Source organism: Syngnathus acus, chromosome 12, assembly GCF_901709675.1.
Source record: "Syngnathus acus chromosome 12, fSynAcu1.2, whole genome shotgun sequence".
NCBI classification, from domain to species: Eukaryota; Metazoa; Chordata; class Actinopteri; order Syngnathiformes; family Syngnathidae; genus Syngnathus; species Syngnathus acus.
Genome location: NC_051097.1, coordinates 2,175,250 through 2,443,158, shown reverse-complemented (window position 1 = coordinate 2,443,158; position 267,909 = coordinate 2,175,250). Strand labels below are relative to the sequence as shown.

The 267,909-nt window shown below is 43.3% G+C and overlaps 9 protein-coding genes, 4 long non-coding RNA genes, 19 other non-coding genes and 3 pseudogenes across 36 annotated transcripts; 29 read left to right on the top strand and 6 right to left on the bottom strand.

Moving 5' to 3' along the window:
• Positions 1–39,687: 39,687 nt before the first annotated feature.
• On the bottom strand, positions 39,688–46,299 carry cdk9 (cyclin-dependent kinase 9 (CDC2-related kinase)). Its single transcript, XM_037265875.1, has 8 exons — positions 46,185–46,299; positions 45,947–46,060; positions 45,584–45,665; positions 42,638–42,728; positions 42,128–42,294; positions 41,809–41,980; positions 41,082–41,230; positions 39,688–40,582 (listed from the first exon to the last, which is right to left on the bottom strand). The coding sequence occupies exons 1-8, from the start codon at positions 46,223–46,225 to the stop codon at positions 40,217–40,219; spliced, it is 1,182 nt and encodes a 393-aa protein (XP_037121770.1). The 5' UTR covers positions 46,226–46,299; the 3' UTR covers positions 39,688–40,216.
• A 1,165-nt stretch (positions 46,300–47,464) lies between these two features.
• Positions 47,465–69,874, top strand: fpgs (folylpolyglutamate synthase). The gene is made up of 15 exons (XM_037265827.1): positions 47,465–47,641; positions 56,085–56,213; positions 56,349–56,402; positions 56,765–56,829; positions 57,479–57,593; positions 59,398–59,472; positions 59,685–59,746; positions 61,003–61,105; positions 61,975–62,052; positions 63,755–63,902; positions 64,452–64,535; positions 64,964–65,114; positions 66,133–66,208; positions 67,619–67,685; positions 69,115–69,874. Exons 1-15 carry the CDS (start codon positions 47,498–47,500, stop codon positions 69,489–69,491), a joined length of 1,728 nt encoding a protein of 575 aa, XP_037121722.1. The 5' UTR covers positions 47,465–47,497; the 3' UTR covers positions 69,492–69,874.
• LOC119131459 lies at positions 50,974–73,099 on the bottom strand. The gene is made up of 3 exons (XR_005099670.1): positions 72,800–73,099; positions 62,417–62,426; positions 50,974–50,985 (listed from the first exon to the last, which is right to left on the bottom strand). It is a non-coding gene; the product is annotated as an uncharacterized LOC119131459 (long non-coding RNA).
• skp2 (S-phase kinase-associated protein 2, E3 ubiquitin protein ligase) lies at positions 71,072–84,786 on the top strand. Of its 2 annotated transcripts, none has more exons than XM_037265859.1 (10): positions 71,072–71,237; positions 71,809–72,059; positions 74,563–74,674; positions 75,079–75,222; positions 81,669–81,803; positions 82,615–82,713; positions 82,798–82,925; positions 83,529–83,580; positions 83,926–84,033; positions 84,107–84,786. In XM_037265859.1, the coding sequence occupies exons 1-10, from the start codon at positions 71,224–71,226 to the stop codon at positions 84,321–84,323; spliced, it is 1,260 nt and encodes a 419-aa protein (XP_037121754.1). In that variant the 5' UTR covers positions 71,072–71,223; the 3' UTR covers positions 84,324–84,786. The 2 variants fall into 2 exon arrangements, with proteins under 2 accessions (XP_037121754.1, XP_037121753.1); XM_037265858.1 differs by having other exon boundaries at positions 71,073–71,237; positions 74,560–74,674.
• A 126-nt stretch (positions 84,787–84,912) lies between these two features.
• On the bottom strand, positions 84,913–95,834 carry nadk2 (NAD kinase 2, mitochondrial). Of its 2 annotated transcripts, XM_037265856.1 has the most exons (12): positions 95,053–95,834; positions 94,882–94,970; positions 94,373–94,461; positions 93,703–93,784; positions 93,442–93,525; positions 88,997–89,136; positions 88,815–88,908; positions 88,623–88,718; positions 86,838–86,893; positions 86,483–86,536; positions 86,294–86,417; positions 84,913–86,224 (listed from the first exon to the last, which is right to left on the bottom strand). In XM_037265856.1, exons 1-12 carry the CDS (start codon positions 95,284–95,286, stop codon positions 86,086–86,088), a joined length of 1,281 nt encoding a protein of 426 aa, XP_037121751.1. In that variant the 5' UTR covers positions 95,287–95,834; the 3' UTR covers positions 84,913–86,085. The 2 variants fall into 2 exon arrangements, with proteins under 2 accessions (XP_037121751.1, XP_037121752.1); XM_037265857.1 differs by lacking the exons at positions 94,373–94,461; positions 95,053–95,834.
• A 1,956-nt stretch (positions 95,835–97,790) lies between these two features.
• On the bottom strand, positions 97,791–121,128 carry LOC119131445. The gene is made up of 4 exons (XR_005099657.1): positions 120,911–121,128; positions 116,155–116,159; positions 104,451–104,453; positions 97,791–97,803 (listed from the first exon to the last, which is right to left on the bottom strand). It is a non-coding gene; the product is annotated as an uncharacterized LOC119131445 (long non-coding RNA).
• LOC119131403 (excitatory amino acid transporter 1-like) lies at positions 99,029–106,897 on the top strand. Its single transcript, XM_037265841.1, has 10 exons — positions 99,029–99,166; positions 100,493–100,635; positions 100,718–100,855; positions 102,390–102,594; positions 102,664–102,706; positions 104,397–104,677; positions 104,757–104,990; positions 105,097–105,291; positions 105,367–105,501; positions 106,058–106,897. The coding sequence occupies exons 2-10, from the start codon at positions 100,497–100,499 to the stop codon at positions 106,266–106,268; spliced, it is 1,581 nt and encodes a 526-aa protein (XP_037121736.1). The 5' UTR covers positions 99,029–99,166; positions 100,493–100,496; the 3' UTR covers positions 106,269–106,897.
• On the top strand, positions 117,625–117,743 carry LOC119131956. Its single transcript, XR_005099753.1, has one exon. It is a non-coding gene; the product is annotated as a 5S ribosomal RNA (ribosomal RNA).
• On the top strand, positions 118,194–118,312 carry LOC119131949. The gene has a single exon (XR_005099746.1). It is a non-coding gene; the product is annotated as a 5S ribosomal RNA (ribosomal RNA).
• LOC119131958 lies at positions 118,790–118,908 on the top strand. The gene has a single exon (XR_005099755.1). It is a non-coding gene; the product is annotated as a 5S ribosomal RNA (ribosomal RNA).
• Positions 119,858–119,976, top strand: LOC119131948. Its single transcript, XR_005099745.1, has one exon. It is a non-coding gene; the product is annotated as a 5S ribosomal RNA (ribosomal RNA).
• LOC119131947 lies at positions 120,443–120,561 on the top strand. The gene has a single exon (XR_005099744.1). It is a non-coding gene; the product is annotated as a 5S ribosomal RNA (ribosomal RNA).
• A 122-nt stretch (positions 121,129–121,250) lies between the features above and the next one.
• Positions 121,251–121,369, top strand: LOC119131946. The gene has a single exon (XR_005099742.1). It is a non-coding gene; the product is annotated as a 5S ribosomal RNA (ribosomal RNA).
• Positions 121,370–121,836: 467 nt separating this feature from the next.
• LOC119131945 lies at positions 121,837–121,955 on the top strand. The gene has a single exon (XR_005099741.1). It is a non-coding gene; the product is annotated as a 5S ribosomal RNA (ribosomal RNA).
• A 464-nt stretch (positions 121,956–122,419) lies between these two features.
• Positions 122,420–122,538, top strand: LOC119131944. Its single transcript, XR_005099740.1, has one exon. It is a non-coding gene; the product is annotated as a 5S ribosomal RNA (ribosomal RNA).
• Positions 122,539–141,551: 19,013 nt separating this feature from the next.
• Positions 141,552–141,660, top strand: LOC119131963 (annotated as a pseudogene).
• Positions 141,661–142,471: 811 nt separating this feature from the next.
• On the top strand, positions 142,472–142,590 carry LOC119131943. Its single transcript, XR_005099739.1, has one exon. It is a non-coding gene; the product is annotated as a 5S ribosomal RNA (ribosomal RNA).
• A 388-nt stretch (positions 142,591–142,978) lies between these two features.
• Positions 142,979–154,089, bottom strand: LOC119131442. The gene is made up of 3 exons (XR_005099654.1): positions 153,946–154,089; positions 144,250–144,252; positions 142,979–143,019 (listed from the first exon to the last, which is right to left on the bottom strand). It is a non-coding gene; the product is annotated as an uncharacterized LOC119131442 (long non-coding RNA).
• A 125-nt stretch (positions 154,090–154,214) lies between these two features.
• Positions 154,215–154,323, top strand: LOC119131960 (annotated as a pseudogene).
• Positions 154,324–154,795: 472 nt separating this feature from the next.
• Positions 154,796–154,914, top strand: LOC119131941. The gene has a single exon (XR_005099738.1). It is a non-coding gene; the product is annotated as a 5S ribosomal RNA (ribosomal RNA).
• Positions 154,915–155,462: 548 nt separating this feature from the next.
• LOC119131962 lies at positions 155,463–155,571 on the top strand (annotated as a pseudogene).
• Positions 155,572–159,396: 3,825 nt separating this feature from the next.
• On the bottom strand, positions 159,397–160,765 carry LOC119131658 (general transcription factor II-I repeat domain-containing protein 2A-like). The gene is made up of 2 exons (XM_037266291.1): positions 159,693–160,765; positions 159,397–159,504 (listed from the first exon to the last, which is right to left on the bottom strand). The coding sequence occupies exons 1-2, from the start codon at positions 160,763–160,765 to the stop codon at positions 159,477–159,479; spliced, it is 1,101 nt and encodes a 366-aa protein (XP_037122186.1). The 3' UTR covers positions 159,397–159,476.
• A 6,228-nt stretch (positions 160,766–166,993) lies between these two features.
• On the top strand, positions 166,994–167,112 carry LOC119131955. Its single transcript, XR_005099752.1, has one exon. It is a non-coding gene; the product is annotated as a 5S ribosomal RNA (ribosomal RNA).
• Positions 167,113–167,580: 468 nt separating this feature from the next.
• Positions 167,581–167,699, top strand: LOC119131940. The gene has a single exon (XR_005099737.1). It is a non-coding gene; the product is annotated as a 5S ribosomal RNA (ribosomal RNA).
• Positions 167,700–168,174: 475 nt separating this feature from the next.
• Positions 168,175–168,293, top strand: LOC119131938. Its single transcript, XR_005099735.1, has one exon. It is a non-coding gene; the product is annotated as a 5S ribosomal RNA (ribosomal RNA).
• Positions 168,294–168,777: 484 nt separating this feature from the next.
• Positions 168,778–168,896, top strand: LOC119131939. Its single transcript, XR_005099736.1, has one exon. It is a non-coding gene; the product is annotated as a 5S ribosomal RNA (ribosomal RNA).
• A 470-nt stretch (positions 168,897–169,366) lies between these two features.
• LOC119131975 lies at positions 169,367–169,485 on the top strand. The gene has a single exon (XR_005099766.1). It is a non-coding gene; the product is annotated as a 5S ribosomal RNA (ribosomal RNA).
• A 484-nt stretch (positions 169,486–169,969) lies between these two features.
• On the top strand, positions 169,970–170,088 carry LOC119131951. The gene has a single exon (XR_005099748.1). It is a non-coding gene; the product is annotated as a 5S ribosomal RNA (ribosomal RNA).
• A 472-nt stretch (positions 170,089–170,560) lies between these two features.
• On the top strand, positions 170,561–170,679 carry LOC119131969. Its single transcript, XR_005099760.1, has one exon. It is a non-coding gene; the product is annotated as a 5S ribosomal RNA (ribosomal RNA).
• Positions 170,680–171,147: 468 nt separating this feature from the next.
• On the top strand, positions 171,148–171,266 carry LOC119131961. The gene has a single exon (XR_005099756.1). It is a non-coding gene; the product is annotated as a 5S ribosomal RNA (ribosomal RNA).
• A 471-nt stretch (positions 171,267–171,737) lies between these two features.
• LOC119131950 lies at positions 171,738–171,856 on the top strand. The gene has a single exon (XR_005099747.1). It is a non-coding gene; the product is annotated as a 5S ribosomal RNA (ribosomal RNA).
• Positions 171,857–173,887: 2,031 nt separating this feature from the next.
• Positions 173,888–190,314, top strand: sptlc1 (serine palmitoyltransferase, long chain base subunit 1). The gene is made up of 15 exons (XM_037265843.1): positions 173,888–174,019; positions 175,281–175,388; positions 175,470–175,564; positions 176,447–176,540; positions 176,668–176,740; positions 182,198–182,330; positions 182,587–182,716; positions 183,707–183,796; positions 185,494–185,601; positions 185,790–185,885; positions 186,702–186,798; positions 187,578–187,632; positions 188,699–188,816; positions 189,567–189,640; positions 189,712–190,314. Exons 1-15 carry the CDS (start codon positions 173,936–173,938, stop codon positions 189,803–189,805), a joined length of 1,449 nt encoding a protein of 482 aa, XP_037121738.1. The 5' UTR covers positions 173,888–173,935; the 3' UTR covers positions 189,806–190,314.
• A 655-nt stretch (positions 190,315–190,969) lies between these two features.
• ror2 (receptor tyrosine kinase-like orphan receptor 2) lies at positions 190,970–252,788 on the top strand. The gene is made up of 9 exons (XM_037265802.1): positions 190,970–191,307; positions 239,121–239,192; positions 243,822–244,109; positions 244,246–244,276; positions 245,406–245,527; positions 245,642–245,956; positions 246,044–246,298; positions 248,257–248,462; positions 250,408–252,788. Exons 1-9 carry the CDS (start codon positions 191,244–191,246, stop codon positions 251,848–251,850), a joined length of 2,796 nt encoding a protein of 931 aa, XP_037121697.1. The 5' UTR covers positions 190,970–191,243; the 3' UTR covers positions 251,851–252,788.
• Positions 252,789–253,604: 816 nt separating this feature from the next.
• On the top strand, positions 253,605–257,606 carry nfil3 (nuclear factor, interleukin 3 regulated). 3 transcript variants are annotated; one of them, XM_037265861.1, is made up of 2 exons: positions 253,605–253,842; positions 255,871–257,606. In XM_037265861.1, exon 2 carries the CDS (start codon positions 255,974–255,976, stop codon positions 257,198–257,200), a length of 1,227 nt encoding a protein of 408 aa, XP_037121756.1. In that variant the 5' UTR covers positions 253,605–253,842; positions 255,871–255,973; the 3' UTR covers positions 257,201–257,606. The 3 variants fall into 3 exon arrangements, with proteins under 3 accessions (XP_037121756.1, XP_037121755.1, XP_037121758.1); XM_037265860.1 differs by having other exon boundaries at positions 253,606–253,855; XM_037265863.1 differs by having other exon boundaries at positions 253,608–253,855; positions 256,676–257,606.
• LOC119131440 lies at positions 253,708–261,897 on the top strand. The gene is made up of 3 exons (XR_005099652.1): positions 253,708–253,720; positions 258,865–258,867; positions 261,389–261,897. It is a non-coding gene; the product is annotated as an uncharacterized LOC119131440 (long non-coding RNA).
• The last annotated feature ends 6,012 nt before the right edge of the window (positions 261,898–267,909 follow it).

The following is a 267,909-nucleotide window of genomic DNA, read 5'->3' as shown; positions in this document are numbered from 1 at the left end:
AGTCGCATTTTGGGGGAAATTTATTCCACAAAATTCAACACCAAGAACAGACATGAACGAGCAACAACAGGCTAAACGATAGGTATGCTAACTTGACATAAACACAAACGAAGAGCTGAGAACGGGCCTGACGTAACATTCAGAGTTATTCAAATAACTATTACATAAATAACACGTTTATCAAACTATCTGTCACTCCAATTCATTAAATCCATTGATCGTCCTTTATGGAAACTATGCCGTGTATGCGCCGCGCCGCTGACGTCTAAATATTCTAAATATTCCACAGACCCATATAACGATATATAAAGTATATATCAAATAACTATCATATAAACAACAATATTATCAAACCATCTGTGTCACTCCAAATCATTAAATCCATCGATCAAATTCCTCGTCCTTTGTCAACAACGCCGCGCGTGCGCCGCTGACGTCAGCCTCGTCGTTATTTCACAGATCTAGTATATAACAATATTGTAGCGTTAACAAAGTACCAGGAAAGACGTGGGTTTGGTAAACGGCTCTTTATTTAACAAAACAAGAGTTCAACAAGCCAACAACTATTGAACTGTAACGATAAAAACATATACAAGTTGCTACACGAAATAAAATATATCAAATAACTATCATATAAACAACAATATTATCAAACCATCTGTGTCACGCCAGATCATTAAATCCATCGATCAAATTCATCTTCCTTTGTCAACAACGCTGTGCGTGCGCCGCTGACATCAGCCTCGTCGTTATTCCACAGATCTAGTGTATAACAATATTGTAGCGTTAACAAAGTACCAGGAAAGGAAAGACGTGGGTTTGGTAAACGGCTCTTTATTTAACGAAACAAGAGTTCAACGAGCCAACAACTACTGAACTGTAACGATAAAAACATACACAAGTTGCTACACGAAATAAAATATATCAAATAACTATAACATAAATAGTTCACCGCCACACGGCCCCAAGCACCGGCATTGACTTCCAGGCGTGTCGCAGCGCGGACTTCCATCCCCGGAGGTGGCACTTCCAGCCACGGAGGTGGAAGAGAGTTCCATAGAATAGGACCGGGCGTGCGTAAAAGCCATGTCCGAGCCCCATCCACCGTCCCCGGACAGCCACCCGGCCGAGCGCCGGCCCCCGACTTCCATCCACGGAGGTGAAAGAGAGCTCCGTAGCATAGGACCGGGCGTGCGTAAAAGCCATAATAGTTTTTCAAACCTTCTGTGTCACTCCAAATCATTAAATCCTTCAAACTCTTTGTCGTCCGTGTCACTTACAAACAAAGCCACTAATGATGAGGGTAGTACGTCTGGCCCTTCGTCATCTTCGTCATCCCGTGATCAAATCCTTTGTCCTTTATGTAAACAACCGCCGCGCCGCTGACGTCACTTGCAGCTACATCGTGGTTCGTTTATCGCGGTTCCACTTTTTTTTTTTTTTTTTTTTGAAAATTTGTGAATAAATTCACATATAAGTCGCTCCTCAGTATACGTCGCCCCCCCCAAACTATGAAAAAAAACCGCGATTTATAGTCAGAAAAATACGGTAGATTACCTTGATTTTTGCTGACAATCTGACCCTCCTGTCCCTCAACCATAATCACAACATTCCTTTTAGTAGGCCTCAGGGAAGACAAATCTGATGAAGATTAACATCATGACTACCATGGATTACAGATTCAAAGAATGACCATGCAGAGTTTGTGACTTGAATCCATCTAGCCTTTGCAGATTTTATTATCTGGGTTAGAATTGTTGATCTTTGCAGTATCTTGACAAAAGCATGTCACAGACTTTGTTTTAAGACGGCAAACTTGGAATGATACAACTGTGAATTCAAAATGTTATAAGGCTCAACACACTTAAGTTGAGTACCCAAAATTTGCATCTTTAGCATTTGTTCTTGCTAATGCGAAGGTTTATCTTCATTTGGTGTTCTTATGAATGTAATTACACCACAAAATATAATTACTATTGTTTAACCTTAAGGTACTAACTAGATCCAAGGACGCTGGATCAATTTATGAATAAAATGAGCAAACGTGAAAGATCCAGAGAGACACAATTCACATTTACAAAGGATAAAGCAACCATCTGTTGAGTAATTAAGCCTCTTCAATGGATGTGGGATAATTCAGTTTAATTTAACTTAACGTGATTGTCATCTGTGGAAAATTGCTTGTGAGCATTAAAAGCTATTGAAGCATTTTAAGAGCAAACAGAAGGTTGACCAGATGAGTCTGCAGCGTGGGAAGAGCATTCAATTTTGATCATGGTGCTCTTGTCTTTGCTACTCATCAGGGTGTGAAATTTTAGTCACATTCTGTTTACATCCCCACAGTCCACATGTCATTCTCTGCAACTATATCTGGCTCCACACCTCCACGACTACAGTCATTACAACCATTTTTTCATTTTCAGAAGTTTGGACACTATTTATGTACGCGATGCAGCCTATTTCACACAATCATTCTTACTCCCAGTCATTTACAGCCACGAGTATTTAAGAATCTTAACTGAGTATACGTGTTGTGGGAGTAAACAACAAAGGTACTTGCCTTTAAAATCTGTAGAGAGGGCTCAACAGGACCAGTAAAGTGAATTCCACAACCTGCTTGCTATGAAGCCACAGCGCATAGAAGTGGACCACTTTATTTCCAGGAACAATTAGTATGAATTATTACATCCAAGTGTTATTTAAGTACTTGAAGACATCAACACTGCAAAGACGAGAATACCATTAATTGCTCAATCATAGAGGCGACATGTAGACAATACACATTTACATTCACATCTATGAATAATATACTGTCTTGAGTAAATTGAAGGGGAGCTTTTGTCTGTGGTAAACATTAAAAAGTTATCATCATCATCGTCTTCCACTTATCTGAAGTCATATCAAGGTGGCAGTGGCTTAAACAGCAAAACCCAGAGTTCCCTCTCCCAAGACACTTTGTCCAGCTTGTCCTTAGGAGTGCCGAGGAGTTCCAAAGCCAGCCGAGACACACAGTCTCTCCAGCATGTCCTGGGTTAACCTCAGGGCCTCGTCCTAGTCAGACATACCCAGAACACCTCACCAGGAAGACGTCCAGGCAGCATTCTAATAAGATATCAAACCAACTCATGTGGCTCTTCTTACTGCGGTGGATCAGCGGCTCCACTCGAGTCCATACCAAATAACCGTCTTATCTGAAAAGGGAGTGCCTGGACACCCTGCGAAAGAAGCTCATTTCGACTGTTTGCATCCGCATTCTCGTTCTTTCGGTCAACACCCACAGGCCATGACCGTAGGTGAATGTACGTAGATTAAATGGTCAATTGCGTGCTTTATCTTCCAACTCAGCTCCCTCATTACCACGACAGACCGGTACAGAGTCCGCATCACAGGACTCCAAAAATGATGGGTAGTTTGAGCTGGTTTTTGGTGCATAGGCACAAACAACAGTCAGCTCACTACGCTCCCTTTGGCTCCTCCCACAGGTGATGAACCCATGGGAAGGGAGACAGCAAGCCCCACTTCCACCTGGCTAAGGGAAAACGAGGCCCATTTATTGTACTTATCACAGGGGTCTTTGAAGCTGTGCTTTGTCTGGTACCTCGCTTTGGACTTGCTATGGGTGACTCTGCCAGGGGCATAAAGCCCTGAATAACTTATTGTAAGTCAGACTGGATAGGGGCTCTTGACTCCATAAAGTATAGTCTCCACAACAAACTGATGAATGACTAGTTTTGAAATCGGAGATTAGTAAAAACTGTTAAATTTTTTAAAAGGATGAATGGTAATAACGCTTGATAGCATTCTCTCTATTAGTCAAGACAATTTGTAATTTTAGTATTGACACATGAAGTTGAAGTTGATTTGGCGGGCCAAATATAATTACACTGTGGGACCAATTTGGCCCACGTGCTAAGGTTCGACACCATCACTTAGATCCTAAGTTCACTGGTACATGGTAAGGTGACAGCCCACGGAGGGGACTATTTAATAATTCAATAAAAATAGTTGGAAAGCTGGAGTGCCCATTTCTGAATTTTTTTTTTTCTGAGTGAGTCTTTCTGCATTTCTGTACTATATAATAAATACAGCCACAGATGAAAGTCACTTTTAAGCCAACCATACATGTTGAGGCCACAAAATGGAACCCTTCAGATTAACATAGTAAAAAAATGTTAGCTAACTGTGTTGCCAGTGTTAACTTCAACCCAGAACAAACTGAATGTTCGGCTAAGTTGTCACGATGACAAATTAGTGACTGTGACTGTAACTTGCGACTTCTAGAGACCATGTGACTCGCCTCCCAGCAACAGTCATGTTCGCTCCTCTGCATTCAGACTGCATGTGAATCACAAAGTTGCCACTGTGAAATAGTAAAGGCATTGATTAGATGCTCCAAGCCGCCAAATTACCCTTTTCATTTAGTATTTGGATCTATGCATGTCGCACATGCAGCAAGCACCCAATGTTTATTAAGTCCTCCACACTCACTAGATTGTGATACTGTCTTTCCTGCCCTCTGGAAGATGTTGATGTCAGTAACAGTTGTTTTGGGAACCTGCTTTACAGCTCTCACAATGTATCTGCATTCAATTACTGCTGTTTGCCTTGATCTATACGTCTCTTACTTGGTACCATTAGATTCTTTCCTCTAAATCAGTGGTCCCCAACCACCGGGCCGCGGATTAATTGTTTTAATCGACGATCAATTAATTCAGGTCAAGACGCTCGTCCCGGTCACGTGACATGTTTCCCCAGTCGAGCCCGCAAAGCTAGCAAAAATGAGTAAATATTTATTTTGAAAAATATAAAAAAATTGGCGATTCTCTCCCAATTACATCCGTCGGTTCAGGTCAAGACGCTCGTCTCGGTCACGTGACATGTCACCTCAGTTGAGCCCGCGAAGCAAGCAAAAATGAGCAAGAAACAGAGATGTTTGGAAAGCTTCTTCGGAAAGGGAAAACAGCCCAATGAGGAGACGGAAGAAGAAGAGGCTACGACTTCTAAGAAAAGGAAAGCTGCATTTAAAAGACTATGACGCGCCAAGCCCACTCTGCATAATATGTGGCGACAGGCTAGCTAACGAGGCAATGAAGCCCTCAAAACTGCTTCGGCACATGGAGACCAAGCATCCTGCATTAAAAGACAAACCTTAACCACTTCGGGTGTCATTGTCTCCGATTACGCCTAGATGGGACCGGCTCGTTTCTGAGAAACAAGCTCAGTGCTCCCACTAATTCAATGTAATGGTGAGTTTTATTTTAATGTCGTTTACACTTGTTTTTATGCCAGTCGTATCATTTTATTTCATCGTATTCATATATTTATTATAAATGTATTATTTATTTATATAAATGTATTATTTAGTTATATAAATCTATTATTTATTTATATAAAGGCCGGTCCGCGAAAATATTTCTGACACGTAACCGGTCCGTGGCGCAAAAAAGGTTGGGGATCACTGCTCTAAATGACACTCCTCTCTCTCTCTCGTGTAACGTCAGAGCTCCAACTTGGTGTCGTGGAGCCACGCCAGCATCTCTGGTCCCAGGTCGAAGAGGCCGGCCTCTGAGGGTGGTCTATATAGGGGGCAGGTGTTGATGATGTGGTCGGCTGTCTGCTCGGGGGCTCCACACTCGCATGCCGCACTGTCCGCCAGTCCCCACTGCCGCATAGACGTATTGAAGCGCCCAACACCAGTTCATAAGCGGTTCAGTGTGGTCCACTGCTGGCGAGGTAGTTCGTCTCCTCCTATGGCGCCGTCTCCTGGTTCCCAGACATAACGGTGCATGAGGGAGGGGCCAGCTGCCTGCCACTCCTGCTTCCAAGCTGCTGCCAGCCAGGCATCTCTGGAGATGTCTTCAGGGATGGAATTGAGCATCTCTTGTACTGCCATGTTGTAGGGGTGGCGTGCCTTGAGTCTGCTTGGTGGAGCTGGAGTTGTTGTAGTGTTGTGCAGGATGTGCCAGTTGTTATTTTTTGCCTTCCTGGCGAGAACGAGGGTGGCAGCCTCTCGCCGAAGGTTGGCCGGCGCTATTCCCGCAAGGACAGGCAGGAGGGACACAGGGGTGGGTTTCAGGCATCCTGTTATAGTTCGGAGGGCGTTGTTAATTGCCACATCCACCTTTTTGGCATGGGGGCTTCTGTTCCAAACTGGAGCACAGTACTCTGCTGCAGAGAAGACCAGCGCTTGGGTCGATATCCGCAAGATCTTAGCAGAGGCTCCCCACGTTGTTCCAGCAAGGCGGCGCAACCCTGGATGTCACCTTTGCCTTCAGATCTTCGAGGTGTTGTTTGAAGGATAGGGTCCGATCCAGACGCACGCCGAGGTACCTCGGGGCTTGTTGAACCTCCAGGCGTTTGCCCTCAATGCTCACTGCCAGTTCTCTCCTTGCTTCCCTGGTGCTGAGGTGGTATGTGTTGGTGAACAGTCTTTCCAACGCTGAGCTGCAGACGCCACTTTTGAAGGTATGCTGCCATGGTGCGCATGTCTTCATTCAGGCCGTCTTCCGTCGCCTTCCACGTTGGTCGACTCAGCATGATGGCAAGGTCGTCTGCATAGCCATACTTTCTGGATGCTGTGTCCGGTAGGTCGTATATATATATAGATGTTAAATAGTGTTGGTGAGAGAACTGACCCTTGCGGTACCCCGCTCCTCAGTCTACGGAGCCTACTGCACTGCCCACTGCTGGTTTGGAGAGTAAAGCTGCGGTTGGAAAGCGTCTCCATAATGAACTGCACCATGTGCCGGTCCGGTATGGTCCTCAGCAGCTTCAGGTGGAGTCCCCAGTGCCACACGGTGTCATATGCGGCAGTTAAGTCCAGGTATACCACTCCAGCTTTCTCCTTATCCTGGAAGCTGTTCTCGATGTCTTGGGAGAGTAGGGTAATCTGGTCTGCTGTTGACCTTCCGCGACGGAAACCAGCTTGTTCCCGTGGGAGTTATGAGTCCACCACTGGCTCTATGCGGCTGTGTATCATTCTTTCCAAGATCTTAAATGGGACACTCAGCAGTGAGATGGGCCTGTATGACTTGGGGTCCTCCGCATCTTTATTTGGCTTCAGCAGAGCTATCACGGAGGCCCTACGCCAGATCTTTGGGAGCTTTAATCTCCGGTAGCATGACGTGAAGAAACCTTTAAGCCATCTAGATGTTGTTGGGCCCTGGTGGATGACGAACTCCGGGTGAATGTTGTCACGGCCCGGGGATTTGCCCGGCTTTAGCTTGCTCATGGCCTCACTGAGTTCCTCTGCTGTAAAGCCTCCCGAGAGATTGAAATCGACGTTGGGCGCTCTTGAGATGCAAGACACCTCACGTGATATTAGTCGTGCAAAGTCTTTGTCTGCATCCGGGAAGCGGCCGTTCTTCAGGAGTTGGGAGGCAATGGAGTCTGCAGTGACTGGGCATCTGTGGGCTGGTGTATTTCTGCCTGTGAGCCGGTTGATGGTCTGCCACGCCTTGCGGCTGGAATGGGTGAAGTCGATTGATTCAATGACTTCTGTCCATCTCGCCTTGCGGGTGGCGTCCAGCTTTTCGAGCAGTGCTGCTGCCGTTGCGTCCTCCTCTTCTCTGGAGCTGGCTCTCTGGTGTTCCTTCAGGAGGCGGCTACACTGGGATGGGGACCTAAAATTTGAAATATTTCTTTAAGTAGTTTGGCTGGAAGAGGGTCGAGTAAACATGTTGTTTGTTTAGCCGCACTAACCAATTGTGTAAGCCTTTCAAGGGACACGCTTTTAAAATTTGAGAGGGTTATTACATGATCATCAGCGCTGGTAAACGGCGGTCTCGACTGAGCGATTGGAATGGTGTTCTTGATCTCGTCCCTAATGGATTCAATCTTTTGAGCAAAACATTTCATGAACTCGTCAGCTGAGTGGAAGGAACTATCGGGGGTCGGCTGGCGTAGTGTCAGCTTTGCCACTGTATCAAATAGGTGTTTGGGATTGTTTTTATTGAGATTAATAACTTGCGAAAAATAACGAGTTTTTGCTAAGATAAGCGCATCTTTATATTTCAGGAGGCTGTCCTGCCATGCCTGATGGAAAACCTCAAGTTTTGTTAAACGCCATCTGCGCTCATGCTTTCTACATAATTGCTTAAGCGTACGTGTTTCATCTGCGAACCACGGATTAGGCAATCTACGGCGAGTTTTCAGACGTAGCGGCGCCACAGAGTCGATGGCATTTAACAATGTCGCATTGAATTCATTTGTAAGATTATCAATAGAGCCGATGTATGCGGGAAATATGGCGGTTGCCGGCGACAGTAACTCAGATAGCGCAGTTGCAGTCATGGAGTTAAAATTACGGCTCCTATGATTCTGATTGCTCTCTTGTCTTTGACAAGGAACTAAAATTTCAAATTTTATTAAGTAATGATTAGACAGAACAGTAGTGTATGGCAGTACTGCTATATTTGAGGTTGCAAGTCCTCGGGATAATACCAGATCTAAGGTATTTCCATTCTTATGCGTTGCTGCCTGTACGGCTTGCGTAAAACCAAACGTATCAGTTAAAGTCTGAAACGCCGAAGTAAGTGGCTCTGACGGTAAATTCATGTGGATGTTGAAATCGCCCATGATAATTATATTATCCGCATTGGTCACTAGATCAGCCACGAATTCTGAAAATTCATCCAGGAAGCCAGAGTAAGCCCCGGGTGGACGGTAAATAACAGCAAGATAAAATGACGGTAAAGCGGTGGATCGGACAGTGAGAACTTCAAATGTTTTAAATACGTTGATCGAACGAGGCCTAAATCTAAGCTCGGAATTTGAGATGAGGGCGACACCCCCACCCTTTTTTCGAGGACGCGCCACATGCGAGCTCACAAAATTTGGAGGAGAGGCCTCGTTAAGCGGCAGCAGTTCGTTAGGTTTTAACCAGGTCTCGCAAAGACCAAAAACGTTTAGATTATGTTCCGTGATCAGGTCATTAACGAGAACTGCTTTCGTATGAAGCGATCTAATATCCATAAAACCGAGTTTAAGTGTAATCGGTCGATCAGGGTGTGTATCAATCGAAGGATTTTTAAACGAGATGCGAGTAAGATTGTGTTCTCTAGGCTTGACATCACCTCTCAAATGTTTGTTAGCGCGGTGGGACGATACGACCGTGGGAATTTGATAGTAAACATTTGTTACACATGTAAAATTATCTGAAACAGGCACCGTTTCATCAGCAAAACCGGTCGGGGTGGAGTGATTGGATTTGTCTACTACCCCAGTAGAAAGTGTGTTTATGTGTACTGTAGCACTATTCAAACTGTCACGCTCTAGTCTACACGAGGAGCTATGTGCATGCTGGAAGTCTAGCCTAGCGCTAGTTAACTTTAGCTTAACAGACTCCAAACCCATCCTGACAGGTGGTCTAATCACCTGTGCCCCGGCCTGCTCTAAAGTGACTTGTCATGAGTGGCTCAAACAGTAATCTATATTCCTAGAAAGAGTGAAGGCGCCTTCACGGTTAGGGTGACGGCCGTCCTTCCTCAGCAGGTCGGGGCGGCCCCAGAAGGAGGGCCAGTTATCTATAAAATACAGTCCCTGCTTTTTACAGAACCCAGCCATCCATCGATTAAGGGAGACTAATCTACTAAACCTCTCATCAGTGCCTCAAACATTAAAAAAATAATAATACATCATACTCACCACAATTGATACAGAATGCTGCAGATAAATTCACACACTTGGGTTGTTTTAACACACAAATGTGAGGACAGACTGGTTTATTTTATATTATTAACAGATACTGCATAGTATATATATCCAATAACTGTTTTATTCTAATCAATCTGAGGACCTGAACAATACTATTTTACTTGAGTTAGATGGAGGGTGTTTCATTTTTTTTGGGTGGGGGGGCAGCATGAGTATTGTTAAAATGAATGTCTAGATTCTGGCTAAAAATGCAGAAAACAAAAGGGCAGTCATCCCATTGGCAACCCTGTTGGCCACAAAGAGGGCACTTTTTACTGGCTTGGCTGATAGAAATCTGCACTGACATTTTCCTCTCCTTTCTATCTGAAAGAGCTTTGGACTGACATTACAGTAAGCATTTCAAAGGCTCAGTGAAATTGCTCTTTTTTAAATTAACTGGGGGCCAGCTCTCCTGGGACTTGTGACTAGGGGAATCACATAAAATAACACAAGAAAAGGTGTTTAAAACCAAAAATTTCCAGCAAAGCTGGTAAAATACAGTAATACAGAAGCATAATAACGCAAACAGTCTCTGAATGCAAACCATACACCCAGCGAAAATTCACAAATACAAATTAAATCAACATGATACTGATTTCTACTGTCTGCCTAAAACTATCAGTAAAAATCAGTGGTGTGCTGGGACCATTTTACAGTTTCAAATCCAACCAGCCCAATTGCAGGCGCACAGGGATAATAGAGTACCGCCATATCACTTAACTCTACTATTTATGGTCTGACTGTGGGTGTATATGACAGAAAGTGAAAAGTTACCGTATTTTTCGGACTAAAAGTCGCTCCGGAATATACGTCGCATTAGCCATAAAATGCACAATAAAGTGAAAAATATATATATAAGTCGCTCCGGAGTATAAGTCGCATTTTGGGGGGCAATTTATTCGACAAAATCCAACACCAAGAACAGACATGAACGAGCAACAACAGGGTAAACGATAGGTTTGCTAACGTGACATAAACACAAACGAAGAGCTGAGAACGGGCCTGACGTAACATTCAGAGTTATTCAAATAACTATTACATAAATAAAACGTTTATAAAACCATCTGTGTCACTCCAATTCATTAAATCCATCGATCGTCCTTTATGGAAACAATGCGCCACGCCACTGTCGTTGGACTCGTCGTGAGTTGCAGCTCTAAATATTCCACAGACCCATATAACGATATATAAAGTATAGATCAAATAACTATCATATAAACAACAATATTATCAAACCATCTGTGTCGCTCCAAATCATTAAATCCATCGATCAAATTCCTCGTCCTTTGTCAACAACGCCGCGCGTGCGCCGCTGATGTCAGCCTCGTCGTTATTCCACAGATCTAGTATATAACTATATTGTAGCGTTAACAAATTACCAGGAAAGACGTGGGTTTGGTAAACGGCCCGTTATTTAACAAAACAAGAGTTCAACGAGCCAACAACTACTGAACTGTAACAATAAAAACATATACAAGTTGCTACACGAAATAAAATATATCAAATAACTATAACATAAATAGTTCACCGCCACACGGCCCCAAGCACCGGCGTGGACTTCCAGGCGTGTGGCGGCGTGGACTTCCATCCCCGGAGGTGGCACTTCCAGCCACGGAGGTGGCTGGGACCTCCATAGAGTAGGACCGGGCGTGCGTAGGAGCAGTGTCCGACCCCCATCCAGCGTCCCCGGACAGCCAGCTGCCGAGAGCCGGCCCCCGACTTCCAGCCACGGAGGTGGAAGAGCGCTTCGTAGAATAGGACCGGGCGTGCGTAAAAGCCATGTCCGAGCCCCATCCACCGTCCCCGGACAGCCACCCGGCCGAGCGCCGGCCCCCGACTTCCATCCACGGAGGTGAAAGACAACTCCGTAGAGTAGGACCGGGCGTGCGTAAAAGCCATAATAGTTTTTCAAACCTTCTGTGTCACTCCAAGTCATTAAATCCTTCAAACTCTTCATCCTCCGTGTCACTTACAAACAAAGCCGCTAATGATGCCGGTAGTACGTGGGGCCCTTCGTCATCCCGTGATCGAATCTTTGTCCTTTATGTAAACAACCGCCGCACCGTGCCGCTGACGTCACTTGCAGTTCAAATTACAGTAATCCCTTGCTACATCGCGGTTCATTTGTAGCGGTTATACTTCACATATAAAAATTCACATATAAGTCGCTCCTCAGTATAAGTCGCCCCCCCCCAACCAAACTATGAAAAAACTCGCGACTTATAGTCCGAAAAATACGGTAGTTAAAATAAGAAAGGTTTCTCACACTCACCACAACATTAACGTCATTAAGGAAGCGAAACGACTACAATCCGTTTTGATCTGACCGAAGTGCTGTCAACAGGCTTGTAGCTGACGATAAATTCATGCTCATAGCCCCAGCATTTGATGAAATGTACACAAAATGAACACAACCATAAACGCTGTAGTAGTCAAACGAGTCCATAAATGTGCACTGAAATACCATTAATACATTGTGTATGACATATTAATACAGACTAACAGTAGTAAGATGGCAGCTCGGTGGTGCACTGATTAGCACATCCGCCTCACAGTTTGGTGGGTGTGGGTTCGATTGCACCTCCGGCCCTCCCTGTGTGGAGTTTGTATGTTCTCCCCGTGCCTGCGTGGATTTTCTCCGGGCACTCCGGTTTCCTCCCACAAACATGCTTGGTAGGCTGATTGAGCACTCTAAATTGCCCATAGGTGTGAGTGTGAGAGCGAATGGTTATTCGTCTTTGTGTACCCTGGGATTGGCTGACAACCAGTTCAGGGTCTCTCCCGCCTACTGCTCGATGACTGCTGGGATAGGCTCCAGCATGGCCGCGGCCCCCTTGGGTACAAGCGGTACAGAAAATGGATGGATGGACGGTAGTAAGGTGACAGTAACACAACAGACACCGGGGTTAAAAGTTAAAGTTAAGTCCCAATGATCGTCACACACACATCTGGGTGTGGTGAAATTTGTCCTCTGCATTTAACCCATCCCCGTGTGATTTTGATCCATCCCCTGGGGGAGAGGGGAGCAGTGAGCAGCAGCGGTGCCGCGCTCGGGAATCATTTGGTGATCTAACCCCCCAATTCCAACCCTTAATGCTGAGTGCCAAGCAGGGAGGCAATGGGTCCCATTTTTATAGTCTTTGGTATGACCCGGCCGGGGTATGAACCCGCAACCTTCCAGTCTCAGGGCAGACACTCTACCACTAGGCCACTGAGCTGGTGATGTAGTGGTACACTCACCGGTCTTGCGTGCAGGCACCATGAGTCTGATTCCTGCATATGATGGTGTGCATTTGTGTGTGTATGACCAAAAAAAACAAAAAAACAACAACAGACACCGGGTCACACCTTGATGTCGCCACTGTGTACCTGTCCGCAATCTTTGGCCCCCCTGAATGACAACAGTGACATCTGGCAGTGATTGTGACAAGCATTTTGACTCCTATACCATCTATAAACATTTGAGGTAAAAAAGGCATGTTGATGCTGTAAAAATCACACTAAGGGCAAGAGGGTTATAAATAACGTTTTAATTAAAATACTGAAAATAAACAAATATATTTTACCTTTGCTGGAAAAAAATATTACAAACCTTGCAAATTATATATACAGAAGAAAACCAAAAGTTGCTTTAAATCAGGGGTGGGCAAACTTTTTGAGCTCGCGAGCTACTTTTGAAATGACCAAGTCACAAAGATCTACCCACTAAAAAAAAAAAAATTTTTTATATATAAATATATATATAAAAAATCCTACTCCCATTCCCTATGAAAGTGATACTTCTTACTATGGCCAGCTGCCCCACTCATTTTTATACCCTTTCTTAAGTTTAAGAGAAAAAACAGGGTTCTGACAATTGGAGGGAACTCGCGAGCTAGCGTGTTTGTGTTGTGTTGTTAGCGCCATTGTTTGTACACGCGTCAAGTGCGAAAAAAAAATAAAAAATAAAAAAATAAAATTAATATCACGCGATCGACCAATAGTGGCTTGGCGATCGACCGGTCGATCGCGATCGACGTATTGAGCACCCCTGCTTTAAATAATACACCAAATGAACCAAGCAATCAGACATAGCAGACCTAAGTGCAGTTGAACAAACATTGAACGACATTTGTCATCTTTAACTTTTGATTGATCTCATTTTTTAGTGAACCTATTGTTTTGGACGGTGAGTCTAGGCTACGTCATCGTTGTTCACAAGCATTACCAGTGGGCGGCTTCTGATCGAGTGTGTGCTGTTACTTCTCTCTTGTGGCATGATGATGTACTGCAGGTTAGGCTTCCCTCTTATGTATGGGCTAGTCCCGTTTTAACGGTTCAAAAACATTGCAGCATAAATACAATGGAATTAAGTGAGAAAAACCAAGCAGCTCTAATTAACTTAAAGTTTTTGGAAACATGTCTTTTGGGCATGAAACCTGATTGCATTCAATATATTATGAGATCTAACACAAATGCTAACACTGTCACGATCCGGGGTGAAGGAATGGAGCAGGGCGACCAAGTGCAGCTTGGACCGGGGTTTATTGAAGCAAACTCAAACTAACAGACTCGGTACACTGACATAACTAACAAACCCAACCACAGGAATCGAACAGAGACGTGAGACAAAAGACAGGAACCAAACAAACCTCATGACAGTAAACTTCAACAATGCTCCGACAGGGAGTAACACACAGACAGGACTTAAATAGGCGACAGGTAACAAGAGGCAGGTGAGAATGATCACACTGATCATGGGCACACTGGAGGGGAGGGGCGAGCACACAGACACACTGACAGAAACTTTGGACATGATCAGGGACACATAGCAAAACTGGGGACGAGACATGACAGAACCCCCCCCCCCCCCACAAGGGACGGCTCCCGACGTCCCAAAAAAACAACCCCCCACGGCGGCACACGGGGAGGCGGGGGGGAAGCGCACCAGTCCAGACGACCCTACTGGCTTTCGAAATAGCCTGAACTGCGCACGGCGGCGACTGGGGAAACAACCGCACTCTGCGGCGACTTGGGGGACAGAACTGCACTCAGCGGCGTTCAGGGGCCCAGGGCCACACACTGGGACCAATGTTCCCTCTAATTTTCAATGTATTTTAAAGATAAAGATTAAAGATTAAAGTCCCAATGATCGTCACACACACACCTGGGTGTGGTGAAATTTGTCCTCTGCATTTAACCCATCCCCGTGTGATTTTAATCCATCCCCTGGGGGAGAGGGGAGCAGTGAGCAGCAGCGGTGCCGCGCTCGGGAATCAGTTGGTGATCTAACCCCCCAATTCCAACCCTTAATGCTGAGTGCCAAGCAGGGAGGCAATGGGTCCCATTTTTATAGTCTTTGGTATGACCCGGCCGGGGTTTGAACCCACAACCTTCCAGTCTCAGGGCGGACACTCTACCACTAGGCCACTGAGCTGGTTTCTGGGCATACACACAAGCTCCCTGAGCAAACTGAGGACTACGGTGAGCAACATCAGATATGCACGCTTTATTTTTAAATAAGTAATTTGGTCCACTTAAAAAAAGACAAAAATCTGAAAAATGGGATGTGTAGATATTATACAGTATGTGAGAGTCCTGCTTTGGCCATGGGAAGAGTCCTGCTTTGGCCATAGGAAGAGTCCTGCTTTGGCCATGAGAAGAGTCCTGCTTTGGCCATGAGAAGAGTCCTGCTTTGGCCTGGCTGAGGGTCCTGTTCTGGAAGATATGAGACATATACACCTTTCAGACATAACATTTTGCTCACATTAAAACATTCACATTTTGCACAATGACTTGTGCTGTAGCTTGTGATACAGTGCAAATTCCTGTAACACTTTGTCTGTAAAATGTCTAATTACACAGTTTTTCTCGGCATTTCTACTACCCATAAATGATCTAATAGTAACAACATTTAATGATTAATATCCATAAAGACAAAATCTTAATAACCGTCACTAGAATATGCACAAATCTGACTTAAATTTTACCTTATTTTCCACATCTGTCCTTCTCACTTCTCCAATGGTTGTACACTTTGTCCAGGTTGATGGCTTCATCTGCTTCTTGCTTTGACTTTATGCGCATCAGCTGGTCCAAATGTGTCACTTCAAGACGATTTCTGGATTTTGTTTTGATATGATTCATTAAACTAAATCTTCTTTCACAGTCGGCACTGGAAGCTTGAAATGTAGCACAAATATCCACAAGCTGTGAGACCTCCTTTAGCTCCTCACATCTAAGTAGACCTTTCTCACTTGAAAAAGAAAAAATCTCACCCAATTTCACCGCTTTTTCTTCAATTTGCACATACTCCGACAGCCATTCCATCTTAAAAGAACTGCATTTCTTTTTTACTGTGGCTTGGTGAGTGGATGTATCGCTGCCTGTTCGTTTCGCCATGATGCGGGGTTTGTATTAGCATCAATTAACCTGCTAGCTAACCAGACGCAAGCACCGTCAATGCCATGATTGGCTTCGTACCGTAAGTGAACCCAGAGGCGTAGCCAGGAATTTTTCCAGTAGGGGCGCACGCCCACAGGAAAAAAAATCGAACATCACCCACGCCGTTCGCTGATCGCTAAAACAACATCCGGGTCCGGGAGGCAAACGGTGAATGGATAACATCGCGCACATAGAATAGCGCAAGCACATTCGCGCAAGACCGAAAGAAAAAAACGGCATGAAAATGAAGAATCGAAAAATCTCGATTTTTTTCAACCGGGGCGCAGGGAGTCCTAACCGGGGCGCCGCCCCGGCTCACCCCGGCCTCTGAGTGAACCGTATCGTATCATTGGCTGGACACCTGTCACTCACTGAGTGAGAAACAAAAAAAACAATATTATTGGGCGAATTAATTAGATCTAATATTGATATAATATATTATAATAATATATTATAATCTAATATTAATTAATACGTTATGTTGATGTTTATGCGCTGGATAGATTTTCTTGTGCGCTGAGAATGTGCGGGCAGTGCGCAGCTTAGAGAGATTATTGCTGGGGACTAGAACCGCAATCGGCAGCAACTTGGGGGACAGAACCGCACTCGGGCGGCAACTTGGGGCACAGAACCGCACTCAGGCGGCGACTTGGGGCACAGAACCGCACTCGGGCGGCGACTTGGGGCACAGAACCGCACTCGGGCGGCAACTTGGGGGACAGAACCGCATTCGGGCGGCAACTTGGGGGACCGAACCGCACTCGGGCGGCAACTTGGGGAACCGAACCGCACTCGGGCGGCACCTTGGGGAACCGAACTGCACTCGGGCGGCGACTTGGGGAACCGAACCGCACTCGGGCGGCGACTTGGGGAACCGAACCGCACTCGGGCGGCTACTTGGGGAACCGAACCGCACTCGGGCGGCAACTTGGGGAACCGAACCGCACTCGGGCGGCATAAAAAAGTCATCGCCGCAATCGGCGGCACTTGAAAGTCCGGACCGCGATCAGCGGCATTCGGAAGGCGAAGCTGTGGCGGCAGCAAGAGCCACCACGCGCCGCAGCAGTGGGAGTGGGGCCAGGGACGATCGCGGGTCCGGCGCAGCTGGCTTGGAATCTGGCGACGCCCACGGGTCCTGCAACGCTGGGGTGGAGCCCGGTGGCGGCCACGAGCCTGATGGCGCCGGGAGGCACTCCGATGGCGGCCGCGGGTCCGGCATCGCGGCAGCGAAGTCCGATGATTCTCGCGGAGCCGATGGCGCCGGGAGGAACTCTGATGGCGGCCGCGAGTCCGGCGTCGCTGGAGCAAGGTCCCGATGGCGGCCGCGAAGCCCGTGGCGCTGGAACCTGCTCGGACGACGGACGACGATCGGGCGTCGCGGACGGGAGCTGATGGTGGAAGGTCCAAGCGCTGGTCGCTGTAGTGGTCGGAGCATTCTGTCACGATCCGGGGTGGAGGAATGGAGCAGGGCGACCAAGTGCAGCTTGGACCAGGGTTTATTGAAGCAAACTCAAACTAACAGACTCGGTACACTGACATAACTGACTAACAAACCCAACCACAGGAATCGAACAGAGACGTGAGACAAAAGACAGGAACCAAACAAACCTCATGACAGTAAACTTCAACAATGCTCCGACAGGGAGTAACACACAGACAGGACTTAAATACGCGACAGGTAACAAGAGGCAGGTGAGAATGATCACACTGATCATGGGCACACAGGAGGGGAGGGGTGAGCACACAGACACACTGACAGAAACTTTGGACATGATCAGGGACACATAGCAAAACTGGGGACGAGACATGACAAACACCAATTCTCCTGGCTAATGAGCCACAATTTAAAAAGTAAAATAATTAATAATTAAAATAATCTCCATTAACGATTTACATACCATTAGAAGAGAAGTTAAAATTTCAACATTGCACAACATTATGTCATGGAATTTAAAACATAAAGTGTAACTGTTTTAATACATTTTTAAAATTACTGTTACACAAAGGCGAGTGACTTGCTGTTGCAACACCGAACTGGACAAAGATGGAGCAACAATGATTTTTTTTTTCTTCCCTGTACTCTAGTTTTTGTCAATGATCCGGTTCAGCTTAAAACGAAACTCAAAAGTCAGCTCGAGCAGGGCATCAGGCAGTCGAGCACTCCAACTTCCCGGCCCTGTCACTTGCCCTAAGATGTCGCCCCTAACATTGGAACCTTTATACCGTCACTTCCCTATCTTCGCCGCCGGCAGCCCTAAACCGCTATGAACGACATCCATCCCCTAAGTGCATGACCATCACTTTGCTGTCCTCCCAACTTGACTTATCCATACAGGTCAGGGGTCGGGAACCTTTTTGGCGGAGAGAGCCATAAATGCCCATTTTCAAAAAATAATTTCCCGTGAGAGCCATACCATTTAAAAAAACGATAGGCCAAATACAATTAGATGCATGTATTTTAATTAAGACCAACGGTTTATTGAGTGTACTAATGTATTCTTTTTAAATAACGTTTTTATATTGAAGCATAGAAAAAAAAAACTCACAATTAATGAGACTTCTGGGGCTGCATTGTTTTGCTGATGGCTTTGTAGTCCGGTTGATATGCGGTGAGGTTGAGCTTCATGCAGGCGTTAAGGCTCTCATCAGTCATAATGGCCCGAACGTGAACGGTTCTTGCTGACAGAGGCATGTCTTGTATCCGTTTGAGTATCTTTTCTTTATCCGTGAAGTCGTCAAAAGGTTCATTGGCCACATCAAGCATAAATGTTGAAATACTCGCCATCGGTGAATGGCTTTCCGTTCCTCACAATTACTAATGTGCCAGCAAAACTAGCTGAATTAATGTCACCTTGTCTGGTTCATACACGGAGTTGCTGTTGACTAGCTTGGACCTTCCTCTGGAGCTCTTCACATGCTTTCTTTCTGCTGTCCCCTGCTGGGTATTTGGTTGCAAATGTAGCATGTTGTGTCTCAAAGTGGCGCTTGATATTGGAGCGTTTCATCGATGCAATTTTGTCATTGCATATGAGGCACGTAGCAGAGCCTCCTCTCTCAACAAATGCGGATTCTTCGGTCCACTCACTCTAAAATGTTCGGTAATCGTCATCTTTTTTTCTCTTCGCCATCTTTCTTGCTTGCCTGGCACACACCAGCTAGCTAGCTAGCTCAAATTTTACATAAAGCGGATGGAATTTGACCTCTCACGACCCCGTAGGCACCGTATTGTCCAATTAAAATGGCGCTTTTTTTGTCCGACCTGGCGTCACCCTTCTGTACACCGAAGGGCAGCTGGGATTGGCTGATATGACGCAACCGTGGATTTCAGCGGTAGAAAACAGATGGGATGGATTGCAAACGTGATCATATTTCAGAGATGGGACCAAGTCACACATGTGCAAGTCTCAAGTGAGTCTCAAGTCTTAACCTTCAAGTCTCAAGTAAGTCCCAAGTCATTTTTTTCTTGGGCAAGTCAAGTCAAGTCAAGTCCTTAAATAGGTCAAGTCAAGTCCAAGTCAAGTCCTTAAATAGGTCAAGTCAAGTCCAAGTCAAGTCACCTTATTATTGCAATTTACCCGCAGAATCTGATCTTAGTAACGTGAAAAGACAAAGATATAAGTAACTTTAAGTCACCATCATTGTCCAATGTGTCTAACCTGTTTAAAAAATATGACAATAATTTGGATTTGCACTGTAATTACTGATATTCAGTAAAATACACCATGGAATCAAACAAAAAAGAAATTACCTCATACAATGATTGACAGCTCAATCTAAACAAATGAACGTCTGCCGACAGTGTCTGACACATTTGAGTTGCAAATATGAAAAAATAATCTGAAAAAAATCTGAAAGAAGAAACACATTAAAGAGCATTAGAAACATTTTATGTTTCATCTGTAACATCTGGAGACACCAGAGCTCTATAAACTTCAAACGGACAAAGTTTGAAGTTGTCGTCTGGCTGTCTGAAATGTTTCTGTTGCATATCTTGCACTGTGCTGTCCGTCTTTTGCCGTCATAAAGGTAATTACGATAGTCGAAGGTGATGACTGGCGGTACGGCTCTCGCTGACATGTTTGTGCATGTCTGATATAAAGGGTAGGGATGGGCGGATCGATACCAAAATATCGATATATCGATCCAGGCTGCTCATTTTTGAGTATCGATCTCCCTAGCTAAAATATCGATACTTACAATTATTTAATTATATTTTTCCTCATTTTTTTCTGCTCCAATTTGACGACTTGCACTCATGCTAGCACTACTTTTCCTTCCGCCTGCTGCACCGGCGGTGTCCTGCTCTGCTCCCGCCCCTTTTCTCACAAGCCAAGCCCTCCTCCTCCCCGCCCACCCTTTCCAACCAAACACAAACAAGCATGGCCACGGCGGCGGCCCAGTCCGAACGCAAGAGAAGGTCTGGTTTGGGGATATTATATTTTACTTAATAACAACGAGGGCAAAATGTGAAATGTCACAAAACAATTAATATTGTGGGCAACACCACAAACTTGACAAAACATTAAGCAAAATTCCCCCACGGTTCATGAAGAGCTGCAGTTGAAACGTGCCGCAGACACTAAGGCAGCGACGGAAAACCCTGCAGCACACCGAGGCTAAGGTACCAAAGTACCTTAGAAGCAGCGTTTTCAGAAAGGCAAGACATATCCAGGTAACAGGTGCTAACCAAAAATCGTAGCATTTGTGGTTTGATGTGCTATTGAAGCAATAATTACTGCGTCATTTATAAATAAAGTTTTCCCCTTTTCAATTTGTGTCGAACGCCATACGTTTTATTTGTAACTCCCACTTCCTATAAACCAACACTAAAGTATTACAATATTAAATGTAAGTATCCAGTGGCTTTACAAATTGATAGTTTTTGCTGCTCATGACGATTAAGCCCGCATCTCTGTTGGTACCATGTCTCTTTTTACATTATACTAAAAGACAAAACTTTTTCCCAACAACAGAGAGAGAGAGAAAAAAGTAAAGAATAGCTCCTTTTAATTAAGTTTATACTATTAATATGCATCTTCCATTAATGTTTTTCTAAAAAGGTTAATAATTCATGTACATAACGTAATACTTTTTTCTACAAAATTCAATAGATGACTCTCCAAGAGCAAGTATCATTTGCAGTGAAACACCTGCTGTAGTATACAAATGTGCAGGTCAATAGTCACATGTAAGGCACAAAATATTGATGCAGCATGCCACTGCATTTAAAAAAAAAAAAATGGCGGGAAATTACACTTCCGGTATCGATATCGGATCGATATCGGGTATTTTGGGCAGGAAATACTTGGTATCGGATCGATTCCAAAATCATTGGTATCGCCCATCCCTACTTCGAATATCTCGCAGCGCATGGCCTCGTGAAATGAGCTGTGGGGCCACGATATCTGATCGACTGCATAGAATGCTACGAAAAGCCACGCCGAAGCTCCTCAGACAGCCCCTGATGGGCAATCTGGGCTGGAGCACTCGGGCTGCAATGTTCTGGCCAAAATGATTCTGAATCCTGCGTACGCCCCTTGGTGGTTGGGTTAGCTACCGACTGCTTGAGAGTGAGTACTAAACCTGTCATGCTGTCGGTTTTTGTGAGTTGTTTTTGTCTTGTCCTGTTCGTCGTATTGTCACTTCCTGTTTTGTTTTGGTAACTCTCCTCTCGTTTCAGTTCGTGGGTCCTTCCTCTGTGCGTCAGGCCACTTGACTCCCCTGATCCCAATTGTGTGCACCTGTGTCGTTGGCCCTAATTGTCTGCACCTGTGTCCTCACCCTTCTGTGTGTGTATATAGCCTGCGTCTTCCCCTTGTCTTGTGCCAGTGCGTCTTGTCCCGTCTTGAACACTAGCGATCGCGTAAGTAACAGAAATCCCCTTAGAGATCATAGTTTAGAACATACCTTTTGTCAAGCCTGAGCTCTGTGTTTTTTAGTTATGTTTTTTGCCATCGTATTTCCCTCGGTTAGAGGCGCTTTTGGGTTTTGCTGTCTCCAGCCTTTTTTTCCCTCCTTCTGAGGCGCATTTTGTTTTTGCTGTCTCCAGTCTTTTTGTCCCTCCTTTTGAGGCGCCTTTTGTTTTTGTGCTGTCTTCAGCCTGTCAGAATAAACACCTTTTGTTGGCACTATGCATCCGAGTCCTCTCCCTGATCAAGTCTGACAAAACCCGCATTTTCAACAAGAGCAATAACTTGTGGTGTCTTTGGTCTTAAGTGGAGCCTCTTCTACACCAGTGGCGACCATCCCCCCATGAGCCCTCAGAGGGGCAGCCGCAAAGCAAAAAGAGTCCAAATGAGACAAGATGGCACTTGGTGGCATTTTTATTTCACAATAACAACAGCAGCACATATCACCAAATACACAAAATGGCAGCTCATTCAAAGGGTCCAATGGAGTCCAAATCATTGGAGATGAGGGTGTGTCCACTGACCTTTTGCAAATTACCCATGGAAACCAGCATGCCATGCATGCTGGAAATGTATGGACGTAACGAACGGAGCTAGACGGCGCACACACAAATGCGTGGAAGGCGGCACCGAGCTGATTCATGATTCATTTAACGCCATTGTTGCTTTTGTGGCAGCCATCGTTGTCGTCATCGTCGTCATCATCGTCTTCATCATCATCGTCGTCATCATCATCGTCGTCATCATTGTCAGCATCGTCGTTATCACGATCGTCATCGTCGTCATCATCATTGTCGTCATCATCATCGTCGTCATCGTCATCATCATTGTCACCATCATCATCATCATTGTCGTCATCATCGTTGTCATCATCATCATCATCATCGTCGTCGTCATCGTCGTCATCATCATCGACATCATCATCATCGTCATCATCATCGTCATCTCGTCATCATCATCGTCGTTGTCGTCATCATCATCATCATCATCTTCGTCGTCATCATCATCGACATCATTGTCGTCATCGTCGTCATCATCATCATCGTCATCATCGTCAGCATCATCGTCGTCATCATCGTCTTCATCATCATCATCGTCGTCATCGTCGTCATCATCATTGTCGTCATCAACATCATTGTCGTCATCATCATCGTCGTCGTCATCATCATCGACATCATCATCATTGTCGTCATCATCGGCGTCATTGTCATCATCATCATCATTGTCACCATCATCATTATCATCATCATCGTCGTCATCAACATCATCATCATCGTCGTCGTCATCATCATCGACATCATCATTGTCATCATCGTCAGCATCATCGTCATCATCCTCGACGTCATCATCATTGTCATTATCGTCATCATCGTCATCATCATTATCATCGTCATCGTCGTCATCAACATCGTCATCATCGTCTTCATCATCGTCATCATCGTCTTCATCATCGTCATCGTCGTCATCATCATCGTCGTCATCATCGTCAGCACCGTCGTTATCACGATCGTCATCGTCGTCATCATCATCGTCAGCACCGTCGTTATCACGATCGTCATCGTCGTCATCATCCTCTTCATCATCATTGTCGTCATCATCATCATTGTCGTCATCATCATCATTGTCGTCGTCATCATCATCTTCGTCATCATCATCGACATCATCATCATTGTCGTCATCATCATCATCATCATCATTGTCATCATCGTCAGCATCATCGTCGTCATCATCGCCGTCATCGTCATTGTCGTCATCATCATCATCATCATCATCGTCGTCATCATCCTCAACGTCATCGTCGTCAACATCGTCGTCATCGTCGTCATCATCGTCTTCATCATCATCGCCGTCATCGTCGTTGTCGTCATCATCATCATCATCATCATCGTCGTCATCATCCTCGACGTCATCGTCGTCAACATCGTCGTCATCGTCGTCATCATCATTGTCGTCATCATCATTGTCGTCATCATCATTGTCGTCATCATCATCATCTTCGTCGTCATCATCATCGACATCATCATCATTGTCGTCATCGTCGTCATCATCATCATCATCATCATTGTCATCATCGTCAGCATCATCGTCGTCATCACCATCTTCATCATCATCGTCATCGTCGTTGTCGCCATCACCATCATCATCATCGTCGTCATCATCCTCGACGTCATCGTCGTCATCATCGTCTTCATCATCATTGTCGTCATCATCATTGTCGTCGTCATCATCATCGACATCATCATCGTCATCATCATCACCCTCGACGTCATCGTCGTCATCATCGTCGTCATCGTCGTCATCATCGTCTTCATCATCATTGTCGTCATCATCATTGTCGTCGTCATCATCATCGACATCATCATCGTCATCATCATCATCATCTTCGTTGTCGTCGTCATCATCATCATCATTGTCATCATCGTCAGCATCATCGTCGTCATCATCGCCGTCATCGTCGTTGTCGTCATCATCATCATCATCATCATCATCATCATCATCATCATCATCGTCGTCATCCTCAACGTCATCGTCGTCAACATCGTCGTCATCGTCGTCATCATCGTCTTCATCATCATCGCCGTCATCGTCGTTGTCGTCATCATCATCATCATCATCATCATCGTCGTCATCATCCTCGACGTCATCGTCGTCAACATCGTCGTCATCGTCGTCATCATCATTGTCGTCATCATCATTGTCGTCATCATCATTGTCGTCATCATCATCATCTTCTTCGTCATCATCATCGACATCATCATCATTGTCGTCATCGTCGTCATCATCATCATCATCATCATTGTCATCATCGTCAGCATCATCGTCGTCATCACCGTCTTCATCATCATCGTCATCGTCGTTGTCGTCATCACCATCATCATCATCGTCGTCATCATCCTCGACGTCATCGTCGTCATCATCGTCTTCATCATCATTGTCGTCATCATCATTGTCGTCATCATCATCATCTTCGTCGTCATCATCATCGTCAGCATCATCGTCGTCATCACCGTCTTCATCATCATCGTCGTTGTCGTCATCACCATCATCATCATCGTCGTCATCATCCTCGACGTCATCGTCGTCATCATCGTCTTCATCATCATTGTCGTCATCATCATTGTCGTCGTCATCATCATCGACATCATCATCGTCATCATCATCACCCTCGACGTTGTCGTCGTCATCATCATCATCATTGTCATCATCGTCAGCATCATCGTCGTCATCATCGCCGTCATCGTCGTTGTCGTCATCATCATCATCATCGTCATCATCCTCGACGTCATCGTCGTCAACATCGTCGTCATTGTCGTCATCATCGTCTTCATCATCATTGTCGTCATCATCATCTTCGTCGTCATCAAGACAGCCAAAAAGAACACTGAAGCCATGCCGGGTGCGGGGAGAGGGAGGGAGAGCGAGCTGCCGGGACCTGGTCTGCCCGGTGTCAACCTCCGGCCTGCTCCACCTCCCTGCCCCATTTTTTGCTCCGGCTTCAAGCAGCCCAAAGCCAATGGAAGGCGCGGAGAGCGACCGCCACAGAAATGCTGCTGCTGCTGCTGCCTGAACAAGAGATTACTTACCGCTTCGAATCAAATCCGATCCTGACTGGCGGTGGATTCTGCGCTGGCTTTTTATAGGTTGCCTGGTCGGCCTCTGGGACGGCAAGAATGCCGGCGCTTTTGTGTCACGCTCGTTAAGGTGGGGCACTTCATTAATTGCCCTTTTGGTGTCACGCAAGCAGCCAGTTTCTTGAAGGTGGGTCTTGCTGAACCACATTTCTCTCCGAGATGTTCACGCCGCAATTATTGAAGTAGCTGAGTCATTTCGACAGCAAGGCGACGGCGGGGGAAGGCAGCTCACTTAGCAACCGGGCCGTCCGCCGACGAGACGCGCACTCTGCACCTTTGGCTGCATCTGTGGCGCCACGGCTAGGCCTGTCCCGTAGCAGCTGGATGACAGCGGCAACTACAAGTTCTGTGCTGATTTAAAAAAAAAAAAAAACTGGCCCTTCTCACTGCCACCTTCTTTGTGCACCAATCACTCCCAGCATCCACCAGGCTGCCTTGCAGCTTTTTGCCTCTTTTCAGGTCTCCACTGTTGGGCTGAACAAAGTGATGCACTCAAGAATAAAAAACTTGACAAAGGGCAAGAGGGTTAGGGTTAGACGAGCCTAAGACGAGGAGGAAAGGGGGCACCGGGTTTGGCCCCAACCCCAAAGCCAGCTCGTTGGCTTGTCACTGCCGCGCCGACTTCGACTCCTCTCGGCAAGTTCAAGGTCTGAAAGGAAGACTAAAGCACCCTCTGCTGCCAGCTTTATTATTTGCCTCAGCAGTGCGCACCTTATTGAGTCACTGAAAAACATTCACGCATACAAATGCAAATGCTCCACACCAAGAAAGAGAACCGGAGTCCAAAGAATAGAGGATATGCACGTGACGTCACAAACAAACCGGCTGACGGTTTGTTTGGGTGGCAAAAAGCGGCGGACGCTAATTGGGCTAAGGCTGAATTGTACTGGGGCATTTTTTTTAGCATTTTATCGGTGACAGATCGTGGAAGAGTTGTTACGGTGCAACTTTGACCATGGTGAAGAGTTGTTGTGCCATAGGATGTGCCTATCGCTTCCAAAAAGGCGATACCAAGAAGCTGTATCGGTTCCCTGCGGACCAGACCAGAAAGGATAGTTGGGTGGCGGCGCTTCGTAGGGCGGAAGATGGCCGCAACAGCTCCAAGCTTTGGAAGTCAACTATCCATTCTTACATCTGCTCAGATCACTTTGTGGGAAGTACGTAATTTTGTTTTATTGACGTCAACATTCATCTGTGAGGTATACTGGATGTAGTGCTATAAGGTACACATCCACCATCAGAGGACGCTGACATGAGTGCCTCTCATAACATTTGAAATGTACTCTTTTTATTTATTTTAAAATATGTGATGTTTTTTTTTTACCCTGTGAGCCAAGAGCCTGTAATAAAGTTTATTATTATTGCTCGGATATTCCCATTTTCTTGCTGCTACTCGGCCATGACCTAAGGAATGCATAATTACACAGCTTCATTACAGTATGTTTGTCCAATTGCTATTTTATAATAATTAGATTGTTCACATATCTACAATTATAATATATTATTATTATGTTATGTACTGCCATGGCTGGCATCTTCTCCGTTTCGCTCCACTGGCTGTGACTCAACGGAATGGACATAACCATCAGTCAGGTAACGATATCGTTGCAAACTCTTGTAGGCTCTGAGGTCTTCCTTGGTATATGGACTTGAACAATCTATCAAATAGTTGTAAATGACTGGATATGTTACTGGCGGAAAAGTCGCCTTATCAGAGGACCAAACGCCTGCTGTCCCAGCTCAAGCGTAGCAGGAGCTGGTGGCGTTCTTACTTGGTTTCCACAGCGGATCAACACGAATGTTATATTTTTTCAACTTTTCAATGTATCTCTTGCGGCTTTCTTGGTCCAACTCCCTCAACTCCAAATAATCACTCAGGACACCCACCCAGGCCGCCATCCTCACGAGTCTAGTGGCAGCGGACGAGGCTTTTTGCCACCCAAACAATAATGGCCGCCCCGATCTGTGACGTCAGTGCATATCCTCTATACAAAACACAATGCAAACACGCTTTATTCATACAACATTTGGGCTTCTGATTGACGCTTCTGATTGATGATGTCGGCAGCGTAGGTGGCAATCACTGAATCAGGGCCGAGGCGGGGGTGGGCTGGCGGATTTTGTCGCCAAGAGCTGGCGGTGGACCGCGTTAATGCAGACGGGCTTCTTCGAATTAGGGATGGGCGGATCGATACCAAAATATCGATATATCGATCCAGGCTGCTCATTTTTGAGTATCGATCTCCCTAGCTAAAATATCGATACTTACAATTATTTAATTATATTTTTCCTCATTTTTTTCTGCTCCAATTTGACGACTTGCACTCATGCTAGCACTACTTTTCCTTCCGCCTGCTGCACCGGCGTGTCCTGCTCTGCTCCCGCCCCCTTTTCTCACAAGCCAAGCCCTCCTCCTCCGCCCCCCTTTCCAATCCAAACACAAACAAGCATGGCCACGGCGGCGGCCCAGTCCGAACGCAAGAGAAGTCTGGTTTGGGGATATTATATTTTACTTAATAACAACGAGGCAAAATGTGAAATGTCACAAAACAATTAAATATTGTGGCAACACCACAAACTTGACAAAACATTTAAGCAAAATTCACCCCACGGTTCATGAAGAGCTGCAGTTGAAACGTGCCGCAGACACTAAGGCAGCGACGGAAAACCCTGCAGCCACACCGAGGCTAAGGTACCAAAGTACCTTAGAAGCAGCGTTTCAGAAAGGCAAGACATATCCAGGTAACAGGTGCTAACCAAAAATCGTAAGCATTTGTGGTTGATGTGCTATTTGAAGCAATAATTACTGCGTCATTTATAAATAAAGTTTTCCCCTTTTCAATTTGTGGTCGAACGCCATACGTTTTATTTGTAACTCCACTTCCTATAAACAACACTAAAGTATTACAATATTAAATGTAAGTATCCAGTGGCTTTACAAATTGATAGTTTTGCTGCTCATGACGATTAAGCCCTGCATCTCTGTTGGTACCATGTCTCTTTTTACATTATACTAAAAGACAAAACTTTTTCCCAACAACAGAGAGAGAGAGAAAAAAGTAAAGAATAGCTCCTTTTAATTAAAGTTATACTATTAATATGCATCTTCCATTAATGTTTTTCTAAAAAGGTTAATAATTCATGTACATAACGTAATACTTTTTTCTACAAAATTCAATAGATGACTCTCCAAGAGCAAGTATCATTTGCAGTGAAACACCTGCTGTAGTATACAAATGTGCAGGTCAATAGTCACATGTAAGGCACAAAATATTGATGCAGCATGCCACTGCATTTAAAAAAAAAAAATGGCGGGAAATTACACTTCCGGTATCGATATCGGATCGATATCGGGTATTTTGGGCAGGAAATACTTGGTATCGGATCGATTCCAAAATCATTGGTATCGCCCATCCCTAATAAAGGGGCGTGATTCTCCAATATACACGTTAGGTAGGTAGAGAGGGCACGACTGATTGATTGACAGGGTAGCGATCCAATCATGACGACGCCATTCTCAGCCTGCGCTCCTACCGTGTTATCGATATTACTTTTTTAAATGTATTATTAATTTTATATTCAAACTGAAAACATAAACTAAATAACACGGAAGTCATTCAAGTCATCGTGTCTCAAGTCAAGTCCCGAGTCTTTAACTTCCAAGTCCAAGTCGAGTCTCAAGTTTTTTTATTTTTGTCAAGTCAAGTCACAAGTCATCAAAACAGCGACTTGAGTCGACTCGAGTCCAAGTCACAGTGACTCGAGTCCCCATCTCTGTCATATTTTTATATATTTTGAAAGCTAATTTAACATTTTGATTTCAGTAGGTCTATTTTTTACTTTGATAATATTACAAAATTATTTATGACTTCAATTGTGTAAACAAATGCCAGATTTGTCCGCGAGCCAGACGCAGTCACCAAAAGAGCCATATCTGGCTCGCGAGCCATAGGTTCCCGACCCCTGATACAGGTAATTCCTCAGCACTGCTCTCCTCCGATTTGAGACGGAGGCGTGGATGCATGCCACCTCTGGCTGCTCATCGTCTCATTCGTCTCTGATGTCCCCGCAAGTGTAAAGTGGCTTGAGGCTGCCAGATGAGTCCTCTTTTTCTCCCGTCCCACCGGGTCAGGAAGTGCACACCGTCGTTGGACCCAGTTTGACCCAGTTTGACCCAAAGGAGACCTCGAGTGGAACTTGTTGGATGGCGCCATCCCCTCTGGAACAACAGAGGCCTCAGAAAAGTAACAAAGATAGGGTTTGAGTCTGGTGAAAGCACAACTAGTTCTAGCCATCCCTCAGCTGGAGCAACACGATATAACCCCGCCCACCCCAAAAAAAACTTCTGGTTGAAGGTATTGTAGTATAATTTGGATTCTATGCGTCTCTGTATGTCACCTTAGATGGCAACCTAGCCGCAGTGAGAAGACCATAAGCTATTTTTGCTGGCCAGAGATGCTTTAGTTTCAGCAATGTATAGCAATTTAGAATATGGAATGTCGCAGCTGCTGTTATTCAGGGGAAGAGTCTTCTACATGCCCTCTTTAGGACATTTGAGAGCAACGGGTAGACTAAAATACGAACGGCAGCTGTTACTCCAAGCCATGACATCAACGGTTTGGGCAGGTATAAGATAGGCTTGTCTGTCAGGAAGGGGGGACTAAGAACATCTTTTTCTTTGGGGCCACTCGAACTTTTGGAGAGACATCACTCTGACATCAGTTGAATAAAATATTTTCCCAAGCAGCCGTGTGTCACTGGAGTGCTTCCTTCCCTGGGCCAGCCATCGTCCACCGAGTGTTTTTTGGAGACCAGCGAAGCAACAAAGACCATTCACCACAGTATTTTGACCATTCTTCTTTACAAAACATTTCCAGTTATGGGTATTTAAGGTATTCAAGTTGTTCTCCTCTTTGCATCTTCTCTGAAGAGTGGCAACATGGGAGCCTCAAAACAACTGACAAATGACCTGAAAACAAAGCTTGTTCAACGTCATAGTTTAAGGCAGGGGTGTCAAACTCTTTTTTTCCGCGGGCCGCATTATAGTCATAGCTTCTTTCGGAGGGCCATTATGACATCTTAAGCTGGCTGTATGCCATAATCAGCAATATTAAAATAATAAAAGGCTTGCAATATTTCAGTTGATTTGTAATGGATCCAGAATGTATGACATTTTAGTTTTTTTAATTGCATTACAGAAAATAAAGAACTTTATCACAATATTCTAATTTTCTGAGACAGTCCTGTGTGTATATATATATATATATATACACGTATGTGTGCGTGTGTGTATAGGGATGCATAGAATATTCTAAAGTGTAGAGTTTATCCTTCATAACACCTTTCTTTCTTTTTTTTGAGCAATGCAATGTAAAACAGAGAACTCAGAGTGCACCCCAGGATTTTGACAGCCCCTGGGTGTGTGCCCTTTGATTGATGAACCCTATTGCAAATGTTTTTTCATCCAAGTCAGTGGGAGTTAAAGCGCCTTGCGCATGTTAATACCAAACAAAACATTAGCTGGAGTGGTCCCACTGCTAAGTCCCTCTCGGATGATTTCATCAGTCATCTCTCTGACGCTCGGCATGACTCCAGGAGACAACCAAGGTGGGGGATAAAATGCGAGGGGTATTGGGAATTTTACACTCATGCTGTTATGGGATTTCCGTAACTCTTATGGCAACTGTCATCATAGTCAATCTGGATGAGATGAGTGAGATAAAAAAATGGATGTGAATCGCTGTCTTCATTGGATAATAGTAATATGCAGATACTGCAGTGACTGGTGAAGTTCATGGGTGTTGTGTGGCACAGAGACAATTTAGTAGATTACAATGAGAAAAATTGATGTATAGTGTTACCTTGATTATTTATATATTATTATATTTATATATTATTAAAAGTGGAATCCACAAAGTAGTCTATCTATCTATCTATCTATCTATCTATCTATCTATCTATCTATCTATCTATCTATCTATCTACCTACCTACCTACCTACCTACCTACCTACCTACCTACCTACCTACCTACCTCTGTCTGTCTGTCTGTCTGTCTGTCTGTCTGTCTGTCTGTCTGTCTGTCTGTCTGTCTCTGTCTGTCTGTCTGTCTGTCTGTCTGTCTGTCTGCCTGCCTGCCTACCTACCTACCTCTCTGCCTGCCTGCCTGCCTGCCTGCCTGCCTGCCTACCTACCTACCTACCTACCTACCTCCCTGTCTGTCTGTCCGTCCGTCCGTCCGTCTGTCCGCCAGCCCGCCTGCCCGCTCACCCGCCCGAACCTGTCCGTCCGTTCGTCAGTCCGTCCGTTTGCCTGCCTGCCTGCCTGCCTGCCTGCCTGCTTGCCGACCTACCTACCTACCTACCTACCTACCTACCTACCTACCTACCTACCTACCTACCTATCTACCTACCTACCTACCTACCTACCTACCTACCTACGCTATGCTATCCTCATTGTTTTCGCAAATCCATCACTTCGATCTTTGTTCCTTTCTATTTGAGGCAGCTCCACAATGAGGTCCCGTTTAAAGGCTGTTAAAGCGAGTTGTGTATTAGGCGGTCGTGAACTTACCCAATATGGAAAGTGATTTGAAATAATTGTATTGAAATATCTCTATGGTAGGATGGGTCCCTTACCTGATTTCTATGCAGACAATGTGGTCCCACTCAGAGATGGTATGAAAAGTCTAAAGAGGAACCATATGCTTGTAACCCCCCCCCCCAAAAAAAACCGTGTTGTTGTCCTTGTACTTAATTGAGAGGCCACACAAAGTGTGAACACAGGCCACCAGTCGTCCATCACCCCTGCATTAAGCGGACAAATAGATAGCACTGAATTTAATGAGTTTTATTTATAAATAAACAACAACAAACATTCATTGTTAGGCGTTAAAAATTTCCCTCTGCTTTTACCATAAGAGTTTCTGGACTTCCAGGTGACTACTTTTGTAACTGCAACCAAACACCTACTGTAAAATTCCAAGCACCTTGGGGTTGCATGATCTTACAAAAAAATTATATTGTCTCTGGGATTCTAATCATTGTTCAGTCATTAAGGTTGAAAGTCTTCATAGTGTAACATTAAAGTCAGAATTTCATCCTCCGTGGAAAAGACCTTTAGTGTATTCGGATGATCAACCGAGAGCTGCCATTATCTCGCCACAGCTCTGTGAATCGCTGCAGTAAAGCGGCATCTAAAAAATGCCTCGGGAGTGAAGCAAAGGGCTCGATTTCTACTAATGACTTAATGTGCCCCCCTGACTGTGTTCATTTCAGAGCAACCCAAGCTCATCTTCTTCCCACTGGGCACCTAATGCAATTACATCCTTGTATCTGCAGGGGGCTCCCTCTGTCTCTACTCGCTCGGCATCAGCCTACTGCTATGACTTTGTGTGTGTGAAGGAATAGGCAGAAACCGAGACTGGTAGGTCTCATGCCCACGATACGGTTAATCAATCATCGCACCGCCTTAATGACACCCTGCTGCTTCCCTAATGTCTTCTGGCAGAGGCAGCCCGCTGTTGGCACAGAGCTCATGCAGGCACACATATGGTTGTCTCAAATTGACTGACAGGACCCCTTTCACGTGTGCTGCCCTGCACGCCGGATGCCATCAGCCACATATAAACGCCGTTGGCTGACTGAGAGGCTTGGCGAAAGAGGGAAACCAGGAAAGAGAAGGAGGGAAGAACGATGGAGTGATGCACCGAACAAAAAAAGCAATATTTCTCACCTGACTGGCTCGGCCTCCATGGCACCCCAAAAGTAACTTGTCAAAACAAAGTAGCCTGACTAGACAGTGTGCTCTCGTTGAATAGCGACTCATTATTCACGCTCCCTCCATAATTTTTATCTTTTTTTCACTGTGCCGTATTTTCGGGACTATAAGTCACTCCGGAGTACAAGTCGCACTAGCCATAAAATGCATAATAAAGAAGAAAAAGACATATATATGTCGCACTATGTTGCATTTTGGGGGGAAATTTATTTGATAAAATCCAATACCAAGAACAGACATGTCATTGAAAGGCAATTTAAAATAAAAATAGAATAGGCTACAACAGGCTGAATAATTGTACGGAATGCTAACATTACTTGACACATAAACAATGAACTGAGAATGTGCCTGACGTAACATATTAAGAGTTATTCAGGTAACTATGGCATAAATACCATGCTAACAAGTTTACCAAACCATCCGTGTCACTCCAAATCATTGAATCCAACAAAATCTTCATCCTCTGTGTCACTTTTAAACAACTCAGCTAATTCCAGAGGTAGAAGATGACGCGCTTCCTCTTCTACGTGGCTTACGTCAGACACATTTGATTGACTGATTTTTGATTGTTATATTTATTTCAAACATATTTAAACATAAAAAGATAAAAAATAAAACAAATAACACTCTAAAGTGTCATATGTAAGTCCGTACAACAAACAAACAAACAAACAAACAATAAACCAACAAACTGAAAAAAATCAATAACAAAGAATGCTCGAAAAGGAGTAGGAAGAAGCATAGCTCATCGTTAGTTGCAGTTCCAATTACCGTATTTTTCGGACTATAAATCGCAGTTTTTTTCCCAGTTTGGCCGTTGGTGCGACTTGTAATCAGGAGCGACTTATATGTGAAATTATTATCACATTATTACATGATTATTAACACATTACTTACTTACTAGTATAGTTGATCACTTCACATGTTATTTTCACTTTAAACCGCATGAGGCCGCACTAGGCCTGTGCAATAATTGGAACCGCAACTGACAGTGAGTCTGACCTCAGCGCCACATGTACTTCCGGAGTCAGCAGCAGCGTTGTTTATAAGTGACACGAAGGACAAAGATTTCGATGGATTTAATGAATGACACGGACGGTTCGATACTTATTTATGTTATAGTTATTTGATATCTAGTTTATACATAGTTATATAGGTGATGGTCCAGTGGTTAGGATGCGGAGCTTTCACCATCGCAGCCTGGATTCGATTCCCGGTCAGGGAACCATATAGGGCGGCACATGTCAGTGTCTCCCCTGTGCCGGTTACAATCCCGGGTAAATGCAGAGGGTTGCGCCAGGAAGGGCATCAGGCGTAAAAACTGTGCTAAAAACATCTCATGCGAATCATCTGGACAAAAACGGGTGGTTCACTGTGGCAATCCCTTCGGGGAAAAGCCGAAAGGAGCCACCTACAGCATATCTATGTGGAATAATTGGAACTGCAACTGATGATGGGTCCGACGTCAGCGCTGCATGTACTTCCGGAGTCAGCAGCAGCGTTTTTTTTTAAGTGACACAGAGGACGAAGATTTCGATGGATTTAATGATTTGGAGTGACACGGATGGTTTGATAAAATTGTTATTTATGTTATTTGGCATATAGTTATATAGGCCTGTGGAATAACTGGGACCGCAACTGACGATGAGTCCGACGTCAGAGCCGCATGCACTTCCGGAGTCAGCAGCGGCGTTGTTTATAGTGACACAAAGGACGAAGATTTCAATGGATTTAATGATTTGGAGCGACACGGATGGTGATAAACATGTTATTTATGTTGTAGTTATTTGAATAACTTTTAATATGTTACGTCTGGCACATTCTCAGTTCCTCGTTTGTGTTTATGTGTCACGGATCGGAATGGAGCAGGGCGACCAAATGCAGCTTGGACCAGGGTTTATTGAAGGGAAAAGGTAGTTGGATGAGAGGATAAGGGGAACAAACTAACAGAACCGGCAAACTGACATAACTTAACAGACCGACCGACAGACTGGCTAACCAAAACAGAACTGTCAAAGATAGGAACCAAAAGAAACAAGAAACAAGAACGACATCAAATGTGAAGACATCAACGATCCGACCGGGGAGTGAGGGGCTGACAGGACTTAAATATAAGACAGGTAACAAGAGGCAGGTGACTGTGATTACATTGATTGAAGTAACACAGGAGGGGAGGGGCGATGCGAACAGAAACCATGGTAACATTGACATAATAAAGCAACTGGGGACGAGTCGTGACATTATGTAACGTTAGCATATCGTATCGTTTAGCCTGTTGTTGTCTATTCATTTCTGTTCTTGGTGTTGGATTTTGTCAAATAAAGTTCTCCTAAAAATGCGACTTGTATTCCAGTGCGACTTATATATGTTTTTCTGTTCTTTATTATGCATTTTATGGCTGGTGCAAATTGTACTCCGGAGCGACTCATAGTCCGTAAAATACAGTATTCCACAGGTCTATCGCGCCCTCTTGCGGTTTAGTGTGAAAATAACATGTGAAATGATATGATAATGTGTTACTTGTATGTATATTGTGTACTATGACTTGTCACCGTGGGATGGTGGGAACGTAATTTCGATCTCTTTGTGTGTCTTGGCATGTGAAGACATTGACAATAAAGCAGACTTTGACTTGACTTTGACTTTAATAATTTCACACAAAAGTCGCTCCTGAGTATAAATAGCACACCCGGCAAAACTATGAAAAAAACTGCGACTTATAGTCCGTAAAATACGGTATATATACAATAAAGTCTGAATTTAGTGCAGGCAAAACTGAGTTCCATTGGTAGACATGTATTATAATTAACCACAATAAGAAGAGGCAGAGAAGGTCACCAACTGCGCTCCGGTAATTGTCGCTGTTCCGACCATGCAGAGCGAATACATGCCTCTAAGTATTGTTGTATGTTCTGTATAAGTGTAACTGCTCCTTGTCTTAGAGCAGCAGTTTCTTGTAGTTTTATCATTATTTTTACTATGGTAATTTCCGTTCATTAGGGTTTGCAGTGACCACCCATCCTGTGTAGCACATTCAGCGTTTGAAGCTCAATTCATGCGTCCCACAAATTGAGACCGTGTGCCGCTAAAATGAATGCTTGCTCTAATAAAAGAAACTAACGCCCCGAGCCCAAGACAACCAAGCACTCATTGATGAGGGCTCATTAACAAAGAGTGGCCTATTCATGAGCATACATCAGCATACGTATGTTTAGACTAAACATACTTATGCTGATGTATGCCTAGTCTCTAAACTTTAGAGGAATAGGGCATTGTTAATATAGCATGTAACAGGTATGTGCTAGAAATGGGAAAACCACATTCAGTCTGCCCAAGGGGTGGAGACGCCGCGGTGTCCCATATTGTCCCTCAGAAAAAAAAAAACCTTGTCCTCCCTTGAACTTATTGGCAGGTGGTCAGCCTGCATTTCGCATTCAAGTAGCACACATTTGTTGGATAAAATTAAATGGTTTGGTTGAGCATTTTGGTGTTTACTGTGCAACATTGTAGATATTAGGTTGCCCATGACACACCTTTCAAAGCTCTTCATGAGAAGCGATGTCAAGCCACAGGCCGATAATCGTCATTCACGTTGGGGTTTCTTTTGTCTGCTAGTCTGACCCAAGAGCAAAGCTCCTCCCTCTCCTGAGTGTTATTGCACTTATCAAGCCTACAGTAAAAGCTGTTCAGGTCTTCTGCCATGCGGACAAATACGCCCTGGATTGAATATCCATGTGCCTACTTATCCTCAGGCTCATTGAGCAGTGCCTTCATCCAGCCAGCGATAACTGATCAGTATTTTTTGTTTTTATGTTGATGTGTTTCATTTTTGTTTGATTTGTTTGTTTTTTGTTGTCTTTGTATTTTTTAATTTGCTGTTGTGTTTAGTTGTTAATTTGTTGTTGTGTTTTTCTCTTCACAGCCACCGTAGATGTCCATGACAGAGGTCTACATAAATGAAGAAGAAATGTCATTTAGCCCAAATTAGCATGTGCCCTAAGCGAAGCCAAGTTTATCCAAAAAAAAAAAGACACCGCGAGCCATTTGGAATCATTGTGGCAGAAAGCTGGCACAGCTGACAGCATCACTTTGCTCCAACCTTTTATCTATGCAGATAAATGGTGCAGTACCTATGACATGGAAGAGTTGGAATCCATTTGTATGCAGGATGCTGTCGGAGGCCCATCTGTCCACTGGAGCACTCTGTAATTTATGTTAGTTGTTGGTGTCATTGCTGTCAGCACACAGCTTCTTTCTCTATAGATGTGACAGTGGTGGAGCCCTAGAATTAAAAGAGCAATCCATCATTTGAGTAGAGCTTTAGTTTGACAGTTCACACAGAGTGAGGAGAGCTGAGGGGATTCATGATAAGACATTAGAAGTCATATTAAAGTGACTTTAAAACTGACTACAGTATAGAAAAGCTTCAGTCAGTAAGAAGTACAATAACAACTTTATTTGCTTGAAAACGCAAAGGAAAGGAATACTGATCCGAGTGTGTTTGCTACTTTATCAAGAATTTGCAAAAACATCACAAGGAATTGCTAGAAGCAAAAACCTCAAACGCTGAAACAAATCTTAAAGGCGCGTGTCAAGCTGGCTGCCTTCCAATACTTTTTTGTTGCAATGTAACTTTTTACACCCATCTATTTGCCATTTGAGTATGGATGTAAGCGCTCACCTCTATATTGCAACAAAAATCTTGTGCATTTTGGAAATTATTTTTACACCGCTTCTAAATGTGACCCTTGAAATAACAAATCCTCATGTAGCCTTCTCCCATTTAGTAAAACTCAAAATCAAGTGGATGTACTCAATACCCGAGGCCTTAACAAAATGTATGCATTGCTTTTATTTCCAAGAGTCTTCTTAAATGTTTTGATACATTGCATTATTGTATTAATATTCCGAAATGTATCAACCAGTACATCTGTATATTTGGAGTCTGGGAAGTTCCAAATGCATATTTAAGCATTCCAATTCAAAATTCCAAATCAAGTGAAGATGTGAACTTCCAGCTGTTCGAAACCTTATATTTGCTCCATCATACAAGCTTAACTAGAGAAGTAATATTTTCATACATTCTCAACACTGCTTATTCTGTTCAGGGTCACGGGGAGTGCTGGAGCCTTTCCCATCTGACATCGGGCGAATGGGACATTATGTCCTGAACTGGTCACCAGCCAGTCGCAGGGAGCATATAGAGACAAACTACCAATCACACTCACATGCACACTGCCACTGAGCAGGAATCATTTTCAGTATCAGCTTGACAACAATTATAGGATGATGGGTCTGTATAAAGCAACTAAAACAGATAAAGCTACTCACCCTGAAGATTGATGAAAGACAGGTAATGGAGAAAGAGAACAAGAAGGTGTTGCAGAGCATTACTGTCATCTAGTGGAATCGTGTGCACGTTAAATCAGAAGTTTGCATACAGTGTATAAAAAAAAGGATTCTGGGCATACATCTTGGGCCTGGACTATTGTCCTGATTTTTCCAACTGCTACTCTGCGCCTGGTTGAATGGAAAATTGACCCATTCCTCCTTCCAGAATTGGTGTAACTTAATCCAAGTTTGTAAACCGTCTTGCTTGCACCCGTTTTTAGGTCTACCCATACATTTTCAAACGGACTGAGAACAGGTCTTTGTGGTGGATGCTAAAAACCATGTTGTAACCACTATGGCAGTACGCTTTGGGTCATTGTCGTTGTCCTTTTAGCGATTGTGCTTTCTGCTACAGCAGCTACACACTCTGACTACGTGATTGATATTAAACTAACTGTTCTGCTTATTTAGTAATAATTATCAGCCAGACATTTTCCTGTGCAAATTTCTGTTTCAAATGTTATAGTTGCCCTTCTCGTCTTTTGCATCACCTATATGGTTCTCGGTATCGTCCCCCAAACGTGAGTCATGTTGTTAACATGCACTTCAAGCTTGGAACTGTTCTTCAAAGTTTTCCACAACACCGGCACGCATGTTAAGAAACACAATGACGCCATCTAGCGGAGACAGATAATCCCTTTCTAATTTATAAATTAGAACGCTGTTCAGTCCGTAACATTAGTTTCTGCGGCGAAAATGCAGGTTGATTTGCTTAACTGCTTCAAGTTTGACAGATGGGGTGCCCAATTTGGATTCATTTTTTCTGAAACACTATTTCCACTCTAGAACAATTTTTAAACTTGAACTCTACCACCTTAAAGCAAAGCTGGCTGTGAATTTAAAATAAATTGTCTAAACACATTTCGGGGTTTTGATTTTATTCAAAATAGACGATTTCTGTACAGAACAAACCCCACTTTTTTTCACAAAATTTTACAGTCCAAATATATATTTTCAATGTCACAGTTGCCCATGAGTGGAGTGATTTTCCACACTTTAATCCCTCAAAACATTACCTGTGACCAAAATGCCATACAAGTGAGGAAAAAAAAGGAAAGAAAGAAAGAAAACTCAAGACATCTCAATTTAACATTACAAACATTGCCATTGTTCAGTTCAAGGCTATGAGCAAAATGCTATTATCGGCGCTTTCACTTGTAAACCAAGTATTACGTCAAAACAATGCAGGTTTGTGGAGGTTTTGGATTGACTTGATTGAATACTAATCCCAATTGCGATGCAGCATAGCCATCCCAAGCAGGAATTCGCGATGCAACAAAGCTGGACACGATCAAGGAATATGTAGTTTTCCTTAAAATGTGGCAGGTTGTCCTGTGTTTTCAAATCAAACATTCAGCAACTTGTACTCCCTTTAAAATAAAAGTTTTGTCTAAAACACTCGATCAAACTCAGTCTGACTGGTGGTGGCAGGGTTTCTGTTCTGGTTGGGCGGCTGTTGGGGCATGTGGCCTCTTCGCCGGGGTGGTGCGAGATATTCAAACATCGAGGTGTTATGGGTGGAAAGCATGTTCTTGAGGTCCGACGGCATTGGGTCAGACCAGAAAAAATCATGGTTGAGAGCGTCGTCGCTGTCTGTACGCTGGGCCGGGTCCAGGACCAGCAGCTTGTCAATCAGGTCGAGAGCGTAGGCGTCTTTGACGTAAGCTTTGAGACGATCCTTCACTTTCCTTTTTTGGCCTTTGGGAAGCTCCATTTTCTGGTACAACTCATACTTCTTGTCCACATCGGGCCAAACCTTCGGGAAATACACACAATCAATGAAAAACTGTGGTACGAGTGCCCCGACATACAAGTTTTTTTTAGTTGGAATAAGTCATAACACTATTTATTTATTATATCGGGACAAACACACAAACTCATATAAAATAAAAACACTTGCAAGGAGCAACGAGAAGATGCTCATACTGACTGGCCACAGACGTCAATCACTAGGCTACACTTCTTGAAGGTGTATGTAAACACACAGCATCCAATGCACGTGTGTGTGTATGTGAGGGAGAAAGAAATATTTTTAACTTAACTGAACATTATTTGTACATGTTTTAGAAAATATTTTTTTTATTTTATAACAGTAGTAACAAAACTAGAAAGTTACTAGTTACGGAAAGGAACTACTAACTCGGATAAAAATAATGGATGAGAGAAATAATTACAAGCTTGAACACAGAATTACTTGCAAGCTTGCAAATTCAGTACCACAGTATGGGCTAGCTTGATTTCAAAAGATGACGTACCTCGGCTGTGATGGAGCCACAAAGCTGGCTGATAAGAGTGAGCTGGTGCTGCTCAGTGTTCCCTTGCATGATAGGACTTCTTGTCCACATTTCCGCCATGATGCAGCCTGCTCCCCACAAGTCAATCGGGGGACCGTAGTCTCGTTCACCTAGACCCCACCAAAAAAAAAGTTGTGAAACACACCGAATTTTGTATTGATCTGAGAGGTTTGATGAAATTGACTTCAGTAGTATTTCTTGCTTTCAGAAATATGTTCATGTCTTCTAACTTGGTGTGATTCTTTTTCATTTTTATTTGGGACTTCTATGACAACAGAACTATAATACTAGATATAATATGTAACTATAGTATATAAATAGAGATTATCACAGTGATAATAAATAGCTTTTTTTAGTGAGGCAACAACTGTAACTGAATAGATCAATAAACAATCTTTCAAAATAATTCATTGTCCATTTACCTTTATTTTAGCAGAAGCCTAATCTATACAACAAATGTATTGCTAATTTTTGTTTAAAAAAATAAATAAAAATCAATATCTCCATCCATCCATCCTTCCACCCATAACATTTGAAAGAAAACCAAAACACAATTGCTTACGGGTGTTCTTGGACACTGAATCAAGGGCTGCTCGATTATGAAAAAAGTATAAACCACTGAAGACATTTCTGCAGCCCATCTGTGATATTCAGTTCAGTATATCTTCCTGTGTCAACGACTTCTTACCGAGCAGCAGCTCCGGTGGTCTGTACCACAGTGTGACCACGCGGTTGGTGTAGCGGTTCCCTTGGCTGTTTTTGGCTAGGCTGAAAGCTCGAGCCAAACCGAAGTCAGCCAGTTTTAGGACGCCATCTCTGGTGATGAGCACATTGGCTGCTTTCATGTCTCTGTGAAGGATCTGAAAACAAACAGCATCATGATTATGTACTGTACGAGTAAGGTTACTTCCCCATTCTTGTCAATGTAAATATTAACATGTACCTTTATTTTTTGTTTTCATTTGACAACCATGTGTATTCGTACAAATCTTTAACAAGTGCCTTACCTTGTTTCTGTGGATGTAGTATAATCCATTGAGCAACATTTGCATGACCTTCTTGATCTCTGCCAAGGTGAACTTAACATTGGTGTTGCTAAGCAGTCCGGCTAGGTCGTGCTCACAAAAGTCAAACACCAGGTAGATGCTGCCTTTGTATCGGTTATACTGGGTAGCTGGAAGAATGATTGGAAACAACCATCTAAAAAATCCCAATTTCAAACAGTACAAGTGGTTCAGAAGATGAATGAATGAATAACGCATTTATTGTCTTTTTGAAGAGCACTTAATACTTAACTGGAAAAAAAAGTGTTGCATTTGTTTTTGATCCAGATGCATGTTTAAGTAGCCTATACATCTACTTAGTGTATCTAAATCCAGATGATTCTATTTTGTAAGTAAAGGTCAAAGATCCTTTTCTTAAGTTGAATCAAAGTATGAAAAAAAATAAGAACATAGCAGCTGTGTGACAACATTCCTCGAAAAAGAAAAAAGTCAGGACTGTGTTTTGACACCAACCTTTAGTTCTGCAAATTTCAATCAGATTCACCACATTCTCGTGTTTGAGCAGCTGCAGGATTTTTATCTCTCTCAGAGCAGTGATCGGGAACTGTAACAGCAACCAGAAGCCAATTTTAATAATTAGATACCCAATCCATTTCATTCATCAACATTGAGGAGCAGAGTCGTGACTCTGAGCCCCCCCCTATTAATTAATTAATAAATAGATACCCAATTCCGTTTTCGCATTCTCTAAACAGTTCGTGTTGCACATTGTCTTGCCCTCGTTCGTGACAGGCTGGCTGCTGCACTTCCTGCGCTTGTCTGCAGTACCGCATAGTGCTCAGAGACACGCCCTGCGCTACCAGCATGTATTTAAACCAGGGCTGTGGACTCGGACTCGGTCATTTTTGCCGGACTCGGTGCTGATTTTGACCGAGTCCACCGAGTCCGACAATAAAAAAAATACGTTCAATTTTATTTTCATCATGCTGCTGAGAATGCGCGTAGGAATACTGTCCACAGCCCTGCTTACGATCAAGTTTGAAAAAGAACTTGACAGCATTGAGCGCCGCCGGCGTTTGTCGGCCGCCACCTCGCCAACCGGTCAAACGCGCATGCGCGTGAGGGGAAATCCCGCAAAGGAGGAGGGACAAACAGAGCGATTGGTTTTGCTGGCTTTTTAATGAATGGCGACTGTGACTACGGGGGCCCATTAGGTCCAGAAAAGCTGACAAGACGCTTGCCAAAATGGCAAGGAAAAAATGCACAGCTAAACGAATATATGACGATGAACACAGGACGTTTTTAACAGAGTTAAAGTTGTTTTTTGTTGAACGCTATGGCAAGCCATTCTGCCTGATATGTCGGACGTCATTGGCGCATTTAAAAGCTTCAAATGGTCAGCGCCACTTCAGCTCACTTCATGCCAATATCGATAAGGACTTTGCAAAAGGGACTGAATTTCGCAAGCACAAGTTTGGAGACTTTGAAAAGTCAGGCAGAAAAATAGGTACAGTTTTTCAAAAAAATTACGAAGCACTCAGAGACTGTCACACTTGCATTGTTTCAACTGGCTTGGAACATTGCACGGGCTAAAAAGCCATACAATGAAGTGGAGTTCGTTAAAATATGCCTCAGTGACGTTATTGAATTTTATTTTCATCATGCTGCTGAGAATGCGCGTAGGAATACTGTCCACAGCCCTGCTTGCTTGTTATGAAGACAAATTTAGTTGTTGCGTGCGCGCCCGCGCCTGCCTGCCTGCGTGCGTGCACGTACAAGACCCACAATGCCCCGCGCGCAGCCAAGATGGAAGAACCCGGGAGTAGCGAGAGAACAATGTTTTGCCTCTAGATTTGGGGGGGAAACGGAGCGTAAGTTACGATCAATGCGGCCACGTTGAGTTGCACTTAGGCTAATGTTTACATTATGTACCAATGTCAAGGACGATTATGTCACCCAGCTTATATCATTGATGTGTTTCGATAGTTGTGGGGTCGTCACTAATTATTTGTGTTTAGATAAATGTCTGAGCTATAGTGGTGTAATTAATGATTAAAACTTGAAAGTATCTGTTTATTGTATTCGTTTATATGTTTAATAAAGACAAAGCCATCACAAAACTGTTGTAATTATTTAGATTTTGATCTAAATTAGCCTTGAATAAAGACTAAGCAGTCACATGAATTAACAGAAAAAATGGACAGCCGGACTCGGACTCGTGGTCAAGAGGCCGGACTCGGACTCGGTGCAAAAATCCGACCGAGTCCACAGCCCTAATTTAAACGCTGTTCTCCTGTCACTTATAAAAGTAGCACATTCACGAAAGGTGACGCGCAAAGTGACGAGAGCTCACCGTAACTGTAATGTAGCATCACATTAATTGAGTCAATGAACAGCTAACGGCTGCCGTAAACACGCCAAGAGAAGATCAAACTAGTTTTCCACTCAAACAAAATTGCGGTTAACTGAATTTCCATGGCAAAAGGTTGTCCTGTGTGTGAAGTAAAGTTATACAAGGAGTCATTTTAGATTTGTGATTGACAGCCAGTTGGAGTGGATATTTACTAGGGGTGTAACGATTCATCGATACACATCGACTAATCGATATAATGCTCTACGATTTGTTGGCATCGATGCTAAACGTAAACATCGATCTATATCGCCCGTTTCTGACCTCGGACATTAGACGCGACTTTATTTTGAAATCCAGTTCATTGTTGCTTGCTTCCTCTTTCCGGGAGCAGTGCGCGGCGTGTTGTGTTGTGAGCAGAGCAGGCACGTGAAAGGGGAGCCGACAACTACGCGGCTCCTGGGCTGGTGCTATGGCTAGTGTCCAAGAAGACGAGGAAATTCGCTCCCCTTTGGGCTTCAAGTCATTCGTTTGGAAACACTTTGTAATTTCCTAAATAAAGAGTTTGCAGTACCTTGTTGATTTTGCGTATGAATTGTTATAAATCAGGATATTGTTCTATATCGATCGTAGAGCACTATATCGTGATGTATCGTGAATGAATCACAGCAGGCTTTAAGATATCGGCAAATATCGTATCGTGTTTCTTTGTATCGATATGATATCGTATCGTGACAAAACCCGCGATTTACACCCCTAATATTTACATACGTCATAGGTTTGCTGCAGCTACTTTAGTTTCACCCTTTCCCGTTAAAATAGCAATTCTCATTTTAAAGGTACTGTAATGTCCTGTATTATTTGTTGTCGTATCTGGGCGTGTGAGGGCGGGGCCAGGAGTGGGAAGTGACGTCATGCGGGTGGGTTGTGTGGGCTGGTTAGCTTGACAATCAGTTGGTGTGTGAGGCGCATGGGCGTGAGTTGTGGCCACCAGCAACTCCTGTTTGAATGTGTTTTTCTGTTGCCTTTTTGTTATAATAAAAGCGGCGATCAAACCGTCTGAGCATCCTTGACTCACTGAGGGGCATTACAGTACTGTGAAGACTTACCCCTTCCTTCTCATTTTCCATTAAAACTTTCTTCAGTGCAACCTTCTTTCCAGTCTGTCTGTGTTTTGCTTTGAACACCTCCCTGTGAATGAGACAAGTAGATCACAGAGAAGACTCACACAAAATCGTGTTGTATGTAACGTTAAAATAATTATCGCTTTGTTATTAGAAACGCAACATGCAGGCTATTATAAAACCATGTATATCCATACACAAATCAATTTCTCGTTGAGGTTAACGTTCTCTTAGCTTGGAAACCAGCGATGTAAACTTTGTTTACGGTACAAGTCATTAGCAATTAGCTTGTTAAGGCACATTAACCCTGAATAGCGTTTCTCAGGTGTTTATACACATATTACTCACCCAAATGTCCCTTGTCCTATTTTTGCTAGTTTTTCATATTTGGAGAACTCGTCACAGAAAGGAAATTCAACTCCTTCGTAGTATTTGGACATAATGGCGGCCTCTCGGTCAGGCCTGCAGATGAGACGTCGAACTTGTTATTAGGCTAATTTTACACACACATAGAACTAACCAAAGTGCACACCGATTGAACAAGTAAGACAAATTGTTTAGTTTTGTTTTCTGTATGCATTCTTACTTTTCAGTCCCGCCGGAGTTGTTGGTTTTTTCTCGCTGCATGTTTGCTTAGCATGTACGAAGTACGCAGTGTCTTCTTCGTCTTGCTGGCGCTTGGCAACCGGTATTCATGCACATCACCGCTCTCTACCGGACTGGGTGTGGATCAGTAGCAGGCTGAAACAGAGAATCTTCGATTTTTTTTTTTTTTTTGCGCCCGAAATTGAAGCATGTTTTCATAATTTAGTGCTGATGCCAGTATGTGCTGATTTTAACCTGTAATTATTCAAATTATTTTCTTGTATTATCGAGGCTAAAATTCAAAATGTATTGTTTCACACCTTTTTGAATTTGTCTACACTGTTTTTGCCATTATTCACATGTCCTGAGTGTTGTTAGTCACCTAAATGTTGAACAGAGGGTGTGTTTTACCGAAGTCAAATTCCTTGTTTGGCACGCTCAAACATGGCGAATAAAAACTCTTGAATCTTGAATAAAAAAATTACCGGAATATAAATATGGACCATGGTCATCAAATCAACGAAATACATAATAATTTTGTGTGTGTTTTTCGTCAGTTTTGGACAGTTGTGATGCCAAAGGCCACACTCCAAATGTATAGTATTAATAAACGTTATTTCACACAAAGTGACAAATTATATAGGCTCAAGTGTTGTGTGGTTATGGTATGGTAACGGTATTTACAACACGTTAACAGAACATCTTTGGAAACCTGTGTGTTACTGTTGAATCCACGAGCCGGCCTTCGATGTTTGGGTAAAATATATAAATACCGGGGATTGTATTTAAAATTTATATTTTGAATGATGCTATTAATATGATAATTATGCTAAATGGGCTTTAAAGCATAAACATGAGAAATATTGTCCCTCGTGGGCATTTATTACTATTCTTCTTCTTCTTCTTCTTCTCATCATTATTCAATGTTTTACCAGGTAAGTCAATTGAGAACACTTTCTCATTTACAATGGCGACCGAGAGGAAATAAGGTGTGGGAAGTGTCTTGCCCAAGAACACAAGGACACGTGATTCGGTCATCGCTGGATTCGAACCCTTTACCGTCCGCTTACAGATCGACCCGCTGTAATGCCTCTACTTTCACAATTCACCCCCCCCCCCCCCCAACTGTCTTGTTTTCTTTTTTTTTCTAATATACATTTAATTTTTTTTAAATTAGTTTGTATAGTTTTTTACTTTATTTTTTAAACGCTATGAATTTCTGCATAATCATTTGCTTCCGCAACGTCATCAAGTACGTCACGCCCCAAACACCATATTTGGTTCTAACTTCCCTTGACAGCTCAGCGTCCAATAATGGTTTGCATGTCGCGCGTGTGGAAGCCGTCTGTGTTTGCGGCGAGGCTCAGAAGGCGAGTCTGGCCGTGCAAGTTGGCGGGTTTTCCAGTCCAACACTACAGCACCAAGACTGCTCCTCATATTCCGGGAATGGAGTACCAGGTGAGCCCTGTTCATACAAATCTTCCGCGTTACGCCGCTCGCTAACTCGCTGCTGGCTAGCTAGTCTGGCGAGTCTGTTAAATTCTTACCGCAACTTTTGAGTTGCATTAAAGTTTCCTGTTAGTCCTCAACATGGCTGACAGGAGAAGACTACGGACACTCCGGCCTTATTTGACACAGTCAGTGAAGCCTTACGATTGTACAGTATCTATCTAGTGCGCCTGTGTCATCCGAAGTGTAGACGGCTCTTTTTGCTCAACTGAAAGACAACTGCCACATGAAATGATCGTGATTTAACCAAACGATTTAACGTGGAGCAGATGGCAAACGCAACACGTGCTGCGTATGAATTGAGTTGCTGAGGTTAGGGTTGCTATTGTCTCGTTTAATCGCGGTGATGATGGTAGATAATCTAATTTTGCACTAAACTTCAAACGCTGTTCTTCTGCCACTGATGTCTCGGATAGCAACCCTGTCACCGTTATTTCGGAGAGCGTCTTGGAACTGAACGATTAGAAAACATGCGCAATTCTTTCATATTATTACGATTTAATATGAAGTTAAAAATTTCAAGGTCCTATTACGATTTATAATAATAATCACAATCATAATAAATACTAATTATACTATTATTATTCAAAATTCAAGCAATACATGAAGATGTATCACAATGAAAAATCTAATTAATTGTACCTAAATGTTGGGCTTTTGCAAAAATTAGGTTAAGCATGTCTTATTAGATATGGTTTATACAACTATTTCATTGAGAGTTGTTTACTCCTAAAACACTTTGACTTGTATTTTTTCACACAAGTTCACAAAATTCTATAAACAAGTCTGGCATTAGTTGCTACAGTATAATTTAAAAGAATTAAATTGGTCCACAATATAAAAATGAGCTATGCATCTGAAATAAATAAAAAAAATCACAAATGAGCACTGCTACGTAGTACATCTTGTATTCTCTCACGGAGACTGCCATTTTTAGGATAATTTGATTTTGCAAGAGTGCAAATTAATGAGTTCTTGACTTCCAGCTTTTTTGTTTTGCACAAATTCTTTGATTTCAACACAACACCCAGATTACATATTCAATTGCCAGTATAATTTAAAAGAATATAATTATGCAAATGTATTTATTTGTTTTTACCCTTCCCGCAAGCCTTAAACACACTTAAACTTGATGAAAACCGGCTTTAGAAGTGTTACTTTGCACCTATTCTTACATTTTCATGATCAATAACTTTTTGTATCACATCAAACTGAGAAAATAAACACGTTTGCACTGTTTTATTACAACTGACACATACAGTGCCTTGCGAAAGTATTCGGCCCCCTTGCACTTTTCAACATTTCGCCACATTTCAGGCTTCAAACATAAAGATATAAAATTGTAATTTTTTGTCAAGAATCAACAACAAGTGGGACACAATCGTGAAGTGGAACGAAATTTATTGGATAATTTAAACTTTTTTAACAAATAAAAAACTGAAAAGTGGGGCGTGCAATATTATTCGGCCCCCTTGCGCTAATTCAAGATTCAAGAGTTTTTTATTCGCCATGTTTGAGCGTGCCAAACAAGGAATTTGACTTCGGTAAAACACACCCTCTGTTCAACATTTAGGTGACTAACAACACTCAGGACATGTGAAAAATGGCAAAAACAGTGTAGACAAATTCAAAAAAGGTGTGAAGAGCAGGATGTTATTGCACAGTAATGACTCTGAGACTCTAAGAGTGGTGTGAGTTCATCAGAGCAACAGCCTGGGGGAAGAAGCTGTCTCTGTGTCTGCTGGTTTTGGCGTACCGAGCTCTATAACGCCGTCCGGAGGGGAGTAGTTCAAACAGACTGCAACCTGGGTGAGAAGGGTCTGTAGAGATGTTCGTTGCACGTTTCCTGGTCCTGGACAGGTACAAGTCTTGGATGGGAGGTTGATTCCAATGATCTTTTCTGCAGTCCTGATTGTCCGTTGCAGTCTGTGCTTGTCTTGTTTGGAGGCTGATCCAAACCAGACAGTGATGGAGGTGCAGAGAACAGACTGGATGATGGCAGTGTAGAAGGTCTTCAGAAGCTCTCGCGGCAGGTTGAACTTCTTGAGCTGTCTCAGGAAGTACAGCCTCTGCTGGGCCTTCTTCCGGACAGAGTCTATGTGGCCGGTCCATTTCAGGTCCCGAGAGATTGTGGTTCCCAGGAACTTGAAGGTGTCTGTGGAGAGAATAGTATTACTGCGGATAGTGAGGGGTAAAAGTGGTGAAGGGTCTCGCCTGAAGTCCACTGTCATCTCCACGGTCTTGAGCGGGTTCAGCTCCAGGTGGTTTTGGCTGCACCAGTGGACCAGCCGCTCCACCTCCTGTCTGTACGCAGTCTCACCACCGTCCTGGATCAGTCCGATGAGAGTGGTGTCGTCTGCATACTTCAGGAGCTTCACAGGAGAGTCACCTGAGGAGAAATCATTGGTGTAGAGCAGGGGTGTCAAACTCCTTTATTTCACGGGCCGCATTGTAGTCATAGCTTCTTTCGGAGGGCCATTATGACTGTCAACCCAAATGAATGTATGAGCACCTCATATTATATACAGTAAAAGCTACAAAACAAACTGACAAATAACTCGTCTTCAAATCAGATGAGTTAAAAACTGGTCAAATATTTATAAAAAAAAAAAAGATATTAAAAGTGAAGACAATTTGCAATTCTAGTAATGACACACAAATTTGATGCACAATTTGTCTTCGCAGGCCACATAAAATGATGTGGCGGGCCGTATCTGGCCCCGGGCCTTGAGTTTGACACCTGTGGTGTAGAGAGAGAAGAGCAGTGGGGAGAGGACGCACCCCTGAGGGGCTCCAGTATTGGTGGTCCGGGTGTCAGATGTGATGCCCCCCAGCCTCACACCCTGTCTCCTGTTGGTCAGGAAGCTGGTGATCCACTGACAGGTGGAGGCAGGCACCGCAAGCTGGATGAGCTTCTGTTGGAGGATGTCAGGAGCGATGGTGTTGAACGCCGAGCTGAAGTCCACGAACAGGATCCTGGCGTACGTTCCTGGGGTGTCCAGGTGGTGCAGGATGTAGTGCAGTCCCATGTTGACCGCATCATCCACTGACCTGTTTGCCCGGTAGTGGGTGACAACGATGATAGAGGTGTGGACAGAATAGTTGTGGGGAGAGGTGAGTATGTAGATTGTGCTGCAGGAAGTCCCGTTGTGTGGGAGGACCGATCAAACCTGCAGTAGAACCTGTTTAGCTGGTTAGCAAGCCTTGGGCTCTCCACAGGACGGGGGTTTAAAGATTAAAGATTAAAGTCCCAATGATTGTCACACACACATCTGGGTGTGGTGAAATTTGTCCTCTGCATTTAACCCATCCCCATGTGATTTTAATCCATCCCCTGGGGGAGAGGGGAGCAGTGAGCAGCAGCGGTGCCGCGCTAGGGAATCATTTGGTGATCTAACCCCCCAATTCCAACCCTTAATGCTGAGTGCCAAGCAGGGAGGCAATGGGTCCCATTTTTATAGTCTTTGGTATGACCCGGCCGGGGTTTGAACCCACAACCTTCCAGTCTCAGGGCGGACACTCTACCACTAGGCCACTGAGCTGGTTCGTTTCTTGTACCCCGTGATGCTCTGCAGACCTTTCCACACTGTTGAGGGATCAGGATTGGCAGAGAGGTGTCTCTTCAGGTTCTCCCCGTAACACCTCCTGGCTTTCCTGACCTCTCGGTTCAGTGTGTTTCTGGTCTGCTTGAACAGGTCGCGGTCGCCACTCCTGTAGGCCTCTTCCTTGACTTTGCGCAGCCTCCTGAGGTTCAGTGTAAACCAAGGTTTGTCGTTGTTGTACGTGCAGAAGGTCTTAGTCTGCACACACAGATCCTCACAAAAACTGATGTATGATGTGACAGTGTCAGTGAGTTCATGCAAGTCTGAAGTTGCAGACTCGAAAACTCCCCAATCGGTGCAGTCAAAGCAGGCTTGGAGGTCCTGCCTTGACTCCACTGTCCACTTCCTCACAGTCCTCACCACAGGCTTAGAAGTTTTTAGTTTCTGCCTGTAGGCCGGGATCAGATGAACTAGACTAGTCCTAAAGCTGCACGAGCCGCAGAGTGGTATGCATCCTTGATCACGGTGTAGCAGTGGTCCAGAGTCTGTGCCCCTCTGGTGGGACACGTTACGTGCTGTCTGTATCTGGGGAGTTCGTGTGCGAGGTTCACCCTGTTAAGATCACCCAGAACAATGATTAGTGAATTTGGTAGAAGTTTCTCCATGTCTGTTACCTGGTCAGCCAGCATCTGCGTGGCTTCACTCGCACGTGCGTGTGGTGGAATGTAAACAGCCGCCATGACGATTGAGGAGAACTCCCGTGGTGAATAGAACGGCCGGCAGTTTATGAAAAGTGTTTCTAGGAGAGGGCTGCAAAACTCTTTCAACACCGTGACATCAGTACACCAACGTTCATTAATGTAGAAACAGAGACCACTTCCCTTCGATTTTCCGGAGAGCTCCGCGCTGCGATCTGCACGAGTTAGCCTATACCCCGCTAGCTCCACGGCGTGGTGGGGGGTTCGTTCGCTGAGCCACGTTTCCACAAAGCACAGCGCGGCGGATCTGCTGAAGTCCGTGTTCCTTGAAGTGAGGAGCAGCAGTTCGTCCATCTTGTTCGCCAGGGAGCGGACATTCGCCAGATGAATTGACGGTAGGGCAGAACGGAACCCTCTCTCCCTCAGCTTTACGAGTGCTCCGGCTCGTTTTCCGCGCCGCCGTCGCGCAAGCTTGTATAGCACCGCCGCTCCGGCTAGAATCTCCGACAAACAGTCTGAATCAGAGAGAACAGGAGAGAAAATACCAGAAGAAGACTGTCCGATGTTTAACAGCGCTTCTCTGGTAAAAGTGATCCGGGATGGACAGCAGAGGACACAGAAAACACACAAAATAAGACAAAGAAACAGAGAGCGACTCACCGTGGCTGCCATCCGCGGCGCCATCATATGACAAAAAGATATACTTTGTAGCGCCACCTTTTGCTGCAATTACAGCTGCAAGTCGCTTGGGGTATGTCTCTATCAGTTTTGCACAGCGAGAGACTGGAATTCTTGCCCATTCTTCCTTGCAAAACAGCTCGAGCTCAGTGAGGTTGGATGGAGAGCGTTTGTGAACAGCAGTCTTCAGCTGTTTCCACAGATTCTCGATTGGATTCAGGTCTGGACTTTGACTTGGCCATTCTAACACCTGGATACGTCTATTTGTGAACCATTCCATTGTAGATTTGGCTTTATGTTTTGGATCATTGTCCTGTTGGAAGATAAATCTCCGTCACAGTCTCAGGTCTTTTGCAGACTCCAACAGGTTTTCTTCCAGAATGGTCCTGTATTTGGCTCCATCCATCTTCCCATCAATTTTAGCCATCTTCCCTGTCCCTGCTGAAGAAAAGCAGGCCCAAACCATGATGCTGCCACCACCATGTTTGACAGTGGGGATGGTGTGTTCAGGGTGATGAGCTGTGTTGCTTTTATGCCAAACATATCGTTTTGCATTGTGGCCAAAAAGTTCGATTTTGGTTTCATCTGACCAGAGCACCTTCTTCCACGTTTGGTGTGTCTCCCAGGTGGCTTGTGGCAAGCTTTAAACGAGACTTTTTATGGATATCTTTGAGAAATGGCTTTCTTCTTGCCACTCTTCCATAAAGGCCAGATTTGTGCAGTGCACGACTGATTGTTGTCCTATGGACAGACTCTCCCACCTCAGCTGTAGTTATCTGCAGTTCATCCAGAGTGATCATGGGCCTCTTGGCTGCATCTCTGATCAGTCTTCTCCTTGTTTGAGATGAAAGTTTGGAGGGACGGCCGGGTCTTGGTAGTGGTCTGATACTCCTTCCATTTCAATATAATTGCTTGCACAGTGCTCCTTGAGATGTTTAAAGCTTGGGAAATCTTTTTGTATCCAAATCCGGCTTTAAACTTCTCCACAACAGTATCTCGGACCTGCCTGGTGTGTTCCTTTGTCTTCATGGTTCTCTCTGCGCTTTAAACAGAACCCTGAGACTATCAAAGAGCAGGTGCATTTATACGGAGACTTGATTACACACAGGAGCATTCTATTTATCATCATCAGTCATTTAGGACAACATTGGATCATTCAAAGATCCTCACTGAACTTCTGGAGTGAGTTTGCTGCACTGAAAGTAAAGGGGCCGAATAATATTGCACGCCCCACTTTTCAGTTTTTTATTTGTTAAAAAAGTTTAAATTATCCAATAAAGTTCGTTCCACTTCACGATTGTGTCCCACTTGTTGATTCTTGACAAAAAAGTAAAAATTTATATCTTTGTTTGAAGCCTGAAATGTGGCGAAATGTTGAAAAGTTCAAGGGGGCCGAATACTTTCGCAAGGCACTGTACTTGCGCAAGAAAGATTGAAGCATTGTACAAAATCCAACACCAAGAACAGACATGAACGAGCAACAACAGGCTAAACGATGCGGTATGCTAACGTGACATAAACATAAACGAAGAGCTGAGAACAGGCCTGACGTAACATTAACAGTTATCCAAATAACTATAACATAAAGAACACTTATCAAACTATCTATGTCACTCCAAATCATTAAATCCATCGATCGTCCTTTATGTAAACAATGCCGCGTGTGCGCCGCTGACGTCTGAGTCATCGTCCGTTGCAGTTCAAATAATTCCACAGGCCCATATAACGATATATAAATTATATATTGTTAGAGTGGTTCTCACGCTAACTTATTTTGCAAGAACCACACGGGAGACAGTATGCCCTTTTAAACACTTGCAAGTGGAGAGTCATTCGTCGCTGTGCATACAGCGATGATCGAATGAGGTCTGACTCAGGCCTCTTGCAAGAGCATTTGAGAGAAACAGGGTGGGGGTGAGAGTGGACAGGATGGGGTTGAAGCCCCTGGCCTCTGGTCAAAGCATAGCAGGGGGTCTTTTATGATGTGTAAACAGACCAACTTTGATTGCTTCCTCTGCAGCTGGTCAATCAGTTCAAAAGATCTTAGCACTTTGTTTTACTACTTTTGTTAAGACCGGACAAGCTAGGTTAATTATTACAGGTTACATTCAGTTGAGCCCGCGAAGCAAGCAAAAATGAGCAAGAAACAGAGATGTTTGGAAAGCTTCTTCGGAAAGGAAAAAAAGTCCAATGAGGAGACGGAAGAAGAAGAGGCTACGACTTCTAAGAAAAGGAAAGCTGCATTTAAAAGACTATGACGCGCCAAGCCCACTCTGCATAATATGTGGCGACAGGCTAGCTAACGAGGCAATGAAGCCCTCAAAACTGCTTCGGCACATGGAGACCAAGCATCCTGCATTAAAAGACAAACCTTAACCACTTCGGGTGTCATTGTCTCCGATTACGCCTAGATGGGACCGGCTCGTTTCTGAGAAACAAGCTCAGTGCTCCCACTAATTCAATGTAATGGTGAGTTTTATTTTAATGTCGTTTATACTTGTTTTTATGCCAGTCGTATCATTTTATTTCATCGTATTCATATATTTATTATAAATGTATTATTTATTTATATAAATGTATTATTTAGTTACATAAATGTATTATTTATTTATATAAAGGCCGGTCCGCGGAAATATTTCTGACACGTAACCGGTCCGTGGCGCAAAAAAGGTTGGGGATCACTGCTTTATGTAATCAACGCCGCGTGTGCGCCGCCCCGCTGACGTCAGTTGCAGTTCAAATTACACTAATCCCTTGCTACATCGCGGTTCGTTTATCGCGGTTTCACTACATCCCGAATTTTTGAATTTTGAAAATTTGTGAATTTCACATAAGTCGCACCTGAGTATAAGTCAACCCCCCCACCCCCCCCCCCCCCAACTATGGAAAAAAAACGCGATTTATAGTCCGACAAATACGGTACATTATTTTATGTGGCCCTTGAAGGCATATAATGTCTGTCAACTTCCATGATTCTTGCTAAAGTCTGTACCAAAATGTTTGACATGGGTAAAAACATTGAGATTTTGCAATATGTTTTTTAACTTTTTACAGTAGCTTGAACAATTGAACAAACTGCTATCCTTGACATCTAATTTTAAAACTAGTAATATATCATTTTTATGTGTTAATACGATCAGACGATTACATAAACATTTATTGGGTTTCACTGTCATACAATCGACATGTACAAAGTGGTCCATCTGTGGTGTAAAAGCCTAATACAGATGAATTTATAGCTTTGTGACCTTGTAAGTAATCACGTTAAATCGCAACAATATTGAGGGGGAAGACATTTTTAATGCAGTGATGTCACATTTGAGAAATCTCAAACTCTTTGCACCAAAAGATTAATCATCTGTTTTGTTGCTTATTGTATTTGTAGATTGCTCAGCCGATTATTAAATCAAGTATCAAAACAACAAAAAATGTCTAATTGACTATGTTATAAGGGCTTTACTGCTTTTGTTTTAGGATGCCATTTGTACCCTCAACACGCTACAGACAAATGCCAGTTCTCTGGAGCAAGTACGGCGAGAGCGGAGCCATCCTGAGCTGCAGCTTCAAGCCATGAGAAGCTTCCTGGAACGGGCCGGCCTCACCGTGAGTACAGTATTAAACTCAAATAGTCCAAAGGTCACATTCTATGACTGTAATGATTACAAAGGAAACTATTGTTTGTTGTGATCGCTTCAGTACTTATTACATCATTGGTTATCTTGTGTGTGTTTTTCAAAGGTGAAGGAACTAGACCACCTAAACATCATTCATGTGACGGGAACAAAGGGCAAGGTGAGTTGACCTGATGCAAATGTCTGTGTTGTCGGCAAAGCGGTAGCTTGGTGGCAGTGGTGGATGGTTAGCATGGCTCTGCCTTGCAGTTCTGAGGATTGGGGTTTGGATCTCAGCATTTCTGTGGGAAGTCTGCATTTTCAACCTGTGCATGCATGTTAGGTTCATGAAAGACTCTGAATTGTCCAGAGCAGTGAATATGAGAGTGAATGGTTGTTGATACAATATGGGCTCCGATTGGCTGGGGACCAGTATAGAAAGTCTGCTGGGATAAGTTGCAACTTACATGCGACCTTATGAAAATAAATAGTATGGAAAATAAGATTTTTAGTATTTGTATTTTTCATTTTTTTGTTTTCCAGGGGTCAACATGTGCCTTCACTGAGCAAATTTTGAGAGGTTATGGCTTCCGAACAGGATTTTACAGGTAAAATGTATGATTACGATTCAGTGGACCTCTGCAAACGCAAAGTTGAGCACCTGGTAAATCACATATAGGCAGATTAAAAAAAATCTGGGATTCCTAATTTTTTATAATTGTGCCAGTTTATCCATTTGTTACCCTGAGGGTTCAAATAAACAACTGCATCTCCCTGACTGCATTGTATGCAACCAAATTCTGTGCTGGAGCAACCAAATGAAAAAATTGCCAGCACCAGTGCCACCAGGGCAAAAGTGTGGAGCCCTGCTACACACATCTATTATACTCAAATGTCTTGCTATTTGCTGGCCGGTCCCCATTTCTATGTGAATAGGGGGATTCAACTGTAGTATGTCCATCTGTGTTAGCGCTGGTAACACATGGGCTCTATTGTTGAAACAAAACATGATGTAGGCAGGATATGGATCTGTATTCTATTATTTTGCTTGCTCTCATGTGGTTATACAGAATATTAAGTACCTTGAGATAACATCTGTTTTGAATCGTCATACACGGATATTGCTAATTGATTAAATCGGCAGATACAAATATTGATCATTGATTATTCATATTTCAGTATGTTTGCTTTTAGAAAGCCTTCAAGCTTATTTTTTTATTTTATTTTTTTTAAATAGTTTGTTTACTGTGGTTGTAGTTCCCCACACTTGGTCCAAGTAAGGGAGAGGATCCGAATCAATGGACAGCCAATTGGGAAAGACCTATTTACAAAATATTTCTGGCAGGTTTATGGACGACTGGATGAAACAAAGGTGGGTGAATAATGCAACAAGTCACGCATACAGTTTATTACAGTATTTTATTTCATGTACCATATTTTTTAACCCTGCAGCTTATCAATTTTCATTAAAACACTGCATCTTATACGCCGGTGCGGCTTATATTTGAACAAAACAGGAATTTTAGCTGGCGCGGCTTATATTCAGAAATTACGGTATTTTAATTTTCATGTTGCTATTCCTGATTTATTAGAAATCATATTCCATAAGGCTTTTGAAATATTGCATGTTAAGAGCTGGAGTTTTTGGACTGTAATTCCTGTCAGATGTGTAATATTAGGAGTATACAAAGACAACAGGGCTGTGTTTGTCCTGTGTTTTGCTCCTTCACAACCAAAGACGTCAGACACCCGACAATCTTGCGTCTTATAAGACTTTTAAGATAATTCTTTTGTGTGAGGTGTGTTAAGCGTGCTTATGTCCTCAGTAAAAAGGGTCTAAAACCAGTCGGGGCTGACAATATTCTATTCTATACTAAACCTGTTTAATATACCATAAAAAAAAAATTATTTGTGGAGGAAGTTCTCCTGAGGTGGTTGACTCCACAAACGGAGAGGCAATGAAATGAAGCCAATCAAAGAAGCTCTCTCACTGACAAACGTAGGAGCAGCAGTAAATAAATATCCTACCAATCCTATCTAGTAATTTCCTACCTGATGTTCATTCATCCATTTCCTGAACCACTTATCATCCCTCAGTCGGGTCGTAGAAGCGCTGGAGGGTATCCCAGCCGTCTTGGGGCGGTAGGCGGCCTGGCGACGTCGTTTTCTTATAAATATGCGTTTCCGGGATGGTGTCAAGTGGTTCTCAAAATAAGCATTATTTCCATGCAGACATTGCCATCATCTTCAAAAATATTCAGCCAACGTTGGCGCATAACCGGAGGGCCTGTATTATTATTATTTTTTTAACTTTATTTAGGAACACAAAACAAATAAAAATATCAGCCTGAAACAAACCAAAAGACAATGAATCCTCTACTGTAGAGCCTACAAAATAATACCCACTTTGTGTTCCCATTAAAATAATTTGACCTCCTTTATAAATTTTCTAATTTATCAACATTTGTGTATATGCCTTTTAGGATGAGCCTTATTGTCTTTGTAATCGCAAAGTCACTTGTGGACACGCATACTTGACCGGTGTTGAAAGAACATCTTTATGTGTACGGAATTGAGTTTATTTGAGGACCCCACACACAATACAAACCAAATCGTTTAATGTTTTTAAACTGTTAAAATGGTTTATCTTTGCCTGTCAAAGATAATAAATACATCTTTTAAGAGTTGAAACATCCTTATTTGTGTATCTGGATTTAGTGTCACAATTAAGTTGTCTAATACAACACGAGACCCTTGACATCATGATGAGCATGACCCACGCGTGACAATGAAGCTGGGTCACATTACTTGCATTGCCATTAAGCAACTCAAAATTCTTTCCTGATGCAATTCACTTTGCAAAACCCACTAGCAAATGTGATGCCAAGTTGCTTGTGGTTTGGCTGGGAAGTAGCTTTGGGGTCAGATGCTTATTTATGGTCACTAAATAAGACACGACACTTTAAATTGGACATAGGATTGCGTACCGTTAGGTCCAAAAGTATTTAAACTGTGTCATTGTGTATTTAAAATAAAAACTTAGCCTTTCAACTTTTAGCATTAATAAATCAGAGCTATTTTGCTTTGCATACTTTCATTACACTACATATAGGCCAAATCTTCTGAGACACTGAGTCATTCTTTTTCCAATAATTCAATATCCGTTTAATTCTTAGGAAGCTCATGGGACAATGCCTGCATATTTCCGCTTTCTCACCATCTTGGCCTTTCATGTCTTCCTTCAAGAAAAGGTAGGTATTCAGTTTACATTGTCAGACAGCAATTTGGAGCTTGAATTGAGCTGTGCCAGAATCCAACACATTCGGTACCTCCTCAACCCTGTAATAAAAAGCATGACCCAGTAATTATCAAACTACATTGTTCAAAATTTACAGATATGGAGCATGACCTGTATTTTAAAGAAATCCTGTCAGGATATGTTTCATTGTCGTCCTTTGTTCAGGTGGATTTGGCTGTGATTGAGGTTGGGATTGGTGGAGCGTTTGACTGCACAAACATTATAAGGTACATTTGCTGTTTCCCCTTTGATATCAACTGTCTAAAAAAGTGATGAGCAGACATGTAGTTGTCATATTTGGAGGTACAATTTTGACCTGACACAGCAAAATGTGTCACAGTAACCCATATTTGAAAAATATTTCTGGCATAATCAAAAAATAATGATCTCGGCTTTCTTATGACACAACAACCATTGTGCTACACTACTCATTGTTACTAATTAGGATGCTATTTTCTCATGTGTTTGACCACAAGGAAAAAAATTATACCGCTAACCTTAGAAACAGGTGATTGGTTAGGTCTAGTATGGAACTATGAGGCAACGTAATCAAGTTTTTTTTATATCAAATACTGATACCAAATACCATGTTCAAAGAAAAAAAATTAAGGAACAACAGGAACAAATCATTAACTATTAAACTTGAAGTCCTGTGTCAAATTAAGAACTTCGGATTTTCCCCTACAGTCTAGCTGTTTCTACCTATAGGTGTCGGTAATGTCAGCGCGTTAATTGGTGACAAGTAAGGTGGGGGGAGCGGCGCAGTCGGAGAATATAGTACAGAACCAAAGCTAAAGGTTTCTTTTCAACATCATTCTATAATATTCTTTAAACACAATTTGATACATTACCTCATAGTCACTGCTACTCATCTTTCACTCAGCCACTGGAAACAAGAACTCACGATGCTATGTTCTGGTATTCATGGAAAATGTGATATTATTTCAGGAAAAACACTACCGTTTTTGTCCGTATGGTGTCGCCATAATCAACAAAAAACGAAATTTGTCAGTGCTTCTTAGACACTTGCTTGTGTTGCTACTGTCTTTGTAATAGTCATTCAATATGAATAGACATGGCTCGTTTTGAACTCCAGCTATGTTGAGTAGTATTTTTAATCGTTTTTTACAGTCTTGGCCTTGTCTCATTCTCGACTTCTGTCTCTATACTCTCTTGATAGTTTCTTGGTCTCATTTGGTGTGGTCTTGACTCCAAGGCTAGAGTACTCTTTACACAATGTCATTGTTTAACATTTCACAGTGTTTATTTCATGAAAATGAAGTAGAAGTTTGGCCTACAGAACCCCTGTTGCCACGTACAGTGTCTCAGAATCTACCTGAGATGTTCTGGCTCATTTTGACATGGCAGATCACAGTTTTGGACTGCATTGATGACTGTTGTGTTCCGTATACATTCACATGTGGCATAATCAGCACTTGTAGTTATTGTTTTTACCTTTTTACTTGACTTTGCTACTTCACAGGAGACCGTGGGTATGTGGGATCTCTTCTTTGGGAATAGACCACACACAGATTCTCGGAGACACTATAGAGAAGATTGCCTGGCAAAAAGGGGGCATCTTTAAGGTCAGTGTTGCCATTACAGGCACAACTACCATATGTTACTTTTTGTGCTTGTTACTACTCTTCATCAGATCTTCAGAAATAGTATGGGCTTGCTTGGATTCACCTAAGAGTAGCGACAACTTCACCTTTTGATTTATGATTTAAAGTTCCCGTTCTTGTACTGACTTCAGCCAAAGTTTCCCCAATAACCAGCCTAGTCAACGAATTACTTTTTTTTTTTCTTTCGAACTTATTTTGGGGGTGATATTATAGCATTGATTTGAGGTTTCTCTATCTTCTGTTTGACATTATAATCTCACACGCATGCACGTGTCTGATTGTCACTTAACTTGATATTTTAAAGACAGATTTTATTTGCCATAGACAAAAACACAGAATTTTATATCAACTAAAATGCTGGTAACGTAAAAGTGGCTTATACATCTCAGACAGAATCCTGATTTAGTACATCAACGACAGAGTGAATGGCACATTTTAATTTGTAGTTGAGTAGGTTTTACACACTTCTACTTTAGGAACTCCATTTCTCATCATAAGTGGTCACAAAGTATGAAGGGTTGGGAATGCCTCTATTAGTTTTACTGGATGAAATTACTTGTTCATACACAATATATTTAGATTGTAAACTTGCCTGAATATTGATCGCAAGTTTCTGAAGCGACTGGTTGGTTATTGGCCCTATTTTGACGGACAATAAAATGACTCACGGACAATGAAATGACTCACGGAAATAATGTTTATCTGCATTGGTTTTAAAAATTACAAATAGATCCGGTTTTCTATCATGCAGCAATGTTTTTGTCGTATCTCCTCTGACTTCCTCATCTGCATGTTAAGATCTGTCCTTTTTTTGTTTTTTGTTTTTTTAGCCAGGAGTCCCTGCTTTCACAGTCAAACAGTCAGGAGAGGCAATGGATGTACTGAGGAACAAGGCCAAAGAGATCAGCGTAAGCAAACATTCATTTGATATACCTTTTACTGATATCTAAATTTTAATTGTTCACATACCGATGGGTCTCTCGACCACGTCCATCAATTCAGTTTGTAATTAAATCAATTACATATTTTGTTAGCTACCTCTTTATGAAATAATTGAACAAGCCATTCTTTGTTTTGGTCCCACTATTTTATGAATACAAATGAGACTTCACCACTGATCGACAGATTTCAGACTTTTTCGGAACAAAATGAATGGGCTCTAGATAAGGACAAAACAATTCAGAACTGCTCTCTAGGGTTTCTTTGCAGTCGAGCAATAAGGGCGAGAGTGGGGTGCTGTTAAGAGAGTTACGACGCCTCGAAGGTGGACACATTTTTTTCTCTTTTGTGGGCGTCCATTAGAGCAGTGTTTCCCAACCACTGTGCCGCGGCACACTGGTGTGCCGTGAGAGATGTTCAGTTGTGCCGTGGGATTGTCCACTATTAATTACGGAGCGCATTGTAAACAGGATCGCCAAACCACTGGTCAGTTCACGCAAGGCCTGGTCAGCCACTTGCTAATCGTGCATGCATGGAGAATCGGAGAATCTTGAAATGTTATGCTCTGTCGGTCTGATTGTGCTGCATTGGCACATATTCAGTTTATGTGTGTGTTGCTGTGTGATTTTGCTAACAGTAACAGACACTATGACGGTTGTGGTGCGTTTGTGGTCCAATGGAAATCAGAGCATGCAGTTCAACCGGAGAACCTGGATTGGTTATTTTTCACATACATAAAATAAACAGTCAAGTCGAGACACCTCGACTGTGATAGCCACTCAGCTGCTGTCAGAACAGCAGAGCGTCATTAAAAGTGACTTTGTTCTTATTGTTGCAATATTTATAGACCTAGTCTAAAACAGTAAACAAAATCACGTTGATTCTTTTATTTTAATCACAATCACTTTAAATAGTTTATTTCTTACACCGTCTAAAACCTTTTTAAAAAACAGTCACTTTTATTTAAAAAAAAGGAATACAATTTAAAAAATATTTAGTATTTATTTCTATTAAATTATTCGACTCTCCATACATATATATATATAGGAATAGGACTTTACGTCTTTCGTTGTAATATAACTGATTTTAATATAGGAGCATAACAGATTTTTGTTGGCGGTGTGCCGCGAGATTTTTTCCAATGAAAAGGTGTGCCGTGAATGAAAAAAGGTTGGGAAACACTGCATTAGAGAATAGTGGCATTGTCGATTAATGTGTAGTGTTCATTTGCTATCAGTGAACGTGTGCTAACATTAACCTTAGATGGTGCTAAATGAGTCTAGCATCCAAGATTTAAGTTAACACACACCCTTTACGGTCCTCCCTCCACCCATATATAAATATGCTTTTGGCAATTATTTTTATTTTTTTTGCCAAAGGTCTTTGCCCTAGGGTTGCTCAATTAATCGAATTTTAATCATGATTACGATTTTGGCTGCAAAGGATCTTAATATTCCTATAATCAAAGACAAATGCTTATTTGGTGTTTCCTTTCTGAAACGCACATGCGCAACTCAACCGCTACACCCCCACGTGTGATTTAACAGGAGTGCTGTTTTTTAAAATTTTTTTTTTTATATTATTCAAAATGTTCAATAAAGACTGTTCCAAACATGTTCAATAAATGCTGTTTCAATTTCCAACACATAATCGCCTGAACTGTTGTTGTAGTGCCCTCTGTGGGTGTGTCCTGACTTTGAGGACTACCAGGCAAACTGTGGACCATTAAAACTGGGCTTGGCGGGACAGCACCAGCGGTCCAATGCCTCACTGGCCCTGCAACTGAGTCACACTTGGTTGCAAAGGAGATGTCAACCAGGTAATACAGGAAGAACTGCCTCTCAATTTTTAGGTATCAATTTAAATATTCAGACATCCAGTAGAGATGAAAACATGTAAGCAATTTTAAGGATTCAAGGCTAATTAAATGCTGTTGTTTTTTTCCCCCCGGACAGAAAATTGTTTACAGTATAGAGAAAATTCTTATACCCCCCTGACAGTTTTGGCTGTCAGTCAGCGTTCATCACAGCTGTCACCTCTTCCTTGTGTGACATGTAAAAACAGCTGATCGGTTTGGTTGACCTTCAAGATGAGAATAGAAGGCTTAAATGCTCCCACGCACCTGAGATACTATCCTTCAGCAGTAGCGGGGGTCAAGTTAGTTTATTGAAGATCTCCCAATCAGCTCATGTCACACAAGGAAGCGGTCACAGGTTTGACAATGGCTGAAGTGACAGCCGAAACTGTCATCAGACAATTTTCCCTTTACTGAAACACTTTTAAACACATTTAAAAGCGATTGTAATAAAGTAGACCATATTAACACTATAGCTCTCTTCAAGGCTGTTTGTTGTTGTTTTTTTAACAGAGGAAAAGTTTTTATCCACCAGTTTTGAGACCTCAAGTATACCTGAGGCAACTTCCTTCACACCCTCCCCCATCATGAAGAAAGGTACAACTTTCAAAAAGTTATATCATTATTGATCTTGTTGATAACATTGAGTTCAGATAGGTTCAGTCCACCTCTTTACATATCATTGTTTCATGAAACATTTAAGTGATAACATCACATTTCTTTCTGTTATTGTTGTCATTAGACTTGAGAATTAAAAACAAACAGAGAATTTGGCCAGGTATTGAGTATTAAGACCAAGACATTTGTATGATAAATCAGATTTTGTTTATTGTCAGACATGTATTTATTTTTTGTTTGTTTGTCTTAGATTTTTTTTCAAAATCGTTTAGCAGTATTCCAAACCACTATAATTTAGACAGGCATTGGTAATTTTCTTTGCAGATTTTCCTAACGATGATACACCTTGAATGTGACAGCATCCACTGATTTGTTTTATTTTAATTGTCATTTTTCTGTGATCTCAGGACTGGCAGACACCGAGTGGCCCGGAAGAAATCAAATGATAAAACATGGCACAATAACGTACTTCTTGGATGGTGCTCACACCATGCGTAGTATACAAGCTTGTGTAAATTGGTTCAAAGAGATCGCAGCCCAGCATGAAATGAACGCAAGGTGACCATCAGTCTCGGAAGTCAACATTCATGGGGGATAAGATTTACAACCCAGATTGATACAGTAAAATATATACCGTATTTTTTGGACTACAAGTCGCTCGGAGTACAAGTTGCATCAGCCATAAAATGCACCGTAAAGGGGAAAAAAACATATAAGTCGCACCGGAGTTTAAGTCGCATTTTGGGGAAAATTTATTTAAATTCACAAATACAAATGAAATCAACATGATACTGATTTCTACTGTCTGCCTAAAACTATCAGTAAAAATCAGTGGTGTGCTGGGACCATTTTACAGTTTCAAATCCAACCAGCCCAATCGCAGGCGCACAGGGATAATAGAGTACCGCCATATCACTTAACTCTACTATTTATGGTCTGACTCTGGGTGTCTATCACAGAAAGTGAAAAGTTACCGTATTTTTCGGACTAAAAGTCACTCCGGAATATAAGTCTCATTAGCCATAAAATGCACAATAAAGTGACAAATATATATATGTCACTCCGGAGTATAAGTTGCATTTTGGGGGGCAATTTATTCGACAAAATCCAACACCAAGAACAGACATGAATCAGCAACAACAGACTAAACGATACGGTATGCTAACGTGACATAAACACAAACGAGGAACTGAGAACGGGCCTGATGTAACATTAACAGTGATTCAAATAACTATAACATAAAGAACACGTTTATCAAACCATCTGTCTCACTCCAAATCATTAAATCCAATCTTTTGCAATCTTTTACCATGACCTAAAACAATTTTAACTGGTTTATCAATTGCTCTTACTGAGCAGAATTTTACAAATTGAGCATTGATCCGTAAGAAAAATAAACATATAAATTGTGAAACATGTAGATGTTAGGTCATTTCAGCACAATTCTGATCCTATCTTCAGATTTTGTCAGACCCATCTGGGATCTTTTTTTGTCTCGTTCTTCCTTTGCCCCCATTATTATGACAGGTGTTCAAAGAGCATTTTTTCACGCAAAACCTTGACATCTGTGTTGCAGTGGACCTGTTGCAAGAATTTTGCTGTTTAATGCAACAGGGGAGAGGGACTGTGCAGCCATGCTTAAACTTCTTATGGTCAGTAATCTGTAGCGCCTCTTTGATAATGATTAACAAATGTCAATTTGACATCCCTACTGTATATGTCTGCATATATATATATATATATAGTGTTGCATCATTTATGTTGAAAATGTAACTTAGCTACTTTTTTGAGTAATTGATGTTAAAGGTATTCCACCTCCGGTCCTCCCTGTGTGGAGTTTGCATGTTCTTCCCGTGCCTGTGTGGGTTTTTCATGGGAACTCCGGTTTCCCCCCATACCCCAAAAACATTCTTGGTAGGCCGCTTGAGCACTCCAAATTGCCCATCGGTGTGAGAGCAAATGATCATTCGTCTCTGTGTAGCCTGGGATTAGCTAGCAAGCAGTTCAGGGTGTCCCCCGCCTACTGCCCGATGACTGCTGGGATAGGCTCCAGCCCGCCCGTGACCCCCGTGAAGACAAGCGGTACGGATGGATGGATGGATGGATGGATGGATGGATGGATGGATGGATGGATGGATGGATGGATGGATGTTAAAAGTAGCTTAGTTTATTGATTACTTGATTTTGAAAATAACAAAGTTAGATTTCATGATACTTTATCAGTAAACAGATGGCGACACCACCGCTCAACAGTTTTGCCACCATTTTTAAGTGCATTTTTAACAGTGCCTATTAAGTTTTTTTTTCTTTCCTTTTTTAAAGTAAAATCCAGACAGCCTTTTTTGACTTAGTAATTTTTCTCTATCCAAAAATTCCATTTTGTGGATTCCACTTAGTAGTAAACGGGTTAGTAGTAAATAGGCTACTTGCCACTGTTAATATTGTGATGGCAACAGTTATTTATAATTGATCTTGTTTATAAATGTAATGATTAAATTTGTGGACCCGTGTCAAACTCAAGGCTCGGGGGCCAGATACGGCCCGCCACGTCATTTTATATGGCCCGCAAAGACAAATTTTGCATCGACTTCCTGTCATTACTAAAATTACAAATTGTCTTTATCTTTTAAAAATAGAGATATTGCTAGCATGTTTTTATTGCCATAAATCTTTTTAAACTATTTGAACTGTTTTTACTGATTTCAAAACTAGTTATTCATCAGTGTTGTGTAGCCTCTACTGTATGTGTATGGAAGTCATACAGTCATAATGGCCCTCCGAGGGAAACTATGAGGACAATCCGGCCCCTGAAAAAAATTAGTTTGACACCCCTGCCATACAGTCACACAGCCATGTGTGTCTTTCTCCTAAAGGTATAAGGGGTATAAGGTCTTGTGATGTTTGTATGTTTCTTTGTTTGACGTACTGGTGGGGTTTCTGAAGCTATAGATAAATCAGTGTGCGCAACGTAAGCGTAATATTTTCTTTAGCTGACACAAAGTAGTGACTGTATTTACAGCTTAAAAATGCTCTGTCACATTTGTTTTTCTCTTTCCTTTCAGCCATGCCATTTTGATTTTGCTGTGTTTTGTCCTAACATCACAGAGACCATCACTGCCTGCAGTGCAGGTGAGATCAACAATATAGTACATATTTCTTTGTCGATAATGTACATGAGGAACATTTTTGCCCCTGTCTTTTCTGTATACTTCTCTCAGGTGGTTTTGGGAGGGGCATTTAATTATTTTCAGTTATATTTAATTACTGTATTTTTTTTAAGTACAATATTATAGTGCTATTTTCCTCATTTACGTACATATTAAAATACATATTGAAAGGTGTTTGTTCTTGGGGAAGCGGGGACTGATGAATGGCATTTCTATTCATTCATTGAGATGTGAGGGTTGGTTGGTTTTTTTGGTTGGTTGGTTGGTCGTTTGTTTTTAGGCACAGGCCTGGTCACAGCCTCGCCGACTAATCAATTGAATTGTTGATTATCATGATCACCGATGTCGTCTTGATCAGTTGACTAATCTTGACAGGCCTACCGTAATTTTCGGACTATAAGTCGCACCGGAGTATAAGTCGCACCAGCCATAAAATGCCCAAAAATGTGAAAAAAAACATATAAGTCGCTCCGGAGTATAAGTCGCATTTTGGGGGGCAATTTATTCGACAAAATCCAACAACAAGAACAGACATGAACGAGCAACAACAGGCTAAACGATACGGTATGCTAACGTGACAAACACAAACGAGGAGCTGAGAACGGGCCTGACGTAACATTCAGTTATTTAAAAAAAAAACTATTACATAAATAACACTGTCAACAATGCCGTGTGCCGCGCCGCAGTTCAAATTATTCCACAGGCCCATACAACGATATATAAACTATATTTTAAATAACTATCACATAAACAACAATATTATCAAACCATTTGTGTCACTCCAAATCATTAAATCCATCGATCAAATTTCTCGTCCTTTATGTCATCCTGGTGACAGAGGACATGTCCAGAGGATATGGCGCTTTAAAGTGTTAATTACTTTATTTGATTTTTTCTCTCTATTTTTCATGTTTTGAATATGTTTAAGATAAATATATCAAAGCATGTGAAGTGATCAACTATACTAAAAATAACATGTGAAGTGGTCAACTATACTTGTAAGTAAGTGATGTGTTAATGATCAAGTAAAAATTTGTGAAAAAAAACGTATATGTCGCTCCTGAGTATAAGTCGCCCCCCCACCCAAACTATGAAAAAAACCGCGACTTATAGTCCGAAAATTACGGTATTTATTTTTTATTTTATTTTTCTTACTTTAATTCATGTTGTTGCATCTTAGTGTCAATACCCAAAAACGGCATTAACAAAACATTGTTGAAAGGAACAATTTGGGAGAAACACTCCAAGAAACTGCTTTCTGCAGCTGGTTTGTTTCAATATTGTTAGTTAACTTATACCACACATTTCCATGAATGGGATTGTACATTGAAAGGAACTTTCAAACAGGAGGTATCTGTAGTTAGATCATCTGTCCTCCCTTTGCTTCTCAGACCAACAGAACTTCAATGTGTCAGTGGAGCACATGCTGACTCGCTGCTTGGATAACGAAAGAAGCTGGCGTCTGCACAACAGCACAGGGAACATCAGTGGCACCCCACAACTAATTGAGGACAGCTTGTCTTTGATCCCTGAGGAGAAAGCGAACACGCTCGTGTTTCCCTGCATCCTCAGCGCCCTTCAATGGATCACACAGGGTAGGGATCCAGTGCTCGTGGACCCTTTCCAAAAAGTGATGCCATTGAAACCCAGCGTGATGGCTAAAGCTGCTCCATTGTACGATGCTGCCAAGATCCATGTCCTTATCACTGGAAGCCTCCACCTGGTGGGAGGTGCACTCAAACATCTTGTCCCCGAATCCTCCAAGTAAATGGGCCATGAATTACAAACTGTTATAATTAGAATTCCGATGCAGGAATATGAATGACTGTTTTAAAAATGTATATTTGGGGTACCACAACAATAAGAGTGAGACTAATGATACCCAGTGGCAGTCATTTGGAGCCAGGCAGTTTGCTCCCGCCCCCCCACCCCACTCAGAATGGCCCCAGACGCACAACAAACCAGACGCTCAACATTGCCAAGCTCAAGTCTTAAGTCCAACTTGAAGTCAAATGTGTTTACATAATGGGTACATTGATTAAAACAAGATAATGTGACAGTGTTTGTAGTTCACTTATCCCAAATGCTAATTATTAATTGTATTTAAAATAAAAACATGTCTATTTTGAAAGAAAATCAGAATTTGGAATACTTGACCAGTTTTTGGCCTTTTTTGTTTGTGGTTTTTTAAGAAAGCTCAATCTGGCTTTTATTTTTACACACTGTTTAATTTTTCTCTGTAAATGAAAAACACAAGTGTCTGCAAGTATTTACAAAACACTGCGACTTCATTTACTATATAACTCATTGCACACCAGCTGGAACTGTGACAAAACGCTGTACATATCACAATGAGACAACCAAGATAGTTCTAACAGCAAATTACATTACAAATTAATATAAACTATTGCTATCAAAATACAGTCGTAGAACAATGTCGATCAAAAGCCAAAGGGAAAAACGTTTTCACTTTTTAAATCATGCTAGGTACATTATGGGTGTATGTGATTACATTTGGCACAATGATGATCTAATTTGATCTAATATGAAATATTGGTGACTATTTTCTTAACCTGAAAGTAAAAAGTCTGGTTGACTAAAACCTACATATACTCGCACATTCAGTAGACTCAATTTTTCTCTTTACTTTATTGTAGTTTAGTTTATTTTTTAGTTTGTGTCCTTGCTTTTTTTTCCGTCAGCCTGTTTTTTATGAAATTAGTATTTATTTTGTCCGGGATCGACAATCGTTGAACTGCCAGTGATGGAACCTATGGCTTTATAATTTGGTGCATCATCATATTTCTTTTTGTTAGGAACACAAATTGTTTAGGAAGTGCTTTATGAAATAAGATTTTAGGGGAATTAAATTATGTTTTGTGCGGAATTGTTCATATGTCGGTAGACTCGTGGTGGGCGTGTGTTTAGTCTGCAGGGAGCGGTACCGAGATGCCCCCTCACGCCCGGGCAGTTTCTTGGACCGGGCGGGCGGGGCTGATGTTTGGAGAGGAAGAATGAGCAGGACTGCTGCCAAGCGTGAATCGAGGAAAACATCACTTCAGCTAAAAGCTCAATAAATTGATTTTGCATGAAAATTGGTCCTTTAATAGAAATGTCACTTCTAAATGCAGTACTGGGTGAATTAATTCATGTTAAGATCTGAGCGTATGCAGACTAACGAAAACGTGTTTCTCTCTTGCAATAAGTCTTAAAACTTGTGTGTGACAGATTATATAATGAAAATCTCACGTTTAATATCTATAATTAATTCGCGTTCCCTCTTAAAAAGACGAACGCAAACGCGCATGCGTGTTTAACCTCTATCAGAACGGATGTTGAATAGGCGCGGGGTAAGTGACGTAATAGTGTAAGGCGCCCTGCAGCAGGCGGTGAGTTTAAAACCATCCAAGTTGGACGGCTGCAGAAAAAAATAGTCCTGGTGAGCTCCAGTACATGCTGTTTTCTATTTTCAGCACCTTTTCCTCCCTGAAACGGAGGTGATGCCAGGAGACAGGTATGATTGTATCTAGTTGTGCTTGATTTTAAATAGAAGTTTTGGGCATTCCACCCCTCGTGAAACGAAACTCTGCTATCTCGGTGTTATTCTGGTTCCCGAATGGCTATTACTTTAATGCATTGCAAATGTATGGTTTCCAAGTTTTCAATAATCAAAATGATTTGTGCAAGACGTCCCTCTAAAATTGCCATATTGCAAATTTAACCAGATTTACCCATTGTGTTGAGCGGACCGCATTTTGTTTTTGGTGAGCCTCCCGCTCATTCTACCGTTTCCCTAATGCAGTAGCTCTTATGTTAGTGGAAAAAAGTTGCAAATAGTTTCGTTATGACTGTAACCCTGCCAGAGAGTTTTATGCACGCGTGTCTTTGTGCATAAAACCAGTTTTTCCGAATTTGCGCGGTCAAAAGTTTGTCTCAATATGGCGGGCAAACCTATCTTGCAGGAAAATGTCTTCCAAAGTATTGCCCACAGATCGTAAACAAAAACGAATGAAATGTTGTCAAACTCGGTCGGTATTAACACCATAAAGAAAAATGCTTATTTTTTTCATTTGCCTTCCACCCAGCGTGCCTCTGCAGGATGTGTTTTGCTTCGGTGTTCAAGGCTCCATGTTGTCCCGAGCCAAGAGTAGCAGCAAGCGCAAGTGCCAAGACGTCTTTACTGAGGGCCTGGACACTGAATGCACTCCAACGGACCTCATTCAACAGTGGTCACCTGGGCACAAATGGCAACATTCTCTTTGTAAGGGCAAAGAGAATGACGGAAAGCCTTTTGTAATTTCCAGACGATCAAGGAAGAGGAAAGAATCAATTTCCGGTAAGAACCAGGGTTTTAATAACTTTGGAGTGTTCACTTCTCACTGTTCGGTCATCTTCCATATTGCTTATCCGAGGGTTGTGGGCATCTGGAACCTATCCCAGCAGTTTTTGGGCAGTAGACGTACACCCCGAACTGGTTGCCAGCCAATTGCAGGTCACATATCGACGAACAAGCATTCACAGTCACAGCTATGAACAATTTGGAGTGATAATCAGCCTACCATGCATGTTTTTGGAATGTGGGAGGAAACCAGAGTAGCCGATGGAAATCCATGCAATCACAGGGAGAACACGCAAACTCCACACGGGAAGGCTAGAGCTGTAATTGAACCCTGCACCTTTGAACTATGAGGTGGACATGCTAACCAGTGCCTCACTGTGTTGGCGCATATAACCCTAACCAAGAAAATCAAATCAAGTAGAATGCTTTTTTTTTTAAGTGTCCCTCTTAATCACAAAAGAATCTCAATAGGTTTTATTCACCCTCAGTTGATATGACTGATCTTAACCCCACAGAAGGACATGGAAAAACTCCCAAGAAACATCTAAGAAAAACTAAGAAACTTTAAGAAGGGGCAGATCCCCCTATCACAATGACCAGGTTGGAATGGATGCCAAGTGGGCAGCAATAAAGCTAGCATAACGCAAGGACAGTCTCTTTCCATTCCTTGTTTGCCATGTTGCCAACTTCAAAAGTGGATTTGCGACTTGAATTCTTGTTGCGTAATGATACACCACCAGCTCAGTGGACTTGTGGTATGAGTATCCGCCCTGAGACTGGGAGGTTGTGGGTTCGATCCCCGGCTGAGCCATACCAAAAACTACTAAAAAAAAAAAAAAGGAACCCAATGCCTCCCTGCTTGGATTGGGTTGGATTGGGGTAGCTGTAAAGCTGCACCTTCTTGGGCCGCCCTGCATGTGGCAGTACCTGCACCTACTGGGCAACGACCCTTTGAAGGCGAGAGGGTGGTAAGGGGACGGCACAGCCGCTTGACACCTAAAACAATCTTTGTGCTGGTAAGACTTGCAGAAATAACTGCTAGTCTACTCATTTGATCGGAGATACACCATGCGCGGCGTAGTAATTTTTATGCATCTTATTTTCTATGATATAACCCGAGTGTCTAGTGTCACCTTTTGGTGATTAAAAAAAGAGCAAAGCCATTCAGCCGCAAGCACAACAATGTCACTTGGTGGTGGTATTTTATTGACTGTTGCTAGATGACTTCATTTTTTAGGCGTGACACACAGTACAAGGACCACAGTTGCCTGACAACTCTTAAACATGCCTTCTTCCGGCCAACGACCTTGAAGTAAAATACAGAAATAACTACATTTAAATTCAATCTAACAAGCTAATGCAGTGGTCCCCAACCACCGGGCCGCGGACCGGTACCGGTCCGTGGGTCACTTGGTACCGGGCCGCGGAGCCGCATAGGAAAAAAAAAAAAAAAGAATTTTTTTTTTCATTTTTTTTTTCATTGACGATCAATTCATTCAGGTTAAGACGCTCGTCCCGGTCACGTGACATGTTTCCCCAGTCGAGCCCGCAAAGCTAGCAAAAATGAGTAAGAATTTATTTTGAAAAATATAAAAAATTTGGCGAATCTCTCCCAATTACATCTGTCAGTGCATCTGAAAAATAAGGACTCTTGACACAGGGCGCTCGTCTCGGTCACGTGACATGTCACCACAGTCAAGCCCGCGAGGCAAGCAAAAATGAGCAAGAAACAGAGAAGTTTGGAAAGCTTCTTCGGAAAGGGAAAAACGTCCAATGAGTACACTGAAGAAGAAGAGGCTACGACTTCTAAGAAAAGGAAAGCTGCATTTAAAAGAACATTTCTGGAGTCCTACTTAAAATATGGATTTATCGCCACAGGTGACTCTGACACGCCAAGTGCACTCCGCATATGTTGCGAAAGGCTAGCTAACGAGGCAATGAAGCCTTCAAACCTGCTTCGGCACATGGAGACCAAGCATCCTGCATTTAAAGACAAACCTTAACCACTTCGGGTGTCATTGTCTCCGATTACGCCTAGATGGGAACGGCTCATTTCTGAGAAAAGAGCTCGGTGCTCCCACTAATTCAACGTTTTATTTTTATGTGGTTTATATTTGTTTTTATGCCAGTCGTATCATTTTATTTCATCCTATTTATATATATATAAATATTTAAATAATAAATATATAAATATATTTATTTATATAAAGGCCGGTCCGCGAAAATATTTCTGACACGTAACCGGTCCGTGGTGCAAAAAAGGTTGGGGACCACTGAGCTAATGTATTACATTAATAGACAAAGACAGAAACATGGGACAGGTTCGCTACATTATACATAGTTAGTTTTGTTTATGCGAAATATATACATTCAATTTTTATTTTTTGTTAATGAAAGCTTTTTCAGATTTAGATATTCCGTTAGATTTTATAAAATAAAATAACCCTGTGAAGAAGTAAGTAAATCATTTGTCTTAATCATGTCTGATTATATCCAGCAGGCATTTCATGGGACCACTTTCCAGACGAGTTGATCCTCCGGATCCTCATCTTGCTACCTCTGCAGGACCTCCTCAAGACATCTGTTATTTGCAGACGCTGGCATCGTTTGGCGTAAGTAGTCGATAATTGTTTCTTGAGATGTTCTCGCTCTCTCTCTCTCTCGCTCTCTCTCTCTCTCATACATATACATATACATACCACACACACAGTGGTACCTCTACTTACGAACTTAATTGCTCCTGTGACGTTTTTTCTTTTGTTTCTCGTAAGTCATGGCATGCATGCGCCCTATAATGCGGTGCACCCTATGTGTGGATTAAATACAGAAAAGCCCCAGTAATTGAGTCTGCACCTTTCTACCCGAAGCGCCTTATGGTGCGGAAAATACAGTAATGATATTGCAGTGGCTTAGAATAATTCTATGAATTGTAACTAGACATTTAATGATTAAAACTACAAACTTACATCCTTGCAGTAGATGGTCTCACTTTTCCGTGTGTGTGTGTGTCTTCCAGGTTTGATGAGTCACTTTGGCAAAGTGTGGACCTGGAGGGGGTGAGCAATATGGGTTTAGCACTGCAGCAGGTGTTGAAGACGGGGGTGCGCAGGTTACGATGCCCTCGCTCTTTCATAAACAACCTTCACCTAACTGGCACATGGTGAGTTGAGACATTAATGTGACTTGTCTGTCAGGGTTTAGTGAGTTGCTAGAAAGTCAATCAGTCATAAAACAGAGAGAGAGCGAGAGAGACAAAATATTATGTCTGAATATCATCTCTTGTTGAAAGCGTTATGAACCCAAAAATATACATTTTATTCATTGTGTAATTTTTGATTAATCGGTGACCAGAATTTTTGTCAGTATCTGAACTATCATCAGCAAAAAAAACATATATACACACATACCCTCATAAATACTAGTTGAGTGGTATTTAGATAAGATTCTGGTTTGGGAAAAATAATTGACGAAAGTAAATCACTCACAGCTTGCATAACAATGTAAATTTATTGCTCTCAAAATAAATGTATAGCCATTTGTCTCCGATACTGGCAACGAACGTGAGAACTGTACACAATTAAATGAAAATGTCCAAATAGGGCAGGGGTGTCCAAACTTTTAGCAAGGAGGGCCAGATTTAGTAACGTGAAGGGGCCCGGGGGCCAATATTTTTTTTTGCTTCTCTTCCGGAGGGGGGGGGGGTGCTAATGGGACGTCAAACGCTGCGTGTTTGCTTCTCTTCCGGGGGGGGGGGTGCTAATGGGACGTCAAACGCTGCGCGTACGCTTCTCTTCCGGGGGTGGGGGGGGTGCTAATGGGACGTCAAACGCTGCGCGTTCGCTTCTCTTCCGGGGGGGGGGGGGGGGGATGCTAAGGCGACGTCAAACGCTTTGTGTGGCGGGCTCCATCTAGTGTGGAAACCAGGGCTGTGGCCTCGGTCGGATTTTTGCACCGAGTCCGGCCTCTTGACCACGAGTCCGAGTCCGGCTGTCCATTTTTTTCTGTTGATTCATGTGACTGCTTAGTCTTTATTCAAGGCTAATTTAGATCAAAATCTAAATAATTACAACAGTTTTGTGATGGGTTTCTTTATTAAACATATAAACGACTACAATAAACAGATACTTTCAAGTTTTAATCATTAATTACACCATTATAGCTCAGACATTTATCTAAACACAAATAATTAGTGACGACCCCACAACTATCGAAACCCATCAATGATATAAGCTGGGTGACATAATCGTCCTTGACATTGGTACATAATGTAAACATTAGCCTAAGTGCAACTCAACGTGGCCGCATTGATCGTAACTTACGCTCCGTTTCCCCCCCAAATCTAGAGGCAAAACATTGTTCTCTCGCTACTCCGGGGTTCTTCCATTTTGGCTGCGCGCGGGGCATTGTGGGTCTTGTACGTGCACGCACGCAGGCAGGCGCGGGCGCGCACGCAACAACTAAATTTGGCTTCATAACAAGCAAGCAGGGCTGTGGACAGTATTCCTACGCGCATTCTCAGCAGCATGATGAAAATAAAATTCAATAACGTCACTGAGGCATATTTTAACGAACTCCACTTCATTGTATGGCTTTTTAGCCCGTGCAGTGTTCCAAGCCAGTTGAAACAATGCAAGTGTGACAGTCTCTGAGTGCTTCGTAATTTTTTTGAAAAACTGTACCTATTTTTCTGCCTGACTTTTCAAAGTCTCCAAACTTGTGCTTGCGAAATTCAGTCCCTTTTGCAAAGTCCTTATCGATATTGGCATGAAGTGAGCTGAAGTGGCGCTGACCATTTGAAGCTTTTAAATGCGCCAATGACGTCCGACATATCAGGCAGAATGGCTTGCCATAGCGTTCAACAAAAAACAACTTTAACTCTGTTAAAAACGTCCTGTGTTCATCGTCATATATTCGTTTAGCTGTGCATTTTTTCCTTGCCATTTTGGCAAGCGTCTTGTCAGCTTTTCTGGACCTAATGGGCCCCCGTAGTCACAGTCGCCATTCATTAAAAAGCCAGCAAAACCAATCGCTCTGTTTGTCCCTCCTCCTTTGCGGGATTTCCCCTCACGCGCATGCGCGTTTGACCGGTTGGCGAGGTGGCGGCCGACAAACGCCGGCGGCGCTCAATGCTGTCAAGTTCTTTTTCAAACTTGATCGTAAGCAGGGCTGTGGACAGTATTCCTACGCGCATTCTCAGCAGCATGATGAAAATAAAATTGAACGTATTTTTTTTATTGTCGGACTCGGTGGACTCGGTCAAAATCAGCACCGAGTCCCCGAGTCCGCAGCCCTGGTGGAAACTGAGAAGTGCAACAGAGTTGAGCTCAAGCTTCTTGTGCGGGCCATATTCAATTATGTTTTCAGAATTTGCTGCGGGCCAATAAAAACTGCGGGCCGTAGTTTGGACACCCCTGAAATAGGGCCTAAAGCAGGGGTCACCAACACGTTGCCCGCGGGCACCAGGTCGCCCGTGAGGACTGCATGAGTCGCCTGCAGGACTGTTCTAAAATTAGCTCAAATAGCGGCACTTGTCAGTGAGCTGCATCTATTTATTTTACAGTCAAACCTCGGTTTTCGAACGTCCCGATTCTTGAAATAATCGGAATTCGAACAAAAAATTCGAGATTTTTTTGCTTCGGTTGTCGAACAAAATTCGGAGGTCGAACCTCGCGAGATGAGCCGGGAGGACCCGAGAAATCCCGACCGCGCGGCCCGGATGCCGACTGACTCCGTTGTTATTGTATTTTCGTTACTTTGAGGATTGTATTAACCCCTAATCATGCCTCCAAAGACAGCAAGTGGGAGCAGTAAAGCCATCCTAAAATACAAAGACGCTCTTAAAGCAATGTGACAGTGAGCGCCCGGTGTGCTGCGGTTGCGCGATCTGACAAAATTAAGCTCCCTGCGCACTGAGGTCCACTTAAATTTTGGAAAGTACCTCAGGACTTTAAAAATATTTTCTAAATTTCAGCGACGGCTCTGTCACAATAATGCGACCAGCGCGGTGCAGTTGCGCGGTGGGCGACGCGCTAGGGTTGCGCGTTCGGCGGTGGCGCTGCAGTTGCGCGATCGGACAAATATGCGCAAATGAAAAAATGCTTAAAAAAGGCGGGGTTTTTTGTCTTGAAACGGATTAAATTTTGTTTCCATTATTTGTAAAAATAGATTCGGAATTCGACCGATTCGCTTCTCGAACCGCCTTCTGGAACGGATTGTGGTCAAAAACCAAGGTTTGACTGTATTTTTGCTATTCTTGTTAAAATCACACTTACATGTGAACTGGAAATGACAATAATAACACATAGTGAAAGCCAAATTGAGCAAATTGGCTTTTTCAGAAGTGTGTGTCAAACTGGTAGCCCTTTGCCTTAATCAGTACCCAGGAAGTAGCTCTCGGTTTAAGAAAGGTTGGTGACCCCTGGCCTAAAGTGTCAAGATTTTGTGTAGTCACAAATACTTTCCAGCGGCACAGTGACGCACTGGTTAGCACATCCACCTCACAGTTCGGAGGCTGCGGTTTGCCCGTAGGTCTGAGTGCGGATGATTGTGTGATCTGTGTGCCCTGTGATTGGCTGGCAAACGATTCAGGGTTTCCCCCGCCTACTGCCCGATGACTGCTGGGATAGGCTCCAGCACGCCCGCGACCCCCATGGGGACAAGCGGTACAAAGAATGGATGAAAGGATGGACAAATATTTTCAGCACTGCCTTGATACTTTGTGGGCAGTGACCCAAGATTCTTATGTTGCCACTTGGTCAATTTTCCTCCTTTCCATCTCAAAGCTGTTTAAGTTAGAGACCTTGTGATTGTCCGTCTTTTTGACGTTGCCCAATTGTATTCATGTCTGGAGACATTCTTGACCAGTCCATCACTTTTAGCTTGTTTAGTAGGACTTGAATGGGTGTTTGGGGTACTTATCAGCTGTTGGACCACTGTATCAGCTTGGCCATTTTGCTGAAGTTCAGTTTCAGGGTGTCGTAATGTTACCTGGGCAGTCTTTATAGAGAGATTTTTTTCCTTCCTCTATACATACTATATACACCCTCAGAGCTTTAGTTTTGCCATGAGGTTCCTTATTGAACTTCCAGTATAGAGTGTGAGATTGGTCACACCAGATTTTACACACCAGATTTGACCATATACTGGCACTCAGTCACCAAACACTGCATAGCGAAAATGCATAATTGAACATTTTCATTGTGTGGTGGATAGAATTGTCTTCAGTATTTCCTCTCCTGTGTGTGCGTGCATGTATGTATGTATATATATATGTGTGTATATATATATATATATATATATATACACCGTTTTTTTCCATGTATAATGCGCCCCCATGTATAATACGCACCCTAAAAATGGCATGTCGATGCTGGAAAAAAGCCTGTACCCATGTATAATACGCACCCAAATTTTGATTTTTTTTTTTTTTTTTAAAAAGTCCCAATGATCGTCACACACGCATCTGGGTGTGGTAAAATTTGTCCTCTGCATTTGACCCATCCCCGTGTGATTTTGATCCATCCCCTGGGGGAGAGGGGAGCAGTGAGCAGCAGCGGCGCCGCGCTCGGGAATCATTTGGTGATCTAACCCCCCAATTCCAACCCTTAATGCTGAGTGCCAAGCAGGGAGGCAATGGGTCCCATTTTTATAGTCTTTGGTATGACCCGGCCGGGTTACTTAAGTCCGTAAACGTAAAATTATTTCAGAAAAAAAATCATCTTTGGGAACAACCGGATGTTATTCTGCCGGTCAGTATCACTGCGCATGCAGTAGCAAACTCGATAGCGAAGAAAAATGTGAGACTCTCAACGGGATCACCAATATTTGAGTGATGTTCCAGTTATTTATCACAATTATTTATTATTATAATAATAATATATATAATAATTATTTATTTATTATTCACAATTGTCATGGTGATCTTTCTGGTGATTTCTTAACTAGGCTGGATGTATTTTTTTTTAAATAAATAAACTTGACTTTTGTTGGCATTGATTTCTCCGACTGCCCAGAAAGGCACCACCGCGATCAGTTAGGTTAAAATGAAAAGAGAGGAAAGTGACGTTGTAAAGAACCATCCATGACAAGATTTTCTTCAAAAATTGTTGTACCATGATTTTCTTAAAAAAAAAAAAACTTTTTTTTTTTTTTTTTTTTTTTGTACCCATGTATAATGCGCACCCCAGATTTTAGGACAATAAATTAGTTAAATTTTGCGCATTATACATGGAAAAAAATGGTATATATATATATATATATATACCGTAATTTTCGGACTTTTCGGGGTTTTTCATAGTTTGGGTGGGGGGGCGACTTATAATAAGGAGCGACTTGTGTTTTTTTTTCAAAAATTTTCCAAAAAAAAAAAAAGTGAAACCGCGATAAACGAACCGCAATGTAGCAAGGGATTACTGTAATTTGAATTTCAAGTGACGTCAGCAGCCCGACGTCGCGTCAGCAGCAGCTCCGTCGAGTCAATCTTTGTCCTTTATGTAAACAACCGTCGCGCTGCTGACGCGACGTCGCGGTCGCGCGTCAGCAGCACGGCGGTTGTTTACATAAAGGGCAAAGATTGACTCGACGGAGCTCTCTTTCACTTCCGTGGATTGAAGTCGGGGGCCGGCGCTCGGCCGGGTGGCTGTCCAGGGACGGTGGATGGGGCTCGGACAATGCTTTTACGCACGCCCGGTCCTACTCTACCGAACTGTCTTTCACCTCCGTGGATGGAAGTCGAGGGCCGGCGCTCAGCCGGGTGGCTGTCCTGGGACGGTAGATGGGGCTCGGTCATGGCTTTTACGCACGCCCGGTCCTATTGTATGGAGCTCTCTTCCACTTCCGTGGCTGGAAGTCCACGCCGCCACACGCCTGGAAGTTTGTTTTGTTAAATAAAGAGCCGTTTACCAAACCCACGTCTTTCCTTGAACTTTGTTAACGCTACAATATAGTTATATAGTAGATCTGTGGAATAACGACGAGGCTGACGTCAGGGCGCACACGCGGCGTTGTTGACAAAGGACGAGGAATTTGATCGATGGATTTAATGATTTAGAGTGCACAGATGGTTCGATAACATTATTGCTTATATAATAGTTATTTGATATATAATTTATATATCGTTATATGGGCCTGTGGAATATTTTGAAGTCCAAGAGCCGTCAGCGGCGCGCACGCATTGTTGACAAAGGACGATTGATGGATTTAATGAATTGGAGTGACACAGATGGTTTTATTAACGTGTTATTTATGTAATAGTTTTTTGAATAACTCTGAATTTTACGTCAGGGCCGTTCTCAGCTCTTAGTTTGTGTTTATGTCACGTTAGCATACCTATCGTTTAGCCTGTTGTTGCTCGTTCATGACTGTTCTTGGTGTTGGATTTTGTCGAATAAATTGCCCCCCAAAATGCGACTTATACTCCGGAGCGACTTATATATGTTTTTTTTCACTTTTTGGGCATTTTATGGCTGATGCGACTTATACTCCGGAGCGACTTATACTCCGAAAATTACGGTGTGTGTGTGTATACACACACACACACCTCTCTGCTGTTATTGTCCTATAGTTGTTTATATTTGTAAAAGCGTTGTTGCATTTTTGCCACGTTAGCACACTGCAGGTTGCTGAAATGGACCTTTCTAGCTCAATCATCACCACGCCCATCCTTGAGAGCATCCTCTGTAGCTGTAATCTGATAGAGTGTCTTAGTCTGGAAGGCCTGCAGCTCTCTGACAACATTATCAGGTTAGTTCTCGCCTCACTGCACTCTTCTGTGGTTGCAGGTAACAATAGCTTAAAGTTCCAAAAAACTTTAAGGGATACTGTAACCATAAAATAGATGGTTAGATGAATAGGTGGTTATTTCAAGTGACCTATGTATATCATGCTGCTTATATCAGGTGAATAACAAAAACAACCCACAATGTGTACACATCCCAAACTTTTGGAATCAACAAAAGGCCTTATTATTGTGAAATTTTGTAATAATTATTGCATTAAATTGCAAAGTATTGCATTATATTGCAATCTTAAATCGTCTTGTGATGTCCCCTGGCTAGCCAGATGAATCAGCCCTCTTCTAAATGTGGATAAAAAGCCGATATCGTTGATATCTGCCAATGTGCGTTGTTTCATGTGTTCAAGTCAATGTCTGAAGTTAAATAAAATCCTAAACAAGTTTTCTATAGCAAAATACATTTTCAAAATTTCAATACAACTCACTGAAATATTGTTTTTGTTTTAATTTTTAAACAAAATTGTGCTTAGTTTCAGTGGTGTCTGCAACATCTTGGATAAAATTAAGTGAAACTTTGAAACAAAAATTAATAATTCCCTGACATTAACCCACTTTTAAATTGATCCCTTATTGCCTTTCAAATTAAATAAGGGGGAGATCAGATGCCAATGCTCATCAAAACTCAACAGCAATGATCGGCCCAACTGATAATTGATCGTTCCCTAAAAAGCATATGTGACACTTGAAATGGCTATGTAGGTCAATAGTCATTCATATGCTGGTAATATATTCACATTAAAGCTTGAATTCCTCTTGCAGTAGTCTGGCCCAGAATTGGCGTCTACGGCAGCTCAACCTCAGCGGCTGCTCCGACTTCTCTGCTCAGCCCCTCGGCCACATGCTACAATCCTGCACCAGGTCCACTCTTGCAACTTTTTTTTTTTCACTCACACTCCTTACAACGGACCGTCTTCATTTCCATTTGTCGACTCCTTTTGACAGAATAGAACAGTTGAACATATCGTGGTGCCACTTCAATAGCAATCATGTGAAGAGTGTGGTAAATCATGTCAGCTCCAACGTCACACACCTGAACCTCAGCGGATACAGAGATGGCCTCACACTAGATGGTGAGTGGGGGAGATCTTTCAACTTTAAACTGTTATGTAATTTGGTATTTTATGCATTTTGTCACTTTTACAAGGGAGATATAATATTAAAACATATATATAAACAATTAATTGAATTTAAAACTTAGAATAACCAAGACTCAAAACTACCAACACTTTATCTTGAACATTCTATTCTTTTTATCAAGTACAAAATGACCTTGTAAATAAAATTCAAGCCTCTTGCTTTTTATTCTGCGGCATTTACCTGAACCTTTACAGAATTTTAACTTTGTATGCGTTCAAACTGAGAATAATCATCTTTACATCCTTATTGAATTTCCTTTCTTATTTTTTTTTTCCTTTTTATTTTCACAAGACTTGTGCCAGGATTAGGCCACTCTGGTCTTAGAGAACAGCTTGGCCTTTCTGTTTTAAAGGATTCCCTCTGCTAGAAAAATACTCTCTTCTTGTGCATGCTTTGGCCTGGTGGGAGCAGTGTGGTGCTGTACAAGCATTTAATGCTCACAATGAGAAATTTGCACTTGAACTCTGCTAATACAGTATTACAGCAGGTAGGTGATGCTTAGCTTTTACTGAAATGACTGTTTTCTCTCTTTCTAGATGTGAAGGCCTTGGTTACAAGATGTCCTAATATTCATACACTAGATTTGAGGTATGTTTGTGTTCATGTCTTCACACCAAATATTTGCAGTATTCCTCTATGTTCACTTATCAAGAACATCAAACAGTCAAGTGTGGTCTGTTCTTAACAATAATTGCAAAATAATAGTTTTCTATTTTCATTTGGGACCTTTCATATGAGACTTGAAATGCAGTCCCCTCCAAAATTACTTGGCAATAAAAGTATATGACAGGAAGTTAACATTTCAGCTTTTGTTGTTGCACATTTCATCTTGTCCTTGGGAAAGTACATTTGGTGACGGTGTAGCATAGTCCCTTAAATTGTAGGGGTACAGGATTTGTTCTTCATGTGTTGCCTCATGTTTCTTTTTTCCAGTGACAGCACTCAGCTGATGGCCGACTGTTTCCCTGTGCTGTCTGAGCTCAAACATCTGCACCATCTGTCCTTGAGCCGCTGCTACCACATTCACATTGCCTCCCTCACGTGTGTTCCAGCCGCCGTACACAAAGCTCTGGTTTTAAGCAGGCAATCCAAATAACTTGAGTTGTGTTTGCAGTGACCTCAGGAAGACGTTCCCCAAACTGCACTACCTGGAGGTTTTTGGCCTCGTAAATGACAGCCACCTGTCCTCATTGAGGAAGGAAAACCCCGGCATTTGTATTAACTCGCTGCCTTTCTCTGCTGTCGCCCGACCCACGCCTGCCAGCGTCCTGGGGACCGTTGGCGGCTACAGCATGTGGAACAGGAAAAATCGACTCAGGTTTACGTTATAGGTTTTTTTTCTATTTGACCCCAAAACACACATGTAGGAAATGATAGTTTGTTGGTATCCATGGTCCAAGTCAATAAGTTCTAAACACAAAATCAACATTTGTAGATTGTTCAGAAAAATTATGTACGTTTCTGTTGCTAGAAAACTTTTAATGGCACCAAACTGTTCAAAAGGTTAATAATCAGGAAAATGTTAGGCCAAATGCAATCTTTGCAGCATGTCTTTCAATATTTATAGCAGTTTGTCTCTGACCTTTTATACTCATCGTCATTGGTGTTTAGATTATATTTTTCTAAGTGGATTTTCAGTATGTGGTGAACTACACCTAACTTTCAGAAAGTGTTTCAGATGTTCATAGTTGAGCCACGTCTCTACATTAGGTACTTTCGACAAGGCCATCAGGTTATTGTACTTTTCTATGTACATTTCCTGTTTGTAGTATTAAAGTTGACTTGAAGCAAACATGTCTTCCATATGTTGATTAAAAAGTAGTGCCAAAAATCTTAAATTGCTCTTCATTATAAACAAGTCTGCCGTTGGCGAGTGCTTGCTTTTCTGTATATGCAATAAGCAGAAAAGTTGTCCAGCAGTTTAAGATTAAGCACCAATCTTACCTTTATTGTATCAGATAATATAACAGACTGCTGTTCTTTGAATGAAACCGGGCCCGTGTTACAGAAAATGTTTTGACACTGAAGAACACATTAACATAGAAAGTTCCCATGGCACATTGCATATCACAGTATAATGACTTAATACTTCCATACAAGCCCTCTCATTTAATATGCATCTTCAATATATCAACACTCAATCTTGGAATCAATTCACATTATATTGCGCTTTCTACTTTCTACTAGTTGACCTAAGACAAGGAGCAAAAGGCCCCTCTTGGTTTTAAATTCTCCCTTTCGTGCAATGTTTGCTTTTAAATCTTATTTGATACTAGTACAACTACAAAAATATCTTTTCAAACAAATCTGTTTTCCCTCTCCCAATAAAAACTTGAATAGAGGAAATAGGAACATCACAAGCACAAACACAATAGGCCACTTGCAGATCTCTGGCTCTTCAGCAACCAACTTTGAATGGAGTCAATGGAAAAAGCTGATATTTTAAATAAAACGTGAAAAATATGGTTCAAATACCGACAGTAAATTATTTCTGTCAGATTGATTGCATTGGTTTTCACTCTGTTACCTTGCTTGCCATATTGCCTGTCTCTTCCTAATCAGTTTCAAGATATTGACAAAGAAAATATGGTCAAAAGAATTGCCATCTTGGTCCATCTTTTTTATCTGTTTGCTTGATTAATTGATTGAACAGAACAGAGGTTACCAATTCGTTGAAAAGATTCTTTTTACACCAATGTTCAAGCATGGGACAGAGTGCAGTTATTTAAGGCATATTTTTTTTTTCCAACACCTGCACGCTTTGTACTATCATTCAAAGCCATTTGTTTGGCAGCCTCCTTTTATACACTTGATTCTCACACATGCGCAGATGTGACCTGCAAGTGGCTGAATGTCACGTTCGCGTTTATTATTTTGGTGTTGATTCAGTCAAGTATTGCATCACCTAATTATAAATTGGATAAAGACAAAAATTAACAGGGCAAAAGTTAGAAATTACCCCCCCCCCCCCCTTTTTTTTTTTTTTTTTTTAATACCTGTAAAAATAAATCACTTCACCATCTACCAGCCACATGGTTCTGTAATGCTTTACACATCTTAGGAGAAGCCAGTCTTATCTGCTTTAGACTTCCCTCAGTTATCCAGAACAACTGTGCGGAGTTGATCGTCCTCACTCATGCTGATTGTTGCAATGGCGCCGTCATTGAACTCAAATGAGCTCCCACCGTCCACCACCATGCAGGCGTCCCAGCACCGAGAGCGAACGCACACCCTAAGGGGAAAGCAAAGTTCAGAGAGGGAGCACTTGGACTTAGGAAGCAGACGAGTGTCAGGGACAGACTTGCTGGCGAAGCCTCTCTGCCGGCTGCTTGAAAACACTCTGTTTACGATTGGCTCTCGGATGCTGAAGAACAAGCGTCTGTCCTCTGGACTGAACACCAATGACTCATTGTACCTGTCAGTAACTGAACACAAGTATAACAGTGTTTAAAAAAAAAAAAGAAAAGGAAATGGTGTTTTATGAACTTACCATTATCAATAAATTCAGGGTTTAGTGGAATAGCAAGGCCCGTTTGACATTTTCCTAAAAAAAAAGAGATGTTACTAATCAGCTAAGATGCTGGTGGTTTACTGAAAGGGGAAGGCAACTCAAATATGTTCTTGACAATAAGAGGCAAGGATCACACTGCAGCAAATCAAAATCAGATGAGATTATTTTGCCCGTATGCAACCCGCATCAGAAATTTTTTAAGACGGTCTGAACAACTCATTTGCAATTTTCTCAACTTTGACCTAGGTCGCTTACTTATGTGGTCCTAGATCAGATATATATCAATATTGTACAGAAAATGTTTGAGTTCACTTCCCTTAAAGTGATAAGGTACCTATTGTTAGGATCTCATTCACCGCTTGTTCAGCAAGTTTGTTGATGTTATATGACCTGTAGACAGCAATGGGAGAAAAATAAATCTTCAAAAAGGAATAAAAACTACAATTCTGCAACCTGAACTGTTGATAAAATTGTGAACCGTGTCAAATTATATTTTACAGAATGCCTTGACAGGTATTAGATTTCACAGCACATTCAAATTCAAGACACCCTGTGCCTACATGCAGTGTACTTTTGGTTGTCACATAACGAACACCATGTTGAAACAAATGGTGTCCATATGTGCATGCAGTTTAACGATGGATATTGTGGTTGTGTCATCAGACTTGATGCCACAAATTCTTGGGCACAGGACAAGTTTGGCAAGGCCATGGAAAACGACTTCTGATTACCATAATTTTCGGACTATAAGTCGCTCCGGAGTACAAGTCGCATCAGCCATAAAATGCCCAAAAAAGTGAAAAAAAACATATATAAGTCGCTCCGGAGTATAAGTCGCATTTTGGGGGGCAATTTATTCGAAAAATCCAACACCAAGAACAGTCATGAACAACAACGGGCTAAACGATAGGTATGCTAACATGACATAAACACAAACGAAGAGCTGAGAATGGCCCTGACGTAACAATAAATTAAATTCAGAGTTATTTAAAAAAAACTATTACATAAATAACACGTTTATAAAACCATCTGTGTCACTCTAATTCATTAAATCCATCGATCGTCTTTTGTCAACAATGTGTGCGCGCCGCTGACGGCGCTTGCACTTCAAAATATTCCACAGGCCCATATAACGATATATAAATTAGAAATCAAATATTATATAAGCAATAATATTATCAAACCATCTGTGCACTCTAAATCATTAAATCCATCGATCAGATTCTTCGTCCTTTGTCAACAACGCCGCGCGTGAGCCCTGACGTCAGCCTCGTCGTTATTCCACAGATCTAGTATATAACTATATTGTAGCCTTAACAAAGAACAAGGAAAGACGTGGGTTTGGTAAACGGCTCTTTATTTAACAAAACAAACTTCCAGGCGTGTGGCGGCGTGGACTTCCAGCCATGGAAGTGGAAGAGAGATCCATAGAATAGGACCGGGCGTGCGTAAAAGCCATGACCGAGCCCCATCTACCGTCCCCGGACAGCCACCCGGCCGAGCGCCGGCCCTCGACTTCCATCCACGGAGGTGAAAGAGAGCTCCCGAGAGTCGGACCGGGCGTGCGTAAAAGCCATGTCCGAGCCCCATCCACCGTCCCTGGACAGCCACCCGGCCAAGCGCCGGCCCCCGACTTCAATCCACGGAGGTGAAAGAGAGCTCCTTAGAGGAGGACCGGGCGTGGGTAAAAGCCATAATAGTTTTTCAAACCTTCTGTGTCACTCCAAATCCTTAATTCCTTCAAACTCTTCGTCCGCCGTGTCACTTAGAAACAAAGCCGCTAATGATGCCGGTAGTACGTGGGGCCCTTCGTCATCTTCGTCATCCCGTGATCAATCTTTGTCCTTTATGTAAACAACCGCCGCGCCACGCCGCGTCGCGCTGCTGACGTCACTTGAAATTCAAATTACAGTAATCCCTTGCTACATCGCGGTTCGTTTATCGCGGTTTCACTTTTTTTTTTTTGGGAAAAGTTTTGAAAAAAAAACATACAAGTCGCTCCTTATTTTCAGTCGCCTCCCCACCCAAACTATGAAAAAAAACGCGACTTATAGTCCGAAAATTACGGTAGTTTTTTTAACACAAAAAAAACACACACACACACGAGTGTGTGATTTACCAAGCTTTGGATCCTGTTCCTGTGCAAATGCTGAGCCCTGAACTTTTCTGTTTTTCCCATGGACCATCATCGACTGAGATCTCATAGTATGACGCCCTGAAGAACCAGCAAGTAATTCAAAGATCATGCAGTTAGCCAAGATTATCAATGCAGCAGAAGCGCTAGTGGGTCGCATTTCAATTACAGCAGTACCTGGACGACAGAGATTCTCCGATGAAGATTTCATTCAGGCTCCGGACGGGAAGAAGACTGGGCTTGGAGACGCTTTCATTCAGTACTCCAGTCTCTGTGAGCCAACCCAAATTGACAAGGGAACACATTTATACCAAGACCAGTTAGTTAGTTTGGGGCACGGAATGCAGACAAAGACCTACTCTGCTGGTGGTCCATGGTGGTGATGCGATGGGCCTGGCTGTGTTGCTCCAGGCTCAGCTGCTGTTCATGCAGGTCTAGCGGAGTGGGATTTATTCCAGTGCCCTCAAGGTGAAGTCGAATCCTTTGTCGCCACTGCCACCTGAAAGTGGTACAGAGAAGGTGAGCACACATTTGCTCCCTTGTATAAATATCTATTAAATTTTTAATGAAGCATTTTAGGGCTGGGTGATTATGGAAAAAATAATGTCAGTGTAGTTAGTTTTTTATTTTCTTTTAGAGCATTTAATTAGCAATTGAAGGTTATTTCAGGTCAACGTTGAGCTGTTAACATTGGTGGCAACAGTCTGGGACGCCAATGTAAACGCCCCAACAAGTCTAGAAGAAAAATAAATAAAATAAAATAGGGCGGCACTGTGGCGCACTGGTTAGCACATCTGCCTCACAGTTTGGAGCGTGCTGGTTCAATTCCACCTCCGGCCCTCCCTACGACTACTACTACTACTACTACTACTAATAATAATAGGCGGCACAGTGGCGCACTGGTTAGCACGTCGGCCTCACAGTTTAGAGGGTGGGGGTTTGATTCCACCTTCGGCCCTCCCTGTGTGGAGTTTGCATATTATCCCCGTGCCTGCGCGAGTTTTCTCCAGGTCCTCTGGTTTCCTCCCACATCCCAAAAACATGACTGAGCACTCCAAATTGAACCTGGGTGTGAGTGCGGATGGTTGTTCGTCTCTGTGTGCCCTGCGATTGGCTGGCAACCGGTTCAGGGTGTCCACCGCCTACTGCCCGAGGATGGCTGGGATAAGCTCCAGCATGCCCGCGCCCCCGCGTGGGGACAAGCGGTACATATAATGGATGGATGAATAAGACATAAATAATAGAATAAAAAAGAAAAAGGAAAGGGAAAAAAAGAGAGTCTTGACGAAAAGTCAGCCATTACGCTACAATAGGGTGCCACAAACATCTTCAAAATAAAAGCGTACCAAGGGATTGATGTATACAGGGGTCCTCGGTTTACGACGTCCTCGATTTACTCTGTTTTGTGTTTACGACACAAGTCTCATATATTACTTTTTATATTATTTTTTCGAATTTCATCATATATTTACCGTAATTTTCGGACTATAAGTCGCTCCGGAGTACAAGTCGCATCAGCCATAAAATGCCCAAAAAAGTGAAAAAAAAACATATATGTCGCATTTTGGGGGGCAATTTATTCGACAAAATCCAACACCAAGAACAGTCATGAACGAGCAACAACAGGCTAAACGATAGGTATGCTAACGTGACATAAACACAAACGAAGAGCTGAGAACGGCCCTGACGTATAATTCAGAGTTATTCAAAAAACTATTACATAACTAACACGTTAATAAAACCATCTGTGTCACTCCAATTCATTAAATCGATCGTCCTTTGTCAACAATGCGTGTGCGCCGCTGACGGCGCTTGCACTTCAAAATATTCCACAGGCCCATATAACGATATATAAATTACACGTATATATCAAATAACTATTATATAAGCAATAATGTTATCAAACCATCTGTGTCACTCCAAATCATTAAATCCATCGATCGTCCTTTGTCAACAATGGGTGCGCGCCGCTGACGGCGCTTGCACTTCAAAATATTCCACAGGCCCATATAACGATATAGAAATTAGATATCAAATAACTATTATATAAGCAATAGTATTATCAAACCATCTGTACACTCTAAATCATTACCATTTTTGCCATGTATAATGCGCAAAATTTAACTAATTTATTGTCCTAAAATCTGGAGTGCGCATTATACATGGATACTTTTTTTTTTTTTTTTAATCCGGATATCATACGGAGGCCGCCATTACAGATGCGCGTTCTTCTCTGCTGTTCACTTCAAACATGCTCCATACGAACACAATGCTCTCATATCAGACGCTTGCTCGAGCACCTGCTCGTTTGCTGTCACAATGTACCCTACACAAATCCGAAACATTTCTTCGCTATTGAGTTTGCTAGCGCATGCGCAGTGATACTGACCGGCAGAATAACATCCGGTTGTTCCCAAAGATTATCTTTTTTCTGAAATAATTTTACGTTTACGGACTTAAGTAGGAGTCAAAATTTGGGTGCGTATTATACATGGGTACAGGCTTTTTTCCAGCATCAACATGCCATTTTTATATGCATTATACATGGAAAAAACGGTAAATCCATCGATCAAATTCCTCGTCCTTTGTCAACAATGCCGCGCGTGCGCCCCGACGTCAGCCTCGTCGTTATTCCACAGATCTACTATATAACTATATTGTAGCGTTAACAAAGTTCAAGGAAAGACGTGGGTTTGGTAAACGGCTCTTTATTAAACAAAACAAACTTCCAGGCGTGTGGCGGCGTGGACTTCCAGCCACAGAAGTGGAAGAGAGCTCCATAGAATAGGACCAGGCGTGCGTAAAAGTCATGACCGAGCCCTATCCACCGTCCCCGGACAGCCACCCGGCCGAGCGCCGGCCCCAGACTTCCATCCACGGAGGTGAAAGAGAGCTCCATAGAATAGGACCGGGCGTGCGTAAAAGCCATAATAGCTTTTCAAACCTTCTGTGTCACTCCAAATCCTTAAATCCTTCAAACTCTTCGTCCGCCGTGTCACTTAGAAACAAAGCCGCTAACTATGCCGGTAGTACGTGGGGTCCTTCGTCATCTTCGTCATCCCGTGATCAATCTTTGTCCTTTATGTAAACAACCGCCGCGCCGCGTCGCGCTGCTGACGTCACTTGAAATTCAAATTACAGTAATCCCTTGCTACATCGCGGTTCGTTTATCGCGGTTCCACTTTTCTTTTGTTTGGGGAAAATTTTTGAAAAAAAACATAAGTCGCTCCTTATTATAAGTCGCCCCCCCACCCAAACTATGAAAAAAAACGCGACTTATAGTCCGAACATTACGGTAAGTTTTTTTCGACCTAAGCGGTTTTGCGTCGTAAAGGCGTCCCAAGATTCGCAACAATCGCAGGAACTAGTTTGTGCACGCGGCGGAAGAATACACCGCGAGAGAGGCTGTGGACCGAGGAATGATATACGGTAGTGATGGGAAAATGAAGCTTCATGAACCAGTTGTTGTATTCTTTGGCTCCTCTGGATGGCAATGTTGGTTTAAAGTGAGGGTTTTAAGAAATGTCAAGTCGGTGGGCTTTCAGCTCTTCGGTGAACAAAGAGTGCCATCTAGAGGTCTAAGTAAACAACAATGGGTTCATGAATCAACTTGAAGCTTCATTTGCCCATCATGAGTACGGCATACTTGGACTGTTACGTCGTCTCTCTCTCTCTCTCTCTCTCTCTCTCTCTCTCTCTCTCTCTCTCTCTCTCTCTCTCTCTCTCTCTCTCTCTCTCTCTCTCTCTCTCTCTCTCTCTCTCTCTCTCTCTCTCTCTCTCTCTCTCTCTCTCTCTCTCTCTCTCTCTCTCTCTCTCTCTCTCTCTCTCTCTCTCTCTCTCTCTCTCTCTCTCTCTCTCTCTCTCTCTCTCTCTCTCTCTCTCTCTCTCTCTCTCTCTCTCTCTCTCTCTCTCTCTCTCTCTCTCTCTCTCTCTCTCTCTCTCTCTCTCTCTCTCTCTCTCTCTCTCTCTCTCTCTCTCTCTCTCTCTCTCTCTCTCTCTCTCGTAAAGCCCCTTCCAGTGTGCAAGCCAACCACGGGAATAGAGGTAAGGAATCGTTTTCTTTTTTTATTAGTATACGGTTTCATTCCGACTTGCACCAAAATTCGGTTTACATCGCTCCGTATGAACGGATCAACGTCGTAAACCGAGGACATAGGTATATTGTTTGGTAAGGTAAAGTTCATTTTGAAGTTGGCCTTCTCCTTGTGTCGGTGGCTCTGTTATTGTCATGGATAGGATGAACAATTGTTGCTGTGGTTGGCTTGACCTTTTCTTGACACTGCACACAAAATACTCAAGGCAGAAAAAAAAAAAAAAGAAAACTAGCATTTTTCTTTAACTGAGGCACTCTGAACTACTGGAGAACTCGTTTCACCCCGATGTTCGACCACCACCCCAAAACCTTTTAAAAAATAGAGATATTGCTAGCAATTTTTGTTGCCGTTTATCTTTTTTCAAATAATTGAACAGTTTTTACAATTCTCGGCTTTCAAAACTAGTTATTCATCAATTTGTTGTATAGTCTATATTGTATAAGAGGTGTTTATGGATTATTTGGGTTCATAGCCATATTGACCCTCCACAGGCAAACTATGACTACAATGCGGCCGTGACAAGAAATGTAGTGAAGCGCAGTAACAATGTTAAAATTCAAATTGAACAACGATTTAAGATGACTAGAGCCTTTCTACACACACCGTAAAAGATAATTCAAAGGATCAACTTTAAACACTAGTTGTGAAAAGATTGTATCTTACAATAAATTATGCACAAAGCCTCTGAATATACGCGAGTAAATACGCACCTGAACTCACCACGGCAGAGTTTCCCCAGTGCCTCTGGGAATTTGCGAGTGTACTTTACAGGCAAGCACAGATGACCCTCTGACCTTTATTAAAGAACAAAATACAAAGAATTTATATATATTTTTTTTTTATGGAGCCAGGGGTAAAGTAACATCAGAGATGATCAAGATGAGACATTATGTTGTAATTGTCTGACTTTGTCAGTAGGTGTTGAAAAGTGAAAGTAAAACACTGCTGTGTTGTGATGAGCTGTATTGTACCTCTCAGGGTCTGTGTTTACTCCAACAACTGGTTTGTCCTTGCTCAACACCTTACTGGCAACAAGCAGCATTGTCCCATCACCTAATAAAACAAACTGCAGTTACATAACATGTATTATAGTTAATAATCGATTGAAACCTTGGTATATTTGACTGTTTTGGGCCTTTCTGTTTACTCAACCAGAATAACATAAGGGAAAGTTTAAATTAGGGTTGAACAATTTTGAAAAATAGTCTAATTGCGATATTTCACCCCCACACCCTCAATGTGATTATTTTTTTCAAGGTATTCTTGTGCATGTATACATTTAACAAATACAACCAATATATGAATCTGTATTACAATAAACAACCAAAGTTGTTACACATTACATTTTTCATTCTTTAGGTTAGTCTTACACTAAAATAAAAGTAAATGAAATAAATTTCACCAATCTGAGACTACTGTATATCTACTATTCCTCCCGTATACATAGTTTAAAAAAAAAAAGCTCACAACCAAACCAAATTAAGCAATTTGTTTCTCTCCCAAAATTGCAGCCTTTGCCAAGTGAAGATTTCTTTCTACTACATTGTGATGTCAATTTGAATTTGATAAATTGCTCAGCCTTGTTCAAGCAATATTTCTGTCGATTACCAACATCTACACCTACAACCAAACCACTCTTACCTCCAGCAGATATGATGGCATCTGCCCATTGCACTACTTCGGAATCATATCCCCCCCTTTTCACAACTTTAACTTCAATTCCTTCTTTCCTAGAAACACATGTTCAAATACATCGCACAAATTTACTGTAGCAGCACAAAGCAAAAATAACATCTAGATCAGGGGTGTCAAACACATTTATGTCACATAACGGTTTTCTTCAGAGGGCTGTTATGACTGTGAACCAAAATAATATTACATATGCACAAAAAAAATTCAAAACCAGAGGCCGGTAAAAAACTCAAATATTAATGCAATGACTTTAACAGTTGCAATATGGCAACGTTAATCAAAGTGAAATGCGATTTTGTTATTTCCACAAGAAACAGCCATCCATCATTTAATCGATAAACATAATTCACAGGCCACTTAAAAGGATCTGGTGTGCCAGATCTGACCCCCGGGCCTTGAGTTTGACACCTATGATTTTGGGAGACGAGTGTAGGATAGCTGTCTAGCAAGCATCTTACTGTAGACTTTTCACAATATGTTCCACGTTTTTTGTGTGGATGTTGTGTCTTTCCAGCAGGCCACTGTAGCTGGAACCCTTCATAGCAAGCTGCAAAACACATTCAAAGTCATGTAAAAATTCCAAATCGAAATCGTTCAGTGGCTTTTAGCCTCACGGAAGAAAGTCTCACCAGATGCTTCAGATCCTCCTCGGAGAGTCCTGCATACCGATAACGTTGCTGTTCGAACTCATATCGGGTCGTCTTGGTAACCACCGCTACTTTTTTAGGTTTGAATGCATATTTTGGTTCGGCTGAAGAGTTGCATGTTGAAGTGTGAATTTGACGAAGTGGGCTTACGCGTAAGGTTAGACTCGCCACGTGATTTCCAAGACACATCAACTTCTTCACAGAACGGCAAGGCATACTTCAGAAGTGCAAAAACACAAAACTACAAGTTCCGCAAGATGTGCCGAATGACGCTCCCGTTCGGTGTTACTTCCAACAGAACATGTCATATCAAGCTATTAATCCGTTAGCAGTGGCGAGTATCCATTCAAGAAGTGAGAGTAGACAGAAAGTCTGGAAGGTCACCATCGAGTCTACAGGTTTAGATCATTTGTCAAAAAAACTATTTTTAATAGTTCTCGAGTCTCTTTGCTAACATGTATGTAACAGTGGCATTCAGTCCAATTTAATAAACAAGGTGGTTCTCGTACCCACATGAATGTTACTATGTTTACAAGCTAACCTTAACGTGAACAAAGCTTAGCACGTTGCCTAAATATCGTAAACAAGAAGTCCCATGACTACCAACGATTCAATCCGCACCAGTCCCCCACACACACTCCAACAGGCATTTAACACACGACGGAAAAGGTTAAATTCCCAAACAAGTGGAGACCTGACCACTTGATACAATCATGGGGCTTCCTTCCAGTCCATTACAACCAAGCACGTATTTATCGTACGTAATGGCGTCAAGGCACTCCTATTGGCTACTTAGAAGGTGAGGTCAGATTGGTGGGCGTGTTCTGTTAGTAAAGTTGTTGAACTTGTGGTGCATTCAAGTAAAATAGGATAATTGGAAGTCCCAAATTACGGTTGGTCGTTACTGTTCAGCTTGTATTTTTGATTTTCAAATAATTCATCAAAACCTCTGTAGTTTACTAATAAAATCTATTTTGGATTAATTTGTTCAGCGTGTCACTTGTATTTTTACAGGTGGCAATGCCCATTGAAATGAAGAGTTTGTAAAATACGAGATATATTAAAGCTATCATGACCCCAGTACATAACGTATGAAAGTCACTCATGCCATAAGTGATCTATGCGGGTCTAATTTCTTGAATCCTTAAGAGGAGACATCGCATATTATTTATTCGTCATGGTTAAAAATAACCCTATCATCACCACCATGTCATATCCCTTCCAAACTATTTTGAATTCAATGTTTGTGGAGGTTTGTGGTGATTATGTATTGTATATATGTGTCTTTTAAGAATAATATGAAACAACAGGATTGTTGTATTCTTACTTTCAATAAAAGATGAATTTACTGACAAGTCATCAAGTTTATCTATATAGCCCTAAATCACAAGCAAGTCTTGACAATTTTTTTACATTCTCAAACATGCCCTGATCTTAAACTCCCAGGAGGGCAAGGAAAAACTAAAAAAAAAAACTACTGGAGAAAATGAGAAACCTTGAGAAGAGACCACAGATGGGAGGATCCCCCTTCCAGGATGACCAGGCTGCAATGGATGCAGAGAGGGCACATAGAACACATAATATAAAATAATCCAAAGAAAAAGTGGATGTCCAATTCAAAGTGAAGAGCTGCAGCAGGTTCCCTCAATTGTCCTGGCAGTGTCTTCGAGGGTGGTAATCCGCCGCAGTTCCCTCATCACGATTGGTTGACAAGAAATCCAGACAACCGTTATCAGTTTGGGTGTCACCTAACCCCCTCCCCAGCCGGGGAGGGGGGGCCAAAACACAAACTCCAGCCGAATTGGCCACCACAGGTTAATTAAAGGCCATGGCATAAAAATGTGTCTTTAATGGTGTTTTAAATTTTTCTACTGAGTTAGCAGTTCTGATATCAATCGGTAGGGCATCCCAAAGCTCTGGAGCCCAAATAGAAAATGCTCTTGACCCTAGACTTCTTTTTGGCCCTCGGGGTCACTAAAAGACTAGCATTTTGCAAGCGGAGGTTACAGGATGGAACGTAAGGAACAACTAGGTCGACGAGATACGAAGGCGCTAAGCGATGCAGTGATTTATAGGTTAATAGAAGTACTTCGAAGTCACATCTTAAATGGACCGGGAGCCAATGTAAGTTGGCTAATATTGGGGTAATGTGATCAAATTTTCTCGTCCGTGTGAGCAGTCTCGCTGCAGCATTTTGCATTAACTGTAGACTTTTAATACTGGACTTAGTTACAAGGACGCGCAACATGCAAGCTCACAAAATTTGGAGGCGAGGCCTCATTAAGCGGCAGCAATTCATTAGGTTTTAACTAAAAATGTTTATATTATAGTCTGTGATGAGGTCATTAACGAGTAGCGCTTTTGTGTGAAGTGATCTAAGCATAAAACCGAGTTTGAGTCTAATCGGTTGATCAGAGTCCGTATCTATCGGAGGATTTTTGAACGAAATACAAGTAAGATTGTGTTGTCTAGGCCCGGCCTTACCTTTAAAAAGTTTATTTGTGCGACGACCACAGAAATTTGATCGTTTATATTTGGCAGACACGTACTGTTATTAGGAGCAGGCACCGTGCCATCAGTGAGACCGGTCAGGGCGGAGTAATTGGACTTGTCTACTACCTCAGTAGAAAGTGTGTCAATGTATGCTGCAGCACTATTCAAACTGTGACGCTCTAGTCTACAAAAGGAGCTATGTGAATGATGGGAGTCCAGCCTCGCGCTAGTTAACTTTATCTTAACAGACCTGGCCTGCTGTAAAGTGGCCTGTCATGAACGGCTCAAACAGTAATCCATGTCACTAGAAAGAGTGATGGCGCCTTCACGGTTAGGATGAAGGCCGTTCTTCCTCAGCAGGTCAGGGCGGCCCCAGAAGGAGGACCAGTTATCTATAAACTGAAGTCCCTGATTCTTGTAGAAACCAGCCATCCACCGATTAAGCGAGAAGAATCTACTAAACCTCTCACCATTACCTGTCGCAGGCAAGGGGCCAGAGACAATTACTCGATGCCAACTCATCTTTCTGGCGAGATCACAAGTCCTCACTATGTTTTTCTTTGTGATCTCTGATTGTCTCATCCTAGAATCATTGGAGCCGACATGTATCACTATATCCAAGTAACTAGTGTAAAGAGTAAGTGCCCCACACATCAGGGAAATTAACATGTTCATATGTTTAGTATAGGTTGAGGGAGAAGGAAAAATATTTTGTCTTGTTATAGTTTTCCAGTTCTTTCTTTAATGCTCGCTATGCTAATAGGAATCATCAGGAGGCTGCCTTCTCAGTAACTATTTAATGTATGCCAGAAAGATCGAGACAGGAATTTGTGTGTGAGCTTTCAATCTCAACTGAAGGGAAAAGCCAGTGAAAGCAAGAGAAGGGTCACAGCAAGATAACAGCAAAGCTCAAACTACCCAGCTAAACATGTGTGCCAAAGAGGCTTATTCAAACAACAATTCTATTCTAACAATCTCAGCAAATAGACAAATTTCAATGTCTGCGCTAGGTTGAGACACCGATGCAAATCAGTGTAGTTTTGGCCTTTAGTATCTGTAAAATAGTTGTGTCTTCAAATAACTGAAAACAACTGGGCTTTTACCTGCATTCACTCACCCTAAAATAGGCACAGTAATCCTTTAGGGGAGGACACGTTAAAAAGCAGAAAAAAAAGACAAATTTCTTACTAAAATAGCTAAAAAATGATAAACATACCTCCCATTATATATGGTACTTTGAAAAACTAACCTGAATTTAGGGGTATTCTTCTCTAATTATTCTTTACTTCATTAATCAGGGACTATTTTTCCATACGGATGATGAGTTGACGTAACTGTGAGTTTGCCTAAAAATGTGTCACCATTATAAGCAACCAATAGGAGGATCATTTTCTAATTTGTCCTCGTTGGTCACCCGCCCTCTCTTTTGCTGTCTCTCTCCTCTCAGTTATACTATTAGTAGGAAAGCACCATCTCTCCTCATATTCTGTGTTCTGCAGTTCATCACTCTGTCCTGAATCCCTAAAAGAACGCAAACTGCTTCTCTCATCACACCTGCAAGGTAACCATCAGCAGAGAAGAAATAAGCAGCAAATTTTCAGAGGTATGTGACTCAAATGATGAGCTTGCATGTTATGGATTTATGAATTGCATCAGGTGCTTAAGAATCGCAAGTATTGTAGTCACTACAGCACTACAACACTCCAATGTAGTGTGTCTCTGTGAATATTTGTGTACATAATGTGTTATGTACATATATATATATACGTATATATATATATATATATATACTATATATATATATATATATATATGTATATATAAATGGAGAGAGAGAGATAGATAGATAGATAGATAGATAGATAGATAGATAGATAGATAGATAGATAGATAGATAGATAGATAGATAGATAGATAGATAGATAGATAGATAGATAGATAGATAGATAGATAGATAGATAGATAGATAGATAGATAGATAGATAGATAGTAGGTCGGTCGGTCGGTCGGTCGGTGGATGGGTGGGGGGTTAGGTAGTTAGGTAGGTAGGTAGGTAGTTAGGTAGGTAGTCATCATGTTATTGTAGCACAGTTGGGCATATGGCCAGGAAGCTTCATAGGCATAGTTTCTGGGTAATGTACTCCAGTTTCTTTCTACATTGCAAAAATGTTAGTTAAATTCCTGAATCCAAATTGTCCATGGTTGTGAATCGGAGTGTGAGTCCAATTAGTTTTCTTGGGACTAAGCGCCTATTAGTCCATGATGTATCCCGGTTCTCGCCATAGTCCACTCCCCAACTCACTCGTGACCCTGAACATCCAAAGAATCTTTCATACTCACATTAACCATTAACCTAACATGTACGTTTTTAGAATGTGGGTGTAAGCCAGAGGATCCAGAGAAAAACCCACAATTGCAAAGAAGGAAAATGAAAACTGCTAAACTGTAAACAGTGCCTGTAATCGCTCACACAACTTTCCGTAAGGCAGGCATTATGCATTGTGGTGCACACAATTGCATTTTAATCAGCATGATGTCATGACCTTTGGCCAATCAAAATTATTTTAAGTTGCCACAGAAGTGAATCGTTGAATGCCAGCACTTAGCAGTTAGTGTGTCTCCTGTTTGTTGGTACGTATATGTCAGCAGGGGTACCGCCATTGAGCCGCTGTGGTCACATCGATGCTGCAAACTTGAAATATTTTCTCAGGCTCTTTTTAGTCATTTGCCTATCGAATCTTCATCACTTCCCACCTCTCACTCACAGCAGCTATGCATGTCAGCTACCATCATCATTTTGTGAAAGTATACTGTACCTTGGAAAATCTACTAGAATGTGCCAATCAAATCAAAATTATTTAAAAAATAAATAATCAATTAATGCACTATCCACATCCAAATGCCAACATAACCGACTGTTTAACTGCAGCAGGATGCAGCGTTTCAGAGAAGGCATTCACATACGTACCATGAAGGCCAAGAGGAAAGTGGAAGAGATCTCCAAAGAGGACATCCAAACTTTCCTAAAAAAGAACGCCTTTGTTCTGTTTACGGTTGGTGCAGTTATTGTAGGTATGTGTGCCTTGTACAAAGCTAGCACAATGAAGCATTTAACCAACAGGCTAACCGTCCTACATCTTCATTGTCTTTATAGGAATTATTTTGGGATTTGCTTTGCGTCCTTACAAGATGTCCTATCGAGAGGTGAAGTACTTTTCATTCCCTGGAGAACTACTGATGAGAATGCTGCAGATGCTTGTTTTACCCTTACTGGTCTCCAGTTTAATAACAGGTACAAAAATAACAGTCTTGGACATAAATCTGTTCATGAAAACCAAATACCGTTTTTTTCCATGTATAATGCGCCCCCATGTATAATACGCACCCTAAAAATGGCATGTTGATGCTGGAAAAAAGCCTGTACCCATGTATAATACGCACCCAAATTTTGACTCCTACTTAAGTCCGTAAACGTAAAATTATTTCAGAAAAAAGATCATCTTTGGGAACAACCGAATGTTATTCTGCCGGTCAGTATCACTGCGCATGCGCTAGCAAACTCAATAGCGAAGAAATGTTTCGGATTTGTGTAGGGTACATTGTGACAGCAAACGAGCAGGTGATCGAGCAAGCGTCTGATACGAGAGCATTGTGTTCGTATGGAGCGTGTTTGAAGTGAACAGCAGAGAAGAAAGCGCATCTGTAATGGCGGCCTCCGTATGATATCCGGATAAAAAAAATTAAAAAAAATTGTACCCATGTATAATTGTACCCCAGATTTTAGGACAATAAATTAGTTAAATGTTGCGCATTATACATGGAAAAAAACGGAAAATTGTTTACTGTGACGATAAACGACTGTGTGCCCAGGTGTGTCACCAACAACATTGTAAAGTTTACAAACAACACAATAGTGGTGGGCCTCATTGGGGATGTTTAATGACCTGAAGTACAAAGAGGAGGTGGAGCAGCTGGTGGACTCGGAAGCCCGATTCGGAATGTGGAAAAAGCTAAAGAAGATAATTGTCAATTTGAGAGTGAACCAGCCCAGATAGTTTTGTGGTCTGGGGGCTGCAGGAAAATTGTGAGAGTCGTAAGGACAGTGGAAAAGATGATTGGGACTTCTTCTCTTTCCATCTCGAACATGGCACAGAAACAGTTCTCACTTTACCTCCTTGGAAATGGCGCAATATTTGATCACACATTCACAGCATCCAAAGCCGAGAATTTTAGCATTGACTCCTCACACCTTTCAGTCTTGTCTGTTCTCCTTGCTGGTGTCTGGAAAGAGGTTCCACAGCGTTTGGTGGAGGACTAGCAGGCTCCAAAATAGCTTTGTCCTTCAGGCCATCACAGCTAAATTGCAAATAAGGACGTTACAACCCTCACTGAGTTGCACCACTGTTATATTTTGCACATTATGCTTTAGGCTACCTGACTGCGGTTCTCTACATTTTTGAAATATTTTTAAATAACGGCTGCATTCATCCAGGCCAGTAGAGTGCAGTGCAGTGAGCAACGTTTCAGGCTTCCTGCAGTCATACTTACCTCTAATTCTTTTGCCACAGGTTTCATTTTAAAGTGGGGCCGAGGTTAGAGGTTACAACGAGCGTATTATTGTTCAACAGCAGATTCCTGAAGTTAGGTTAGGTTTACGAATAAATAGATGTACCTGGAAGGTTTAATTAAATCTGTGACAGCTTGAGCCTCTGTTTCTGTGAAACGTTTGGTGACTATATTCTCCTAGTGTTTGTAAGGGTTATGTGGAGCTTCCATTCTCCATATCTCTAAATCCTGTGTTGTTTCTCCACCCTTGTGTGCATTAGGAATGGCAGCATTGGACAGCAAAGCCTCGGGCAAGATGGGCATGAGAGCTGTGGTTTACTACATGACCACTACCTTTATTGCAGTCTTCATTGGCATCCTCATTGTCCTGATCATCCACCCAGGAAAAGGATCTAAAGAGGAATTTGGAAAGCAACAGCTGATAGAGCAAGTCAGTCCTGCAGATGCCTTTTTGGATCTGATCAGGTAGCTTGCGCTTTAAGTATGTCAGCATTCTTACTCTGTTCAACCATCTCTGACTGACTGCATTTTCAGAAATATGTTTCCGCCAAATTTGGTCCAAGCCTGCACACAACAGGTGAGCCATCAAATTACTAATCTCTCCCATTTAAGGAAGCAGTATTCATTCAGTATGCTTTAGTGTATTTAAATCGTTTATAGCTGACAATGTTTTGCATTTGACAAGAAATCAGCTTCCAAACATTCACACTCACTAGTTGTACTAAGTTCATTTTGTTTTTACTTGTTAATCATTTCACTGGTTCTTTTATCTCAAACAAAATATTTTAGGTTGCATTACCTGACATGTTTCGGCTTGTACTTCCGCCTAAAATATTTTGTTTGAGATAAAAGAACCAGTGAAGTGATTCACACTCACTGTTGTGTACCCACCACAAGTAGCGCACAATTGAACACAAATACAAAAGCATCCATCCATCCATTTTCTATACCGCTTGTCCCCATGGGGGTCACGGGCGTGCTGGAGCCTATCCCAGCAGTCATCGGGCAGGAGGCTGGGGACACCCTGAACCGGTTGCCAGCCGATCGCAGGGCACACAGAGACGAACAACCATTCGCATTCGCGCTCACACCTAGGGTCAATTTGGAGTGCTCAATTGGCCTACCAAGCATGTTTTTGGGATGTGGGAGAAAACCCACGCGGGGAGAACATGCAAACTCCACACAGGGAGGGTCAGAGGTGGAATTGAATCAGCACCCTCCTAACTGTGAGGCGGGCATGCTAACCAGTGCGCCGCTGAGCCGCCAACACAAAAGCAATGATGTGAAATATGTATCAACATCATTGTCTGGAGATTATATCCCGTGTGAAGATTCCAGATTCAGAATTTTTAGATTGGCATGATGTCATTCTTAGGTTGCAGTGCAGTAATAAAATGTGACAGCAAATACTAAAGAAATTATGAATCGAGGAAATGCTAAAGTAATACAATAAATACAGTAAGTTAAAGTATTTGCCACTTTATGTAGTATGTATGTATGTATGAATGTGTCTATGTGCGAATGTGCACGTGTGCGTATGTGGTTATGTGGGTTTGTATGTATGTATGTATGTATGTATGTATGTGTTATTTATTTTGAGGCCATATCGTATATCACATATTTCACACAGTTTCAGATCAGCAAGCCAATGTAACATCTCACAACCCAAGTAAGTATAATGTTCCAAATCTTATCTCCCGGAACCTAATAAATGGTTGTTCCACCCTTGGCAATAATAAATGAAAACAGGCATTTACGATAACTGGTGATCAGTCTTTTGCATTGCTGTAGAGAAAATTTGGCCCACTTGTCTTTACATAATTGTTTCAACTCATACTGGATTAGCCTATTTTAATTAAAAAAAAAAGATGCCCGTTTATACCACAGTATCTCAATTGCATTTAGTTACAGACTTTGACTTGATAACCATCGCCAAACCATCCAATCCGACCCACGACTAGATTCCATAATTATTAGAAACAAGGAGAAAATATCTGTCTAAAGAAAAGCCTCACTCATTTAAGGCTAAGAATGCCTTTAATTTTGTAATGAATTTCTAAACAATGAACATCTGATAACACTGTTGTGTCTAAATGTGATTTTTATTCAAGCGTTTGGCCATCAAGGTCTGGTAAAATTTTGGCCTTCTGACAAATATTGTTGGTGACCCCAGGGTTAAGGGATTGATTTGATCATGACAATGTAATGTGTGCAAATTTGGGGACTGTGGGGATCTAACAAAACCCCTTCATCATTTCTTTGTCCAGTTCAAAACCAAATATGGAAAACGAGTCATTCATGTGACCATGACTGTGAACGACACTCTCTTTAATACAACCAATGGAACCCAGGAAGTTATGGAGATCACCCGAGAGGAAGTGATACCAGTGCCTGGTCAGGTGAACGGTGTCAATGCACTAGGGTTGGTGGTCTTCTCTATGTGCTTTGGGCTGATCATTGGCAATATGAAGGAGCAAGGCCAACTCCTGAGGGATTTCTTTGACAGCCTCAACGAAGCAATCATGAAGCTGGTTGCTATCATCATGTGGTAGGACTTACCTTTTGACTTCCTGTTAAATTTGCATTTCACTCACATTTGTTTTAACCTTACCTCCTCCTTCTGTCAGGTATGCTCCTATTGGTATCCTGTTCCTCATTGCGGGGAAAATAGTGGAGATGGATGACCTTACACAAATGGGTGGCCAGTTGGGCATGTATACGATCACAGTGATCATTGGTCTAATGATCCATGCCATTCTTATTCTTCCCACCCTGTATTTTGTCATCACTCGGCAGAACCCTTTCATTTTTATTGCTGGGCTTTTGCAAGCTTTGATCACTGCGTTGGGCACTTCTTCCAGGTGCGGCCTGAATTTAACAGTTAGCATCAGATTTATTGTAACGATCTCTAATTTTCAGGCAAACTGTGGTGCAAACGTGTCTTATTTTTGTGTTGTTATCTCCCAGCTCAGCCACCCTTCCTGTCACGTTCAAATGTCTGGAGGAGAACAACAAAATAGACAAGCGAATTACTCGCTTTGTATTGCCTGTGGGTGCTACCATCAACATGGACGGCACCGCACTCTATGAGGCGCTGGCGGCCATTTTTATTGCCCAAGTCAACAACATGGAGATGAACTTTGGTCAGATCATTACCATTAGGTAAGAATGAACAAATAATGACTCGCGTAAAGAATAACAAACATATACATATTAAAGGTGTGCCCTTTAATCAAGTATTACAGCAACTGCAGCTAGTATTGGAGCTGCCGGGATCCCACAAGCAGGCCTGGTCACTATGGTAATTGTATTGACTTCTGTTGGACTTCCTACTGATGACATCACTCTGATCATTGCAGTTGATTGGTTCCTGTGAGTATCCCGTATAAGCATGTGACACAATGAAGCGCAAAGACAGGATTCACATCTTTGTCATTTTAAAGGCCAATAGTATCCCCATCTCATCACCTAGTGACACACTTTTCGATTCTCCCTGAAGTCCTGCTCTACATCTTTTCCTTTGTGTTGAATATTTTCTGGAGTGAGTTTTAACATAGAAACATAATTAGGTTTCCTAAATTAATAATTCCAATTAGAAGACCCTTCTCAGAAATTACTCAGTTAACTAGGGCAATGTGGAAAAATCCCTGTCTCCTCAACTAGGATGATCCAAATATGAAAATCTGTGCTTTTTATTGAGCACAGCAGAACAAAAAGGTGTAGAATATTATTGTTATGAAACAACATGGGGCAGTTTGTTTGTAAATTAGATTTAAAACTGGGTAACTGGGTAAGAATGAATAAACCACATTACCACAGTATCACCACCAAAATGAAGTAGTCACATTGTTTTATTTAGATTTTTAAAATGATATAATCAAGCTAAATAAGTGATATCTACAGTGACGTCCTCTTTTTTGTGTGATAGCGACCGCCTGCGTACCACCACCAATGTTTTGGGGGATTCAATCGGAGCAGGCATCATAGAGTTCCTCTCCCGGCATGAGCTTCGTAGCAAAGATGTGGAGATGGGAAACTCTGTGCTGGAGGAGAAAGAGAGGAAGAAACCTTACAAACTCATCTCACAGGATAGTGATTTGGAAAATGACAAACGTGGTCACAATGAATCAATCATGTAGTTCTTCCGATGTATGCGCTTCAGCTTTTGAATACATGCAACTGACGCTGTTTTGTTTTGAGCTGTTGCTCTCCTCTTTGAATTCACACTAACATTTGGGTTTTATCTTGTTTAACAAGTGATGAACTTAATACATTCCTCTTCCATCCAAATTAACAAAGACAGTTTGCTTTAATTACATAGTCCATAATTTTTTGTATTTACTTCATGAATGAATGCTCATTAATGTAATATCACATTATCTTCATACAAGGATTGTGTATGTGTGCAAGTGCTTTATGCGCAATTAGTTAATGGAAATGGAAGTGAAGTGTTGTATTTTTTAAAAATAAAGCCAAAAACACTCAAAAAAGCATGCTGCGGGCTAAAACAATGTCTAACCATAATGATTATCATAATTATCTTATTTTCACCAATTGTTATTATTGACTAAAAATATTGTTGGATATAATGTTACTAAAGCCTGTTTATTCGGCCGCTATTGCCTACTATGTATTACTATCGCATGTGTGGACATTTTTATCAATTGGACTCCTTTAAGTTACCATGACACAAATAAACATTATATGGGAGGCAAAAATAAACTAAACTATTAAAGTTTATCAGGAAAATAAAGTTGTTTGCATCGTATTCATTATCTGGCATGGTCCCTGTGTTATTAAGGCTTCTCTGCCAGGACAGTACAATTCCTTTCAGCTGCTCAGATAACTCACTGATGATTTGTGTATTTTGCGACAAGTTCAGCTCAAAAGCGCCCCATCAATGCAACTACTGCTTTCAGGAAGTCAGCAATTGTGACGTTCTCAAGCTCCAAGACTATTTTACTATTCCTACTGAAATTGTCTGATCCCTTTCCTTAGTATGTTGTTTTTGTCTTGCTGGACTACTGTGTGGTGAGTCGGGAAGTAGAGGGCACAAGGCATAAAATGATTAAGTTCTTTGGTTAAAAAAAGACATGTGCTTCTTTTAGTTCCTTCTCCAGTCTTGTTTTCCTGCTATCACAAATGAAAATTGCTTGTGGAGAGCTAATCTGTCCAGAAAATTGCTGGCCAGCTAGTTCAGTAAGAATCATCGATGAATTTCGAGTCTTTGGTTAGTCATCTTTTTTTAACATGGTACAAAAAAATAGCTTCGCAGCCAATTGTGTTTGGTTACCGAGCCGCATGCACAATCTTTGCGCTAATTAACACAATTACTTTGGTGGCTTGAGGATCTGTCGCCCCAGAAATGGTCATTTTAATTAATGCCGTGTTTGTGCGAAATGACGAAAAATCTGCCTCCTGCGCACGGTCCACTCAAAGTACATCCGGACGCCAGAAACTTTGACCGGGCGACGGGCACCGAAGGCCCTCGCCTGAATAGGCTCCAGAGCATCCGTGGACCCCCCCTGAGTGAGCCCCGTGGCCGTGGAGGCCGTCACCAGCCGTGCACAACGGCCGCTTCAATGCCGCACATTTGCTCCTGGTTGAAACTGCACAAAGTGCGAAGGCCCATTCATTTACAAACCGGATTCGGTTGAAGTTTGGAAATTATGTAAAATGTTAATAAAAACAAAATACAACGATTTGAAAATCCTTCTCAACCCATATTCAATTGAATACACTACAAAGACAACATATTTAATGTTCAAACTGATAAACTAAATTGTTTTTTGCCAATTAATAATTAACTTAGAATTTCTTGGCTGCAACACGTCCAGTAGAAGTTGGGAAAGGTGGCAAAAAATACTGAGAAAGCTGAGAAAAGCTTATCAAACATCTATTTGGAACATTCCACATGTGATCAGGCTAATTGGGAACAGGTGGGTACCATGATTGGGTATAAAAGGAGTCTCCCCAAACATGCTCAGTCATTCACAACCAAGGATGGGGCGAGGTTCACCACTTTGCGTGAGAAAACAGGCAAACAGTTTAAGAACAACATTTCTCAAAGCAAAATCGCAAGGAATTTAGGGATTTCAACATCTACGGTCCATAATATCAAAAGGTTCAGAGGATCTGGTGAAATCACTGCACGTAAGCGCCACGGCCGGAAACCAAGACTGAATGACCGTGACCTTCGATCCCTCAGACGGCACTGCCTTAAAAACCGACATGAGTGTGTAAAGCAGGGGTCTCAAACTCCAGTCCTCGGGGGCCGCATTCCTACATGTTTTCCAAGTTTCCCTCGTTAAACACACCTGATTCAAATGATCAGTTCATCCTCACGTTCTGCAGGAGCCTGATAATTGAATAAGGTGTGTTTAACGAGGAAAACTTGGAAAACATGTAGGAATGCGGCCCCCGAGGACTGGAGTTCGAGACCCCTGGTGTAAAGGATATCACCAAATGGGCTCAGGAAAATTTCAGAAAACCACTGTCAGAAAATACAGTTCGTCACTACATCAGTAAGTGCGGGTTAAAACTACCATGCAAAGCAAAAGCCGTTTATGAATAACATCCAGAAACGCCGCCGGATTCTCTGGGCCTGTGCTCATGTAAAATGGACTGATGCACAATGGAAAAGTGTTTTGTGGTCTGATGAGTCCACTTTTCAAATTGTTTTTGGAAACACTGGATGTCGTGTCCTCCGGACCAAAGAGGAAGCAGACCATCCGGTCTGTTACCATCGTCCGTGCATAGCCCCCCTCGCTGCAGCCGTTGAAAACCTCTCCTTAATTCCCTCCTCATTGAAAATGCACATAGTCCGACGGATGAAGCCGAAAAAAGCGAATGCGTGGAGGTGCACTCGGGCATCGCTGGTGAGCGTCAGGGGCACTGGAAGTCCCCCGGACCTCTATCTGTAGGTCTGGAAGTGTGTGGCGCTGCCTCAATGTGTCCGGCGCGCTGCGGTTCCCCGGTTGGACAAAAAGATGAAAAATCAGCCTCTCCAGCCTGCAGGTCAACTCAAATTTTGGAATATTTTCTATGTCAGCGGCCCTGTGACAATAATGCGTCCGGCGCGCTGTGGTTGTGCGATCGGACCAAAATTATGAAAAATCAGCCTCCTGCGCACGGCGGTCCACTCAAATTTTGGGAAGTACAACCGGGCGCCTGAAACTTTGACCGGGCGACGGGCACCGGAGGCCATCGCCTGGATAGGCTCCAGAGCATCTGAGGACCCCCCTGAGTGAGCCCTGTGGTCGTGGATGTCTGATATAGGTGCTTTAGACATTGAAACCTTTGTAGTTTGCGACGTTATATCGCCAGTGCCCAAACAGTAATCAATTCTTACAGCTTCCATTCGGTTGAAACCATGAAAATTCTCTTATTCCCGAGTTCTTTTCTCTAGATATATCCCTGAGATTATAATTCATCATAAATTTATTAATTATCGAATTATATTGGGATTTCCCAGTTCTCTCGGGCCACCTATCTAGCCATTTGCCCAGGGTGATGTTCCAGTCTTCCCCGCATATGACTTTATCAGTTGGATAACGACTTTTAAGTTCACCTTTGATAAACTGCTCATCATTTCCTTATTTTGAGAGTCATTGAGGTATTGTCAGGAACAAATGCACCACGTACCTTTATTGAACAGGGGAAAGGATGTCATCGTTTTAGCGATTGATTTGACCCACATGCAGAAAAATCAACTCAGACGTCCAGAATGAGTGAGGAGTGTTTATTGGAGGAGCTGCGGTGGAGGTAGAGCGGGACGATCGGAGCCAGGAGCACGGAGCGGGAGCAGCAATGGCGGAGCGTGTGGAGTCCAGCCAGAACGGGGTGGATCTTGGCGGTGATCGGTGGAAGGAATCTACGAGCAGGATACACAAGACTTGGTCAGAGGATTCAACGTGGCTGTGGCGGAGATTTTACTGCAGACCGGAGGATCAGGAGAACGTGGCGTCGATGAGCAAGAGGATATCAAGGCGCTAGAGCAGGGGTCGGGAACCTTTTTGACTAAGAGAGCCATGAAAGCAAAAAATTTGGAAATTTATTTCAGTGAGAGCCATATAATATATTTTAAAAGTGAATTCAACTAAATGTCAGTATAATAAGCCTCTGAATTTATTCTTTTAAATAATGTTGTTATAACATATTATAGTCACCTTGCCGGGTCCATACGCGGAGTTGCTGCTGGCTAGCTTGCACCCTGCTCAGAAGCTCTTGGCACGCTTTCTTTCTGCTGTCTCCCGCAGGGTATTTTGATGCAAAGGTAGCGTGGCGCGTGTCGAAGTGCCGCTTTACATTCGACCGTTTCAACGATGTAATTTTGTCATTGCAAATTAGACACACCGCAGAACCCGCTCTCTCCACAAAGGCGAATTCTTCGGTCCATTCGTCCTGAAATGTACGATACTCGTCGTCTTTTTTTCTTTTCGCCATCTTCTTCGTCGAAGGGTTAGCTTTGAGCTAATGACCGAGCAGACGCAGTCTCAGACTGATTCAAAAGGGGGCGTTTACCTGTTTTACCCAGCAACGGCAAACGTAGGCCAGTATCATCCAATTAAAATAATGGACAATTGCTCCTGCAGCCCTGAACAGGACATGCGCAGTGAAAAATCGATGGATGGATTAAAACAAGTGAGAATATTTTGTTTTATCTGCGAGCCATATGCAATCATCAAAAGAGCCACATCTGGCTCGCGAGCCATAGGTTCCCGACCCCTGCGCTAGAGGCACAACCGTGGTGATCACATCTGGTAGTGACACTCAGGCGATGAGCAGTTGACAGCATGCTCCTTAAGAGCCCTCCTTTAACAAGCCTGATGAGCCGCACCTGGGCCCTCTGCCAGTCTGCTCACGGTTGCTCCCTGTGGACAAAAGAAGTATGCCACCCCGGATCCTGACAAAGGGGAAGAGGAACACTGCACTGCCGGTCTGGCTGAGCAGAAGAGCGCAGCGCGTAGTCGGAGGCAGGCGGCGATCAGAACGGGGTCAAGGACAGGCGAGTAGTCAGGACAGGCAGCGAACAACATCTACTGCGAGGTCCATTTTCACTGCGTGCTCTGGAACAATCCTGTTCAGTATATGAACCACAGTCTCCTGGAGATTTTCATCCCCCGTTTCCTTAGTACCTCTCACTCGAAGGCAGAGCCTCATGCTATAGCGTTGTTGTTCAAACAGTTTGTTCTTCAATTCTTTGTTTTCGTTCAGCACACTAGTATTCTCATTCTTGAGCTCCACCACTCTCTTCTTTAGTCCATCTATTTTCTTCTGAGTTGACTTAAGTTGGCAATCATGGCGGCGTTCTGCCTATTTTGTTCTCTTATATCGTCTATTAATTAGCAACTCAAGCCCAGCCACACGTCTTCCCAACACAAGTATCGCTTCAAGAATGTCATTGCTGGTAGCTTGGCCATCCTCTTTCTCCTCAGAAGTCTTAGCTTTCTCCTCCTTCACCGACTTGGTGTTGCCGGCGTGAAGCCTGGTCCGCGTTTTGTCCGAGTTGTCCCTTCATTGAACAATAGTCATGTTCGTTGTCCTTCGTTATTCCTGGCGTCTTAGGTCTTGTAGAAGCCAGATGTTTCAATGTCGCCGGTTTAAGCAACTTCTGCGCGTCCATTGTTTTAATTTGGGTGAAGTAAAGTAAGGTCAAACAATAAAAAATTTGCGATTTTCTCGCGAGCTTTTCAAAAACGTGGTGACTACTCCCCCATCTTTCCACGCCTCAGACTTCGGCAATTACACCGAATTTGAAACCTATATTGTGTGGCGGCGTCATCCATAGCATTGTAGTTCACATTTCTAACCGCTAGAGGACAGACTATGTCCAGTGAATAAAGAGGCTGGCTCCCTGTGAACTCAAAGCAGCGGTCTTTATTTGTAAAACAGTGGTTCTTAACCTGGGTTTGATCGAACCCTAGGGTTCGGTGAGTCGGTCTCAGGGGTTCGGCAGAGCCTCCACTGTGGAGGTCCGAGTATACCTGATTTATCATGTAAATATGTGATGACGTATATCTGGTCTCGCAAAGGCAACAGCAGAAGTCACACCGATTTGCAAGTGTGTAAATTGTTGTGTGTTCGTGCATTGTGTTGGTTTTGTTCTTTGAACAAAGTGATGTTCATGCACTTCTCATTTTGTGGACCAGTAAAAAACATCGGTATCTTGAATTTGAAAAACATAATTTTATTCTTCACTAAAGAGGGGTTCGGTGATTGCGCATATGAAAGTAGTGGGGTTCGGTACTTCCAACAAAGTTAAGAACCACTGTTGTAAAAGAACCCAACACTGCGCTTCCATGTAGTGTTTTCCCCTTTTCATGACATTTACTTTGAAAAGGCAAAAAGTAGGTCGCTACAGCAAATTCGTGCTACAACGGAAATAGCTGTCAATAACTTTTCATTATAGCCATGCTTCCACGAAACGCCGAAAATCTTAGAGAAAAAGCTGTTTTCTGTTGGGAAATATGTTATATAGTATCATTAGATTCTATGGTTCTAATGGAAGATCTTTGCTGTATGGCAGTTTGACCTTGTGCCCAGGAATTTCCAACTGATATAGAATGTTAAGAGAACAATGGTGTTTTTCATGGTTCAGGATGCATATGGCTGAAGCCATGAGTCGCTTTAAAAAATGACATCCTGGTTTGAACAATAACATCGTTGAGAGGTCCATACTGCTCGCCTATAACATCCTTGTTTTTCTGAAATCATGATGAACGTACTGCTGTGAACAAGAGAAGCTATACATTTGTCTAAACTCCACCCATTGTATTTATTCAATAAAAAGGGGCCAGCCTGTGGCTGGAGGGCGGTTCGGGCCACACATCCTGTGTGTGTGTGTGTGTCTCGGGTGCCCTCCTGCAGGAGTCGTTGGCCTGATGAAGACAACTCTCGGTCTGACGAAATTCTTTGTGTAAAATGTTGACAAACCCAACATTTTCAGGGGCGATTGTATTTATAAATTGCAAAATTTTGAGAAGACCACGGCCTACAGCCATACTACCCTGAGCTGTTTACATTCCACCACACGCACGTGCGAGTGAAGCCACGCAGATGCTGGCTGACCAGGTGACAGACATGGAGAAACTTCTACCAAACTCACTAATTATTGTTCTGGGTGATTTTAACAGGGCGAACCTCGCACACAAACTCCCCAAATACAGCACATAACGTGTCCCACCAGAGGGGCACAGACACTGGACCACTGCTACACCGTAATAAAGGATGCATACCACACTGTGGCTCGTGCAGCTTTAGGACTCTCGGACTACTGTCTAGTTCAGGGGTCGGGAACCTTTTTGACTAAGAGAGCCATGAAAGCAAAAAATTTGGAAATTTATTTCAGTGAGAGCCATATAATATATTTTAAAAGTGAATTAAACTAAATGTCAGCATAATAAGCCTCTGAATTTATTCTTTTAAATAATGTTGTTATAACATATTATAGTCACCTTGCCGGGTCCATACGCGGAGTTGCTGCTGGCTAGCTTGCACCCTGCTCAGAAGCTCTGGGCACGCTTTCTTTCTGCTGTCTCCCGCAGGGTATTTTGATGCAAAGGTAGCGTGGCGCGTGTCGAAGTGCCGCTTTACATTCGACCGTTTCAACGATGTAATTTTGTCATTGCAAATTAGACACACCGCAGAACCCGCTCTCTCCACAAAGGCGAATTCTTCGGTCCATTCGTCCTGAAATGTACGATACTCGTCGTCTTTTTTTCTTTTCGCCATCTTCTTCGTCGAAGGGTTAGCTTTGAGCTAATGACCGAGCAGACGCAGTCTCAGACTGATTCAAAAGGGGGCGTTTACCTGTTTTACCCAGCAACGGCAAACGTAGGCCAGTATCATCCAATTAAAATAATGGACAATTGCTCCTGCAGCCCTGAACAGGACATGCGCAGTGAAAAATCGATGGATGGATTAAAACAAGTGAGAATATTTTGTTTTATCTGCGAGCCATATGCAATCATCAAAAGAGCCACATCTGGCTCGCGAGCCATAGGTTCCCGACCCCTGGTCTAGTTCATCTGATCCTGGCCTACAGGCAGAAATTAAAAACTTCTAAGCCTGTGGTGAGGACTGTGAGGAAGTGGACAGTGGAGTCAAAGCAGGACCTCCAAGCCTGCTTTGACTGCACCGATTGGGGAGTTTTTGAAGCTGCAACTTCAGACCTGCATGAACTCACTGACACTGTCACATCATACATCAGATTTTGTGAGGATCTGTGTGTGCAGACTAAGACCTTCTGCACGTACAACAACGACAAACCTTGGTTTACACCGAACCTCAGGAGGCTGCGCAAAGTCAAGGAGGAGGCCTACAGGAGTGGCGACCGGGACCTGTTCAAGCAGACCAGAAACACACTGAACCGAGAGGTCAGGAAAGCCAAGAGGTGTTACGGGGAGAGCCTGGAGAGACACCTCTCTGCCAATCCTGATCCCTCAACAGTGTGGAAAGGTCTGCAGAGCATCACGGGCTTCAAGAAACCAACCCCCCGTCCTGTGGAGAACCCAAGGCTTGCAAACCAGCTAAACAGGTTTTACTGCAGGTTTGATCTGTCCAGCCACACAACAAGACCTCCTGCAGCACAATCAACATACTCACCTCCCCCCACAACCGCTCTGTCCACACCTCCATCACCGTTATCACCTTCTCTCTCTCTTACAGAAGCCGCGCACGTACTCCAGATCCGCGAGGAGGAAGTGTGCCAGATGTTCCGGTGACAAAAGGTCAGGAAGGTACCGGGCCCATACGGCGTGTCCCCTTCCTGCTTGAAAGTCAGTGCTGAACAACTGGCACCCACCTTTGCACGGATCTTCAACCGTTCCCTGGAGCTGTGTGAGGTGCCCTCGTGCTTCAAGAGCTCCACCATTGTATCGGTGGCCAAGAGGCCCGCCATCACAGGTTTGAATGACTATAGACCTGTCGTCCTGACATCTGTGGTCATGAAATCTTTCGAGAGGTTAATGTTGAACCACCTGAAGGACGTCACAGGCCCCCTGCTTGAACCCCTGGAGTTTGCCTACCGGGCAAACAAGTCGGTGGACGATGCGGTCAACATGGGACTGCACTACATCCTGCACCACCTGGACACCCCAGGAACATACGCCAGGATCCTGTTTGTTGACTTCAGCTCGGCGTTCAACACCATCGCTCCTGACATCCTCCAACAGAAGCTCATCCAGCTCGCGGTGCCTGCCTCCACCTGTCAGTGGATCACCAGCTTCCTGACCAACAGGAGACAGCGTGTGAGGCTGGGGACCATCAGATCCGATACCCGGACCACCAATACTGGTGCCCCTCAGGGGTGCGTCCTCTCCCCACTGCTCTTCTCTCTCCACTAACGATTGCTCCTCAGGCGACTCTTTTGTGAAGCTCCTGAAGTATGCAGACGACACCACTCTCATCGGACTGATCCAGGACGGTGACGAGACTGCTTACAGACAGGAGGTGGAGCGGCTGGTCCACTGGTGCAGCCAAAACCACCTGGAGCTGAACCTGCTCAAGACCAAAGAGATGACAGTGGACTTCAGGCGAGACCCTTCACCACTTTCACCCCTCACTAGCCGCAGTAATACTATTCTCTCCACAGACACCTTCAAGTTCCTGGGAACCACAATCTCTCGGGACCTGAAATGGACCAGCCATATAGACTCTGTCCGGAAGAAGGCCCAGCAGAGGCTGTACTTTTTGAGACAGCTCAGGAAATTCAACCTGCCACGGGAGCTGCTGAAGACCTTCTATACTGCCATCATCCAGTCTATCCTCTGCACCTCCATCACTGTCTGGTTTGGATCGGCCTCCAAACAAGACAAGCACAGACTGCAACGGACAATCAGGACTGCAGAAAAGATCATTGGAATCAACCTCCCATCTATCCAGGACTTGTACCTGTCCAGGACCAGGAAACGTGCAAGTAACATCTCTACAGACCCTTCTCACCCAGGTTGCAGTCTGTTCGGACTACTCCCCTCCGGACGGCGTTACAGAGCTCTGTACGCCAAAACCAGCAGACACAGAGACAGCTTCTTCCCCCAGGCTGTCGCTCTGATGAACTCACACCACTCTTAGAGTCTGGGAATACCAGGTGCTGTAAGCTTTTTTTTTTTTTTGCACTTCAATCGTTAAAGCAAATTTTACAACACCCATCACGTATGGCATTCGGAAACTACGAGCATAGTTTTAACTCCAACATTGAAACTATAACCCGAGCTGCATCGTTTTGCTGATGGCTTTGTAGTCCGGTTGATATGCGGTGAGGTTGAGCTTCATGCAGGCGTTGAGGCTCTCATCAGTCATAATGACCCGATGGTTAACGGTTCTTGCTGACAGAGGCATGTCTTGTATCCATTTGAGTATCTTTTCTTTATCCGTAAAGTCGTCAAAAAGTTCATTAGCCACATCAAGCATAAATGTTCAATACTCGCCATCAGTGAATGGCTTTCCGTTCTTCACAATTACTAATGCGCCAGCAAAACTAGTTGAATTAAAGTCACCTTGTCTGGTCCATACATGGAGTTGCTGTTGACTAGCTTGGACCTTTCTCTGGAGCTCTTGCTTTCTGCTGTCCCCAACTGGGTATTTGGTTGCAAATGTAGCATGCTGTGTCTCAAAGTGGCGCTTGATATTGGAGCATTTCATCGATGCAATTTTGTCATTGCATATGAGGCACGTAGCAGAGCCTCCTCTCTCCACAAATGCGAATTCTTCGGTCCACTCACTCTGAAAAGTTCGGTAATCGTCATCTTTTTTTCTCTTCGCTATCTTTCTTGCTTGCCTGGCACACACCAGCTAGCTAGCTAGCTGAAATTTTAAATAAAGCGGATGGAATTCTACCTCTCACGGCCCCGTAGGCACCTTATTGTCCAATAAAAATCGCGCTTTTTTTGTCCGACGTCACCCTTCTGTACACCAAAGGGCAGCTGGGATTGGCTGATATGACGCAATCGTGGATTTCAGCGGTAGAAAACAGATGGGATGGATTGCAAACGTGATCATATTTTGAAAGCTAATTCAACATTTTGATTTCAGTAGGTCTATTTTTTACTTTGATAATATAACAAAATTATTTATGACTTCAATTGTGAAAACAAATGCCAAATTTATCCGCGAGTCATATCTGGCTCGCGTGCCATATGTTCCCGACCGCTGCTACATTGTGGCGTCATCCATAGCATTGTAGTTCACGTCTTTTACCGCTAGAGAGCAGACTATGTACAGTGAATAAAGAGGCTGAATCCCTGTGAACTCAAAGCAGCAGTCTTCATTTGTAAAAAAAACAACAACAACACATTGCGCTTACATGTAGGGTTTTTCCACTTTTCATGACATTTACTTTGATACAGCAAAATGCAGGTCGCAATGGCAAATTCGTGCTACCACATAAAAAGCTGTCAATAACTTTTCATGATAGCCATGTTTCCATGAAACGCCATGTCTTGGTTTTCAGGGGCGAGAGCATCTATAAAATGCATTATTTTGTAATCAACCACGGCTTACGGCCATACTACCCTGAGAAAGCCCGATCTCGTCCGGTCTCGGAAGCTATGCAGGGTTGGGCCTGGTTAGTACTTGGATGGGAGACCGCCTGGGAATACCAGGTGCTGTAAGCTTTTTTTTTTTCTTCTTCCACTTCAATCGTTAAAGCAAATTTTGACAACACCCATTACGTATGGCATTCGGAAACTGCAAGCCGAGTTTTAACTCCGACATTGAAACTATAACCCGAGTTTCAAACCTATATTGTGTGGTGTCATTGTAGTTCACGTCTTTTACCGCTAGAGAGCAGACTGTACAGTGAATAAAGAGGCTGGCTCCCTGTGAACTCAAAGCAGCAGTCTTTATCCGTAAAAAAAAAAACACATTGCGCTTCCATGTAGGGTTTTTCCACTTTTCATGACATTTACTTTGATACAGCAAAATGCAGGTCGCAATGGCAAATTTGTGCTACCACATAAAAAGCTGTCAATAACTTTTCATGATAGCCATGTTTCCATGAAACGCCGTCTTGGTTTTCAGGGGCGATTGTATCTATAAAATGCATGATTTTGTAATCAACCATGGCTTACGGCCATACTACCCTGAGAACGCCCGATCTCGTCCGATCTCGGAAGCTAAGCAGGGTCGGGCCTGGTTAGTACTTGGATGGGAGACCGCCTGGGAATACCAGGTGCTGTAAGCTTTTTTTTTTTTTTTTTTTTTCCCACTTCAATTGTTAAAGCAAATTTTGACAACACCCATTACGTATGGCATTCGGAAACTGCAAGCCGAGTTTTAACTCCGACATTGAAACTATAACCCGAGTTTCAAATCTATATTGTGTGGCGTCATCCATAGCATTGTAGTTCACGTCTTTTACCGCTAGAGAGCAGACTATGTACAGTGAATAAAGAGGCTGGCTCCCTGTGAACTCAAAGCAGCAGACTTTATCCGTAAAAAAAAAAAAAAAAAAAACACATTGCGCTTCCATGTAGGGTTTTTCCACTTTTCGTGACATTTACTTTGATACAGCAAAATGCAGGTCGCAATGTCAAATTTGTGCTACCACATAAAAAGCTGTCAATAACTTTTCATGATAGCCATGTTTCCATGAAACGCCAAGTCTTGGTTTTCAGGGGCGATTGTATCTATAAAATGCATGATTCTGTAATCAACCATGGCTTACAGCCATACTACCCTGAGAACGCCCGATCTCGTCCGATCTTGGAAGCTAAGCAGGGTCAGGCCTGGTTAGTACTTGGATATGAGACCGCCTGGGAATACCAGGTGCTGTAAGCTTTTTTTTTTTTTTTTTTTTCCCCACTTCAATTGTTAAAGCAAATTTTGACAACACCCATTACGTATGGCATTCGGAAACTGCAAGCCGAGTTTAAACTCCGACATTGAAACTATAACCCGAGTTTCAAACCTATATTGTGTGGCGTCATCCATAGCATTGTAGTTCACGTCTTTTACCGCTAGAGAGCAGACTATGTACAGTGAATAAAGAGGCTGGCTCCCTGTGAACACAAAGCAGCTGTTGGGAAAAATATACTTTTTATCATTGGATTCTATGTATCTACTTATGTGTGCAAGATTTTCCGCAGTATGTGACAGTTTGGCCTCGTGATAATGACTTGGGAGTATCTGGCTGGCTAAGGAACATGTCTGGAGTCATGAGTCGCACTATACAATAAGCCCCATAGTTAGCTATCCATGAACAGATCATGAGGTTGTCATGGGATGGCTGAAGCAGACAAACGTCTTATTTAAGTAGAAGTCATGAGATGTAATTGTGGAATGTCCTTCCTGTCTAAAGAAGCTATGCATTTATGTACACTTGCCCCATTGTTTGTTCCTCAATAAAAGGCACGACCAAACTGAGGGAAGGCGCGGATCTCCGCCACATTTGCTGTGTCTGGGTCGCCCTTCTGCAGAAGTCGCTTGCCATCGAAGACATATCCCGCCTCTGTGAGATTCTGTTCAGATAAATGTTGTGAACCCAACAGCAGCAGTCTTTATTTGTAAAAGAAACCAAAACAACACATTGCGCTTCCAGGTAGGGTTTTTCCACTTTTCATGACATTTACTTTGATACAGCAAAATGCAGGTCGCAATGGCAAATTTGTGCTACCACATAAAAAGCTGTCAATAACTTTTCATGATGGCCATGTTTCCATGAAACGCCAAGTCTTGGTTTTCAGGGGCGATTGTATCTATAAAAAGCATGATTTTGTGTTCAACCATGGCTTACGGCCATACTACCCTGAGAACGCCCGATCTCGTCCGATCTCGGAAGCTAAGCAGGGTCGGGCCTGGTTAGTACTTGGATGGGAGACCGCCTGGGAATACCAGGTGCTGTAAGCTTTTTTTTTTTTTTCCACTTCAATTGTTAAAGCAAATTTTGACAACACCCATTACGTATGGCATTCGGAAACTGCAAGCCGAGTTTTAACTCCGACATTGAAACTATAACCCGAGTTTCGAATCTATATTGTGTGGCGTCATCCATAGCATTGTAGTTCACGTCTTTTACCGCTAGAGAGCAGACTATGTACAGTGAATAAACTGGCTGGCTCCCTGTGAACTCAAAGCAGCAGACTTTATCCGTAAAAAAAAAAAAAAAACCACATTGCGCTTCCATGTAGGGTTTTTCCACTTTTCGTGACATTTACTTTGATACAGCAAAATGCAGGTCGCAATGGCAAATTTGTGCTACCACATAAAAAGCTGTCAATAACTTTTCATGATAGCCATGTTTCCATGAAACGCCAAGTCTTGGTTTTCAGGGGCGATTGTATCTATAAAAAGCATAATTTTGTATTCAACCATGGCTTACGGCCATACTACCCTGAGAACGCCCGATCTCGTCCGATCTCGGAAGCTAAGCAGGGTCGGGCCTGGTTAGTACTTGGATGGGAGACCGCCTGGGAATACCAGGTGCTGTAAGCTTTTTTTTTTTTGTCACTTCAATTGTTAAAGCAAATTTTGACAACACTCATTACGTATGGCATTCGGAAACTGCAAGCCGAGTTTTAACTCCGACATTGAAACTATAACCCGAGTTTCAAATCTATATTGTGTGGCGTCATCCATAGCATTGTAGTTCACGTCTTTTACCGCTAGAGAGCAGACTATGTACAGTGAATAAAGAGGCTGGCTCCCTGTGAACTCAAAGCAGCAGACTTTATCCGTAAAAAAAAAAAAAAACACATTGCGCTTCCATGTAGGGTTTTTGCACTTTTCATGACATTTACTTTGATACAGCAAAATGCAGGTCGCAATGGCAAATTTGTGCTACTGTAGTGGGTTGACATAATTCACCCGGAACCTAAGTTCACGTTACATAGTTCCGGTGGGACCGTTTACACGTGTGGGAATTTCCTGTTTAGTGCGTGTTAGGATCTCGAGGGGAAAATAGTCTCCCCGTTGTTGAATGAGAATAATTATAAATGTCATTAGACCAACTGCCGTTGGCACCGTCGTTTGTCACTCCGCCTCCGACTCCAGTCCTTGCACACCACACTACCACATAAAAAGCTGTCAATAACTTTTCATGATAGCCATGTTTCCATGAAACGCCGTCTTGGTTTTCAGGGGCGTTTGTATCTATAAAAAGCATGATTTTGTGTTCAACCATGGCTTACGGCCATACTACCCTGAGAACGCCCGATCTCGTCCGATCTCGGAAGCTAAGCAGGGTCGGGCCTGGTTAGTACTTGGATGGGAGACCGCCTGGGAATACCAGGTGCTGTAAGCTTTTTTTTTTTTTTTCACTTCAATTGTTAAAGCAAATTTTGACAACACCCATTACGTATGGCATTCGGAAACTGCAAGCCGAGTTTAAACTCCGACATTGAAACTATAACACGAGTTTCAAATCTATATTGTGTGGCGTCATCCATAGCATTGTAGTTCACGTCTTTTACCGCTAGAGAGCAGACTATGTACAGTGAATAAAGAGGCTGGCTCCCTGTGAACTCCAAGCAGCAGACTTTATCCGTAAAAAAAAAAAAAAAAAACACATTGCGCTTCCATGTAGGGTTTTTGCACTTTTCATGACATTTACTTTGATACAGCAAAATGCAGGTCGCAATGGCAAATTTGTGCTACCACATAAAAAGCTGTCAATAACTTTTCATGATAGCCATGTTTCCATGAAACGCCAAGTCTTGGTTTTCAGGGGCGTTTGTATCTATAAAAAGCATGATTTTGTGTTCAACCATGGCTTACGGCCATACTACCCTGAGAACGCCCGATCTCGTCCGATCTCGGAAGCTAAGCAGGGTCGGGCCTGGTTAGTACTTGGATGGGAGACCGCCTGGGAATACCAGGTGCTGTAAGCTTTTTTTTTTTTTTCCACTTCAATTGTTAAAGCAAAATTTGACACCCATTACGTATGGCATTCGGAAACTGCAAGCCGAGTTTTAACTCCGACATTGAAACTATAACCCGAGTTTCGAATCTATATTGTGTGGCGTCATCCATAGCATTGTAGTTCACGTCTTTTACCGCTAGAGAGCAGACTATGTACAGTGAATAAACTGGCTGGCTCCCTGTAAACTCAAAGCAGCAGACTTTATCCGTAAAAAAAAAAAAAAAAACCACATTGCGCTTCCATGTAGGGTTTTTCCACTTTTCGTGACATTTACTTTGATACAGCAAAATGCAGGTCGCAATGGCAAATTTGTGCTACCACATAAAAAGCTGTAAATAACTTTTCATGATAGCCATGTTTCCATGAAACGCCAAGTCTTGGTTTTCAGGGGCGATTGTATCTATAAAAAGCATGATTTTGTGTACAACCATGGCTTACGGCCATACTACCCTGAGAACGCCCGATCTCGTCCGATCTCGGAAGCTAAGCAGGGTCGGGCCTGGTTAGTACTTGGATGGGAGACCGCCTGGGAATACCAGGTGCTGTAAGCTTTTTTTTTTTTTTTTTTTCCCCACTTCAATTGTTAAAGCAAATTTTGACAACACCCATTACGTATGGCATTCGGAAACTGCAAGCCGAGTTTTAACTCCGACATTGAAACTATAACCCGAGTTTCAAATCTATATTGTGTGGCGTCATCCATAGCATTGTAGTTCACGTCTTTTACCGCTAGAGAGCAGACTATGTACAGTGAATAAACTGGCTGGCTCCCTGTGAACTCAAAGCAGCAGACTTTATCCGTAAAAAAAACAAAAAAAAAAACACATTGCGCTTCCATGTAGGGTTTTTCCACTTTTCGTGACATTTACTTTGATACAGCAAAATGCAGGTCGCAATGGCAAATTTAGACTTAGACTTAGACTTAGACAGAACTTTATTGTCATTTTGTCAACACTAGGTGTGTACAAAACGAAATTTCGTTGCATACGGCTTTCAACAATGTAGTGGTATTTCGGCTGGTTAAAAAGTGACATTCTATATAAAAATATGAAATAAGATAATTATAAAGTACAAAGTGCAGCAGTGATAAAGTATGTAAACAGTGCAGGAGACAAAAGCAGTATTTACAAGTGTGCAGAGGAATGCTACGTTTGAATGTTCAACAGTCTGACGACAGCAGGGAAAAAACTATTGCAGAACCTGGTGGACCTGCAGCGGATGCTGCGAAACCTCTTCCCAGAGGGCAGCAGGGAGAACAGTCCATGGTGGGGGTGTGATGGGTCACTGATAATATTACGGGCTCGGGACACGCAGCGCTGGGATGACAAGTCCTGAATGGAGGGAAGAGGAGCCCCGATGATCCTCTCTGCTGTCCTCACCACTCTCCTCAGGTTCTTCCAATCGGAGGCGCTGCAACCTCCACACCACACCGAGAGACAGCTTGTCAGAATGCTCTCTATGGTGCTTCGGTAGAACGTCCTCATGATGGGTGGGGGCAGGTGGGCTCTCCTCATCCTCCGCAGGAAGTACAAGCGCTTTCTGTGCCCTCTTGACCAGTGTTGTGGTGTTCACAGTCCAGGTGAGGTCGTCTGTGATGTGGACTCCGAGGAATTTAGTGCTGCTGACCACCTCCACAGCTGAGCTGTTGATGATCAGTGGAGCGTGGTGAGGCTGGTTCTTCCTGAAGTCGACGATGATCTCCTTCGTCTTCTCCACATTCAGGATCAGGCTATTTTCTCTGCACCAGCCCACCAACTGCTCCACCTCCTCTCTGTAGTCCAGGTCGTTGTTGTCCCTGATGAGGCCCACCACCGTTGTGTCGTCTGCAAACTTCACGATGTGATTGGTGGTGAACCTGGGGGCGCAGTCGTGTGTCATCAGGGTGAACAGCAGGGGGCTCAGGACGCAGCCCTGAGGGGAGCCTGTGCTGAGGGTGATGACATCTGAGGTGTTCTGTCCGACCCGGACTGACTGAGGTCTGTTGGTGAGGAAGTCTAGCAGCCAGTTCCGAAGGGGGGTGTTCCAGTTTTTTCACCAGATGTTGTGGAACGATGGTGTTAAACGCTGAGCTGAAGTCCAGGAACAGCAACCGCACGTGGGTGTTCCTCTCCTCCAGGTGAGCCAGGCTCAGGTGAAGAACGGAGGAGATGGCATCCTCAGTAGAGCGGTTCTGCCGGTAGGCAAACTGGAACGGATCGAATGTTGGGGGGAGTCTGGAGACGATGTGATCTTTGAGCAGCCTTTCGAAGCACTTCATCATGATGGGAGTCAGTGCCACAGGTCTGTAGTCATTCCATGAGGTGATTTGAGGTTTCTTCGGCACCGGAATGATGGAGGCAGCCTTGAAGCACACTGGCACTTTGGCTTGGTCCAGCGAGATGTTAAAAATGTCTGTGATGACACCAGCCAGCTGGCCTGCACATTCTTTGAACACCCGCCCAGGTATGTTGTCGGGGCCTGGGGCCTTACGTGGGTTGACTCTTCTCAGAGTCTTCCACACGTCGGCTGAGTCAAGGCAGAGGGCCTCCTCTTCCTGTTGGGGAACAGTTTTAACTGCAGGAGTGCTGTTTAGTGCCTCGAAACGCCCAAAGAAGTTATTTAGACCATTCAGGAAGTCAGCATCAACCTCACCCACCGGGGGGGAGGGTAAGTTGTAGTCCGTGATCGCCAGTATGCCTTGCCACATACTCCTGGTGTTATTGGCGTCGTGGAAAAAATCCTGAATTTTTCGACTGTGGCTTCGCTTCGCTAGCCTGATGGCACGGTTCAAGTTGGCTCTCGCTGTCCTCAGTGCCTCCTTGTCGCCAGACTTGAAGGCTGAGTTCCGTGCTCGTAGCGTATGACGTACATCCTCAGTCATCCAGGGTCGTTGGTTGGCTCGGGTGATGATGTTCTTAGTGGTGCTGACGTCCTCGGAGCATTTGTTGATGTAGGCTGACACAGTCATGGCGTACTCATCAATGTCGATCTGATTGTCATATGTTGCTGCTGACTTGAACATGTCCCAGTCAGAGCACTCAAAGCAGTCCTGGAGTGCCTCCATGGCCCCCTCAGACCACACCCTCACCTGCTTCACTGTGGGTTTTGCTCTGATCAGCAGGGGCCTGTATGCAGGGATTAGCATAACAGATAGGTGGTCTGAAGAGCCGAGGTGGGGGCGGGGGGCTGCTCTGAATGCATCCTTTATATTGGTGTAAACCAAGTCCAGAGTGTTCTCTCCCCGAGTTGGAAAATCCACGTGTTGGTAAAAATGAGGGAGAATAGGGGTTGAAGTCCCCAGCAATGATGAAAACCCCCTCTGTGTGCGTGGATTGCAGCTCACTGATTGTCCGATAGAGAACCCTCATGGCCTCTTTAGTGTTAGTGCTAGGAGGCACGTACACAGCCGTGATGCTAACAACAGTAAACTCTCTGGGCAGGTAGAAGGGTCTGCAGTTAACAGTCAAAAGCTCGATGTCCGAAGAGCAGAAGCTGGCGACAGATCTAGCATTTTTGCACCAGTTGTTGTTGATGTAGACACACAGCCCACCTCCTCGGGATTTACCGCTTAGCTCGCTGTTTCTGTCGGCGCGGAATGTAGCGAGCCCCTCCAGGCTAACGGCGTTGTCCGGCATTGATGAGTTCAGCCATGTCTCCGTCAGGATGAGAGCGCAGCAGTTTCTAACTTCCCTCTTTGAAGAGAGTTCCAGTTTTAGATGGTCCATTTTATTATCCAGTGAGCGGACGTTGGAGAGGAAGATGGATGGAAGCGGCGGTTTGTAGGGGTTAGCTTTAAGCTTAGCCGTTAGCCCACCTCGACAGCCGCGCTTTCGCCGCCGGTCACACCGCCTACGCTTACTCCTCCTCCGGCGTGTGCTGCCCGGCGAGCCCGCTGCGTCGTGAGCTTCTGGGGCTAGCGCCCTAAGCACTCCGAGGCTACGCAAACAGACTAGGGTAGTTGTGGCTACGAGTCCGAAAACACTTGATGACCGTACCTCCAGCAGGCGCTGGCGATCCTACACTAATCTACTGGATGGATAAACTAAACTTTGTGTTGTTTGTAGTGTCCTAGGCGACATATTTTGCGAAAATACTCGTCGGATGATGAGACCCGTAGCGGCCGCGGCCAACTGGGGCGCCGCCATCTTGGATAATTTGTGCTACTGTGGTGTGCAAGGACTGGAGTCGGAGGCGGAGTGACAAACGACGGTGCCAACGGCAGTTGTTTTAATGACATTTATAATTATTCTTATTCAACAACGGGCAGACTCTTTTCCCTTCGAGATCCTAACACACACTAAACTCAACGGGAAATTCCCACACGTGTAAACTGTCCCACCGGAACTCTGTAACGTGAACTTAGGTTCCGGGTGAATTATGTCAACCCACTACACAAGCCCCCCCAGAATTCACCCATAGTCAAAATCGCCACGCCGGAAAGGGACGACAGCCCGACCACGGCGGGTGTAGGTGGCAGGGGCTGGCAGGGGGTCAGGGGTAGGGGGCGCCGCCGGAAAGACCGCTGGGCTGGACGGTCGTGTTGTCGGTCGGGCAGGCGGGAGCTCGGTCAGGTTGGAGGGGCGAGGCGCTGGGGGGCGTCCGCGGCGTGGGGCCTGCGCCAATTCCAATGTCCGGGAAACATCCACGTGGGCAGGCTTAATCCTATCAACCGAGATAGTCTCAGGCCTACCGCCGATGTCCACGACCATGCTCTTGCCCCCGTGCTGCAAGACCTTAAAAGGCCCGTTGTAAGGCGGGCGCAACGGTCCGCGGTGGGCGTCGTGGCGGATGAACACAAAACCCGCCGAGCGCAGGTTGGTGGGCACCCGGGAAACAGGGGTGCAGTGCTGTGATGTGGGGACAGGTGCGAACGTCCTGGCAACTTCCAGCAGGGAGGACCGCTGCCTGGCCGCCGACCAAGGCGTTGTGGCGTCCGGAATGAAGTCCCCAGGAACCCGTAGTACCTGGCCGTAGACGAGCTCGGCAGACGAGGACTGCAGGTCCTCCTTAGGGGCCGTCCTGAGGCCCAGCATGACCCAGGGAAGTCTGTCCACCCAGTTGCCATCCACCAGACTGGCGCGTAGAGCAGCCTTCATGGAGCGGTGGAACCGCTCGCACAGCCCGTTAGCCTGGGGGTGATATGCGGTGGTGCGGTGCAGCTTGACCCCTAAGTCTCTAGCAACCACATTCCAGACTTCGGAAGTAAACTGCGCACCCCGGTCCAAGGATAGGTCTGAGGGTGTTCCAAAGCGTGCGACCCATGTGCCGATAAACGCCCGGGCCACGTCGGCAGCTGAGGTTGAGGAGAGGGGGACGGCCTCAGGCCAACGGGTCGTCCTGTCCACCATGGTGAGGAGGTAGGTGAAACCATGGGAAGGGGGGAGCGGGCCCACAAGGTCGACGTTGACGTGGTCGAACCTCCTCTCGGGGACAGTAAACTGCTCCAACGGGGCCTTGGTATGGCGGTGCACCTTCGCACGCTGACAAGCCACACATGAGTCGACCCAGGCCCGCACGTCCCTCTTCAGCCCTTTCCAGACGAACTTCTGAGCCACCAGCCTCACGGACGCCTTTCTGCCAGGATGGGACAGGTCGTGTATCGCCTCAAAGACAGCCCGCTGCCAGCCAGCAGGGACAAGTGGTCTAGGTTGGCCGGTGGAGAGGTCGCACCACAGCCTGACTCCTGAGCCGCCAACCGCGACCTCCTCCAGACGCAGCCTGTTAGAGTGGTGCTCACTCTAACTTATTTTGCAAGAACCACATGGGAGACAATTAAGTATTTTTGGGCACCTGCAGGCGGAGAGTCAATTCGTCGCTGTGCATACAGCGATGATCGAATGACGTCTGACTCTCGCCTCCTGCATGAGCATTTTTATTAAGAGAAACAGGGTGGGGGTGACAGTGGACTGGATAGGGAAGAGAAAACCCTTGACCTCTAGTCAAAGCATAGCAGGGGATGTTTTACGACATTGTGTAGGATGGGACAAGCTAGGTTATTTATTACTGGTTACACACCAACATAAGCATAAAACTAATCTAGCTAGGTTATTTATTACTGGTTACATACATTCCAACATAATCATACGATCAAGATAGTTTGGAAAACCCTGACATATCCCTCCTGTTTTATCATATGATTATGCCAACCCGATCCACAAACACAAGCAAGAAAATATAAAGAAGAATAGTAAAAATAATAAACAATGATAGCAATAACACCCAGTGAAGATGAGGTATTTCCTCAATACTCCAGTTCAAACTTAGTGTGTGATCTAAAAACCTGCCGGCCGATGTTAAATCGCAGGAAAAGTCTCACACGGTCCCTCTGCCTTAGGCGACCACAACGCTATCAATAAAAAAGAAAAAGAAAAACACAGAAACAGTACATCATTGTATCCATCACTTGCGAAGCATTTTCGATGGTCAAATCATCAAGTTTCTGTAAAACATGCTCAGTATAACAGCACCTACGCAATTCACGTTTCATTATGGTCATCACATCCGTCACGACTAAGAAGTTGTATATGTACTTGTGCTACGGTAGAAGAGACAACCCTCGTCACAGCAGACTTCAAACATGGGATAACACAGGTCGTAAACAAGCACAACAACACCAGCACAACAAGCACAGGAGACACAATTTTCAACAGCAGTTGCCACCAGTTGCCAGAGAATAGCCAAGAAAAGAAACCCCACTGTTGTGGAACTTTGTCATTCGACATGGCCTGCTGTAAGTTCTTCAGTGAAGTCATGGCGTCGTAGATGTGTGTGTCATTTTCTCCCGGAATGTATGTGCAACAGGAAGTCCCAATGATGTGGCACACACCACCTTGTGCTGCCGTCAACAAGTCCAGAACCATCCTGTTTTGCAAGACCATCAGCCTAATAGCCTGAATCTCTCTATTTTGTCCATCGTTGACTTGCAGTGAGAGATTCACAAAGGATTGAAAACGATAGTTCAGTGTTTCGATGAAGAGCGAATGTTTTCCAACTCCGACCGAGGGAAAAAGCGCATGAACAACTTTGTCTCCAACGGACCATATTTTATGGTCGTCTGGAACATTCGCACCCCAGACAGGGTCATGAGGGTCAAAGGTTGCAACCGCCCTGCGTTGACGTCCAGAAGAGTTGTGTGCTGCCGTCAGCTGACGATGTCGTATCCTGTAGGTGTGGTCTGTCACCCACACTGGTGCACACACTCCTGTCCAGTTGGCGGGCAGCATCGGATAAACCTTGTGACCACAAAGCCACCAGCCATTCTGTATGAAGTATGTTCCGTTCGATGGTGCAGACATGTTAGTCGGAGAGCCCTCCCCAACTGAAATGGCTCTCCTATCCTGACACTCAGCGGCGATGTCCAAAGCTCCCATCCAGTTTCCTCCTGGAGAGCAGTCGTCGTTAATGCATTTGTGGGTCTTACTTCCTTGGATGTAACACGTATAGTTCACTCCAGGTCGCCGCTCTGTGTAGGCAACTTGCGGCAATGTTCGTCCTTTAACAGTCACATTGAGATTTGTCCAGAAAAGCTGATCACAGGTACCTTCCGCAAGTCCAGGGCGGGAAGGGTCGTCATCACTCACTTTGACAGCACGGTGTTGATATCCAACCCCTCCCATGGATGCCATACATTTCGCTTCAGTGACATTCATTGCCCTGGCCTCCAAGTGAACTTGCGTGGAGGAAGGGGGGAGTTTTGAACACACATAACACCCCTCCTGTGTGTGGGCTCTCACAGTGAACTTGACGTACCGGTACCACGTGTTGGTTTCGTATGGGTTTCTGGGGTCCCATGACCAGTCCTCAAAGTTCTCATCGTGTGACCATCGTTTTCCACGGCCAACATTGTCACTTGGTCTGTTCAAATGAGTCCATAGACCATAGCACGCTCCAACCACAACGCAGCAGAGGATCCATCTGGCATATGGAGCCCCGTTGCTACTAGGATGGCAGAGACACCGGGACATCCCCTCGCCTAGCGGAGTGGGGATCGTTGTTTTCTTCACCAACATTGAGACGTCCCACCCTAAACGATAGGACCCCTTTGAAGTTAGCCTTCCCCACCACTCCGAATTAGGGGTCCAGCACTCTCTGCAACTTGCAGTGGCTGAGGTGAATCCAGCTGGGCCGTTCAGCGATCTTCACTGCGGTGGGGGTAGTCAGCAAGACTTGGAATGGTCCCTCCCACCGTGGGCTGACCCAGTTCTTTCTTTTAATGACCTTGATGTAGACCCAGTCTCCTGGATTGATGGGGTTGTCGACCTGTGAGGAGGAAAGATCAGGCGGCAGTAAATTTGCATTTGACACATCTTTCAGTTTGAGCGTCCTTATCATATAGTCTGCCAAGGACTGTTCTTCATCTGCTTTTTGCAAATCTGCAGGGAACACAGGTAGTCTATATGGTCTCCCATGGACGATTTCAAAAGGTGTTAGCTCTTCTGAAGTGGGAGTAATTCTCATATAAGTCTAGGCACTCTGGCCAAGATCTGCCTGTTGTTTCCATGCATTTTTTCAACCTGCTTTTGATAGTGGAGTTTGCTCGTTCAACCAGGCCAGCGCTCGCAGGATGCCAAGCGCAGTGATTTTTTAATGTTATCCCAAGGTGTACAGCCATGTTCTGTACAACTTGGTTCACAAAGTGTGGACCATTGTCACTGTAAATGGTTTGGGGGATGCCATGAGTCGGTATGATGGCTTTGCAGATGGCTTTTGCCACTGTTAAGGCATCTGCTCGTTTAGACGGAACTATTTCCACCCATTTGGAAAATGCATCAATCATCACTAAGCAGTATTTGTGAGGTCCACTTTGTGTGAGCTCAATAAAATCCATGTGCATGATTTGAAATGGGTAAGACGGTTTTGGAAATGAGCCTCTCTTAGGTCTCATATTTCCTTGTGGATTATGTTTCACACAAACAGGACATGCTTTACAAAAATTTTTTAAGTAAGCATCTAAACCAGTGGTTCCCAAACCTTTGCAGGCTGGCGCCCCCTTTGGCTCCCCAGTGAATTCCTAGCGCCCCCCCCCCCCCCCCCCAAGGCACATATGGAAACAAACACCTCTTTCTTGATATTTGGTTTGCTGCAATTTGAAAAGAGAAAGGTTAAACACAAATGTGTATTTCACAAATAAAACCCAATTTAGTATTTAGTAAACCAATTTATTTTTTAGCAGTTTTAACTGTTTCAGCAACATAGAATCGTAAATAAACATTCCACCAGTAACCTTCATTGTCTCACACGTAATATTAATGGGATGGATGTGCTTGGTGCAGGGACATAAGCTTCTCAACATCAGGCTGGAACTCACGAAGAAGTCGTAGATCCCCGCGGTCAGTAATTTTCAGTCGGTTTCTTTGCTTGGAAAGAAGCAAGGTGACTGCACTGAAGCCCCGTTCTACTAAATATGATGTTGGGAAGGCAATGAAGTACATCTTGACCTTGTTCCACAGCACTTGATAGCAGTCAGAGATTTTTTTTTGTAACCAAAAATCTTGATATGACTTTTTGAACTTTGGCCTTAGCTCAATGTCATTTTGAATTGAAATCAGTTCTTCCTCTGCCACTCCAGTTTCTTCACCGTCGACATTTAGGAATGGATTGATCACCCAGTCTGGTATTTCAAGCAATAAAATGTCCTCAAATCTCTCAGACATGTCTCTGTGCAGTTCATCCAGGTGTGTACAATACACTTGAAGGTCATCGTCTGGTATGCCTTTTTCCTCATCCAATTCAGAGAGGCTTGGGAAGTGGTAGAGTGCATGGCGAGCTATGTTTCGTTTGAATAACTGTAACTTGGCCAGGAAGGTGGAGATAGCTGATTTGACTTTAATTAGGTTAGCCTCATTTCCCTGCAGCTGCAAATTAACTTCATAAATAGGCCTACCTAAAGACAAAAATGACAACATTGAAGGTATGAAAAGCAAGTTTACCCTCTCATGTATTCATTTTCTTCCATTTACTCACAGAAAATGGTGGCGGACGTGAAATAAGGCAGTGGTCCCCAACCTTTTTTGCGCCACGGACCGGTTACATGTCAGAAATATTTTCGCGGACCGGCATTTATATAAATAAATAATACATTTATATAAATAAATAAATAATACATTTATAATATCATTACCATTACGTTGAATTAGTGGGAGCACTGAGTTTGTTTCTCAGAAACGAGCCGGTCCCATCTAGACGTAATCGGAGACAATGACACCCGAAGTGATTTAAGGTTTGTCTTTTATTGCAGGATGCTTGGTCTCCATGTGTTGAAGCAGTTTTGAATGCTTCACTGCCTGGTTAGTTAGCCTGTCGCCACATATTAGCTTTGCGGGCTCGACTGGGGAAACATGTCACGTGACCGGGACGAGTGTCTTGACCTGAATTAATTGATCGTCGATAAAAAAAAAAATTCTGTGCGGCTTGGCGGCCCGGTACCAGTCCGCGGCCCGGTGGTTGGGGACCACTGCCCTAACCAGCTCAACACAACACAACACGGCGCGTTCTGGCGAGTCCCCAATTTCATGTTGACTTGAACTCAAGATGATGTTGACCGCCAGAATGCGGTTTTTATTATAAGATAAAATTCTGAACATTACAAGCTTGAAATTACAAACCTGAGCTTTTGCTTTTGTAGTCTATGCTGTCGGATCTGACTGGGCCAGAGCGGCGTGTTGTGTACAAATCGACTGCCGCCCCCCTACCGCCCCTTTCCTCCTCACCGCCCCCCCAGATCTTTCCACCGCCCCCAGGGGGGCGGTACCGCCCACTTTGGGAACCACTGATCTAAACCAAAGGTAGTGAATTGTTGATGTATGATGGACTTCATCCCTCCTGTCGACACATGGCAAGGCCCATGTGTCGCAATAGCCGCTGCCTTAAAAAGTGATTTTGGTAAAACAGGTTTGTCATCGATGCGGTGGATATTATCTGTATCCACTATTGCACCTTTTGTCGTCCACATTCGTTTTTCCACCATTGGAGCATTGCCCTGCATATCTGTCAGTATAGTCTTATCTATGAGTTGCGTGTCCTCTGAATCCATTAAAAAAAAATTCATGGCCATGTTTCCCTGCTGCTGCTTCTTTAGCAATTCTGTCTGCTAATCTGTTTCCATTTGAGGCTTCATCTGTGCCTGTGGTGTGAGCAGCACATTTACACACAGCTAGTTTAGCAGGTAAATGAATGGCCTGCAACAAGTCTTTTAACAAGGAGGCATGGGTAACCGGCTTACCGGTTGATGTTGTCATCCCTCTGCGCTCCCATTGTTTCGCAAAATAGAACAGAGTAGAAAACGCATACTGACTGTCCGTGTATACAGTGACTTCCTTATCTTCCGCTAATTGACAAGCTCTTGTTAGCGCAATTAGCTCAGCAGCCTGCACTGACCTGTTGTATGGAAGCTTCTCTGCTTCAACAATCTGGTTTGGCAATTTCACAATTGCATAACCACTTTGATTGTTTCCTTTAGGATCCTTTGAACATGATCCATCCACAAACCACTTTTCCCCTTTGTCAAGTGGCGTGTCACGTAAATCTTCTCTGGGCAGCTGTAGATGTTCTGTGGCATCCAAACAGTTATGTGGGGTACCATCCCCTGGCAACGGGATCAACGTTGCTGGGTTAAGGACTGTGCACCTCTTTATCACAATGTGTGGTTGTGACAGAAGTGTAGCAGTGTAAGACAGGTGTCTGGCTGGCGACAAAAAGTTAATTTTACTTTGTAGTAGCAACACATCTACAGCATGTGGAACTAGCAGCTCCATTTTGTGAAAGAGCACCACATCTGCAGCTTGTCTCACTGCAAGCGCTGCCGCGCATACTGCTTGGACACAGTCTGGCAAAGATTGAGCCACTGGATCCAATTTTTTGGAATAAAATGCAATTGGTCTTAGTTTGCTGCCATGACTCTGCAGCAACACTGAGGTCATAAAACCATTCCTGCAGTCTGCTGTTTGCACAAAGGTTTTATTGTAGTCTGGCAAGATAAGAGTTGTAGTTTCCATCAGAGCCTGTTTCAGCACTACAAAAGCATCATCTGCTACTGGTGTCCATATTATTTTTTCTGTCATTGCCATGGGGACTCCATGCACAATATTCAGCAGCGGTTGTGTCTTTTCCGCATAATGTGGGATCCATGCTCTGCAGTAATTGCAGAGCCCCAAAAATGACATCATTTGTTTTTTTGTTTCAGGTTTCGGTGCATCTGCAATGATCTGCTTTCTGGTTCTCTGTATCTGTCTTCCAGAAGCTGACAAAGTGTGACCTAAATAGTTCACTTCCTGTCTGACCCATTGTAGCTTGTTCTTGCTCACTTTATTCCCCGTTTTGCAGAGAAAGTGTAACAATGCTAAGGAGTCTTCCTTGCAAGCAGCTTCAGTTTCAGAGGCTGCCAGGAGATCATCTACATAAACTAGAAGTTGGCTTTTGTTTGACATCTGAAAATCAGCCAAACAGGCCATGATGGCTTGAATGAAAATAGTTGGACTATCAGCAAATCCCTGTGGCAATCTGGTGTACGTATAAGTTTGTCCTTTAAAGGTAAACGCAAACCAAAACTGTGAGTCTGGGTGAATTGGCACTGAGAAAAATGCATTGCTAAGATCAATTACTGTGAAAAACTTCTGGTTAGGTTTCAAAATGTTCAGAAGTGTGTGTGGGTCAGGCACATTAGGTGCTCTTGTCTGCACTGCATCATTCACTGCTCGTAAATCTTGTATCATTCGCCAATCAATTTTATTGGCCTTTTGGACTGGAAAAATAGGAGTGTTGCAAGGAGAATCCGAGCACTTCCTAATGATTCCTCCTGTCAAAAGATCATTTATAACAGGGGCAATCCCATTTATTGCCTCGTGTTTTAAAGGATATTGCTTAACTCTTGGACGCCACTCTGATCTTGGTTTGATCTGTACTGGTGGAATGGACGTTAAAAGTCCTACATCAGATGGCCCCTTTGTCCACAGTTCTTCAGGAAGCCCAGCCAATTCCCCCTCCTCCTTTTCATTCAAACAAATGTCAACTAGTCAGGGAAGCGCACAAGCGCATGCCCTTCCAACAGCTACTTCACACACTGTTTGCTTCCACATGTCACAACTGGTACTGTAGCTCCACCCATCACCTTTGTCCTCATAATCAGTGACAGATCCAGCAAGTTTAATTCGGCAACCCACATCTGCCCATGTTACACTGTGAGGTTTGAACAATGAAATGTGGGGTACAGCCGACAACTTGTATTTGTCTTTCTGAGGAGCGGGCAGGAGCACAGCAGCAGCTGCAAATGACCTGCGGTCTGTGTACAGAGCAGTGATTGTTAAAGTTACTTCTGTGTCACTGAGAAAACTTTCAATATAGTCATCATGTGGATCAGTGAGAATATTCATGGTGACATGTAACTGATTACAAGTCATTTCTGATTCAGGTCGGGACAATTGTTTTCGAGCTTTACTCAGCAATCTGCTTGGTAGCCTGGGATTCCGTTCAGGAGTGATGTCATAGGAGCAGCAAATCTGTTCACCTGCTTGTGCAGCATATGAGTCTACATCTCTCACTCTACATGCTCGCATGCCATCCTTTACTGGAATTATTGCGATTCCAAACCGAGTCATCAGATCTCGTCCCAGCAGGTTTATGGGACATTTTGGGGATAGAACAATCGAGACTGAAGCTATGACTCCTGTTTCATCATCTCTCACTACAACTGGATTGGAGATACTCTCCTTGTGTACCTGCCCATCAGCAGATTTCACCCAAATTGTATTTTGGGAGGCCTTTAGATGAGGGACTTTAGTTTTTATTACGGTTTTACAAGCTCCGGTATCACACAAAAACTCTGCTTCACTTCCTCCAATGTTTAAGGTAACATATGGTTTTTCTTTTAATGCACTCAGAATGTCCCATGCTGTATGGACATCTACTATTTCTTCCTCAGTAGGAGCACAAGAGGTCATAGGGGAGGAATCTAGTCATGCTGAGAATTTGGCTTTCCCTCTGCCTCTTCCTCCACCCCTTGATTGGTTTTGTTTTTTTCTAAAACACTCTTTTGACCAGTGTCCACGTTTCCCACAGTTCCAACAGTTGTCAGAATCTGGTGGGGGTTTTGAATTGTATGGTGGCCTTCGACCTTGTTGGCCTCTACCTCCTCTGCCTCGCTGGGACCCTTGGAAGAAGACTGTTGTATCTTCATCTAGGTCATCATCGTCTAGATGAAATACATCAGAACTTTTGCCTTTTTTGATCACTTTTTCAGCATGTCTGGCCCATTGCATAGTTGTTGTCACACTTGCAATATCTACTTCCACCAAATGTTTCCTCACCCAGTTGCCTATTTCAGGGTGGAAATTTGTAAGGAGCGCATTTTTAAGCTGTTGCTGATAAGCACTCTCAGCTGCATCATTGAATGGGATGCCACTATGCACCCTGAATTCTTTTTCAAATCTCAAGCGAAAATCATCAGTATCTTCCCCAGGCTTCTGTTTTATTCCTGCCAAATGACCATAATTCGCTCGTCTTTGAAATATAGTTCGCACTCTTTGCACAAGATCATTCCATTGTGCTGCATACTCCCCTCCCAATTGATTTCCCTCAACGGGATAGGGAAAAGGCCCTTGATTATTTCTACCTGTATAATTTCCTCTAACCTTTGCCCAGTCTTTTCCCAAGGAAGACATTGCAGCTTCTCCTGCCTCATGCCCATTTAGTCTATAGGAATGTATGATTCCAGCCATGTCTTCTGCCCATTTTTCTGGGTCTTCAGCAACAGGGGTAACCCCTTCAACTGCTTTCCTTGCCTCTTCCAAAGTCCATGGCCGAAAAACATATGTATGTGGAGGTTGGCCTTCCCCTACAATAGGGTTTGGCACTTGTATCATTGGGCACACATCAACATTGTCTAAATTTTGGGAAAATCTAGCAGCAGTGGTCAAACTTCTTGTTTGTACAGGGCTTCTAATAATTTTACCCTGACCTTTTTTGCTGTTATATGGGGGAGGGTGCAGGTCTGTTAAGCTTGGATACAAGTTTTGCACACGAGCGGAATGCCCCTCTTGCTCCTCTGCTTGAGGTGCACCTGGGACAGTGCGCCTGCGCACTGTGGCCTCATTGTCTTCCGGCCTGACAAACATAGACGCAGCCTCATCACTTTTCATCTTTCTATCTTTTGTCTTTTGGATTTGTTCTCTTCTCTCTTGTGAAGCATTCAACCACATTCTAGCACAAATCAATTCTCTCTCTTTTCTTTTCTTTTTCAGTCCCTTTGACTTCCGATTCACACTCTCCTCCAAAACATCAACCACTATCTTCCACACTTCAACTTTCAACTTCCCTTCTACTCCATACTTTTTCTTCCACTTCGGCATGTATTGCATACAATTAACAAATTTACTCGCCATGTACTTCTCATCTCCGTCAAGAGCTAGGGATTTACCGTTTTTATTTCCCATCTTAACTTGGTATTTTAGGTTTATACAATTTTGTTTCAAAAATGTATACTCTTTCTTTGAGGATCCTCAATGCAGGTTTAAATTGACCTTTCAACAAATTCTCTTTCTAGTCAATTTATCCTACCAGACACACTCTCAACCACACAAACTCTTATCCCTGCCTACACGAAGTCCTCTTTTAAAAAAAAGAGCTGCTTCATCCGGATGGGGGACTCTACAACACCCCTTCCTTCCCTGGGAACTAAAGACAACAGTCTTGTTACCCAGCCCTGCCAACGCGAAGTTGTACCCCTTAGAACAGTGGTTGTCAAATGAGGGTACACGGAGGTACGTGAGATTTTACGAAAATATATAAAACAGTTTGAAAACCACTGCTCCAGAAGAGCCACTTCATCCGGAGGGGGACTCTACAACACCCCCTCCTTCCACAAGACTTAAAATCTTCTGTCCTGCCTATTTTTCCTTGTGCACTTTTACTTTTACGCGTTTCACAACAACACAATCACACAACTTTAGGGCTTTAACTTACTTGTCCCCTGGTTCGTTGCACTGCCGGGTCCCGTCAATCCACCTCTGTCAGACGAAGCCAGACCTAAGATGCTGGCCCAGCGAAGAATTTCCTTCCCAGGTCTTTCTTTACCAGGTCCGGCTAAATGGACGCTGGCCCGTCGACGGTGTGCAGCGTGTCGTCCTCCGTCAGCCAGATGGCGGGTATGAGAGGTCCCGGGTTTCGGCACCAAAATGTTAGAGTGGTGCTCACTCTAACTTATTTTGCAAGAACCACATGGGAGACAATTAAGTCTTTTTGGGCACCTGCAGGCGGAGAGTCAATTCGTCGCTGTGCATACAGCGATGATCGAATGACGTCTGACTCTCGCCTCCTGCATGAGCATTTTTATTAAGAGAAACAGGGTGGGGGTGACAGTGGACTGGATAGGGAAGAGAAAACCCTTGACCTCTAGTCAAAGCATAGCAGGGGATGTTTTACGACATTGTGTAGGATGGGACAAGCTAGGTTATTTATTACTGGTTACACACCAACATAAGCATAAAACTAATCTAGCTAGGTTATTTATTACTGGTTACATACATTCCAACATAATCATACGATCAAGATAGTTTGGAAAACCCTGACACAGCCCAGTGTCCGAGTCTTTGAGTGACTGGATCCCAGGATCTGAGGCTTGGTCAGCACTCATACTTGAGTAGTCGAGACCCAGCTGAACCGTGTGGATGACCGCTCTAGAGAGGCAATCGGCGACCACGTTGGACTTGCCGGCGATGTGTCGGATATCTGTGGTGTACTCGGAGATAAAAGACAGCTGACGCTGCTGGCGGGCGGACCACGGCTCAGCCACCTTGGACATAGAGAACGTGAGGGGTTTGTGGTCGACGAAAACCGTAAACTCACGGCCTTCCAGGATGGAGCGGAAATGGCGGATCGCCAACCAGACGCCGAGTAGCTCCCTGTCGAATGTGCTGTATTTGCGCTCCCTAGGGACCAGCTGGCGGCTGAAAAAGGCGAGCGGTTGCCAGGCGCCACCAACCCACTGCTCAAATACAGCACCAACTGCGTAGTCAGATGCGTCGGTTGTGAGGGCGACCGGGGCTCCAGGCGACGGGTGGACCAACATGGTGGCAGCCTTAGTATCCTCGAAAGCCTTGACCCTCTCGGGGGTCCAGTCGATGTCCTGGTTGGGGGTCCTACCCTTAAGGGCCTCATACAGTGGGTGCATGATGTGGGCCGCCCGGCGTATGAATCGGTGGTAGAATGTAACCATCCCAAGGAACTCCCGGAGCCCCCGGGCCGAACGTGGGCGGGGAAAAGCGGAGACTGCTTCCACCTTTGACGGGAGGGGAGTGGCCCCATTACTGCTGATGAGATGCCCAAGAAACTGGATCGACGGCACTCCGAAAATGCACTTCGCCGGGTTAATGATCAGGCCATGCTGGTCGAGCCTTGCGAAAAGGGCCCGCAGGTGCGCCGCATGCTCCTCCTCCGAGGAGCTGGCGACGAGGACATCGTCCAAGTAGACGAAGATGAAAGGCATGTCCCTAAGCGCAGAGTCCATCAACCGCTGGAAGGACTGGGCCGCGTTTTTCAGGCCGAGGGCATCCTAAGAAACTCGAAAAGCCCGAAAGGAGTCACCACTGCTGTTTTAGGGATGTCGGCAGGGTGCACTGGGACTTGGTGATAACCCCGCACCAGGTCCACTTTAGAGAACAGGTGCTTCCCTGCTAGATGTACCGAAAAGTCCTGAACATGGGGGACCGGGTAGCGGTCGGGCGTGGTGGCATCATTGAGGCGGCGGTAGTCGCCACACGGGCGCCAACCACCGTCCGGCTTAGGCACCATGTGGAGTGGGGAGGCCCACGGGCTGTCAGAGCGGCGAATAATGCCAAGGCGTTCCATGTTGGCGAACTCGGCCCGAGCAATTGTCAGTCTCTCCGGGTTGAGCCGTCGGGCCCTAGCGTAGACGGGGGGGCCTTTGGTCTCGATGTGGTGCTCGACCCCATGTTTAGCTGTGGTGGCGGCAAAGGTGGGCTGTGTAAGGCTGGGGAACTCTCCGAGGAGTTTCTGGTACATGTCGCCCTCGGAGAGCGAACTGGAGAGACTCACATCCTTCCCCACATCGCGGACACATGCGAAGGAGGAGAAGGTTAACGCGTCCACCAGGCGGCCATTCTTAACATCCACGAGCAGTCCGTGGGCGCACAAAAAATCTGCGCCGAGCAGGGGGAAGGAGATGTCGGCAGTGACAAAGTCCCATGTGAAACGCTGACCCCCGAAACATATGTCCACAGTCTTCGTGCCATACGTCCTGATGGGGGTGTCGTTGGCGGATGTTAAGGGCGGGCCGTGCAACCCTCCAGCGGCGTCGTCCACCGTAGCCGGCAGGACGCTCCTCTGGGCACCGGTGTCACAGAGGAATCTGCGACCCGAGAGGGTGTCCTCAATGAACAGCAGCCGGTTCTTTTTGCCCGCGCTCACGGCCACTACTGAGCGCAGGCTTTGGCGTTTCCCGCCGTGTTGAAGGTGCAAGGGGAGCGGCACCTTTTAGCCTTGGCGCCAAAACGTGCATGGAAGTAGCACAAACCTGTGCCGGTGCGGCCGTCGGTTGCAGCGTGTCCTCTGCCAGGGGAAACGCCAGCGCTTGGGGACGTGTAGCTGCGTGTTGGGGCCAGCACATCAGGGGCGAAACGCTGGGTGGCCAAGTAGAAACGGTCTGCTTCCTCCGCCAGAGCACGCGGCTCCGTAATAGTCGTATTCGCGAGGGCCGTTTGTACGTGCGGCGGCATATGTCGCAGAAACAGTTCAATGAAAAGAAAATTCGGCTCTTCCCCACCCAGCAGGTTTAACATCATCTCCATGTGTTCAGAGGGTTTGCTGTCCCCCATGCCTTGAATAGCAAGCAGGCGCCGGGCTCGTTCGGATCGTGACAGTTCAAAAATCCTGAGGAGATAAGCCTTGAGCCCTGCATATTTATCCTGGGCAGGAGGGGAAGTGATGAAACTTACGGCTCTGGCTGCGGTGGAGCTTCCGAGTGCTGAGACGACGTGGTAGTAGCGTGTGGCGTCATCCGTAATTCCCCGGAGGGCGAACTGAGCCTCCGCCTGTGCGAACCACGTTGCCGCAGACGTCTCCCAAACCTCAGGCAGTCTGAGGACGACGGAATGCGCCATGCCGTTTCGCTCGTTATTCAGTTCAGTCCCGGAATCTTCAGCGGGACTGACGTCGGGGTCACCAGTGTGGTGTGCAAGGACTGGAGTCGGAGGCGGAGTGACAAACGACGGTGCCAACGGCAGTTGTTTTAATGACATTTATAATTATTCTTATTCAACAACGGGCAGACTCTTTTCCCTTCGAGGAAACGGGATTTCGGTTTCTTTGTGTGTCTTGACATATGAAGGGATTGACAATAAAGCTGACTTTGACTTTGACACACTAAACTCAACGGGAAATTCCCACACGTGTAAACTGTCCCACCGGAACTCTGTAACGTGAACTTAGGTTCCGGGTGAATTATGTCAACCCACTACACTACCACATAAAAAGCTGTCAATAACTTTTCATGATAGCCATGTTTCCATGAAACGCCAAGTCTTGGTTTTCAGGGGCGATTGTATCTATAAAATGCATGATTTTGTAATCAACTATGGCTTACGGCCATACTACCCTGAGAACGTCCGATCTCGGAAGCTAAGCAGGGTCGGGCCTGGTTAGTACTTGGATGGGAGACCGCCTGGGAATACCAGGTGCTGCAAGCTTTTTTTTTTTTTTTTTCCCCCACTTCAATTGTTAAACCAAATTTTGACAACACCCATTACGTATGGCATTCGGAAACTGCAAGCCGAGTTTTAACTCAGACGGACCCAGGCTAAACTACAAGGGACTCGGAGGAGGTTTGGCCCCTAGACGTGCGGCACGCAGGCCCACCGGTGTGTGGACACGCCCTGGTGCCCACGAACCAGCCCCCAACTATGGGTTAAATAGTACCACTGCCCAGTGGGCTCCTCGGGAGAGGAATGGGCTAAGGGAGTCAACCCCGACAGAAAATCAATTTCCCTTTGGGTTAGCGTCAGGAAGGGCATCCGGCTGTAAAAAGTTTTGCTCCAAAAATTCTCAGTATGGCTAGAGACGGCCATATCGAGAACCCAGTCCAACCCAGCGGCGCCTGGAAAGCGGACTTTAAAACGATGATGATGATTGAAACTATAACCCGAGTTTCAAATCTATATTGTGTGCCGTCATCCATAGCATTGTAGTTCACGTCTTTTACCGCTAGAGAGCAGACTATGTACAGTGAATAAACTGGCTGGCTCCCTGTGACCTCAAAGCAGCAGACTTTATCCGTAAAAAAAAAAAAAAAAAACCACATTGCGCTTCCATGTAGGGTTTTTCCACTTTTCGTGACATTTACTTTGATACAGCAAAATGCAGGTCGCAATGGCAAATTTGTGCTACCACATAAAAAGCTGTCAATAACTTTTCATGATAGCCATGTTTCCATGAAACGCCAAGTCTTGGTTTTCAGGGGCGATTGTATCTATAAAAAGCATGATTTTGTGTTCAACCATGGCTTACGGCCATACTACCCTGAGAACGCCCGATCTCGTCCGATCTCGGAAGCTAAGCAGGGTCGGGCCTGGTTAGTACTTGGATGGGAGACCGCCTGGGAATACCAGGTGCTGTAAGCTTTTTTTTTTTTTTTTTTCCCCCACTTCAATTCTTAAAGCAAATTTTGACAACACCCATTACGTATGGCATTCGGAAACTGCAAGCCGAGTTTTAACTCCGACATTGAAACTATAACCCGAGTTTCAAATCTATATTGTGTGGCGTCATCCATAGCATTGTAGTTCACGTCTTTTACCGCTAGAGAGCAGACTATGTGCAGTGAATAAAGAGGCTGGCTCCCTGTGAACTCAAAGCAGCAGACTTTATCCGTAAAAAAAAAAAAAAAAAAACCACATTGCGCTTCCATGTAGGGTTTTTGCACTTTTCATGACATTTACTTTGATACAGCAAAATGCAGGTCGCAATGGCAAATTTGTGCTACTGTAGTGGGTTGACATAATTCACCCGGAAACTAAGTTCACGTTACATAGTTCCGGTGGGACAGTTTACTAGGGATGGGCGATACCAATGATTTTGGATTCGATCCGATACCAAGTATTTCCTGCCCAAAAATACCCGATATCGAGACCGGAAGTGTAATTTCCCGCCAAAAAACCCAATTTAAATGCAGTGGCATGCTGCATCAATATTTTGTGCCTTACATGTGACTATTGACCTGCACATTTGTATACTACAGCAGGTGTTTCACTGCAAATGATACTTGCTCTTGGAGAGTCATCTGTCAGGTAACAAAGACAGGGAACCAAGTGCAGCACGATCCTTTATTGGTGAGAGGGAAAACGGGGACGTAGAACGCTGGACCTGCGGTCTGGCTGGCGTGGCTAAGCAAGTAGTCAGGGCAGGCGGCGATCTGGAGCGCGGTCGAAGAACGAGCAAGTTGTCAGGGCAGGCGGCGATCTGGAGCGTGGTCGAAGAACGAGCAAGTAGTCAGGGCAGGCGGCGATCTGGAGCGCGGTCGGAGAACGAGCAAGTAGTCAGGGCAGGCGGCGATCTGGAGCGCGGTCGAAGAACGAGCAAGTAGTTGGCTATAAGTTTGGTCCGGGGACAAAAAGGACAGCAGTATCACGGGCAGGGTAATCAGACGAACTGACAACTACTCAAAAACAGAACCCCAAGACGGAGCAGGAGGCCGGGCGGGAGGGGGGGAACCCAAGACGTGCGGCAGTCAATAGTCCGACAAGTCCGAGTCAGAACATGTCGACCAAGCCCCGTCATCAGGCGGCACTACCGCCCAGTCCACCTTCCCAGCAGCGGCATCGGGAGACGCCGACCAGGGGGCCGGCGCGGGAACCGGACGGGTCCCTACCGGACGACTCCGAGCAGGAAGCCGGTCAGACCCTAATTCCCCGCCCACTGGAGCAGAACCCGGCTGCGGACGACGCAACGGCAGCGGAGTAAGGGCCCGGGCCATCCGCTGCGGCCGACGGCGAGACCGGGCCCGCGGCCGCTGCCCACGGGTTGGAGAAGCGGTGGGCCGAGAGGCAAGGGCACGAGCTGGAGTCGAGTAGTGGTTCTGGGACAGGGACTCGCGACAGGTAGTGGGGGGCAAGAAAACCGACCCCACACGGATCCCTGCTTGGCGGGTGTCCTTAGGCCTCTTCGGGCAAGAGGCCAACCAGTGACCCTCACCCCCGCAGTACAGGCAAAGCCCCTCTCTGATGCGCTGACTGCGTTTCCTCACAGAGAGAGAGGTGCGTCCGATCTCCATCGGTTCTGACCAGCTGGGCTGGGTGTGAGGAGCAGTAAAGGCGCGCTGACTTACGTGGACAGGGTCCCTGGCGGACGACAGGTCAGGTGAAAAAAACGGTGCTCTCCCTGACACCCGAGGTGTCGGGCTGATGTCACGGCGACGGGGGGGCGGAGTCACTCTCCTCTCCTCGCCTCGACTGGATCCGCCGGTCCACCCGTACTGCCAGGTCCAGGTTCAAGGGTCTGTGGGCGCTCGCAGGACACCAACTCGTCCTTGATATATTCCGCGAGTCCGTGGATGAAGGCACCGACGAGAGCCGGGGTGTTCCAGTCGCTACGACGCGCCACCGTCTGGAACCGGATGGCGTACTGGGCGACGGATCTGCTCCCTTGGCGCAGCGTGAGGAGCTCTGTGGAGGCGTCCTCCGAGGCGGAGCCCAAGTCAAACACGCGCAGGATCTCAGCGGCGAAGGCGTCAAACGACGAACAGGCGGGTCCCTGCCGCTCGTATTCTGCCGTTCCCCACAGCCATGCCTCGCCCGTCAGGTGAGTGAGCACGAAACCCACCTTGGCTGGTTCCGTGGCAAATGTGACGGGCTGGAGGTCGAACAAGACGCGGCAGTTCGTCAGAAAGGCCCGGACGTACTTGGGGTCGCCGTCGAACCTCGCGAGGTTGCTGAGTCTGGGCTCAGGGACGTCCACGTACTGCCCGGGTGCCGAGGCAGGACGGGGCGTGGACATAACGGTGGGCTGATCGGCGGGGCTGAGCGGCACGGACGTGGACAGAGTTGGCGCAACCCGATCTGCAGCAGCCAGAGGAGCCAAGTCTCTGTGGTCCCTGAGAGCCTCTACCAGTTCCTGGTGGAGCTGATGGTGCTGCTGCAGTTGCTGTTGCTGCTGCTGCAGTTGCTGTTGCTGCTGCTGCAGTTGCTGTTGCTGCAGCTGGAGCTGCTGTTGCTGCTGCTGGACGACCCTAGCTAATGCCGCCATCTCCTCTGTGGTCTTGCCGAGCTCCCACTCCGTGTGGGTCAAGCGGGCCATGTCTAGGGAATCGTGCGCTGGTTGCATTTCTGGTCAGTTCGTTCTGTCAGGTAACAAAGACAGGGAACCAAGTGCAGCACGATCCTTTATTGGTGAGAGGGAAAACGGGGACGTAGAACGCTGGACCTGCGGTCTGGCTGGCGTGGCTAAGCAAGTAGTCAGGGCAGGCGGCGATCTGGAGCGCGGTCGAAGAACGAGCAAGTAGTCAGGGCAGGCGGCGATCTGGAGCGCGGTCGGAGAACGAGCAAGTAGTCAGGGCAGGCGGCGATCTGGAGCGCGGTCGAAGAACGAGCAAGTAGTTGGCTATAAGTTTGGTCCGGGGACAAAAAGGACAGCAGTATCACGGGCAGGGTAATCAGACGAACTGACAACTACTGGCAGAACACAGAGAGGTTAAATGGGGAGCCTAACGAGCCGTAGCAGGTGCTGGCAATTTCATGAGTCGGGCTCGGCAGGAAGTCAGGTGACGTGGGAACGTGACATCATCTATTGAATTTTGTAGAAAAAAGTATTACGTCATGTACATGAATTATTAACCTTTTTAGAAAAACATTAATGGAAGATGCATATTAATAATAATAATAATAATAATAATAATAAACTTTATTTGTATAGCACCTTTCATACAAGAAATGCAGCTCAAAGCGCTTTACAACAATGAAAGAAAAACATGAATACATAAAAACAAAACATTAATGTATGCATACACAATTAATAAAGTGAGTTTAAAATAGGAGCACGCTTTAATAAAATAAAGAATATATCTTTAAGAAAAGGTAAAAAATAAAATAAAGATAAAGATAAAATTAGGCTTAAAATGAAATTTATAAAACGTAATTAGTTAAATGCTCGGGTAAAGAAATGAGTTTTAAGTTTTGTTTTGAAAATATCTAGCGACCTGGCCTCCCTGATACCTATTGGCAGTGTGTTCCATAGTTTGGGGGCGTAATTAACAAAGGCTGCATCACCGATCTTCTTTCTGCTGTTGCTGGGAGCCTCCAATAAACCAGCAGCAGATGATCGCAGGGTTCTTGGAGGTATATAGCTAACAAGAGAATTTGCAATGTAGCTTGGTCCCTGCCCATTGAGGGCTTTGTATAGAAGGAGAAGGATTTTAAAATCAATTCTAAATGTTACAGGAAGCCAGTGCAGAGCAGCTAGAACTGGTCTAATGTGCTCTCTCTTCTTGGTCCTGGTTAATAGGCGAGCTGCAGCGTTTTGGATGAGCTGAAGTCTATCAGTGGTTTTTTTCGGGAGACCAGTAAAGAGTGCATTACAGTAGTCAAGCCGGCTTGAAATAAAGGCATGAATCAGTTTCTCAGCATCATTTTGATTTATGAACGCTCTTACTTTGGCTATATTTCTAAGGTGGAAAAATGATGTTTTGGTAACCTTGTTAATGTGGGACCTGAAGCTTAGATCTGAATCTAAAATAACACCAAGACTTGTAATCTCGGATTTAATCCAGGGAGTTAATTTCCCCAAATTATTAAACAGCATTTCTCTTTTAGTTTTAGGGCCGATTAGCAAGATTTCAGTTTTATCCTCGTTTAACTTTAAGAAATTGTTGCTCATCCATTTATTTATAGCCAGAAGACAGTTGGTGATGGAGTTTATAGGTGTAGCATCATTGGGTTCTGCAGATATGTACAATTGTGTGTCATCCGCATAACTATGGAAATATACATTGTGCTTTCTGATGACGTCGCCAAGCGGCAGCATGTAAAGTGAGAATAATAGTGGACCAAGGCAGCTGCCTTGTGCAACCCCATAGCGACTGTCATGTGTGTTGGACACTAAGCTGACATAGAACTTTCTCCCTTTGATATATGTTCTGAACCAGTTTAACACACAGTCCGAAAGACCGACTAACCTTTCAAGACGATTGATTAGGATATCATGCTCAATGGTATCAAACGCTGCACTTAGGTCTAAGAGGATAAGAATCGACACCTTGTTTTCATCAGAGTTTAATCTGAGGTCGCTGATTATTTTAGTAAGAGCAGTTTCAGAGCTGTGGTATGTTCTAAAGCCTGACTGAAATTCCTCCAGGATATTGTTTTCTTTCAGAAACGAGTTTATTTGCACTGAAACTATCTTTTCAAGTATCTTACTAATGAAAGGAAGGTTGGATATCGGCCTATAGCTGGTCAGTACATTTCCATCTAGGTTGGGCTTCTTTAATAAAGGTTTTACCACAGCTGTTTTAAAGGCATCTGGGAAGATGCCTGTTTGAAGGGATGTGTTTATAATGTTTAGGACATGACTTGAAACACTGTTGAATACCCGCTTAAAGAATGCTGTCGGTACAGGGTCAATACTTGAAGTGGAGGAGTTACACTCAGTGACAGTCTTGCAAAGCTCATTCAATGTAATACAGGTGAATGTTCCCATGGTTACACAATTCTTATAGGATTTACTGAGATCATCTATGTTTATATCGGCAACAATACTGGCTCTAATTGAAGTTATTTTACTAGTGAAGAATAATGCGAGTTCTTCACATTTTGATGCAGAGAACTGTGGGGGTGTGGGGGCAATGTTGAGTAGTTGATCAATAGTGGAGAATAATATTCTAGAGTTTCCAGTGTTCTCTGAAATAATCTTAGAAAAGTAATCCTTTCTTGCCAGACATATTATTTTATTATAAGCAGTCTGTATATATCACGATGAACTGTGAGTCTAGTTTTCCTCCATTTTCTTTCAGCTGCCCGACAGACTCTCTTGGTTTGCCTAACATTGCTATTGTTTAACCATGGGGAGATTCTGTCAGTACTTTTCCTTTTGACCTTTAGCGGTGCAACAGTATTCAGAGCAGACAACAAGATACCATTGAAATGTTCAACTATGTCATTTAGAGAGGAGTCATAGTTGTATGGCTCAAATGACCTCATAATATCAGAAAACTCTGCTTCAGCCTGCTCATCTAGGAATTGCTTTTGAACTAAAATTTCCCTTTTAGTCTGTGTTAAGGTTAGCTTTACATTATAAGATACACAGTGATGGTCAGAGATAGGCAATTCACATACAGAGATATTATCAATGTCTATTCCTGTTGTTATTACTAAGTCCAAAGTGTTACCATGCTGGTGAGTGGCTTCATTAATGTGTTGGGTAAGATTAAAACTGTTTAGTAGGTTTACCAGTTCTATAGCTTTGGAGTCGTTCTTTTTATTAATATGAATATTTAGGTCTCCATTCAGAATTAATCTGTCATAGTTAGTGATTCCAAGTGAAATCAGCTCTGAGAATTCCTGTAGAAATAATGATGAGTATTTTGGTGGCCGAAATAGTGTGATAATGAGTACTGGTAATTTTGTTTTAAGTTCAAGAGCAAGATATTCAAATGATGAGAATTCACCAAGGTCGATGTTATTACCCACAAACTGTGTAGAGAAAATAGCTGCTATTCCCCCGCCCCTTTTTTCATGTCTGACAGACTGATGGAACTTGTAGTTTGGAGGACAAGCTTCCATCAGTGTTGCTACACCATTGTTATTGTTTAGCCAGGTCTCAACCAAACATATACAGTGCAGATTCCTTTCAATGATCAGATCATTTACCAGAAAAGATTTGTTAACCAAAGATCTAACATTCAAAAGAGCTAATTTCAGTTGTTGTGTTTCAATAACAGGGACTGGTTTTGGCTGGACATTAAGACATGTAAGGTTACTGAGACGAGTACCAGATGGTCTATGGTTACTACGATGTGTTTGACCATACCACCGGCTGTTTAATATTACCGGTATGTTTAAAGAGGTGGCATGGGGTCTGTCTCATCTTTGTCTTATACCTGAGCGTCTGTTGTTGCTGCTGTTTAGTAGTCCATCAGCTTGACTGGCAGCTTTAACCAGTTCCTTAATTTGTGATTGTGGTGTGGGGGGGATTTGTGATTGAGGGGAAGGTCGGCAGGGGGATCGTTGGGTCCTCGATAGGCACAGAGACATCCTTCGATTGCCTTGGGTGATCTGGAACAGTGGGTCTGGTGAGGTGGGATGTGATGGAGGGGGGTGTGCAGGAGGGGGAGTGTGTGCTGTCCTTGATGGTCCACGTGGGAGGGGGGGGAAAGGAATCCTGTGAGGGGGGAGGGGGGGAGATGGATCCTGGGAGGAGGGAGGGGGGGTGATTGCGTGCTGACGTCTTCGGTGGGCTATCCTTTGTGCGTTGCCAGCTGTCTTCTCTTATCTTTGATAGGACACCATGTCTTTGATATGGTGTCCCAACGGCGTAACAAATGTTGGCACTGAGTAGCCTGGATCCGTAGATGTTTGGATGTATCCCATCCGGCTGGAATCGGTCTTTACAATTCCAAAAGATATTGAAATTATCAATAAACTGTATTCCATGTTTGAAGCACTCCGATGTCAGCCATGTATTTAGGCCAAGAAGTCTACTGAAAGATTCCGTTCCTTTGTTTAAGGTTGGAATGGGGCCAGAGATGTACACACACTGTGACTGATGGTCATCCAGTATGTTTAGCAACAGGGTCAAGTCTTTTTTCAGAATCTCAGACCCAGTTTTCTTATGTAGAATGTCAAAAGACCCGGTGTGGATAATGATTCTCATATTTCTTGGGCATGTATTTAAGATAACTGGAATCAGTTCTGCAATTTCAGATACAGTCGTGTTATCCATGCTAATGTTTTCAGTCTTTGGCATTTTAACAAATTTAGTTACTGAGTCTCCAATCAAGAGAGTGTGTGGTTCAGTTCTGGAGTTAGCAAAGTTTCTTCTGGCCCTCGGCCTGTCCATGGCTTGGGGACTGTTCCTGGGGTTGTGATTAGCCTTAGCGCTAGCAGTGTGATTAGTATCTGCGGCTTCATTACAGTTATTATCCAACATTTCATCCCTTGCCAATAGTTCATACCTGTTATGTAGTGGAAGATCAGGTGTAGGAGTGAGTGTTGATGCTTCCATATCTAATCTCTTGCCCGGTTTGCCTCTCGGGCTGACAGCTGGTGTTGATGTTTTTGGCCTGGCTCCATTGCGATGCCAGTAAGCGGTTGTCGTCGGAGCTTCTGCAGGTAATCCAGGGTTACGGACAACATCAGAGAGCATCCTGGGAGTTTCCACCACTAGTTCAGTAGTGTTAGGACATATCCAGGGAAGTGTGTCGGTCAGATCTGTAGCGGGAGCCTCCACGTTGATAGCCCCGTCTATAACAATCTGTGTCTGTCCGTTAGCATTTGGTGCTACTTTGGCTACATGATAAGCGTCAATGAGCTGCTCCACAGCTGCTATCGAGTCCGTGAATTTGTCATTTTCACATATCTGATGTAGTGTTTCAATCTGTATTCCAAGTTGCATTTTAAGCTGGAATATCCTCTGATTCAGTTGCTTACACTCCGTGCAGTTTACCGGTTTTGATGGCATTGGAGACATGTTGGAGAGATTTGAGGACACTCCTTGGTGGTAGCTGGTCTTCTGCAGTCTAGTAGTAGCTACTGCTGGCTGCAGTAGCCTGGTGGTAGCTATAGAGGCTTTGCAGCTGACGTCATCAAGCTACCCACATTAGCTTGGCGGCCATCATGGCGGTCAACTTTTCAGTGCCGGTCAACGACTCACACACGCTTTCTTGTTATATCTGCTGCTATTTGAGCTTAAAAATGCCGGATACCTGCTGTGCTGTTGGATGTAGCAATAGACGAGGCGATAAACCAAATCTTAGCTTCTATAGATTTCCGGCGAACATGAAAAAACGTGATAAATGGATCGCGGATATTCGTCGTGAACGATGGAAACCTACGATTTACACAAGGATATGCAATGAGGACTTCATATCAGGTATGTAAACAAACTATTCACCCCTGATTTGTTTCACAAAATGTGAAATAATACAATATGGGATGATACAAATATGATTGTTGAAAATGCTGGGTGCATTTTTAGAAAGGCAGCAAGAGCAGCAAGGCAGGGAATGGGATGATTTCTTCAGTTCACCCCCCCGTTTTTATTTTGTGTTTATTTTTTCATGATGCTTGAAAACGTTATCAATGTAAATATTGAATTATATTTATTGGTTAAGTTTTCAAGCCAATCAGATGTGGCATCATGCAAAAATAAACAAATAATAAAAATGGTAGCAACTTGAACAGACAGGTACAGTATCTGAATGATTTCACTCTATTCAGTTTTTTAATATGTCAAGTTAGGAAATGCCATTACAAAACAAATCGACGAGGTAATTATAAATATCTGGATATGAGCGTTCAGGCAGGTCGGCTGTTGCAAAATGCTCGGGCGATTTTAGCATGCTTCTCGGTAAAAGGTACGGATCCGTTGTGCCAACAAGGTTCAACTTCTCTCTGTGACGATTCTTGGAGTCTTCATCCAAATGCCTAACTTCGTTGGATAGCAAATCAGCCATAATTCGGAAGAAATCGGTGAAAACGTAGCGCAGAAATCAGACAATCCATACAAACACGTAGGAACGAGCTGACTAGTTGACCGCCAAGATGGCGGCATAACACAAAATCACGTGATAAAACCACGTGACTGCAAAGCCTCTATAGGCTGCAGGCTGCAGTAGCCTGGTGGTAGCTGGGCCTCTACTGTAGGCTGCAGTAGCCAGATGGTAGGTGGGCTGCTGTGTAGGCTGATGGTAGCTAGCACGGCTAACAGGTAGCAAGGCTAGCAAAGCTGGCTAGTGCTAGCAGGCGTGCTAGCATACCAGAGCACATGCTCCAAAAAACATAAAAATAGTCCACAGAAAAAACAAAATTGGTTTTCTAACTAACCTGTACAATGGTGGTACACTTGCATTCGACAAATGGCCAGAAAGCTCTCAAGAAAACACTAAATACACTCTAAAATTGCAGGCAAGACTAGGAGCAAACTATACCGGCAGCCATCTTGAAAGTGGATAGTTAATAGTATAACTTTAATTAAAAGGAGCTATTTTTTACTTTTTTCTCTCTCTCTCTGTTGTTGGGAAAAAGTTTTGTCTTTTAGTATATTGTAAAAAGAGACATGGTACCAACAGAGATGCAGGGCTTAATCGTCATGAGATTCAAGATTCAAGAGTTTTTATTCGCCATGTTTGAGCGTGCCAAACAAGGAATTTGACTTCGGTAAAACACACCCTCTGTTCAACATATAGGTGACTAACAACACTCAGGACATGTGAATAATGGCAAAAACAGTGTAGACAAATTCAAAAGGTGTGAAGAGCAGGATGTTATTGCACAGTAATGCCTCTGAGACTCTATGAGTGGTGTGAGTTCATCAGAGCAACAGCCTGGGGGAAGAAGCTGTCTCGGTGTCTGCTGGTTTTGGCGTACCGCGCTCTATAACGCCGTCCGGAGGGGAGTAGTTCAAACAGACTGCAACCTGGGTGAGAAGGGTCTGTAGAGATGTTCCTTGCACGTTTCCTGGTCCTGGACAGGTACAAGTCTTGGATAGATGGGAGGTTGATTCCAATGATCTTTTCTGCAGTCCTGATTGTCCGTTGCAGTCTGTGCTTGTCTTGTTTGGAGGCTGATCCAAACCAGACAGTGATGGAGGTGCAGAGGACAGACTGGATGATGGCAGTGTAGAAGGTCTTCAGAAGCTCTCGCGGCAGGTTGAACTTCTTGAGCTGTCTCAGGAAGTACAGCCTCTGCTGGGCCTTCTTCCGGACAGAGTCTATGTGGCCGGTCCATTTCAGGTCCCGAGAGATTGTGGTTCCCAGGAACTTGAAGGTGTCTGTGGAGAGAATAGAATTACTGCGGATAGTGAGGGGTAAAAGTGGTGAAGGGTCTCGCCTGAAATCCACTGTCATCTCCACGGTCTTGAGCGGGTTCAGCTCCAGATGGTTTTGGTTGCACCAGTGGACCAGCCGCTCCACCTCCTGTCTGTACGCAGTCTCATCACCGTCCTGGATCAGCAAAACTGAGCAGCAAAACTATCAATTTGTAAAGCCACTGGATACTTACATTTAATATTGTAATACTTTAGTGTTGTTTATAGGAAGTGGAGTTACAAATAAAACGTATGGCGTTCGACCACAAATTGAAAAGGGGAAAACTTTATTTATAAATGACTGACTAAAGCGCAGTAATTATTGCTTCAAATAGCACATCAACCACAAATGCTTACGATTTTTGGTTAGCACCTGATACCTGGATATGTCTTGCCTTTCTGAAACGCTGCTTCTAAGGTACTTTGGTACCTTAGCCTCGGTGTGGCTGCAGGGTTTTCCGTCGCTGCCTTAGTGTCTGCGGCACGTTTCAACTGCAGCTCTTCATGAACCGTGGGGTGAATTTTACTTAAATGTTTTGTTAAGTTTGTGGTGTTGCCACAATATTTAATCGTTTTGCGACATATTTCACATCTTGCCTCGTTGTTATTAACTAAAATATAATACCTCCAAACCAGACTTCTCTTACGTTCGGACTGGGCCGCCGCCGTGGCCATGCTTGTTTGTGTTTGGATTGGAACGGGAGGCGGAGGAGGAGGGCTTGGCTTGTGAGAAAAGGGGGCGGGAGCAGAGCAGAGCAGGACACGCCGGTGCAGCAGGCGGAAGGAAAAGTAGTGCTAGCATGAGTGCAAGTCGTCAAATTGGAGCAGAAAAAAATGAGGGAAAATATAATTAAATAATTGTAAGTATCGATATTTTAGCTAGGGAGATCGATACTCAAAAATGAGCAGCCTGGATCGTTATATCGATATTTTGGTATCGATCCGCCCATCCCTACAGTTTACACGTGTGGGAATTTCCTGTTTAGTTCAGTGTGTGTTAGGATCTCGAGGGGAAAAGAGTCTGCCCGTTGTTGAATGAGAATAATTATAAATGTCATTAGACCAACTGCCGTTGGCACCGTCGTTTGTCACTCCGCCTCCAGTCCTTGCACACCACACTACCACATAAAAAGCTGTCAATAACTTTTCATGATAGCCATGTTTCCATGAAACGCCGTCTTGGTTTTCAGGGGCGTTTGTATCTATAAAAAGCATGATTTTGTGTTCAACCATGGCTTACGGCCATACTACCCTGAGAACGCCCGATCTCGGAAGCTAAGCAGGGTCGGGCCTGGTTAGTACTTGGATGGGAGACCGCCTGGGAATACCAGGTGCTGTAAGCTTTTTTTTTTTTTTTTGTCACTTCAATTGTTAAAGCAAATTTTGACAACACCCATTACGTATGGCATTCGGAAACTGCAAGCCGAGTTTAAACTCCGACATTGAAACTATAACCCGAGTTTCAAATCTATATTGTGTGGCGTCATCCATAGCATTGTAGTTCACGTCTTTTACCGCTAGAGAGCAGACTATGTACAGTGAATAAACAGGCTGGCTCCCTGTGAACTCAAAGCAGCAGACTTTATCCGTAAAAAAAAAAAAAAAAAAAACACATTGCGCTTCCATGTAGGGTTTTTCCACTTTTCGTGACATTTACTTTGATACAGCAAAATGCAGGTCGCAATGGCAAATTTGTGCTACCACATAAAAAGCTGTCAATAACTTTTCATGATAGCCATGTTTTCATGAAACGCCAAGTCTTGGTTTTCAGGGGCGATTGTATCTATAAAAAGCATGATTTTGTGTTCAACCATGGCTTACGGCCATACTACCCTGAGAACGCCCGATCTCGTCCGATCTCGGAAGCTAAGCAGGGTCGGGCCTGGTTAGTACTTGGATGGGAGACCGCCTGGGAATACCAGGTGCTGTAAGCTTTTTTTTTTTTTTTTTTCCCCCACTTCAATTCTTAAAGCGAATTTTGACAACACCGCCTGGGAATACCAGGTGATGTAAGCTTTTTTTTTTTTTTTCCACTTCAATTGTTAAAGCAAATTTTGACAACACCCATTACGTATGGCATTCGGAAACTGCAAGCCGAGTTTAAACTCCGACATTGAAACTATAACCCGAGTTTCAAACCTATATTGTGTGGCGTCATCTATAGCATTGTAGTTCACGTCTTTTACCGCTAGAGAGCAGACTATGTACAGTGAATAAACTGGCTGGCACCCTGTGAACTCAAAGCAGCAGACTTTATCCGTAAAAAAAAAAAAAAAACACATTGCGCTTCCATGTAGGGTTTTTCCACTTTTCATGACATTTACTTTGATACAGCAAAATGCAGGTCGCAATGGCAAATTTGTGCTACCACATAAAAAGCTGTCAATAACTTTTCATGATAGCCATGTTTCCATGAAACGCCAAGTCTTGGTTTTCAGGGGCGATTGTATCTATAAAATGCATGATTTTGTAATCAACCATGGCTTACGGCCATACTACCCTGAGAACGCCCGATCTCGGAAGCTAAGCAGGGTCGGGCCTGATTTGTACTTGGATGGGAGACCGCCTGGGAATACCAGGTGCTGTAAGCTTTTTTTATTTATTTTTCTTCCACTTCAATTGTTCAAGCGAATTTTGACAACACCCATTACGTATGGCATTCGGAAACTGCAAGCCGAGTTTAAACTCCGACATTGAAACTATAACCCGAGTTTCAAACCTATATTGTGTGGCATCATCCATAGCATTGTAGTTCCCGTCTTTTATCGCTAGAGAGCAGACTATGTACAGTGAATAAAGAGGCTGGCTCCCTGTGCACACAAAGCAGCTGTTGGGCAAAATATACTTTTTATCATTGGATTCTATGTATCTACTTATGTGTGCAAGATTTTCCGCAGTATGTGACAGTTTGGCCTCGTGATAATGACTTGGGAGCATCTGGCTGGCTAAGGAACATATCTGGAGTCATGAGTCGCACTATACAATAAGCCCCATAGTTAGCTATCCATGAACAGATCATGAGGTTGTCATGGGATGGCTGAAGCAGACAAACGTCTTATTTAAGTAGAAGTCATGAGATGTAATTGTGGAATGTCCTTCCTGTCTAAAGAAGCTATGCATTTATGTACACTTGCCCCATTGTTTGTTCCTCAATAAAAGGCACACCCATTACCCAAACTGAGGGAAGGCGCGGATCTCAGCCACATTTGCTGTGTCTGGGTCGCCCTTCTGCAGAAGTCGCTTGCCATCGAAGACATATCCCGCCTCTGAGTGTTGAGGACGCCGAATCCGTGCACGGCAGAGGTCACAGGACCCTGAAGGAAGGCCCTGGGGAGCGATGTTCATCCACCAGGCCGGCGAAGTCCAGTTCAGCACCTCTCGGCGGCGACGATTGACGGAATCTTCAAGAGAAATCTTTCAGAGATTCGGTGAGACCTCTTCGTTGGCTGCGTGGTTGGGGTATTTTAGTCCCCGGAAAAAAGGGTACCCGGGTAAGGACGGCGGAGTCCTTGTTGTGAATTCCAAGTAATAGGAATTCGGTTTACAGATGGAACTTGTAGACATAAATACACCTCGTTGTGTTAAGAAAATTCCGCAGTGTGAATGTGTGTGTGAATGGTAGCACGTATGTGCTGCATGTAATATAGTGGGAAGAAATAACGAATTTCTGTGGAAGCACAGGCAAGAATTCCTCACCAGGAAACTGGTCGAAGCAGGAATTACCACAGAAAGTCGTTATCCCACTAAAGAAACATTCCAGCTTTAGAAATCCCTAGGATTTGACAGTTGGACTAAATTCATTAAAATAGGGGGCCGTCAAAGTGTTACTGACAATGTATAAGGAGATGAGAAGTATATATGTTAAATAAGTTACCAAACCTGAGGCAAGTGTCATTAAGAGCGATGAGGCCGCAAGTATGTTTGTCAGACAATGAAGCCACAGTGCGCGGGCGCACTGTTAAGCAGAGGAGCCTGAGGCAAAAAGCTCTTTCTGCTCCTATGCAAAACATGCATCTAAATTTAAAAGACCTGAAAACTCCCCCATATAATAGCGAAATTTGTCATGGTCAGTCAATTAGAACTCCTGTACAAACAAGAAGCATGACGAAGGCTGTTAAGTTTCCCCAAAGTATAAACGATGCTGATGTATGCGAATGATACAGGTGTCAAACCTTATTGAAAGATAAGGCCACTAATATGAAAAAATAAATAATAAATAAAAATAGTAAAACCAAAACATCAAATAGACTTAGGCTGTTTGTTGATGTTGTTTGTGTATTGTGTCTTTATTGTGGGCCCTTGTCTTGTCCTTGTGTTTTCTGTGTGTTAAAATTATGAAATTGGCTAAAATAGTGTGCAAGGAAATTTACTAGACTGCGGTCTATTCGATTTGCACCACGACACAAAAAGGCAAAATTATTTTGAAACAAGAAAATGCAATTTCTGGAGAAATTGCGTGTGAAGGCATAAAAGATTAATAAATACTTAGAGGATGCAACAGAATGATGTTGGAGCAGAATTGAATCAGTTGGAAAAATGTAGAAATTAGAGGTGAAAAATGAATTTTGTGAAATTTTGCAGAAAATTTAATCAATCTTTTATTGGCCAAGTTTGAGGATTAATAAGTTAACGTGAAAACGTAAATTTTTTAATTTAGCGATTTTGGGAATGTTGAAAACTTTCCCCGGTGTGACTTAAATGGGCTGAATGATGTGAATTTCAAACTGGGACAATGTAAATGTGAAACGTGGAATGTGCCATTAGGAATGAATGGAAGAAAAATTGCCATAAATTTGCAAATTTTGTGGAAATGAAAAGCTTATAGAATCAAATGAATGCAAGCATCTCTTGCGTGAATTTTTGGAATATGTCAAAATTGGAATGAGTGGGTTGTTTTATCAAGAACCTTGAGATGGGACAAATTCAAATGAGGGTTGTGAATTGAAAATAATGTATGACTGTGTGAACAGCTTGAGGAGAGTGAGACCAGTGTATAATGGAGGCTGTGTGTGTGTGTGTGTGTGTGTGTGTGTGTGTGTGTGTGTGTGTGTGTGTGTGTGTGTGTGTGTGTGTGTGTGTGTGTGTGTGTGTGTGTGTGTGTGTGAGAGAGAGAGAGAAAGAGATGCAAATGAGCAGGAATGAATGACTGACAAGACACAGGTTGAATGGTTGACGTTGGAGACTGCTATGGGAAAAGTAGTAAAACTTTGAAAAAAAGAGTGATCTTGAGCAAATTTAATGCTAAGAAAAGAAAATAGGGCTCATTTCACAGTGGTTGACTGATTATCATGAATTGAATGGCTGGTTTTACGCTTTCATCTAAAAGTCAAGTTTTGGTCTACATCAGGCGTGTCAAACTCAGTTTGGCTCTGGGGCCGGATCCAGACTTTCTGTTCTCAGGTGGGCCGGATCAGTAAAAGAATGTCAACTCCAACTATTTAGCTTTGTTTTTCAGTACTATGCTTTATCATTCAGCCTACATTTGTAGCCTACCCTACATATTATAATCACGGATGACAAGGGATCTTTTCTAAGCACAACACATTTATTCACAAACACTGGAGAAAAAAAATGATTTTCATGTTTGGCATTGAATGTGTTAACAACTGGTTTATTTTAACAGTTGAGTGAATGCAGTTTTACACCTGAACCAACTCACCACACTAAACAAACTCAAGTGGGAGCTATGAAAAAAAATGTTTTGCCTTAATTGTCATACTGCTTTGAAATAATAATAAATAAAAATACAAAATAAAAGTTTTAGCAGTGCATGGGCAATAAGATTAGACTACATCAGCTCAAACTACTGGGCTGGGCCTACTGAAGCTGAGAATATACTGCACAATATTAATTGTCTTTAATATGAAACCAGATTAATCTTATTTTTAATGATCTGTATTCATGAGTGCAAACAAATGTCGTGTCATCACACTTTTTTTCTCTCTCTCACTGCACTCCTGCAGTCTACTTGCTGCTGCTGGCTCCTGAAACTTGGCATCTTTTTGCCTTTACAAGTGCGTCGATATCAGGTGTCAAATCCTGAGTAGCAGCACATTTAACAATGTCATTCAAGTGTTCATTTGTCAACCTTGAGCGCTGCTTTGTTTTATTATTGTTCATCACGGAGAACACCTGTTCACAAAGATAAGTAGTCCCAAACATGGAGAGAACCTTTGCAGTCATGGCTGTTAATTTGGGGTAACCTGGCACAAGATACTGATAAAACGTATCCAATCCCACGGACCCAAATTTATCCTTCATAGCGGAATCGCACTGCAAGTCAATAAGCTCGAGCTGAATGTCCGCTGGCACATCAGAAGGCTTCACTGTAAATGGCGAGCGAAAAAAGCCGAACTTGTTCTCAAGTTCACTGAAAACCTGAAACCTCCGCTCAAACTCTCACAGCAAATCTGTTATGTTGTCTTTATATTTATCCAAATCGGGACGATCCGGTGCCTTCGGACGCACAGCTGTGAGACATGAGAAGTGCGTGGTGTCACCGCTGGATAGCTGCGTCTCCCACAGTGACAGTTTCATCTTGAACGCACTTATGCTGTCGTAATATTGAGTGACAACTCTGTTACGGCCCTGCAATGTAGTGTTAAGTGTATTCAAGTGTTGCGTAATATCTACCATGAAGGCAAGATCCTGCACCCATTCCTTGCATTGAAGTTCCTTTACTGGGCGTCCCTTCTTCTCCATAAAATGTCCAATTTCGCCTCGTAGCTCAAAGAAGCGCTTGAGTACTGCACCTCTGCTTAACCAGCGCACGTCAGTGTGGTATGGTAGGCCAGCACGAATGTCATGATCACTGAGAAATGAGTCAAACTGGCGGTGATTTAGACCGCGAGCTCTGATGAAATTGACAGTTTTCACAACCACGCTCATAACATGGTCCATTTGCAGTGTTTTGCAACATAACGCCTCCTGGTGCAAAATACAGTGAAATGCCCAAAACTCCTGTCCTCCATTTGCGGTCTGTACTTTGTCACGGAATTTTGTGGCAACGCCTGCCTTTCTCCCCACCATTGATGGCGCACCGTCGGTCGCCAGGCTCACAGCACGGGACCAGTCCGCCTCCACCTTGTCCAGCGCTCCAACGAGAGCGCTGAAAATGTCCTCTGCTGTTGTGGTGTCATTAATGGGCACCAATTCAAGCAGCTCCTCGGTGATGGTCAAAGTTTCATCAACACCTCTAATGAATATGGCCAGTTGAGCAATATCTGTGACATCGGTGCTCTCATCTATTGCAATTGAAAATGCGATAAATGATTTGATTTTCTCTTTCAATTGGCTGCTCAAGTCACTTGAGAGTTCTGTCACCCGATCTGCGACAGTGTTCCTCGTTAGACTAATATTGGCAAAGGCAGGTCTCTTTTCAGGGCACACGACTTCTGCAGCCTTCAGCATGCATGTTTTTACAAACTCCCCATCAGCAAATGGCTTGGATGCCTGCACCAGCTCGTTGGCAATAATGTAGCTGGCTCTTACAGCCCCATCAGCGATATCGCGGCTGCGCGTAAAAGCAGACTGCTGTTTCTTCAGACCAGCGACCAATTTGTTTATCTCGTCTTTTCTTATTTGTCCTTTCAAGTGGTCATACTTGTCTTTATGATGAGTCTCGTAGTGGCGCCGAATATTAAATTCTTTGAACACTGCAACTTGCTGATTACAAACCAAGCACACTGGTTTTGTCTTCACTTCTGTGAATAAATAATTCTCAGTCCATTTTTCCTGGAAAACCCTGCACTCCGTGTCCACTTTTCTTTTTTTTGACAGTGCCATTTTGGGAAGGTTGTGTTGACCGATAACTTGTTTAGTAGTAGTTATTTCTAGTTGGACACCACGTTGCGAATGTTTCTTTCCTGGTACTAACTCGTGTCAGTGCCGCATGCTGGACGTGAGCTCTTTTACACATTTACTGCCCTCTAGCGGCCGGAGGGAGCATTTGAGTTGTATTTATTTTAAAGAATCATAACTTTTGATAGAAATGAGCTAGTGACTCGCTTCTTTTTTTGACATACTCAGAAATTTATGACGGGCCGGATTAAATCATCCAACGGGCCGGGTCCGGCCCGCGGGCCGTATGTTTGACATGCCTGGTCTACATTGATGATAATTGCTTTTGAAACAAAGGAAGCGTGGGGATGTGATTCCTTTCTCCTCATGCAGCATTTAGGTCTGAAAGGAAATGAAGTCAAGTAACAGGAGTTACGATGGCTAAAACCAGAAGTACACTATCTTGGTTTACTCTCAGCGAAAGGGAGAGCAGTGCAATGAGGCAGGAAACAGGCTATATTAGACACACCACGACCTGTCACAAAGAACAACTTATGTTTTTTTTCTGTGATTGCTGCGGAGCTTGGGCTCCACGTTATGCTGAAATTGCTAAGCCACTGACAGGAGTGGCTCATGGACAGCCGTTAGCAGTCGAAGTTACATTCGCGTGGACACCAAAAGTAGAAGCATTGACAAAATTGAGAATGGCATTGGTTCAAACAACAAAGGGTGCGATAATGGATAAGGTGTTATTGACCACGTCAGTAACAAAACTGTTTTGCCATAATGACTTCTTAAGGCAACCCCAAGTGTGTCACTTATGTGACAACAGGGGGGGATGAGTTATTAGTTACCTTCGGTTTAGATTCTTTAGTGAAATTTTTTTTTTTTTTAAAAAAGCATGTCCTGTTTGTGTGAAACATGATCCACACAGGAACCTAAAAGAAACTCTATATGAAAATCACCCCCACTTCAGAAGGGTTAACACCTGTTGAAAACAAAGTGGAAAATGTGTTCAAGTTATATGTGCTGCTGCAATGGCAGTAGAATCGTCAGCAGATGTTAACTTGTTCCATCCCACAGACCTGTTTGTACCACATGCTGTTGATGTGTTGTTACTTCAAAGTAAAATGAACATGCTGTCTCCAGCCAGACATTTGTCTTATACAGCTGTTATTGTCACAAATCATTGCACTGACCAGAGCGTGTACTCTAGCAGATGGACAAGACCTAATTGTATACACAGACAGCCAGTATGCATTTTCAACAGTTTTTTACTTTGCAAAACAATGGGAAAGGCGTGGAATGATAACTTCGACAGGAAAGCAAATAACACATGCACAACTTCTAATCCAGCTCCTCCAGGCAGTAATGTTGCCCACAAAGCTTGCAATTTGCAAATGTGAGGCACACACACGGAAGAAAGATTTTGTATCAATAGGCAATGCCTTAGCAGATAAAACAGCAAAGGAAGCTGCTATAGGCAAATACGGAACCTCAGACCTATTTCTGAGATTGCCGTCAGAAAAGGAAGAACTAATAAATATACAGATCTTGCATGATATGCAACATTTAGCCCCTAAACAAGAACAGAAAATGTGGATTGCTAAAGGTGCACATCTGACAGACAAAGACATATACGTTGTAAATAATAAGCTTGTTCTCCCTAAATCCCTTTTTAGAGCAGCTGCAATTTCGACACAAGGAAGTACTCATGTGTCGACAGGGGGGATGCAGGAGCTAATATCACAACACTTTACAACGTATGGTTTCAATTTGTACTCAAAACTTTTTGTAGAGCGTGTGAAGTCTGTATAAAAAATAATCCACAAGGGAATGTAAGACCAAAAAGAGGAAAATTCCCAGAACCAACATATCCGTTCCAAATGTCGCATATGGACTTCATAGAACTAAACAGGTGTGGACTGTACAAATACTGATTAGTCCTAATCGATGCCTTTTCAAGGTGGACAGAAATAATCCCAGCAAAGAATGCAGATGCTATAAATAGCAAAGGCTATCTGCAAGACCATCATTCCCAGTTATGGCATCCCAGAGACCATTTACAGTGACAACGGACCACATTTTGTCAATTCGGTCATTAACCAAATGCATGGCAGAAACGGGAAGACCATGGCCCGAATGTCTAGATTTGGTAAAACTCTATATGAGGATTATGCCCTGTGGCAAGGGTTTAACCCAGGGGTGGGCAAACTTTTTGACTCGCGGGCCGAACTGGGTTCTAAATTTGGACCGGAGGGCTGAACCAGGAGCAGATGGACGTAGTGTTTGTGTGAAGTAATATAAGCGACCTGTAAAGGTCATTGCATAAAAGATTTTGGCCTTTAGTAGGTAGTAAAGCATGGACATTCCAAACAAGTTTTTTTAAAAACAAATGCATTTATTAACAGCATTAAAAAAAAAAAATCACTAAAAAACTGCTATCAGTGATTCTCATAAAATACGACACTATTATTATGAATAACAGTCTCCATCACTTCAGTGCCTGCAGGTCAGATTAATGAAAAATGTTTATCTTATGAGATCACATCAAACAGCAAACATTCTGACCAAATATATCATCTTGAAGAATCGGTGAAAGCATACATCCAAATAAAGTAATCAAAACGGCAACACGGTGAGGGGTATCTGAACATCAGAGCAGAGTTTTAACTCACAAACACCTGGTAACAGAGGTGAGGAAACGGGAAACACTTCCTTAAAGTAAGCCTTAAGAACTTTACAGGTTAAGATTAGTCGCAAACAGGTGGTGGGTGCATCAATGTCCTTGAGCATACTGCATTGTTTGAAAATGAGAATGGTCGCTAGTTTCAATCCCTGCTATGTGTACAAATCATATTCAAAATGCATTTTTTTACAACAAACTTGAGAGCCTCCCCTTCATTTTCAGTGGGAACAGTGTTGTTGGTCTCCCTTTTTTGCTAGTGCATCATAGTCTGGAGTAAAATTTGTTGTGGCAATTCTTAGGAGAGATCCGTTTACCTCGATCTGTGACGGGTTGATGTGGCTGAACGTCACGTCGCGTACGTCGAGCCAAATTGGCCACTCTTTTAACATTCGGCACTCACTTCTTTTCTTCGGGCCACTCATTTTAATGGAAGGATTCCAGGGGAAGGTTTGTGGGTGGCTTTAGCGTCAAACTGTATCTGAAAGCTCAGCGAGCGAATTACAAGAATGCTGTCGTCACAGCCCACGCTCTAAATTCGGGACTGATACAAATAGAGCGCGAGTGCGCCATGTCCGTACTACTGAGTACGTACGTACACGCACTTGTGAGTGTGCACCGAGCTTTCTGACACGGCTTCCGGTAGTAAATGCGCAGGCGAGCGGTTCCCCATTTACTGGGGAAACGCAGTCATTGCAGGCAAAATGACAAAAAAAAAGTTTAATAATACAATTAATTCAGGGTTGGCGGGCCGGATTAAACGGTCCCGTGGGCCGGATGTGGCCCGCGGGCCGTAGTTTGCCCACCCCTGGTTTAACCCCTTATGAGATCATTCATGGCAGAGCATACAGGCTCCCTCTGATCTCACATGATCAAGACAAAGACACAGAAGAGCTAACTCTAGCTGACTACATGATCAAAACCATGCAAACGAAAAATGTGTCAAATGCAAGTTTACTGCCCTCCACTCCTTTATCTCCACAGGATGGCTCAGCAAAACCAGGTGACTGGGTCTTCATCAAAGTAATCAAACGAAAGACGTGGTCTTCACCCCGGTGGGAGGGACCATTCCAAGTCCTACTCGCCACACCCACAGCTGTGCAGAAAGACCCAGCTGGATACATCTCAGCCACTGTAAGCTGCAGAGAGTGCTTGGCTCCTAGGCCCCGGTCAGGGCGAAGTATCCGGCTGCAAAGGGGGTGCCAATTATAGTTTGGCATCAGTCTCAAACCGGTGAAGAACTAAGAACCCTGACCATTTAGCTCCCTAGGGGTTCAGGTGGCTCTGTGGAACTGAACGGAAAATGGCACTCAGAGGAGTGCTTGTCTGTGCTGTGGCTGTAGCATGCTTGCCAATGACATGGAGTGTCCAGGGTCCCCAAGGGGAAAGTGGAACTTCCGCTCGAATCAAGAGAACGACGACCGAACTGTTGACAAAGTATATAAAGATAAACCCAGATATACCACATGCAGACAACATGTGGTACCAGTATGTGTCAATGTTGGCCAAAACATACAATCAAACTGAATGTTATGTATGTTCCATAATGCCACGATCAAGTCAACAGCCCGTCCTACATGCCCGACCCATGCCAGAGAAAGATGGATGGTGTTTCGCAATACTAAGGGCTTTTGGGTTTAATCCCCTCAAAGGACTCAGACGGTCGGGAATTAATGAGGCACAACTAGCCGCCCATCCCTGTTACAACATCTCAAGGCCATTCACAATAGTGTCAAGAAGTTCTGTCGTCACACCCGCACCAGTGACTCTCGAAGCGAGTGAAACCATCTCACATCCCCTGTGCTTCCGACGAAGACGTGTTGATGGAGTAAAAGTGGGAGATACAAAACGCTGCATCACCACCGCACTTCTAGAACCTTCCAGCGAGACCTCGATGAATACCACAGTAGCAATCCGACAAATCCTAGCAGGAGGCGAAAATCCCCACTCTATCATCGAAGGGGGATGGTGGCTTTGCGGTCGCCGAGGCTACGCAGTCCTTCCAGGACAATGGGATGGCACATGTGCCCCCGTATATGTGTCAGATCACACTGTGTTCCTCAGTCTGACACATTTTCAGGAACATCATCAGCGAAAGACACGTGCAGCTGTTGCTCCCACCTTCCGTCCCTACGACAGTGTCTGGGGCTCAGACGTACCAGATGAATACAAACTTTGGAGCACAGGAACAAAAGGTGGCACTCACACTCTTCCCACAGGCGGGTGTGGCTAAGACTGTTCTTCGAATAGAAACTATGGACTACAGGTTGAAGACCTTTGCCAATTTTACTCTAGAGGCCCTTACAGGTTACCAGACGGAGTTGCAAGCCCTGAGACTAATGACACTGCAGTCCCGAATGGTTTTGGACCTCCTGACTGCCGAAAAAGGAGGTGCGTGTGAAATAGTTGGTACCTCCTGTTGTACCTACATCCCAGGAGAAAATGACACCAACATCGAGTATGCCCTACAAGGACTTCGGAACCTCCGTAGGGCTATGTCCCAGGACAACTCCGGCCAAGGATGTCCATCCCTTTTGGTGGCTGTTTTATGGCAATTGGAGGCAACTTCTCTTGAAAGTCGCGGTTCTTTTAGTTGCCATACTGTTATTTCTCTGTATTTTTACATCATGCATCATACCTTGTATTCGTCACATGATGACTAAAATGTTGACATCAGCGTTTGCTGTCCAGAATATCATGTTGGTCCAGCGTGAACAAGATGAGCGGGACCACCTTGCGTAAATCGCCTACCTATTTGTTTTTTTTCCTTTTTGATGGTCCAGAACAAAATACATTCCATTATGACGAACATGGCCAAAGCCGAATGGAAAGCTGTAGTTCTGATAAACTCTGGAATGTAAACTTTCATACTTTTTGATGTTACTATACTATATTGTGTAGGCGTATACTCATTTATACACATATGTAGTTATTAGTTGATGTTTTGTTTTCCCATGAATTCCAATGTTAAACAGGGGGGAATGTTGGGAAAAATATACTTTTTATCATTGGATTCTATGTATCTACTTATGTGTGCAGGATTTTCCGCAGTATGTGACAGTTTGGCCTCGTGATAATGACTTGGGAGCATCTGGCTGGCTAAGGAACATGTCTGGAGTCATGAGTCGCACTATACAATAAGCCCCATAGTTAGCTATCCATGAACAGATCATGAGGTTATCATGGGATGGCTGAAGCAGACAAACGTCTTATTTAAGTAGAAGTCATGAGATGTAATTGTGGAATGTCCTTCCTGTCTAAAGAAGCTATGCATTTATGTACACTTGCCCCATTGTTTGTTCCTCAATAAAAGGCACGACCAAACTGAGGGAAGGCGCGGATCTCAGCCACATTTGCTGTGTCTGGGTCGCCCTTCTGCAGAAGTCGCTTGCCATCGAAGACATATCCCGCCTCTGTGAGATTCTGTTCAGATAAATGTTGTGAACCCAACAGCAGCAGTCTTTATTTGTAAAAGAAACCAAAACAACACATTGCGCTTTTCAGGGGCGATTGTATCTATAAAAAGCATGATTTTGTGTTCAACCATGGCTTACGGCCATACTACCCTGACAACGCCCGATCTCGTCCGCTCTCGGAAGCTAAGCAGGGTCGGGCCTGGTTAGTACTTGGATGGGAGACCGCCTGGGAATACCAGGTGATGTAAGCTTTTTTTTTTTTTTTTCCACTTCAATTGTTAAAGCAAATTTTGACAACACCCATTACGTATGGCATTCGGAAACTGCAAGCCGAGTTTTAACTCCGACATTGAAACTATAACCCGAGTTTCAAATCTATATTGTGTGGCGTCATCCATAGCATTGTAGTTCACGTCTTTTACCGCTAGAGAGCAGACTATGTACAGTGAATAAACTGGCTGGCTCCCTGTGAACTCAAAGCAGCAGACTTTATCCGTAAAAAAAACAAAAAAAACACATTGCGCTTCCATGTAGGGTTTTTCCACTTTTCATGACATTTACTTTGATACAGCAAAATGCAGGTCGCAATGGCAAATTTGTGCTACCACATAAAAAGCTGTCAATAACTTTTCATGATAGCCATGTTTCCATGAAACGCCAAGTCTTGGTTTTCAGGGGCGATTGTATCTATAAAAAGCATGATTTTGTGCTCAACCATGGCTTACGGCCATACTACCCTGAGAACGCCCGATCTCGTCCGATCTCGGAAGCTAAGCAGGGTCGGGCCTGGTTAGTACTTGGATGGGAGACCGCCTGGGAATACCAGGTGCTGTAAGCTTTTTTTTTTTTTTTTTTTCCCCACTTCAATTGTTAAAGCAAATTTTGACAACACCCATTACGTATGGCATTCGGAAACTGCAAGCCGAGTTTTAACTCCGACATTGAAACTATAACCCGAGTTTCAAATCTATATTGTGTGGCGTCATCCATAGCATTGTAGTTCACGTCTTTTACCGCTAGAGAGCAGACTATGTACAGTGAATAAACTGGCTGGCTCCCTGTGAACTCAAAGCAGCAGACTTTATCTGTAAAAAAAAAAAAAAAAAACCACATTGCGCTTCCATGTAGGGTTTTTCCACTTTTCGTGACATTTACTTTGATACAGCAAAATGCAGGTCGCAATGGCAAATTTGTGCTACCACATAAAAAGCTGTCAATAACTTTTCATGATAGCCATGTTTCCATGAAACGCCAAGTCTTGGTTTTCAGGGGCGATTGTATCTATAAAAAGCATGATTTTGTAATCAACCATGGCTTACGGCCATACTACCCTGAGAACACCCGATCTCGTCCGATCTCGGAAGCTAAGCAGGGTCGGGCCTGGTTAGTACTTGGATGGGAGACCGCCTGGGAATACCAGGTGCTGTAAGCTTTTTTTTAAATTTTTTTAAATTTTTTTATTTCCACTTCAATTGTTAAAGCAAATTTTGACAACACCCATTACGTATGGCATTCGGAAACTGCAAGCCGAGTTTTAACTCCGACATTGAAACTATAACCCGAGTTTCAAATCTATATTGTGTGGCGTCATCCATAGCATTGTAGTTCACGTCTTTTACCGCTAGAGAGCAGACTATGTACAGTGAATAAACTGGCTGGCTCCCTGTGAACTCAAAGCAGCAGACTTTATCCGTAAAAAAAACAAAAAAAAACCATTGCGCTTCCATGTAGGGTTTTTCCACTTTTCATGACATTTACTTTGATACAGCAAAATGCAGGTCGCAATGGCAAATTTGTGCTACCACATAAAAAGCTGTCAATAACTTTTCATGATAGCCATGTTTCCATGAAACGCCACGTCTTGGTTTTCAGGGGCGATTGTATCTATAAAAAGCATGATTTTGTGTTCAACCATGGCTTACGGCCATACTACCCTGAGAACGCCCGATCTCGTCCGATCTCGGAAGCTAAGCAGGGTCGGGCCTGGTTAGTACTTGGATGGGAGACCGCCTGGGAATACCAGGTGCTGTAAGCTTTTTTTTTTTTTTTTTTCCCCACTTCAATTGTTAAAGCAAATTTTGACAACACCCATTACGTATGGCATTCGGAAACTGCAAGCCGAGTTTCAACTCCGACATTGAAACTATAACCCGAGTTTCAAACCTATATTGTGTGGCGTCATCCATAGCATTGTAGTTCACGTCTTTTACCGCTAGAGAGCAGACTATGTACAGTGAATAAACTGGCTGGCTCCCTGTGAACTCAAAGCAGCAGACTTTATCCGTAAAAAAAAAAAAAAAAACACATTGCGCTTCCATGTAGGGTTTTTCCACTTTTCATGACATTTACTTTGATACAGCAAAATGCAGGTCGCAATGGCAAATTTGTGCTACCACATAAAAAGCTGTCAATAACTTTTCATGATAGCCATGTTTCCATGAAACGCCGTCTTGGTTTTCAGGGGCGATTGTATCTATAAAATGCATGATTTTGTAATCAACCATGGCTTACGGCCATACTACCCTGAGAACGCCCGATCTCGTCCGATCTCGGAAGCTAAGCAGGGTCGGGCCTGGTTAGTACTTGGATGGGAGACCGCCTGGGAATACCAGGTGCTGTAAGCTTTTTTTTAATTTTTTTTTAATTTTTTTATTTCCACTTCAATTGTTAAAGCAAATTTTGACAACACCCATTACGTATGGCATTCGGAAACTGCAAGCCGAGTTTTAACTCCGACATTGAAACTATAACCCGAGTTTCAAATCTATATTGTGTGGCGTCATCCATAGCATTGTAGTTCACGTCTTTTACCGCTAGAGAGCAGACTATGTACAGTGAATAAACTGGCTGGCTCCCTGTGAACTCAAAGCAGCAGACTTTATCCGTAAAAAAAACAAAAAAAAACCATTGCGCTTCCATGTAGGGTTTTTCCACTTTTCATGACATTTACTTTGATACAGCAAAATGCAGGTCGCAATGGCAAATTTGTGCTACCACATAAAAAGCTGTCAATAACTTTTCATGATAGCCATGTTTCCATGAAACGCCACGTCTTGGTTTTCAGGGGCGATTGTATCTATAAAAAGCATGATTTTGTGTTCAACCATGGCTTACGGCCATACTACCCTGAGAACGCCCGATCTCGTCCGATCTCGGAAGCTAAGCACGGTCGGGCCTGGTTAGTACTTGGATGGGAGACCGCCTGGGAATACCAGGTGCTGTAAGCTTTTTTTTTTTTTTTTTTTTCCCCACTTCAATTGTTAAAGCAAATTTTGACAACACCCATTACGTATGGCATTCGGAAACTGCAAGCCGAGTTTCAACTCCGACATTGAAACTATAACCCGAGTTTCAAACCTATATTGTGTGGCGTCATCCATAGCATTGTAGTTCACGTCTTTTACCGCTAGAGAGCAGACTATGTACAGTGAATAAACTGGCTGGCTCCCTGTGAACTCAAAGCAGCAGACTTTATCCGTAAAAAAAAAAAAAAAAACACATTGCGCTTGCATGTAGGGTTTTCCCACTTCTCATGACATTTACTTTGATACAGCAAAATGCAGGTCGCAATGGCAAATTTGTGCGACCACATAAAAAGCTGTCAATAACTTTTCATGATAGCCATGTTTCCATGAAACGCCGTCTTGGTTTTCAGGGGCGATTGTATCTATAAAAAGCATGATTTTGTGTTCAACCATGGCTTACGGCCATACTACCCTGAGAACGCCCGATCTCGTCCGATCTCGGAAGCTAAGCAGGGTCGGGCCTGGTTAGTACTTGGATGGGAGACCGCCTGGGAATACCAGGTGCTGTAAGCTTTTTTTTTTTTTTTTTCCCCACTTCAATTGTTAAAGCAAATTTTGACAACACCCATTACGTATGGCATTCGGAAACTGCAAGCCGAGTTTCAACTCCGACATTGAAACTATAACCCGAGTTTCAAACCTATATTGTGTGGCGTCATCCATAGCATTGTAGTTCACGTCTTTTACCGCTAGAGAGCAGACTATGTACAGTGAATAAACTGGCTGGCTCCCTGTGAACTCAAAGCAGCAGACTTTATCCGTAAAAAAAAAAAAAAACCACATTGCGCTTCCATGTAGGGTTTTCCCACTTTTCATGACATTTACTTTGATACAGCAAAATGCAGGTCGCAATGGCAAATTTGTGCGACCACATAAAAAGCTGTCAATAACTTTTCATGATAGCCATGTTTCCATGAAACGCCGTCTTGGTTTTCAGGGGCGATTGTATCTATAAAATGCATGAATTTGTAATCAACCATGGCTTACGGCCATACTACCCTGAGAACGCCCGATCTCGTCCGATCTCGGAAGCTAAGCAGGGTCGGGCCTGGTTAGTACTTGGATGGGAGACCGCCTGGGAATACCAGGTGCTGTAAGCTTTTTTTTTTTTTTTTTTTCCCCACTTCAATTGTTAAAGCAAATTTTGACAACACCCATTACGTATGGCATTTGGAAACTGCAAGCCGAGTTTCAACTCCGACATTGAAACTATAGCCCGAGTTTCAAACCTATATTGTGTGGCGTCATCCATAGCATTGTAGTTCACGTCTTTTACCGCTAGAGAGCAGACTATGTACAGTGAATAAACTGGCTGGCTCCCTGTGAACTCAAAGCAGCAGACTTTATCCGTAAAAAAAAAAAAAAAAACACATTGCGCTTCCATGTAGGGTTTTTCCACTTTTCATGACATTTACTTTGATACAGCAAAATGCAGGTCGCAATGGCAAATTTGTGCTACCACATAAAAAGCTGTCAATAACTTTTCATGATAGCCATGTTTCCATGAAACGCCGTCTTGGTTTTCAGGGGCGATTGTATCTATAAAATGCATGATTTTGTAATCAACCATGGCTTACGGCCATACTACCCTGAGAACGCCCGATCTCGTCCGATCTCGGAAGCTAAGCAGGGTCGGGCCTGGTTAGTACTTGGATGGGAGACCGCCTGGGAATACCAGGTGCTGTAAGCTTTTTTTTTTTTTTTTTTTCCCCACTTCAATTGTTAAAGCAAATTTTGACAACACCCATTACGTATGGCATTCGGAAACTGCAAGCCGAGTTTCAACTCCGACATTGAAACTATAACCCGAGTTTCAAACCTATATTGTGTGGCGTCATCCATAGCATTGTAGTTCACGTCTTTTACCGCTAGAGAGCAGACTATGTACAGTGAATAAACTGGCTGGCTCCCTGTGAACTCAAAGCAGCAGACTTTATCCGTAAAAAAAAAAAAAAAAAAACACATTGCGCTTCCATGTAGGGTTTTTCCACTTTTCATGACATTTACTTTGATACAGCAAAATGCAGGTCGCAATGGCAAATTTGTGCTACCACATAAAAAGCTGTCAATAACTTTTCATGATAGCCATGTTTCCATGAAACGCCAAGTCTTGGTTTTCAGGGGCGATTGTATCTATAAAATGCATGATTTTGTAATCATATCGTATATCATCATAGCATTGTAGTTCACGTCTTTTACCACTAGAGAGCAGACTATGTACAGTGAATAAAGAGGCTGGCTCCCTGTGAACTCAAAGCAGCAGTCTTTATTTGTAAAATAACCCAAAACAACACATTTCGCTTCCATGTAGGGGTTTTCCCGTTTTAATGACCTTTACCTCGAAACAGCAAAATGCAGGTAGCAGTGGCAAATTCAGGCTACCACATAAAAAGCTGTCAAAAACGTTTGTTTTTGACACACGCACGCAAGCGCGCATACACGCAAGCACACGCGCACACACACGCGCACGGTGTGAGCACACAAGACAAGCAAGTGTACCCCTACACCATCGGCCACTCGCTGACAGAAAATAATAACTGACATCCAGGCTGGAGAGACTTATTTTTCGGCATTTCAGTCTGACTGCGCAACCGCAGCGCGCCATACACATTATTGTGACTGCGCCGTCGCGGAAACTTCGAAAATATTCCAAAACTCCGGATGTACTTTCCAATATTTTAGTGGACCTCCGTGGACAAGAGGTTTATTATTCGTCATTTCTCACGGGGTCGCTGTGAGGATTTGTTCCCCCCTGTAATTTGGGCTAGGAATGAGGCGATCTGTTCAAATTTGCCCCCCCCCCCCCTTACCACCTGTGACTTTGCTCGGGACAAAAGGAGCCTTCAGAACTGAAAATTCTTCTCAATCATTCATTCAAATCAATTCACTCAAATCATTCTCGTTATGAGAGATTTCTTCACAAAACGTGTGTGGCTTTTTCTTAAATGAACACGTTTGACATTGCCATAGTGTCAATGTTTAATTATAATCATTTTAATGCAAATTAATAAATGCAACAATATTAAGTTGCTTTGAAAATACCTGACTAATAAAAATGGATGAATGATTATCACAATTAAGTATAAGGTCTCCTTTGTAATATATACTCCTTGTAGCATGTAATGCTCCCTAAAAAGTGGAGCTCCTTTGCATCGAGGTTTATGCAAAGAGCTCACGTGATTATATCGTTGCTTTTTGGCGAAGTGAATGAGTGTTCCGTCTGTACGATTGGTCTTTGAACGCACCTCGTTTCAACGGCAGACCGCGAATGAATTTAAAGAAATAAAATGAAATAAATACTTTCTAAAATTAAAATTGACTGACGCAAACGTGTGTCCTTCATGTTTTTATTGAAAACAACATAGTGCTGACGCCGTACGGCATCGGTTTTTCGCTTTCCAAACAAGGCGTGCGCGCTCCCGCGGCAGGGGAAACCAATTCTGGCACAACACCTGTTAACTTCCAGATCCAGTCAGTCGCAGTTGCGAGGAGAATGGGTGAATACCAAAACTTAATCGTTTTATTTGTCATAGTAATGGGTAAACATGGGGAATTTTGTTTTCCCAGAAAACGATGGTGGGTGGCTCAAATACGCATTCCAGTATGTGGACGGGACTAAAAGCCCCCCCCTTTCCAAATAAAATACATAAAAAGAAAAAATTTCTTTAATTGCTTCATAATTTAGTCTCTAAATTAGCCTTAATTTTAATAGTTTACACACATACACACACGCACACACACACACACACACACACACACACACACGGAGATGACGTTGCAGGAGGGGAGGGAAGTAAACATGGCGTCTGGACAGCAATGGGTGTTGGTGGAAATGGTGCAGGCATTGTACGAGGTACGTTCCTTCTCATAGCAACGCGTTTGTGTAACGGAAAGTACTTAATTCGTGTATTCTTCAACATAATGATATTGATATATATTAAAATGTTGCGCCATATGGTAACTTCCGGAGTCAAGAAAGACCTGATGTATTGGCATTGGCGTACTCTCAACCAATCGTATTGTGTCTTGGCATTCGCGCTTTGTCATGTCCAAACTGTCAACTCCAAAAGTAGATCGAAGCAGCTTGTTCAATGCTTTTAACTATTTGTATCGACGTGTCTGGAAACGGTATCAATGTAGTTCATCGAGTGTGTGACATTACGTGTCGGTCAACACGTAATGCTGAAATTGTCGAATCTGCTGTCTGTCCAGTTTGTATATTTGTTGCAATATTTTGGGAAAAAACCAAAGGATACACACATGCATTCTTGTCTATCGTGAAATGTATCATAGGCGCTTGAATTTATTTGTGGGAGTGACTGCCCCCCCCCCCCCAACACACGCACACGCATGCACACGCATGCACACGCATGCACACACACACACACGCCTGCCTGCACGCACACGCACGCACACACACACACACACACTAAAATTGTAAGTGCTATATTTTGTTCCCCGGATTCTGTTGTTCATAACCAAATTATTTTTTATTTTGAAACCAAGTACAAACGTAAATGGTTTATGTAACACTAGCTAGATACATATTGATATGTGGTTAAAATATTTGTATGGAATAAAAAACAGAAAACACTTGAGTGCAGTTTTTCAAGTTTCCAAACAGTTAATTTAAAAAAAGATTTATTGAGGCCTGCACAGGATTGTAAGGTTTCAGTATCTCAAAAGAGGGTGCCAATTTCCCACCAGCAAAATTTGAGTGAATATAGAAAATGGTTTGAAACAGAAAACTGCTTGACTTCTGTTTTAAGACTGCGGAGAAATAAAAACTTTTAATGACTTCATCTTATGAGAAAAACCCAATGTGATTGGATGTGTGAACAAGCTAAAGTTCCCATATTTCTTTTTGTGAAACATATCTGCAAACACACTGTTAATTAGCAATATTAAACTCTGCCTTTACATCCAGCGATCAATTGATGCAATTGTGCCTAGCTCAGTGGCTCCTCAGCCAGTGGGAGCAAAGTTTTATCATAGCTAACTGGCAACACTGCCCCATTCCAGTCAAAGTAGCTCGAGCATTGAATATCCGCTCTGAAATCAGAAAATGGAGATGGTACAGCTTCTGCAAAATAATCTTTAGTTGTCTTCCACAGGCCCCATCTTATCACCTCATTTTGGAAGGCATCCTCATTTTATGGATAATCAGGCTTCTCTTCTCTAAAACATACAGGCTCCATGAGACAAATAAACTGACTGAAAAGGTAACAAATGTGTGTGTGTTGTGCGAGCGCACACGTGACTACACTTGAACTTTGGGCTTCCTTCTTTGTTGCCCTTAACAGGAAAAAGAAGATCTTATTGAGGAGTGGCAGCCTGAACCTCTTGCTCCCACTATTTCCACAGATTCGCCATACATAACCTACGATATTGTCACAGGGTAATCATTTGGCAAGCTCAGACTTGATGCTATAAGCCAGCGGTCCCCAACCACCGGGCCGCGGACCGGTACTGGTCCGTGGGTCATTTGGTACCGGGCCCCACAGAAAAAATATATAAATAAATGTCGCGTCTAAAAAGAAAACTAAAACAGACTACGGTAGTCTGCAAGGGACAAAAAGCTAAACAAACCCTGTTGTAATTCAACGTAATGGTGAGTTTTATTTTTAAGTGGTTTATATTTGTTTTTATGCCAGTCGTATCATTTTATTTCGTCGTATTTACCCCCCGGACTTTAAAGGCCGGTGCGTGAAAATATTTCTGACACGTAACCGGTCCGTGGCGCAAAAAAGGTTGGGGACCACTGCTATAAGCAATTTTGTTTTTTTAATATAAATAGAATCAGGCTCTTTTCGCTCAATGCTGTGACGTCATATCAGTCGCAGATAAAGTTGATCCCTTTTCTGGTTGGGCGAAATATGTCAGCTGTGTATTCATAGCCTCCCGTAATATGAGCTTCATAAATGACACTCATTTTAACCCAACATCCACACAAGATCATGAACTTTGTGTTGAATAGGAGGATAAACGTTTGATGCTTTAGTCTGAACCGAGATAGTTTGTAATGTCATGTCTTGTGAATTCCAAACTTTCTCCCTCAGATTTTCATAGATTTTGTAATTGTACCACGTCAGTTTCATTGCATTTGTATTCCAATTTAGTGGTTGATTTAGTTTGCTGTGATAACATTATACTGTAATTGCAATATGTTTTGTCTTGTCTAAAATTATTAATTTTTTTACCACATAGCAATGATCTCTTATGATATATGCTAGCTTCGGATGTATGCAAGTCATATCTTATTTCATATCTTGAATGACAGACCCCCCAGCCACAAAATCATAATCAATGGAAAAGAGTGCATTAACTTCGCATCATTTAACTTCCTGGGTCTCCTTGACAATGAACGAGTCAAGGTCAGTGTTTCAACTACTTTCATCATTGTACAACTTCTTACTACTGTTACACTAGATTTGAGCATATTTTTCTTTTGAGTAAAAGAATGTTCAGTTAATAATGTCTCATTACAATTCATCATTGCAGCAAAAGGCACTCTCATCTCTGAAGAAATATGGGGTTGGAACATGTGGTCCCAGGGGCTTCTATGGAACGTTTGGTAGGCGATTTCCTTTTAAACTGCTCTGTACCTTTTTATTATTATAGTTTTTTTTTTTTATTGCTAATTATTTTCTAAAGTCCAGGAAAGTTTAAGATCCCCATTTGTGTGGTATTGTTCTCGTAAATCTTTTCAAACAAATCAATTTGACACTCTGATGAAGGTGGAAGTGATAGCCGAAACATGTCAGGTAATGAAACCTAAATAATTTGTTTGTGATAAAAGAAACAGTAAAATAAAATCAATTTGAACTTTCAGGGGTTATTGTTTTATCATAATCAAGAACAGTGGTCTGAATGTAGATGATGGAAATCACTCAGATTTAGCTTTTATGTACTATTTACATAAATCGATGCAAACACCTTACACGAATGCAGCATGACTTCCTCCTGGGTCTACGAATTATGGGAAATATAGTCCTACTATATATACCTGAGGCATGATGATTTTTTTTGTATGGTGGGATATTTCCAATTTTACAATGCGGCACAAGGCGTATGAATACTTTTTCAAGCCACTGCATTTTCTCTATGAACAGGCCAGCCAAAGTGAATAACATTCATCTGTGATTAAAACTGTTTGAAGAGAAGGCTTTATCGACTGCTAAACCCACTGCAAATGTTTCCCCTTATGAGCAATTGTTAGAGTTGGCTGACTGCAAGGCTTTTTGACACGCTTGATAGAATAGAATAGATCTTTATTTGTCATTGTCACATGTACAACGAAATTTAAAAAGTGCCAACCGATCCGCGCATGCGATAAAAAATAAATAGAATAAATAGAATAAAAAGATTAAAAAAACAAGCTAAAAACCCACAGAAGAACATACACAGACATAATCATTTACGTTTAGCTGCATTCAATGTGACTACCGCTGTAGGGTAAAAACTGTTGGCGAATCTGCTAGTCCTCGACCTAATTAATCTGTAGCGTCTGCCTGATGGCAACAGTTCGAAAAGGGAGTGGCCAGGGTGGGAAGTGTCCTTCAGAATGTTCTGTGTTTTTTTGAGACAGCGGGTTCTGTGTAGGTCTTCCAGTGTGGGGAGAGGGCAGCCAATGATCTTCTGTGCTGTGTTGATGACCCCTTGGAGCTTTTTCCTCTGAGCAGCAGTGCAGCTGGAGTACCAAACACATATACAGTACGTTAAAGTGCTTTCTATGGAGCAACGATAGAAGGACACCAGCAGTCTCTGTGTAATGATGTGCCTCCTCAGCACCCTTAAAAAGTAGAGTCTCTGCTGGGCCTTTTTAAGCAGCTCAGAGGTGTTCACGCCCCAGGTGAAGTCCTCCTCGATGTGGACTCCCAGGTAGCGGAAGGAGGACACCCTCTTCACACAGACCCCGTCGATGATAAGTGGTGGAATGTCCGTTTTATTTTTCCTCCTAAAATCAATGACCAGTTCTTGGGTTTTAGCCGTGTTTAGGAGCAGATTGTTCTCTCCGCACCACTCCGATAGCTGGACCACTTCGTCCCTGTAGGCAGACTCATCCCCCTTTGAGATGAGCCCCACCACGGTTGTGTCATCCGCAAATTTCACGATGGTGTTGCTGCGGTGGGCGGGGGTGCATGCATGTGTGTAGAGCAGGGGTGGGCAAACTTTTTGACTCGCGGGCCGAACTGGGTTCTAAATTTGGACCGGAGGGCCGAACCAGGAGCAGATGGACGTAGTGTTTGTGTGAAGTAATATAAGCGACCTGTAAAGGTCATTGCATAAAAGATTTTGGCCTTTAGTAGGTAGTAAAGCATGGATATTCCAAACAAGTTTTTTGAAAACAAATGCATTTATTAACAGCATTAAAAAAAAAAATCACAAAAAAACTGCTATCAGTGATTCTCATAAAATACGACACTATTATTATGAATAACAGTCTCCATCACTTCAGTGCCTGCAGGTCAGATTAATGAAAAATGTTTATCTTATGAGATCACAGCAAACATTCTGACCAAATATATCATCTTGAAGAATCGGTGAAAGCATACATCCAAATAAAGTAATCAAAACGGCAACACGGTGAGGGGTATCTGAACATCAGAGCAGAGTTTTAACTCACAAACACCTGGTAACAGAGGTGAGGAAACGGGAAACACTTCCTTAAAGTAAGCCTTAAGAACTTTACAGGTTAAGATTAGTCGCAAACAGGTGGTGCATCAATGTCCTTGAGCATCCTGTATTGTTTGAAAATGAGAATGGTCGCTAGTTTCAATCCCTGCTATGTGTACAAATCATATTCAAAATGCATTTTTTTACAACAAACTTGAGAGCCTCCCCTTCATTTTCAGTGGGAACAGTGTTGTTGGTCTCCCTTTTTTGATAGTGCATCATAGTCTGGAGTAAAATTTGTTGTGGCAATTCTTAGGAGAGATCCGTTTACCTCGATCTGTGACGGGTTGATGTGGCTGAACGTCACGTCGCGTACGTCGAGCCAAATTGGCCACTCTTTTAACATTCGGCACTCACTTCTTTTCTTCGGGCCACTCATTTTAATGGAAGGATTCCAGGGGTAGGTTTGTGGGTGGCTTTAGCGTAAAACTGTATCTGAAAGCTCAGCGAGCGAATTACAAGAATGCTGTCGTCACAGCCCACGCTCTAAATTCGGGACTGATACAAATAGAGCGCGAGTGCGCCATGTCCGTACTACTGAGTACGTACGTACACGCACTTGTGAGTGTGCACCGAGCTTTCTGACACGGCTTCCGGTAGTAAATGCGCAGGCGAGCGGTTCCCCATCTACTGGGGAAACGCAGTCATTGCAGGCAAAATGACAAAAAAAAAAGTTTAATAATACAATTAATTCAGGGTTGGCGGGCCGGATTAAACGGTCCCGTGGGCCGGATGTGGCCCGCGGGCCGTAGTTTGCCCACCCCTGGTGTAGAGCGTGTAAAGCAGTGGGCTCAGTACGCAGCCCTGTGGGGAGCCGGTACCAAGACTGAGAGGTGTGGATGTATGACAGCCCACTTTCACCCTCTGGCTGCGACCCGTCAGGAAGCTCTTAATCCACCTGCAAGTATTATGTGGAAGTCCCAGGCCCTCCAGTATGTCCACCAGTCTGTGGGGGAGGATGGTGTTAAAAGCAGAGCTAAAGTCCACGAAGAGCATCCGCACATAGCTCCCCGGCTGCTCCAGGTGGGACAGTGCAGCGTGGAGGGCTGTAGCTACTGCGTCCTCTGTGGATCTATTTGCCCTGTAGGCAAACTGGTGGGGGTCAAAACCTCTGAACAGGAGTGCTGTGATGTGACCCAGTACCAGCTTTTCAAAGCACTTCATGACCACCGGGGTGAGTGCGACTGGCCGGTAGTCATTGAGGCTGGTGATGTGGCGTTTCTTGGGCAGGGGGACTATAGTGGAGGATTTTAAACAGGATGGGACGGTGGACTCGGTAAGGGACTGGTTGAAAATCTTTGTGAAGACTCCAGCCAGCTGATCTGCGCAGTCCTTCAGGACACGCCCAGTGACGCCGTCAGGACCCGCAGCCTTCCTCGAGTTGATGGTCCGCAGCGTGCGCCTCACCTCGTGCTCCTTCACTGTGAGGGTGAAGCTGCTGCGTTCTGTGGGATGTGATGTGGCCGCTTCAGGTGGCTCGGACTCGAACCGGGCAAAGAAGGTATTGAGGACCTCTGCCAGTGAGGCGTCCCCTTCAGCAGCTCCGATGGTGGGGTGAGATGCTGGACTCCCTGCCACACCTGCTTGCTGTTGTTGCTGTCCAGGTGATCCTCAATCCTCTTCTTGTAGGCAAGCTGGGCCTCTCTGATGCCTCTCCTCAGGTTGGCTCTGGCTGTGCTGTAGAGAGCCCCGTCCTCAGACCTGAGGGACAGGGCGGTGTCCCTCTCCTCCAGCAGCCGAAAGACCTCCCGGGTCATCCAGGGCTTCTGGTTGGGGTATATCCGTATAGGTTTGTCCACTGTGACAGTGTCTGTGCAGTGCTTGATATAACACAGAACACTGTCTGTGAACACGTTCAAGTCCCGGTGTTCGAAGATGTCCCAGTTAGTCCTGTCGAAGCAGTCCTGCAACTGCTGAGAGGCGTCATCAGGCCAGGTTCTAACAGTTTTAGTGATGATAGGAGCTGATTTCCTGATGGTGGTATATGCCGGGATTAATAGCAGTGACATATGGTCAGACTGGCCCAGGTGAGGTAGCTGTTTTGCCCTGTAGCCTAGCTTGATGTTGGAGTAGACCTTGTCCAGAGTGTTAGCTCTTCTAGTGGCACATTTAACCACTAGAGGAGCTAACTGATGAAGTGTTGTTGGGACTCAGAACACACCAGGAACTTCTAATATCTGCTTATGGCTCACCAATGAATTTTTAGCGGCTATTTTAATAATAATTACTGTATTTTTATTTAATTACCGACTATAAGTCTCAGTTTTTTACAAAGTTCGGCCGGTGGTGCGACTTATAATCAGGAGCGACTTATATGTGAAATTATTAACATATTATTACCTGATCATTAACACATTACTTACTTGCTAGTATAGTTGATCACTTCACATGTTATTTTCACTTTAAACCGCATGAGGGCGCACTTGACCTGTGGAATAATTCGAACCGCAACTGACAATGAGTATGACCTCAGCGCCGCATGTACTTCCGGAGTCAGCAGCGGATGTTGTTTATAAGTGACATGGAGGATGAAGATTTCAATGGGTTTAATGATTTGGAGTGACATGGATGGTTTGATAAAATTGTTATTTATGTTATAGTTATTTGATATGTAGTTTATATATATAGTTATATAGGTCTGTGAAATAATTGGAACCGCAACTGACCATGAGTCCAACGTCAGCACCGCATGTACTTCCGGAGTCTGCAGCGGCGTTTTTTTTAAGTGATACAGAGGACGAAGATGTCGATGGATTTAATGATTTGGAGTGACACGGGTGGTTCGATAAAATTATTTATGTTATAGTTATTTGAATAACTGTTAGTATGTTACGTCAGGCACGTTCTCAGTTCCTCATTTGTGTTTATGTAACATTAGCATACCGTATTGTTTAGCCTGTTGTTACCTATTCATGTCTGTTCTTGATGATGAATTTTGTCAAATAAAGTTCCCCCGAAAATGCGACTTGTACTCCAGTGTGACTTATATATGGTTTTTTTTCTACTTTATTATACACTTTATGGCTGGTGCGACTTGTACTTTGGAGCGACTCATAGTCCGGAACATATGGTAATTAATTGATATATATTAATATAATATATATTATAATTATCAGTTTTCCGAATAGATGTCACAACAAAATTCAACAGGAACACAAACTCAGTTTCTATTCTGTTTTAATAATAATTAATTCATTATGATATATATTAATATAATATATATTATAATTATTAATATCAGTTTTTCGAATAGTTGTCACAACAAAATTCAACAGGAACACAAACTCAAAGTTTCTATTCTCTTGTGTGATTTTGATTTTAGGCTTTTTTTTCCCCACCTTACTTTTGTTTTCAGATGTTCACCTGGAGCTGGAGAGCCGGCTTGCCAAATTCATGAAAACAGAGGAAGCTATCATCTACTCATATGGCTTTGCTACCATTGCTAGTGCCATTCCTGCCTACGCCAAGAGGGGAGACATCATATTTGTGTAAGTGCCATCGCTGCAGACTATGCCTAAAAATATCTTCAAATGCTGACTGTAAGTAATGCAAAATTATTTCTTATTTATATTGTGTTTTTATTCAAAACCTTTGACATAATATTTTGGGCAATGCTGTCAATACTGTATATCTACGTTTGAACTCCTGTTCATCCTCTGACTTTATTGCATTGCTTTAATCTGTTTTACTGAAGGAAAACACTTTAAATCATTGTCATATTTTGTCTTTTGGGCTTGCATTCAGGGACGAGGCAGCCTGCTTTTCCATCCAAAAAGGTCTTCAAGCTTCCCGCAGCTTTCTTAAATACTTCAAGCACAATGACATGGATGACTTGGAGAGGCTTTTAAAGGAGCAAGAGTTGGAGGACCAGCAGGTTGGTAAATACAGGCTACAGTAATATTTGGATAGGTCGTTCTCAGTTAGTTTAAGCTGAAGGAAAAAGTACCATATTTTCTGCACCAGGAGGCGCATTGAAAAGCCTTTATTTTTCTCAAGAACTGAAGGTGCACCTTTTAATAAATTGTGCCTTTTATGTGGACCGAATTGCAAAATCTGTAAATGTTGTGTTGCTGCCGTGTTTAGTGTGAGTCCAATATGTAGACGTAATATGTAGACCCGATGAACCAATCAGAGGACATTATGTTGTACGTAAAATACATAGACCGGGGCAGTAAACCAATCAGAGAACTGTACGCAATGCGTAGAGTACATACCTCCGCCACTATTGATGAATAAATACTATCTTAAGACCCTCTAAAATGGCATCGACAAAAGACATTCTTACAAGGCACAATTCAAGCTTTCTAGAAAGCCGGGATCATCGCCGAAGTGACAACAAGACAATGAGGGAACTTGGCATGTTTAATGGCGAACTTGCCCAATTGTTTATTTCGGATTCAGAAGATGAGAACTTTGATTAATTTGCGTATCAAAATCGATTAACAATAATGTGAGTACAGTATTGTACATGGTTAAATAGTAGAATAAAGTACAACTCAACTCATACAACCAAACTCATTGTCATGCTTCCATGACGTTTTTTTAACTGCAAGTCATGCATGCTCGCTATAATGCGGTGCGCCCTTTGTGTGAATTAAGTACAGAAGAGCCCCCGCAATTGAGTGCGCCTTTTAACCCGAAGCGTCTTATGGTGCTTAAAATACGGTACTCTGTGTGTGTGTGTGTGTGGGGGGGGGTTCTAAATTTCTACACCACAATTAGGATGTTCCTACTGCTGTTATGCAGGCAGAAGAAAAGTACCCTTGCAAGAGCTTCAGAAAAATCCATTTTTTTTGTTGAACAGAATGTATATCATTTGTCACAATGTACATCTGATGAACATTACTGCCCGCTTTTGTTGCAGAACCCTCGTAAGGCTCGGGTGACTCGCAAGTTCATTGTGGTGGAGGGACTGTACATCAACACTGCTGATATATGTCCACTTCCTGAACTGGTAATTCAAGATTAGAATCACTGATTATCAATTATTCATTAAAAGGCCCAAATTCAGAGTGTGTCTAGGGACTGACAAACCTTAGCTATCATTACCATACACAGTATGGCATCAGTTCTTATTTTATTGTACCGTCTTCTGACCCATACATTGTTGACTGTGGCCCTTGCATGTCACAAGACTTATCCGTAGCATTTTCGCTCTGCAGTAAAAGCACAATCCCTCACATTCAGGTGAGAATGTCCCATTTTCATCTGCGTGTTTTGCCTTCCATTTCCCAGATGGGTAGCTTAGCTTCAAACAAAAGTGTGTGCACAATAAGCTACTGCAAAGCTGACTGCACATCATGGCTCTTTATTTCCAAAACACATTGTAAATTACATTACTTAAATATAGATGTATGGGCACGTCATTTTCAAGTAGAAAGTCATTTCTAAATTCCGCTTTGTGTTTTGGGTGTTGGAGACTGAATGTGAACACTGTATCATCACACCTTTAGCTAGATTGAAAGACTGATTTCTTTGCAAGCAAAACTTCAAAATGCCTGCCAATGGGCTCCCTAAGGCAGATGCCTACTGTATATTTGTACAAATTGTACAGAAAATTACAAAACAATGTCCACTGTTTTGTAGCTGATGCTGGATTTAGTGGATTGTCTCGGAAACTCCTCATTTGGGTGCGGTTGCAGCACCCTCACTTAAATTCACTCAGAGATGATCCTTGGCAGAAATCTTAACAAGCTAACGTTGTGTCTGCAAACAATGTAGTGTGAACAGAGGAACAAATATGCAAACCTCTAGTGTGAAAAGTGCCAGTATCCTTCCATGTCATTCATAAGTAATACACTGAATTTGGACGACACTGGTTAGCATGTCTACCTCACAGTTGGGAGGTGCAGGGTTGGATTCCAGCTCCGGCCTTCCTGTGTGGAATTTTCATGTTCTCCCCGTGCTTGCGTGGGTTTCCTCCGGCTGCTCCTGTTTTCTCCCACATTCCATGCATGGTAGGCTGATTGGCCACTCCAAATTGTCTGTAGGTGTGATTATGTGATAGCTTGTTTATCTAAATGTCTGCAATTGGCAGCCGACCAGTTCACGATTTTCCCCGTTAAAAGACAGCTGAGATAGGCTCCTGTACACTCGCAACCCTTGTGACGGGAGGATGAAGCGGGTCAAAAAATGGATGGATGGATGGATGGATGGATGGATGGATGGATGGATGGATGGATGGATGGATGGATGGATGGATGGATGGATGGATGGATGGATGGATATTATTTCGTCAAATAACTGGGGATTGCAGTTTAAAATGATGGCCAATATTTTATTATGATGGAGCACTGCATGGAAAGACAGTTCTTTACAAATCTTTTTCTATTCCTTTAATCTGCCCCGTTTGACTATTGGTCTTGTGAAAATGGGAAGAAACCCTATCATACCTTGTTTTTGATATTTCAATAGCCTCTGCTTGCACATATTCTCAAATCACACAATGTATTTTTTGTCTGTATTGGCCTTTGTTGTGGTTAACAAAGAGAAGCCTTTAAATGAAACACATTCAATTGTGTTGAAAATACTTTCTCTCTCCAGTGTTTTGGCCAGGTTTGTTTGTTTTGTATTTATTTTAAGATAATTAATTCATGACTATTTTTAATATAATATTGATGTCATGTATGAATAACATTTATTGTCATCCAGGTGAAACTAAAGTACAAGTATAAGGTGCGGATTTTCCTGGAGGAGAGCATGTCTTTTGGTGTGTTGGGAGAGCATGGCCGAGGGGTTACAGAGCACTTTGGAGTCAATGTAGGTACTTTCAATTTTATCAAAGTTGAATGCAAATGCAACTAGTGGTCACAGGTCAGAGGAAAGGCTCTGTTCCAATTTGTATGACAGTCCAGACTATACTCTGAAACACTCCATTTTCTTTTAGGTTGTATTTGATTTTTCCTGTGAGTTCTGATAACATTTTTGTCTCTTTCATGTTTGTGCAGATAGAAGACATCGATTTGATCAGTGCTAACATGGAGAATTCTTTGGCCTCCATTGGAGGCTTTTGCTGCGGACGCTCTTTTGTTATAGACCACCAGGTAAGCACAGTACCAAAGTTAAATGAAAAAAATGTATTTAGCAATGTTTCTAGAGCTATTCATCATATTTTGCATCAAGACTTACTTTTCATTATCCATGCCACAGACAGAAAGGAAAATGAAAGGATCTAAAAATAGGTAAATATTCCTCTAAAACTGAGATTAAAAAATAACTAATCACCAAAGATTTACTGAAAATGAGCCTGAGGAGCATTTTGAGTTTTTTCACCAAAACATTACAGCTGATACAGGATGTTGTGATGACTCTAGAAAAAAAAACGAAAAGCAATTTGGGTGCAAAAACCTGGTCAACCTCTTGCATGAGACAGAGCTCGGGTAGGGTTGGCAGAAAAAGAGGAGGAGCCGGGAGGTCCTGTCTCATTCCGTTGTGACCACCCACGGTGCACCATGTGTAGGCCACTGAACTGAGAATGCAGTTGAGCGGCAGGTAAATTAGCCTACAACTCCCGCACCGCGGTAGAATCCACTATTGTCCTCTGTCGAGAATGTTTCTTGGCCTCCTTGGACTGCCTGTCTGGCGGGCGCAAAGCACGTGCATTGCTTGGAAGGAACCAGAGAGTTTAGGTGAATTTTGCAAGGTGCAGAGAATAATGTAGCACAGCATATTCATTTATCCATCATTTATTCATTAATTTGTTTGTTCGTTCATTCATTCATTTATTTTCCCGTTTTCGACCTGTTGACTCATTTTTGTTGTTCAGTTATGGCAAACCCTCTATAGTGTTTTGAAATTCAAGGTCTCTACTGACATTTTGTGAGTTCAGTCATAAGAATTCGTGTGTCATTGTTTTGCAGCGCCTGTCAGGACAAGGCTACTGTTTCTCTGCATCTCTGCCTCCCATGCTAGCTGCTGCAGCTATTGAGGCCCTCAGCATTATGCAAGAGAATCCAGGTACATGTTCTTAATTTCTTTCTGTTGTCATCAGGCAAAATCACATCAGATCCTAAAGCAAGGAGTTCATATAGCCGGCCCATTGTTATTTGGCATTCACATAGCAGCAGGGGACCCTGGAACATTTATGATTGTAAATCAGGCAGAAACTGCGGCAGTTGTACGTGGCTGTAGAGATACTAGCACTGTATATGAATGTTTAAATATCAGAAAAACATTAGCAAAGAACTGGCTTTATAAAATGCCCAAATGCCAAGTCTCTCTCTCTCACACACACACGCGCACACACACACACACAGGCACACACACACACACAGTTGTATGTTTGTGTGTCGTCACCTTTAAAGGGCTTGGCCTAGTGGACAACATCTGGAGTTATTTGTTTGTGATGATGTCTGATCCATGCTCCTTGTGAGTGTTGTCATTTGGTAATAGAATGTTTGACTTTGGTCTCACTATAAGTCACACTAGGTCATAAAAACATACATTAAAAAAATCTGACCGTTTATCTTTGATGGTTGGCAACAATCTTGCAACTAGCTCAGTATGTGCAGGTCTTTGTGGATAAAAGATTGGATCCATACATATTCTTTGTCACATTTCAAATAGTCACGTCATCAGAACAACAGTCAAACTAATGGCCAAGATGGTTGGAGTGGCTAGGCTTAAAAAAATCTGAATGTTGTTCATTAGGCTGCTACTTGAGACATGCATGCCCACAGCCATTTCTAATCTTTTCATTCCTATTTTATTACAAAGCGGTTGTGCTCTGTTTTTAGAGATATTCACCGTTCTGAGGAAGAAATGCACATATGTCTACAAAGAACTACAAGGGTAAGTATTCTACCATTATTATATATACATACGTATGTATTAATTTTAATTCATTACACTAGTTCACTCTGTTCTATGAAACTACTCTGCAACAATAGAAGTTTGCCTGATGGATGTTCTTGCAAAATTGTTTAAAACTGATCTATCTCACTGAGCAGCGAAAGTTAACGAGGGTTTGTGCATACCCTAAATGTTGATTACTTTTTTTTTTTTTTTTGTCAGGATTCGCAAACTGTCGCAAAGATGTTTCCCAGACATTCACCAACATTTTTAATAGTTTTTCTTGTCGCAAAGAATTTCTGAACATGTTCAATGGGATAGTCTCTGGCACGCCCGCCCGCAAGACCCTTGTGAGAATAAAGCAGGTTATAAAATGTATGGACGGATTAACCAATGAAAATCAGACATTGCTTTGTTGTTCAACAATAATAGTTTGAAAAGCAAACTCCTGAAATATGCCTGTAAAAATTATGGTATCCCTGGGAAAGATAATTTGACGATGGGGATCCTAACCCCATATTTAACATAGTTGTGTCTTGGAATTAGCACCAAACTTGAAAGTGGTCAGTTGGCCTCTTTAAAGGGTAAAGTCGTCACTGTGCTGTAAGCACACTCTTCATGGATTGGAGGAAGCGAAGCAGAGAGTTGTCTTAGCAGATTCTGCGCATATACCTTGAAATTATGACGTGAGCTACACCAAAATAGCCACTGGTCATAAATGCAAATGGTAAATAAATTTTAAAAAACTCTGACATATTTTAATATATATATAATTATAGGGGCACTTTAAATGACTTCAATTCAGGGATGACGGGTTAATGATGATTTTTGTTTTGTACTTGATCTTGGTTTCAAAAAAGGATTCAACTCTCACAAACGGTATAAAAAGCAATTCCACCGAATGCAAATGTGTAACATACAATGAACAACAAAAAATGAAGTCATCTGTCACACTTAATGTTTGACCTTTGACTCATGTAAATTGCGAAAATTTTATACTAACCTAAACTAATTTCTTGAGGCGATATCATCCAATTTGTTGATTGAACAATTATTTTTATTTTAGAATTCCTGGGCTGAAGTTGGTGGGAATGCAGTTTGCTCCTGCTCTTCACCTGCAGCTGAAGAGAAGTTCAGGCTCTCGAGAGTCTGACATGCAGATGCTGCGCTCAATTGTTGATTATGTGAGTTCTCTTTTGTTTCACACTAGCTCATATACAGTTGGGATGGTGGTACACGAGTTAGCAAGTCCGCCTCACAGTTCAGAGATGCGTGGTTCAACTCCGCCTCCGGCACTTCCGCTGTAGCATCTGCATGTTCTCCCCGTGTCTGTGTGGGTTTTCTCTGGCAACTTCATTTTCCTTCCACATTCCAAAATCAGACCTGGTAGGCCAATTGACCACTCCAAATTGTCCATAGGTGTGATTGTGAGTGTGAATGGTTGTTTGTATATTGTGCCCTGCGATTGGTTGACGACCAGTTAAGGGTGTACCTCACCTACCACCCAAAGACTGCTGGGATAAGCTCCAGCATGCCTGCGACTCTCGTGAGGATAAGTGCTTCAGCTCATGGATGGATAAAACATATACACCTCCCTTTCATGATACTGAACAACAACTTCATCTTTTCATCCCTTCAATCCTAGACCTCTGACAATTTAAGACATGCGCAAGGCGAGTTAAAATGTTGCAATAGCAAAATGATACATGCAATACACAGAGTTCATCTTTGTTGCTGTGGACTCCAGTGTGAGTTTTGTGCTGCATGCATAACAATTCAATGTCCAATTTTATTTAATTTGAGGGATATTTGTACGTAATATTTGAATGGGACTGCGAATGTTGGTGTTGAAGTTGTGCTTTCTACAGCATAGATGACAAATTAAGAGACAGACATTCTGTAACTCTTCCTCTTTTCCATATTTTGGTTGTTAGTGTATGGAGAGACAAGTGGCACTGACTCTCGCCCGATACCTCGAAAAAGAGGAACGCTATCCCCCTCCGCCCAGGTAAGATCCTCAATTTCTTTCCATCAGTGGGCTGGCACGGTTTAAATAACTGTTATTCCTTGTATCCTCAGCATCAGAGTGGTGGTGACCATCGAACAGACGGAGGAGGACATCCTGAAAGCCAAGTTGTGTATCCAGGAGGCTGCTTTAACGTTACTTAAATGAATGTTTTGTTTTGTTTTTCTACCTTCCAATGTCAATGAACTTCTTATCTGTTCCTTCTTTGTACTATTTGAGTAGTATGGTTGACAGACACACACACATTATGAGCACACTTATATTGCAAGGCTTTTTATATCCTATCCCTGATTTTAATTTCTTCCCCTTCCCTCTCAGTATCTTGTATATCCATATCATGAATGTTGACAGCTGTGACTAAGGAAAGGAAAAACATTCCTGAGGCTGCAATGCTAATGTCACTCTTCAGAGAACTTGACAGCTATCTGATTGTAATTATATATCCTTTGTTGCAGATTAAAATGTTGCGACATCCGGATTGCAACATTGACATTTCGTCATGTTAAACACATACATGGACCGGCTTGCCTTGTTTTAGTCTTAACTTCTTTCACTTTGTTATTACTTATTGTACCTTCAACAAATGTTTTTTACTAAGCAAATTATAGAATAATTAATCACTAATATGTCAAATAAATCTTTATTTCTGACAGAAATGTGAAATGACACTTCCTTGAGCTGAATGTCTGTTGATCACTTTCAAATTTGTCAACCAAAACACATTCGTATATACCATTACATTTTTACCTTTTGTTAAATTTGTACAGCTGTCTTATAACATTTTTACCCAGCAGGGGGCAGTATTTGATTTCAATCAACAGGGATTTGTGAAAAAGGACGTCGACATAGCTTCAATGTTTATTTGCAGTTCGGTCATCAATAAAAACGACTTAAGAGTCAGGTGATCTACATAGAGAAGTACTAACATCAATTATTGAATTCATTGGTCAATATTACACCGTTTCTTTTATTCTGTCTATAACGACTAAACAGTGTAACTTTTATTCTCAGCTATTCCCCTGATACGCCCTTGTAATGTTGAAGTCTATGGGACGACATTTGATAGGAGTCAATTAATTGTCCCCTAGTGTTTTGCACCAAGTTCGCGCCGCTCACATTGAAACAGGCATTTGTTGCTCAACTCCGTTTCTGTTACAGCCCTCCTGCTGTGATTGGGTTGTAATATTCACTGACACCCCCACTTGCCTCACCTCCGTCCCTGCCTCCCAAGCACGCACACGACACACGGGCGCGCGCGCACTCACACTAACACACGTTGCGTGGCGCATGCATCCCTGTTGCAGACTTCAGCGCATGGAGCCCACTCAAGTTGTCGTTGGATAGAGGCGCAGTGTAGCCCAGACGCGGCTTTGTTCGCCCTGCACCCGTGTGCATCTCTTGTGGAAGGAACTCCATGCCTCCTCATCACCTTCACGTCCGGAGATTGTGCGCTCTGTCCTTGCCCAGTCGCCGATTCGGAGCCGCAGACGCGAGGATCGGACAGCACGAACACAAGGCTTCTAAAACTGGACATTAGTCGATTCACTTTTTCAAACATTTTTTTCCCCGTGGAACATCTGGCGCTATGACGAAGTTAATGATGAATTTGCTCTGGATATTTTTTTTCTGTCCAAACCTGAGATGCTACGGTAGGCCACCATTTACAATTTATTTGAAGAAAAACTGATGGTCTCTGCATCTAGTAGAATAATACTAGGTTCCTCCTATAAGAGAGTCAAGACAATTATGGCCAAAAGTTTCTTAAATGGGATTCCTTTTTACTTGGGAAACATTAAAAACAGTTTAAAATGTTGCTCCTACCGTCACTTGAATATTTCAAGTTTGAAATACAAATCCTACCGAGTGGGGTGTGTTCCCTACCGCGGTCCTTTACCAAGTAAACGCTTTTATTGTTGACATGCGTCTCTAGCGCTTTTTTTTTTTTTTTAGGATATTCTTGTGTCGGCCTGGAACGGGCACTGTGTTGTTGTCATGTTAATTGCACGCATAGCTCCAGGTGATTCATATTCTTTGTCCTGCCATGTTAATTCGTTTATCCTCTGGGGGTGGGGGTGGCGGGGCTTGGTGTCGTGCAGAGATTTCCTGTTTTAGGGTTTAAGGACTCACCATTTGGTATGAAGTGAAAGGAGCATGGGATGGGAGCAGGGCTTGGAGGTCTAAACCAATAGCACCCCTCCCCCTTTATGCCCTTTTAGTTGTGAAAGTAGTAGTTCTTTCAATGACCATATATCTCAATGAGCTGGGGTTTACTGACTACAAAGAGTGGATATTAAGGTGCACAATGTTAGAAGATCAAATTAAGACTCCTTTGTTGACATTGTTGACTTGGTGTTCGCACAGTTGACTACATTCATCACTTCACAGTACCAGTATAATCCATACTCTGATGGTGGTTGACCCGATTTGTTTGAATTTTGGTTGACTTATAGGACACTTATCATGGAAAAAAGACTTTTTTTGCTTTTAAAATAATTTTCTTGTGTATCTGGAGTATCCAGGAGTGTAGAAAAGTGTAATATATTCCTCCAGGTGCTGCAGAGATACTGTTATAATCCTATTTTATACTCTGAACAGATTTCTCTGTTTTCTATGAAGTTTTTATCTATTACATCACATCCGTAGGGGCAGGACAAACCAAACAATGTAATGGGTGTTGCCAAACAAAGATCCGAGTAACCCGCCATGTTTAAAACGACTCTGCCTTGTTTATAACTCGGTGAGACTTTTGTAGTCCAAACAACTCAAGGATGCCGAAATGGAGCGATCAAAATGTTCCGTTGTTGGATGCATCAATCCACACAAATCATTGCACAACATCAGAACTTCTTTAAGGTTCTGATGTTGTGCAATGATAAATGTGGACTGATGCATCCAACAACAGAACATTTTGATCCCTCCAAATCATTGCTCAACATCAGAACTTCTTTAAGGTTCTGATGTTGTGCAATGATAAATGTGGACTGATGCATCCAACAACAGAACATTTTGATCCCTCCACTTCAGCATCCTTGAGTTGTTTGGACTACAAAAATCTCACCAAGTAATAAACAAAGCGGATTCATCTTAAACATGGCGGAATTCGCCATGTTTATGACTCGGATTTCCGTTTGGTAACACCCATTACCTGGTTTGGTTCGTTCCGCCCCAACAGATGTGATGTAATAGATAAAAAAATTAATAGAAAACAGATAAATCTGAAGAGAGTATAAAATAGCCCCCAAAACGATCATATCAGTATCTCTGCAGCACCTGGAGGGATAGATTACACTTTTCTACACTCCTGGATACTCCAGATACACAAGAAAATAAAATTAAAACCGAAAAGATTCGATTTTCCATGATACGTGTCCTTTTTATTAAAGGACACGTATCATGGAAAATCGACTTTTTCTGCAACCTCCCAGTGCTACCATGAGAGGAAAACTTTACCACTCAGGCGCCACCTCGCAAAGCAGAAAGGGAGGAAAACTGGACAACTAACATGTATGATCTGCAACAGCAACATTTATTGCAAAAACACTGAACAGATCAAATAAGGCATCTCCCACTAGTCTACTATGAAGATGAACGCCGAGGACTGAGATTCGACAAGTAGGAAGGTCTCAATATCAAAGAGTCAGGGAGACAACAAGATATCACTTACCCTCTTTTATATCAAATAGTTACCCTCGCTGGCCAATATACTATTTTGACACTTGCTAAAAACACCACAATCCCATGCGGCGGACCATAGTGGATGTCAACTCCGTTTTTCCTTTTGAACGCGTCAGTCAGGATGGTCAGTGGATTTATTTACGTGACAACTCGATTTTAATGGACTCTAAATCTTGATTTATGCTTGATGAAGAAAATGACGTCGTTTCAGCAACCGCGCCCCTCCATGCGGCATTCTTATGAGCCAAATTTACAGACCCCGTACCTGCCGAGATTTCTAATCCACGCAGAAACTCCCTTACAGAAAACATGAGTTTGCGGAACCAATTAAATTTGTAAGTAGATGTACCACTGTAAAGCGTTATCCCTTTTGGTGTTGACATTTAACCTCTCCCAAGTTAAATTGAGGCACTGTGAGATTTGTGAAAATGTTAATTTTAAAAATATTTACAATTACCGTATTGGCCCGAATATAAGACGACCCTGATTATAAGACGACCCCCTCTTTTTCAAGACTCAAGTTTGAAAAAAGACTTTTTGAACACCAAATTTAATTTTTATACAGAAAACGATTACCGTATTTTCCGCCCTAAAAGGCGCACCTAAAAACCTAAAATTTTCTCAAAAGCCGACAGTGCGCCTTATAGGCCAGTGCGCCTTATATATGGATCAACTGATGAATTTGTTGATCCATACTGGTTGTACACAGTGCTCTGCCAAAATGTTTCAGTACGTTTTAGTACGACTAGTAAATTACAAGGTCGCATCGCTTCCCAGCATTACGGCAACTGTAGTCAGGGGGCGTCACCGAATAGCTGTTGTACCCGCGAGGCTATTTCATGTCAAAATAGGCTGCTCTGTTAATGTTTCGAGTAAATCTACTGATCGATATGGAAGGGAAACATAGGTAAGTAGTACCAATGCGTTAGATCGAACTTTAGTCAGTTCCGATCATTTTATAGGAGATCGTTTGAGAAACGCGATTGTTTACACTTTGCTGAGGCTCATGGGAGATTGCGAGCTGAGGCTCGTGAGACTTTGCGGATGGCTAATGCTATTGCGATAGCTGCTATACGTACCAGGCTATTTCATGTCAAAATAGGCTGCTCTGTTAATGTTTCGAGTAAATCTACGGATCGATATGGAAGGGAAACATAGGTAAGTAGTACCAATGCGTTAGATCGAACTTTAGTCAGTTCCGATCATTTTATAGGAGATCGTTTGAGAAACGCGATTGTTTACACTTTGCTGAGGCTCATGGGAGATTGCGAGCTGAGGCTCGTGAGACTTTGCGGATGGCTAATGCTATTGCGATAGCTGCTATACGTACCAGGCTATTTCATGTCAAAATAGGCTGCTCTGTTAATGTTTCGAGTAAATCTACGGATCGATATGGAAGGGAAACATAGGTAAGTAGTACCAATGCGTTAGATCGAACTTTAGTCAGTTCCGATCATTTTATAGGAGATCGTTTGAGAAACGCGATTGTTTACACTTTGCTGAGGCTCATGGGAGATTGCGAGCTGAGGCTCGTGAGACTTTGCGGATGGCTAATGCTATTGCGATAGCTGCTATACGTACCAGGCTATTTCATGTCAAAATAGGCTGCTCTGTTAATGTTTCGAGTAAATCTACGGATCGATATGGAAGGGAAACATAGGTAAGTTGTACCAATGCGTTAGATCGAACTTTAGTCAGTTCTGATCATTTTATAGGAGATCGTTTGAGAAACGCGATTGTTTACACTTTGCTGAGGCTCATGGGAGATTGCGAGCTGAGGCTCGTGAGACTTTGCGGATGGCTAATGCTATTGCGATAGCTGCTATACGTACCAGGCTATTTCATGTCAAAATAGGCTGCTCTGTTAATGTTTCGAGTAAATCTACGGATCGATATGGAAGGGAAACATAGGTAAGTAGTACCAATGCGTTAGATCGAACTTTAGTCAGTTCCGATCATTTTATAGGAGATCGTTTGAGAAACGCGATTGTTTACACTTTGCTGAGGCTCATGGGAGATTGCGAACTGAGGCTCGTGAGACTTTGCGGATGGGTAATGCTATTGCGATAGCTGCTATACGTACCAGGCTATTTCATGTCAAAATAGGCTGCTCTGTTAATGTTTCGAGTAAATCTACGGATCGATATGGAAGGGAAACATAGGTAAGTAGTACCAATGCGTTAGATCGAACTTTAGTCAGTTCTGATCATTTTATAGGAGATCGTTTGAGAAACGCGATTGTTTACAGAGGGCTCGTTGGTTATTGGCTAGTGGATGCATACCGCAACCCTAGTCAACCTCAGTTTGATGCAGTATAGCTTCTATTTTATGCGCCTTATAATCCGGTGCGCCTTATATATGGACAAAGTTTTAAAATGGGCCGTTCATTGAAGGTGCGCCTTATAACCCGGTGCGCCTTTTAGGGCGGAAAATACGGTACATCTGAAACAAATGATTATAACAATATATTTGAGAGAAAAAGCATGTTATTTTGCCTCATTCAAATCATGCAAAAACTGTCTATCACATCTTAATATCTGAACATTTAAATATGTAAACTAAAGTGCAATCACATTTGTAAATGAATGGCTTCTGTTTTTTTAAATAGTGGCCTAGTGGTAGAGTGTCCGCCCTGAGACTGGAAGGTTGTGGGTTCAAACCCCGGCTGGGTCATATCAAAGACTATAAAAATGGGACCCATTGCCTCCCTGCTTGGCACTCAGCATTAAGGGTTGGAATTGGGGGGTTAGATCGCCAAATGATTCTCGAGCGCGGCACCGCTGCTGCTCACTGCTCCCCTCTACCCCAGGGGATGGATCAAAATCACACGGGGATGGGTTAAATGCAGAGGACAAATTTCACCACACCCAGATGTGTGTGTGACGATCATTGGGACTTTAACTTTTTAACTTTAACAAATAAACCAATCTACTGTGATAAAACAACAAAATTGCAATAACTGCATTAACCATCAAAGTGAAGTCAAACTGTAACTGTAATCTTGAAACAAATCTGAATAAAGAAAAACATTGCAATAAAATAATGCAAACTGGCACACGTTTGGTCGTAAGGATGTGAGAGCAGGTGTGTGTAGTGTACATGGGTGAGTCTTTGGGTGTGTGAATGTGATTCGTGTGTGTGTGATTATTGTATGAAGGGTGTGTGTGTGTGTGTGTGTGTGTGCGTGTGCGTGTGCGTGCGTGTGCGTGTGTGAGTGGTCTGTGTGTCTGCAACAGACAGAAATACAGCACGTAAGTCAACGCTCAACTTCTGACATCACACAACACTAGTCGACGGCACACATTGCATAACTAACTGCGCGTACCTTTTCCGCTATACTAAATAACCATAAATGAAATACTCTCGGCAATACACCAATCATAAGTCATCGAGACAACAAAATACATTTGCTGACGACCGTTAGTCGCCGTGCCGCTGCGTAACGGCTGTAGTAATGCATGCACGCTGCTCGTACGATGCAAGGCAAACTTAAAGGAGCGCGCTGGAGCTGTCAATCAAACGGCGCGCACACGAAGCAAACCGCAATCGGACAAACGGCACAACAGTGGACAATAGTAACAATGAAATGTATATACCGTGTTTTTCCATGCATAATGCGCAAAATTTAACTAATTTATTGTCCTAAAATCTGGGGTGCGCATTATGCATGGGTACAACAATTTTTGAAGAAAATCTCCCTCGAAATAAAACTTGAAATCACACCTTTCTTCTTGTTTGTTGTCAATCGCGCATCGCATTCAGCCATCCTGCCCAACACACTTAGTCAGTAAAATCCATAATTTACGACACATCGTTTGATGCGATGATGCAATCCTTGATGGTGTGTTATTGTCAAATATTGTTTGTTGTTTAATCTCCATCGCAGACCGGATATCATATGGAGGGCGCCATTACAGTATGCGCAGAACGGATGCGCAAGACACGTCAGCTATATAAAGAGCGAGAGTTCAGTTTTCTTCCTATTAGTTTCAATTCACAGTTTAATTAGCAGTTTCAATCAGCAAATAACAAAATGCGTATTACAGGTAATATTGTATTTCACAACACTTTGCCTTGTTCCTTTCTTCTCTGCTGTTCACTTCAAACACGCTCCATACGAACACAATGCTCTCGTATCAGACGCTTGCTCGATCACCTGCTCGTTTGCTGTCACAATGTACCCTACACAAATCCGAAACATTTCTTCGCTATCGCGTTTGCTAGCGCATGCGCAGTGATACTGACCGGCAGAATAACATCCGGTAGTTCCCAAAGATGATCTTTTTTCTGAAATAATTTTACGTTACGTAAGAGTCAAAATTTGGGTGCGTATTATACATGGGTACAGGCTTTTTTCCAGCATTGACATGCCATTTTTAGGGTGCGTATTATGCACGGGGGCGCATTATGCATGGAAAAACACGGTACTCACTTTGTGTCAAAGACGCACATGATCATAGCAACATACTCAGTCGATACCAGCAACCTTTAACTTACCGCTGCGCACAAGTGAATGGGTTTAATGTCTAGACCAGGGGTGGGCAAACTTTTCGACTCGCGGGCCGAACTGGGTTCTAAATTTGGACCGGAGGGCCGAACCAGGAGCAGATGGACGTAGTGTTTGTGTGAAGTAATATAAGCGACCTGTAAAGGTCATTGCATAAAAGATTTTGGCCTTTAGTATGTAGTAAAGCATGGATATTCAAAACAAGTTTTTTGAAAACAAATGCATTTATTAACAGCATTAAAAAAAAAATCACTAAAAAACTGCTATCAGTGATTCTCATAAAATACGACACTATTATTATGAATAACAGTCTCCATCACTTCAGTGCCTGCAGGTCAGATTAATGAAAAATGTTTATCTTATGAGATCACATCAAACAGCAAACATTCTGACCAAATATATCATCTTGAAGAATCGGTGAAAGCCATCCAAATAAAGTAATCAAAACGGCAACACGGTGAGGGGTATCTGAACATCAGAGCAGAGTTTTAACTCACAAACACCTGGTAACAGAGGTGAGGAAACGGGAAACACTTCCTTAAAGTAAGCGGTAAGAACTTTACAGGTTAAGATTAGTCGCAAACAGGTGGTGCATCAATGTCCTTGAGCATCCTGCATTGTTTGAAAATGAGAATGGTCGCTAGTTTCAATCCCTGCTATGTGTACAAATCATATTCAAAATGCATTTTTTTACAACAAACTTGAGAGCCTCCCCTTCATTTTCAGTGGGAACAGTGTTGTTGGTCTCCCTTTTTTGCTAGTGCATCATAGTCTGGAGTAAAATTTGTTGTGGCAATTCTTAGGAGAGATCCGTTTACCTCGATCTGTGACGGGTTGATGTGGCTGAACGTCACGTCGCGTACGTCGAGCCAAATTGGCCACTCTTAACATTCGGCACTCACTTCTTTTCTTCGGGCCACTCATTTTAATGGAAGGATTCCAGGGGAAGGTTTGTGGGTGGCTTTAGCGTAAAACTGTATCTGAAAGCTCAGCGAGCGAATTACAAGAATGCTGTCGTCACAGCCCACGCTCTAAATTCGGGACTGATACAAATAGAGCGCGAGTGCGCCATGTCCGTACTACTGAGTACGTACGTACACGCACTTGTGAGTGTGCACCGAGCTTTCTGACACGGCTTCCGGTAGTAAATGCGCAGGCGAGCGGTTCCCCATCTACTGGGGAAACGCAGTCATTGCAGGCAAAATGACCAAAAAAAAAGTTTAATAATACAATTAATTCAGGGTTGGCGGGCCGGATTAAACGGTCCCGTGGGCCGGATGTGGCCCGCGGGCCGTAGTTTGCCCACCCCTGGTCTAGACCCTGAATGTAAGACGACCCCCACTTTTTCAGTCTTATTTCAATGCAAAAATCATCGTCTTATATTCGGGCCAATACGGTACTTGTGCTCAAAATCCTCAAGTAAATCTGTGAGAATGATTTGAATGTCAAGTACATAAACTGAAAGTAGAGCAGTTGAAACAAGTTAAAAGTCAAAGAAGCTGTGGCCAAAAAGTGGAAGGTAATTAATAAGTAGTCACTACAATATGACTCACCCAGTTGGCTTTCTGAGTTGGGGAGAGCTGCTGGTGGTTGAAATGAGGCCCTTCCTTTACTGTGGAGGGTGTTTAAGGAGAGAGAACACTACTATCCCTGTAATCATATGGAACCAAACCCTTTCGGGAATAAACCAGCCCCTGGGCACAGTATTTATGCTTTATAAATAATAAGAAAAAGCTGCATATCATTGTTAAATTAACAAAAGGGAAATAACTAACATGTTACTTAGCCATAGATGCATCCTGGCAGTACGAAGAAAAAGCAAGTCACAGTCATCTTGTTAAACTGTCTGTCTCTTGTAAAACTGAGTGACGTCACAAGCATTCTTTCAAGGAGGGTTGCCTCTCTTTTAACAATTATCATGTCATAAACACTTGGACATTTGGAAATGCTTTCTAGTTACATGCTAAGTCTAGTTTCCGCATCCTGGTATTACATTTGTCCTCACAACTGGTTGTAGTGATAATTTCATGCAAGTGTCTGAATGAAGCATGAAAATGACATGATCACATATCAAAAGACTATTCATTTTTTTTGCAGAATGCATTTGAATGACTGTATATTAAAAGAAATCTTACTATATTATAAAAACGTGTGCTTTTTTTCTAGACCATTGAAATGCTTGCAATACCCAGCCACACAAACACAATCATGACAACATCCAGATGTTAATATTGTACCTGGAAATAAAAGCTCATGTTCACATTTAGATGTTCAACCCAAATATCTTAAATTTCCTGCAAAAATTAAGGCATTAGTCGAGAAAAAAAACAAAAAACAATTTGGATTACAATTATGGGATAAAGGCAGTTTGGATGACAACATATGAGGAAGTGACTCACGCTGTTATAATGACCAGCTCATTTGATGTAGACTCAACTTCTTTTAATAAATACACCCGCAATGATGCAAGTTTCTGCAGTTCAATGCATGGTATGAACTGATCACATTGTTCAGAGACAGGACAAGAAATTTTGAGATCATAACTGATAATGATTCCACCAAAGGGCAGTATTTGTTCAATGTTACAAAGCAGAGAAGCAAATGTGAGTCCATAGCTCTAGTACAGGGGTGTCAAACAAATTTTTTTCGCGGGCTGCATTGTAGTCATAGCTTCTTTCGGAGAACCATTATGACCGTCAACCCAAATAAATGTATGAGCACCTCATATTATATACAGTAAAAGCTACAAAACAAACTGACAAATAACCCATTTTCAACACAGACGAGTAAAAGCTGGTCAAATATTTAAAAAATTATATATTATTAAGAGTGAAGACAATTTGCAATTCTAGTAATGACACGAATTTGATGCACAATTTGTCTTCGCGGGCCACATAAAATGATGTGGCGGGCCGTATCTGGCCCCCGGGCCTTGAGTTTGACACCTGTGCTCTAGTAGAAACAGTCAAGCCTTCAGGTTGTTTTCTTTTCCCCTCAAGGTTTTTTGTTTTCTTTTAAGCTCATAATGACTTGTCCTCCTTCACTACGCAAGTCTTGGGTAGTTCCACTTAATGTTGAACATTTTTCAATGTGGTGCATGAATGGGGTTGTCCAACTGAGTTCCAGACAGACAAAGAAACAAGTCATGGGCGAAAACATAACCTCTTTGGACAAGGCAATAAAATGGATTCATTCTGAGCTCAATATAACAAAGAATCTGTGCTGCTATAATATTGCTGGCATTTCCAGCAGTGTGACACTGGCTCAACGTGACTCTACTTGCCTTTTCAGTTTTTTAACTGGATCAAATGATGGATGGAATCTGCTACCAAGGCCTCTTTTATGACATGCCATATTTCCATGATTCCAACTTACACATGAGCTGAATTTGTTAAAAAAAGAAAAAATGAATAACTTTGTAACTCAACACTCATCATTTGAGTTTTTCTTTTTTTTATTTAGAGGTTCGTCTGACCGTTGCTGCTCTTTTTCAGCTGCAGGGTGTCTTGCTCACAAGGTTTCATTATCATTAGTGGCAGAGCATCGTCATTTTGGCTACAACAGCCAAGGCTTTGTTCTTTGTTGCTCTGGTTGCTTGCTGATGACAAGCCTGCCAAGCCTGAGTGTGAAAATAGTTGAAGAAGGCGGGGTGCTTTTGCGTTGACATACCCACAATGATTACAGCTTGTGATAGCCCCCCAAAAAAATCTATATTTATGCTATTAAATACAAATGTGTTTGAGAACAGGATCCCATGGCATCAATTCAAACACTCTATCAAGTTTCCACACGGTTCTGGCATGGGATAGCGCTCTTACATGCTTGGTAAAATCTGACTTACACAAGAAGTCTATACACTCTCAAATGTGTCTCTAAATGAGAACAAATTGCTGTTTGCAGGTTATGATTTTTTTTTTGTTACCATGTATTGGAAAGTTACTCCCGCAGACTGCTGTATGTGTTTGGATTATAATGTGTTTGTCTTAAGACTTGGTGAAGTGGCATGTGGCCTATCACCAAGGCCATTCCCGTATACAACGTTCCTTGTATATGTATACAAATGATAACTCATGCTCACGAGTCGAGGGACCCCCCGCACTGCTGCTCGTCTTATCGGATGAGCTGGTGTAGAACATATTCTCTTTCCAACCTCATTATGTATGTGTGGCATGTTTTTGAATGTTTATGATATATTGACAGTACTGTCACAACTGAGCATATGTCCATTAAATAATTGCTAAAAGATAACCCAATCGTACATAAAAGATGAAAAAAAATCAAAGCTATCAATAAGAAAAAGTATTTGCCACCTAAACCTAAAAATAAATTGTTCACCACAGTAATTGAAATCCAGAGTTTTCTACTAGTACTGGGAACAAGTCTTTCATATCACCCTGGAAATATTTTGGCCCGTGCCTTTGGCCCAGAATTGCTTTCGTTCAGCAACATTGGAGGCTTTTAAAGCATGAGGAATCCTTTTAAGGTCATGTATTTTAATCAGGTTCAAGTCCAGACTTTGACAAGCATTCATTCATTCGTGGAGGTTTTTGAGTTCTATTTGATTAAAACTCACTTTTGAGATTTAGCGGCCGTCTATAAGGCTGGATGCTCTCTTCCATAGTACGGGAAACCAATAAATAACTTTGTCAACAGGGTGGGGGGTGCTGGTGAGGTGTACTGGAGGCCCACCCTCAGGTGAATGCATTCCAGAATTTGGATTCCAAACGCCAATACTTAAGAAGTACAAAACAGTCCCTTTTTTACGAGCCTCTATTTGAAGCGAACCCATTTTGTTCTTTCTCATGAGAATGAGCCACTGCGCCCTCAATCTGAATTTTACTTTGGAAGAGAATAGTAGGTTTCCAGGAAAAAAGCATTACCGTAATTTTCGGACTATAAGTCGCACCGGAGTATAAGTCGCACCAGCCATAAAATGCCCAAAAAAGTGAAAAAAAACATATATATGTATATAAGTCGCTCCTGAGTATAAGTCGCCCCCCCACCCAAACTATGAAAAAAACCGCGACTTATAGTCCGAAAATTACGGTACTTTCATTAATGAGATACCTGTATACCTATGTAGTATGTAAATACGTATGTACGTTCGATTTTCAATGAGGCCAAAATCTGAACACCTTGCATACAAATACTGATAATAAAGAACATTTAGGAAATAGGGAGCTTGTAAAACATTGGCTCGTTTGTATAGTTTTACGTTTGATTTGTGGGCAGGAGACACACTAAAACAAAATGTTTTTTGTTTCAAATGAATAACATACAAATGTTCATAAAATCTAAAATGTGATTATTTCTAATAATGACAGCACAACCCATCCCAGTATTTTTGCCCCAATATTTTGGTGGATACATGTCCCAGAAACATAACCTCTTTGTAACTAAAGCAATCAGGAGGTAACTAAAGCTCCTGGTCATCTAAGTATTGGAGTGGAACGAGAACTGTACCACTTTTCTTTCATAGTCATCACAGACAAGAAAGACTGTATTACTGGGGTAGTCCTACAACCAAACCGCAATATAAATAACAATTTTCTCGTGAACTATGAAATGGGTCCATGCAGCAGCGTGCAATGAATGAGTCAAAGAGCGGTTGAACACGGGGTCTCAGAAACCTAGAATGAGTGGTCCATTTTGGGGGAAATAACTGTTAAAGTGGTCTGAAAGGGAATGAATGGATGGATGAATGAACGAATGAATGAATGAATTAACGAACGAATGAACGAACGAACGAATGAACGAACGAACGAATGCCATCGAAAGAAATCCAAGCTTTGAGAACTAACAACAAGGTAAATAATATTGTTACAATTGACCATAAATGACACCCTTTTTGGGGCATGCATAAATCATTCTGATTTGTGAAATGAGTCATACTATGAGGGAAATAAATTTGAAGCCCTTTTAACATAGAAGGAAGTTGGGAGCAAACAAAAACTGGTGATTTAGTACAGACTATGTTTTGTCAATCTGGAAATGTAGCAGAGGTTAAGAAGCATCAGAAGTGAAAGACAGCCATCTATGCCCACCTTGTATTGACAGCAATAGTCACTGTTGTGCTGCTGTGTTGCCATGCATGTTATTCTCACATCATCAAGTTCTATATGAAGGCTCAGGGCAAAGCTAAGGACAGGTTAATTCAATCAACAACACTGGAACAGAATTGCAATTTCCAAATGTTTAAAGCATTCCAAGTGGGCAATTTAGGAGACAGAGATTGAGGTTCCCTTTCCCTCGCTGTCATCACAAATGTTCTCTTAAGGCATGGGTAGGCAACTCCGGGCTTCATGTTAATGGACATGCTTTCCATGACCTATTTATGGGACTTTAGCCCCTGCCAACATGGTTGCCACATATGTCCAATCATTCATTCTCTATGATGGGAGTGGCATATCTCTTAGTTTGCTCTAGTCTTACAGTAAATCTCTGGCAACAGTGGCAGAACCAGCAAGTACGCGTACGAGTCTCTGTCTGTTGTTTGTGCCACAACACCAGTAAACAACAGCGACCAATTCTGGAACTAACAGACTTTGATAATTACTGTACAAAGGGGTGTTGTGAGTAAACTGGCACCTTGTTGATGAGCCCTTCAGTAGATGATACATGAAAACGTGTTTCGCATCCAAGTGTCTCAGTAAGATGCTGGCAGAGGATAAAGAATATATGAATATTGTTATATTGTTGGTCTACATGTGTTGCTGCGCAATTCATTTAAGTACTTGTTGCTTAACTACTGAAGCATCTTTATTGTACTACACTATGAAATTTCACATGATGTCAGGTGGCTGAAGTCAAAGTGAGTTCCGGTCACACCACTTATTTAATTTTTTTTTTTTTTTTGAAAAGTGTTTTTTTTTCACGATGGCAGTGTGGGGTGTAGTGTTAGAAAAAAAGAGTAACTTGATGATTTGACCTCTTTTCTCTATCGCTTTACTTTGAAGTGTCAGTTGAAAAGATGATGTTCTGGAAGCTGCATTCCTTGAAATTAAGTTTGGTTGTAAATGCTCTAAGTTTCATTTCATTTGTGTGTGGGGCCATGTGTTTAAATAGGGGAATTAGAGGCATTAATGTTGTGCAATTTTGTCGCTTTATGAAGTACAATTCATTTTCTGCCATTACGTCACAGGCATAGCGGCCACACATGCCACTCCATAATCGTGGAATTGAAAAACCTTGTCAAAATTCGACAGAGTTAGGAGTGGAACGTACAGGTATGTGTTAAAGGGCGGAACAGTAAAAAGTTGTCTGAAAAATACATCATGAATTAAAGTACTGTTCACTGGTTGTTAATCATGACCGGGTGTTAGCCATCATTCAAGATAACAAATCAGAAGGTTTTAGTCTGAGTTTGTATGGTGTCTAACTTTGAATTGATTTCTAATGCATCATAATTTGGTAGACCTCCATTACAAAATGGACGTGTTTCTTTAATACAACACCACTGCATTGCATCACAAATCTATGTGGGAAAGAGATGATATAGCCAGGAAGAGGGCGAGCAGTTTCCAAAATAAACCTGGCGGGTGATTGTAAAAGTTATGCTCAGTCTGACACATTGATTACAAGAAAATCTATTGAACCGCAACTGCTGCAAACAGTGATTCATACTTTTAAGCAAACAATGTCTCTTGCCAAACTATTTCTTTTAAAAAGTTTACAGTCCATTATTTTAATGAAGATATATCATCCGGTTATGAAAACACTACTGCTTTGAAACATCTAAGCTAATCTTTTGAGATTCTCATTGCACTAGCTAGTTGCACCGAAGCTTGAGCGTCTGACTTCAATGTTTCCTTTGGTTTTGAGTTTGAGTGCATTGGCTTTGATAACCTGCAGCTGTTTCACCTGTATTGTACAATCTGCCCAACTTGCACAAACTCACATTTATACATCATCCACTGTACTTTAGCAGAGTCCCCATTTCAGTCCTTTCCTGATAGTATATCCTGCATGACCGTGGGAGTCATCTCTCATGAGATAGAGGAATAGAGTCATTGAATGTTGATAGTGTTATTGAAGGGTGTCTGTAGTGCTATCATAAAGCACCCTTTGTTTTTATCTCTTTAATTTATTGCTCGTCTGTTCAAACCTAAAATTTACTCTATCACACAGTATTGCAAGATGGTCTGGTCGCTTCAAGTGGTAACATTTCTAAATATCTTAGCAAATGAACATGAAATAGACCTCTACATGTATCTACAAACAAAAATCACAGCAAAGTTTTTCCTGTTGGTACGAGTAGCCTCTATTGTGATAAACCGCTGTATGTTAACGTGTCTTGGGTCTGGTAATCATTATAGTCCTGGTTCTGGGAATAATTAGAGCAAAGCATGGTGTACCCGTGGGTTGGGCTCAGTGTGAATTAGCTGCGAGACAGAATAGCCTGTGTGAGCATACTAACACAACATAACCTATGTTGAGGATTAGTTTGGGGTTTAAGAAGTCTCTTTATAGATGTTTTGTTTCAGTTCCAATAGCATAACATACTGTATCTGTAATGTTATAGAGCCTGTCAGCTTTCACCCCACGATGCATTGTCCGCAGGACTTCTCTCGATTGTATATAAAAAACAAAAAAAGAGGCACAATGCAGCAAAATGGTCAGTGACACACATCAGCAACAACATCCAGACGGTGGGAGTAAAGGTATATCACAATCTACTGTTCAAAGAAGACTTCATCAACTCAAGTACAGAGGATGCAAACACACGGTGTGAACATAAAATTTCTATTTAGGTAAAGCAACAACAAAATGTTTGGATAATAAACTGCAGTCGGGGAAATGTTATAATATACTTTAATGCAAATAAAATGGTATCAGATTAATCGATGGAATTTTCGATAGAATAATCAGAAATCTTCAATAGAGACAGCCCTACTTCAAACAGATGGGCCAGAGCCGATATACGAATGTCAAAGAAATATAGGCAGACGTGCTATCCACAAGGTCTTAGTTGAAGTCTGATTCATTTCTTTCATGAAATGAAATGCTTGCTTGATATGTCGTCAAATGTTTAAAAGCTGTTTGATTCATAAATTGCCTGGATTATTTCTCAAGATGTGGTACATAAATTGCATGAGGTGAAAGATGAGGGCCCATTTCTCTGCGCTCCATTCATATACTTTCAAGGTCAAAGTTCAGTTAAAGCTCATGTAAAAATACCATAATTTAGGCAGAAATGTCACAGTAGTTATTGCTCAAGTTCATTTAAATGTTTGTTTCTCAGAGGAAGAAGAGACTCTTTGGTTTGGCCGGGCTCCAACATGTGTCTGGCCATCGTTTCCATCAGAAGATATTTGGAGCCATGGGCAATGTTGTTGAGTCTGTTCATAATTATCCTGTTTAAGCGTCCCAGGATGTGTGCTCATGTTTTACGGCACATACTTACCTACCTGTGTAACCGGGCTAAGAAGTGCTTTGTATTTTGTATATGATTAGATGCCGACCGCTTACACATTCCATTTTAACCTAATTAATATAGGTGGTTGGGGGGGGGGGGGGGGGGGGGTACTTCCAAAAAAGTGCAGTTTGGTGCAGTTTGTCTTGATGCTGCTTTTCTCAGGTGTTGTAGCCACAAATGAAAACAGATTCTTCATCTTGAAAATGCAATTTTCACTTTGTGTTTGTTGAATACACAATTGGCGTGAGGGCATAAAACCTACCTTAAAAGAAAACCTCTTAGGGTACTACTCTTCAAAGAAACTGCCCCTGAGCCCCCTCCTTAAAACCTGCCTATTTGTAAACACTTTCTGCTTTTGTATATTTAGAACCACATTTAAAAACATATTCCGAGCTCAAAGACAAACACATATGCTTTGAATTGTTGACTAAGCCACTCATCCAACAGGGTCCATAAGTTCTGAACAGCAGTGGAAAAATAATGACCTCATGCCCTTCATGCTGAAATATCAATACCACACAGTGGAAAGTTGAGCAGAAACTCTGCATGACTTGTGCTCAATTTTGACTAATCCGCCCTTCCTCCCAGTCAAAAAGAATTCTTGTTTGTAGTACAAAAGAAGTTGAAGTGTTGATGTAAATCAGTAAGGTAGACCCAGGCAAACACATTGTTACTTTGAATTAGTAGTTTAATTTGTACAGTGGTGTGAATCGCAAGGGCCATGGACACAACCGCCAATAATTCACGCTGCTTCTAATTACAGTAATCCCTCTTTCATCACGGATAATTGGTTCCAAGACTACCCACGATATGTGAAAATCCGCGTCGTGTCACCCTCTCATTTTTAACATACAAAAATTTGTGTGTATCAATAAGTGCATATTAAACCATATACATATGTTATCATTAGAACATTAAATAATAGTTTCAAACATGTAAATACCGTATTTTTCGGACTAAAAGTCGCTCCAGAATATAGGTCGCATTAGCCATAAAATGCACAATAACGTGAAAAAAAAACATAAGTCGCTCCGAAGTATAAGTCGCATTTTGAGGGAAATTTATTCAACAAAATCCAACACCAAGAACAGACATGAACGAACAACAACAGGCTAAACCAGAAATGGGCAAACTACGGCCCGCGGGCCACATCCGGCCCACGGGACCGTTTAATCCGGCCCGCCAACCCTGAATAAATTGTATTTATAAACGTTTTTTTTGGGTCATTTTGCCTGCAATGACTGCGTTTCCCCAGTAGATGGGGAACCGCTCGCCTGCGCATTTACGACCGGAAGCCGTGTCAGAAAGCTCGGTGCACACTCACAAGTGCGTGTACGTACTCAGTAGTACGGACATGGCGCACTCGCGCTCTAGTGCCGAATTTAGAGCGTGGGCTGTGACGACAGCATTCTTGTAATTCGCGCGCTGAGCTTTCAGATACAGTTTTACGCTAAAGCCACCCACAAACCTTCCCCTGGAATCCTTCCATTAAAATGAGTCGCCCAAGGAAAAGCAAGGTGGACACTGAGTGCCGAGTGTTTAAAAAACAGTGGCCAATTTGGCTCGACGTACGCGACGTGACGTTCAGCCACATGAACATCAACATCAACCCGTCACAGATCTAGGTAAACGGACCAACACCTCGGATCTCTCCTAAGAATTGCCACAACAAATTTTACTCCAGACTATGACGCACTAGCAAAAAAGGGAGACCAACAACACTGTTCCCACTGAAAATGAAGGGGAGGCTCTCAAGTTTGTTGTAAAAAAATGCATTTTGAACAAGATTTGTACAAATAGCAGGGATTGAAACTAGTGACCATTCTCATTTTCAAACAATGCAGGATGCTCAAGGACATTGATGCACCACTTGTTTGCGACTAATCTTAACCTGTAAAGTTCTTAAGGCTTACTTTAAGGAAGTGTTTCCCGTTTCCTCACCTCTGTTACCAGGTGTTTGTGAGTTAAAACTCTGGTATTCAGATACCCCTCACCGTGTTGCCGTTTTGATTACCGTATTTTCCGCCCTAAAAGGCGCACCTAAAAACCTAAAATTTTCTCAAAAGCCGACAGTGCGCCTTATAGGCCAGTGCGCCTTATATATGGATCAACTGATGAATTTGTTGATCCATACTGGTTGTACACAGTGCTCTGCCAAAATGTTTCAGTACGTTTTAGTACGACTAATAAATTACAAGGTCGCATCGCTTCCCAGCATTACGGCAACTGTAGTCAGGGGGCGTCACCGAATAGCTGTTGTACCCGCGAGGCTATTTCCTGTCAAAATAGGCTGCTCTGTTAATGTTTCGAGTAAATCTACGGATCGATATGGAAGGGAAACATAGGTAAGTAGTACCAATGCGTTAGATCGAACTTTAGTCAGTTCCGATCATTTTATAGGAGATCGTTTGAGAAACGCGATTGTTTACACTTTGCTGAGGCTCATGGGAGATTGCGAGGTGAGGCTCGTGAGACTTTGCGGATGGCTAATGCTATTGCGATAGCTGCTATACGTACCAGGCTATTTCATGTCAAAATAGGCTGCTCTGTTAATGTTTCGAGTAAATCTACGGATCGATATGGAAGGGAAACATAGGTAAGTAGTACAAATGCGTTGGATCGAACTTTAGTCAGTTCCGATCATTTTATAGGAGATCGTTTGAGAAACGCGATTGTTTACACTTTGCTGAGGCTCATGGGAGATTGCGAGGTGAGGCTCGTGAGACTTTGCGGATGGCTAATGCTATTGCGATAGCTGCTATACGTACCAGGCTATTTCATGTCAAAATAGGCTGCTCTGTTAATGTTTCGAGTAAATCTACGGATCGATATGGAAGGGAAACATAGGTAAGTAGTACAAATGCGTTGGATCGAACTTTAGTCAGTTCCGAGCATTTTATAGGAGATCGTTTGAGAAACGCGATTGTTTACACTTTGCTGAGGCTCATGGGAGATTGCGAGGTGAGGCTCGTGAGACTTTGCGGATGGCTAATGCTATTGCGATAGCTGCTATACGTACCAGGCTATTTCATGTCAAAATAGGCTGCTCTGTTAATGTTTCGAGTAAATCTACGGATCGATATGGAAGGGAAACATAGGTAAGTAGTACCAATGCGTTAGATCGAACTTTAGTCAGTTCCGATCATTTTATAGGAGATCGTTTGAGAAACGCGATTGTTTACACTTTGCTGAGGCTCATGGGAGATTGCGAGGTGAGGCTCGTGAGACTTTGCGGATGGCTAATGCTATTGCGATAGCTGCTATACGTACCAGGCTATTTCATGTCAAAATAGGCTGCTCTGTTAATGTTTCGAGTAAATCTACGGATCGATATGGAAGGGAAACATAGGTAAGTAGTACCAATGCGTTGGATCGAACTTTAGTCAGTTCCGATCATTTTATAGGAGATCGTTTGAGAAACGCGATTGTTTAGACTTTGCTGAGGCTCATGGGAGATTGCGAGGTGAGGCTCGTGAGACTTTGCGGATGGCTAATGCTATTGCGATAGCTGCTATACGTACCAGGCTATTTCATGTCAAAATAGGCTGCTCTGTTAATGTTTCGAGTAAATCTACGGATCGATATGGAAGGGAAACATAGGTAAGTAGTACCAATGCGTTGGATCGAACTTTAGTCAGTTCCGATCATTTTATAGGAGATCGTTTGAGAAACGCGATTGTTTACACTTCGCTGAGGCTCGTGAGACTTTGCGGATGGCTAATGCTATTGCGATAGCTGCTATACGTACCAGGCTATTTCATGTCAAAATAGGCTGCTCTGTTAATGTTTCGAGTAAATCTACGGATCGATATGGAAGGGAAACATAGGTAAGTAGTACCAATGCGTTAGATCGAACTTTAGTCAGTTCTGATCATTTTATAGGAGATCGTTTGAGAAACGCGATTGTTTATAGAGGGCTCGTTGGTTATTGGCTAGTGGATGCATACCGCAACCCTAGTCAACCTCAGTTTGATGCAGTATAGCTTCTATTTTATGCGCCTTATAAGCCGGTGCGCCTTATATATGGACAAAGTTTTAAAATGGGCCGTTCATTGAAGGTGCGCCTTATAACCCGGTGCGCCTTTTAGGGCGGAAAATACGGTACTTTATTTGGATGTATGCTTTCACCGATTCTTCAAGATGATATATTTGGTCAGAATGTTCGCCGTTTGATGTGATCTCATAAGATAAACATCTTTCATTAATCTGACCTGCAGGCACTGAAGTGATGGAGACTGTTATTCTTAATAACAGTGTCGTATTTTATGAGAATCACTGATAGCAGTTTTTTAGTGATTTATTTTTATTTTTTTAATGCTGTTAATAAATGCATTTGTTTTCAAAAAACGTTTTTTGAATATCCATGCTTTACTACCTACTAAAGGCCAAAACCTTTTATGTAATGACCTTTACAGGTCGTTTATATTACTTCACACAAACACTACATCCATCTGCTCCTGGTTCGGCCCTCCGGTCCAAATTTAGAACCCAGTTCGGCCCGCAAGTCAAAATGTTTGCCCACCCCTGGGCTAAACGATAGGTATGCTAACGTGAGTTATTCAAATAACTATTACATAAATAACACGTTTATAAAACCATCTGTGTCACTCCTAATCATTAAATCCATCGATCGTCCTTTATGTCAACAATGCCGGTGAGCTCCGTAGAGTAGGACCGGGCGTGCGTAAAAGCCATGTCCGAGCCCCATCCACCGTCCCCGGACAGCCACCCGGCCAAGCGCTGGCCCCCGACTTCCATCCACGGAGGTGAAAGAGAGCTCTGTAGAGTAGGACCGGGCGTGCGTAAAAGCCATGTCCGAGCCCCATCCACTGTCCCCGGACAGCCACCCGGCCGAGCGCTGGCCCCCGACTTCCATCCACGGAGGTGAAAGAGAGCTCCGTAGAGTAGGACCGGGCGTGCCTAAAAGCCATAATAGTTTTTCAAACCTTCTGTGTCACTCCAAATCATTAAATCCTTCAAACTCTTCGTCCTCCGTGTCACTTACAAACAAAGCCGCTAATGATGCCGGTAGTACGTGGGGCCCTTCGTCATCTTCGTCATCCCGTGATCGAATCTTTGTCCTTTATGTAAACAACCGCCGCGCCGCACCGCTGACGTCACTTGAAATTCAAATTACAGTAATCCCTTGCTACATTGCGGTTCGTTTATTGCGGTTTCACTTTTGCTTTTGTTTTTTTTCTAATTTTGAAAAGTTTTGAAAAAATTCACATATAAGTCCTGTATATACCCAAACTATGAAAAAAAACGCGACTTATAGTCCGAAAAATACAGTACTATATTAATGCGTAGTATAAATGACATACAGAAAATAATGTATAAATAATATAAATATAAATATGATACGTGTGTGTGTGTGTGTGTGTGTGTGTGTGTGTGTGTGTGTGTGTGTGTGTGTGTGTGTGTGTGTGTGTGTGTGTGTGTGTGTGTGTGTGTGTGTGTGTGTGTGTGTGTGTGTAAAACATATGTAGATGTAGCTAAAGTATACATACTATGAATGTTTTTAGAACTCTTTTATTCTTATAACAACTTTTTATAACAAGTTTAAGTTAAAAAGTTAAAGTCCCAATGATTGTCACACACACATCTGGGTGTGGTGAGATTTGTCCTCTGCATTTAACCCATCCCTGTGTGATTTTGATCCATCCCCTGGGGGAGAGGGGAGCAGTGAGCAGCAGCGGTGCCGCGCTCGGGAATCATTTGTTGATCTAACCCCCCAATTCCAACCTTTGATGCTGAGTGCCAAGCAGGGAGACAATGGGTCCCATTTTTATAGTCTTTGGTATGACCCGGAAGGGGTTTGAACCCACAATCTTCGAGTCTCAGGGCGGACACTCTTCCACTAGGCACTGGGCTGTACAAGTGTACATACTGTAAATATGTTTTTAGAACTCTTTTATTATAACAAATTTTTTATAAGGTTCAACACTGTAAATGTTTTTAGAACTGTTATTATTCTAACTTTTTTTTATAGAAAAGTACAAGTGTACATACTGCAATTGCATGGGCACTCCCTGCCTTCGGCGTGTGGACAACATTCATGTCATAATTCCTCAATTTAGAAGTTTTATTTTAAATTTTTGATTTTTGGGGGGGAATCCACGATGTACTGTAGCCGCGATAAATGAACCGCGATGTAGCGAGGGATTACTGTACAATGAAACCTCCCAGACCCCCAAATCTTAATAAGCAGAATCAGATAAAGAAAAAATATAAATTGTGGGAGTTTCCGCAGATAGCCCCCACCACCGCAAAAAAGAAAACAAACAGTGGATTTGCGAATGCCTACCGACCTAAAAAGTCCAACATCCAGATAGATAGATAGATAGATAGATAGATAGATAGATAGATACTTTATTAATCCCAGTAATGGAAGTAGTGTATCCAAAAAAACATCTACGTATATAATGAATGGACTCAACTATTGGAAACCAATTACCGTATTGGCCCGAATATAAGACGACCCTGATTATAAGACGACCCCCTCTTTTTCAAGACTCAAGTTTGAAGGAAAGACTTTTTGAACACCAAATTAAATATTTATACAGAAAATGATTACATCTGAAACAAATGATAATAACAATATATTCGAGAGAAAAAGCATGTTATTTTGCCTCATTCAAATCATGCAAAAACTGTCTATCACATCTTAATATCTGAACATTTAAATATGTAAACTAAAGTGCAATCACATTTGTAAATGAATGGCTTCTGGTTTTTGAAATGTAAATAAACCAATCTACTGTGATAAAACAACAAAATTGCAATGACTGCATTAACCATCAAAGTGAAGTAAAACTGTAACTGTAGTCTTGAAACAAATCTGAATAAGGAAAAACATTGCAATAAAATAATGCAAACTGCTACCGCTATTGTTGGGGAGCCTGAGGACTGTATAGGGGGTTGGCTCGGAAGGTTATGCTCTTTTCGCCTCGGGTGTCGGTCAGAAGACAGGAGGGAAGACGTGGTTCAGTTTTGATTGCTTTACTGAATTATTGGCAAAAAAGTAACAGGCACCGTGGCTCATAGGGGCATACAGGCACACTGGCAAAAGGGTATAGGCACACGTTTGGTCGTAAGGATGTGAGAGCAGGTGTGTGTCGTGTACATGGGTGAGTCTTTGCGTGTGTGAATGCGATTCTTGTGTGTGTGATTATTGTATGAAGCGTGTGAAGGGTGTGTGTGCGTGTGTGTGTGGTGTGTGTGTGTGTGTGTGTTTGGTTCTGCAACAGACAGAAATACAGCACGGAAGTCAACGCTCAACTTCTGACGTCACACAACACTAGTAGACGGCACACATTGCATAACTAACTGCGCGTACCTTTTCCACTATACTAAATAACCATAAATGAAATACTCTCGGCAACACATCAATCATAAGTCATCGAGACAACAAAATACATTTGCTGGCGACCGTTAGTCGCCGTGCCGCTGCGTAACGGCTGTAGTAATGCGTGCACGCTGCTCGTACGATGCGAGGCAAACTTAAAGGAGCGCGCCGGAGCTGTCAATCAAACGGCACGCACACGAAGCAAACCGCGATCGGACAAACGGCACAACAGTGGACAGTAATAACAATGAAATGTATATACCGTATTTTCCGCCCTAAAAGGCGCACCTAAAAACCTAAAATTTTCTCAAAAGCCGCCAGTGCGCCTTATATATGGATCAATTGATGAATTTGTTGATCCATACTGGTTGTACACAGTGCTCTGCCAAAATGTTTCAGTACGTTTTAGTACGACTAGTAAATTACAAGGTCGCATCGCTTCCCAACATTACGGCAACTGTAGTCAGGGGGCGTCACCGAATAGCTGTTGTACCCGCGAGGCTATTTCATTTAAAAATAGGCTGCTCTGTTAATGTTTCGAGTAAATCTACGGATCGATATGGAAGGGAAACATAGGTAAGTAGTACCAATGCGTTAGATCGAACTTTAGTCAGTTCCGATCATTTTATAGGAGATCGTTTGAGAAACGCGATTGTTTACACTTTGCTGAGGCTCATGGGAGATTGCGAGCTGAGGCTCGTGAGACTTTGCGGATGGCTAATGCTATAGCGATAGCTGCTATACGTACCAGGCTATTTCATGTCAAAATAGGCTGCTCTGTTAATGTTTCGAGTAAATCTACGGATCGATATGGAAGGGAAACATAGGTAAGTAGTACCAATGCGTTAGATCGAACTTTAGTCAGTTCCGATCATTTTATAGGAGATCGTTTGAGAAACGCGATTGTTTACACTTTGCTGAGGCTCATGGGAGATTGCGAGCTGAGGCTCGTGAGACTTTGCGGATGGCTAATGCTATTGCGATAGCTGCTATACGTACCAGGCTATTTCATGTCAAAATAGGCTGCTCTGTTAATGTTTCGAGTAAATCTACGGATCGATATGGAAGGGAAACATAGGTAAGTAGTACCAATGCGTTAGATCAAACTTTAGTCAGTTCCGATCATTTTATAGGAGATCGTTTGAGAAACGCGATTGTTTACACTTTGCTGAGGCTCATGGGAGATTGCGAGCTGAGGCTCGTGAGACTTTGCGGATGGCTAATGCTATTGCGATAGCTGCTATACGTACCAGGCTATTTCATGTCAAAATAGGCTGCTCTGTTAATGTTTCGAGTAAATCTACGGATCGATATGGAAGGGAAACATAGGTAAGTAGTACCAATGCGTTAGATCGAACTTTAGTCAGTTCTGATCATTTTATAGGAGATCGTTTGAGAAACGCGATTGTTTACAGAGGGCTCGTTGGTTATTGGCTAGTGGATGCATACCGCAACCCTAGTCAACCTCAGTTTGATGCAGTATAGCTTCTATTTTATGCGCCTTATAATCCGGTGCGCCTTATATATGGACAAAGTTTTAAAATGGGCCGTTCATTGAAGGTGCGCCTTATAACCCGGTGCGCCTTTTAGGGCGGAAAATACGGTACTCACTTTGTGTCAAAGACACACACGATCACAGCAACATACTCAGTCGATACCAGCAACCTTTAACTTACCACTGCGCACAAGTGAATGGATATAATTTCTAAACCCCAAATGTAAGACGACCCCCACTTTTTCAGTCTTATTTCAATGCAAAAAACATTGTCTTATATTCGGGCCAATACGGTCATCCATATTCATGCTGCAAATATCTGAATTTATTTTCAAAAAAATCATGGCACAGTTCGTTTTGTAAGTATTTTCATCCATTCATCCATCTTCTGTACCGCTTATCCCCACGGGGGTCGCGGGCGTGCTGGAGCCTATCCCAGTAGTCATCGGGACACCCTGAACTGGTTGTCAGCTAGTCGCAGCATTTTCATCTATTTCATTTTATTTACATCATACAATTTCTAGAATCTATTCCTTAAAATCAGCATAAACCTTTGAATTTCAATTTAGCTAGTCGCAGCATTTTCATCTATTTCATTTTATTTACATCATATAATTTCTAGAATGTATTCCTTAAAATCAGCATAAACCTGTGAATTTCAATTTGAACTGTAAATCGGTTAGGCTGTGAATTAACCAGGTTAATTTAATAGTAGTAGTAGTAAAACTTGCGCACATATACACAAAGTGTAGCTCTTCTAAAGGTGAACATCAATTAGTAACAACCCCCTCAAAAAAGACACTCATCCGGGTGCAGAATAACAAAACACATCAGAACCTTCATGTATACTATTTATTTGAGTCTGAGTCCAGCACAAAACTCAAGATGCTGAACACTGTTAGCAAGTTCACCACATTAGAGTATCTGCAAACATACTAAACAAACGTTCACTAAACAAGAGTGACGTGAACAATATTTGTTTGATTCAAATGTCTTGTGACCTTATGTTAAGCAAAAAGTGGGCCAAACCATTTGGCTATCAGCTCCAGGTACAGGCAGGCCTATTTAACAGCGCTCTTGAATCTACAGGAAAAAAAGAAAACAGTACTAGAAAGCATGGAAAAACAGGTCTTGGCACTGGAGAGTACATGTTTTGTGGCATTATAAGGACTAATCATTCTGTGATTTCAAGGTTGGTAAGATAGGCAGTAAGCCTTCAGTAAATATGGTTGGTCATAAGTCTGTGAAAAGAAAATATGTTAACAGCAGACTTGACAAACTAATAACCTCTCCCTTTTAAAGTTGCATTTGCCAAGTTAATCATAGATCTAGGATAGGAGCGGAAAGAAAGAAAGGTTGGAAGTAAAATGGTGGCTTTTTCTTACTGATCCTTTTCTTACTATGATGTGAACAAGTGGTTATCTATTCACATGGTACCTTTGAGCAAAACAGCACACTGAAGAGAATGGCCAAAATACTTGGGGTAGATTGTTAGTGGCACAAGACTATGCTTTCTTCACAACTCACCTTAGTTTGGTACGGCCTTATCAGGAAGCCACTAAAATGCAAATCTAGTTCTAGCTCATCACAGCCCTCTCCGTCTCATTTATTGTCTTGTCTTTGAGCTGCCAAATGGCCAAATATTTAAAGGGAAGTGGTTCCTTTTTATGGGATGGGTATTGTTGTTTTAACTCAGTCATGGAGATGGAGTTACCCTTGTCTAAGCTGCCTGTAGATTAAAACTAACATAGTGGGGAGATAGCATCAGACCAGTAAAGGGGAAATTCCTGTGCTTGCAAGTGAAACCATCTGACAAGCTAGAAAGTGCCATGACACAGACAGTATTTTCAGGAAGACTGCTTTTCATGAGTGTTTGTGTCTAGATGATAAGAAGCAATGGAGCCTGTGAGAGAAAAAGAGTCCCATCTGGACACCATTTGTCTAGAAGGGGAACTTCATAATAACCATGTCTTAATGGACCTTGACTTTGAAGTCTCTAAGTGTGAGGACATCATTTGAAGCTGACCGACCTTTTTGTTCCTTTTTGCTCAACATTTGTGGCATGGTAAATGTTGTTTATTTGTTATAAAGTGTCTGTAAATGTTCAGAAATTTTGCAAAATGGGGAGTTTTACTGAGCACGTTTTGTAAATATTCACAGTTGGACCATTTGGACAACCAAGAAAGGTTTGGATCATTGTGATGTATGACATTACTGTCATCATATGGCGGAAGACCCCAGGGTTTACAATTTCAGTATTTATTCTGAAAGAATGACCAGCCTCAATGAAAGGGAAGAAGACATGTGAGTGCAGAATTTACACCAAAGACTCAATCGTCATAACGGAAAACCATTTGTCTGGTATAGCCAGGTTCCAAATGAAAGAATGATGTCGTCTGACATTTTTCCATTGTGACAGACTGAGGTTAAAAGTAAGAGGAGACACTCATCCCTACATGGTTTTAATTATTTGCCAAATAATGTTATCTTTAACAAATGTTAGAAACAAATAGAAGTGGGCAACATCAAAACAAATTCCAATTTAAAAACATAATTGTGTAAATAATAGTGATCTCAATATTGAACAAAATAATCGTAATCGTGATTTTTATCCACAATCGAGCAGCCCTAGTGCTCATAGATTTTTTTAAAAGAAATGTTACACTTAGCAAATTTGCAGATTACACTTGTTTTGTTTAAAAGAAAGTGGCACCCATGTGGCTGCCACTTTCTTTTTTTTATAAAAGTGCTCTCATCTTATTTACCATGAGTTATTTTATTTAGTTTCCGTTAACATGGTTAAGTTACCCTTCATTGTCCCAATGAAAGAGATGCTGCAAAACACTGAATATACTGCATACTGTAGACAGTATTATTCTCTGAAAACAAAACAATAATTGCTTGACTGTTTTGCCATGTAAGAGAAATTCATGAGCAGCCCAAAAATGGTTGAATAGGAGATTTGAACTATGAATATCCTGAGTTCCTGCCGCATTGTGTGCTTGCCTCAACATTATTGTGATTTGACCATCTTTCATCTGACCCGAATTTGGAAGTCAACTCACAGGGCTGCAATTTACCGTATTTTCCGGACTATAAGTCACAGTTTTTTTCATAGTTTGGCTGGGGGTGCGACTTATACTCGTGCGACTTATATGTGAAATTATTAACAAATTATTACTTGATCATTAACACATTACTTACTTATCACTTCACATGTTATTTTCACACTAAACCGCATGAGGGCACGCTCGGCCTGTGGAATAATTGGAACTGCAACTGTCGATGACTCTGTCCTCAGCAACGTACATGTGGAAGTGCCGCATCTACTTCCGGAGTCAGCGTTTTTTTTTTTTTTTTAGTGACACAGAGGACAAAGATTTAGATGGATTTATTGATTTAGAATGACACGGATGGTTCAATAAACTTATTTATGTTGTAGTTATTTGAATAACTCTGAGTATGTTACGTCAGGCACGTTCTCAGTACCTCGTTTATGTAACGTTAGCATACCGTACCATTCAGCCTGTTGTTGCCTATTCATGTCTGTTCTTGGTGTTGGATTTTGTCAAATAAATTTACCCCAAAAATACAACTTATACTCCGGTGCAATTTATATATGTTTTTTTTCTTCTACTTTATTATGCATTTTATGGCTGGTACGACGGAGTGATTTATAATCCAGAATATACTGTATACCCAAACTATTTATCCCCAAAGTACTGATTTTTAAAGGCTACACTCCTCCCTCCCAAAAGTATTGATGATATACAGGTAGGTAATCTTCCCTTGTCGTATTTTCTGAATCTCATTAATAACCTTTAGCCACTGGCCCCAGGGAGTAACATATTGGTCTAGAAAGTATATCCATTTGAAAAACATAAACCTAAAAGGGCATCAGGAGTGCGGTGTCAGGAAATTAACCGAAACTTGGACCATTCGGCCCAATCATTGTAATTTGTCCGCCTAATTAAAGTGAACAGAAAGATTTTTTGAGGCCTTGTGTAAAGTGTATGCATGGTATGTGGCCTCAGGGCAGATGAGATTCTTTTCACCTTGAGGTCATCAGATACACTGGCCCTTAGGTTTTATGGTGGGGGTCATAATTGCACACAGTGTAGAAGTTGTGGGCTTGATTCCAACTCCAGCCTTCCTGTGTTTGCCTATAGTTTGTGCGACTGGCTGGCAACCAGTTCAGGGTGGCCCTGCCTGCAGATTGGGACGCAGCTGATTTCGTACACAAACAATTGATTCGGGCAATTGTCTTTATTAAATACAGACTAATAGCCACCCCCCATCTACATAACAGGCGTTTTTTCCCCCAAAAAAATCTACTCTCCCTACTAGGGTGGCCCACGGGACAGTTGCCCGGGACACTTGAATGCCAGTCCATCCCTGCTTATTACGTGTGTGTGTGTGTGTGTGTGTGTGTGTGTGTGTGTGTGTGTGTGTGTGTGTGTGTGTGTGTGTGTGTGTGTGTGTGTGTGTGTGTGTGTGTGTGTGTGTGTGTGTGTGTGTGTGTGTGTGTGTGTGTGTGTGTGTGTGTGTGTGTGTGTGTGTGTGTGTGTGTGTGTGTGTGTGTGTGTGTGTGTGTGTGTGTGTGTGTGTGTGTGCGCGCGTGCGTGCGTGCGTGCGCGCGTGTTACACATCTCAAGCGATTAAATGGAAGCAAAAACATCATAATAACTGAGTACGTATGTATATCTTCTTGAGCTGCATGGACACAAATCAAATCTCAAAATACCTTAATCAAAATGGCACTTTTCATTTCAAATGTAGAACGAAGGTCAACATGCACGAATATCAAGCTTAACTGAATTTGTTTGTATTTAGTTCCCTGATTTTTTTCAGTTCTGGTTGGTTCATTGTCTCTGTCAAATCTTGCTATGTCCATCTCAAGTCCAAGTACCGTAATTTTCGGACTATAAGTCGCGTTTTTCTTCATTGTTTGGGTGGGGGGCGACTTATACTGAGGAGTGACTTATATGTGAATTTTTTCAAAAATTTTCAAAAAAAAAAAAAAAAAAAGTGGAACCGCGATGTAGCAAGTGATTACTGTAATTTGAATTTCAAGTGACGTCAGCAGCGCGGCGCGGCGGTTGTTTACATAAAGGACAAAGATTCAATCACGGGATGACGAAGATGACGAAGGGCCCCACGTACTACCGGCATCATTAGCGGCTTTGTTTCCAAGTGACACGGAGGACGAAGAGTTTGAAGGATTTAATGATTTGGAGTGACACAGAAGGTTTGAAACAGTATTATGGCTTTTACGGACGCCTGGTCCTACTCTACGGAGCTCTCTTTCACTTCCGTGGATGAAGTCGGAGGCCGGCGCTCGGCCGGGTGGCTGTCCGGGGACGGTGGATGGGGCTCGGTCATGGCTTTTACGCACGCCCGGTCCTATTCTATGGAGCTCTCTTCCACCTCCGTGGCTGGAAGTGCCACCTCCGGGGATGGAAGTCCACGCCGCCACACGCCTGGAAGTCAACGCCGGTGCTTGGGGCCGTGTTGCGGTGAACTTTTTATGTTATAGTTATTTGATATATTTGATTTCGTTTAGCAACTTGTATATGGTTTTATTGTTACAGTTCAGTAGTTGTTGGCTCGTTGAACTCTTGTTTTGTTAAATAAAGAGCCGTTTACCAAACCCACGCCTTTCCTTGTACTTTGTTAACGGTACTTTATACTTATATACTAGATCTGTGGAATAACGACGAGGCTGACGTCAGGGCGCATGCGCGGCGTTGTTGACAAAGGACGAGGACTTTGATCGATGGATTTAATGATTTGGAGTGACACAGATGGTTTGATAATATTATTGCTTATATAATAGTTATTTGATATCTAATTTATATATCATTATATGGGCCTGTGGAATATTTTGAAGTGCAAGTGCCGTCAGCGGCGCGCACCCATTGTTGACAAAGGACGATCGATGGATTTAATGAATTGGAGTGACACAGATGGTTTTATAAACGTGTTATTTATGTAATAGTTATTTGAATAATTCTGAATGTTACGTCAGGCCCGTTCGCAGCTCTTCGTTTGTGTTTATGTCATGTTAGCTTACCTATCGTTTAGCCTGTTGTTGCTCGTTCATGTCTGTTCCTGGTGTTGGATTTTGTCGAATAAATGTCCCCCAAAATGCTACTTATACTCCGGAGCGACTTATATGTTTTATTTTCACATTATTGTGCATTTTATGGCTAATGCGACCTATATTCCGGAGCGACTTTTAGTCCGAAAATTACGGTACTTTTTCTAGTGTTTATTTCTAATACCTTGTTCACTGTTGAATTTCTGTTTATTTAGTATTCCGTGCCCACCAGAACCTTGTATGTTTTATTTCCTTATAATAATTAATTAATTAATTAATTAATTATTCATTCGTTTTAATGCCCATATAAGTTTATGCTAACTTTATCGGTATCACTTAATTGTATTCTCATAAGCAAAGAAAGAAGGCTGTAAGTAGGGTTGTTTGAAAAAGACTGCAATATAATTGATAGTAAAGAAATTAAAGTGTGTCCAGTAAACACAGAAAGAGAAAAGCAGATGGAAATAGCTTGTTCTGTCCTCAATTCAGTAAAAAAAGAAGAAAAAAAAGAGTTGGGACACTTGCTGGGTTAAGGATGTGGAGCAGAAACAAATGTTTTGAGGTTTTAGCGGCAGCGGGAGATATACACACACACACACACACACAAACAGTTTAAACTGGAGAAGGAAAGTGTTGAAGTGTGCCAGAAGGCCCTCCTCCGTAAAAAGCCCATGTCTTGGCCTCTCAGCTCTCAAAGGGCTCTTTCATGGCAAAGGAAGCGGGCTGTCGGAATGCAAGAGCAGAGCTTAGATGGAGCCCGGGAAGAGAGATTCAAGAGGTCTAATCACCATTTTCCAAAACTTTGGCTACAAGTAATCAATCACAGTTGCTGACTGTTTTGACACCAGCAACCAGGTTTATTGAAAGTCATGTCCGTTCAGTCAAATTATGTGAGGTTCATTGTACAGTTGGTCTGGAGGACATCTGGAAGAAGTCACTAACAAGCATTTGCATCAAAAAGAAGCTGTTGTATCGTTATTGTTAGTGTGCATGATAAATCGGTGGTCAGAAAACTTTTTTTGTGCTACGGACCGGCTTTAAGTGAACAATAAATGGCTGGTCGGCATGGAAACAAATCAAAACTAATATTTACATGTATTGTACACCTCACCATTACATCCAAACTAAATACTGTTGTCAGTGGGTGCCGTGCACTTGTTTCTCTTTAACGTGCCGGTCCCATCATGCGTTAAAAAGAAAAAGGCCTAATTGTCTTCATGTGGGGTGTTTGGGCTCCATGTGACATTTTTGGGGGGGATGGCTTTAATCCCCTATCCCACTGAAGGCTAAACTGTTGTGTGTGTTTTCGATGGCAGCGAATGTTTCATTCTCGTCAGAGTTCTTCGGGTTGCGTCCAAGGTCGCAAATCATGTTGGGGGGCAATTTATTCGACAAAATCCAACACCAAGAACAGTCACGAACGAGCAACAACAGGCTAAACGATAGGTATGCTAACGTGACATAAACACAAACGAAGAGCTGAGAACGGCCCTGACGTAAAATTCAGAGTTATTAAAAAAACTATTACATAAATAACACGTTAATAAAACCATCTGTGTCACTCCAATTCATTAAATCCATCAATCGTCCTTTGTCAACAATGCGTGCGCGCCGCTGACGGCGCTTGCACTTCAAAATATTCCACAGGCCCATATAACGATATATAAATTAGATATCAAATAACTATTATATAGGCGGCTCGGTGGAGCACTGGGTAGCACGTCCGCCTCACAGTTAGTAGGGTGCTGGTTCGATTCCACCTCTGGCCCTCCCTGTGTGGGGTTTGCATGTTCTCCCCGGGCCCGCGTGGGTTTTCTCCGGGCACTCCGGTTTCCTCCCGCATCCCAAAAACATGCTTGGTAGGCCGATTGGAGACTCCAAATTGTCCCTAGGTGTGAGTGCGAGTGCAAATGGTTGTTTGTCTCTGTGTACCCTGCGATTGGCTGGCAACCGGTTCGGGGTGTCCCCCTCCTACTGCCCGATGACGGCTGGGATAGGCTACAGCACTCCCGCGACCCCCGTGGGGACTAAGCGGTTCAGAAAATGGATGGATGGATAACTATTATATAAGCAATAGTATTATCAAACCATCTGTGCACTCTAAATCATTAAATCCATCGATCAAATTCCTCGTCCTTCGTCAACAACGCCGCGCGTGCGCCCTGACGTCAGCCTCGTCGTCAGCCTCGTCGTCATTCCACAGATCTACTATATAACTATATTGTAGCGTTAACAAAGTTCAAGGAAAGACGTGGGTTTGGTAAACGGCTCTTTATTTAACAAAACAAACTTCCAGGCGTGTGGCGGCGTGGACTTCCAGCCACGGAAGTGGAAGAGAGCTCCATAGAATAGGACCGGGCGTGCGTAAAAGCCATGACCGAGCCCCATCCACCGTCCCCGGACAGCCACCCGGCCGAGCGCCGGCCCTCGACTTCCATCCACGGAGGTGAAAGACAGCTCGGTAGAGTAGGACCGGGCGTGCGTAAAAGCATTGTCCGAGCCCCACCCACCGTCCCTTGACAGCCACCCGGCCGAGCGCCGGCCCCCAACTTCAATCCACGGAAGTGAAAGAGAGCTCCGTAGAGTAGGACCGGGCGTGGGTAAAAGCCATAATAGTTTTTCAAACCTTCTGTGTCACTCCAAATCCTTAAATCCTTCAAACTCTTCGTCCGCCGTGTCACTTAGAAACAAAGCCGCTAATGATGCCGGTAGTACGTGGGGCCCTTCGTCATCTTTGTCATCCCGTGATCAATCTTTGTCCTTTATGTAAACAACCGCCACGCGACGCCGCGTTGCGCTGCTGACGTCACTTGAAATTCAAATTACAGTAATCCCTTGCTACATCGCGGTTCGTTTATCGCGGTTTCACTTTTTTTTTTTTTTTTTTTTTAATTCTTTAAAATTTTTGGAAAAAAACACATATAAGTCGCTCCTTATTATAAGTCGCCCCCCCACCCAAACTATGAAAAAAACCACGACTTATAGTCCGAAAATTACGGTATTTGGAACATCCCACATGTGATCAGGCTAATTAGGAACAGGTGGGTACCATGATTGGGTATAAAAGGAGCCTCCCCAAACATGCTCAGTCATTCACAAGCAAGGATGGGGCGAGGTTCACCACTTTGTCCACACCTGCGTGAGAAAATAGTTGAACCAGTTTAAGAACAACATTTCTCAAAGCAAAATTGCAAGGAATTTAGGGATTTCAACATCTACGGTCCATAATATCATCAAAAGGTTTAGAGAATCTGGTGAAATCACTCCACGTAAGCGCCACGGCCAGAAACCAAGACTGAATGACCGTGACCTTCGATCCCTCAGACGGCACTGCCTTAAAAACCGACATGAGTGTGTAAAGCAGGGGTCACCAACACGGGGCCCGCGGGCACTAGGTCGCCCGTGAGGACCGCATGAGTCGCCCGCAGGACTGTTCTAAAATTAGCTCGAATAGCGCCACTTGTCAGTGAGCTGCATCTATTTATTTTACAGTCAAACCTCGGTTTCCGATTGTCCCGGTTCTCGAACAAATCGGAATTTGAACAAAAAATTCAAGATTTCTTTGCTTCGGTTGTTGAACAAAATTCGGAGGTTGAACCTCGCGAGATGAGCCGGGAGGACCCGAGAAAACCCGACCGCGCGGCCCGGATGCCGACTGACTCCGGAGTTATTGTATTTTCGTTACTTTGAGGATTGTATTAAGCCCTAACCATGCCTCCAAAGAAAGCAAGTGGGAGCAGTAAAGCCATCCTAAAACACAAAGACGCTCTTAAAGCAATGCGACGGTGAGCGCCCGGCGCGCTGCGGTTGCGCGATCGGACCAAATTAAGCTCCCTGCGCACTGAGGTCCACTTAAATTTTGGAAAGTACATCGGGACTAAAGATATTTTCTAAATTTCAGCGACCGCTCTGTCATAATAATGCGACCAGCGCGGTGCAGTTGCGCGGTCGGCGACGCGCTACGGTTGCGCGTTCGTCGGTGCGCTGCAGTTGCGCTGCAGTTGCGCTGCAGTTGCGCTGCAGTTGCGCTGCAGTTGCGCTGCAGTTGCGCTGCAGTTGCGCTGCAGTTGCGCTGCAGTTGCGCAATCGGACAAAATTCAGCTCCCTGCGCACTTATAGGTCCACTTAAATTCTGAAAAGTACATCACGACTTTAAAAATATTTTCTAAATTTCAGCGACGGCTCTGTCACAATAATGCGAAAAGCGCGGTGCAGTTGCGCGGTGGGTGACGCGCTACGGTTGTGTGTTCGGCGGTGCGCTGCAGATGCGTGATCGGACAAAAATGAAAAATGAAAAAATGCTTAAAAAAAAGGAATTTTTTTTAGTCTTGGAACGGACTAAAATTTTTTCTATTATTTGTAATGGGAAAAATAGATTGGGAATTCGACCGATTCGCTTCTCGAACCGCCTTCTGGAACGGATTGTGGTCGAAAACCGAGGTTTGACTGTATTTTTGCTATTCTTGTTAAAATCACACTTACATGTGAACTGGAAATGACTATAATAACACATAGTGAAAGCTAAATTGAGCAAATTGGCTATTTCAGAAGTGTGTGTCAAACTGGTAGCCTTAATCAGTACCCAGGAAGTAGCTCTCGGTTTAAGAAAGGTTGGTGACCCCTGGTGTAAAGGATATCACCAAATGGGCTCAGGAAAACTTCAGAAAACCACTGTCAGTAAATACCGTTCGTCACTACATCAGTCTACCATGCAAACCAAAAGCCGTTTATGAACAACATCCAGAAACACCGCCGGGTTCTCTGGGCCCGAGCTCATGTAAAATGGACTGATGCACAATGGAAAAGTTACTTCACTGGTTCTTCTATATCAAACAAATTATTTTAGGTGTATTTACCTGACATGTTTCGGCGGGTTCTTCCGCCTTCATCAGAGTCAGAAGAACCCGCCGAAACATGTCAGGTAAATACACCTAAAATAATTTGTTTGATATAGAAGAACCAGTGAAGTAATTGAAAAGGAAAAACAAGATGAATTTAGTACAACTACAATGGAAAAGTGTTTTGTGGTCTGAGGAGTCCACTTTTCAAGTTGTTTTTGGAAACACTGGACGTCGTGTCCTCCGGACCAAAGAGGGAGTGGACCATCCGGACTGTTATCAACACAAAGTTCAAAAGCCAGCATCTGTGATGGTATGGGGGTGCATTAGTTCCCATGGCATGGGTGACTTACATTTCTGTGAAGGCAACATAAATCCTGAAAAGTACAGATTTTGGAGCAACATATGCTGCCATCCAAGCGACGTCTTTCTCATGGACGCCGCTGCTTATTTCAGCAAGATAATGCCAAGCCACATTCTGCACGTGTTACAACAGCGTGGCTTCGAAATAAAAGAGTCCAGGTTCTCCCCTGGCCCGCTTGCAGTCCAGACCTGTCTCCCATTGAAAATGTGTGGCGCATTATGAAGCGTAAAATATGACAGGGAAGACCCCGGACTGTTGAACAACTGAAGCGTTTCATCAAGCAAGAATGGGAAAGAATTCCACATGAGAAGCTAAGAGAATTAGTCTCCTCTCTTCCAAAACGTTTATTGAGTGTTATTAAAAGTAAAGGTGATGTAACGAAGTGGTAAACATGCCCTTATCCAACTTCTACTGTACGTGTTGCAGCCATGGAATTTGAAGTTAAGTATTTGAAAAATTAAAGTTTATGAGTTTGAGCATTAAATATGTTGTCTTTGTAGTGTTTTCAATTGAATATAGGTTGAAAAGGATTTTCAAATCATTGTATTTTGGTTTTATTTACATTTTACACAATTTCCCAACTTCAACCGAATCCGGTTTGTACATACATACATACATACATACATACATACATACATACATACATACATACATACATACATTCATTCATAACCGTATTGGCCCGAATATAAGACAACCCTGATTATAAGACGACCCCCTCTTTTTCAAGACTCAAGTTTGAAAAAAGACTTTTTGAACACCAAATTTAATTTTTATACAGAAAACGATTACATCTGAAACAAATGACTGTATGGGGGTTGGCTCAGATGGTTATGCTCTTTTCGCCCCCGGGTGTCGGTCAGAACACAGGACGTGGTTCAGTTTTGATTGCTTTACTGAATTATTTCAGTTTCACAACAAAAAAAAGACCAGATGGCAGCTAATAACTCCCCTTTTTTTGTCTTCCGGGTTAGAGCAACGCTGGCGTCTGGATTGTTGACTGCCGCTTCTACCCTGAACCGTGTCCGCTATTTGTTTGTCCCCTGTCTGTTTTGTGTTTCCCGTTTTAAGTGTGCCCGTTTTTTCTCGCCTTTTCACCTGCCCACCGCGTATCTCTGGAGCTCTGCTCGCACCTCTCTGTTCCCGCTCCCTCTGACTACGAGCTACAGTAGACAGCTAGCCAACCCACCACCGGACCCTCCTACCTCCCGGCTCTGAGCCTGTAGCTGCTCGCTCTTGGCTCGGCAAACGGCTTCAACCCAACTTTCTGGCCACTTGGCCGGCGTCCTCAGGGGGAGCACCCGCTCGCTGCGAGCTCGCCGGTCGTGGCTCGGCTGTGCCGCCATGACACACTGGGGCGTGCCGTTTGCATGGGTACAGTCGGGATTGACCAACACCACCACCCACTCCACCAACATCACGACTCGGTCCACTGCTGCTTCCATGCATTTCACTGCCTACCAACTTCTAGCTAACCAGCTACTAGCCACCTCTACCATTTTATCTGGATTATTCCCAGCTGCTGTCACGTCTCATCTCCTCCATGAATTATCACTTCTGCTACTCCGGGCTTCTATTCCACCAACTTCTCGTCCAATTGTCTACACTGCTGCTGATCTTCATCATCTCAACAATAATCAACGTCTCCCTGCTGCTGCTGCCTCAGCTGCCAGCAAGGCTGGGATCCTCCGCCGTCGCCGCTACATCCACCGTAGCTCCGGACTATCTTTTAACCGACATTTCCCTGATGGCTCACCCATCCCCTCTTTCTGGACTACCTCTCGCCTCCCCGTCACCCCCACCTCCCGTACTGTCAACCTCAACAATCTTCGCTCCCCCACCCCCGCTCCTTCATCCATCTCCCTCGCGCTGCTGAACTGTCGCTCCCTCTCCAACAAATCACTAGTTATTTTCGAACTACTATTGGACAATAACTTGGATCTGCTCCTTCTCTGTGAAACATGGCAACAGCCCCTGGACTTTTTTACTCTCAACCAAGCCACTCCGTCCAACTACAGCTACATCGCCAAACCCCGCCTCTCTTGGCGAGGAGGTGGTATTGCTGTCCTCCATAAGCGGTCCCTACCCATCACTGAATTAGACCTCAACCTCCCATCTATTTCATCCTTTGAATATCTCGCTTTTTCCCTCCCCAACTCTACTACTGCTGTACTTATCTACCGCCCCCCAAAGTCACATCCGTCTTTTCTTTCTGAACTCTCTGAACTCCTCACCATCGTATCCTCAGTCTCCTATTGCCTCCTACTCATCGGTGACTTCAACATCCACATTGACCAGCCAACTGCTCCACTGACGTCTGACTTCATCTCCCTTCTGGACTACTTTCATCTCACCCAACACATCAACTTCCCCACCCACACCAAAGGCCACACCGTGGATATAGTATGCTCCTCCTTTCCACTCACATCCAACCCCCGTCCTCTCACCTTTCCACTGTCAGATCATCTCTGCATCCTCTTCTCCGCCCCTCTACCCACGCCTCATAATTCCACAAAACCCACCATCTCCTACCACAACATCAAGACTGTAAACCCAATCACGCTTTGCCAGCTCTTATCCTCTGCCCTTCCCTCCGACCCCACTTCTTCCTCCCCTGATGACCTTGCCACCATGCTCAACAACATCCTTTCTGACACCCTTGATTCCCTAGCCCCCTGAAAAACTTCCTCTGTTACATTCACTAACTCTGCCCCTTAGTACACCCCGGAACTCCGCTCCATGAAACAAACTGGCCGTCAACTCGAACGGCTCTACAAAAGAACCCGCCTCACCGTCCATGCCGAAACCTTCAAACAACACATCTCCTATCGTGATGCTCTTCTTGCTGCCAAATCTGCTTACTTCTCATCTCTCATTAATAACACCAACCGGAACCCCTGCATACTGTTCTCCACCGTCAACAAATTGCTCCAGCCACCGGCCACCAAGCCACCCTCCTCACCCGCCCTCTGTAACTCCTTCCTTGTCAACTTTAACAACAAAATCGCCCAAATCAACAGTTCTCTGACTGACACCATCAATAACTCCTGCTCTCCTGCCCCCCCTTCCTGACCTCCCGCCCTTCCCCTCTCTCATTGCCTTCTCCCTTGTCGACTCCTCCACCATCCTAGACATCATCACCGCATCCAAGACAACCACCTGCTCTCTCGACCCCCTTCCAACGACCTTAACTAAGGCCTGCCTCCCTGTCCTCCTCCCTCACCTCACCACCCTTTTTAATCAGTCTCTATCTCTTGGCCACTTTCCCACTATCTATAAATTTGCAGCCATCACCCCCGTCCTCAAAAAGCCCACCTTGGACCCACTCAACCTCTCCAACTACCGTCCCATCTCCAACCTTTCATTCCTTTCCAAAACCCTTGAACGCATTGTCTCCGCCCAACTCCACACCCATCTCCAGTCAAACAACCTCTATGAACCCTTCCAGTCCGGATTCCGCCCACTTCACATCACCAAAACAGCTCCTGTTAAAGTCACCAACGATCTCCTCATTTCTGCAGACTCTGGTGCCCTCAACATCCTACTACTACTTGACCTTAGCGCAGCCTTTGACACTGTGAACCATTCCATCCTCCTCCAAAGGCTGCGCCAACTAGGTGTTGAGGGCACTGCACTCGACTGGCTCACCTCCTATCTCGCCAACAGAAACCAGTTCATCTCTCTCTCTGGTCACACATCCATCCTCTCCCCAGTTACACAAGGGGTCCCCCAAGGTTCAGTTCTTGGCCCCCTCCTATTCATCTGTTAACTCTTTCCCCTTGGTAATGTCATCCGCAAACTCAATCTGGACTTCCACTGCTACGCTGATGACACCCAGATCTATATACGTACCACACCAACCCGTTACCCTTCCCTCACCCACTTTGAAACCTGCATCTCTACAATAAAAACATGGCTGACCCACAACTTTCTCAAACTCAACAGTGACAAAACAGAGCTCCTCCTCATAGGCACTAAATCCTCCCTTAATAAAACTGGATCCATCACACTCACCATTGACTCCTCAAACATCACTCCCTCCCCTCTGGCACGCAACCTTGGCGTTATTTTTGACCCCACACTGTCCTTCCACCCTCATGTTAGCTCAGTTGTTAAGACCTCCTACTTAAACCTCCGACGCATCGCCAAAGTCCGGCACTGCCTCTCTCTCCCTGCCGCTGAATCCCTCATCCACGCCTTCATCTCATCCCGGCTTGACTACTGCAACTCCCTTCTCACTGGAATGACTGCTCACTCACTCCATAGACTTCAACTAGTCCAAAACTCTGCTGCCCGCCTCCTTACCTACACCCGGTCCCGTGAACACATCACTCCTGTTCTCCACTCTCTTCACTGGCTCCCCATTAAGGAGCGTATCATCTTCAGCTTAAGATCAGGGGATGCTTTGAGATTAATTGTCAATTTCTGCCTATGTGAAGCCCTTTGAGACTGCTTGTGATTTAGGGCTATACAAATAAATTTGAATTGACTTGACTTGACTTCAAGATACTCCTCCTCACCTTCAAAGCCCTTCACCACCTGGCTCCCACTTACCTATCCGACCTCCTTGTCCACTACTGCCCCAACCGTCCCCTCCGATCCTCCAATACTTCACGTCTGACAGTCCCAAAATCTAAACTCAAATCCTTCGGTGACAGAGCCTTCTCCTCCACATCACCCCGACTCTGGAACTCTCTCCCTCAGTCTGTCTGTGACTCACCCACACTCCCCATATTTAAGTCCCGTCTAAAAACTTACCTCTTCTCTCAAGCCTATGACCTCCCCTACCCATAACTGGTTTCCTCTTCTTAATTTTATCCCATTGTCTCTTCCCCGTCCCCCTCCCCTCATGTATGTCTTTGCCTTGTTCCCTGGAAGCGTCTTTGGGTTTTTGAAAAGCGCTATACAAATTTAATGAATTGTTATTATTATTATTATTATTATTGGCAAAAAAGTAACAGGCACTGTGGCTCATAGGGGCATACAGGCAAACTGGCAAAAGGGTATAGAGGCTTTGCAGTCACGTGGTTTTATCACGTGATTTTGTGTTATGCCGCCATCTTGGCGGTCAACTCGTCAGCTCGTTCCTACGTGTTTGTATGGATTGTCTGATTTCTGCGCTACGTTTTCACCGATTTCTTCCGAATTATGGCTGATTTGCTATCCAACGAAGTTAGGCATTTGGATGAAGACTCCAAGAAACGTTACAGAGAGAAGTTGAACCTTGTTGGCACAACGGATCCGTACCTTTTACCGAGAAGCATGCTAAAATCGCCCGAGCATTTTGCAACAGCCGACCTGCCTGAACGCTCATATCCAGATATTTATAATTACCTCGTCGATTTGTTTTGTAATGGCATTTCATAACTTGACATACTACAAAACTGAATAGAGTGAAATCATTCAGATACTGTACCTGTCTGTTCAAGTTGCTACCATTTTTATTTTTTGTTTATTTTTGCATGATGCCACATCTGATTGGCTTGAAAACTTAACCAATAAAAATTTTAACCTTGTGCCAATGGCTTGAAAACTTTACCAATGTAGATTTTACCTTGTGCCAAATGAAGTAACAAAAACCCTCTTGTTAAAAAATGCTACATTAAAAAAATATTGTTTCACAAGGTTCATAATAATTTTTGGGGAAATTTCCTAATGCATTCACTCGAGAATTAATTGTTCAATTCCAATATGAAGTTCAATATTTACATTGATAACGTTTTCAAGCCAATCAGATGAAGCATCATGAAAAAATAAACACAAAATAAAAACGGGGGGGTGAACTGAAGAAATCATCCCATTCCCTGCCTTGCTGCTCTTGCTGCCTTTCTAAAAATGCACCCAGCATTTTCAACAATCATATTTGTATCATCCCATATTGTATTATTTCACATTTTGTGAAACAAATCAGGGGTGAATAGTTTGTTTACATACCTGATATGAAGTCCTCATTGCATATCCTTGTGTAAATCGTAGGTTTCCATCGTTCACGACGAATATCCGCGATCCATTTATCACGTTTTTTCATGTTCGCCGGAAATCTATAGAAGCTAAGATTTGGTTTATCGCCTCGTCTATTGCTACATCCAACAGCACAGCAGGTATCCGGCATTTTTAAGCTCAAATAGCAGCAGATATAACAAGAAAGCGTGTGTGAGTCGTTGACCGGCACTGAAAAGTTGACCGCCAAGCTAATGTGGGTAGCTTGATGACGTCAGCTGCAAAGCCTCTATAGGCACGCGTTTGGTCGTAAGGATGTGAGAGCAGGTGTGTGTAGTGTACATGGGTGAGTCTTTGGGTGTGTGATTATTGTATGAAGCGTGTGAAGGGGGTGTGGTGTGGTGTGGCTCTGCAACAGACAAAAATACAGCGCTCAACGCTGAACTTCTGATGTCACACAACACTAGTAGACGGCACACATTACATAACTAACTGCGTGTAACGGTTCTGCTATACTAAATAAGCATAAATGAAATACTCTCGGCAACACACCAAACATAAGTCATTGAAACAACAAAATACATTTGCTGGCGACCGTTAGTCGCCGTGCCGCTGCGTAACGGCTACTCGTACGATGCGAGGCAAACTTAAAGGAGCGTGCCGGAGCTGTCAATCAAATGGCGCGCACACGAAGCAAACCGCGATCGGACAAACGGCACAACAGTGCACAGTAGTAACAATGAAATGTATATACTTACTTTTTGTCAAAGACGCACACGATCACAGCAACATAGTCAGTCGATACCAGCAACCTTTAACTTACCGCTGCGCACAAGTGAATGGGTATAATGTCTAGACCCCGAATGTAAGACAACCCCCACTTTTTCAGTCTTATTTCAATGCAAAAAACATCATCTTATATTCGGGCCAATACGGTACTACATACGTACGTTCTGGAAGCGACTCTTCTTCACAATGCTGTTAAGGCTGCGGTCATCTCTCTTGGTTGTGCATCGTTTCCTGCCACATTTCCCCCTTCCAACAGACTTTTTGTGGATGTGCTTTGAAACTGCACTCTGTGAACAGCTTGCTCTTTCAGAAATTTATTTTTGTGTCTTACCCTCCTGATGGAGGGTGTCAATGATGGTCCTCTGGACAGCAGTCAGATCAGCAGTTTTCCCCATACTTGAGATTAAGTTTACTGAACCAAGCTGAGTGTTTTTCAAGGCTCAGGAAACCCTTGCAGGTGTTTCGAGTTAATTAGACGTTTCAAGTGATTAGTTGAATACCCTACTCGTACCGTAATTTTCGGACTATAAGTCGCGGTTTTTTTTTCATAGTTTGGGTGGGGGGGCGACTTATACTGAGGAGCGACTTATATGTGAATTTGTTCACAAATTTTCAAAATTCAAAAAAAAAAAAAGAAAAGAAAAGTTAAACTGCGATAAACGAACCGCGATGTAGCAAGGGATTACTGTAATTTGAATTTCAAGTGACGTCAGTGGCGCGGCGCGGTGGTTGTTTACATAAAGGACAAAGATTCGATCACAAGATGACGAAGAGTTTGAAGGTTTTAATGATTTGAAGTGACACCGAAGGTTTGAAAAACTATTATGGCTTTTACTCACGCCCGGTCCTACTCTACGGAGCTCTCTTTCACCTCCGTGGATTGAAGTCGGGGGCCAGCACTCGGCCGGGTGGCTGTCCAGGGACAGTGGATGGGGCTCGGACATAGCTTTTACGCATGCCCAGTCCTACTCTACGGAGCTCTCTGTCACCTCCGTGGATTGAAGTCGGGGGCCGGCACTCGGCCGGGTGGCTGTTCAGGGACGGTGGATGGGGCTCGGACATAGCTTTTACGCACGCCCGGTTCTACTCTACGGAGCTCTCTTTCACCTCCGTGGATGGAAGTCGGGGGCCGGCGCTCGGCCGGGTGGCTGTCCGGGGACGGTGGATGGGGCTCGGACATGGCTTTTACGCACACCCAGTCCTATTCTATGGATCTCTCTTCCACCTCCGTGGCTGGAAGTGCCATCTCCGGGGATGGAAGTCCACGCCGCCACACACCTGGAAGTCGACGCCGGTGCTTGGGGCCGTGTGGTGGTGAACTATTTATGTTATAGTTATTTGATATATTTTATTTCGTACAGCGACTTGTATATGTTTTTATCGTTACAGTTCAGTACTTGTTGGCTCGTTGAACTCTTGTTTTGTTAAATAAAGAGACGTTTACCAAACCCACGTCTTTCCTTGTACTTTAACGCTATAATATAGTTATATACTAGATCTGTGGAATAACGACGAGGCTGACGTCAGGGCGCACGCGCGGCGTTGTTGACAAAGGACGAGGAATTTGATCGATGGATTTAATGATTTGGAGTGACACAGATGGTTTGATAATATTGTTTATATGATAGTTATTTGATATATACTTTATATATCGTTATATGGGTATGTGGAATATTTAGACGTGAGCGGCGCGGCGCATACGCGGCATCGTTTCCATAAAGGACGATCGATGGATTTAATGAATTGGAGTGACACAGATGTTTTTATAAACGTGTTATTTATGTAATAGTAGTTATTTGAATAACTCTGAATGTTACGTCAGGCCTGTTCTCAGCTCTTCGTTTGTGTTTGTCACGTTAGCATACCTTTCGTTTAGCCTGTTGTTGCTCGTTCATGTCTGTTTAGCCTGTTGTTGCTCGTTCATGTCTGTTCTTGGTGTTGGATTTTGTCGAATACATTTCCCCCAAAATGCGACTTGTACTCCAGAGCGACTTATATATGTTTTTTTTCACGTTATTGTGCATTTTATGGCTCATGCGGCCTATATTCCGGAGCGACTTTTAGTCCGAAAATTACGGTATACTTTTTCATGATATTCTAATATTTCGAGATAGGATATTTGAGTTTTTTTAAGCTGTATGCCATGATCAGCAATATTAAAATAATAAAAGGCTTGCAATATTTCAGTTGATTTGTAATGAATCCAGAATGAATGATGTTTTTGCTTTTTTAATTGCATTATAGAAAATAAAGAACTTTGTCAAAGTCAAAGTCTGCTTTATTGTCAATTTCTTCACGTCAAGACATACAAAGAGATTGAAATTGCGTTTCCCACTATCCCACGGTGAAACGACATATTAAATATTAAGAGCAATGACTAAATAATAAATAAACAAATAAATAAATAAATAAGAGCAACACGGTTGAAAACGGAACAATTGTGCATACAGCAGACAGTCAGTATGTAGCGCAAAAGTACAGGAGGAGTAGTGTAAGGCAGCCAACGTGGCCCAAAAGACCAGGACGTTATGCTTTATCACAATATTCTAATTTTCTGAGACAGTCCTGTATGTATGTATAGATGTGTGTGTATGTATGTATACGTACGTATGTACATACATACATACATACATACCGTATTTTCCGCCCTAAAAGGCGCACCGGGTTATAAGGCGCACCTTCACTGAACGGCCCATTTTAAAACTTTGTCCATATATAAGGCGCACCGGATTATAAGGCGCATAAAATAGAAGCTATACTGCATCAAACTGAGGTTGACTAGGGTTGCGGTATGCATCCACTAGCCAATAACCAACGAGCCCTCTGTAAACAATCGCGTTTCTCAAACGATCTCCTATAAAATGATCAGAACTGACTAAAGTTCGATCTAACGCATTGGTACTACTTACCTATGTTTCCCTTCCATATCGATCCGTAGATTTACTCGAAACATTAACAGAGCAGCCTATTTTGACATGAAATAGCCTGGTACGTATAGCAGCTATCGCAATAGCATTAGCCATCCGCAAAGTCTCACGAGCCTCAGCTCGCAATCTCCCATGAGCCTCAGCAAAGTGTAAACAATCGCGTTTCTCAAACGATCTCCTATAAAATGATCGGAACTGACTAAAGTTCGATCTAACGCATTGGTACTACTTACCTATGTTTCCCTTCCATATCGATCCGTAGATTTACTCGAAACATTAACAGAGCAGCCTATTTTGACATGAAATAGCCTGGTACGTATAGCAGCTATCGCAATAGCATTAGCCATCCGCAAAGTCTCACGAGCCTCAGCTCGCAATCTCCCATGAGCCTCAGCAAAGTGTAAACAATCGCGTTTCTCAAACAATCTCCTATAAAATGATCGGAACTGACTAAAGTTTGATCTAACGCATTGGTACTACTTACCTATGTTTCCCTTCCATATCGATCCGTAGATTTACTCGAAACATTAACAGAGCAGCCTATTTTGACATGAAATAGCCTGGTACGTATAGCAGCTATCGCAATAGCATTAGCCATCCGCAAAGTCTCACGAGCCTCAGCTCGCAATCTCCCATGAGCCTCAGCGAAGTGTAAACAATCGCGTTTCTCAAACGATCTCCTATAAAATGATCGGAACTGACTAAAGTTCGATCTAACGCATTGGTACTACTTACCTATGTTTCCCTTCCATATCGATCCGTAGATTTACTCGAAACATTAACAGAGCAGCCTATTTTGACATGAAATAGCCTGGTACGTATAGCAGCTATCGCAATAGCATTAGCCATCCGCAAAGTCTCACGAGCCTCAGCTCGCAATCTCCCATGAGCCTCAGCAAAGTGTAAACAATCGCGTTTCTCAAACGATCTCCTATAAAATGATCGGAACTGACTAAAGTTCGATCTAACGCATTGGTACTACTTACCTATGTTTCCCTTCCATATCGATCCGTAGATTTACTCGAAACATTAACAGAGCAGCCTATTTTGACATGAAATAGCCTGGTACGTATAGCAGCTATCGCAATAGCATTAGCCATCCGCAAAGTCTCACGAGCCTCAGCTCGCAATCTCCCATGAGCCTCAGCGAAGTGTAAACAATCGCGTTTCTCAAACGATCTCCTATAAAATGATCGGAACTGACTAAAGTTCGATCTAACGCATTGGTACTACTTACCTGTGTTTCCCTTCCATATCGATCCGTAGATTTACTCGAAACATTAACAGAGCAGCCTATTTTGACATGAAATAGCCTCGCGGGTACAACAGCTATTCGGTGACGCCCCCTGACTACAGTTGCCGTAATGCTGGGAAGCGATGCGACCTTGTAATTTACTAGTCGTACTAAAACGTACTGAAACATTTTGGCAGAGCACTGTGTACAACCAGTATGGATCAACAAATTCATCAGTTGATCCATATATAAGGCGCACTGGCCTATAAGGCGCACTGTCGGCTTTTGAGAAAATTTTAGGTTTTTAGGTGCGCCTTTTAGGGCGGAAAATACGGTACATACATACATACATGTCAATGTTTCACTTGCCTTTGATCTAACTGTCATCCTGCTAACAAGGCTACAACGTTTGTCCATGCATTCATTGTCTTTGACAGGTACATCACCCCTGCCAACCTAAAACAGTTTTGCTGTTTATTTGTGAAAACAGCGGCACAGCCCAGAAATACGTGTACCATTATTCTATCTATTGATCGAGTCACAATGCCAGTAAACAACAGTGACCAAGTCTGGAAGCAACATAATTTGTACAAAGGGGTGTTTTGAGTGAGCTGGACTATTTTCTCTGAGTTAAATTTGAAATCCACTAAATCCAATTCAGTTAAATTGAGGTTCAAATATTATTGTTGTGCCACTCTGTTCACACGGCCAGCTGTGTAGCCACTAAAATGACCAAATACATATGAAAATGGCAAACAATCAGTCAAAGCAGTAACATGTCATAGATCTGTTTCATAAATCACTAACAAGTGTCTGTGACTATATTGCAGGTGACCCCAGGCTCTCAATTGATGCAGAAGGTCTGGCTGAATCTCAGAGTGGAGCTGCTCCGACGCTTGAAGGTAAAAATTGTCTCTTTGTTGCCCTTCATTTATACCATCTGAGGGTAATGATTAAATCATTCCGGATGTCTGTTGTCATATTTTCATGCGTCACAATTGTATAGCAACATTCTTGAAAGTTACAAGAATCCTTAATGTTTGTGAGAGGAAGAATTAGACTAAATGCAGCACATTATAGCCATTAGTTTTATGTCACATGATAAACAACCACCAACTGTGAACTGTGACTCACTTAGTGACCTACGGTTATTTTGAAATGAATCGCGCAAGAACTTACCATCAAGCGTGATTTTACCGTGACTAGCGCGAGAACTCACGGTAAAATCACGCTTGATGGTAAGTTCTTGCGCGATTCATTTCAAAATAACCGTAGGTCACTAAGTGAGTCACAGTTCACAGTTGGTGGTTGTTCATCATGACTAGCGCGAGAACTCCCTCCGTGAGTCGTCACCTTATCGTGGTGGAGGGGTTTGCGTGCCCCTATGATCCTAGGAGCCATGTTGTCTGGGGCTTCATGCCCCTGGTAGGGTCACCCATGGCAAACGGGTCCTAGGTGAGGGGCCAGACAAAGCACGGCTCATCAGCCCCTTATGATGAAAAAAATTAATGGATCACGTTTTCCCTCGCCCGGACGCGGGTCACCGGGGCCCCCCTCTGGAGCCAGGCCTGGAGGCGGGGCTCGAAGGCGAGCGTCTGGTGGCCGGGCCTTCGCCCATGGGGCCCGGCCGGGCTCAGCCCGAAAAGGAAACGTGGGTCCCCCTTCCCATGGGCTCACCACCTGTGGGAGGGGCCAAAGGGGTCGGATGCATTGCAAGCTGGGCGGCGGCCAAAGGCAGGGACCTTGGCGGTCTGATCCCCGGCTGCAGAAGCTGGCTCTTGGGACATGGAATGTCACCTCTCTGGCTGGAAAGGAGCCCGAGCTGGTGTGCGAGGCAGAAAAGTTCTGACTAGATATAGTCGGACTTGCCTCCACGCACAGTTTGGGTTCCGGTACAAGCCCTCTCGAGAGGGGCTGGACTCTCTTCCACTCTGGAGTTGCCCACGGTGAGAGGCGTCGAGCAGGTGTGGGTATACTTATTGCCCCCCGGCTGGGCGCCTGCACATTGGGGTTCACCCCGGTGAACGAGAGGGTAGCCTCCCTCCGCCTTCGGGTGGGGGGACGGGTCCTGACTGTTGTTTGTGTCTATGCACCAAACGGCAGCTCAGAGTACCCACCCTTCTTGGAGTCCCTGGAGGAAGTGCTGGAGAGCGCTCCTTCTGGGGACTCCGTCGTTCTACTGGGTGACTTCAATGCTCACGTGGGCAATGACAGTGAGACCTGGAAGGGCGTGATTGGGAGGAACGGCCCCCCCGATCTGAACCCGAGCGGTGTTCTATTGTTGGACTTCTGTGCTCGACACGGATTTTCAATAATGAACACCATGTTCAAACATAAGGGTGTCCATGTGTGCACTTGGCACCAGGACACCCTAGGCCGCAGTTCGATGATCGACTTTGTAGTCGTGTCATCGGATTTGCGGCCGCATGTTTTGGACACTCGGGCGAAGAGAGGGGCGGAGCTGTCAACTGATCACCACCTGGTGGTGGGTTGGCTCCGATGGTGGGGGAAGATGCCGGTCCGACCTGGCAGACCCAAACGTTCTGTGAGGGTCTGCTGGGAACGTCTGGCGGAATCCCCTGTCAGGAAGAGCTTCAACTCCCACCTCCGGCAGAGCTTTTCCCACGTCCCGGGGGAGGCGGGGGACATTGAGTCCGAGTGGACCTTGTTCCGCGCCTCCATTGTTGAGGCGGCCGACCGGAGCTGTGGCCGTAAGGTCATTGGTGCCTGTCGTGGCGGCAATCCCCGAACCCGCTGGTGGACACCGGCGGTAAGGGATGCCGTCAAGCTGAAGAAGGAGTCCTATCGGGCCGTTTTGGCCTGCGGGACTCCGGAGGCAGCTGACAGGTACCGGGTGGCCAAGCGGAACGCGGCTTCGGCGGTTGCTGAGGCAAAAACCCGGGCGTGGGAGGAGTTCGGCGAGGCCATGGAGAATGACTTCCGGACGGCTTCGAGGAAATTCTGGTCCACCATCCGGCGTCTCAGGAGGGGGAAGCAGTGCAACGTCAACACTGTTTACAGTGGAGATGGCGTGCTGCTGACCTCGACTCGGGACGTCGTGTGTCGGTGGGGAGAATACTTCGAAGACCTCCTCAATTCCACCGACACGCCTTCCATTGTGGAAGCAGGGCCTGGGGACTCTGAGGCGGACTCTCCAATCTCTGGGGTTGAAGTCACTGAGGTAGTTAAAAAACTCCTCGGTGGCAAGGTGTATGAGATCCGCCCGGATTTCTTAAGGGCTCTGGATGTTGTGGGGCTGTCATGGCTGACACGTCTCTACAGCATCGCGTGGACATCGGGGACAGTGCCTCTGGATTGGCAGACTGGGGTGGTGGTTCCCCTCTTTAAGAAGGGGGACCGGAGGGTGTGTTCCAATTACAGGGGAATTACACTCCTCAGCCTCCCTGGTAAGGTCTATTCAGGGGTGCTGGAGAGGAGGGTCCGTCGGGAGGTCGAACCTCGGATTCAGGAGGAACAGTGTGGCTTTCGTCCTGGCCGTGGAACAGTGGACCAGCTCTTCACCCTCAACAGGATCCTCGAGGGTGCATGGGAGTTCGCCCAACCAGTCCACATGTGTTTTGTGGACTTGGAGAAGGCGTTCGACCGTGTCCCTCGGGAGGTTCTGTGGGGGGTGCTTCGGGAGTACGGGGTACCGAGCCAACTGATAAGGGCGGTTCGGTCCCTGTATCACCGATGCCAGAGTGTGGTCCGCATTTCCGGCAGTAAGTCGGATTCGTTCCCAGTGAGGGTTGGACTCCGCCAAGGCTGCCCTTTGTCACCGATTCTGTTCATAATTTTTATGGACAGAATTTCTAGGTGCAGCCGAGGCGTTGAGGGTGTCCGGTTTGGGGACCTCAGCATCGCGTCTCTGCTTTTTGCAGACGACGTTGTGCTGTTGGCTTCTTCAGGCCGTGATCTCCAGCTCTCACTGGAGCGGTTCGCAGCCGAGTGTGAAGCGGTCGGGATGAGGGTCAGCACCTCCAAATCCGAGTCCATGGTCCTCGATCGGAAAAGGGTGGAATGCCCTCTCCGGATCGGGGATGAGATCCTGCCCCAAGTGGAGGAGTTTAAGTATCTTGGGGTCTTGTTCACGAGTGAGGGGAGGATGGAGCGTGAGATCGACAGGCGGATCGGTGCAGCGTCGGCAGTAATGCGGACTCTGTACCGGTCCGTCGTGGTAAAGAGAGAGCTGAGCCAAAAGGCAAAGCTCTCAATTTACCGGTCGATTTACGCTCCTACCCTCACCTATGGTCACGAGCTATGGGTCGTGACCGAAAGAACGAGATCCCGGATACAAGCGGCCGAAATGAGTTTTCTCCGCAGGATGTCCGGGCTCTCCCTTAGAGATAGGGTGAGAAGTTCGGTCATCCGGGAGAGACTCGGAGTAGAGTCGCTACTCCTCCACGTTGAGAGGAGCCAGATGAGGTGGCTCGGGCATCTCATCAGGATGCCTCCTGGACGCCTCCCTGGGGAGGTGTTCCGGGCATGTCCCACCGGTAGGAGACCCCGGGGACGACCCAGGACGCGCTGGAGAGACTATGTCTCTCGGCTGGCCTGGGAACGCCTTGGGATCCCCCGGGATGAGCTAGATGAAGTAGCTGGGGAGAGGGAAGTCTGGGAGTCCCTCCTGAAGCTGCTGCCCCCGCGACCCGACCCCGGATAAGCGGAAGAAGATGGATGGATGGATGGATGGATAGCGCGAGAACTTGCCACCAAGTGTGATTTTGCCATGAGTAGTGTGAGAGCTCGCCACCAAACATGATTCTGCCGTGAATCACACAAGAACTCACCTTCTGGCATTGTTTTAACGTGAATCGCGTGAGAACTGAGTCAAGCTAATCAACGCGAAGAAAAGACATTCATTCATTTTCATCTCATCTTTGCTCGTGAACTAAAATGTCTATAGCTTTTAGCCCAGTCTTTATTTTGTAAACTACATTTTTGTCTCATTGACACGAGTCAACAAAAATGGATCCTGATTTACGTATGCATAAAAAATAATAATGCACTTGATTTATATCACTCTTTTCTATAGTATTCTCAAAGCGCTCATATTAGATGTATTATTCATACACGACTTACCTATTCACACTCTGGTGGTGATAAACGACCTAAGTAGCCAGAGCAGCCCTGGGGTAGGCTGACAGTGACTGCCAGTGCACTCCTACAGCCCTTCTGACCACAACCAAACATTTATACACCAGTGTGAGTGGCGCCGAAGGCAATGTGGGTCTTGCCCAAGGATACAACGACCCATGATTCGGGCAGAGCACAAATCCATCACCCAACCTTCTGGACGACTAATCCACAGCCACCCCAACTAGGATATCTGTTAATTTTTGTTTCTTTATTCTATTTGGTTTTGTTTTTTCTTGTTATATGTTTACATGACCAATCAATCAATTAATCAATCAAAGGGAATGATTGTGTTCCCACAAAACCACAAAACATAGACTTTGGACGTTGTCCTTATGCAAAGATTTTTTCTGCATTACTTTAACTGATATTTTTTTGTATTTCGCTTTGTCAAGGTTACTTCCTTGAGTTCTTGGAGCCAGTCAACAATATCACACACTTTCAGGGCCAGACAGCAACACTGCACTGCAAAGTGTCTGGTAATCCGCGACCGATGATTCGCTGGCTTAAAAATGATGCCCCCGTTGTCCAGGAGCAGGGACGTATCACTGTCCGCAAAACCGAGGCTGGATCCAAGCTGAGGATCACCGACCTTGACACTACAGACACTGGCTATTATCAGTGTGTTGCCTCCAATGCTTACAAAGTGATCTATGCCACAGGCGTCCTTTATGTCAAACTGGGTAAGGTTTGTTTACACAGTGAATCAGTATCTCTATTTGTCTTTTTCACAACTTTTTAAGTAGCATGCATAATCGTGTCAATCACTGATGCATTTTTGTAAAAGGTGAATTCATGTTTGATCATGTTAATCCACAGGGCAGATGCCTACTCATGGGCCAGATCATACGTAAGTGAACTCTTTCTTTTTGTGAAACAGATTGATAACCATTACTTCCTCATTTTTGGTCATGTTTTTGTAGTGATGGAGACTTTGTATACTTGAACTTTCCAAAAAGTTGCATTAGTTAAGAAATACTGTTGGAAAATTCATACCAATGCTATCTTCTTAGTGGGTTTAAAAAAGGAACCAAAGACTCAAAAATTTTAAAAAATTTAAAGTCCCAATGATCGTCACACACACCTGGGTGTGGTGAAATTTGTCCTCTGCATTTAACCCATCCCCGTGTGATTTTAATCCATCCCCTGGGGGAGAGGGGAGCAGTGAGCAGCAGCGGTGCCGCGCTCGGGAATCAGTTGGTGATCTAACCCCCCAATTCCAACCCTTAATGCTGAGTGCCAAGCAGGGAGGCAATGGGTCCCATTTTTATAGTCTTTGGTATGACCCGGCCGGGGTTTGAACCCACAACCTTCCAGTCTCAGGGCGGACACTCTACCACTAGGCCACTGAGATGGTGGCCACTGAGATGGTAAATACATTCACTAGATACAAGGATTGGACATAGCTGTTCTAGATGGAAAATAATGCCGCTTCTATTAGAAGAGACTGTTTTTGTCTACGTGTCTGCTCGTTGGTGATTACACTTTACTGTATTACTGTGTAATTTTTCTTAGCAAGTTAAAATGTCCCATTATTGGTGCGCTATTTTTAGAACTGACCTGTGGGGTGTCATGTTATTCTTGGAACTAACTACGAGTTCTACAGGTAATGGTTGGACTCTGCCAAGCTGCCCTTTTAGATAACTTTTTGGGTGGGTGGGGTGTTTTGGATTGATGGATGGACGGACGGGCGGGCAGGCGTTCGAACGGGCGGCTGGATGGATGGGAAAAAAACAACATTTTCACAGAGATGTACAGACTTCTCCACTGTATGTTTTCCTAAAACTATTCCCCAGAATTCTGTGTCACTTCATACACAATGAAGTAATTACGATGGTGGTACTGAGGAATTGCTAAAACATCAATAAACTATTATTTTTACTTAATTGTAACTTTGATTCTGTCAGATTTGCTTTAAATCAATCTTAACATAAAAAAAAAACAGTTAACTAAGTAATCATTTGTGCTGTGTTTTTAAGGTCACACGAAAAAGGATTTTGCCAACCATACCGTGGCATTGCCTGTGCTCGCTTCATTGGCAACCAGAGCATTTATGTGGAATCTCTGCAGATGCAGGGCGAGAGTGAAAATCGCATCACCGGTAGAAAAAATATATTTTTGATTACAATTCTAAACATCCAAGCACCCGTTGTTTCTGTTTTGGTAATTATTTGGTCAGTAAAACAATGTAAGCACATCTCTTCTTTTTTCTAAGCTGCCTTCACAATGATTGGCACCTCTACTCATCTGTCGGATCAGTGCTCCAAATTTGCCATCCCCTCTTTCTGCTACTACGTATTCCCTCTGTGTGACGAGAGCTCCCGGAGTCCTCGGCGACGTCAACTCTGTCGAGACGAGTGTGAGGCCCTGGAGAACGACCTGTGCCATGCTGAGTACACTATTGCCAGATCCAATCCCATGATCCTCATGCAGTTAGAGCTCCCCAGCTGTCACCTCCTACCTCACCCAGGAACACGTGATGCTGCTTCATGTATGAGAATCGGAGTGCCACCAGAAGAACTCGGCCCATGTAAGCTGATAAGATGAAAAGTAGTCATTCAAGATGATAGGCAGGCATCGTGGCAAAATAGTGTCCTAACCATAATGTGTTTTACAGATTCCCCCACAGACCACAGCTGCTACAATGGAAGCGGGGCTGATTACAGGGGCACTGTCAGCATCACTAAATCCGGTCACTACTGCCAGCCATGGAGCAGTCAGTACCCCCATACTCACTATCTGTCTCAAGACTACCCTGAACTATGGGCAAGCCACAACTACTGCCGAAACCCAGGAGGCCAGATGCAGGCTCCCTGGTGCTTTACTTTGGACCCTCGAGTCAGGGTGGACCTTTGTGATATTCAACTTTGCAGTAAGTACCATGCTATCAACTAAAGCAGCCGTTCTCAAACATTTTGCACCATCAAAAACTAGGGATCAGCATTTTAGGCCTCCGATCCCAATCCGATCTTTTAACCTCAAATCCGATCCGATTGTGAGTCCCTATCCAATGTTTTCCCTTTAGTATTGAAATTTATAATAATAATAATAATAATTCATTAAATTTGTATAGCGCATTTCAAAAACCCAAAGACGCTTACAGGGAACAATTTATAAAACTGAAATATATTTTGAGCAAGTAACTCAACTTTTTATAAGACTAAAATTCCATTAATAAGCATTACTATTATTATTATTATTATTATTATAAAATCTTAAACATAAGAACAACCTTAAAAGGTTTCTGTATAACTATAACCGGGGTCAAACTACGGAACAATCTAAGTGAGGAACTCAAGCAAAGTCCAAATATCCACCAGTTTAAAAGAATGTACAAAAATATGTTGTTTAGCGGGTACAAAGGCTAAAAGTGCCAAAGGGCTACACACAAGTAAAAATGAAACAGAAAAATATGTGTGAAAGTGTGTCTACTTGTGTTCTGTTGTAGAATTACAGTATATGTTGAATCATTGTATAAAGTGAGAAAGGGGTAGGAATCTAAAAGGGTACTAAGAGGGTACTTTACGGCATTTGCCGTAAAGATCGGCACGACTCTTCAGCTAATTTAGCCGAGCTCCGATCACCGGAAAATAGGAAACGATTGGGGCGATCCGATCTCGCGATCGGGACATCCCTATCAAAAACGCATACCTAGTACACCAAGTGCCACCATCACCAGACACTGTAACATCATGCAGTTTGCATTGCACTGAAACAGTGATTCTCTAACTTTTTAACTTTTGCTAAGCATATGTACAACCAATGACCGCTCAGCTTCAGAAAGCTGGTAAGCCGTGATTGGTTGTGACCTGAGTCACAGCAAGTGGCAAAATGGCTGACCCCTGAGACTGATGAAAAGGTGGATCTTGCCCGTGTAATTCATATTCGACAAACAAAACATTAATTAGAAAGCTGTGTTTCGACTAGTTGGGCTGCACAGAACATATTACAAAGGAAAATTTGGGGGTTGACTACCGCTTTAAGTGTCCTCCTCATTAAACATCAAGCTTGAGTGCGCACATATGACGAGGAAGACAGAGAGGAGATGGTAATGTCCATAAAATCTCAAATATTGGTATGATTGTTTTGATCATTTCAGACATTGATTTGGGGAGAAGTGCACCTGATGTGCACATGAATTTTGGTGGCGATTGGCCATTTTTTTTCAACCATGCTAAACTTTTTCTCTATAGTGAACATCTATGTGGAGGAAAAATTTAATGCCTGTAAATTGTTTGGGGGTTTTTTTCTTTCTTTCTTGAGATAGGTCATACGCTTTGCGCAGGAAGTGAAATATGCATCTGTCAGGTCGCATTTTGCGGGTAGGAGTAATAAGCTATGATAAATGAGGGCCACCCAGGACTGTAAACTATGTATGGCTGGGGTCACCAACGTGGTGGCCGTGGGCACCAGATAGTATTGGAGGAGCTCACCAGTGAAGTGATCTTTTGAAAATGTTAATCTTTGCAAAGATTTCAAAAAATAAAGTTATACATATTGGTATGTAACGTCGTTGATTAATGTAAGAAATCGTGAACATGATCAGTGTCTTAACATACATGAATATAATGACTTTTAACTTCCAATTAAAGGTCCCTTCAGCAAATTTGTCATCTCAGAAGTGTGTATGAAATTGGTAACCCATTTGTATTAATCAGTCCCCAAGCAGTAGCTCTCACTTTTAAAGAGGTGGTTGACTGCAAGTGTATGGGATACTTTGTAATTTACTGCATGCAAATTATTCACCACTAATTTTTTGACGCTCACCGAATATGTATTTTGAATATAACGTCCACTTAACTGACTTTGCTATCATCTTTCTATTCGCAGAGCCTCCAGACAACCTCAGAAAGGAGATTCTGTTCATTTTAATCCCTGCAATCGCCATCCCTTTGGTGATTGCTTGCCTCTTTTTTTTGGTTTGCATGTGTCGAAATAAGCAAAAAGCACCAAGTGACACGCCTCCTCGCTGCCAGCTCAACAGCTCACCAAACCAAGACATGGAGATGTCTCTCCTAAACCAGCACAAACACCAGGTGGGATGGCTGTAGTACAAAAGTGTACAACATTTCCACTACAGTGAATCATCTAAGGTTGGAGAAATTCTGATTAGGATTGCTGCTGTTAAACCTCTGATATGTTCTAATTTCGTAATGCTACAATTGATGTAGTTGATGTAGTCATCAACAATTGTTTCAGTTACAGTTGAAAAGGCTCGCTGGACATTCATGGCAATCAAGTGTCACCTTTGTCCATCCCACCTCCCTGCTGCAGTTATCACCAGGATTTGAATTGAATTCCTTTATTGTCACTGTTAACGCAGTGTTAACTGTGAAAATCAGTTTGGCAGCTCCTCATGGCAGGTCATGCACATACATACATGTATATAAAACAATATAAAATACAGATAAAATGCAATCTTAGGTCAGTCTTCGCAAGGGATGAACATGGGTGGGGTGATGGTTTTAACAGCCTGATGAAAAAAGCTGTTGCTCAATCTTGAAGTTCTCGATTTTAAAAAGCGTTAAAAAAGTCTGTTGTTCGGTCGGCTCTGAAGACAGCACGGCCCGCTAGCTTGATAGCCGCGTTGGGGATGCAATGGTCCAGCCAGGACTCCGCGACAACCAGACACAGCACTCCAGACCGTGAGATGTGCTCCGCTCGTCCATCCCGTTGGTCATCGACCGGGCGTCAGCAAGAAAGAGACTAGGGATGACTGGCCTGCACGGGCCAGTTTTTAGCTAGTCCTCCTCCTCCGCCCCGCTTCCGCCTTCCATGTCCGCGCCGCCCGCGCCACTCCAGTGGGGGGACAGCAAAGCCAGCCATGCTTAGCGGCCGCCGAATCCCCGAGGGGGATCGTGTTCCAGAGAATCAAGTTCTTTTGCGGGCAGAAGGTGTTTACTGCGACCGACAACAGTTCCGCTCTGCTGTATTGCACACATGTCACAAGCAGGGATGGGATGAGTACTAAAAATGTTACAAGAAAAGTTACAAAAAAAGTTACAAAACTGCCAACAGCTGAGGAGCGCCGGGCCGCTGCGTCTTTGCGCACCGCCACCAACTGATTTTCACAGTTAACACTGCGTTAACAGTGACAATAAAGGAAAGAACATAGTGTACTGTAGACTTTAAATAAAACATTATGGGAGTTAGGGTGAAAATGAGAAACAGTCAGCGCCGTAGTAAAACACTGTGAATGGAACTAGACCTGACAGTATGTAATAGGGCCTATCTGTACTTGGAAGCAGTAGGCATCTTACACTCGCTGCCTACAACTTTACTACAGCTGAGTCATGCTTAATTTACTTTCATGGTTCACCGTGGCATACAGAATGTGCAGGGAGGAAATGTACTGGCATCCATGGTAAACTGCGGGCAGTGTGCGTGTGAGCCTCCAGGACTGAGCAGTCCCGTCCTGCCGCAGCTTGTTGCGGATACTATATATAATAGATTGAGAGAAAACATAGCAAGACTTGAATAAAGACCAAACCATTTCCAAAATCCCGCAGCACACTGCATTTTGGGCAAAGATATTGTGAATGTTGTATGAGCAAGCCTTTGTGAATTTTGCTGAACTGTGATGTCACAAAAGGGAATTTACCACCCGAGACAGAGATCATGTTAAAGCCAAAAGGTGCAGTGTTAGAACTTGGACGGTGCACAAATTGGTGGTGACTCAAATGGAGATTCAAATTGGCAATTAAAAATGAACAGGGAATTATAATTTAGCGATTCAAATCAAAACGAATGGGGCACACAAAATGGCCACATTTGCCTCTGAGTATGTGGGACGTGTGTACAGTATGTGCATGTGTATTTTGATCAAAGAATGTCAGAGACTGTTTATTTAGACACCCGAAAACTATTTTAAATTCAGAAGAAATACTGAACACATCTATCTTTGTCTGACTTATTTGACCGTTGGCCCTATTTTTCAAGGACTTGAATTTGATTTTTGTTGTTGTTTTTCTGTGTACACAGGCAAAGCTGCGGGAGATCAATGTATCAGCTCTAAGATTTATGGAGGAGCTTGGTGAGGATCGGTTCGGCAAAGTTTACAAAGGGCATCTGTATGGCACTACACCTGGTGAGCAGACCCAAGTGGTGGCCATCAAGACACTGAAGGACAAGGTTGATCCCGCCCTCGGTGAAGAATTTCGCCATGAGGCCATGCTCCGCTCTCACCTTCAGCATCAAAATATTGTTTGTCTTTTGGGTACCATCACCAAAGAGCAGCCACAATGCATTCTATTCACTTATTCAAGCATTGGTGATCTGCACGAGTACCTTGTGGTGCGCTCTCCCAACTCAGATGTTGCTAGCTCAGATGATGACAGAACAGTCAAATCGACATTGGAGCAGGCAGATTTCCTTCATATCATTACCCAGATTGCCGCCGGAATGGAGTATCTTTCTAGCCACCAGGTTGTTCATAAAGATCTTGCAGCCCGGAACATTCTGGTTTTTGACAAGCTAAATATAAAGATCCTTGATCTGGGCCTCTTCAGAGATGTCTACTCAGCTGACTACTACAATCTGATGGGGCCAAGCCCTTTGCCTATTCGATGGATGTCACCAGAGGCACTGATGTATGGCAAGTTCTCCACAGACTCTGACATCTGGTCTTATGGTGTTTTGCTTTGGGAGACCTTCAGTTACGGTCTACAGCCTTATTGTGGCTTCTCCAACCACGACGTGATCGAGATGGTGCGCAGCCACCAGGTTTTGCAGTGTCCTGATGACTGCCCAGTTTGGATATACACCCTTATGCTGGAGTGCTGGAGTGAATTCCAAGCAAGGCGGCCTCGCTTTAAGGATATCCACACACGTCTGCGCTCCTGGGAGAGTCTTTCAAATTATAATAACTCTGCTCAAACGTCAGGTACCAGCAACACTACCCAGACAAGCTCTCTCAGCACCAGCCCCGTTAGCAATATCAGCATGAGCACAGTGAATGCTTCACGCTACACTAGCCCAAAAAAGACCTCCCCCTTCCATCAACCTCAGTTTATGCCAATGAAGAGTCAAATGCATAGGCCGATGGTCCCTCCACAGCTCTACATCCCTGTCAATGGCTATCACCCTATGCCAGCCTACCAGTACATGCAGAATTTCTATCCCATGCAAATACCCATGCCCATGCACCACCACCCAGCCCCGATGGTTCCAAAAGCGAGTTCTCACCACAGTGGCAGTGGCTCCACATCAACAGGCTATGTCACCACGGCTCCTTCCAACAATTCTATGGCAGAGCAAGCAGCCTTACTCACTGAGGACTCTAAGACCAACAATGAGGACTTGGTTGACAGGGCATCCCAAATCGAGCTAGAGCAAAATGAGCACTTGGTAGTGCCTGAAACAGAATTACTGGGTGACAGTGAGCAACAGACTGACGAGCTGGTGATCCAATTGTCAGACACATAGGTGGTGGTGGAGTGGGGGGCGTACTATGTGAAATATTCTGTTAACTATGTGTGCCTGCTTCCAAAAAGCAATATGAAGTGAAAGGAGCAATTTCCAGTGACAGTGGATGAATGTTGAAAAAGACTTTCTCAAGTAGGACTGAAATTTGTGCTTCCCAATCTCGCTTTTTAAGCTTGAGTACGCTACAGTTGGTGTTTCCATTCAGACGTTTTTCCAATGTTGCTGTGCAACATACACAAACAATGATTCAACCTCAAGATCTTTTATGTCTGTGGTTTTACTTGTTTTACTGAACGTCACATTATCTTTGATCAACAAACATGGGCTTATGCAAGCTAGGATAGCTATTTGGTGAATCTTCATACTACGTTCATATCCTAAAGGAATTATCCTCACAACTAAGAGTAGAAAACATCTACTTTCAGAAAAAGCAGAGCCAAAACTAAGTTTTATAGAGAAAGACTTATGCATTCCGTTGTGTCTTGAAGATCATTTTATATTATTATGGATGTTATTATCCAGTGGTATACATGTACATTGGCCACAGCCATAGAAGCAAAGAATGTATAATGAATAGAAACACAATAGAAAAGAAGTATTGTTTTCAAATGAACAAATTGTGTTTTAATTCAGTGATATATTTTACAATTTTCAATATTGGTACTCAAGCTCATGGAATCATTTTTTCCCCACACTTTTGCCTTATTTTTTCACTAGCATTTGTAACATTGTTTTTTTCACCACATTGCACAGATTTGTAATTTATATTCTTTAGTTTGATTTTCCCCCCCTTTCTTTAATCCTTTATTGAACATTGCTAACCCTGGTGTTGATTTAATGTCCCCTACCAGTTGCATGATTTTTATAAGCTTTTTTTCACTTACTACACAATTGTGTACATTCAACTATAGAATGTTCAATAAATTCTTCTTAAATAAGTTATTTGTTGATCAAAGTTCATAATAGCAGAACGTCTGACAACACTTGTATTGCCATAAAAAAATAACTATCACAACTTGGACTTAACATTCAGCCATATTTAAATCTAATTACTGAATTACTGATATTTCTGAATATTACAGCAATGCTAAACATGTGTAAAACAAGAGTGTATTAATGTTCTATTTCACTATACCTAAATGTTAACAAAATCCATACGTCTACACACATGGCTTGCTTTATTTTTCCAGTGTGAAACTGCAAACAATGGACTACTTTCCTGAATGTTGGTCAGGCAAGGTAAAAAATATATATATCTTTACCTCTTTGACAGATTTAAATTTACTCTTACTCAGATTCCTGCTCATGGATCACGATTGCGGTAAATACAAACGGCAAACGGCGTTTAAGTTTATACGTGTTATACAACAGTGACCTCTACGGGCCAAGACAAGTAAAGATAAAAATAAACTTCCAAATACATAGTGTACATCCATACGTGGGGTCGGTATGACTCCATTCATCCATTTTATATATCGCTTTGTCCCCACGGGAGTCGCGGGCATTGCCGGAGCCTATCCCAGCCGTCATCGAGCAGTAGGCGGGGGACACACTGAACCGGTTGCCAGCCAATCGCAGGGCACACATAGACGAACAGCCGTCCGCACTTGAGTTTGCTTGAAGGTAAGAATTTATTCATGATGACTTGGTCGCTCCATTGCAGGTATTGTGACGACAAGTTGAGCCCTCGACCCTTCTCTAAAGTCATTGGCTGGAATTGTGAAATACAGCCATGTGATTGGCTAAGGCGGTTCTCCGTCAACCGTACACTGCCAATGCACTTAACTCCTGACCTACTAACACAGATCCATGAGTCAGAAGCCACATTGGTGTGCAAAAAATCGGAGAAAAATGTGGTTCTTTTCCTTATGTAAAATTTAGTCGACCCAGATATTTCTTCACGTTTGAGAGGACAAATTCATCGCTGATGTATGATTTCTCCGTTAAGGACAGCGACTCTAATATCGCCACCAGTTTTCAACTAGCGACAAGGTATGGTGAAAATGTGAGTATCGACTTTTAAACCGTCACTGCCAATTGATAATACCGAATATTTACGTGCGTCGATGTATGCCCAAAGGGTGGGTGCTGGTTAGTGCGTGACCCAATTCGGTGTGTAACACTTTTTAAACTTAAAGTAACCTAATTGTTAACCAAGCATTAGCCAGCGTCGCGCAAGTACGTCGTACTGTATCGTCGGGCCGCCATCAGCAAGTTTTATTAACAAAGAATGGTTCCTTACTAATGTTTCTAATTGTGCAGCGCTCTGGGATGGCTGGGAATTGAGAGTGATTGGGTCACGTATTGGTTCTGTAAAGTCACGTAGGCCTTGTTACCAGTGACAGGAGTTTACAGATTGCGACAACCAAAAAACTGGTTTGGGCTCACTGTGTCACACTGATGGTGGCAGACGGTGTTTTATTCTGTTGTAACCAGACAGGAAGTTCTTTATCAACGGTATCGTTTGATTTACTGTTGCGTCTCACACTGTTAGTGTGGACTTTTTAGGGCGTCGATCAAGCCTCATCCGCCAGTGTCTGAGTAAACGAGGCAATGATGTCATGTACTAGAATCAATGCCCACATTGTCTTCATTCAGATTGCTGCGTCGATTATCTCGCTTTTATATGGATCCACTGTTTAACCAGTGTTATATATTTACACACAAACAAAGCAGAACAAACATGCGTCTATTTCGTTTTTGCTACACCAGCAAACATTGCATAATGTCTGCAGCAACAGAAATTTCTGGCTGAGGGAGGCGAGGGGTGGTTATTGTGTAATTCTGACACAATGAAGGAATTCTGGGGCGATACCGTGTTGACGGCTCGCTGAAGCGCAGCCAGCCCTGGTCCTGTCTGGCTCTGATTGATTGCCTGCCTCCATCATCCAGATTCTGACAGAACACATACCAACTCCTGTAACCACTTTTGTTTTTTTCTTTTTACATGTTTAATCGGAGGCGGCTCGGTGGGGCACTGGGTAGAATGTCCGCCTCACAGTTAGGAGGGTGCGGGTTCGATTCCACCTCCGACCCTCCCTGTGTGGAGTTTGCATGTTCTCCCCGGGCCCGCGTGGGTTTTCTCCGGGCACTCCCACATCCCAAAAATAACATGCTTGGTAGGCCGATTGAAGACTCCAAATTGTGAGTGCGAGTGCAAATGGTTGTTTGTCTCTGTGTGCCCTGCGATTGGCTGGCAACCGGTTCAGGGTGTCCCCCGCCTACTGCCCAATGACGGCTGGGATAGGCTCCAGCACGCCCGCGACCCCCGTGGGGACTAAGCAGTTCAGAAAATGGATGGATCTTTAATCGGAATCTTTGAATTATGACACATCAAATTCCTAAAAGACTAATGCAATCTTGCTATTAAATGAAAACAAATTTCTTAGATTTTTATCGTTTGGAAATTACTCTTGCAGTTCGGTGGTAAAAGTAATCTTTTGTATAATTTTAAAGGAAATCCAAATTTAGAACACGTCCGTGTTGCAGTGGCGTCACTAGGTTTTATGGAGAAGGGGGGGTTGGCCCCCAGGAGATAGACAGATTTAAAAACAATACAAAATGGTGTAAAACTCGGCATTAGATCAGAAGTTTTCTTTAAGCCTGTTTTTAATACAGTACACGGCATGTGAACAAAATTAACGACAAAAAATCTGCAAAATATGTTCACATTGTATATGAACAAAAAGTGTATGCAAACAAAGGGCACTGTATGACCTTAGCCTCTGCTTCTGCCTGCCTCTCCATATGATACAATTGATGTAAGGCTGCTAGATTGATAGAATTTTACACATAATTTAGATTTTTTTTTTTCTAACTTTTTTCATTTTCCTCATTAAAAAAAATACATAAACTGGGCTAGTAAGTGAAAAATGAACCTTCGCTTTTAACTATCCTCGGTTTACCCTTCTTTTAATGTGCCAGGGTTACGTTCCTGGGAAAAGTTCCTTTTGCAAAGTGTTTTTTTATGTAATTAGTTAATGTAAACTAATTGATGACTCTCTTTCTGTAATCCCACAGTTTTTGTGACGAGGAGGAGGATTGTCTCTCATGGAAGATATCATCAGTTCTTGAAAGCATTATGAGGAACCGTTAAATCCAGAGGATACAATCAGTTATAAATATGCAATCAGTCAAGGAAGAAATTTACGCCAGTGAGCCCTATAGTGGAGACGATGCCCTGCTACTGGCTGTGGCCTTACAAGGGTCTAACCGGGACCTGATAAGTAATGTCTCTGGTATACCATTTATAGCTAAAACTACCTGTCGCAGGAAAAGGGAGTTTATCCCAGAGGAGAAGAAAGACACTGTTTATTGGGAGAGACGACGCAAAAACAACGAGGCAGCTAAACGCTCGAGGGAGAAGCGGCGTATAAATGACATGGTGCTGGAGAACAAGCTGATGACCCTGGGAGAGGAAAATGCCTCCCTCAAAGCTGAACTGTTGTCGCTTAAACTCAAGTTTGGCCTTTTGAGCTCAGCAGCATATGCCCAAGAAGTTGAGAAGTTGTCTAGCCACAAGAGTGCTCATCTCTATCAGCAATTTGTCACAGCCAGTGCTGATCAAAGCAGTTTCTCCAGCAAAGAAACTGAGCCTCATCACCTGCGCAGTAGCTGTATTTCAGTCATCAAACATTCACCAAATATATCCAAGGCATGTGCTCCAACTCAGGGTAGTTTAAGTATGTGCAGAAGCACCGAGGTCAAACGGGAACCGGCAGAGAATGGCACCTTTCCACATGAGAGTAGTCCGTATGAACTCTTTAGGAACTACATGGCCAGCTCTTTGTCAAGAGTCTACGCTCAATCTGCTCCATTTTTACAGATCACCAGGTCATCCAGTAACTCGCCCAGAAGCTCAGATGATGGTGCTGTGAGCAAATCATCAGATGGTGAAGATGAGCAGCAGGTCCCCAAAGGGTTGATGACATCTGCGGCTGACCCAACAAGTGTTATTGTATCCACACACAAAGTGCCTGAGGCCAGTTCTTCGGCTCTGCCTCATAAACTGCGGATCAAAGCAAAGACCATCCAAATCAAAGTAGAAGCCATCGACCCAGAGTACGAATCAGCGGCAAAGTTCTCCTCACCTGTCAACGGATCCTTTCAAGCATTCTCAGACACCTCAGTGTGCTCTCAGTCCTTGCTGTGCCCTTTGTCGGAACAGGTCACCACCATGCAGGACTGGACTCAGCGGTCTGAGCAGTGGGATAAAAGTAGCACAAAAACACCTGAGGATAGCTGTATGAGTAGCAGGCAAAACCATAGCTTCTCAGACAAACCAGCTGTGGATATAAAACAGCCATCCTATGCACATTCAGATGGAAAGGAGTGCAAAAGTGGCCTCTGAGAAAACGCAGCAAGGGAAACATCCATTTAACACAATGAGTCCCTACTAATAGCTTGCCTGCCTGAATAACCTAATACTATTTTCATCTTCACTTATTTGGTATTACACTGTGTGGTTGATGTTTGGCTTTGAGCAACTTTTCTGGTCACTGTACATTTTCAAGTAAAAGATTCTGAAATTGAAAGTGGTAATTACTAAGCACAAAACAAAGCCCAATGTAAATGAGGATTAGTTATACTTCAAACAAATAGAAGTATAATGTACAATTTTACATTGCTGATTGGACCTGTAAAGTCCATTCTTTTAAATTTTGATTTACCGTATTTTCTGGAGTATACGTTGCTCCGGCGTATAAATTGCACCAGCCATAAAATGTATAATAAAGAAGAAAAAAACATAAGTCGCACCGGAGTATGAGTCGCATTTTTAGGGGAAATGTATTTGACAAAATCCAACACCAAGAACAGACATGAATAGGCGACAACAGGCGGAATGGTACGGTATGCTAACGTTAAATAAACACATAAACGAGGAACTGAGAACGTGCCTGACGTAACATATTAAGGGTTATTCAAATAACTATGACATGTCAAGTTTATTTATATAGCCCTAAATCACAGACAAGTCTCAGAGGGCTTCACATGTACAAAAATTGTCAATTATTCTCAACATCCCCTGATCTTAAACTCCCAGGAGGGCAAGGAAAAACTAAGAAAAAACTACTGGGGAAAATGAGAAACCTTGAGAAGAGACCACAGATGGAAGGATCCCCCTTCCAGGATGACCAGGCTACAATGGATGCAGAGAGGGCACATAATGTAAAACAATCCAAAGAAACAGTGGATATCCATATTCAAAGTGAAGAGCTGCAGGAAGGTGCCCTCAATTGTCCTGGCAGTGTCTTCGAGGGTGGTAATCCGCCTCAGATCCCTCATCCCGATTGGTCGACAAGAAATCCAGACAGCCATTTTCAGTTTGGGTGTCACCTAACCCCCTCGCCAGCCGGAGGACGGGGGGCAGGACATAAATATACATAAATAACTTTATCGAACCATCCGTGTCACTCCAAATCATTAAATCCATCGAAATCTTCGTCCTCTGTGTCACTTATAAACAACTCCGCTGACTCCGGAAGTAGATGCGGCACTTTGCTGACATCAGACTCATCGTCAGTTGCAGTTCCAATTTTTCCACAGGCCTAGGGTGTCCTCATGCGGTTTAGTGTGAAAATAACATGTAAAATCATATACGAGTGAGTAAGTAATGTGTTAATAATCAAGTAATATTGTGTTAATAATTTCACATATAAGTCGCTCCTGCGTATACGTCGCACCCAAACTAAAAAAATGCGACTTATAGTCCGGAAAATACGGTACTCATTGTCAACTGTCAAAACTGTGTTTTCATCAGTTGCTATCAGTGTATACTTGTTCACATAAAACCACAGTACTGTTAATAATGAGAGATTGTCATCTTTAAGAAATACTGAAAATGGCATTATTAAATTACATTTTATGCAGTTTTGAACATGTCGCATTCGTGAGCAAATAAACATTGGAAATAAATAGTCATTCCTTGATAGATCCACATAAAAAACAAGGTCAGACTAATTTGGCATATTTTACAAAAAATCACAAAGTACCAGCTCAGTGGCCTTGTGGTAGAGTGTCCGCCCTGAGACTGGAAGGTTGTGGGTTCAAACCCTGGCCGGGTCATACGAAAGACTATAAAAATGGGACCCATTGCCTCCCTGCTTGGCACTCAGCATTAAGGGTTAGAATTGGGGGGTTAGATCACCAAATGATTCCCGAGCGCGGCACCGCTGCTGCTCACTGCTCCCCTCTCCCCCAGGGGATGGATCAAAATCACATGGGGATGGGTTAAATGCAGAGGACAAATTTCACCACACCCAGATGTGTGTGTGTGACGATCATTGGGACTTTAACTTAAATGAGAAATGTAATTATACCTGTAAAAAATAGTTTGTGCTCATTTGATAACGACAAAAAAAATGTTGAGACATGTTGGATGTCAATCATTCGTGTAGCCATGACTCTGTTCCAAACTTGGCATCTGATGATTTTGCAATTTTCCTTAATAGTCAGTGTGGTTTACAGATTTTAGGGAGATGATCTGCAAATTTGAATACATTCTGTAATATTTGGGATTTTATTAAACAAAATAACTATTGTAGAAACGGTATTTTTATTGTAAAGTGACTCAAAATACTGTGTTCCAAATTACTATGCAGTTTCAACTAATGAAATAGGTTGAAAAGAATATATGTAGTGTATTTCTCTCCTTAGTTAAAAACAATATACATACATAAATCTTAACTAAAATTTTCTTTACTGGTCAAGTTTTATATTAACTAAAGAAACGGTCTTCAAGTTTTATATTACCGTTTTTTTCCGTGTATAATGCGCAAAATTTAACTAATTTATTGTCCTAAAATCTGGGGTGCGCATTATACATGGGTACAAATTTTTTGAAATTTTATTTTTTTTGAATTTTTTTTTAAATTTTTTTTAAGAAAATCATGGTACAACAAAACCAACAACAGGACTGACCGACAATAGTGTGTTTGTACTGTGCTCTGGTCATTTCGTCAAAGAAGGGATAATAGTCCTCTTCTTGACTGACAATGAATGTGATAGTTTAATACAATCAGCAAATAACAAAATGCGTATTACAGGTAATATTTTATTTCACAACACTTTGCCTTGTTCCTTTCGTCTCTGCTGTTCACTTCAAACACGCTCCATACGAACGCAATGCTCTCGTATCAGACGCTTGCTCGATCACCTGCTCGTTTGCTGTCACAATGTACCCTACACAAATCCGAAACATTTGTTGCAGCTCCGAGTCACGAGGGGCAAGTTTTGGTTTCCAAGGGTGTTTTTATTCCTCTTCAACGTCTCTCCCATACAGAGCCGCCTTTTTCACATGTCCGCACGTCACTTTCCTCTCTTTTCATCTGATCGCGGTGGTGCCTTTATGGGCAGTCGGAGAAATCAACGCCAACAAAAAAAAATACATCCAGCCTAGTTAAGACCATACCAAAGACTATAAAAATGGGACCCATTGCCTCCCTGCGTGTGTGACGATCATTGGGACTTAAAAAAAAAAAAATTGGGTGCGTATTATACATGGGTACAGGCTTTTTTCCAGCATCAACATGCCATTTTTAGGGTGCGCATTATACATGGGGGCGCATTATACACGAAAAAAAACGGTAACTAAAGAAACGGTCTTCAATCTCACCTTAACTCACTCATCCATTGAAATTTTACAGTAGATGATGTCTGGCTGTCACATAAGACACAATGGAGGATGTAAGAATTGTTACCTAACGCTTTCGTTTGGAGGAATACTGCCATTCACCCTCAGACATTTTAAGGATTGTGCCACAGGTTCCAATAGGGTTGAGGTGACGGTGGTTACACCATGAATTTTTCCTTTACATATTATGTGGTAAAGAGAACTATGATACCATATACATTTCTGATTGTATGTAAGACATACAGTCAGAAATGTATATGGTATCATAGTTATTTATATGGCCTTAATCTTGTTTTGACGCATGAGGCAACATTCTTTCTCCACGTGTCTTTTCGGTACAGCGGCTTCCTTGTCTTCCGACTTTGTACGTGTTCCTTTCAGGTCTTCAGTTTCAGTTGATCGCCAGGTCTTCTTTGGCCTCCCTTCTCTCTTTTTCCCTTTTCTGGCACCCATTTTAGTGCATGCTTAAATTATCAGGTCATTTTGACTCCTTCAGGCTACTTCAAAGGGGACAGTGATCTTACTCCTCTTTGTCTCAGCTTAAACTTCACTCCGCCACGATTGTGCCGATGTCACAAACTTGTTGGAATATGATGACCATCCAGAACTCCATTTATCACCATACATACAATGTAGCACCACATTCAACAGTGAATAAAAGTGAGTAAGATTAGTCTCCATAAACAGTATTTATGTGAGCTGAATATTGTAATTTATCCAAGTCATTTCGTTCTCAAATGACATTGAATCAATCGCCAAGGGCGAAGAGATTTAATGGCCTGAGAAATACCGCATTGGCCCGAATACAAGACGGTCTTTTTGCGTTAAAATAAGACTGAAAAAGTGGGGTCGTCTTACATTCGGGGTCTAGACATTATACCCATTCACAACGCTAGATGGCGCCAGATATCTTTAAATCCTCTCAACATAGTCCTTTCAACCACCATTCCGCTTTGATACACAGGTAAAAAGTTAACAGCCGTTGCATTCCTGCTACCCCAATCGATGGCAGTTTGGCAAATGTTGCCAAAGGTTTTTAACTGGCTGTTTTGCCTTAAAGCTAGAATCCATAAAAGTTTTGATCAATGAGATACGTATGTTAGAGACACTCAAAACTGTGTATGTACTTGGAATGTTTCAGGTAATGTAAAAATTTGGACATTACAGTGTGGTATTTAGTACTTTAATAAACTGGTGGTCACATTTGATAGAATTTTATTATTTTATACAAATTGTATATATAGCACTTCAGCAAAATACCTTAATGTGATAAATAAACAAAATATATGAAGAATAAATTAAATGTAGTGAATTTGTAGTCGATCTTGTCTTTTAAAAAAAAAATTGTATTTTGGTGCATTGTATTCACCATTGCTTTCATGCTACTTTCTTGCATTAATTCTCATCAAACTCTCGTCAGAAATCATACTTTCATTTGCATTGTAATATTTAGAAATGTTATTAATTGCTTCCAGGCTTCTCCCCTGCCCACCCTAAAAGCAAAAAAAGGTCAGATGTATTTTAATGAGGCAAAAATTACAATAGAGATCTAAAATATCGTATAACAAACCATTTGCCACACGTTTTGCTTCAATTCGATGGGAACTAGAGAATGCAATTTCGGAACAAATTGTGTGTGAAAACTGAGAGGTTGAATGAAAACTTATGGAATGATAATAAATTATGTGAAATGACATTGAGTGACTGGAAATGAGCAAAACATGTTGAAGTTGGTTGGATGGTTAGAATCGGTCAAAAAAAATTAAATTCCATAAGAAGAATGTGTGTGCGTGTGCGCGCGCGTGTGTGCGTGCGTGTGCGCGCGTGCGTGTGTGTGTGTTGTAATGGAGAAAATGTTGAATCTTTGGTAAGTGGGAATTTTTGGGAATTAGTAGCCATAAACTAAAAAGTTTAAAGTTGGAAAAGTTAGAATCAGTCAAAAAATGTAGACATTAAAGAATAATTTTTGATTATTATTTTTTGTGGGTATTTTAAAATCCACAATGTTTGTTATAAACTACGTACAGTGGAGCCTCGGTTTTCGAACGTCCCGGTTCTCGAACAAATCGGTATTCGAACAAAAAATTCGGGATATTTTTGCTTCGGATGTCGGACGAAATTCGGTTGTCGAACCACACAAGATGAGCCGAGAGGACCCGCATGCCAACTGACTCCGTTCGTTATTACATTCTCGTTACTCTGAGGATTGCATCAACTCTAATCATGCCTCCAAAGGAAGCAAGTGGGAGCAGTAAAGCCATCCTAAAACACAAAGACGCTCCTAAAGCAATGCGACAGTGAGCGCCCGGCGCACTGCGGTTGCGAAATCGGACCAAATTAAGCTTCCTGCGCACTGAGGTCCACTTAAATTTTGGAAAGTCCATTAGGACTTTAAAAATATTTTCTAAATTTTAGCGACCGCTCTGTCACAATAATGCGACCAGCGCGGTGCAGTTGCGCGGTCGGCGGCACGCTACGGTTGCGCGTTCGGCGCTGCGCAAATGAACAAATGCTTAAAAAAGGCGGGTTTTTTTTGCTTGGAACGGATTAATTTTTATTCCATTATTTGTAATGGGGAAACCTGATTTGGAATTCGAAGGATTCACTTCTCGAACATCCTTCTGGAACGGATTGTGGTCAAAAACCGAAGCTCCACTGTATATACTTTTCTACACTTTACTACTAAAAGTAAGAACATCTCAAAAGTTTTTGTGTAATATGTTACGAAAAATATTTCAGTTCTGTGAACGTGTTAGGGTTTATTTACAGTGTAGACATTTTTCAGTTTGTCACTTTGCTTCACTTCCCTGAGGCGAGAAGCCATTCGAGCTGCTGGTCGGGACCATGAGGGGTGGGTTCAAGATCTCTGTGAGGCGGTCGAGGGTCACTAGGGTAAAAGTGACGGCCGCCCAGCTTACGAGGCGATTCGAGAACTCCGCTCGTCTGGACCCCGCCCGCGCAGCTCGACGGTCCTCGTGGCTGATGGCAGTGTCCTCTCGGAAGTAGATGGGCTGAAGCACTGGGCCGAGTACTTCGAGGAGTTGTATCGGGCCGAACCTCCACGCTGCGATCTCTCTGCTTTAGGCATCCAGAGCCTGGTGCCAAACCCACCCCTCAGCATTGTTGCGCCTTCCCTTGAGGAAGTCCGAAGGGCTCTGGGTCAGCTGAGGGATGGAAGGGCTCCAGGAATCTGCGGTGTTTGTGCAGAGATGCTCAAAGCTGGAGGGGATGCCACCCTCCGGTGGTTGCACATGCTGATTTGCTCCGTATGGAGCTCGGGGCTCATCCCAACCGACTGAGAAAGGGGCATTGTCGTCCCTATCTGGAAGGGGATGGGTGATATCCGGGAGTGTGACAACCACCAAGGGGTTACCCTTCTCTCTGTGCCAGGCAAAGTCTTCACCTGGGTACTTCTAAACAGGATACGTCAGCAGCTCTTAGACCGCCAGCGCCCTGAGCAGTCCGGTTTCACACCAAAAAGATCAACCGTAGACCGCATCCTCGCGCTTCGTGTCCTCACCGAGCGCTTTCGAGAATTCGATAGAAAGCTGCTTGCAGCCTATATTGATTTCAAGAAGGCATTTGACTCAGTGAGTAAAGATGCTCAGTGGAGACTTTTGGGGCTACGCGGGATCCCCCCGCAGCTTGTGCATCTCGGCTCTATACTCCGACACAGAAAGTGCTGTTAAGTACGGAGGCACCACCTCTGACTTCTTTCCAGTCAATACTGGGGTGAGGCAGGGGTGCGTACTAGCCCCATCACTTTTTCAGCACTTGTATGGACTGGATTGTGGGCCGCGTTGTAGACAGGGGCATCATTCGGCAATGTTCGGATCACTGATCCGGACTTTGCTGACGACGCAGTGATCTTTGCGGAGACCCTAAACGTCTTGACCGAAGCACTTGAAGCGCTGAGCGAGGAGGCGGAGCCGCTGGGACTGCGCGTCTCCTGGATCAATACGAAGATCCAGGTCTTCGGTGACTTTCTGGATGCTGCAATCGAGTCAGCCGATGCGGCGGGCGAGAAGGTGGAGATCGTAGACAACTTCACTTATCTCGGCAGCGTGGTTCACCGCTCCGCTTCGTGTGAGGCTAAGGTCGCTCGTCGGCTTGGTTTTGCGCATGGAGCGATGGGCTCACTGAATGGGACTGTTTGGCGCTCCCGATATCTGAGTTGACAAAGGTTCGAGTCTTTCGCTCGCTGGTCATGCCCGTCCTGCTTTACTCTTGTAAAGCATGGACACTGACTGACGGGCAAAGGTGAAGACTGAACACCTTTGTGTGCACTTCCCTCCGTCGCATCCTCGGGATCCACTGGCAAGACCGTGTGTCAAACGAGACAGTTCTCGAGTGAGCGGGGATGGAGTGCGTCAACTGCCAGATTTGGGAGCGACAGCTGCGCTTCTATGGCCACGTGGTACGCTACCCGCCCTCAGTTCCTGCAAACAGGATTCTGTCCGCTCCGGACCCGAGGGGGTGGAATTGCCCAGTAGGGCGACCGCATGCGCGGTGGTTGGAGCAGCACGGGAAGCATCTTGAGATTGTGGGGGTGTCAGGCCGGGCGGGCGCTCAGTCCTACGCCATAAGGTCACTGATGGAGTGGAGCAAGAAGGTGAGCGCAGCGAAGCGTCACCGCGATGCGTGCCCCCATACCTGACCTGACCTTTACTTCCCACAGAACTAAGCACTTCAAAGTTGGGAAACCACACTGTGTAACTGCTATCACAGCGGGTTGACAAGAGTACATTTATTAATAGCATGATAAAGGCGGCTAGCATTTTACGATAGAATGGATGGTGCAGCGACTGAATTACGTTGGGGAAGTACATTTTTAAATAGTATTTGTGTTTTGAGCTACTCTGTCTGTCTGTCTGTCTGTCTGTCTCTATTTGTCTCTGTCTATCTCTGTCTGGAGGCGGCACGGTGGAACACTGGTTAGCATGTTCACCTCATAGTTCAGAAGGTGTGGGTTCCATTCCACCTCCAGCCCTCCCTGTGTGGAGTTTGCATGTTCTCCCCGTGCCTGCGTGGGTTTTCTCCGGGCACCGGTTTCCTCCCACATCCCAAAAATATGCACGGTAGGCTGATTGAGCACTCCAAACTTCTCATGGGTGTGAGTGCGGATGGTTGTTCGTCTTTGTGCGCCCTGCGATTGGCTGGCACCCGGTTCAGGGTGTCCCCCACCTACTGCCCGATGATAGCTGGGATAGGCTCCAGCACGCCTGCGACTCCCGTGGGGACAAGCGGTACAGAAAATGGATGGATGGATGGACGGACGGACGGATGGATGGATATCTGTCTATCTCTGTTTTTTCTCTCTCTGTCTTTCTCTGCCTGTTTCTGTCTGTCTCGCTGTTTGTTTGTCTTTGTCTGCCGTCTGCCTGCCGTCTGCCTGCCGTCTGCCGTCTGCCATCTGCCTGCCTGCCGTCTGCCTGCCTGCCGTCTGCCTGCTGTCTGCGTTTCGCTCTGCCTGCCTGCCTGCCTGCCGTCTGCGTTTCGCTCTGCCTGCCTGCCTGCCGTCTGCGTTTCGCTCTGTCTGTCTGTCAATGACAATACCAATATACGTAAACCGCATAGACTACAAACATTTGAAATACACGTGTGATATTTTACACAACCTGATTACTTTGTCAGTCATTGCACACCAAATGAAAAGAAGGCACCACTGGAAGTGAAGGGAAAAAACACCTCAAAAGAAGACACGCCAAAACCACAGACAAAACCTAACTTTCATTCACTCCAGTCTTTTTGAAACAGCCACTCCCAATTTTTTGTCAGGATAATTGTCAATCTTCATTGCTGGGAGCGCGGTTATCTTCTTCACTTAATCGAGGAAGAGGAATCAAACGGACGACCGAATGAATGTACGTAGATCTACTCCACCTTAATGGCAGCTGTTTGTACTCCACCATCTGGAGCAGGAAAAATGTCTGTCATGGTGCCCACTGGCCAGGATACTTTCGGGAACCAATGATCTACAATAGGGACCAACTGATAAGCACAGAGCTCCTTAGAGTTGCACTGTCACTTCGGACGATCTTAAAAACCCGGTAAGTATTGGCAGACTAAGAATGACCAAAAGTAGTCGGCAAGCACTTGGCTGTGTCTACACAGATGTTGCCCCAGAAGGTCTTAACTGTCAAAGATAGCTTGTGGAAGTGTTAAATCTCTGCGTTCCATGAGCATCATATGCTGCGTGATGGGATTATGGGGTCACGATCGGCCGGCGATGTCAGTTGAGACATATCCAAGTGGCTTGGGGTTCAGAATACCTTCCACTTGATGAGTAAGGTATGCAGGACAGGCTACAGAATGACTTGTTCTTTCATGACAACTCTCAGCGAGAGAAATGCGGAGCAGTCGGAACTGTATCTTCTGTTCAACTAGTTGAAATGGGCCGAACGCCGACTGTTGAGGATAGCGACCTCTAATGCTGGACTTTAATGTGATTGATCACTGTTAGAAAGTATGCTGGACATCAGTAAAGATTTGTCTGTTTACTTTGGAATGATGCGCTCCGGTAGAATGCCATTCAGTTATGCAGTGAAGTTAATCATTTAGGAAAACAAACAAGCATGCGAGCAGCAAGCAAGCAAGCCAACAAGCAATCCAGCAAGCAGTTTATCGTCAGTGACTGCTGTACCACTGTAACCAACATGTACGTATGTACGCTAACGTGAAGCAGGAAGTGGTATCACTTTAGCGGCAGACTTTTGCACCCTCGGTGTAGTAAGGAACGGTTCCGCAGGTCCTTCATTCCCTCTGCTGTCAGACTTTACAACATGCGTAGTACCTGATAATATTAATGTGTTTCGTCTCTACTAGCGGCACTTGTGTTTGTCCTTGTCTGTTATTTACCCTTTTTTTTTAATTTTGGCACTTGGTTTATTCTTGCACTCGTATTATTCTTGCACTCATGCGCTGCTGTGACAAGTGAATTTCCCCGCTGTGGGATGAATAAAGTTCAATCAATCAATCAATCAGTCAAAAACGGCCTTCAGAATAAAGCACCTTACTTCAAATTAAAGCACTGCTGACATGAACTAACATGAAGATTTCTTAACACCGACTGAGTAAAAGCTTAAGGAAGATCTGCCATTCTTGGATTTTGAGGTTTCGCCCACCAGAACTGACACTTATGGTGAAACTTATGGCAGTTCTACTCTCAAAATCCAGAATTTGCATTGCAGCTGTGCTCGGATGTGTTCTGAGAATGGGGAAGCCTTTTATCACAGTCTTTAATGAACAACTTCGTGAGAGGGTGCCCGGGGTCCAGAACGATGGTTTCAGCTTCAAGATCAGTAGCTTATCGAAGCCTACCACTGATGCGAACAATGCCAGTTTCTTGCTCGTACTCTGGACCCAGGTAACCGAGTCTGCTTCCTGAAGAGGGTGGATGGTACTGCTTAAGAGCTTTGACTTCTCCC

Coding starts and splice junctions, on each gene's coding strand:
- cdk9 (XM_037265875.1), bottom strand. CDS start 46,225: ATGCAGCGAGAAAAAACCAACAACTCCGGCGGGACTGAAAA. Junction 42,295..42,637: donor TGAAATTTGCAGAACTAAAG/GTTGGTGTCAAA, acceptor TCATTCTTCCAG/CTACCCAGTATAACCGATAC. Junction 40,583..41,081: donor GTGGCTCCATCACAGCCGAG/GTACGTCATCTT, acceptor TATTTCCCGAAG/GTTTGGCCCGATGTGGACAA.
- fpgs (XM_037265827.1), top strand. CDS start 47,498: ATGGTTTGCATGTCGCGCGTGTGGAAGCCGTCTGTGTTTGCGGCGAGG. Junction 47,642..56,084: donor TTCCGGGAATGGAGTACCAG/GTGAGCCCTGTT, acceptor CTTTTGTTTTAG/GATGCCATTTGTACCCTCAA. Junction 62,053..63,754: donor ACAAGGCCAAAGAGATCAGC/GTAAGCAAACAT, acceptor CTGTTGTTGTAG/TGCCCTCTGTGGGTGTGTCC.
- skp2 (XM_037265858.1), top strand. Junction 75,223..81,668: donor CTTCACCTAACTGGCACATG/GTGAGTTGAGAC, acceptor TTGCCACGTTAG/CACACTGCAGGTTGCTGAAA. Junction 82,714..82,797: donor ATGCTACAATCCTGCACCAG/GTCCACTCTTGC, acceptor TCCTTTTGACAG/AATAGAACAGTTGAACATAT.
- nadk2 (XM_037265856.1), bottom strand. CDS start 95,286: ATGCCTTGCCGTTCTGTGAAGAAGTTGATGTGTCTTGGAAATCACGTG. Junction 94,462..94,881: donor CATATTGTGAAAAGTCTACA/GTAAGATGCTTG, acceptor ATGTGTTTCTAG/GAAAGAAGGAATTGAAGTTA. Junction 88,719..88,814: donor GGAGAATCTCTGTCGTCCAG/GTACTGCTGTAA, acceptor CTGGTTCTTCAG/GGCGTCATACTATGAGATCT.
- LOC119131403 (XM_037265841.1), top strand. CDS start 100,497: ATGCAGCGTTTCAGAGAAGGCATTCACATACGTACCATGAAGGCCAAG. Junction 104,678..104,756: donor CTGGTTGCTATCATCATGTG/GTAGGACTTACC, acceptor TCCTTCTGTCAG/GTATGCTCCTATTGGTATCC. Junction 105,292..105,366: donor GGTCAGATCATTACCATTAG/GTAAGAATGAAC, acceptor CCTTTAATCAAG/TATTACAGCAACTGCAGCTA.
- LOC119131658 (XM_037266291.1), bottom strand. CDS start 160,765: ATGGCACTGTCAAAAAAAAGAAAAGTGGACACGGAGTGCAGGGTTTTC. Junction 159,505..159,692: donor TTTGAGCTACGAGGCGAAAT/TGGACATTTTAT, acceptor TGAAACTGTCAC/TGTGGGAGACGCAGCTATCC.
- sptlc1 (XM_037265843.1), top strand. CDS start 173,936: ATGACGTTGCAGGAGGGGAGGGAAGTAAACATGGCGTCTGGACAGCAA. Junction 182,717..183,706: donor AAGAGTTGGAGGACCAGCAG/GTTGGTAAATAC, acceptor CTTTTGTTGCAG/AACCCTCGTAAGGCTCGGGT. Junction 188,817..189,566: donor TGCGCTCAATTGTTGATTAT/GTGAGTTCTCTT, acceptor TTTGGTTGTTAG/TGTATGGAGAGACAAGTGGC.
- ror2 (XM_037265802.1), top strand. CDS start 191,244: ATGACGAAGTTAATGATGAATTTGCTCTGGATATTTTTTTTCTGTCCA. Junction 244,110..244,245: donor CGTCCTTTATGTCAAACTGG/GTAAGGTTTGTT, acceptor GTTAATCCACAG/GGCAGATGCCTACTCATGGG. Junction 246,299..248,256: donor TTGTGATATTCAACTTTGCA/GTAAGTACCATG, acceptor TTCTATTCGCAG/AGCCTCCAGACAACCTCAGA.
- nfil3 (XM_037265861.1), top strand. CDS start 255,974: ATGCAATCAGTCAAGGAAGAAATTTACGCCAGTGAGCCCTATAGTGGA.